A 253,785-nucleotide genomic window follows, 5' to 3' on the forward strand; every position below is an offset into this window, starting at 1 on the left:
AATAAAAATACATTAAGAAAAAGGTTTGGGCATCGTTCAGTAATGACCTTCATCAGGTGAAATGTTTTTTTGGCTTTTAAGTGAATTAATGAGCTATAATTAGTAGTGATCTTGGAGACAATGATCAGAGAAAGCATTTTGCATAATGCAAACAGTACACACAAATGGAAGTACTGTCTGTCTGAAACAATCAGACAAGGTCCCTTTTGTCATAATTAAATGTTAACACCTTCTTTGCTTTCTAAAACATGTTTTGCACTTTACACTTTGATGTCTTCCCATGCCACCACCTGGTCACTATTTATGATACACTCACATTTGTCATAGCAATGGAGGCTTTGAAAGTGTTTTACCTGACTTTTAACAGATGGATGTTAATGGGATGTTTATTTACAGAATAAAATTAAGTCGAAGCTGAATCTTAGTGCACAATTTACACAATCAACTTTGTTCTGAGCTGGTGAGCTGGTTTTCCCAGAACTAGGAACCCTTTGGTCACAGCTGCCTCTAAGAAACAACCACAGAGAATGGAGCTTAAAAAATTTCCTATAGCTAGAAGTCTTGATAAGAATCTATTATTCCATACTAGAATCCCATAATTTCTCCAGACACTGCCCTAAGATCCAAGATGTATGTTAGAGCTTTGGCATAGCCCATGATCAAAAGAAAGATGTTCAATTTGCATTTAGAAAACATTTCCATCAACTATATTTTTCTGAAAATCTGCAAGTTTCATGATTTTACCTTTTGCACCTGAAAGAACAAAACAATTATTAACCCAGACCCATAGAAAGGCTGAAAAGTTAGAAGACAATGGGGAAAGCCTCTGGCAACGCTGCCTGCCTCCATCATTTGCAGAAGCCACCTCGAGTGGCTACAGGTGTCAATTACCACTTCCATTTAAGTGCCTCCACCCCCTTGTAGACAGGATGAATATTGCTTCAGAGGATGGTGGTAGTGTTTTGAAGCTGTTTATTAGCTTTGAAATCAGCTAATGACCTCCATGGGAAATATTTCTTCACTCATCTGAAGAGTTGCTTCTCCTCTTCTTCACACCTCACTGCATGAATGTTGTGAGTAGTCTGTACTCAAATTTGAATGTCAAAAAAAGGTGACTTGTCCTGTTTCAGCTCAAAGGTTTACTGAACAACTTCCGCCTTACCCTGCGTTTAAAAGTACGCTGATGGCTAATTCTGTGCTGAACTGGAACTGACACTGGAAAACCAAACTGGGCTGCTGAGAACCCCAACAAACAGCCTGCACCATCATTGAGAGCATGGGTTTGGCCAGTGCCACAGCTTCTGAAGAACACCCCTGACTTCATGAAATCATAGGCAAAACTATTAAAACTGTCTTGAGCAGTTAACAGGAGCAAACCGGAGCTCAAGGAAGCTCAAAGCACTTTGAAAAAATTAGTAAATTACAATTTAGGGATGGGAGGTTGGGGTGGGACTGCTAAGATAAGCACAAAAGGCCAAGGCCAGGGTTATATGAAGACACTACAAAACCAGCTGTATTAGAGTGCTTAATAAGAAAGGAGAATGGGAAAGTCAGCATTTGCACGGAACCCAGATACAGGCAATAATCCAGTTTGCAGGGAAGTAAGAGGTTGATGGTGACCTTGCCAAAAAAATAGCTTTCCAAAAATAATACTGACAAATGAGTGGTGCAAAAATAAAGACCTAATCAGAAACAATAAGGAGAGAGCCAGAAAGTTTGCCTATCTGCAAAAGATAAATTATGCACTATAAGAATGACATCCATACATTCCAATCCATAGTAACTATTAATTTCCAGAGACTTGCAAATGAACAGGCTAGGGGAAAAAAATTTCAACTTACCCCATTTTTTTCCCAAACCTGCCTAAATGTTACGATAACTGTAAATACCTACTGCTGCATTTTTCCTCCATTTGTACTTTAAATAGACTGCAAAAGCTGTGAGGCCAGGCCTCCTCACCAGTACCCACTCTGGATGGATACTGTGATGGTCCCCACTGCAGTGGTTAATGCCACTCACTGGGGGAATGGAACAAAGCAGAGAATGGGCAGTGCTTAGGACTGTCCTTTTGCAGTCCTCTGTCACCGTGCAGGCAACTCAGTCAAATCTCACTATCTGTGCCCTCAACATTGAGTAACAGATCAGCAATAGTCATGTAGACCGAAAAATCCTCGTGATCATCTGCCTTTCTACCACCACCCAGAAGTGATCTTCCACTGTTGTCACCAACCCTGTCCAGCTTGTAACCAAATAAGTGCAGACTGGAGACTTGGTACCGTCTGGGATTATGAGAGTTTATCACACAACCCTCTGCAAGACTAAGCACTGGGCAGTTATTATGGACATTGTTATCTCAGTATATGACAGACTTGAGAAACCGTAAAGGCATGAGTCAATTCAACTTCTTCATAAGACATGACAAAAAACATACACCAGGTGTAGATTTTCTATTACCAGGAAGACCAAAGATCCAAAGCAGTGATCAAAGCATGAAGGGCTCACAAAACCTAATTCCCTCGAGTCACATCGTTAGCATTCGGGAGAAGTAGCGTGTTCCACTGAGGCTCCTACATGTGCTCCTGACAGTTAAGCTCTGCCCAAAGTAACTCAATTTAATTCACAAAGTAATAATTTAATTCACAATGGAGACATTTGAGTCAGCTGCTTAATGAAGGCATCTCACAGAGAGTGAAGGCAGGGACTGGGACTGGCAGCACGTGCTCCTGAGTTTGTGCCACTACACCAGCTGCTGAAGAACCTCCTCTGCTCAGACCATCAAGCTCCTTACTTAGAGAGCAGGGTATGTCCCCTCTAACTCAGAGAGCTCCAAACTGTATGTCTAAATTGGAACTAATTGCCCCCAAAGCAACTATAGAGGCAACAGAGCGGCATCTTGAAGACCTAACAGAAGAAGAAAATAACCCTTGTATTAAGTCTCTGAAGTAAAGAGTCATCACTGGTATTTGTCCTGGTGTCATCTCAGTGAAATACAAGGTGAAAGATAATTCATCCTTTAGGTAGTTTGATGACACATCACTTAAGACACCTATAAACTAGAGTGACAACCTGTTTCTTGGGTCCTGTTTCAAGAGGTAAACCTCACCATAACCTTAGTTTTGCTTTACAATAATGCTCCTACAATTGATCTTCAGAAGTCTCTTTGTGCCTGTCTTGTTAGATTACCTAAAGATTCCTGTATTCTGCCTGAAAGATTGCAACAAATTGCACTGCATTAGAGATGCCCAAGACAGAGGAGAATGCACTTCCAGACACTCTAGCCACACAACTGAGAGCAGACCGCATTTTTAAACATGAGCATATCAAAAAAAGGTGCTGCAAGGACAAGGTGTAAAAGTCCTAAGATCAGCAGCAGCAGGTGCAAGGTGCAGAGGAGGTCAGCCCTTCCCCATCTGTCTGCACTGGGTTATGGAGCAGCACTGGTGAGGTATAGGCCTTAGCCAAGTACCCAGCATGTGACATCAAGTTCTTGAGGGACATGTGGTCCTGCTTTCAGCTCTCCAAGTCCAATGGAAGGTTTTAGAAAGACAGCTCAGACTCACAAAGCTGCTCAGGGGCTTCTGCTGTGTAGGGTCAGGGCATTGCCCTTTGCATGCCCTGTGGTACCACTAGAAATATCAGTGTTCCTCCAAGTTAGAAAGCTGTTAGCTTCATTAACTGCAAATGAATTTTTGCAGACAATGGTACATTTGATCCCTGGCCACAAAGAAGACTTGGTGTAAAAAGACCACCAAAGTCTACAGGAATTTTGTTTTAGCAGTGAGCCACAAATAAACCACTAAGCAGTCTTTCTTATACACACTGCATCCTAAAAGTGCCATTTAACAGCAAATAATCTCCTCACTTGAAATCAGGAGGATTATTCAAGTGTACCAAAACAAGCCAATTCTAGAATTAAGCCTAATTAAGGTACAAAACTATGAAGACAATTTACAAATAACCAAGGCAAAAGAGGACATGCTGTTCTGGTGGGAGACGTTTGCTTTATGGTTCTATTATACGCTGAGGCAAGATATGGATTCTTTCTTGAGGAAGAGCTTTAAACAAGAGAAAGATATAATTTAAGTGGGAATGTGGGACTGGGAAAAGGAGACAGCTAGAATGTATATGTACACATACATGTGTATATATAGCACATATAATGTGGTTTTCTGTGTCCCATTGTCTTTCATGGGCCTGTCTCACCTGAGAGACTGCATTTTCCATGGTCCACTGCTTGCCTTATATGAAATAGGGAAGGCTAGTGTGTGTCAGAAGACACAGTTCAGCCACTGAACTTGGCCAGCCATAAGAAAGAAGGAGACCATCAGCATCCAAATTCAGTTCACAGTTGGGACGCTCATTTTCAGGAAGGGCACATCCCTCTAAAAAATAAGGTGAACATAAAGTACCTTGATTAGAGTGCAAAAAGCATTAATTGCCTTTTTAAAATCTAGACCTTATTATCAGAAACATAAAAAAAATGCTGAAAATTGTTTTCCTGACACTAGGCAAATTCATGGCAGCCACCCCCACTGTAGAATCAGAAGGTGAAATAGTTTTAAGTAATGTAAGAAAGTTTCAGAATGATGCAATGTACCCCAGGTGTCTTCAGTCTTTAATGGGATTTTATTAGGCTCCCTGGAGCAAAAAGAGAAGCTTTCTGGGAAATGGAACTAGGAGATCTTAGCTTCACATCTCTCCAAACTGATACTCAGGTGCCAGGTTCAGTCCTGCTTCTTCATACATTGGGCAAGTGATGGCAATAAGGTCCTTTTCCAACATTTCCATCTGAGCCCTAATATCTGACACAGTGTTTTTCACAGCATTCAGCTGCAGCTTCAGTTTATTGTAATCTTCTTGGAAGGCTCTGTCCACATCACAGAGGATGTGACAGCCCTGTTTCTCCCTAATAATATGATGGTTCACTTTCAGGAAAATGTCGAGGAGCTTGTGTAAGTCCTGAAGGGCCCGGAGAATTTCATACTCGCTGTGCATGCTTGGGGCAGACTTGGTCTTATACTGGGTTGCAGTGGGGTTTTTCTTTTTAGCTCTGTGCTCCTGTTCAGGGGCTTGACCTTCTTCCCCAGATGTGATTGTGCCAGTGTCCTTCTGAAGATCTGAGCTGGTATCTTTGCTATCTTCATCGACTGTGATGGTGTTTGTGTCCTTCTGAGGCTCTGAGCTGCCATCTTTGCTCTCTTCATGAACTATGATGGTGCCAGTGTCCTTCTGAAGATCTGAGCTGACATCCTTGCTCTCTGTGATGGCTTTTTGGTCCTTCCAGGTGGTGTGGACTCTTTTGTCATCCTGCTGGAAATCCTCTAAGACTTTTTTCTTTTCCTGGAATGCCTGGAGTGTTTTGTTGCTTGGGCTGAGCTGAAAGCTTATATTCCTCTCTTGGAAGAATGGGAATGGCTTATTTTCCTTCTGGAGGCTTTGCTGAATGGCATCACTGCAAATAACCTGGCCAGCTTTGTTCTGTGACTGCTGACATTGTAGAGCCTTGTTTTCTTCCCAGAGCATCCTGTTTTCTATCCGGAGGACTTGGTTTTCCTCCCAGAGTGCTCTGTTCTCCTCCCAGAGGCTCCACTCATTCTGTGCCTTCTTGCTAAAGACTTTCTGGGAAGCAAAGGACGGCTGGCAGCAGATCGCATTCACCCATTTACCATCAACAAAGACAAACATATCATCCCTCACTTTCATCCATGGGGCAATACATTCCACTTCAGGCTCTGCATGCTGCATGCTTTGGTTCATCAGATCAAAAGCAGACATGGCCTATTCTTTATGAAATTGAGGAGGACTGTGTGAAAAGACTTCTTCCAGGACTTCCAGGACTCCTCTGGCAAGGAGTAGGTGACACAGCTTGGTCGGAGAAATGTGATCAGGACTGAAAGAAAAAGGAATACAAATGCACAGCGTTAGTGACAAAATTCAAGTTCAAAATTAAAGTACACCAACAAGTAAGTCAGTTCCCACAGTCGGCTCCGTCACCTCTTTGACTCTGAAAGGAATACATCAGAAACTTACTTTATAAAAGGTGAGAAAATTGGCATTGGTAGATAAAGCAGCTCTATGGCAGCACCACAAGCTTTGGGATAAAACCCGGGACTCTTATCCCTCTACCTCATTTTTACAGAAATGTGAAGGAGTAAAATGTGAGAATATTGTGCACCTCAGAATAGCCTGTTCCTAAATGATCGGTAGGCACATGAATGAAAATCTGGTATGAAGCTGAAACCAACTTTTCAAAACAAAATATTTTTAAAGGATCACAGGGTAAAACTGGCCTCGAGAACAGCTTTTTCTTATTGATGCTCAGTAGTAGCCTGTGTTAGCAGCATACCACGAAAATACAGCAGCGGTTGCACTTTTTTGATCTTAAAATCCACAGAACTGTAAACAGGAAGAGCACTGAGTGTCACAAGATGCACAAATAATTAAAACTCCAAACCACAGCCCTGGGACACTGGGCCCAGGGAGAGCTCTGTTGCTCTTTGCATGTTCTTCTGACAACAAAACCATGGTCACCATGGTCCAAAAACTGTCACAACCCACAGATAATTCCCCATTTTTCTTTCTCATCTATCATCTCATCTATCCCATCTCTCTTTATATTCTTTGATAGCTCCATTACTTTTCTTGCTTTCTAGCCTTGCAGTAATGATTGCTCATCTTTCCTACTGCTTCTTTTTCACCTCATCAGAAAAAAACATCTCTTTAAAATCCATTCTGTGGGGCCATACCTCCAATGTTTTCTATTTTAGTCACAAAAAACTCAGACTTAGCTGCACAACCCTCTTCCCTCCTTCCCTCTACATGAAATATTATGGCTTATGTCACCTTCTGAACATGAGTAAACCTGAGCAAATGAAGTATTTCAGGGGTTTTTTACATTAACAAAAAACAAGCAACCAAAAAAGAAAAACAGAAAAAAAAAATGCGCAGAAGAAAATCTTATTTTCTTCAGTATTTATCAAAACTAAATGGGTGTGGCTTTCATGGTGAAGTCATATTCTTTATAACCAAATTTTTGGAATTCTTTGGGTTTCTGTGCAGTGTTTCTATGTACAGGGTTTCTAAGTACAAATGTGCCTTTTCCTAGTTAAAAAAAAAAGTTGGCTGTCAAATTTCACCTTGGTCTACTTCTCTCTGAGGTCCCCCCAGCTGCCCTCCTCTCTCTTGGGAAACCCCATTCTCCTTTTCCATCTGCAAGGAGTTTTGCCTTCATGCATTTTGCCCCTGTATCCCTGCCCCATTCATTAGGCACAGAGTGACCACCATGCACAAGCTCCTTACACCCCCCAGCTCTGCCATTGCGTTGTGTACCCTCCCCGTCTTATTTTTGCCCTCTCCTTTCCAAAACCTGCTGCTTGTCCCTTTCCCTGCCATCTCCAACATGCAGCACTGCACCTCTGGGTTCCTCCAAGTTACTTCTGAGAGCCAGTATCCGTAGCTCCTTCATTCACCCCCTTCCCAGGCTTGTCCAAAAGCTCAGAAAATTACTGTTTACATTTAAAATCCAAAATCCCTTAATGCAGGGAAAAGCAATTGCAATACAGGTCTGCTTGCAGTAACACTTGATTTTTTTGCAATAGGATCTCTGTCTGACTTTCAGGGTTGTCTTCCACGTCACTAGCTGGTTTATCTCACATCAGACTTGGGGTTTTGTTCCTCTGCTAAAAGGGATTTCCTACAAAACTCCCAGTTCAGGAGGTTTATGTCTGCACTTACACCATGTTCAGAGCCATATATCACTCCTTTTCTTGCACCCACTCCCCTGCAGCCTTTCCAACGTATCCCGTTCCCTTGCAGAGTCAAGTCCCGTCATTTCTACCAACAGCCCCAAGATGGGGAGGTAAATCAGCTCAGGGACCACAGACCTACCTCTATGTATCCAAAGGAGGAGCAGAAAACATCCAGCATGATAAGCCCAGACCCACCTGCCACTGCGTATCATGGGCAAGAAGCTAGAGTTGCTAAAGTCCCATTTAGAGTGATTAGATGGCATGTTTTCAAGATAAACAGAGATGTATAATATATACAGCATTGAAGGACATTATTTTGGGGACAATTAAACTTGACAGAGGCTCTGTCAGCTCTTTTGCACTGCAGGGGAGTCATCAACCCAGGCTTTGGAGAGATGCTTCAAGTTCTCCCACCTCCCACATCATTTACCCCTCATCTCTGAAGGAAACAGCCCTGGGAGATGCTGGACAGCTGGGGTGGGTGGTGAGGACAGCTGGCTGGGGGGGAAACCACATGAGACCATGCCTGGCTGGGTAATTCAGCAGCACTAAAGTAAGCAGCTGGTGTGTGCTCACCTGCTCAGCTGGGGCGGTGGTCTTCCTGCTGCCAGCACCACTGCCAAGCAGTCCGGTCTGAGGTCCTGCTTCTGCTGGGGTGTCTGGGTGCAGCTGGGGTGTGCAGCTGCGGATAGAAGGGACCCACTGTGATGCAAGTGCTCTAGAACCAGCCCCCTGACACCTCTCCCCGGGGCTGGGAGCTCCTGAACACCCTCCTTGCACTTTTGTTTTCCCTCCCTGCTGGCCTCCCAGGGTTGCCTTTGATTTTTCCCAGCGTTGCCCGTTTTGTTTTTTTTTTTCATGGAAATGACTTTTCTATTAGCTCAGCTCTCATGCCCTTTCCTGATCCCAGACTTCCCCATCTGCCTTTGTTGCTCATAACTGAGAGCAGTTTGGGTGGATACTTTCTCTATCACACCCTCTTGAAACAAACTTTGTTTTCATTGCAAATCTTCAAATTATGTTTGTTGCTGGACTGATTCTGACACATTCAAAAATCACTTCCTTGTATGAGCTGTGAGACTAGAAATTATTTTCTAAGGACAGCATGAGTTTGAAGTCTTTCTTTGACTATAAGTACAACAGCAGTAGATCACTGAACCCTATTAAGAAGAAAATAGAATATACAGGACATTCATGCATTACAAGTTTAGATATTATTTGTAGCAACTATTCTCACTTCCATGTCTTTACATTACTAATGATCTCATTCTCTTTCTTATTTGCTACATCTTTCAGATGTGATTTTTTTCCCTCATCAGGGCTCTTGAATAATAAATGCAGCAGTTAATTTTGTATCCAGTGAAAATTACCAACTTGGCATCAGCCCCAAGGTGACTGCTATTGCTTTAGGAAGTTGGAAGTGCAGTTCAGCTTTGGTGTTAAAGATGATAAACTCTTGTATAAAATTCTTCTCTGTAATTTCTCCCTTGCTTATATTTAGTCTTAGACAAAAAATAAAAACATCACGGGTTACTGTGGCAACTCCTCAGGGAGCATTCTCCTTTATTCAAGCTCCAGGATCCTGCACAGGAAAACAGGAAAATGTCCTCAAAGGAGAAAGGAAAAGATTTTATCATGGGGTACTTGTGCTTGGTTTGCCATCAAAAGGGAATTTAAGGATGCAGCCAGTTTTCAGGAGAGGTGACTGGAATGGCTGATCTGAACTTCTGAGGCTATGGACCACTGCAACAGACCTTTGATGAACAGCTTCAGGTCCAAGAGCTAGCTGGAAAGTGAGTTAATAGAGGCAAGTGCAGCATAAGACTGATCAACAGACAAAGCCTGCTTAATAGGAGCTGCTGAGAAATAAGTTAACAGTGTACTTTTGCCTATTCTTATGCAGTTATTTTCCTTAAAGCTGAGCAGAGTTATTCTGGCAAGTCATTTATTTGCTGAAAATTAGGACTTCAAATACCAGTATGTTTGGATCAGGTTTAGTGAACATGATCAGATGTGTGTACGTGCACAGCAGAAGTGGAAATGCTGCAACAGCTCACTGCAGAATTTTTATAGCGGCAACACTGATTTCTGAGCTGGACTCTCAAAAGGACCAAGATGTCATTCACAGGATTACAAAGGCAGAAATAATGCTGAGTGTGTTCCCCTCCCTGCCAAGTGACAAGTAACCCCTGCTCTGTAAGAAGGATTTGAACTAACTTCCCAGCTGAGTGCTTTGTCCTCAGATTCACGCTACTGTTTCACTATACAAAGAAATAAATATTAATCGGAACCAAAGCCATATTCCCCATTCTACCTGCACACCTTACACCAGGCTGTTCAGCTGACCTTGCTGTCCTTTCTCCTAGAGATCATCTGTTTCTGGAACAGATCCAGTGGCAGAGAGTGGATGATCCAACACACATTCTAATATTCTCCAGTTTGGAAACTTCTCTCCCTGCTGAGCTGCAAGAGGTCACCATCCAGTGACAGGTTAGGAGGGCAAAGTGCAGGGGGAGAGCAAAGTCTGAACTGCTGCCATGAAGATCTTCCGAGAAGGACCCTGGAGACCCTATCCCAGCCTCCTTCCCATTGGGAATGATGGCATGTACAAACAGTAAACTTCAGCCCTTTCCTTCATTTACTTTTGGGTTTAGAAGGCCTGTTAAAGTGCCTGCAATCAAAATAATCTGGCTTTTTTATTATTATTTTTATTTATTTATTTTGTAAAAGCATGTTTCTTTGAATTTGGATCATCTTCTTTTTCTGAGTGTCTTATAGTCCCAAATCTTTATTGGATAACACCAAAGGCATTCACTGCCACTTTCTACCACCCCAAACACATGAAATGCCAGTTTCTGTTCCTGTCAGAACAGGCTGCTCTCACTGGACACTCATCCACTGCTCTCCAGGGCATTAAGCCTGGATGCAAATCCTACTGCGCCACTGAAAAGATTCTTGCGTATTTGAGTGATCTTGAATATTCTTTTGATATATCTCCTGATCTCAGTGACTGCCTGGGAAGTAAAAACAATGTTTTCTTAGGTTTTAAGGCAATGAAGTGTCTGGAAGGAGAGGTAGTGATATCTCAGCATCATATTCTGCCTAGGAACAGATGAGCGCACTTGTTCAGCAGTGTGGAAATCAGTAATGAAAACCTCCAGAGCAGGTTCTTTTCAGACAGTTAAATGGCTTGAGGGACACACTGATGTCACCATCTATGTGGACTAATTGTGCTTCCAGGGACACCATCACAGCGCTGCTGCCAGTGTGCCTCAGTGTAACCCTCACACATGCAATGCTGTGCAAAACACCAAACTGCATACTCATGCCTACACCAGTCAGGATGCTTTGGTCAGCTGAGAGCTGAAATGGAAGATGGACATACTTACTTTCATACCTTGCCTCTGGTCCTAATTTCACTTTAGACGTGGAGTAAATCATCTGTCCGCATTTCCTTGTGTTCCCAGTGAGGTTGGGATATTGACTTTGTGACACAAGCTGTTAAGAGAGATTTATTCTTACTTACACTTACTTAAGTGCTTTGAACATGAACAGCACTACAGTAAAGAAGTCTTATGTTTCACTCTTATTTATCCCTATGTTAGTAATGCACACATTGTTTACAAGCTGAAGCAAACCATTTGACTTTTACATGTAAGTGACATCTTTCAGAGGTGTCGGGCTTTGTGTTGTCCCACCTCAGATCTCATTCCTACCTTGCTTTCATTCTACTTCAGCTATGAATATTTTGAAAAATGTATTGAAACCATGTGCAGGCTCTTGGTCAACTCTAAGCCATTGCCTGTCAATGTCCTTTGAGTTGTGCTTCTGTGATACCACTTGTGAGCCTTGCCACAAAATACAGCCCAATTACTGTGTCAGTCTCCTACTTCTGTCTAATTGAACTTTAGAGGGCACAGTGTTACTGAAACTGCCCATTAGTTGTTTATTGTTGAGAAAATACTAGAAGTAGTGATGATAGGTGCACTTGTTTTTTTTTGTGAGGGCAGAGGCATGCTCACCAAGGGTGGTGGAGTGGCAGAGCTGACATTGCACCCAAAGGAGCTCTTTGGTCTCACCTTACACCAAGACAATTCAGAGGGGTGCCATGTGTGACCATGGGGTATCCAGTGTGGCCTCCAGGGGCCACCCCAAGAGGCAGACCTGCCATCAGGCTGTGTCAAATCCACTGGACCTGGTCTCTGATACCTACAAACCCCAAACAGCAATTGGGATTGGTGTTCAGGCAACAGACTTGAGCCCTTGGTGGCTTGTCAGTCAGGTGATGCTTTGTCCTTCATTACTGCACTGATCAGGTCTTGCTGACTGCAGGACAGCTTAAACATTGTCTTGTAGGTATCACATGTAGACATCTCAAAGCAGTTGTCTACGGTTTGGAGGTAAATCCTCTCTGGCCCGCACTACTGTTGGACATGATGTGCCACCTCCTGAAGACACAGATGTGTCTTCCCGCACTGACCACTCAGGAATCTGCAGTAGATAACCTCCTTAATTAAGTGGCTAAAAGAGAGCCTCACACCCTAGCAGAGCGCTCCAGCTCAGCTTGGTTCACATGTGCATCCTGCAAGGGAAGGTGATGCTGCCAAGCCAACAACTACTGCATGGTCTGGGACACCTAAATGGGGTCAGCTGGACAGAGCTGAAAGAGTCATGCTGAAAACAGAAGCCCTCTTCTCAGGGCTTACAAAAAAGCCATGTGCAAAATCCCTGTCTGTCACAGACATCAAGCAAGAGACTGCAAAAGGTGTGGGGAGAGGGAAACTAAGGAACATCCCATTTGATGTGCAAGGGCAGGGGCTGAGTCTCAATAGGCAGGAGCTGAGCCTCGATGAGCAGAGCAGACCACAAGAGCACAGACTGGAGCTGCAATGTCCTGTGAATAGATGCGAGGTTTGGGAGTGGAGGGTGTTTCAGGTCATTTTAAATACAGCAATCCTTCCACTTGACAAGTCTCTCTGGGCGAGAGGAAGAGTCGGCGTCTCCATTCCTGATTGACAGGGAGAAAATTGAGGGTTCAGGCTTATTAAACAACCTCTAACAGTGATTTATGGGGTCCTGTACATTTCAATCTAACAAAAAAAATTAAAATCATCTAATTAGCAAAGTGTGTAATCCTGTATATTAATTGTCTATTAGCCACTTCTTAATTATAATGGAATGCTTATCAAATAGCATGTGATGGCCACGTAGCACCAATTTAAGTCATTATCAGGCTAGCTTCTACTTTAATAAGGATCTGTTTAAATGAAATCTAACCATTTCATTTTATTTTAAAAGCTATAAAGAAGAGGAAGCTAAGATCTTAAAAAATTAGTATCCCATTAGGGTTTGCGAGATACTACCCTATGAACAGTGCTACATGAAAGCAACGTAAAAAATTCATTCAGATGTTAACCCAGATGATTGAATGGCAGAACAAGATGGAAACTTACCAGGGAAGAAAGACATGTCTCATTTAGAAATACTGGCAAGCTCAGGTAATTCCTGTCTCTTGATTGTTTGACTTTAGAGCCTTAATGTTCAATTGACATGTGTTTATGCATGCGTATTTTCAGATGTTTTTAAAGAAATTAATTGAGAAGATTTGATTATGTACAACCACATTGACCTCTACATGTCACCAGCAGGACTAGTGCCATCTCTGCAATTTGAATAAAACAGAGTGCATTTGCAATAGCAATAACAAGTCATTATTTTATACACAAAACCATGCTATAGGGAGATACGTATGATGTAAGGAAATAGATGTACTGTCAATGGTTTTCACAAGCATGTGCTGACTACCAAGGAACCTGGAGACCCCAAAACAGTAGGTTTGGATCTGGTGGATGGACAGGGTTTCCTAGTAGCTCTTCACCATAACTTCTCCACCAGGTACTCTGAGCATCTCCTCTGTCTTCCCCAGCCACTGCTGCTCCTAGTTTCTTTCTTCTATTCCTATAACTCACGAAGCAGCATTCATAGAATCATAGAATGATGGGGAGGGATAGATAGAATGGGTTGGAAGGGATCTTAATAATCATCCAGTTCCACCCCCCTGTCATGGGCAGGGACACCTTCCACTAGACCAAGTTGCTCAGAGCCCTGTCCAACCTGGCCTTGAACACTGCCAGGGATGGGGCATCCAGAATTTTTCTGGGCAACCTCTTCCAGTGAATCGCTGTGCAAACAGTGCTGCATACAACACTCTCAGTCTTTACAGTGCAAGGTGTTGTTATCGTTAGATCCATGAGGGCAACACAATTTTAACACCTGCTCATCTCAGGGTTTAAATCACTGCCAGGGTACTTTTTTAATAGTGTGCCAGAAGAAGAGGGGTTTCAGTGATAAAAGAAGAGAGTAGACAGTTAGATCCTCGGTACTGCTGTTAAGCACACCTCGGAACAGTTAACCGGGCAATTTTAGAAACGTTATGCAACCCCTAGGAATGATTTTATCCCAGAGAAGCAGCCACTTTTACCCATTTCCCTCAACCTTTAATCTGCAAAGTCTGTCCTGGTGTGAATGGCGATTACAAAAGTTACCTGGTCTTATAAAACTACTTGTGAACTTCTGTGCAAATCTGGGGTCACTGTCTGTCCAAGAGCTCTGTACTGGCACACAGCAAATAATTGGAACCAGAACATACATCCACCCAGAGAAATGTGGTGAGAAAGAAATATGTTAAACTGTCTTCATATGTGTCCGGAGGATATCATTAACATTAATGTAGTCATAAAGCAGCACCTGCTGGCTCAACACAGCAAATCTTTGCCTACTACCAATTAATTCTTAAAAAAATAGTAGAGAACAATTTTAGCCCTTCTTGCCCCAAGCACAATAATTTGTTTCCTGCTAAGCATTATTAATTATAATGTCCCTGCTCCATTGCTTCACTCAAATGAACAGCCCCATCAGTGGCATAAGCTCCATAGCAAGGTGTACTTCAGCAGAAGCAAGTATGGAGTTAGTGGGCTTTAAAAATATTACTCTACTTCTTACTGGTATTGTTGTTCTTCAGTTGGTGTAGGGCATTCACTCTTAACCATCCAGAACTAGAAAAACACAGATCTCAGTCAAAGCCAGATCTCAGCTAGGTGAAGAGATAAATTCCCTGAAGATGTTCACCTTACTGTAATGCCAACAATTCAGTGAGCAGTCTGAGAAAACGATTTAGATGGGGTGAGGCATGTGGTGAGATGGGCAGAAACACTCCTCAGACACAGCTGTAACCTTGTCCTTCACTGCTAAATGTAAACTGCAGTCAGATTGCTACCACAACTGATGGGAAAGGTATTTGAGGTGATCCTTCTTCTGGGGCCAAGTGTAAGGTTCCAACCATGCAACTGCACATTAGTCATGTGCTACTAGTTTGTACATCTCCTTGATTCTCCTCCGGTGGTCTTTCTGTATCAGCTCTTCTCCAGTGCACTCAAGCAATGGCAAACCACGCCTTGTGCAAGGTTTCTGATATGGTAGCCCTGGGCTGCAGAGCTCCATCACACATGAGTCCATCAGGCTCACTTATGTATGTATACATAAGCTTTGGATATTTGATTTAAAGCATAAAGGACACCGTCTCTCCTGCAAGGTGCCTCCAACAACATAAGTCATGTTATGTGACAGAGCTGCCAGCCATCTCAGGCACAAGCAGACATCACTCCTGGTCTGAGCAGTGCTGGCTGTGCAAGAAGCAAAGATAAGCCTCTTCTGCTTGGGGCGAAGACAGCTCATCTCCTTCTGACTGTAAGCAGGGATGAGGTGGCAGAAATACGTTATTCCCATTAAAATATTTTGTATGGTGTTTAACCTGAGCATTGTGGTAGAAACCACAAGCCACCTGGACTTTCAACACAAGATAAGCATGCAGTATGTGGCAGTCAGCCCGTTAACTGAAACACTGGTTTGCATAATACAGACACTGAGGTTACACATTGTGCTGATGTTACTCTTCCTATCTTACCAAGTCACTTTCTGCACAGAGAGAGCATTAGGAATATGATTTACTGTTTATACGTGTCAGAGCTTTGCAGGTTATCACGGACCAAGTACCATGGTGCTCTCTGCTGAATGGACAAACTCCAAGGACACTGGTTCCTGTACTTATAATAGAAAGACATAACAGTCAATAGCTCCTATCTAAAGCCAAGTAGTTATTAGTCCGTAGCTTGCAGAAAGCTGTACTACTGCTTCTTTAGGCTTGTGCCTGCCTGCATGTTTATTCAGAACTACACAGAAAAGAACAGTTTCTCTGGATGCAGAACCTCTGCAAAGCCTTTTTTTTGAGACAGCATAGTCTTTCCTGAGCTATGAAATGCTTTGTAGTATTTGCCACTGCGATTGTCATGTCTTCAATATCTAACAAGGTACCTGGAGACTGTCCTCCTATTTCTAGCAAAGATTTCTACCTGACACTAATAAGAAGACAGCATCCCGACACCACCTTTCAGAGGCAGAAAGGGGCACTCTGGTGACCTGGAAAGACTCATCTGAAATGACTGATCCAAAGCATGTTACAAACTTACAGACAAGGTGCATGCCATCAGCCCGTATCTCCCTCACCTTGCACACCAATGCTGATTAATTTCTGCAAGTCTAAGCTCAAGAACTGATGAATGACAAAAAAATACATCTCTGTGGCTTGCAGGCAATTTTTTTTGCAGTGCATCTTTATCTACTTTGCCTGATTGATCAAAGAAGCTGTTATCTGCTGTATTCCACAGAGTTATTGACTAGGTTCAGCCTCGCTAACCCAATAGTCAATAACCCAAGGCTTCAAAATCATAAAAGCTGCTAAAAACAGAAACAGTTTAAAAACTAAAAAAAAAAAAAAAAGAAAAAAAGAAGAGGGGTTCTTTGTATTTGACATCTGGATTCTGAACCTTCATAGAAGTCAAATTTCCTTCTCACCCTTGGGAGACAGAAAAATTTACTTTCTTTCCGATGGCAGCAGATACTATCTTTACAAATAATGAGATATCTGACTAACTATTTATTTTGGTTTTGTCATAATCACTTTTGCTCTGTGATTTTCTCCCCAGAATGTGTTTTCTTCTTGTATAGGGAGCAAAAGATAGCACTATGAGCATCTACTTCATGCAACTCCGTCTCAGAAGAGAAAAGCAGATAGATGACTGGAGCTAGATTACCTCCATGTCCTCTGGGCAGTGTAATTAGTAGCAGCCCTTACAGTTCTGTTACCAGCCACTATTTCCATTTCTCCCTCTTTCCACCAGCTGCACCGCACTAAACACTGAGCCTTTAGAAACCATCTCCAGCCATTCTCCATTTACACCTACACATAACCCTCACATCTCTTTTCAGGAATCCCCAGGCAGTACTGTTTAAAGGCAAAAAATTCAAACGCGATAAGCACACTTGAGCAAATGAGACCAGTAATGGCTTGCCTCGTTGTTGAATCACATCATCTTTGATGCACAACTGCCACCAAAGCACAGATATACCTGGGCGATGGCTAGGGCTGAGCTGAAGATCTCCTGCGGGGCCTGCTAAGGAAACTGCTTCTGAGAGGTAGGTGAATGTTAATATCAAGTGAAACTGTATCCTTCTGTGGGATATCTGTGATCGTAGGGAGGAAGAATACCTAACATTGGAAGGACAGATACTCACAGAAATCTGAAGCAGCATTTCCTCCAAATTATGAATATAAAACACCAGTACCTGAGAAGTACCATCAAACAACTTTCTTTTTGCCAAACAACAGAATCACTGAAGAACTTCCTAAGTAAAAAAAAGGCAGATGTGGGTAACGAGAGTTTAACTAAAATCTGGTTGGACCACAGAGTTTATTAAAAAGATATGTGTTTTAAATGCCTTGTCACTTGCATCTACATATAAAATAAATTACAGAGATAGCGGCTCTTCATTATACTGGTATCTTTTTGCAGTGTGTCTGAGAAACCACAGGTACAAGTTCACATACATATCACTGCGCAAAGTGCTTGTCGTAATCATTTTCATGGGGAAAAATAAGCATTTGCAGGATCATATATTTTATGTTGTAACTTCAGTTAATGCTCACATCAATCAGATTGTCAAAGCTGTTTACAGCCCCTGCCTGGATATTTCCAGCTTTTGACGTGTTATGTCAAGGAGAACCAGAATCCTTGAAACATAATTTTGTCACTCCCTCTCTACTTACAGCTTTCTTCGCATCTTCGATTTTCCTGGTAAACTCTATATCATTTGCAGCTGTTTCAGAATCCCAGAGCCACCAGCTCATTAGCAATGTCAAGAACACATTATTCCTCTTTTGAGAAACTGCCCTGGATTTCCCACAAAGCTTTCGAGGACTAGGATTTCCAATATTTAGGTGGGTTCAGCTGCCACATCCTTCTAACCTTTTGCTATGTCTGGCAAGTCATAATTTGCTGATTATAAGCTGTGTCTCTTCTGCAGTGCAGCTGAAGTTTAGAACTAGCTTAGGATATAATGGTCCCAAGAGAGGGTGTGAGAAGGAAAAAGGGCTGGAGGATCTGTATTTTTTCTTCTGAAAATTGGAAAGTCTGGAATTAGAAATGACCCTTTCCTGACTATTTTTGCCCAGATTATAATCATGGAGAAATCCAAAGATTTATCTCCATGAGTACCATGTGTCACATAACAGGGACTCTGGAGTCGAGTATTTCAGGCCATAAAGACACAGTGCTCATTAACTGAATGAGTACCAGCACAGAAAATTTCTAGGAACTTCCACAGAAAAGAGACAAACCCAGATGTGCTTTACACCATCACCAAATTAGGTTAACTCAGCCTGATGGACTGTCCTTAAGAGACAGGCACTGGATTTAAGCCCACAAGAAATGAATAGATGCAATTTATTCAAAGGACCAAATACATCACAGAAATGGGCAGGGGGAAGGGAGGAAAGTGCAGGAGGGGAGGAGAGCTGTCAAAAGCAGTCTAAAACTTGTGCAGGCAACTGCAGCATAAAACCCCAAACCAGTACTACCCTGAGGCTTTGGCTATAAAGTTTAATGGCTTGTTATCTCTACAAAGCCTTCAGCAATACAGAAAGAAGTGCCTGTTTCCCCTTACTTTACATCTTTACTGTTGGACAGTTTCTTTTTCCTCTCTCTACACCACCCCCCTTGCCCCCCCCATTTTAATCTAAACAATATATCTGGTTTGAGCACAGCTATAAAGCAGACTGCTAGCAGGGAGAGAGGTGTGTGCTGACAGGAAACAGCCCCCCTACTGTCCCTTCCCAAGGTCATTCCATGTTAGCTACATCGGAGGACAACGAGCGTGCGATGATGTGATCAGCCACAAGTGTGCACGAAGGGCATCAAAGGGACAACCTGTCCCAGAAACTTGCTGGGATGTGCCTGGGTGCAGCAAGATCTCCAGCCTTCGAGGTGTTGTCAAACATTGTTTTCCTTCAAGATATCTATTGCACACCGGATTATAGATTGCCCTGTTAGGTTTACATGAAGGACAGCATGAGCCTGACTGACAGACTGATGGGATAAAGACATCAGGAAAACATTCAAAGTTTAGTTTTGGCAGAAATCACGGAAAAGAACAGAAAGCCTCCCAAATCTTGCTGCAAACAGGCTTTCACGTGGATTTAATGGGGAGGGAAATGTGAAATTCCACATAGATCCCACTTTAAGTCACATTAGTGATTCGAGATGCTTCATCATTCTCTACACTATATGAACTGCAGACTTTTTATTTCCCAGACTACTAATAACAAGACCTATAATTAGGTATCTGTCCTTCCTTTGCAGTCAGCGCTACAGCGTTTTGTTCACAGGAGAAAAATTGTAGGGCGTGAGAGCCACTCAAGAGCGTAGGAAAATGCTGTCAGCGGCGTAGAGTGACTGGTTAATGGTTTCAAAGACATTATTAGGAGAGAACAGTTCCTTAATTTTGATACGTAGCATGCTAATAAAAGCATTCTTGTTCATTTGTATGTCAGATGGAGCCCAACCAAGTTTTGGGTTCAAACTCATTCTCTCAACCTGCAGTAGGTAAACAAGACATGTCTTCTGATTTCCTCCTTCTCCATACCCATAAGCCATTTGCCTGGATGACTGACCACAGACTGCCCTTGCTCATTAGTGCTGGTCAAGATTTGCTTTTGGAGTTTGATATAGCAAGGCAGTGTAGAAAGATATGATGGAGAGATGCTGCCTGGGTTTTACCCTCCTGTTTTGCCCCAGTTTAAGAGTGAAGATCAGGCTGAAACACATGTTTTCTCATTCCTGTTCTTTGATTTACAATGAAGAGCCCAGTTGTCATCAGGCAAGAACCAGCCTGCTGTCAACAGAAGTGAGTCAGGGATTTTATATGCAAAGATAGATCTTGCCAATCTTATTACATCCATTGGAAGCAGAAGAGCAAAAAATAATCCAGTTACATTACCCCCAGTAAAGCAAAAGTCTGCTGTTCACTGCACTGTACTGTTGAGCTCACAACAGCTCCATGAGCCATTCTGGTGGAGTTTCTGGACCCCTTTTAACTTCTGGAAAAGTAAACTTCCCCACCAACTTGCCTTTACTATATTTTTTAAATCAATTTCACATCAGTGCAGTATCTCATCCTTCATGCCAGAAAAACTGCCTCTGGAGGAAGGAATGACAGCTCTCAGACATAATATTCTGCCCAGCACTTACCCAACAGTCTTTTCTCCAAGGTTTCCAAAGCCAGGAGGTTATTTTCAGGGCCACACATATTAAAATTAATGCTAAATCAAAAGGACTGCCTGCTGCGGGGCTTGATTGGATTTGGACAAAGAATGTCGCTTTTTGAAGTCAACCCTCATGTAGATGTTTTTTTTCACCACCTAATCATGATTGTGAGGATGTAAATCATGCGAATTACAATGAGCGGGGTTGATGAATGTGCACCACAGGAACTCCACCTTCAATCCCCTTAGAGGTCATCACTGGAGAAAGTCCTTTTCTAGGGCCGGGTTTCCACTGCCTGACAAAGCTTCTCCATGCTCTTTTGGGGGAGGTGAGAAGCATACTACCTTTGTTTCTGTTTTGTCTACAACCTGTCTCTCCTTTCAACTGCAAAATGAAGCCTGCTCAGTGTCTTTGCAATAAAGGCTTCCTGTAAAATTTTTTCATTCACTTACAACAGGCTTTTAATAACTGGATGTAAAGCAAAAAACCTCAGGAGCATGAGAGTGAAGTCTGTAAGTGCATGGGAATTCAGTCCTCTCAATATTTATGTTTAGCATTAAATACTTCATGCAAAAATAATGACTTTGACTCCTGAGGCCTTCCTTCTCTTATCTCAAACACTGTTCATACACACACTCTGAGATCTCTATGCAAATATAAAAAGGGGATTAAGTTGTATGTGTAGTAAATCCTCTCTTTACATTAAATAGGTAAGAACTAACAGAGGGCCTTAGGATTAAAAATAGGTCCCTGTCTGCTGAGCAGACTAAAGCATTCTTTCCTCTGGCTGCCCTGCCATGCAGGAATTGACTTTTTCTTAGTGAGAAATTTGAGTCAATTATAAAATCTATAGTATATTAGAGGTTTGTACTGTACAATACATGATTTTGATTTAAATTACTGTGTATTAGAGAATGCCCCCTGCCTCCACAAAAACACTCATTGTTTTTCAACAGGAAGACAAGCCTCAGCCACCACCTGATAGCACCATTCCATGAGAAACTTCTACAGCTGAATGCCCTTAGGGAAGTTCTGGGGTCACAGGGTGAAAATCAAAACCATGGCTGTCCAGAAGAGGAGGTGAGCATTGCCTCTGGCTCCAGACATCATCTTTGACCACCGTGTGGTACTTTCTCCTTGCCCTGTACAGCAGGAGCCAGGAGGAGGAAAGCTCCACCAGCCCCACCAGCCCTCCAGCCACCAACTTATCAACTGTGATTTCTCAGACTACATGCAGAGGTCAAACTCACTGACATTTTGGTTCAGTTTTTACCGCTGGCCCTGCAAAGGAGGAAAACCAGGCTGCATCATGGAGCTGAAGGGCATGTAAAGCACTCTGCAGCAACAGCTGCTGACCTGGTCATGGGGTTTTTTGCTTCACCTGTTGTCATTTGTTCCCTTAAAACAAAAACCAACACCAAGACACCACCACTGAGCACAAGGTGAATTCCTCTTCATGTATTTTGTAAGGTCATACCCCAGCCCCACCATGAGCACAGTCACCAGTGTGCAAAATATGCTGCAGAATCTGATGGAAGGGTTCAAAAGAACTGGTTGCAAAGAGTAGAACACAGCTGGAGGCAGCAGAGATGCAGTCATGACTTCCAGATGACACCGGTACATCGCACAGCTGTACTTAAACAAGCACTCACTTTAAACCTGGTTTCCTTCCAAGAAATCTCTGAATGAAAGGAAAAGGCAGGTTTTGCCTGAGTCATTGGCATTTGCAACTTCCGTAGGATCCCAAGGCCTTTCAGCTCAGATACTCAGCTGCCAGAATAAGAAGCAACCTAATTTCGCCCCTGGATGGAGGGTAAAAAGGTATATATATAAAAGGCCTAAACCCACCAAGCTGGAGAGCCCTTTTTGAAGACAGCGGGGTCACTAATTCACTCTGGCAGCCTCGTGGAGTGAGCATGATGGTGTGCTGGGGATCGTGGGGACAGCTCATGCCAGAGAAGGTTCAGGGTGCAGCTCACAGCAAAAAAACAACAGCAAGGGAGCCCTTGAGTAGAAACTGCCCACCATGAAGATGGATGGGTCCAAGCATGAGAGAACCAGGATCTCCCTGAGGGGAAACACAGAAAGGAAATTCTCCTGTCTCCTCTCAGGGCTTGCCTGGGCAAGATGCCTCAGGTACTGCAGTACCAATCCTTCCCTGTGATGAGCTCTCAGGTCAGCATTCCACTCCCAGCAAGCCAGGCAGTCCTGACTTCTCTGGACTTTGCCTTGCACATCCTCCACCACAGCAAGTCCCTGCTCCCTCCATCCCCCAGTCCTGCACCAGGCTCCCACAGCCCTGCTGAAATTTCCAGGAAGGATGGCAAGCTGGCAGCAGCACCCATCTCCCTGCCTTCCCTATTGTTACAGCCTGGGAACCATGACATCAGCAGCTGGCCCTAAAAGGAGGACAATGTGACAATGGAACAGGAAGGGGAAACGTTCCACCAACACTCAGGGCCACTGAGGACCAAGAGGGTGTCCTAGGCACCTCCCTGGCAGCAGGTCTCTGTCTGCCCCTCGTAAAAGGGTCCTCTCCTGCTCTCCTGGATTCTCCTGCCCAGAGAGGTAAGCCTGTCCTGGAATGCCTGCGATGTCCAGGGTTTTACAGAGAGGAAGCTTTTCTGTGGCCCTGCTGTGAGTGTCAGACGATGCGTTACCATTTACCCTCATGTTTACTTGTTGCTTTTCCTTTCCTGTTTTCCCTTTCACCTGTGAGATGAAAAGCAAACTCCTGCATGAAAAACCTTGGCACATTAAGGGGGTTATGGAGGGAGAAGGAGGAAGTTTCAGGGTGCCCCAAGGGCTGTCCCCTTCCTGGCAGCAGGCAGTGGTGGAAACACAAGGGTGAGTGCTGGGAAGGGGGGAGATACAGGGCTGACCTCCCCAGACCTCCCTTAAGTCAGACTTCCTTGAAATGTGGGAGAAGCTGCTAGCCAGACCACAGTATGACATACCAGGGCATGTAGAGACAGGACAAGGGGGAATGGCGCTAAACTGAAAAATAGCTTTAAACTGAGAGAGGGGAGATTTAGATTAGACATTAAGAAGGTCTTTACTGTGAGAGTGTTGAGGCACAGGAACAGGTTCCCCAGAGAAGCTGTGGCTGCCCCATCCTAGATGGGGCAGATTGGACAGGGCTTTGGGCAACCTGGTGTACTGGAAGGTGTCCCTGCCTGTGGCAGACAGGTGGAGCTGGATGATCTTTCAGGTCCCTTCCAACCCAAACCATTCTGTGATAATTCTGTGATACCTTAACTAAAAAAAAAGGAATTAAAAATTAAAAAGAAGATAGATATTTTCTCCAAAATCTGCTGAGTCCTGGTGAGAGCTGAGTCAGTGCCTCCTCTTCCCCGTCCCGACCCTCAGTCTGACAGACCCTACAAATGGCATCTGGGGACATCGCAGCCTTGCAGGCTGCCTCTTGCCAAAGTACCAATGGATAGCATGTGGACAAATGGATTTCAGGGAATTTGGTAGGATTGTGCCTCAACAGGGTCAGTGCTGACACCACTGGCTCTTGGCTTCTTTCCCAGTCTCTGTTTTCTCTTCATAAACAATGTTCATATTCATTTATCCCTTTTCATTATTTTTATCAAATTACACCTTCGTAAATTTCTACTTCAGAATTTGTAGTTTACTAGGCAGTTTCATGAATATATGTGTCATTTCCTGAGACTTTCCACAACGTTTATGTATCTAGTTGCACACTTTAGAAAGCATAGCATAAAGAAGAGGCTCAGTTGGACAGCGTAACTGCAGTTTGTTCTGCCAAGGGAAGGAGGAGACATCAAAGAGCTTCTCAGCTCTTTCTCAGCACAACTGCCTGCGGTTTTGTGATTTATTCTGCTCCAAGCCTGCAGTAACTTTATTTACTCAGTATTGCTGCAAATTTACACCACTGGTGTTTCATTGGATGCATCCTGACTACTACCTTTAGCTCTGTGTTTAGGGGCTAAAGGATCACTTATGCATTATTTGCCACCTGTAAGAAGTGCTATTTTGATCTCTACTAAAACGTTTGACTTCTGCAGAGGGCAGGGTGAAAGGCAGCAGTGCATGGGCTTCTTTCTGTGCAATGTGAAGCAGCAGGGACTCTGCTGCTGAAAGACAGCAGAGGGGGGGTTGAGAGGATCAGGTCCTGTGTGCCGAAATGAGCACAGAATGTTTCTACCTGCAGTTTGCTGCAGTGTTAGAAATCAAAGCCACAACAGCAGTAACTTCAGTTTTGTTACCCTGAGCCAAACCCAGTAAATCTCTGTCGGCACTGTCAGATGAGTCTTTTTGCCTTCCAGAGCTTGAAAGAGCTGGAAGCACTGGCAGTGTTAATCAGGGATTTCTGTGCTTTCAGACAATCTAACTTCAGTTTAGTACTTGTCTCTCATGACACAAATCCCAGAACATACACTAATAACCATGATTTACAGCTGGAGCTGCTTCATTTTACTGTGTCGTGTAATTGCTATCCTGTTGAAGAGCCAGGCTTTCTGAAGCATATTCATGCACTGTAGCTCCTCAGCTGTGTGTACAGCATGAGTGCTGTATGCTCTGTGGCCCAGGAAACGGCACCTGCTAAAATCAGGTTTATTTTAAAATCCCAGCGGTAGAGGCTGGGAGTATGATTCTGCATGCCCCTCCTAAGCTGTTTATGCCTCTATATTACAAATGCAAAGGAATAGTAGAAGTTACTGATTTAACAGAATAAATGTTTAAAACTCTTAATTTGAGCGTTAGTGGCTGCAAGCAGAAGAATCTCACCCCTGCACCTGCAGAAGTAGCACGGTCTTTATAACCTTGAGGCTGAGTGAATTCACCAGGACCTAGATCATCGCATATATGCCGTATATTTATTTCCTATAAGTCTGTTAATGGCCACTGCGGGTTACAGAGAGGTAAGCAGCCCCTTGGTTGGAGCCGATGTCACCACTATGGTGAGATCCAGACTTTTTAATGCAGCACTTCCAACTGAAATACACTGCTGAGATGAGTATTACTGGCTCTGCCACTTCTTACAGGAATGGTAGGATGTAATAAGGCGTAAGGGCTGCACAACAGGAGACCACTCAAGAGTCTTCTGTGTGATTTACGGCAAGCAATTGCTTTCCAAATGTCTTTGAAAGTACAAAGTGCACAAATAGTTATTTTAGGAGACTGTTCTATATACAAAACTAGTGGTTATAACTTGGAATCTGGAGATCTAGTCTGGACACAACTGCAACGGCAGAAATAGGTGAAAAAATTTGCTTGCTTTTAATGGCCTCATTCTGCAATTAAAGGCTATAAATGTTTATATATATGTAATATTACATTGTATTATATTACATATTAAAAGTATATGTGCATAATAATAATAGGCGTGTGTGCACACTATTAGGAACGTAGTCAGCTGCTCTCCTTGGATCTGTAAATAGATGCATATACACACACATACAGCTGCTTCTTTAACACTGAAGGAAGTGTAGACTCCCACAACCACAGCGTGCCCTTGGTGAGTGTTATTAAGCTGTAGCTCTGCACATCAACAGCACTAATTGTGCCAGCAAGCCCCTTTGCTCCAACAAAACAGGGAGACTGCAGCAACAGAGTCCCTTCAGTGGGGCCCACAGTCCCTCCTGGGCTGTGGGTCTGGCAGCGCCTGAGATCAGCTATTACATTGTAAAGTCCTACCACAAAGTCATAAAGATAGACAAAGCAGAGGCACCGTCAGATGCCGTTTGTTGCATTGGGCTATAGAGCCAGACATTATCATTCCTGTAGGATCAAACAGGCATTGCTTAGAGGAAAAGATACCCCCTACAAGCACAAATATCTTGAAGACAGCAAAGGAAAGCAGAGGCTGACTAAACTCACATTTACATAGTTTTCCCACCAGACCCACTGTGCTGTGGAAATTCCCCTGCAATGTCTATGTATGAAAGTCTCTCTAACCTTGTGTACATAGCACTCCTCTACCTTTTGGGATATGTACAAGCAGCCTATGACTGGAATTAATTTCCCTGACATTTTGTGGTACAGCATGGAGTTTAATCCTCATTTGATGGCACTGCACTCTCTGCCTTTTGCTGCTGCCTGGGGAGCCAAAGCTGTGCAAACAATAACATTTCCCCTGGGATGATCCCATGGGAAGGTGTCACCTCTAGCCATGTGTTTGCAGCACCCATTGGAGCTGCCTGGGATACTGGGTCCCACAAGTAGCTCTCAGCTTCACAATGTTTTCCTGGGATTCCTTGCACCCAGCAGGTGTTCCAACCCAAGGGCCATGGTCATAGAAATGGTGAATTCAGATTGATTTTTAATGGGGGATGATGGGATTGCTCAGAGTAGGGAAAATGAGGTTTCGATAGTGAAGCTGGCAGCTGTGATGGAAATACCCAAATGGGGCCAGGCATCTCAGTTAGAGAGCATCATTGAGCTCAGGGCAGTGCCCCAGAATGGAGACGACAGAAGGTCCTGCTATGACCTCCCATGGACACATCCACCCTGGCCATGGCTGAGAGCAGGGGGGTTATGAGATGGGACATGACAGCAACAGCCAAAGAAATATGGAGGTAACGGCAATTCCACTGTTATTAACACAAACACAGTCATTGCTCTATCTTTGTCTCCCAATGAATCAGAGGAAATTGCCTCATGAACCCTTCGCCTTCCAACTACTTCAGCTGTGTTTTATTTCTATAAGATTAAAATATTCTGAGTAGATTTCAGCATATTATTATGAGAACAGAAGAGCTACAGAGAAAGTGAAGCTTCAGATGAAATAGCCAATAAATGTTGCTTTGAATGCACTTGCTTTTTATGGGGAGCTCTGATGTCAGGGCCAGATATGGCTTTGGAGAAGATGTGCCATTGTGCTACAGATGTGTTTGTGAATACTTAGTGGACAATCTCCTGTAACATTGTAATGGGCTGCTTACCATTATCTGTTAGATTTTTAAGCCTGTCATTTTGATGTGACTGATTTTTCTATTTAATACTACTCCCCAGCTTACAAAAGCAAGAGCACTCTTCTTTGTGTGGCAATCCTATCTGGCCAGATTAGCAAAATGTTTATTTGCATTTTGCAGAAAAAAGATTGGGCTTTGTGATGGAATATGTATCAGGCCAAGTGACAAATGTGATGCTTGGATATCAAAATCCCAGAATGGCTCATGATGGAGAGGGGGAGGCACACTTCCAAAGCAAAAATCTTTAATTCTGGCACTTTCAAAGTGGCATTTCATCCCTCTAATTTGCCACAAGTTTTTTGTTTTGAGTATTCTTTTGATGAAAGCAATCATGCAAGCAAAAAAAATCCCCATATTTAGAATTCAGTAAAACACTTCATCTGATCCTCTTCATTTTCCTGGAAAAGTTCAACATGAACATTCAAGCACTGCATTTCAGACTGTGGGGAAACTGCTCATCCAGGACTTGTGTAGTCTTGATGTATTCAGTGCCAAGAGAAGGTCCTATAAAAGCTACTGTCATTCATATTGCTCAGTAGGACTGTCCTGATGAGCATGATGGCTCAGCCTGGAAGGCAAGGTACAAGCACAGAGCCAGAAGCTGTGTGTCCTGAAGGCTTTACCCACCTGATACATGATTTCTGTAAGGTCAGCTATGTGGTTTTGTGTAGAGTGGCACAGGGAGAATCACAGAATGATGTGAGTTGGAACGGACCTTAAAGTTCATCAAGTTCCAACCCACCTGCCACAGGCAGAGACACACACCTCCCACTACACCAGGTTGCTCAAAGCCCCGTTCAACTTGGCCTGGAAAGGTCTGTTTGAAATAACTCTCCACTACAGGAAGAGAAGTGGTAAGTCAAGGATAGGAAGGGTGATCAGGCAACCTAGACAAGTTGTACATTAAGGATGAGTTCTTGCCCTAGGCACTGGTGCTGCTGTTGCACAGAACCAGGCAGGTGAGCTAAGCCTGCATGTTCACAACTCGCATGCTTCTGCTGGGTTTGAAAAGTGCTCATTTCAGTCGTGCTTTTATTAATTCAAATCCCTTATTTTTGCAAGAGAAAAGTTTTCAAAAGCCTTATTCAGAATACACCATAAAAGGTCCTTCAAACATTTATTAAAAGTTCAAGGGTAGCAGCCAGTTTTAAGCAGTGATGGTGCACGGCGACTTACCTAGGTGAAATGCAGCATGAAGGAGACATGCAGAGATGAAGAGAAGTCCCAGGCACAGACGGGGGGCCAGGACGGCCCCCGACATGCAGATGTTGTGAAAATGGCACTGACTTGACCCAGAGCAGTCTCTGAGCTTGCCTATATCCATGTGTTGTGATCCAAAGCAAATTACAGTTACAAGACTTCAAAGCGGGGAGATGAATGCAGCCCTTGATTAGAGGAAGCAGTGACCAAAACTTCTGGGTGAGACTTGACTTCCAAACCCAAGCGGGAGGGATATGATTATTACACTTTGTTTAGCACTGCTGAGGCACATCTGCAGTGACGTGTCTATTTTGGGGCACCCCATTATGAGATACATGGGTGTACTGGAGCAAAGCGTCATCAAGACATGTAGAGATTGGAGTCTATATGCATAAGAGGAGGCTGAGAAAGCCAGGACTCTTCAGCCTGGAGGAGAAAATGCTCACATACATCTCATTGCTGCCTGTAGCTGACAAATGAGAGGCTGAGACTCTTCTCGGAGCTGCACTACACGGGGATAAGGAGCAACTGACACATACTGGAGTATGGGAAGTACCAATTAAATATTAACAAAACTATTTTCAGCATGAGGGTTGTTAAATGCTGTAGGATCTCAGTCTGTGGAGAGATTTAAAATCTGACCAGACAAAGCCTCAATGCACATGATCTAGCTGACCTGATTTTGCAAAAGGACAGCAGTACAACCATGAGTAGAGTTAATGACATCAGAGATTTCATTGAAGTATGGTGGTGTCATTCAAAGTATGTCATTCAAAGTATGATGAAGAAGCAAAGGAATCTTAACATTAATTTGTTACAAGAGAAATGACAGAATTGTTCATGAAAGGCAGAAATGACAAACTTTTCCAAAGCTAGTTCTCCACAGAGATAATAATCAAGCAACACAATTAGATTACATGATAATGAGATACTTTCTGCCCCAGCAACAAAAGATGCAGTGTTAGACTGCGACTGGTAAAGCTAAGTGCTTTAAAATCAGATGCAGATAGCTAGCCCAGACCAAAGAGTAGTAAAAGAGAAACCTTTAGGATCTCTCCAGATCATTGGTATTGGTTTTCACAAGTCCTGGGTCAAAAGAAAAGTTCCAGAGAACTGAAAAAACTTACCCTGAGAAAAGCATAAGACAAGAATTAAAGATAGTCCTTAATGTGAATTAACACAGAGTTAGGGAATATGGCTTTTACCAGACCAGCTCAGTGATTTCTTTTAATGAGATGTAGAAGTTTGATTGACAGAGAGAGGTATTGATACCCTATACATGTGCTTCTCTGTAGCATTTGAGTTCATGCTGTCAGGCACTTGTATTAAGAAAATAAACTAGGTCAGACTTGTGGATTAAAACTCACTAGCCACCTTGTCTCAGACCTATGGTGCTTAGTACACAACAAGTCAAAAGAGATGACCATTGCCAGAGTACCACAGAAACAGTGCTGGCTGGGTCCTCACCTTGTCAGCATCTTCACCATGGATGGTGCTGTGCTGCTCCTGCTTGGTTTTTTGCTACTCAGAAATTGTAGCACTGGGGAAGCCCATCCAAGGGGTGAGGAGCATGTCCCATGGAGTGGTCCCCTGCTCATCTGTGGTGCTCACTTGTGTGCATGTCCATGACTCTGACAGCTGGCAGACACCACTCTGACTGTGTGGACAGAGACAACTACATAGACTGGAGGTGATCCATGGGTGCCCCAAAGCTGGCAACCAGAGCACTGAAAGGTTTTGGGCCTCCTGCATCGGTAAAACACCTGTGAAGAGCTGTCTCTGTGGTCAGAGCAGAGGAGCATCAAGCCCAATGGGAATTGGCAGGCAGAGGTGCACAGGGGAAGAGGAGGTTGTGAAGCTCTAGTTCTGTCAAACTAACCTTATTACTTTTCCCTCCTTTCTCTTTTGACATTAAACAGGCTGAGTGGATGAAGGGAAGATACAGACACAATTAACTAGATATTGCAAACAGGAGGGCGAGCTGCTTTTTATGGCTAGTTTATGTTTCAGACACACCACTATACAGAATAATGCAATAAGAAAAAACATGCGGTATTTACCCTGGGTTTATTCACTGCGAGTCCTTTGAGAGCTCCTCTTTGTTTGTCTTTATTTAATTGACATGGTCAGATGGACACCAGCAGGTCCAATTAGACAGATTCCACTGTACATTTTTATTTTTCTCCTCATCAGCATGTAGCATAAAATGTCCAAAATAATTTGTCTGAGTACTAGAAATGAATATAAAGTGCTTGTTTCAGCCTGCATACAGTAAGTTTCAGCTGTACAGCATTTTATAGCCAAAGTAAACTGGGTTAATAACGAAATCACTGATGCAATCTTCAGACAGCCTTAGTGGAGAAGAGGGACTATTGGGTGTTACAATGTAAGGTATTTGGTTGCTCAACTTTGGGCCTATCTGAACACAAACAGGCATTATGCTGTCCTTTGTCGCTATTTTAAGCTTTGGCATTTAAGTGTTAGGTGGAACCTATTTAAGAAAATCTCACCAATGGGACTTGGGTATGCCTTTGATACCAGGTATTTGTTTAAGTGCTTTGTTGAATTGAAGCCTAGTAGATCCTCTTGAAAAGAAAGTGATTTTCAATCTAATAAGGTTATGTTAGTGTGAACATTTTAACTACATCAATCAATATGCCCGTCAGGAGTAAATGACTAATGGGATTTTCCTTTCTTTCTTTGTTACCAGAACAAGGAATTGACTTTGCCTGTTGCTGAAGATTCTCATCTCCTTAATGCATTGCAGATATGTTTAATGGACGCAAGCTGTCATGGTCTGGCGGTAACCAGTACCAGCCAAAAATATTTCCCCATGGGACTGGGTCATCAGATTCCAGCTCTGTTCTCACAGTGAAAAATATGAAAAGGCTGGAAACGGAGTACACTGCTTCTAAAGAGGCCTTCACTAAGCAGAGAATACAAGATTACATTAAGCAGACTAATCTTGCATGCTTGAACAAAGAGTCAGCTAGGAAAACCAGCACAGAGGTTGTCTGGGATGCAGAGTCTGAAGGAGCCTCCTCGTCTTTCTCTGCAGAACAGAGGGAAGAAGTCTCCTGGAAGACCTATGGAGACTTTTCAAAGAAAAATAAGCTGCTAGCAGGTATTTTTCAGCAATCTATTAGAGGGAAGGGGAGACAATAAGATGCCTGTACTTGATCTCTTCTACACATTTCTGTTTGCATATGGTTACATACGAGTGCCATGCCTGGGCACCTAAAATGGTGATGGATTTTGAGGAAAAGCATGTGCCTGCCCTTCCCTGCCTGCCAGCAAGTGCTGCAGTCCTGTGGGCAGCTGGGCTGTTTTGTACCATGTTTTGGGCAAAAATAGTGAGTTTCAAGGAGCACCAGGCCTGAATCCCAACCATGGAGAGAGCTCAGCACAAATGCAAGGTGCTGGTTTAGAAAAAATGGGATTTTACCGGTAATTTAAACAGAAGCAGAGTGAAGCCTGGACAGCCCCTCCGTTTTAGGCAGCATTTCTGACTTTCTGAGGTGTTCAGAGTGCAAAGATTTAGTTTTGTCTGGATCCGAGTTGCTCTGGTCGTGTAAATGCCAGCAAATTAATATTAGATGATTATGTCTCTTATTAAATATCTCAAGATATGTTTACATTTTATATATATATATTTATATACAACCTGCTTTTAACAATATTTTATAGCTCAGTAAGTAATACAGGAGGCAGATAGGAGGGACAAAAATGTAGTTAATCCATGGAGAGGAAAACCCTCTAAATCATGTTGTGGGGGGATGACTTTTTTAAGGATGGCAAGAATTTGTTTTATTTTATTTCTGGCTTCCTGTGGTGACATAGCCCATCTCCTCTGTTTGCAAGCCAGGATGTGATTTGTGGCTGTATGGAGGACAGGGTCACAGCCATCCCCCTGAGTGGGTGAGGAAGGGACAAGTGGACCCATCAAAAGCCATTAGAAAGGGATCACACAGCAGTCATGGGGAACAGTAGCTGTTTCTCTGCATAGGGAGAGTCTGGCTTTCTGCAACAGAGATTGGATTTCAGACTGGGTCCCAAGACGGACAACTTGTCTCTCTCCTAAGTAGAAATCAGGCTTCCAGAGGAAAGATTGGACTTTTTCCCTATTTCTTCTTTGATCATGCTGTGAGCACGCATTCCACCTGACACAGCAGAGCCCCCAGCATAGCCCACCTTGGCACAGCAAGAAATGCACAGCCAGTGTGAAAGAACCAGGCTGATCCCTGAAGTAAAGAGTTACCTGTTTCCTAGAGAATTCATGCATTGGTCCTCCTTGGGACTGGCCATCAGAAATGTTTTCTGCTCACTTTTGCATTTTTCTCAATGCAAATTTGCCAGCTCCAAAGAATGAGGAAAATCGACTCTTTTGCACATGTAAGATTTATTTTTAAGAGCTTTCCACTTGGAAATCAAGTATTCTTAGCAGGCATACATGTGAGCTGCATCCTTGAGGACAAATATGCCCTGGCAAGAGGCTGAGCATCTGAAACAGCTACAAGTGACTGGAAGCAAATGCATGCAGAAACCTGTCTCAGCGTTATCCCGGACAGCTTGTTTGATTTCCACATTGCAATTTAAAATTCAGATGAAACATGAAGTTTCTTTCAGCCTGTTTTAGTAGAGGGCTAGTATTTAGACACAAGTAGATTTACCAAGGAAAATCAAATATGGGAATGCCTCTTCAGGAGCCTAGAGTAAACAGTTAATACATCTTCAAGAATTTGTACACTACAGTGATTCACGGGCCCTCTCTGGCCTTTTGCAATCTCTTTTCATAGTGTTTTGTCTTTCGTAAGATTGGTTCATGCAATCTGAGCAGTAACCTTCATTTCAATGTTTTCTCTGGCTCCCTGCTCCCTGTCACAGCCATGCCTCTTCTATTTTCCTTGCCTCCTACTCTTCTACATTTTCTTTCCCCTCATCTCCTTTGCAACCCTACTGCCTCCCCAAATGTCTCCATGTCCACCCTCTTTCCCTAGACCTCTACATGCCCACAGATGCCTTTCCTCTCTCCCACCACCTTCTACATATGCCTGCCCTAAATCTCTCCCTGTGTCCTCTCTGAACTCTTGGAAATAACACCTCTTGGGATGTAGGCACTAAGGTAGGCTACATAAGTGCATTATTTGATAGAGCATTTCAGCTGAGTTGATATGTACAATTAACCTAGGAGATGGGGGCTGTAACAGCCCCCAGGTCTGCTGTGCTCTGCATGCAGAGGGAAACATGCAGCCTGTGGCTACTGAATTAATGCAAACCTGGAGGAGAAGGGTTCTGCTCTGACAGCAAACCACTCAGGGCACTTCAACTATGATTCTATGATTCTAACTGCCTGTATGAGGTGTTCAGGCAAAAATTACCAGTGTCCTCCCTGTTCTTGTAGCATCATGACCTTCCCACAGAGGGGCAGCCTCAGTTCGCTACCCTCCATTGCCCCTGTGCAGCTGCACCAGCATGAGCAGAGAAGGTGAAACACCCATGGGAATATGGCCTCCCAAAGAGCCAGTAAAGGCAGGAGACCCAGGCTGCTTACAGATGAAACCTGAACAGAATAGCAAAGTAAATTAGCTTGTAACTCTTGTCTCTCCGCCTGCAAAGCCTGCCTCGGTCTCCTGCAACTTTTTTACGGATCCTTTTTTTTGGGAGCTTTTTCTTTGCTTGCACGCAATTTATTATACCATTAAAACCGATGGGGAAAAATGTTCCTCGTTAAAGTGGGAAGGCTTTATCTGAAATACAAAATAATGAAATGGCAAGAAATCTTAGGGCAAGGGAAAAATCCTACTGTTCTGCGCAAAAAGAGGATCTTTCTTATTATTATTTTTTAAAGAAAGCTTTGTCCTCCGCTCCAGCATCAGCTTCAGATCCCCCCTCAGCGCAGCCCACTGGCTTTAAGCCGAAGGAATCCAAGTAAGGAGAGTAATTGGTAACATTTTTCTATATAATTCAGTCATGTTAGGCTGTATTTATGCCATACGTGGGCGAGCAGCAGGAACACCTAACAACTGGAGATTTACAGTATGCCTGAGACATCCACAGCCTGTCAGCTGCCACTGTGCCCTTGCTATTAATAAACTGGAAGTAATGTCTGTCTAAGCGGTTGTCTTTGGGACCCTCAACATTTTCTACATTAAAAGAGATGCTGCTGGCCTCTGCAGAGGGCATTTTTATTATTTTCTGTTGCTGTTAGTCAGATGCAGCATCTTTAGAGGCTGCTGCGATGTATGATTTTTATTCTGCAGGCTGCTGTTCCAGCTGTAGGGGAAAGGGAGGTCTGATTCCCAGGTCACAGTAAATCAGTCTAATACCCCCTTTCACACTACCAATGCTGCTGCAGCAATGTGGATCTACATGGTCCGGGGACATAGCTCACTCCTTTCAGCTGTCCGATACAAATGTTAAACAATACCTGGTCTTCCTTACAGAAAGATGGGGAGAAAAGAGAAGAGAATTTGCTCAAGAGAAGACACACTTGCTCAAGAGATGAATAAAGGCCAAGTTCTTCTGCAGTGTACTTTGAGTGGCACTCGGTTCATTGATAGCATTCCAAATATGAATATTTGAAGGTTGTTTTGGCTTTTGCCTTAAAGATGTTATCACAGGTAACACGCTTGGCACTAAGGGAAATGGATATAAGCAGCTGCTTAAGAGAAGGCTGTTGTATTGCTACATGAACATGCAGAAAGGTTTTTCTTCATGATAGGGTTATAAATTCATAACTTGCAGCCTGAAAGAGTGCAGGCTTTATTTCTTCCCCAAAGCGTTATGGTCTGAGGTAAAACCTCTGTTGTGGTATCAAGGGGAATTGGCCTTATTGTTTCCAGGCTAACAGAAAATCACTGCATAAATTCAGGAAAAACAAGAATTTCCAACCCATCTGAGAGGTTTGTGCCTTCCCTTGAGATGCAGAGCTGCTGCAGTGGGAACTGGAGGAAACCCAACAGCCCAGCTCCTCACAGAGCTGTCCTTCAGGGACCAGCCATGATTTGAGGTGCAGCCATCTGCCCATGCATCGCTGGGGCTGCACCCAGGCCCCTCATGGTCAGGCAGGTTGCTTGGTCTGAGCACATTCTGTCCTTGAGCAAACACCAGCTTGACCTGTGGAGCAACCTAAGTCACCCACCAACCTCCTGGTCCCAGCAACAGGGGCGTCCATGACTTTGGGTTCGCTACCTGTCCCACTTAACCTGCACATGGGCTTTTACTAGGCTCTGCTCCTCACATGTAAGGTGATGATGATGGTGTTTCACTACCTCAGCAGAGCTGGGAGAGCAAACACATGATGGAAGCACCAGAGCATCACTGCTCCCCCTACTCCTCAAAAGTTTCCATCCATGAATACATTAATTTGTGTGTGCTGTGCCCAGAATCCTTTATAATTCATAGGTAACTAATAAAAAAGCAGTGATGTGTAAAGGCCTTGTTGGATTAATAATGCAAATAAATTAAAAAAAAATAAATCAAAAGCCCTTCACTCCTTCCCTTGAACCAGATCAAGCCGGGCTCCAACCACAGTTTGTTCAGCATCTTGGTTTTATCATTATTATTTCTGAATATCATAGGGCAATCAAAAATTTCTCCCTGCCTTACACAGATAGAAGCAGCTGGACACCTTGATTGCTCCATGGTGTAGGTTCAGTGTCCTGCGAAACGGGTGTGGGGGGAGGAGATTTTCACAGCCCATACTGTTTGCTCCATCAGGCCCCCAGGGAAGCTAAGATCCTTGTGCCCAACCAGTCTGTCAGGGTCCCATTATAGGGACCCTTCACTGAACACTCATGCAGGATCAGAGGACAATTTGTCTGACTTGTTCAGGGAAATGCACCAACAGTATCAGTGATAGGGACTGTCTGTAAAAAGCAAGCTTCGAGTGATACACAACCAGACTATAATAACTAAAAACGGCTAGCATGAGTTACTTATTTAGCATAAGATAAAGTTCTTTTCTTATCCAATAAGTGTCCCTATGGGGAGAAGACAAATTCAGCCCGTCGACTGATCCCAGAAATTACAGTGCAGTCTTCTCTGCTTTCCCTTTCCTAATTCCACATATTTATACAGTTTGATTCAGGTTAGTAGCTCCCTGGAACCCTCCCATCGTGTACAGAGTGTTCAGTTAGTTTGCATAAGGTCACATCATTTCCATCAAAAGGACACCCTAGTCATGTTTTGCCGATACATCAAGATGTATGCTGACAATGCCCATGTGCTGTATAGGGCTTCAGGGATAGTCTTTCCTGATTACAGATTCGTTAGCTCTGTTTCTTAATCTACCTATACAGGGACAAAGCCTCCTCTCCCGCTAAGAGTTCTTTGTTTGTCAGTGGTTGTTCACCCTGACCTCGTAGGAGGCCCTTGTATCTGTCCAGGCTTCTCCATAGTAGCACGGGTTTGAACTTTTAACCTTTATGCCTATGGAGCTTGAGTGACTCAGGTCATACACACTTTGTTACCTATGGGTGTAAAATCCTCTCGCTTTACTTTTACAAATACAGATCTAGTTTATTTGTCTGCCAGCTGCTGTGTGGTTGATCAGCACATGGTGCCTCAAGTTCTTACTCCTGCAGGGAGTGTAACCGAGCCTGGCCAAGGGGCCTTTGGCCAGCTCCATCCTCCATTCGGTTTCTCTTAGCATATGCCAGGATTGCAGGGTTGCCTGGGGAACTATCACTGGGTAGGTTCCATGCATGTCAACTGCATCCCATCCTGGAAGTAACAGCTTCATTTTATACTAAGGTTTCCTTAGTGTTATCATATACCTTTGGGGGGGCTGGGAGGAGGTGTCCTCTCCCCCCATTTCCCACAGTTCAGAATGATTTCATACCTTGACAGACAACTTCAGGTGAAATGAGAGGGTGGCAGAGGGCATGGAAATCCCCAGTTGCTGCTGGATGTGCTGTGGTAAAGAAGGGGTGCCCCCGCAGACTGTGTAGGGTGCAGCAGGATGCGGTATCACCCATCGGAGTGGGGTCACCTAAAGTCATTTGCAGAGGACAGTAAGTTCATTTAAAGCAGCCCTGTCCAACATCTCAAGTACTCAGAACTCTAAGTTTCTGTTTAAAAATAAGTGGGTTTTTGGCATCAATTTAATTTAAAAAAAAAAGAAAAGAATACAAGGTAAGCTTTTTCATTCAGTTGACTCAGTCGAAGCAGTTTTGATATGAACAAATGCCTTTTTCTACCAATATCCTGAGTTCTGTTCCTCTTCTCTTAAGTAAGGTACCCTCCTGGTAAGCCAAGGCAAAGCACCTTGGCTGGTACCCCAGCAGCTGACAAGCATCAAGAGCCCCCACAACCCCAGCCCGCTCTGTCAAAGAGCAGGGATGTGCTGATTTTGCAATGAGCTGCCCCTCGAAGTTGGACTTGCTCTCCGTCACCACCCTAAGCATCGACACCGAAGCTGAGGGTTGACACCTGCTGAAGTGGGACAATGCCCAGAAGCACTCAGCATCTCCAGCCCATACTGTGACAGTGTGGGTTGTCTTGGTCAAGAGAGATGGTTGCAACCCAGAACGGAGTAATATTCCAGTTTTCAGGCCCTTGATTTTAATAGGTCTCTTTGGAATAATGGATCCTTCTCTTCTTGCCTGAGAAGGGGAATGTACTTCACTTGAAGCTCACACATGTTTTGATGGGGCTGTCACTGCAGTCTGCCAGCAGTGTGCAAAAGCCATTCCTCCCCTCCCTGCCTCCTGCAGTCCTGAGGTTGTCCCTCCAGGATGCCACCATCAAGACCGGCCTTTGCAGCCATCCAAGGTCAAGGTCACTTTTCAAGGCCAGCATCTCCTTTTAGGGTAGCACAACTCCTCCATCGCCAGCCATATGGGTTCAAAAGGACATCTGAGGGCTTTCTGGACCATTCACATATGTGATTCAAATCAATCACATTGATTACCAAGGGCACATTAGATATCTAACTGTTTTAGGGGATCCTGGTCTAAGGGTTTCTCTGTGAGAGAAGCACAATGTTGTCACTAGGCTCTCTCAGCCAGTGAGGGTTTATGAAATGCTTAGCTAGCAAAATAAAAAGCATTAACTTCTTGGCTACAGCTTTCTGCCAAAAGATAGTCAGAGTGTGCTTCAATGCAGATGTCTCAGGGAAAAAATGTGCAGTACATTAGAGAGCTGTGACTCATAGAATAATTATCCTCGTTTCTCATAGTTTATTAATAATTTAAACCCAATCTTGGTGTTATTGATCTATCATTGAATCAGAGATTTATTTCAGATCTGCAGTCACTGAAGCAGTAAATTTAATCCCCCTTCCCCTCCCACCCTTCCATCCACTAAACTCACTTTATAACTAAAACATGATGTTTAGGCTGTTTCAGTAACAGGAAAGGAGGAGGATAAGAGCTCGGAGGCTGTGTGTGGCAGGAGCAGCCTTAACCCCACAGAAGATCAAGATAAGTGGCATTAAGGTTCTGGTTTTAATACAACTTTTTTGACCAAACCGTCCTCTGTACATGGTCTCTGGAACTGCCAAAAGGACCAAATGCCACTTGCTGGCATGTGCATCACAACCAGATCCTAAACCAGTTTTGCCTGGTTTCATCTGAGTTTGCTTGCCCATTTAAGTCAGTGCCCAGTTAGCCATCAGTTTTACACACATCCCAGTTGTGGATCCCAGTCCTACCCTTTGTCCTCTGGAAACACACATATGAGCTCACTGAGGTAAAAGTGCCTGCACCACGTAGGCTGTTGGAAGGCGCACAAGCTGTTGGGCCCAGTCCTAATCTTCTTAAACTGGTGAAAACCTGAAGCAGCTGCTGGGGTGTCTGAGGAGTACTATGTAAAATCTATTTAAGTGCATGGAGGATCAAGCTTAGAAAACTATAATGTGAAGACTTCTACAGCAGTGCTCACTTGGCTGTATCACGTGCCTGGTGCATTCACTAATATAAGCAGCAAACCCTGGTCTTTTAAAGGATGCCAGGAATAGAAAACAGCATCCTTTATGGCTGTAATGTGCCCAGAAGAGTGATTTTTGTAGGGAAATGAAACATGTTTTTATTAGACCAATCACAGTATACAGCTGGGGTAGAAAATGTGTTCTTGACCACACCAGCTCTTTTTCAGGTGTGAAAGAAAGAAATAATGCTCAAATGCTCACTTGTTCTTTTCCATCTATATTAATGGATACAATTAAGGGTATTACTGTTCCCTGCCAGACCATCCTTGATGCTGTCCTTAGATCCTGCAGCTGGAATCACAGCAAGTGGGGACTCTTGGCCACAATGTGGTCTCCTGCAGCTATGGAAATGTGCAACAGAGCCAAGCTGTCATAGCCTTGTTCTAAACAATGGAACGCAGTGTAACCACAAAGCACGACAAATTCAATGTAGTTTCTAACTGCGTTTTCCAGAGGTATAATTCTTAATGAAATAGTCATGGAGCTGAGGTTTCCTTGGTTGGAATTTGGGGGAGTTTTGATGTTTGGTTTAGATTAGCTAAACCTGGAATAAGACCAGAGAAATGATGCTATTTCATTGGACAAGGATGATGCCAGCAGTAACATATCAGGGTGCAGGTGCTGGCTGTTGTGGGGTTGTTGGGAGAGGAGTAAAGACAGGGAAATCTGTGGCTGGAAATGCTGCTGGGCAGCTGGATCCCTGTAATGCTGGGTTCCCTCCTGATGAGACCATTGTCACTGACAAGTGAGAGCTCCTGCAAAGCCCAGGCTGGTGGGTCATGGAGTGTCAGTGACCCCGGGAGGCAAGAAAAACGTGTAGTTTGGTAAAAAAACAGTTGGAAAAGGGGATGAAAGAAGGAAAATCAGGAATCTGAGAAAGAGGGCAAGAAATATTATATTAGAGAAGGAAAAAGTACCAATAGCTGTGGGGACATGAACAAAAAACTAAGGAGGACAGACCCCAGAAAGGAAAGGAAAACAAGAATAGGGAGTATGAAAGAGGCAGAGCATGAAAGGCAGTGTAAAAGCAGACAGGTAGGGCATTGAAAGGGGAGGTGGATATAATTTGGAAGCAGAACTTAAAGGAGAAGAGATTTAGCAAAATTGCAAAATGAAAGCTGCAAAGCAAAGAGCAGCTGACTCCAGAGAGCAGAGCGGAGATAGGCTCAGCAAGGCAGCACTCCTGCCTACCCCCTGAAAGTTTGATGACAAGATAGTGCAGACAAGGTAAACCCCCCTTTTCTTCTGTCTGGACATCTGCAGTCCTCAGAGGAATCAGGCTGTGGAAGAAAGACCTGGGACGCAAAGCACTTCCTTTCTTTTTGGAATAAAAAGGGGAGAGGGCAGACAGAAGAGGATTTTGGTTTTCCTGTTTTTTTTCTTTCTGTTTTTTTCCTTTTTTAATTTCTTTTTTTTTTTTTTAGTTTTTTATTTTCACAGGCTTTGACACACATTTGTAGGTAGAGAATGGTTGCCGTGCTTCATGGTGAGGTCTGCTTTTTCATTTTCCAGAATAGATACCAGGCCAAAGGAGGGGCACAACTGCAGAGCTGCTGCCTGTGCTACCTCCCTTTGCCCACTCCAAACGAGGTCTTCCATCACTGGGGCTGTACCAGCTTGACACCTGCAGGAGAATTCCTGAAAACCCAGCTCTATGCCTTCTCCTGCAGCTCATCCCTCCATCCCTACTTTTGCTAGTCAAGCGTTTGTATAAATAGGATTAACATCTGCAGTTGCACTTAGCTAGGTTGCAAATTACACAGACTATCAAGCCTTGTGCTTCAGGGCATCCACTGATTACCATCAGAGGTGCAAAAATGAGTTTTTCCAATAACAGAATATTGCATGATTGACTGGGGACATTATGGGGCAGACTGGATTAGCCTCTGCGATCAGTGTCAGTTATATGTCATTGCAGCATCAAAGCACCAGGCGTGGGTGACCTGCTTCCATCCAGGCAGCGCTGGAGGTGGCTGGGTCTGGAGGGGTATGGTCAGTTGTCAAAACCAGCACTGATTTCTGTAGCTGCTTATACAATGTGCCTCCAGCAAGCCACGCTCCCTGCTTCTGCTTGCCTGTATCCTGGGCTGCATGCCTTCAGATGGTCAGAGGAGCCTGCACTCTTCATCTGACTCTGGCAGGATCAAGAGGTACCAGAGGATCTGGAACACCCTATAACAGAAGGCTGGAAGGTACCTAACTCAAAGGTCTGATGACCCTATTTTTATTGTGCTTCCACTGGTCCATGAGAGGGGTGGAGGTCCCCATTAGCTCTCTATTATATATGAAGAGCTTTGCCAACCTCCAGCTTTCAGGCCATCTCATTTCCCTCATCTTAGCAGTGTCTCATTTGAATGGAAGAACTAGAATTGACAGAAAATCTAAAATAAGAAACATAATTAGCAGCAAAACTTTAATTCCCCTTTCTAAGCTATTTCTAAATGTGTTAGTGCTTATTTATTGAACCTGGCTTGACATTTAGACAGTTCCTTTTAACGCTAATAGGGTTGATTACCAGGTTGAATCCTACTGCATTGAGGAAGCGGCTGTTCAGTATTCAGAGCTGCCAACCTCCCCCTGCACAGAAATAACCACCTTTCTTCACAAGAAATATGTATTATTCAGCACAAATACATTACAATAAGGGCATCACAGGAGTGAGGAGCCTGCACCAGTGATGCTGCATGCATGAGGCATGTGGCCATGGGGTACCAAGGGTCTGCCTTTATGCGGCTAAAAGCTCCCTCCAGGGACAGTGGGACAGGGCCAATCTACATGCTGGGAACTGGGCTGGGGTTTGGCCTGGGTCACCCCCTTTGCTGGGGTTGCAGGATGCCCCATCCACTGACAGGTAGGGGGAGAGGAGGAGTGGGTGAGAGAGGCAGCCACAACAGGAGAGGAAGAAAGAGAGAGAAAATGAGAGTAAGAGGAAAATGAAAAAGAAGAGGGGGATGGACAGGGAGAGGAAGAAGGAAAGGAAGAGGGAGAGGGAGAGGAAGACACCTGATTTCCCCAGATTGCAGCCAAGATTCCTGCCCTTGCCTACTTGCAGTTCACACTCTGCCTTCAAGACTCTCCCTCCCTGTCCTACAGTGCCAAAGATTTTTTTTTCCTAATGGAAAACTAGGGGAAATAGAAGTGGGTGAGGATTTTTTTCCCATAACAGTCACCATGTGAGTGTTGCTTCAGTGTGTGTAATGGATCCCTTTGTGCTCTCTTTCCTGAAGATCAATTGACCAGCCTAATGTCCGATTGTCCTCCTGTTTCATTACTCCTTCAGGGCTGCTGCAAAATAGCACGGGTGTCAATAAGAGTAGAATTTGTCCTTACAGTTACTTTAAATTAGGCTTTATAGGTGAAAATGGTCAGAAAATGAGCCTCACCTCCACATTGCTGAGCATGCAACATTGACATGAGGCTGCTTTAGCAATGCAGCAGCCTCCAGAAATAGGGCAGGATCCCAAATGCAGAGACTGACAAGCTGACCCAGCTCAACAAGCTTTGCCAATGGCTAGCCAAGTCCAAGGGGATTACCCTGATCTGGGAAGCAGAGATACCTGAGCTCAGGAATTTCCTCCAGGGTGTGATTACCTTATAATAGTCACTATCCTTCATCCTCATCTCTAGCTGGAAAGGAGGTGCAAATCAAGGCTCCCAGTTTGTGTCTGTCAGCTGGTAAACAGCCAAGGCATGACTTTTAAGGCAACCTTGGAGAAGTGCACAGGGACAAAAAATGGTCTGTCATTAAGGTGGTGAGGTGCCAGCCAGGGGAGGCACTTATATATTGTGTCAGTAGAGCGCCCAAGTGTTTGTTTTTAATTTACTGGGGGAACACTTGAGTGAATGACTCAGATTTGGACCAACCATTCAAGACACTGCTGAACATTTTCCTTTTTTCATTCTCCCATTGTTCATAATTATGCATTCTCTATCAATGAACAATAAAACCCAAGATGATCCAGGCCAGGCTGAGGGAAGACTGACTGACATAAAACATCTTTGTTCTGAGACAAAGCCACCACCAGGGTGAAGGTAGCCAGCACTCAGGTGGGTTGCTTCTTTCCTTCAGTCACTAAGGTCTGCTTCAGGGGTCCCACCAACAGCCACAAGGGTCCTATCTTTGTCCCATGTCATATCCATGCTTCAAAACGGTTGGCCTACAGACACTTTTGCTTTGAGAGCTAAAGGAAAAAGGGATGCACCTGCCTGCGGGTGTTGGTGAAGAGTTTTTAAGCTAAGAATTGTGCCTGGTATGTTGAGGCTGGAAAGCCACCAAGCAGCTCTGTCTCTGTGATTCAGGGGCTGTTTTAGAAATGGTGGCAGGCAGCAGCACCAAACACCTCAGGCTACATTTAAGCTGTTTTGCCTTACTGGGAGATACAGCCTGGTGTGCAATGCAGGACATAGGGATGATGGCAAAGGGTCAGCCCACAGATTGCACCTGGCCCAGCATCCTGCCATGGACAAGAGCCAGCAGATGCTCAGGAAGCAGTACAAAAATAGAACAAAGGTGTGTTTATACTTCCTAGAATACTCCCCATTCCCCAATGGTCTGTGACTCAGGAACCTCCTGAGCTGTAGATATCATCTCTGCATTTAATAGTCCTGGATGGATATTTCTTCCACAGATTAGTTTACACCCTATTGAACCAACACAAACTTTAAACATCCGCTGTTCCCTGTGGCAAGGAGGGCCACAGCTAAAAACCTCCTCTGTTTATTCTGAACTTGTCACTTGATGGATTCCTGTGATGATCACTCTCTCCCTTTGAAGAGCACTGAATAATGTGAACAGCTGTTCCGTAGTCACGCCACTCATCCCATCACGAAACTCGGTCATATTTTTCCTTCAGTCATTTTTGCTTCCAAGATAAGAAGTCTTAATCTATTCAGTTGTTCCCTGAATGGAGGCCCTTTTATGCCTTTGATCATCTTCAATTGCCTTCTTCTGTAACTTTTCTATTTCTTCTGTATCATATTTGAGATTGGTGAATCTGGACTGCACAATAGCATTCAAGAGATGGGATTTATACAGCAACATAATGATTTCCTCTGTTTTGCTCTCTCTTCCTTTCCTAATAATGTCTAGCTTTCTGTTTGCTTTTTTGATTGCTACTCAGTGTTGAACTGACATTTGCATAAAGCTATCTATTACAGCTTGAAGATTTCACTCCCAAGTGGAAATAGCCAGCTCAGAACCCATTATTTTGTACGTAAAGCTAGGATTGTCTTTCCCCATGCGCATCACTTTACATTTATCTACATCAGATTTCATCTGTGATTCCATTACCGTTTTATTCGGTGCCACAAGGGTCTTTCTGTAACTCTTCACAGGCAGTCCTTTGCCTCAACCACCCTAAATATCATCAGTAAGCTTCTTCTCTCCTTGTTCTCTGCTATTCTGAGATCATTTATTAATATTTGGAAGCATGGGACAATGTTCAGGCTAATTTAGCATCTTTTCCCTCTCAAATTTGAAGTGCCAGGTGCCAAGCAGAAGGAAGAAATGCAGCTTCCCAAGCTCTTGGGATCTCACTGAAGATCAGTTGGCGTTTCTGTGAATGGATGGTGCTGTGCCTAACCAGCATGTCTACCTCTCCCCTTGCACAAACAGACTTCTGGGAGGTGTGTCTGCCCCCTCCACCAGACTGTACAGGACCAGTGGGAGATGGACAAGGTTATGGTGGCACTTTCTCCTGCTGAAGCTGGGCCCAGACACAAAGATGTGCACAGAAGTCCTGAGACCCTGGGAGAGGAGGCAGAAGGGAAACAATGGATGGCAAAGCCTTTCTCTGTGTAAGCCTCTGCACACAAAGTTGTGAGATGTCACTTCAAATGCATAGGAGCTAATTGGCAATTCTTCCTTGCAAAAAGCCTGTCAAGCCTGCCCAGGAGTCTAAGGCTGGAGTTGGACAAGAAGCCTCTGTCCATGGGAGGAGAGCAGGAGGATGATGGGTTGGCAACTGCCCTCTACCTGGGTGAGGTGAGACTAGCTGGTCAGTTAGGGAGAGAAACCAGAAGTTACCAACGATGAGCACAGTTTCAGTGGTGATTTCTTCCCGTGGAGCAGTACCTTGCAGCAGTGCCCATCGGGGATCAGCACAACAAGGGGCACTCCTTCCTGCTGGGGCAACCTTGTCTGCGGTAAGAGTTTGAAGAGTTGTCGCTGCTATTTGTAGCCAAAAGGAGTTGGGCTGAGCATCACTCCAGCACCAGAGGCAAGCATGAAATGAATTCACCTAGGCAAAAATCAGAAGAGAAAGGGATCGGCTTCACTGGAGGGTTCCTCACCTCTGCCCAGTGGTGCACCTTGGAGCAGTAGGGTCGCACAGAGCATGTTTCCCTCTCCTCCCCAGAACCAGTGATTTCTTGCTGCAGCTTTAGAGCCAGGCACCGCAGGATTTGCAGCTCTCTGGTGAGGCACCTTTCAGAACAGGCACGGGGCTTCCAGAAAAATGCGGTGCAGAGGCGGTTTAATATTCCTGCAGCTGTAAGGGGAGAAAAAAGACAGTGTCTCTTTGATAATGGAGCAAAAATTTCTCCGAAGGGCAGAGGCTCTCCCCTTTAAGAGACTGAAGCTTGACTGTAAAAAAACCAGGATCTGTTTGATGAGAAAAGAAGTGATCAGTGTCAGTGACTCAGGCACAAAGCCTCTTGAGCTGCAGGAAGACTTGTGTCTCCTGGAAAAAAATGCACACTCTTTAAAACAAAAACCCCACTAGTTTCGCAGATCCACAGCACAAGCCAGAAATTCAAGCGAAGTCAGATCCACTGATACTGCAGCCATCAACCCCTCCTCTCAGTGGGTAAGGTGCTCAGCCACAAAGGCAGAAGTCTCTATTTCCATCTTGTTTAAAGCCATTCTCTCCCCCCAATCCCATCATTACATGCCCTTGTAAAAAGTCCCTCTCCATATTTCTTTTAGACTCCCTTTAGTCACTGGAAGCTGCTGTAAGGTCTCCCTGGAGCCTTCTCTTCTCCAGGTTGAACAAGCCCAACTCTCTCAGCCTGTCTTCACATGAGAGGTGCTCCAGCCCCCTGAGCATCTTTGTGGCCTCCTCTGGATTCACTCCAACAGGTCCATGTTCCTCTTGCGTGGGGTCCCCAGAGCTGGAAGCAGAACTGCTGGGGGTCTCCTGAGAGCAGACTAGAGGGGGAGAATCCCTTCCCTCGACCTGCTGGTCATGCTGCTGGTGATGCAGCCCAGGATACAGCTGGTTTCTGGCTGCAAGAGCATGCTGCCAGCTCTTGTTGAGCTTCTAATCGACCAACACCCCCAAATCCTTCTCCTCAGGGCTGCTCTCAATACAATCTCTGCCCAGCCTGTATTTGTACTTGGTATTGTCCAATCAGGGAGGAGAAAAGCTAATCATGAATGTTTCCACCACAAATGCTTTGCAAACACAGGTTATTTTCTCTTTCCAAAATGCGAACATGCTCATTTCCCTTGAAGTTTCTCTATATCAGGATTGCCTTAAAAACTGAGCGTGTCTTGTTTCTCAAACGATTTCTCAAAAGTTTGGTGTTTTTTTTTAAAGGGAGCTGCTTTTTAAAAATAGTTTTAAAAAATTAAAATTTCAGGGATTTTAAAAAGGCCTAAAGCTCTTTTTTCCACTTCCTCAGTGCTTCACAGGATCTTAAAAAAAGACCAAATTAAAAAGTTGTTCCCATTTTCATATGTAAAACTATAACTTTCCATGGAGCTCTTAAGAAGGAGCCGTAAACATGACAACAGCATTTATTCGGGAGCACAGATATTTAAATACAGCCTACGCTTCCCGACATGATATATATATATATAAATACTATAAAGGAGTTCCAGTGTTACACTAAATGTAGTTGGCTTGGTTGCCTTTATGACAACAGCTTAGACTTAAGCCCAATTGACTTTTTACAAGATTAATGATGCTGATGCTGCATTTCCTTTGCCCTTGAGGAGACCACCCGGACAGAAGGCTCTGCAAAATGCACCTTTTGCAGTGCCCCTGTGTCCTGGGTTTAGCAGTAGCAGTCAATTTTTTCTCCTTCTTAAGCAGCTGGTGCAGTGCTGTGTTTTGACTTTGAGCCTGGGAACAGTGCTGATAACAGCGATGTTTTTGGTTGTTGCTAAGTGATGTTTACCCTGACCAAGGACTTTGTGAGGCTCATGCTCTGCCAGGGAGGAGGGGAAGCCGGGAGGAAGCAGAGACAGGACACCTGACCCAGGCTAGCCAGGGAGGTATTCCATACCACAGCACGTCATGCCCGGGGTGGGGGGTAACTGGGAGTTACCTGAAAGGGCACGGGCTCTGTTTTGGGGGTTGGACTCATTTCGGCAGGTGGTGTTGTATTCTCTTCCCTTGTTATTTCCCTTATCATTATTATTATTGGTGGCAGCAGCAGTGATTTGTGTTATACCTTAGTTACTGGACTGTTCTTATCTCAACCCGTGGGAGTTACATTCTTTTGATTCTCCTCCCCATCCCTCTGGGAGTAGGGGGAGGAGGAGGGGGGGAAGGAAAGAAAGAGGGAGGAAGGGGGGGAGTGAGCGAATGAGCTGTCTGGCTGGGTTTAAACCACAACACCCTGAAAAGCAAGTCACAAAAGTGGTGGGTCTGAGGGAACAGCCCCAGCAAAACGGGACCCTATCTGCAAGCCATAAGCATGCCTCTAACGTGAAACTTCTTCCTGGCAGAAAAGGAGAACAGTCATCCCATGGGAGCAGCAGAGAGGGATGTGACAGAGGGAGCTGGAGGGTGAGGAGGACCCTAGTGCACCGAGATGCCCCATACCAGCTCCACTGCTCCTGATGGGAACTGTGCCCCTCAAGTCTTTTGCTGCAGGAGATATAAGGAAGCATTTGATGCTGTCACACAAGAACTGATGGGTGAAGGTGAAGTGGAGGAAGAGCTGGATGTCACTTCCCATTCAAACTCTTCCCAAGCCAAGCTGAGGTACAGTATCAAGGAGTAACTGTTGGGATGGTAACTGGCTGAGGGAGACCAGTCCCAGGCTCTGCTGGGAAAACAGCCCCATCACTAGGCCTCTTCACTCTTGCCCCAGAGGATTTTTCTGGTGGGAGCTTACTTGTGGCACTGCACTGCTGCCCATGTGCACCAACAAGCATTGAGGCATCCTCATGTCAGTGCTATGATGGTACCACTGGCAAGGAAGATCCATCATCTGCTCCCAGCAGAACATGCTGAGCAGGCAGCAGCACTGAATGGAGCCAGAGTAAAATGTTAGAGGGATGGTTCAGTGGTGCCAAGGCAATACTTGCCTGAGAACCCCTGCAGAGCTCATTTTCACTGTAGAACCCTTAAAAGGCACTGAATAGCTTGATGAGGAGCAGCTAGAGCTGAGGGCTCAGCAGCCACCAGCTGCTTCGTCTCTGCAATTTTGGCAGTGGACCTGGTTTGAGCCTTTTGGGCAGGGTCTGTGTTCTGGCTCTGCAGGGGTCAGCAGCATACATGGCATGCAGTGATTGGTCCCACCGGCCATGCAAGCTGAGGGTTAACCTGAGAGACCAGAGTGGCAGTACCGGAACACAACACACAGGTGGGGTGAAGCAGGGCACCCAGCCACACAGCAGAGACTGTGGGGGGCTGGATGGGACCCCCTGCCAGCTCACCCCCCTGCAGCACACTCCTCTCTGCCCTCCCCTGCCTCTCCTCTCCCTTCCCAAACCAAACAGCACTGCAGTTCCTGCAGATGTGCAAGAAAACGACACAGTCAGAGGTTTTGTTGGCTTTTTATTTTCTATATAGAAGCCCATTATACTGCTCTCCCCTCCTGAAATACAGTGGCAGCAAATCTTCCTGCCTGGGACCGTCTGTCTTTTTAGCCTCATAAAAAGCCTAAAAAATGAAAGCAGGAACAAAATTGTTGGTTTGTTGCTTTTTCATTCCCCTCCGTCCCTCACAAACAGGAGGTAATTCCCAGCTATTCCGTAGAGCAGGAATGTGCATCTTCAGGGTATAAATCAGTGCTGCATCTATGGCTGGGGTCAGCCACTTCCCACGTATGAAATGCCTCCACAGGGGAGCTGCTGTGGCCAAGCCCCTCGAGTTCCCACGACAGACAAAACCTTTGTGCACATTGACAGTTTGCTGCTGCTCCTAATGATGGTGCTAAACGGGAAGAGCAAGGTCTCCCCGCTTCCCCCCTCTCCTAGATTTTCTCCACTCTTCCCAGAGAAGCAGGGAGTAATGCTCCTTATTCCTATGAGAAAGCATTAAACCCAGCTCCCTCATAATGCTGGGAGCTAAGCTGTTAGCAAAGAAATGTTTCTGTTTCACTTGTCAGTGTGTTGCAGGATAAATTACTTGTGTGTCTGATGGAAAGAGAGCCCTTGGTAAATTATGTCATCAGAGAGCAGCTAATAACGTAACATAAGAAGAGCTGAGCCTTGTACATGAACTGCAAAAACACAGAAGTGAAGGATGAGTTTTCTTCAGTTTTTTAAAAGGATTTAAGTAAGAAGTAAGAAAACAAACAAAAAAACGCCAAGGTTATTTGGAAAGTACAGATTGTGATGTTTTGGTGATGCTCTGGGGCTGGTTACTGCTGTGGCGAGAGGAAAGCCTGTGGCAGACTATCCCTGTCTCCTGTGTCCAGGCAGGTATTCCCATGGAACTACTCCCACACTCCTACCTGGCTCCCATCACCTTACTTTTGCTTCTGCAGCACTGCCATTCTCCTGATCCTATAAGATGCCATTATCCTGATGGACAGACATTTTTTCCACCTGTTCCCAGGACTCCCTAACCTCAGTCTCCAAAGCTTCCCTTCAGAAAACCAGTATCTGGAGGAATCAGTAAATCCCATATTAGTTTTACAAATCCTCCCTGTGCTGAGAGTATTCAATGGACATCTTAAATGCTTAACTGACCATTACAAATAATTTTAACTAGCTTTTGCAATAAAGCTTACATCAGACTCCTGCAATCCCACCATTCGCCTGCAGTCGTGCTGTCGTTTCCTGCATCACACAGCAACCATCCTGGCTCCGAGGTGATCCCTAGAAGAACTCAACCATCACAGGCCCCACCATAGGTCTCTCCTGACCCCACCGGACCACACACTTGCCATCTGCATTAGCCATGTACCGGCTGATGCTTTGCCACTGAGCTGGGGGAAGCTGCTATGGCCTTTCCCAGCACTTGTAAATTAAGGGCAATGCTAAGTGACCACTCTGATATGTACAAAGATAGTAGATAGCTTTGATGAGAGGAAAACAGAAATCCTGTGAGTAGGTTGTCTGTCCCACATATGGACCCGTTCAGGCTTGTCCACATCCATTGCGGTAGCACATCAGAGCTGCAATGTTAGATTTTATCCTTTTTTCCTGCTGTTTTTTCTGAGCTGCAGCATGTGATGATGCTGGGGGAGCCTGAGCAGCTCACATAGCCCAGTGAGAATCAACTTCTTCATGCTTAGGCAGGAAAAGATTGATGTAACACACTCCATGAATGATAAAAACTCCCTGTGTGCCATGGCTGGGGGATGCTCCAGCACCCAGAGCTGCCTGCCCAGGCTGTCATGAGATGGGGAGCACTGATTTGGATTTGTATGCCATAAACACAGGCTGTTTTCCACCAAACACTGCATTTCTTCCTCCTTTGCAGTTTGTCGAGGCCATTTCCTGTACCCAGCACCACACACACACACAAGGACCTGTTTTTAGCATAAAGGTTGTCAGAACAAAAGAAATTACCATGACCAGGGACTTCCAGATGTTGACTCACAATAGGAAGAGGGGGACTCACACAAACATGCCACAGAGCCCATAAGGACTTTCTCTGCCCTTTGGGGACCCACTGTATTGTGCTTTTACTGTAGGCCAATAACTCCTGGACCTGATAAATGAGGTCCTAGCAGTGTCTCCTTGATGTCAAAAATGTTTGGTCCAACTGCACACAAACCTGGCATTTGGGACCGGGAAGTTGTTGTTTCTAGATCCATCCAGCTTTGTGTTTGCCAGGCCTGCCCTGGAGCCCTGGCACTGGCATCTTCTTGGACCAGGTAGAGGCCAGCCAGAAACACTGGAAGTGGCATGACTTCAGCCACTATGCTCACAGCCCTCCTTTCCAGTCCCCCACCATGAAACCTAATGGCCACATCACCATTAAAATCATGGCTCAGGATCAAATTGACTTACTGTTCACCAGCCATAGCAATCACACCCGTTTCATCATGGGGTGCCAGCTCAAAGTGGAGAACAGCAGCAGCAGGGAAACCACCCAGTGGAGATAAGCTTGGGGCTGCTGCATGGGGCTGGTCACAAGCTTTCAGGCAGAAAAATCACCGTTTCATTCAAAAGCAAATTTCCTGCCTGTTTGAATCTTAATGAAATTCCCTTCCAGGAAAGCATTTAGATAAGATTGAAATGCCCTCGCTGAAGGGTAAGAACAGCAAGTCTCACAAATTCATTTTGAAACACTATTTCTTTTCAAAACATTTATATTAAATGTCTATACACACACAAAGCTTCTGATTTTATCTGAACAACATTTGACTTAACCTGAAACAAGCATCTGGGGAGTGCCAAAAAACTTTGGTGTTCGTTGGAACTCAGGTTTCCCACCTCTGACCCTTTCCTGGAGGTGGAAATGCTGTTCTGGCCACCCACTGCAACTGTCCCAGCCTAATGCTGTGCATCCCCATCCTTCACTGGATGCAGATATGACTGGTCAGCTCTGAAACGCAGGTCACACGTTACACCAGGAGCTCATGCTTGCTTTGAAGCTGTAGCCTCAGAGTGAAGGATTCAAGTTGTCTATCCTGATGCAGGCACAAACCAAATGTTGACAACCCTCATAGCAATAGTCTCCCCCTGGCCACAAATGCACTGCTAATGAAGACATCTGGGGCAGCTATTCAAAAAGGTGGCAACAACTCAAGGTCAGTATGCAGAAGCATGAAGCACTAGCACCTGCTCCTCCATCCCCAAAATTCAGACTTCTCAAGACCCACTGCTGCTCCTCATAGATTTCTGCTTTTCACTTTGCAGGGACTCTCTTTGTAGTTGAAAGACCCAGAGACAAGTCACCAACTTAGGTGGATGGAAAGCAAAGTGAAACTCTTCAGTATAAAACGATTCAGCTCAGGAGCCTGCTGTCAAAATACAGACAGTGTTGTAATACTTTTGGCAACCCCTCTCTTAGTGATATCACTTCCTTGTGTTTCAGTATCTTCTATCTGTGGGAAATACTGAAATTAAGTTATTAAGACCTGCAGGAAGCAGTTACATCAGCATTTCAGAACAACTTTTCCTCCACCAAGGTGATTAACAGTCACTTTGTGATGAAAATAAAGCTCCTTATTTCAAGCTCACAATGCCTATCTTCCTGTACATCAAGTCCTTGTAGCACTAAGCTCATCTCATTTGAAGGCACTTGATGGATGGCAGTGGGGTTATACACTGAACCTGCAGTACTTTGAAGGAAATGGCTTTCTTCCTACAGCTGATGAACTGGACTTACGGAACTACTTCTACCAAATGTGACCAACATGAGCCTGCTTTGGCTCTCACCTAGAGATTCCTGGGCTGGTGAAGAGGGATGATGAACAGCACCCAGCACAGCACAAGCTATGTTGGGGCACCACTGTTGAACGAAAAGAAGTGTGAATGTCTGGCCAGCTGCTTTGACATTTACTTCATTTATGAATGTTGTGGTTTAAAACCAGTCAGGCAGCTCATTCACTCACTCTCCCCCTTCTTTTCCTCCCCCTACTCCCAGAGGGATGAAGAGGAGAACTGAAAAGAATGCAACTCCCATGGGTTGACATAAGAACAGTTTAGTAACAAAGGTACAACACAAATCACTACTGCTACCACCAATGATAATAAAGGGAATAACAAGGGAAGAGAATATAACATCTCACCAGCAGCCGACCGATAACTTGCTCCCCAGCCTGACCAAGCTCTGACCGACACCTCCACCAACCCTGCAGACTCCAGCCCTTCTGGCTAACTCCCAGTTACATCCTGGGCATGACGTGCTGTTGGTATGGAATACCTCTTTGGTCAGTTTGGGTCAGGTGTCCTGTCTCTGCTTCCTCCCGGCTTCCCCTCCTCCCTGGCAGAGCATGAGGCTCACAAAGTCCTTGGCCAAACCAAAACGTCATTGTTATCAGCTCTGTTCCCAGGCTGAAAGTCAAAACACAGCGCTGCACCAGCTACCAAGAAGGAGAAAAATGACTGCTACTGCTGAACCCAGGACAATGAGATATATAATCCGAAAGGGACAAACCTTTTCAGGAGGCACCAAGCAGGCAATCAATGGTCACTCATTGCTGCCCTGTACCGGTCAGAGAGAAGCCAAATTCCACAAAAAAGGAGTTTTTCCTTTGTTCACTCAAATGACATTGTCAAAGCCAGGGGGTGAAGGGATGCTTCACACTGACACTATAAAGGACAACCACAAGCCTCTGGATGATGTGCTTCTACAAGAGCCAGAGGAACAGCATGTGGTAATGAGAAACTATAGGTGGAAGAGTCTGTGAGTAACCAGGTAACACGAGCAGAGCTATCAAATACTTGTGCCTTCTGCCACCAGCTCCCAAGTTTTCTCTAAGTAAACGCCAAGCCTTATGTTAAAATATGTTCTTGTATTAGTTTCTTCCCCCTCACAAAATTGCAAGAGACCGCTTAGTCACACAAGATCATTTATCAGTAAAGAAAATACAAATTTACTTTTATTATAACCATAAAGAGGTGTTACTTTAACAATTAGCTGTACATTCAGCACTCAGGTATACATCTGTGCCAAAAATGTCAATTCTCTTACTGCTAAAAAAAGAACACTTCTCCTCAGCGATGCACTGCCTGTGCTTACAGGATGTTTATTGTCTCTGTATTACAGTTATCTTGACAGACAAGCCTCAGGATACAGAATATAGCTTTACTCTTGGACCAAAATAGGAGGCAACATTTTTATTTTAAAAAAATTAAAAACAGCAAGTTTCTAGTCAGATAATATAAAGCATCTTAAATTAATCTTTTGAAAGTATTTACACTATTTGTAAACGTAAATATCTGAAACTGTACATGTTTAAACAAATGTTCATTTAGCAAACAGGCTGTATAAACTGATTGCTCTTCTTATCTTTCAATCAGCTGTCCTAGAGCTATCTGGGTATTCTAAAAGAGAAAAAGACCCCAAGCACAAGAGTGACTACTGCAACGAGTTACCCTTCATGCCCTACCTGTACAACGTGTGTATTAAGTCAGACATAACTCTGTACAGTGACTATGTAGTCCTTCTGTAAAACTTTATAAAAAACAAATATACATATATTACAATGCACTGGACATTATTTTACAGCCTGTATTTCTACAAGTAAAAAAGAAAGGACAAGTTATCTTCCTTGTTAGTTCCTTTAGTTAATTTTTAAGGAGTCATGTAAGGTTCTATCAGTACCATTTACGTACCTCACAGCACCACTGCTGCAACACTTCTCATGGTAGGTTTAAATCCTACATTAGTGTACAGCCATGTGATTTATAACAGGAACATCCCTAAATCAAAACACCACCAATGCACACAGAAATTTCGACATATTTAAAAGTACAGAACAGGTTTTATAAGCAAGTTAAAAGTCTGCCATTTAAATCACCACATTTTTCTTTTGCAGTGCAGCACAATGAAGACTTACACACCAAGACACCCAAAAGCTGCTTGAAGTGTTTCATTCCATTAGTGGCCAAGTGTTCAATAATGACCAACTGATACACACTGAAAAGCGTGCTTTGTTTACTGGTTACCAAGTCCTTACCCTCTGTTCACAATGCTGATATGACAGGCTTGCACATTCAATTTCTGTCATCCCCAAACCCTCTTATTAACACTTCCTCCAGCACACAAAGGCTGTGAAAGTTCGTTTCAGTTCCCACTTTAAACTATGTGACACCACTTAATCTTGGGTAAGGAAAAAGCCCACAACTCTAACCTAAGTACCTGAGAACCTCCATGTTAAGCTTTGCTGTAAAGCATCTGAAAACATGCAGCTCCCTCAGAACTAACAGAAGTTATATTGAACAGCTTTTCACTGCAAATCCCAAGGATCTAAGATTCCTTCCATGATGAAGGTCCGAGCATGAAACTTTAGGTCAGACCTCACAGCTCCCAATCAGTATAAGAAAAAGAGCACATCCAGCGTTTCAAGAAATGCTTCACATGCGGGAAATAAGTTTTCCCAACTAAGAACATGTGAATTATGTTCAAGCATGTGGTGGATTACCAGGATTTTCATGGGAGTTAAAGAAAATCAGAGCATGCTTGCTTAAGTCAAATTGTCACACCAATGTGCTTATATCCAAGCTTTGCAAATACCTATTACTGCTCCCATTTGATTCTCTGCACTTTATTTCTAGTGTCTGTGAAAGTGTAACTTTTTACTGCATACGTCAGATTATTAAAGGAAAAAAAGGAAAGGCTTTTACATTTAAAAAAAATGGGATTTCAACTTTGAAAACATCCGGATAAAGCAGTAACTAAGCTTTCATAAGAGTGATCAGAAAAGGGGGTTTGGTTTTGTTTTCTCTCCCCAACGTCTCAAGCCAATGAACAGGAAAACCTTTAACAAATCAATAAAACTGTTTTGTTTTGGTTTTTGTTTTTTTTCCCTAAAACGAGGTTAAGCAGCCTGGATAGTGTTGATGCAGACTGAACTGCACAGTGGGATCCTTCGTTTACTTCAAGCAAATGTCTTTGCATTTCCTTCACTGGCTGGCATTCAGCTGAAGATTTTTCAAGCAGCCTCACTGTTGGGCTACTTGGACATCGATAAGAGTAAGTTCACCTGAAAGACAAAAGGAAAGCCTGTATTAGACACAGCAGCTAAGTTTCAGAATTGATGCCTTATGTTTTAACCTTTAAACAGGATTCCTAGGAAGCACATAGAGACTTGGACATATCACAAGAAGACAGCTACAAAACAACTGGCCAAAACTGCCAGTCAAATGCCTGCTCAGAGGCTTTTTAAAACACAATTGTTGACCATGCTGACTAGTTATTTCAGCAGTCACAACCTAATTTGTCAAAGTTTCTAAGATGACTTTATGCCCTGTCAAGCAATTCCAAAAAATATGCACACTGGCAATGTAGTCTAATCCATAAACCAGATTTTCTGTTTAAATACTGGCATCCTGGGATAATTACAATTCTATTCACATTCCCTGGACCACTAAGGTCGAAGCAAGATTTTTTAAAACCTACCTGGCTTCTGTCAGAGCATCCTACTACAGAGATTTCTTAACCCCAATCATCTCTGAGACTAAAGAGCTTATCACGTAGGGTTACATTCCCATAAACATCTGCATATTTTCCCAATGCAATTTACTTCAAATAAACCCTTGTAATTCTTCCTCATGCTTCCCAAATATAAAAGTTGCTGCTTTTTGTATTTGTCAAAAGCCAAGCTGCCTTCACACCCACAGGCTGTTTTAAAGCCTATTCACTAGTTTCCTATCTCTCCAAAAAGACAATGCCCAGAAATGGCAAGACTCATTGTACAACTCAATCCCCAGCAACATCAATCACCACCTTCAGTTTAAAACCTCAAAGGGATATTCATTAAAATAACCCAAACAAAACTTCCTTTTAGTTGAAAGCCTAGAGTTAAGATAAAGCCCTGTGTTTAATCATCCAGGATTAAGCGGAACAGTAAATAGAGATTCTGAACACGGAAAATACTAAAAATGATAAAATGAATGTTTAAAAAAGTCAGAGCCAGTCACATGAAAGAGCAACTGATAAAACAGGGAGTTTCAATATATACCTGTTCCATTGAAGGACAAGCTATGATCTGGAGATCTTCATTACTAAATTCTTCCCTTAACAAAGCATGGAGTTTCTGGAACATTTGCTGAATGTTATTCTTTTCAAGGAAAGAAGAAAAAACTCAATATTAAAAAACACAACACTCATCTCAAACATGAACCAGAATAAGCACAGTGTACACGGAATAGCTACTGAAGTGGATCAGGTATGGTGAAGTGGTCAAGCTTTAAGAGCTTTTCTTCTAAAGCAAGCCCCAAAACAGCTACAATGAATTCATGTTGGCTGCAAGATAAAAACTTCAGCTACGACATGCTAAGCTGGAAAACCTGAGTCCTACGACTTAACCTGGCAACTTAAAATTCAAGCTTTCTTCTTTCAATGGGTTTACAGTAATGAATCTGCATCATGCTCTCTGCCTCCAGTGCTTCCATCGATGCATAACTGACCAAGCTATACTGGTTTTGGATGGGACAGAGTTCATTTTCTTTATAGTAGTTCTTGTGGTACCACATGGAAGATGCACAGAATGAAAAGAACCAGTTAGTCACCTGTAACATGAGTTATGCAGGCTGCGTACAGTGGAGAGGAGGACAAAGTCTGTTTTGTTTGGGTTTTTTTAAGGTAAACATATCATTATAAAACTTGGTTTTTATCATGTGACTTTTCAACAAGCTTCTCAGATCAGGGACTCCACAGTGATTATAATAGTTGCTCACTACTACAAGTACATGCTATTTGTTACTGGCTGGACTGGTAGCTTAGAATAATTCTACAGATACGTGTCTGTATGTGTACCTGCATATATATACTTATATGCATACATACATTTATATAGATATGGTATATATATAGACATATAACCACACATACACAGAAATACAGGCTGAATGATCCCACAAAACGTGTTTAAAGTCTTTAACTAAATGAGGGCACATCACCTACAGGAAATCATGCTGAGGTATATCTAGCAATACTCACTTTAACCGGCTTAAACAAAATTAATTCTGTATCTTTATTGGACAAGTATAATGACATGCTTCGCAATGTTGATGGCAGCTTTGTTTTTATTGTCTTGTAAGTGGAAGAGACCACATCGTTGATTTTTGCTGAAAGCAAAAGAAAATATGCTTAATAGGCTAAAATGGCATTCTGCAAGTTGAAAGCTACACTCCAGAGTATCACCTCCACTTCAATGGGGCTGATCATAACCACAGGTCTGAGTGAAAGGGAAAGACGGGGTGACTGGGCTGTGTAGCATCGAGCCATCACACAACCATAACACACCAAACAGGGCTTTTGTTTTGGGACCTACTGAACACATCAGCCTCTCTTTCCCTGAAGAAAATGCATCCAACCTATTTTTTTCAAGCTATCACGTCCTCCTGAGGTTCCTCAAGCCACAGCCTTCCGACACCAACAAAGTTCTGCATAGGCCCCTCCCTAGAAAACTTGCCTGGGAAATAAACAGTGCTAGCAAAGAGAACAGCATAACACAAATTCTCCTTACTGACTACAGCCCACATCTGCAAGAAGGAAGGCTGCACAGCCATCTGGATTTTTAATCAACCAGAGAGAAATCTTCTCTTAGACAAGACCTTCTTTCTTTACCGCTAGGTATTTTAATGATTTTACAAGATCTTTGTTTAAAGGGCAGGGGAAAAATACATTTTGTAGCTTTAAAGTATCAAAGTTAGCATATTATGGTGGGTTTTTTCCTCAGTTTCTACTGTATCTAATCTTCTGACTACTCCTGCTTCCCAGGCAAAGAAACACCAGAAGCCTCTTAGATATGCCTCTACACACATAATTATCTCCAAATAAACATTAAAAATACTCCTGCAAAAGCAGAAGATGTTAAGTAGAAGCTCAAGTTAGTCCTTGAGAGTGCCTGACCCATGAAGCAGCACTGAATTATGAATGAACATGGAAGGCTTTGCATTTTAAGAACATGAGGCAACAGAAGGTTCCAATGTATGAACTGGAATAAGCAGATTTCTCAGCATCACCCAGAAGCACAACTTTGTAATGTGAAGAGCAAAACAACCCAGTAACATCTGAACTACTCCAAGTGTTCCTACAAAGCAATCACATTTGAATTCTTAAGAAACGGAAACAAAGCTGGATTCCATCTTTTCAGTGACAGGAAAATTAAAAGGATGTAGGTACCAAATGTACAGACAATAAAAGCTTCAATGCAGACTCTTTTTTTTTTTTTTCCTGCAAAAGCAAAAGCTTTATCATAATGTAATCAAATAATTCTTTAAGCATATTGCATATGCAGTTGCGGAAATGCTGTTTCCATGCAAGAACAATCACAGCTTGAGAAATAGTCAAGTCATTCCTCTAGTGCACCAATTAAATACATATTCTGAAGTTTGTCAGGTTTTGATTTAGAGATATCTTAAGACATTTAAAGTAGCACACAGGTAAAAATGGAAGCCAGGATTTTCAAGAAAAAAGACAGACAGTTCTCAGGTACTTAGAATTTTTCCGAATCAATCACAGTCTCACAGTCCAAATTAATCTGGCCAGCTTTTCAGATTCCTGTGGTTTAGAAGTAGGGCACACAGACTCATGACATTTGAAATACTCAGGTCCCATACAAAGCAGGTTATATGGCTCTACCAGAAATGGTGAATGGAAAAGGGTCTTTTTCTCCATTTGATGAGAAACTTTCAGGAGAAGTTTCAAAGAAGTAAATGAGAACAAAGAAAATACCTGGTTGCGCCCAAGGTTGCTGTGAAAGGCTGTACTTCGGACCTCCTTGAGTAGCCATTGTTTTTAAAGCAGTTACCTAAACAAGTACAATCAACAAAATTAGTTTCTTACAGTTGAATCCACAACAAAGTGACCAAGTAACAATTGCACAAGTCTCTACTGCAGTATTCCCTGTTCTCTCTCTTCTACACAGGGGAAGCAGCTTGACAGAAATGCAACCCAAAATTACAACCACGATCACTTCCTGAAAGTGAAATTAAAAAAAGGATTAAATTTACTAAGATGCTTAGGCACCTAAGGATACAAAACCTCAAATGAGATTTATACTTAAGCAGGTCAGTCAAATGCCCCATATTCCCAATGAATCATTGAATCACTTGAACAATCTGTCAATCTCACCAGTTACCCATCTATATTTTAGACATACCATTGACCCTGCACCCCAGCATGACAAACATCAGTAACTTTAGTGCTGTAATCTTCTAAATTCTCAAAAAACAGCAGCTGGGATATTTGTAATGTCCATGCAATGCTGTAGCCCCAGTTTCTGACATGTCATGCCACTTATTTTCAGTACATATGGATCCACATCACACTTTCCATTTTCCAGAATAGATCCTGCTGCATGGTCTTCTCAAGATGCCTAGAAATCCTGGGCTCTAGAGCAGGTTCTAGAAAGAATTGTAATGAGGCATCTTTCTGTTCCTACCCTTAGGGTGCCTAGTCTTTCTGACTCCTTTTTATCAGGAACTTCTGCTGCAAACAGGACTTGGGGAGGAAAGTCCTGCTCAGCAAGCACCACACTGGTGTTAAAATATGCTGAGAATACAACATTTAAACATACTTCACAGCCATACTCCTAAGGCCTCCCTCAAAAACCCACATGACCCAAGATTTTTGTTTTTTGAAGGCTTACAAATTCAGTCAAGGTAGTTTTTCTGCAAACTGTTTCAAATCAATGAAACATTAAAGCTTCTTTACCAAAGAGCATAAGGGATGCTTTCAAAAACAAACTATGTCATGTTCCTTTAATCCATTAATCTCAAAGGTGCCCAGAAAATTACTGTTGGAATTTATAAGGAAACATGACCTTATAATAGGAAATGCCAGCATCTACAGCTAATCAAAACTAGCAGCTTCTCCTATACCCAATTTAATACTAATTCCCTCGCCCTACCAGTATTTCAGTTAGGTTAATGAACATACAACATGTTTGTACCTTCGTCATGAACTCCTCCAGCTGTTCTATAAACTGCTTGGTTTGCTGCTGAATAAACTGCTCACAAGCTGATTTCAGATGACGATCTACATCTTTCTTAGAGTCAATATAGTGTTCTCTGATTTCTGGGGTACCCTTGAACAGAAGACAATAATTCTCTCCTTTTTATTTGCCAAAGATCACCACCCGCTTAAATGACCCATTTTTTCTTAATGCAGTACGACTCCATATTACCTCCAGTAAGAACTGTATCAAGGCGTTGTTGCTGTTCAGCCTAAAAAATCTTGAAACTGCCTTAGGGTTCAGGATTTTAAACGCTGCATCTGTGAATCAGAAATTCACTCACACTGTAAGTCAATGGGACTCACTTCCAGGAATTAAAAACTTTAATCACTCATTTATACATAAAAAATGGCCTAGCATGATTAGGACTATCACACTGATGACTGCACTGTAGCTAGGTGTGGATGCACAAGTGCACACGCACAGAAGCACACAAAGCTTGATCCACTAGTTTTTCATTGCCCCTAATGGTAAACCTCAATCTAACAGCTGCACAGTCAAACCAGATAAATACATTACATGAACCTAACAAATGACTGATACCAGCTATAGTGTTATCAGCATGCAAACTGTGTGAGCCCTATTCCCTTTATATCTACAAGTGAAAGACTTTTACATAAGCTGTGTAGTTAAGCATTTATGAACAATATTGCAGAATTTGGCCCAGGTTGCCTGGGACAACAAAATACGGTTGCATGAAGTAACTTAGAACTGTCATTATTTTCCTTTGTGCCTAGTTATTTTAGTTAGGACTAAACAAGAAAAGACCAAGGTTGATATACACTCATGTTTTGTGGTCTCTACAGGAGTCCCAAAAAGGAAAAGTAACAATGTCTGCAATTAGCACAAGAATCTGACATTATTCCTATAGTGTTAAAAGGATGCTGTCAACCTGAAATTTGATCAAATTGGAAACAAGTAAAATTATCAATACAGTTTCAGTATGGCTTATTGCTTAATGACATTCATTTATCATCCTACACATTCATCTGCCTTTGTTTTTTTATTAATTTCAAAAGCAATTTGCACACTTCTTGCTATATAAAACAATGTGAGGGAAACAAGATGAGTTAAAGAAATGCTGCCAAAGGTATTAAACAAAAAAGGAATACCAGACATGTAGGCATGTAGGTTTTGCACTGAACTAAGAATCTGCACTCCTATGCAGTTAAAGGAAATTGCAGACAAAGGTTCATTTTGCTCTCAATTATTTCCCAGAAACTTCACTGATTCCACAAAGAGCTTAAGTTCTGATTAGAAGCATATGAGCTAGTCAGTGTAAAAGTCATTTCTCTCCACTGTACACTTCGCTTACATGAACCTTAGCATTACATTAGTTTTACATTAAGCAGTGTCCATTTGTCTACAAATCCCAAATTAAATCTATGTGCAGAAAGCTTGGCTAGGACACAGTAAAACTCCTATTAGTCATGTTATTAGTCACTTATACAATTCAACCCAAATATAAAAGCCCTACTAGCCTTAAGAAATCCCTTCAGAATTAAACACAATGTACATCTTTTCAACACCACTGCCATCCCCAAAATAAAGTGGTTTTCCATTACTTACCACTACCACCTGCAAAACACTGGCTGGCACAAAAATTTATTCAATTAAATGAAAATGGAGAACAAACTTGTGTGTCAGCCAGGACAAGACACCAAAAGGATGTATTTACCCTTCAACCTCCAGTCAACTAGAAACTACTCAACAGGTAGGAGGTTTCATTGATGTTCAAATGCAACATGTGAAATGGTTAGTGCAAGAATTGTTTGCTTCAGAGTTAAAACAGCAGCATATTAGATGGCAGGAAAGAAAAGTTATTTCTTCAGCTTTCTCTTCTGGAATAGAAGAAGAGAAATTTGACATGTTTTCAATTATTCTTCCCAATATCCTTACAAGCTTGACAAGTGCATGACAGTTCACTTTTGTATTTAAGAGGGTTTTTCTGCCTTTTACAAAGAAACCATATCACAATTTAAAAATCATGACCATGGGCACTACTTTACTTTCCCTTCAGACAACAGACGTGGTTGCTACATAAAACTATCCAGCAATACTGTTTACTGAACTTGCAACATAAGAAATCCTTTTCCAAAACAAAAACTCACAGTAAGGTCTAAAGAATGATAATTAAAGATATTCCTTTAAAGTGTCAGAAAAGGGGAAAGACATCTTTGTGCAACAGTACATTACTTAGGTCTTCTTAAAAAAGACTGAATAAGTTAGGTCAGCAGCAAAAAGCAGGCACATTTCATACATGAATAAAGCATTTGTTAGACATATCTTGAATAACCCTCAATAGGGGAATGGTTCTATTATTTTCAGAGAAGCTAAGAACAAAGCAAGAGATTAGAACAAGCGTACAGATCATTGCAAGTGAACATAAAATAAACCCAGAACTTTTGCTGGCACATTCAGGGAGGACAATCCCATCCCATTCTGTAGCCAGCAACTGTTTAGTACCTCTAGTTTTCTTAAGGTCCAGGGAAATTTCCTTAATGGTGAAATCAGTGTGGAAAGGAGCAATTTGTTCACGAAGAATCAAAAGATGTTTTATTAAGAAAAGCTGTCCGTCAACCTGGGTCTACAGCACAAGAGAAAGAACATGCATTACAAGAACAATTAAGTGAAGAGCATCATTTCAATGCCTTCACTTTTATCAGTTACTTCCTATAACAAAATTAATACTAATAATCTTACTAAGAAGCTTTTTCCATTAGCCTGTAGTGCCATTACTACACTCTGGGATCAACAAATCCCACTTGTGTCTGTAGCCAACACATTGCTCTACAGAAGCAGACTTTATTTACATTTCTTAGAAGAATCAGATTACAGATTACGTATTACTAAATGTCCACATTAAATACAGGTATCCATTATCTGAAAGCTACAAACTTATTCTTCATAATAGCCAGGAATTATTTCATGTAATTCATATAATTTATAGTCAAAAAACATGAGGTTCTAAATTTTTTTTACTCATTATGATGATTTAAAAAAAAAAAAGCCAAACAGTTTCTATAATAACCTTTATTAACGGTGCTCTTGTCCAAAGGTCCTACAAGGCATTTTTCTCATGCCATTAAACACAAAGCTTAGTTAATTTCTAAACAGTACAGCAAAGATAGAAAGAATAAAACAAGGCCAAGTTCACACCACTAAGACAATGAGTTTTGCACTGCTTGGTATTTCAGCTATGTGCTTTATACCGCACACTGCTTTTAACCTTTGAAGTTCATGGCTCATTGAGGTAAATGAGGAGGACTCAAGAATTCAAACTTGACTTCGCAAGCTGGAAGAGAACTTCTTTTGGTATAACGGTATATAAGACAGTGACGAAGAAATCAGATTTAAATCTGCAGTTTGAACAACTAGAACTGTTTACTAAATGTAAGTGCTGGAAGGTTTCTTAAGTTTGTGGGTTTTTTAGTTTTAAATACATAATTTCACCAGACAATGTTAAATGAACATGCAGCAGGAACCAAGTGGAACAGATCTTAGTCCTAATACAACCTATCTAGGGTTCACTGCAGGATGACTTTCATCCTACGCAATACTTTAGGTCAATGCTGAGCTGATATACAGTGCTGAAATGGATAATTACAGTAGAACTCTGAATCAATTACATATGAAATGTTTTTTTGCTCAAGCTAGAAGCAAACATGATTTGAATTTCTTTTTAAAGATAATATGTTTAACACTTTCTAAAGGACACTCAAAAGACACACTTCAAACCAGCTCTTCATTTCTAAAAGCAACTAAAACCTTTTTCATCATTAAATATTTACGCTAATACAAATCCACCAATTTTGGATTATACTATGACTTTCTTTTGTTCCCATTAAATTCACTTCCTGGCTGTTAGGAATTTAGGAATGAGCAAATTACTACAGTATTTGTATTAAAGGAAATGTGACAAAAGGAAAAAAGCTATTAAGGCAACACTTAAAGTTACAATGACTTGATGAAACTGCACTGAATTCTGAGCAACACACTGGACCAAATGTTTTAATAACAGACACTTCTGAGCAGACAACACTTAACAAATCTTCCCAGTGAGTTTAATACTTCAAAAGACACTTGAAAATTCAAACAATGGAGGCAGAGAGAAAGAGAAAAGAGTAACAGGCAATGAAAGCATACAGGGAGCAGAGACTTCTAGCAGAAATTTTTCTTTAGGTATCACTTGATTGATCACATGAGTTAGAGTAGCCTGTAAATACAATTGCTAGAATCTGTATTCCACCTTTTCAGACAGGCTAGCATGTGAATCATTATATTTGCTTTACAATACATTAACCATAACTAAAAGCTGGCAAATCCATCAGGTCTCTGGGGGCACAGCAATATGGTTTCACTGAATTCTGAACAATTGCTTCATGGCTTTATATATATATGGCCGGGGAAGAAAAAGAAATCATACCCAAAGCACAGATTCTAACCTTGTTCCTGCTGATAGAATCAGCAGCTCCCAGCAGTGAGTGAATGCAGGCAGATAAGGCCTCTTGAGATAATCCCTGAAACACTGCCCTCTGCAGGGAAAAGGAAATGAGACCAAAAAAAGATGTTAGCAAAGCTTAAAACAGAATTTAAGAGCTGTAGTTTACGAAAGATGCGCTTACCAGCACATAAAAGTCTAGATTAGTTAGCTACAAACACATCTAACTGCAATAAGAGGAGGATGGAATATTCATACATAACAGGTTGCTACAGCATTTAGTTAGCCTGGGTACAGGTATGGACAAGCATACCCTGTTCACTCTCTGTCTCTGAATTTGGACCTGAATAGTGCCATGGTCAGTGATACCTCAAGCATTCACCGCTAACAGCATGAATGATGCTCCCTGGGTAACCTGACTAGACACTTCATGTGTGAGGGTAACTATCTGTGTGTCCAATTTACACATGCAGTAGACATGAGATCATTCCACTGAGCTTAACCTCAAGCAAACTCAAATTACTTCATGCTTGCACAAGGTTAGTAAACAAACATGACAGCTGCCATGGCCCAAGTGACATGGAGTAACTCATTAAGCTGCAACTAGATCACATGGCTGAGCTAGCTGTAGGAACACAGCTCACTGCCACCAGCACTCCAGCGCAGTACCTAACAGCCCTGACTGCCCTGAGACTTGCCAGTGCCACTTCATTCATGTCTTCTCCTGTCTACAAGGTGCAGGCCAGATGTAATAGCTCTACTAGAATATCTTAGAGAAAAACTAAATAAATCCCTATGCAGATACACTACTAGAAATGAGCCTGGCAAACAATGCAAAAATGACCTCATTTCCGAAGGTCTAGTTGAAAACAAGGGCAAACACTCATTTATCTTTAATGAGATTGATATATTAAACAACAAAGTATTAATATTTCCCAGCTTTTTAAGCAAATAGCATCTTGGTAGCAGTTTTACATAACACATGTATTTTGAAATGCATTAGACATATCTAATAAAGACACAACATACACAAAAGTAAAAACACTGGCGTTACGTATCTCAGGGTCTTATTAGACTTCTGCTTTTAGGTGACAGACATAAATCAAATTCTACAGGGCAAATCTCAAAATACTTCTTTTGTTTCTATTATAGAAGATTCCTACTGGCTTAAACTTTGGAAATGTCTCCCACATTTTGGAAGGTGGAAAGATGTGCCACAAAAATTTTTGAAAATAATTCCAAAATATGTGAGTAGTAGAGCCACCATTTTTTAGACCAGAAACATCACTCTCTGATGTCCTGCAAAGCACATAGCAAGAAACACCCAGTAATTTCAGCAATAAAATCATTCTCTATAATTGACCCAGAACTTCCTATTTTCTCTTGCCCTATTCACTTCGCAACTTTGGTGTGATAAGTATCTTGAGCATCAGACAATGAAGTATTTCTGTAATAGCAAAAGCAATAGATGTAAAACCAGTGCCTTTTTTTCTAATTCTACAAATATAAAATTGTGTTGGTGACCTAAATTTGTCAGCTCACTTGTTTTACATAAAGATGGCAACAAAAAGACTCAGAGATAACAGAGGCCAGTAACTGTCCATTCCAAATTTACATTAAAATACTTAGACATGGTACTGCACACGTCACTTAATAAAAAAATAGATAAAGAAATTTTTGCATACATCTATACATCTGTACAGTTTGGAGAGACACACTAGAGTCCTTCTGACAGTAGGATACCACATTCCATGCAGATCTGCTGGTGAAATCGTGGTCTGGTGCCTGGGATTAAGGGCTTCTGATGAACCTGTTTAAAAGTAAAACACACACATGAAAAACTTGACCATCTCTCCTAACTGAAGACAACTGCAATATCATAGAATCATAGAATGCTTTGGGTTGGAAGGGACCTTAAAGATTGTAAGTTCTAACCCCACTGCCACAGGCAGGAACACCTTTCACTAGACCAGTTTGCTCAAAGCTCCACCCAACATGACCCTGAACACTGCTAGGGATGGGGCAGTGACAGCTTCTCTTGGCCAGTGTCTCACCACCCTCACAGCAAAGAATTTTTTCCTGTGTCTAATCTAAATCTCCCCTCTTTCAGTTTAAAGCCATGACCCTTTGCCCTGTCATTGCATGCCTTTGTAAAAACTCCCTCTCCAGATTTCTTGAAGGCCCCCTTTAGGCACTCGAAGCTGCTCCAAGGTCTCTCCTGAGCCTTCTCCAGGCTGAACATGTCCAACTCTCTCAGCCTGACTTCACAGGAAATGCTTCGTACCAACCACACTTTACCCTGACTCCACATTAAGACGACATACTTTATTGCATTCAAAGAGGTTAGGTTTGGCTTGGCTTTTTTTTACTTCTGAGCAGTCAGTACTAGATTTCTCATGTGTGGAAAGCACATGGCCGTGAAAGACATGAATTTGCTCTCAGGCATGGCCTGGCTCGACCTTTTTTAATGAGTTAGTTTTACAGGCTGGTCTCCAAGGGTGCACCCTCCCCAGCTTATCTCAACAGCTGAAATGATAAAAAAAATTACTGGAGGAAAATAACCATAGGAGATCAAAAACGGCTAGTGACCATGCAACTACAGGAGCTGCTCAGGAAGAAAAAAAAAAGGCAAAAAAAACCATTCAATCAATTTTTTAGTCCCAACTACCTCATGATACAAAAATATTTGTAGATAGGCTGAAGAGGGTTCAGAGAAAAGCCACAAAGGTGATCAAAGGAGTGGGGAGCCTGTTGTATGAGGAAAGGCAGAGAGAACTGGATTTGCTCAGGCTAGAGAAAAGGAGGCTCAGGAGACACCTTATTGCCGTGTTTCACTATTTACAGGGAGGCTACAAAGATGATGGAGACATGCTTTTTACAAGGAGTCATATGTAAAAGACGAGGGATAATGGGTACAACGTACTCCTGGGGAGATTTTGATTGGACACAAGAAGAAAACTTTTAACAGTGAGAACAATCAGCCATTGGAATAATCTCCCCAGGGAAGTGATGGGTTCCCCAACACTGGACACTTAAGATTTGGCTGGACAGGGTGCTGACACAACTAGTCTAAGTCATCCTTGTCTAGAAAGGCTGGACCAGATGATCCTTAAGGTCCCTTCCAACTTGGTATTCTATGATACTATGAATCTTACTTCTTGAAGCTTTCCTTTCTGCTGGAGATAATCCTGGATTAAAAATGGATTAAACAGTTTCAGAAAGTGTATGGTTTAAGCACCATGTTAGTAACAAAAAAAAATAATGGCAAGACCAATTCTGTCATGAGGGAGTTGTAAAGATAAGAAAGTGCTCCTCCTGGGTAACCTTTGTAGTAATTCCGTATACCCAAAACAGATTTGCACAACACGTGATGGACAAAAGGCTTGTCTTACTTTCATTTTGTCCCTAAATCCTGGGAAACATCTTAGCCAGTAGCATCAGAACTCTGGTTCTAATTAGCAACCACTCACACAGGTAAAATTTTAAGTTTTACCTAATGACAGAATACACACTTGTGAGGTTTTTGTGTCACCAGGGCAGGAATGGTCTAAAATAATTTAGCAGTATCTTTCTACCTTTTTGCAACAATAGATTCATTGTCATAGTAATTAGAAGTCCTGTAAGCCCTTAGCTGTCAGTTTGAGGGTCCTAGGCTATTTATTAGTCACTTCAGCTTCTGCAGCAGGCACTTAAATGGGAGAGGCACCTTGGAAGGGCAAATAATCTCAATTATCTCAGACACTTAACTTCACATTACACCATACGGGTTCCTTCCACCTCCTGAATGCAGGTGGGATTTACAGCTCTTGTGAATGCCACACACTTGTCTTGAAGCAAGATGAGCTCCACCCTCAACATGATTTATGGAGTCCAGCTAGAAACAGCCAGAAAGACCTTTGCAGGCCTGGCAAGCCAAAAGCAAGAAAATACCGAGTAATCAAAAGAAATAGGAGAAACAACTGACAAAGAGCTGAAAAAGGTGATGCTGGGAAAAATAACACTGGACTATAATGAACAATTTAAAAGTAAATGGAGAAATTATTTATGGCTCTTAGACAAAAATTTAAAGGGCTGCAACACTCAAATGACTGAAATTTAAAGAGTCACGTTTCTTGGAATTTGCTTCCAGTTCACTGTAATTTATAGGCACAAAGGTCACATATTTAAAAAGACTATATTCTGAATTAATGTAAACCACTAAAATTACTGACTAGTTTCAGTAAGTGGAAATGCATTCAAAGGAAGAAGCTGCCTTCCCAGGTAAAGGCACGCAACAAAGACACTTCTAGATGCTGAAAGCATTCATTTAGGAGACGTGTCTGGCACACCAAACCACTCTTAGCACTTCTTAGTACAGCTAGCAAACAGAGGAATCCTTAAGCATGCATCTTGATGGTAGGGCTACTCTGCAGTAGAGAATACCACAGTTCAGTTTTATATAAAGTACAATAGATGCTGTCAGCTATACTAGTAGTTGCTTCACAGAACAGACTGCACTGGAAGCACAAAGAAATGCCACACAAAGAACAAGATTAAGTTCTTCCCATTTGGGAAAAAAAAAGTTATTAAGAACCCTGAGACAAAGTTTACTTTCAAAATCTCTCACAAACCTCTCTAGGAAAATAACCCTTTAAGATACATGCAAATTTCTCACTGATGATTCAAGTTAATACCTGCTCTCCATGAGCTTTATGCATTAATTTGACAACATGAGATCTATTTCATACCAGATTTAACTAAGTTGCAGGACTCGGGATCTTCTAGCCGGACATCTGAAAATGAAGCTTCAGATGGCAGCCTCTTCTGTTCCTCTTTTAAACTCTGTGCAATTTGCTGCAGAGGAAGATATACCACAAAACTGTAATCTTTTTTCCATCCTTAATTTAAGCAGCATTACGCTGCTTTGATTGCAATAGAGAAAAGCACACTAAATTGCAACAGGAGTCAGCTACACTCAGCTCCCCAGTGTTTCAAAGACATTAAAAGAAATAGATGTTTCCAAAACAGTAGCAGAAATGTTTCAGTATCAATTTAAGATTCACAAATATTACACAGATCTGATTAAAGCACTGCTCTTTCCATTTTGCCTGGTTTTACTGATCTCTAAACAATAACCACCAAAGTCACCTAGAAAGAGAAACTTAAATAGGGGAACCCAATTCAATATTCACCTGAATTTCATACATGTAATTCTTGTGATGCCTTTATTCCTATAAATGATATATGTAGATGGCCCCAAAGTACTCTCTAGTTTATTCCTTGCAGGATTTCAACAAAAAGCTTTCCTCTAACATTACTCAACATTTCCACACTTCAACATTTTTCACTGCTTGGTCTGCTTCAAAGGAGTGAGAGACAGCAAGAATGGGCAAATATCTGCATTAATATTTGAGCAGAACAGCACAAGAAATGTTTCTGTCCTGTGCTTTTATCATTTTAATAATTCATTTATTCTCTAAATAGCAAGGTTGTAAGGTTTAAAAGCAATCAAGTAGCAAAAATGAATGTCAAACCAGGCAAAAACTGGAGTTTTTTGAGGACATATGAAGAGCAGCATAATTTCTCAATTTAGAATGAATGGAAAACTCCCTTTCTTCTTCCTCCTAACTGAACAGCCAGAGGACCCTAGTTAGAAAATAAGGTCTTGTACAGACTAAGTACCTGCACTGCTTGCCCACAGAAGTTACAACTAACATTTTTTAAAAATGTTCTCACAATCATTTTTTATCCAGTTCTATTCACACCATTTTAGAAAACAAATAAACAAACAAATCTGCACTCCTAAAGCTAATACTGGTCAAACTTCAGACTACTAGTTGTTCTCAACATATAGATCCCACTTAGCTACTTCTCAATTATTATTTTTGCTTCTCCTTCAAAAGCTTTTTAGTCTTTATACTTTCAATATAAAGGTCAAGTATCCTACAAACTCATTAGCTTCAGGATTTGTAAATGCTTTCCTAAAAAACCTATGAATGTCCCCACCAAAGCATAAACTGTAACATAATAAAAACTTTAGAGATGTATTATTACAAGATTATTGCAACATGTGCTCAGTACTAAGAAGTTTCTTTCAGTGTTTGTCTGTCTACAGGCAAGAATGGAACACAGCAAAATACACATATATGTATACATATAGCTATGAAGCTTCTGTGTTTTATACAAGTAGTGATCCTGAAGTCAAATAACAGGTTCTCTACCAACTGGTCAGCTGCCATAAGTCGTACAATTTTCTAAGCACCATCAACTATTCTGACAGACAGATGGAAAGCAGAATAGAGCAATAAATCTGGATCTTGACAATCCATGCTGGAATTGCCATTCTTGGTCATCTCAATCCTTTGACAGCTTGGGCTTCTCATTATAAAGTGAATGACAACTTTTATTTTGGGAAGGGTCTTTATTATGACTAAACCTTTCTATGCAACAATACTTTTCAACTGCATATCAAATGCAGTTTGCTCTAGTCAAAGACTTAATTTAAAGTCTCTCATTGATCACTTTTTTATTTCTGTGAGTAGTTTCATTTTGAAATCTGTCATCAATAAAGTATTAACCTTTTAAAGTAGGATTAGTAAATAGAATCAGTTTGATTCCTTTCAACAAGAATATTGACTCAAAGGGCTTGGAATGACTACAAAAATAGCTGATAAGAACTTGAAAAAGGCTACTGGAAACCACTGCTGCCATATTAAATTATTAAAAGGTACAAGCAAGTCACCCCTCATACTGTTTGAGCATAGCATACACACACGCACCAAACATTAGTTAACCAATAATTTTGAAAACAAACTTGCAGCTAACTATACCTGTCTAAGGCTTCAACTCTGTCAGTAAGCTGTCCTCAACTCCAGCTCAACTAGAAAATACACTGCTTAATACCTACTACTTCTGAAATTAAACGAAAATTTACTGTTATGAGAGGAAATGCAGAAGATTCAGAATTAGATAAAAATGTTAACTATGAGAACTATTGCCAATTTTACCGAGTTTGACAAAGTGTTTTCTGACATCTAGTTTAGGGTCATAACTCAACCAGTAGGTGCAGGCTTGATAGCATCAGTAACACATAATACATCTGAGAACTAGAAAACCACAAGTGCAAAGCACTATACTGCACAACTGTATATGCTGCATATAAAAAGTAAATGAATTAAGGACAATAAAAAAAGCTGATGCTATACCTCCATCATTTCCAACTTGTCAGGATATGCAAGATCACCCGGAGCAGGCTTGTAGCCTGTGATATCAGTCTGAATGTAAATGTGAGTCCTATAGACAAGGCGTTCTTGTACATCTTCTAACATCTGCTTGACACCAGCTGCAAATGCACCCAGTTGTTCAGCTGACAAAGGTAAAAAAAAAAAAGGCACAAATTTGTTAATTTGATTACAAAACAAGCTTATAGACACAGAAGTTTGAAGCATCACATATAGAACAGTCACAAAACTGCCTTGCTGCAGAGGAAGTCAGACTATTTTTGCAATGGCATCATGCAGACAGATTTGTGACAAAATTACTGAAATTACTGAACTCCATACTTCAGTCACTTCATCTTCCCAAATTTTCATTAGATTGTGAAAATGCAGTCTCACACTGATGACATCAGATGCCATGTCAGAAATAAGCTTTATAGTTATTTCAGACCTGGGAATGTCAAGTGGCATTTTAGCCTGGACACCAAATCAATGTGTTTTGGTTCTATCATAACCAAAGCCTGCAGTGTGACTGCTGAGAGCTGACAAGCTAACTCATCTACCTACCAGAACAGATGATCCAAAGCAGCTCACGTCCAACTTAAGAACTATCATATCAGCCTAAGTTTAAGTAGTAGAAAGTCACTTCTTAAGATCAGCTGAAAGATTATGTCACCAATTTTTATCTCATTCCAAAGAGTGTTACAATTCTGCTTCCAGGAAAATGAGCAATTTTTCATGACACTGGCACAGCCTCAGAGAGAAAGAGTTATGCTGGCTATATACCAGCAGCCAAGAATGATTTCCGTTTGTTGCTTGATGCAAGGTTAAGATTGTGAAATAATTCCAATCATACTAAGGGAATGAGATACCAGATTTTTTTCTCATGTTCAGCTCACTTCTATGAGACTGTGAACTCTGATCACTTCCAAAACTCCAAAATCTCTACCAGCTACACAACTCCTCTGTTGAAATTACAGTTGAAATTTCTAGTCTGGGAAACACTAAGTCAAGAAGAATGAAAAAATCAAGCTTGCATTCCTTTGTTTTATCGTCATGCATGAAGAAAGCCCCACATGGATGATGCATTAGCAGGGCCAAGCAAAGCAATTCATTCATATGAAAAGTTCATTTAAATCAAACCTGGTGCACGTACACACACTGGATGGTTGCTTGCTTGCATTTGTACAATCTAGAGAAAATAGGGCTCTATAACATCAGTAATACAGACCTTTCATTATAAATGAAAAAACATGATTTATTTAAAATAACCTTACCTCATCTTTGACATGTTTAAGACTTGTTAAAAAAAATCTGGGACTTTTTTTCCCCTACGGAATTTAAGAATTTTATCAGTTGAGATGAAACTTAAAAAAATCAGGTTCCATCTATCAGTTACCATTGTTCTGTACATGATCTTCAAGCATTTCATTCTTGAGAATCCCACAGAGTTCGGAAAGTGTCTCTAAGTGAATGACATGGATGATCATTGGCCTCAGGACATCATAAAGTGAAAGACACAACTTCTCCAAGAGTTCACTATGAAGAAAAAATAAAACAAAGCAAAACACTTTCAGGATCCTGCAATACCAAAATGAAATTTTATCACAAACATGAATTACTTTATAGCAAAGATTTTTAGTGGAGAGTGGGGAAAAAATGCAACACAGTATAATAGAAGACTTTAGAAAGGACTGTTCAAAACATGAATCCCTGATATCCTACAAAGACTTTTAAGAGATGTAGGATACTAACTGCTTAAACTGGTGGCATAGTTTTTAATTCATTTTAAAAGAAAACAACCAACCAACTAACCAAGACAAAACAAAAAACAACTCAACCTGTTAAAAAAGGGAATATACTGCAAACTGGTTTACCTGGCTTCTGTGTAAAGATATGTCCTGCTGAGCTTTGAACCATATCCCAGATTTCCCCTTGAGAAAAGGTTCATCTGATTACAAGTATTCAATAGTTTATTAGAACTAGAAGAGGGACACAAGGGGAGAACCCTGGTAACCTTTTCTGTAACAACTTCCAACACTGCAGCACACGCTTTCCCATCTAACTGAAGTTATGATACCAATGCAAAATGAAACACCAGGAATCCTACTTGGATTTTTTTCCTTCCTGTACAAAGTGATGCATATTTTGGTTAAGACACCAGTAACATTCATTCTAGACATTTTTGCCATTCTCAATGCTCCCTTTACTAATCACAGATTAGCTAATAATGCTGCTGCCAGTAGCTGAAAATTCAAGTAATTCACCGGTTAGACTTGGAAATGTAAACACTAAGAATATGCAAGTATTTACAGTGTGGTACAGTTGTCAAGTTTAATGCACTGTAATTTTTTTTCCTAATTCACAAAGAATGTCTGGCAACAGGACAATGACATTTCAGTTCCTTTCAGACTGTGGACTAAAAATGCTCACAAGAGAACATTCACAGAAGAAACATTCTGAGGTCTCTCTTGTATTCTACAGGTATACAAACAACTTGATGAAACAGCAACTCCCCATGCTATAAGCAGAAACAAAGAAAGCTTCAACAGCCTTATTACTAAATACAACACTCAATCTCAGATCTCTACTCTTGGCTAGATTTTTTGTAAACTCCTTTATCTCTACATAGATACCTGGCTATTATGACTTCAGATCACCACAGCATTTCAGAAAAAAAAAAAAAAGTTATTGATTATGTAGCTAAGAAAAATCTAATAAAGTAGAAACTATTTGAATCATTTTCCTCAAAATACTTTACTTAGATTTAGGGAAAAAAGAGAAGCAAGTTCTTACAAAGGAGGTAAAACTACTTTCCATCAAGATTCAAAAATTAATCAGAAGCCTCTTCTCATTCTTGGTGTGAAGCGCACTAGGGATGAAATTTCTGTCTCAACAGCATTTTACACTGTTAACAATTAGGGATGTTTATTTCAGGATTTACACTGAGATAGCTAAATTGGTTAATTTTAAGATAATACAAACTCAAAACTAGTGTTTTAGTTACATTAATAGAAATATACTTTATTTATGAACGTAAATATTTAGAAAGGGAACATGACCTGCACTAATTTCAAAATTAAATATAATTATAAAACATGCCAACCAATTGGAGAAGGGGCATAACCCACTCAATTGCTCTAGTACTACAGGTCTGTGGCAAAAAAAAATTGTAATACTTTTATAATGCCACCACCATGTGAAGACAACAACTTGTCCCTCTTATAGACCCAGGCAGACCATATACAGGTACTGTTCTTGTCAGGTGCCTGCTACCCTGCCTTCTGTTCAGCCCACATACAGACACATGCAAATACTCCTTGACAATAAGGGCAGCTCACTAACTCTAAATCCTTGGTGAAGAATAGCTGGAATTCATCAGTTTAATTTTACACAAAAGTAAATGAAAAGCATTTCTGCTACTGACTATGCAAACCACTGGCACGGAGGCAGTACAAAACCAGCTGAGAGCTGTAGCACTGTAAACTTTTACACCTATTTCCAAAGTAACTCTGTCTTTATCCCTTTCAGACCACCAGCAGAGCATTTACATAGACTATTTATGGAGCAAGTAAACTACCAGCTTTGCTTGAATTAAAAAAACAAAAACAAAAGAATACCAAATTCTGACACATAAGGGGATTTTGTTTTCTTGCTAGTTCTTAACAAACCACTTCAATACAACCCTGTTTGCCATATAACATTGTCTGCTATATCACAGCACAGTAAACACAACATGCAGTAAAACAAAACCAGCATGTACCACCTACTCCAGTTTTGGTGTTGGTTTTGTGAAGAACTCATTGTAAAGCTGGTGCTCATCCTGGCATACATGGACCATAAAGGCACAACCGCTCCGTACCTGTATTCACAGAAATAAAATTAAATTGTTTTCCTGGCACCTAGCACAGGAGTTATTACAGATATTATTGTATATTTTATCATGATATTATATATTGTATTATCATTAATACTACAGTTCTGGTTAAATGGAAGCTTTGCAAAGTTAAAAATTGAGATCAACTATAAAATTAAGGATTGAAAAAATGTCACTAACCAAATAAAAGTTCATTGTGCAATTTCTGTCCCTTTTTGGTTCTGATGAAATTTAAGTAACCACATTTTATGCTCTTCTGTGAGGCTGGTAGTAGTTTTACTAAGTATTAGTAAAATTTTAATGATCCAAAACCACAAACAAAAGTGACAATTCTGCAGGTAAGCAACTATTAAATAAGTACATTTTACTTGGGAGAGGAGGGGATTAAAACATAACAAAAACCCCACAACACACAATTACTTTACCTACCAGAGCACAATGATCTCTGTTGTTCTGACTGGTTAATTCTGTAACAGTGCTAGCGATACTTGGACTAAGCAAAAGCTCCCTCTGGTCAAGGTAGCATTGATGGATTTCATTGAGAACTTGTTGATATCTAGAAAAGAAATTAAAACAGTAACTGCATCCCAAAGCTCATTTTCTATTAAACATAAAATTAATACTAACACCCTATTTTAGGGTAATAAATTCAATTTTTAAAACTTCCTTTTGAACAAATGATGTGTTAAACAGTACTTAAAAGAATTAAAAGATTTTCAAAACTTAGAATTGAAAATGAACTGTGTAGACATACTCACTCTGGCATTTTTTCAGATCTTTGCTCTACTTGTTCAATAAGTGTCTACTCAATAAACAAAAAAAAAGTATTATCAGTAAACAATTTTTCTACTAATTGGAAAACAGTTTTCAGTATTTTTCCTATGGACACAATATGCAATCTTTGGACATTCACACTTGCACAGTATGCAATCCTTGCATTCACACTACTAACCAATTCAAACCCCATTTTCATAGTTTCCTTTTCAACAATTAGTTACCACCCTACTTACTCTGACTTTGGGAGCAGCTGCTCTGAACTTTACATAAAACAGCGTGAAGGCATTGTCAGAATTTGGCACAGCTGAAGGATCCTGAAAGAAGAGATGAGTAATGGGGTTAAAAAGAAAAACACTGTATTTGGCTTCTAATAGTTAACGTCTGAAATAGTAGGCTCTGAAACAGGGTACCGATTCTTTATGCTTCTACTGACAGTAGAACAGCACTTTGCCATTTTTTACCTAGAAAAGCTTTCTCGTTTCAGAACTCTGATAAAGCCAGATGGAAGAATAGGAAACCCAAACAAAAGTTTCAACCAACAGTCTGCAGCAAAAGTAATGTTTTCAATAATTATGCCATTCAAGGTCAGGTCGGACAGAGCCTTGGTCAACATGGTCTAGTGTGAGGTACCCCTGCACATGGCAGGGGGGTTGGAACTAGATGATCTTAAAGGTCCTTTCCAACCCTAACCATTCTATGATTCTTCATTAGAGACAACAATTTTCTTTGGATCTGATACAGATTGTGGCTCCTTAATCTGTAGTACTAAAATGGAAAAAAAATTCCCTTTTACATGCCAGCAAAAGTGAGTCCCAGTATGGAGAAGCTAAGTTTCAGCTCACATTCAAGCTTCAATTGGAACGTCAAGTTTTGAGGCAGTTACCCCTCGGACTCCCAAGCTTAACCAGGCAGACCCCTTGGACTTAAAGCACTAATGAAGCAGAGCAGAGACCCAGCTTAGCCACCAGGCTTTTTTCCTCTTATCCCCATTGATGACAGAATGAAAAGCAGATGTCCTTCCCTTGAAACAAGGTGGGGACACAAAAACTCTTCTGCCTTCCCCACCTATTTTCAGCCCTTTGAGCATCCTGATCATCTTTCTACAAATACAGATCAAATCCCCAAATACTCACATGTGAGAACCAACAAAGAACATGAAGATCTCATCAGTCCCTTTCCAGTCCTGACAAGACCTCTTGTGTTGCAATAGGAAATCTCAATGCTTGATCACAACTAAAGACCACTGGTCCACTACTGCATATCCAGATCTAATGCCTGCTTTCATGTCAGAAAGCAGACATTAGATATTTGAGAGAAATGTGCAAAACATCCACAAAATCCCCACGTAGATGGGAAAGAGGTCATCTGAATCCTAAGAGAGGTCTTCTCCCTGACTGAAAACTGCAAAGCAGCAATTCAAATCACTTCTTTCTGTAGACGTGCTTATTATGAGAGATGTTCAATTCTGCTTGAATTCAGCTTCATCATCAATATCCATTGGCATCAAACCATACTATGTTGCTTTCTTTAGTTTTGTACCAAACATGAAAAATGTTTCACGCCATTTAACAAGGATCATCACTCCAGGAGTATCCTTCACAAGTTTCCAGTAAGATTGTCTAAAGTCCCCTTCCTTTATGTCTGTCAGTTCTCAATTCTAGCATCTTTGTATTTCACTGATTATCCCTCACAACAAGCCTGCCTGTAACAGGACTGAGCATGAGGCACAGAACAATTAATTGGAGAAAAAAAAAAGGGGGTAGACACTTCCCTCTGCTTTCTCTTCTGCCAAAATACTGCAGCATGAGACTACTAACATTTTAATGAAAACAAAAAAACCTCCCTATGCACCTTTATGCCTAAATCACACTGGAGTGAGTGGGAGTAAAGCACCCAACTCTTCCCTGTGACTCTCTAACTTCTCTGTCAACACTTTAAAACTAACCAAAAGATACCGCCAAAACTGGTAGGAACCTGTCACAGCTATTCTCTGCAGCTACACAAACCTTTCAAAAATATTTAGATGACCAAGAACACCCAAAAATACTTCCTGGAATATAATACTGACTCATGCCATAAGTTAGACTTGTGCTTTAACAGTTTTCATCCTATGACACCCAGCTCTTGTATACTTTAAGTACTCCCTGCAACTTCTCTGTCTCTAACTACCCAACTCCAAAACAGATCCCACAGTACCTATCTTTCTCTTGTGCAGCCTCCCCATCTGGCAACAGAGACAGCAGCATGCACTAGAGCTGATTCAGTGCACAAACTGGTTCAGGAAAGCATGCTCTCTGGCCTGCTGGTTGATGCCCCCCCTTACAGTCATTTATCCACCTCTGGCCTTCACTGAGGTTACCGTCTACCTACCTCATCACCCACTTCTCCATCTTCAATTTCCAGGACTTTTTAATTACTACTATTTTAAAATCTTTTGGATCACTAGTTCTCTGACAGATTCCATTGGATCTTGGCCAATCTACACAAACACTGTGGAAAAGGACTGACGTGTTTTCAAACAAAACTGCTGGCACCACCCAGCCTCCAGGAAATAAAAAGAGAAGAAAGCTGTACAGTGTTACAACAGACATTTCAGGACAGCTCGAGTTACCACTTACTGATTCACCTTACCCTTTTCATTAACTGGCTTGTGAGGTTCTGCAATGTATTCACAGTGTAAGTCTTGATAAGGTGCATAGCTTTAGAAAGGCATTGTTTAAACTTTATCAAATATACAGGATAATCTTTAAAATTTGGCTGAAAGAAATAAAAAATCCACTTTAATTATGAACAATAAAAGTAAAAAATTATCAATACTTAAAATACTCTTTTTACTAGCTAGAAATGTAGCAGTTTATAAAAATCAGCAGAATGTTAAATATATTCAGTAAATATTTAAGTTTATAAACCATCATAATTGCTTTCTTACTGTATTTAGCAGACAGGACATTTTGAGGGGTAGGGGAGAGGGAACACCACAAAAATAGTATGAATACATAATTTTGAAGCTATTAAAATTTAACCAAAACCAATACAGCATTACTTACATGCGATGAAATATATGCAATACAATCATCAAGCTTAGCCAGCATGGGAATGAATCCTTCACTGTTCACGGACAGCGTAGGGGAATTCAATTTCTTTGGAAAACAAGACAAAGCATCACTGTAAGGAACCCAAGTAACTTAGTGCTGGCGATAAACTTCAAAACATGGGTACACCTTCATTTTCTAAGACTATTAACAGTGAAATAATACTTACTGTGTTGATGTTTTCCAGCTCATTAAAATAAGAAAGTTTCTGCTGGATGTTTTCAGCCAGGTCAACTAGTTCTGACTATTAAAAAACAAATAAATAAAAGAAAATCAGCAACCCAGCAAGTAGCTCAAATATATATATTTTATATGTATATAAATATATATATATTACTCAGCCTCCCTTTCAGCTCTCAGCACACACCAGTGTTAACTAGCTCTAGGTAATCTGAAACTAAATAAAAGATGCAGAATACAGCAGTGTTCTCTTGCTCTCTCTTACCAGAGAAAGAAACATTACTCTCAATAGTGTATTTAAAAGCACACATTTTTTACATGTTGGTCAGCATTCCACAGATAACACTGCATAAAAACAGCAGTGCTGTCATCAGTGTTATAGAGAACTGTAGAAATCCTGTATTTCAGGATTGGAGTCTTAAGAAGTTCGTCCTTATCCAGTCATGCTAAAAAGACATGTTTATTATACTGTTGGAGCAGTTTATGAGGAAAGTGTCTGGGAAATAAGCTTGTCATTTAGATCCTTCTTCTTGCAATAATCATCTCAAAATACTTCTGCATTTTATATGAATTATTAATCTCGAAGTCTGCACTTGTCAGGCATCAGTTACAAAAGCTCCTCTAACTGGCTATCCTTCTTGATTACAGTGTACACCAACACACAGTCAACATTTTACTGCACAGAGCCTGACAGCCCAGCTGCAGATGAAACACACCAAAAATGAGGTCCAAAGCAAACAGAGGGATTGTCATCACAGCTCACAATTTTTCCCAGCCTGAGAATAAGCAAATTTAATTTATGGTATCTTCTAAGTTCCCAGTAATCCACCCATCAAAGATTACCTGCTCTTTCAAAAGCTGCTCACAGGCCTCATGCAGTGTTCCTGTTTTCGTGGACACAAAAAGATACTGTTTTTGCAGTGACTCCAAGTGCTGAAGGGCACTATTCACATCGTTCAAGATAGCATCACACTGCTCCTGAAAGCCAGACAAGTAATCCCTCATCTGTCTGGAAAAAGAGAATTAACAGATAACAGGAGTAAAATTTCACTTTCTCTATTTGCAAATTCAGCTGCCTATAGGGAACTGCAACTACCTTTCCCTCTCTAGGAATAAAAGACAACGTGCATAAAGCAAGAGTGCACAATAAGCAGATGCTTCATGACCTGCAGAAATAACAGAGCTATAGGGTTTGGAACAGTCACCACAGTAACTTCATTTCCCTAACATTCCTTATATCAAGCCTACCCAGAAAGCAGCAGCATGCACCACAGCTAGTCTAGAGCATATGAAGCCTGTCTAAATGGACAGCACAAACACAGTGACTACTGCTTCACTACTGTCATCAGCCAAATTCTGCCTGCCTTGCTTCTAATTGTGGTGTTAATTTGGGTCACCTCTTCTATACAATTTTCAGTTTCCATTTAGAAAACACTTTTATTTTCCTAAAGTAGCTGAAATTATCCAGAGGATTCAAAATTTACTATGAGGACTGAAAGAGGTTTAAATGAAATAGATCCAGTATCTAATGTCACCCAGTTTGTCTAAGGCTCAATGCAGATATAAACTCTAAATGATCACTAAATACATGCCAACCATTCAGCCTGACCAAAACATCATTTAACTTAATTGCTCTTGGATGTCAGCTAAAACTTATGAGTTCTACTTTACCACATATAAAGCACCAGTTCTCTGTAGTCATGTGCAACCCTTTAGTGTACAACAGGAAAAGAAATTATTAATTTTCCCCCTCCTCCTCTGGCCTTCCTACAAACCATTCCAAGTCCATGGCACACTTAAGTACCTTTGTGTGCTATTACAAACATGTCAACTGACAAAATGCAACGGTGCTACTCTTTTTAGCTTGTTAATGATATGATCATTGGCTTAGTTTATGCCTAAACCTCTGCTTTTAAGAAACATCATGTCCTTAAACGTCAGAGCAAGAGAATAAGAGACAGACCAAAGAAAAGCAGATTAAAACAGAAGAGGGGAATACAGCAGCATCTCCTTGTGGCCAAGGGCAAATTTGTAAAGTCTCAAAGCACAAGCCAGTTTCCATAAAAGCCATCAGCAGCTTTGGTTAAGCCATTCACCTGTACTTCAGACTCTTGAGGAGTAACTGTGCAAGTCAGTGGGAAAGGGTTCTTCTGAGCCTGACAGAAAAGTCAGTTTGACAAAAACAGCTGGGAATGCCAAGTCTCAAAATCGGAGTTGAGCAAAGTGTCAAGGAATGAAGGGAATGCATATACAGAATCACAGCCATAGTCACTGGGGAACCAAAAGGCGAGAGCATAAATGACTACCAACCACACCTGCTTACAGAGTCTCACCCTCAGAGGATGCCATTTTAATAGCAGCAGCAGTAGTAGTTGAAAAGGCATATGAAAGCTCTTAGATTGCTTTTGTCTACAGCCCTGTCTATAAGCCAAACTAATATAAATCTGTTTTATTATACTGGGCAGTTCAGAAAGAAATCTGCATCCCTTTTGACTTCTCTGCCACAAAGGCAATAGCCTTCAGGTTGGGAGTGGGGCATGTTGCCTTGGAAAGCTTCAGCTGTTCCAAAGCATTCCCCCATTCCCTGCCAGCTGAACTCAAATGTGTGCTAACATTATATGGACGAGATTAAGCCCTTCAAGGTTTTAACTGCTTACAGTGAAAGGAACTGAGGAAGAACAAGTACCTGTACTTGGCACCTTCGTCTTGATCCATCTGTGTTTGTACCTGAGCAAACCAGGAGAAGAACTAGAAGAGATTTTATGGTGTGAAAACTACAGACATCACATGAAGTCAAGTAAAAATAAAATCAGATCTACGAAATTAAGATGAGCTTTTGTTAAAAATAAGAGCTGTTTCAGAACTTAATAATTAATCAAGGAAACAAACTGTAACTCTTTGTTTTAGGTTACTTCCAACTGAAACATATTCTATTCCCTTGCTAAATTAAAATGGAAAAGACTAATTTCATCTGTTTTTATCTGCATGAGAACAAGGCTGTCACGTTGAAATAGGAGGGAGAGGGCACAAAGATTCTTTCATATTATGAGCAACACCACCTTACTGAAGGGGTGTCTTACTCTCACAAAAGACTCCACTCAAAATGGGAAAAGTATCTATCACTTAAGAGATCAGACTTAAGGATTTTTCCTCCAAGTTTCTTCATGCACCTTGAAAACATCCCCAAATATTTAATAAACCCACCAAAAGTTAGGCAAGAGACACAGAATCTCACAAATTCTCTGAAGAAGATTACTGCACCTTGGAGGTTCTTCAGCATCACTTACCTGCTGTGCTGTTTCAATTCTTTCATCCTCCATCCCCAGTACTGCAAACCCTTTCAAAAGGACATCCTCCGTGGATTCTGGCACTGCAGATGCCAGCGTAACAGCTAGCGACTGAGACGTCAGGCTGCACAGATCTTCAATTGGAAGCTGCTCACAAAAACCCACAAACTTTGTTAGAGAACTTACTAAGAATTAGTATATTCAGCTCTACTACAATAACAGAGGCCAAAGCCTCAACCTGAGAAAGTTACAGGCATCTACTTTTGAAGAAACAAATGCAATGAACATTTTATCTACCAATATAATACACCGACAACTACCGTATCTATATATTCAGAAGCACCTAACAACTGTTGTTTTTTTTTTTAGTTAAAGTTAGAAAATATTATACAGAATTTCATATAATTACACATTTGTGTAAAAAAAGAAACTGAATGTACATGAGGGTGGTGAGACACTGGAATGGGTTGCCCAAGGAAGTTGTGAATGGTGATTTTCCAGGCTGGGCTAGACAGAGCCTTGGGTGACACAGTTTAGTGTGACGTGTCCCTGCCCATGGCAGGGGGGTGGAACTTGATGATGTTAAGGTCCTTACAACCCTAACTGTTCAATGAGTCTATGTACGCAACATACTGATGAGCTACTATGTCAGGTTCTATACTCACAGAAATGCACCAGGAAAGTATTTGAGAACAGAAGAATTCAGAAAGCATGCAGAAGCAAAAAATAAATGCCATGTATGTTCTACACTGCATGGCAACACCACTGCACAGAAATTGTCAAGATGTTTTTACCAGATATTCAGAGATAAACCAAGACTTAATACTGCCACTATTCACAGTGTTTCATGTTCTTTCAAATGCAAGGTCCCGCACTTGGGTTGGGGCAATCCCAGGCACAAATACAGGCTGAGGGAGACTGGACTGAGAGCAGCCCTGAGAAGGACTTGGGGGTGTTGACTGATGAGAAGGTCCATATGACCCAGCAACATGCACTTGCAGCCCAGAAAGCCAACTGTATGAGGGCTGCATCACCAACAGCATGACCAGCAGGTCGAGGGAGGTGATTCTCCCCCTCTGCTCTCGTGAGACCCCGCCTGCAGTTCTGCATTCAGCTCTGGCGACCCCAACACAAGAGGGACGTGGACCTGTTGGAGCAAGTCCAGAGGAGGCCATGCAGATGCTCAGAAGGTTGGAGCACCTCTCCTATGGAGACAAGCTGAGAGAGTTGGGCTTTTCAGCCTGGAGAAGGATCTGTGGTGACCTTTCAGCACCCTCCTAGTACCTAAAGGGGACTTGCAAGAAATCTGGAGAAAGACATTTTATGGAGGGATGTAGGGATAAGACAAGACAGAATGGCTTTAAACTGAAAGATGGTAGAGCTCATTAGACATTAGGAAATATCTAAGCATATCTCTCTTCCCTCTCCTGGCCCCCAAAAGAGGCAGGATCCCTAGCTGGGAGCCAGGGTTTCTCTTGTGACTACTACTGAGGAAACAGTCACCAGAAAAACCCTTTTCCCTGAGGAAAAGACAAGTTCATCAGAGCCTGCTTTTTCAGAACAGCTAAGTCACCACTGTCCCAATCCACTTCAGCAGAGGCCAAGACCAGCTGAATTACTCAATGTCTTGGCATCCCTGTTGTCCTGTACAGCAAATACAGTACCTGCCTTCTTGCAAAGTTTGTTTGGATCCTTAAAAACCTGCTCTGATTGCAGCATAAGCTTCTACAATCATTTTGGATACCTGCCAATATTTACTTGAGTACAGATACATACAACTTACACAAAAAAACAGACCAGGAAGCATGAAATGAAACAGGTGCATTTCAGGGAGGAACTGTTTTACCCCCTTCTCTTTTGTTATTTTGACCTTTCAGACACTTGACGAGAGCCAACTTTTTGATTTTATGGCACTGTATCTAGTTCACTGTACCTAGGAACACTGTTCCTGTTCAAATACAAAACCTCCCATGAAAAACATAGTTAATGAATGCAAACATTTCGCTCCACTTCCCTTTACAGACAAAGGAGTACTCATCAATAATCATCAGTCTAATGTTTTATAACTGAAGAGAAGACCATGTCTTCCATGGTAATAACAAATTATTAAGCTTTTGCCACTATTCCTGCCTTTTATGTCTTGCTCAATCATCTGTAAGTGGTACTTGGAAATAACACTAGTGCCAGCAGCTATGTATTGATCAGGACCAAATTAAGAGAACCAAAACTATTATTAGGAAGAGTTCTCCACTACGAGGGTGGTGAGGCACTGGCACAGGTTGCTCAGAGAAGCTGTGGCTGCCCCATCTCTGCCTGTGTTCAAGGCCAGGCTGGACGGGGCTTTGAGCAACCTCGTCTAGTGGAAGGTACCCCTGCCCATGGCAGGAGGTTGGAACTAAACGAGCCTTAAGGTTCCTTCCAACATAAACCGTTCCGTGATTCTATGAAAGCCACAGAAGATCACGATGGTAGCTCTATTTCAGCAGAAAAAATTCCGATGAACCGATGTAAGCTATAAGGCTAGGCAAGGAAATCCCTGTGGATTTTAGGCTGAAAGCTTTGATCGCTGCCTACCAGCCCCTGCCAGGCAGGACGGGCGCCCGCACCGCGGCAGGAGGCCCTTGTTGGAAGGACGAATCCTCCCGGGGGCCGGGGAAGCGCAGTGAGGGGAACGCCGGGTGCCCTGCGGCCTGACACCCAGCAGGAACGCAAACCTCTGCTGAGCCCCGTGGTCACCGGCGGGCAGCGGCAGCCTCGTAAGCACCCCCGGCCGCCTGGCGACGTGGCACTGAGGCGCCGCCCGCTCCCCGCCCGCCCGCTCGCTCTCCAGCCGGGCAGCGTCGCCGCCTCACCTCGGGCGGCACCGGCAAGTTCTCTGCCGCCGCCTTCAGCTCCAGCACCGAGTCGGTCTGTCGGTCGCTGAGCGGCGCGGCGGGCTGTGGGCGGCGGTCCCACAGGCTCAAGCGGTCCAGCACGTCCCTTCCCGCCGGCTCCGCGGGCGGCAGCTCCGCCATGCTGGCGGGGAAGGGGTGAGCGGCCGCCGGGCCGGGAGCGGGGCTGGGCGCGGCGGAACACCGCGGCAGCGCTTCCGGGGAGGCACAGCGCGGCCCCTCCGCGTCGCGTGACAGCAGCGTCATTGGGGGGGAAAAGTGCGTCAGCGAGCATCAGCTGGCCGGGACGGCGCCCCCTGCCGGCGGGGAGGAGCGAAGGGGCTGCCGCCTCCCCGGGCTTGGCCAGCGCACGGCTGCGGCCGCCCTCCCGCTGACCGGGACTGAGGGACACCGGCGGCGGCCTGGAGAAAGGAGGGGCGGGCGGGTGCTCGTCCTCCCCATACCCAGGGGCTTTCCTTCCCGAGGCCGCAGGACAGCCCTAGCGATGGCTCCTTGCTCCAGGCAACCCACGCTCCTCCTGGGCGTCAGCTCCCCACCCCAAACAAAATCACCTCTGAGTTGAAGAGCTTAAGGCACTGCCTGCAACAATCACCTTCAGCTGAGATCCTGAACCAGTAGTTAAGGGTAGGAGACTGGAAATGTGAGAAGGACATGGAACTGCTGGACCAAGTCCAGAGGAGGCCCACGAGGATGATCAGGGGCTGGAGCACCACCCCTATGAAGATAGGCTGAGAAAGTTGGGGCTGTCCAGCCTGGAGAAGAGAAGGCTGCATGGAAACCTCATAGCAGCTTTCCAGTATCTGAAGGGGACCTAGAAGGTATTAGAGACCCTTCATCAGGTAAAGACAGTAAGAGAGGTCATGCGTTCAGACTTGTGAGGGTGGCGAGACACTGGCACAGGTTGCCCAGAGAAGCTGTGGCTGCCCCATTCCTGGCAGTGTTCAAGGCCGGGTTGGACACAGTTGGAGGAACCTGGTCAAGTGGAAGGTGTTTGTGCCTGTGGCAAGGGGGTTGGGACCGGATGATCTTGAACTCCTTTCCAGCCCAAGCCATCCTAGGACTTTATAAACTTCATTTCACCATTCACACACCTTAAGTGCTCAGCAGTTAGGTTTAGTCCATCTTCCCTCCAGTATAATGGGTATAGCATATTCCACACTCCCACCCTGTCACTCCCAAGTGAGCTGTTCAGAGTCATCACACAATGACTTGAAAACTTGTAATAAGGTTACAAAACCCATACACTTAGCTTACATAGTGTACAAAAATTTCTACAATTAAATCACAGAAAAGCTGTACAGAAAACCACTGCACAGAGCATAACACCACACATAGAAAAACATTGTACTTCAGGAAAGAAAGTGCTTTCTGCATTTAGAAATCCATTTGTGGATCTTATGACTTCAAAATTACTATATTCTCATAACAGTTTAAGTGGAATGTACAATTAACCAAAAATGTTTAAGAGATACACACAATGCTACAAAAATACAAAGCTATACATCCCACTTTGCCATCCTCTGTAAATACAGAGGAACCATCCCATGACTGACATATTGCATGTTTCCTTGCCTGGACTTCACCAGCAGCATTTAAGAACCTTAATATATTGTTTCGTTAATGGTCCTGAAGTTTAAGATACTCATTTCAGGCAAAAGGTAATGCTTGAAGGCAGTTGTAGTTGATTTCTACATGGTGTTTACTTGCATGTATGTTGTACAGTTGTACTCAGTAGTTCTGGGTTTGGGTGTTATCTTAAAGAAGGAAAATGATCTTTATTGTGGATTTACCTTTGGAGGGGCCTGGTTCTTTTCCTGTGGCACCTATATAACACAGCCAGAACTGCTCAGTGTAAAACTTGTATCTCAGATGATACATAACACCCAGTATCCATTACAAATAGCTCTTCCCAACAACAGGAAAGGCATAGAAAGTTTCTCTGCAAGACATGCAGATAAGCATGGACTTGCTTGAACTTCATTCCTACTTGTGAATTTACATATGCATACATTGAAGAATCACGCTGAAAAAAAAATAAAAATCAAGAATATATGGGAGAACACTTGCAGCTATACAAACTGACAGTTGTGGCAACCATGCTTTCAAAGGAAACTGGATCATTTCCAGCAACTTATGCCAACATCTAAAGTCTTAGAACACAGGAAAGCTCTAAAACCAGAAGCAGATTTTTATCTTGCAGCAGGTATTTTACTGAACTGAAAGCCTGAAAAGGCATCTTCTAGTTACTTTGAAACTAGAAACTACCACAGTCAAATTGCATACCCTTATGGAAGGAGAAACTCAGCTCTGTGGTACTACCTATCTTTCTCTGCCTCTTAAAAACATTGTGCATCTAAGTCTCAACAGCATAAAGCTGTATTACAGACCTTCACATTCAAGTAAACTTACACAGCTGACAGACGGAATGCCACCATATTTGATTCTGTCTAGAAAACAGTGCACATCACCCACAGAGTCACATAAGCAAGCTGTTGTTACAGGAGCCAGTCAGCCTTGAAACCACTTCCAGGTTCTTGTCATTCACAACAGTCTTACAGTGACCTCTTCCTCTGGCCAGCATCTCCAACAACAGAGAGTAAATACTCAAGACAACTTACAAGTTGCTTTAAACTCAAACAGTACATTCACAGAATTCAGGATACAGTTCAGCATGTCAGTCTAATTTTTTCAGCTGTTCATATGTTAGAAAGAACTGGGACAGCTGATTAAGGAAAACTTTCGTATTCACATGTGGAAAATGCGTCACCTCACCACTACAGTACAGCTGCATCTGTGTGAAGCTTTGCTCCACTTTGTTGCCTCCTATGCAGTCCTGCTGGTTGGCCATTTTTGTTACACAGTACTAGACAAAGAAATGAAATTTGCTTTAAGGCTGGTGATGCCAATCACTTTCCCATACCTATTCCTCAGGATCTTAAACACAAGACTGAGGAGGCAGGAGAACACTGTGAAAGCTTTGAAAGAGTCTTTGCTCAGTTAACTTTGATGGGCTAAAGTAGGTTTGCTCATGGTAAAAACCACTACTACCAACTCACTTCCCAAGGCTCTGATCAGCTGGCTCTTGAAACTAACAAAATTGTGTGAGAAAGATAAACAAAACAGATTTCATGGCTAAGCACCATTTCCCCCAGTTCTGGAAGCAGCCCCCATTCCTAACTTATCTGGGCAATTTTATTTAAAGCTAGGCTCCAAACCACAGAAATGGACAAGTATGAAGTTGGAGGAACAGAAAAATGTTTTGCAAGATAACATTCCAATATTCATTCTACGTGTATCACAAATTCACTCTGACCAGCAGCAGCTGATGAAGAAAACTCTCAACTACCCAATTTTCCATTCATACAAAAGGAATATTTGTGCTGACATGACACTTTGCACACTGAGCAGTCTGTGAAACCATCAACACCTGCTGTTTTATTGCTAGCTTCATAGTTTTGCACACCTTTGAAAAGGATACAATGATATTCCAAGGACCAAGTCTTAACCAGTTTGGCCAAAACCCCTTATATAGAGCAAAAAAGCCTTCATTCTTCCATGTCTGGGGAAAGAAAAACAAAAACAAAAAACACCACACAGTAAGAACAATTCATTCTTATTAGTGAGAAACCTAGGCGGCATCTCTTAAACATATTGTGTGAGGAGACAAAAACATTTCACTATATAAAGCTAAAATTAGAGAAGCCCACATCACCATGGTAGGTTAAGATGCAGGTCATTAAGCACCCAACCTAGATTTGTCCAAATTACATTCCTGGACTTTTTTTACCCCTATAAAATCCCTTGCAGATGGGGTGTGTGTGTATATACATATACACACACACACACACACAATGTATATTTAGACCTGCAGCTCACATCTAGTACCCACTTGAAATTTTCCATTTTGCTTTATGAACTTCACAAAATTGCACTGAACAGTGCAACTTGTTCTGCAATAGAAACAGCACTGTCCAGCCACTCTTCTCCATGTAAAAGGCTGTCATGCTCCCACCTCATACCCAGTTTAGGTATTTAAACAACCCAAGCCAAAATAATATCAGACACTGATACTGGCTTTGGCTGTACTAGTCTCTCCAATATGCAGTAAGCAGAGAAAACAACCGACCCCCAGAAGATGTTCTTAAAGGACTGACCTATGAAGTCATTTCCTATCATTGTATTAAATGTTACATCTTGCAAAGTAAAGTAAGAGACAGTGCCCTATCCAAGCACCAAAAGGAATTGAGTGCCTGCAGTATATATTGCCATTCTGTCAAGACAGTAGATGTTTTTCACACCAGTGTGTTATTGGCAATGCAGTCCTTTTGAGGATTATGGCAAAAAGCACACCTAAGTTACTTGGAAGATTAGAACAATTTTGAGCTCTATACCAAAAATCATTGCTCAATGGCACCAGTTCCTACTAAAGTTGATAAATTAACTACTTACTTGTAATAAGCAGTCCAAAGTACCCTTGTAGTTTGAGTGTCCCCCATACTGTTGGCTCCTCTGATTCATCATGCGTGTTCTTACAACATCAATTGGGTTGGATGCAAGGGCTCCAGCTAACCCACAAGTAAAACTTGAGCTAGCAAAAGAAGGGTTTAATGAAATTTGATCTAGCACATTTAGAGATGCACAAGAAATACTGCATGTTTTCTGGGGAGGGGGAATAATGAGCACTTAATGATTTATTTAAAAATTACATTTGCTAATAAATTTGAAAAATTACTTTTCATTTACTATAAAGCATAATTTTGAAGATTTGCTACACAGCTCTTATATACAGTCTCTGGACACTTGAACAGATGTTTGTGCCTCAAAAGCAAATATTTGATTGGAACTTTCCTCTAACTTCAATTTGCACAGCTGAATGATTTGGACAACCCACAAAAAAAATATCCATATTCAAAAGGAAGTTAAATCCAAATTCTAAATAAAATTAAATACCATGCTATATGCTACTATTTTAGATGCTACTGCATTAAAAAGTATATATTTAAATATACTTCTGATGTATTTATATTTTAAACTTGTATCTTTAAATATATAGATGACAAATCAAAATACTGAACCCCCCCTAATGAGACCTAACCAACAATGAGCTATGCAAACAGTTTTGCAGACTTACAGGAAGTGAGTATATACGGTATCTCCCATAAATCCAGACATAATTATGTGCTTCTTGGTAAGGTCATACACTGGCAGTTCTACTCCTACAACAACAGCAGCTCTCTGTGCTGTCAATGATACTCCCTGGCAAAAGAAAGCATACAGGTGAAGTTTAAAATTAGCTTTGTGCGCCAGAAGCAAACACTAGCTTTTGTCATGGTTTAATCCAAGCCTGCAACTAAAGTGCTACACAGTTGCTCACTCACTTCTCTCGCCCTCTGTTGGGATGGGGAGGAGACTCAGAAAAAGGTAGAACGCATGGGTTGAGATGAGAACAGTTTAATAATTGAAGTAAAATGATTTAATAGAAATAAGAAAAAGAGGAATAAAACCCAAGACAGACAAGTGATGCACAATACAACTGCTCATCACCCACTGACCTGTGCCCAGCCCATCCCTGAGCAACAATCAGCCCCCCCTGGCCAACTCTTCCCAGTTTATATACTGAGCATGACATTCTATGCTATGTAATACCCCTTTGGATAGTTTGGGCCAGGTGATTCCATCTCTGCTCCCACCTGGCTTCTTGTACCCCTTCTTATTGGCAGAGCATAAGAGACTGAAAAGGCCTTGATCAGGGTAAGTGTTACCAGGTAACAACTCAAAAAAAAAAAAAGTGTTATCAGCATAATTCTCAGGCTAAAGCCAAAACACAGTACTGTACCAGCTGCTAGGAAGAAAACTATCCCAGCCAAAACCAGGACACTCTAGTAATACAAAGCAACACACCATGAATGTGTTAAGAACACTGTTAATACAAATAAGGCTAATTAGCACAAGTCTCAGATGTGTGTGTGCTCCAAAAGCCCACAAATTCAAATTGATAGATAGAACACTTAGAATCACAGACTGGATAGGGTTGGAAAGGACCTTAAGATCATCTAGTTCAAACCCCCCTGCCATGGGCAGGGACACCTCACAGTAGACCATGTCACCCAAGGCTCTGTCCAACCTGACCTTGAGCACTGCCAGGGAGGAAGCATTTACCATTTTGAGCAACCTGTTCCAGTGCCTCACCACCCTTACAGTAAAGAACTTCTTCCTAACATCTAACCTGAACTTCACCTGTTTAAGCTTGAACCCATTACCCATGGTCCTGTCACTACAGTCTCTGATGACGAGTCCCTGTCTAGCATCCACACTGCATGGCAATTTCAGTTCCTGTATGCTACCCCACCTCTGCTTATCATCCAAATTCTTAGATCAACATCAAGCTATGACCTCCACAACTGGATGATACTGTGTCCCTTAATGCTAACTGAAAAACTGACAGAATAAGGAATATGAACAGAAAAAATAGAGATCAAGAAACTTTGCAGAGAAAAGTACACCAAGAAAAACATTTCTATTTTCCAGCTGTTTCAGAACAATCGCACATTTTGGATCTTCAGTTGTTATACATTCACTGGCTGTAATTGGCATAAGAGACAACCTACAAGACTGAGTATAAGAATTCCTGAGCTAGACGGGATGATTATTAGTGCCTTCCCTTCTAAATATTGTTTAGTATGTTTTAGAAAAAGCAGAGCATACAGATTGAGGGGTGTCTTGCAAAGTGTTGCTATATTAGTCCTGTAGCCAGTCACCCTAATTTAAGCCTCCTTTTACCTCCCCTTTACTAAGTGGCTAATCTTTGAACACAAGATTGGCAGTAACCCTCTGTCAAAACACAGAGACACCAGCAATGCAGTTGTCCTAACAAACTACATCCATATTAGCTTCTCCATATTTTAATAGAGAATACTGTAGAAGTACATGAAATTCAGTTGAGCAAGAAACGTGCTCAAAATGTAGAATACAGTTCAACAAACTTGCCTTCCATAAGCCTTTAGTGCCTTCCTTTTGGTAGATCTGTATGAAGTTACCCATCATTCCTCCTTGAATCACACTACCTTGGGCTTGCATTCTGATCTGCAATTTATTTAAAAAAAATCAGAATATAAATATTTTTTCAAACTTGCAACAATAGCTTAATACAGTTTTATTGACATTTTAAGTTAACATTTTTAGTAAATTCAAGTTTTTTGAATAAAAATTAATAGCTGACATTACCATAACTATGATGCGATTTTTTTGACTTAACCATCCAAATGCAGCTGCTAATTTTGAACAAGTGCATGCTATAATTCTTAACTGCATTAAGTCACTTCTATTTCTGTTCTCGCACACTACTCCATTTAGATTAGACTGACAGATGGGTTCTGCAGGATGTCCTTTACAGCGTTCTCACAGGAATACGTTAAAATGGAAGGTTAAAAAGATTAAGGCTTCAGCTAGTGAAAACCACAGCATTCAACCCTGTGGATTTCTAAGAAGGTATTTGATAGTTACCATGTCAAGTTCCCAAGAACAAGTCTGGTGACAAGTAAGTTGGTACATGGACATAATTTTGGGAAATAACTAATTGTTCCCACACTTCAAATAGTTTTAATTTTTTCATTAAAGGCAGCCATGTAAGTCATATGCTACAGTTTTGTGAGTTAAATACCATCAATCCGTCTGAGCTCTACAACATCCTAGTATAACCATCTTGCCAAGAAGTATAGATGAAATATGCAGTGTGGCTTCCACACACAACATAGCATAAAAGTTAAGCCATATTATTCTCTCTCCACCCTGAGAAAATGTTATATGGATCCAACTACCCTCCCCAAGCCATCAGTTTCCTGGTGCATACTTCAAAATTATTAGTATGGACCAAAAGGAGGTTCCAAGAATTCAGGATGTTACTCATTTTTAAAAGTCAAGAGATGAGAATAAATAGGGTTACAGATCTTTTATTCATCAGGAGATTCTGCATTTCCTCAAGGAGAGGACAAAAAAGGTACAGATGAACTCTAGACACTTACCTTTAAGACATCTGTAGGGTTGGCAATAGATGATGAGATTACTCCCGAAAGAACACCACATAGAACATTTATCATCAGGGTTTCATCTATTCCATAAACAAAGAAGTTTAGCTGCAGATTTACAAAGCTTTAGCTGCATCAGGGCAGGATGATGCCACCCCTCCTTTAAGCAGAGCGAATACCAATTACAGAAGCCTTACAAACTATTCTGACAAATTTTCCTTGCTGGTTCACTTTAATTGGTATACGGAAAGTCATTCTCAGTAGACTTCTTCAAACTGTTACAGTAAAATACCAAGTGGAAACAACCAGCTTCAAGCAAATCAGTCCTCAATTAAATTGAAATAACCCACTCACCTTCTGGATGCTCAACAAATGTTCTTTTTAAGCTCTGGTAAGTGCCTATTTTTATAGTTCCATATGAAGCTTGCCTTAGCATCGCAGGTGCAATCCTGTAAAAAGAGGTAATGATAATATTTACGCTATAAATTGAAAAAGACTGATGAGCAAATACTTTCTAGAGCACAAAACTGAATAAAAGATAAATACCAGATTTAAATCTTTACCAGATTTAAATCAATGATTTAAACTCACTATAGACAAAAGATTTGGGGTTTGGGGTTCTTTTAACTAAAGCCTGCAAAAACATGAATGAACTATGGAAGGATTACTATTAGAGCATGCCTCAACTTGTAATCTATGAAATAGCTGGCAAGCCTGTCTGAAATGTGATCTGCAGATTACATCTTTCCCCACCATCTTGCATGCTTTAAAGATAAGCATGTCCATTTATACACAAATTTTAATTCAATTTTTCATGAGATGGAACAACCATAGCAGCATTGTATAGAACAATTTTATGCTTTGCTATTCCCTCGCCCCCCCCCCCAGTAGGTTTTGGGTTGTTTTTTTTTTGGGGGGGGGGGGGGTGTGTCAAGATGAAATACTATTGCAGAGTACAAACATTGAAGGAATCTAAGCTTGGACTTTCAACTTCCAGACTGAGGATAACCAAAAGCCTTGTAATTCTGAAGCCTAAGAATTTACATACTATGGGCTCATACTTATCAATAGACTGCTCATAAACCATTAGTGCAAGTCAGTTTTACCCAGAGTATAAGGCTTTCAATCCTTCTTCTCTGCTTATTCTGACTAGTGCATGCATCATTCCACGGTAGCGGATCTCTTTATATTTGGCATCATTAACTTGACCTTGAACCTGGAGACGTGTTTTTGTCAGATCAATGGGAAAAGTACCTTACAGGAAAAAAAAAAAAACAAAACAGAAAATTGAGTACTTACCTAACCAAACACAAAGAACATGATGTAAAACCTTTATTATATACCAAAATACGTAAGAACACTCCCATAGGAAAAAAGTCTCTTACCAAGACTTTCTTTTAAGCAAGTGCTTCATTTTATGTCACTTTGTTTCTTCTAGAAGCTTGTCAGAGGCCCTACCTCCTATGTTTGTTTCACATTCATTATATTTTTAGGAAATACGATGTTGTCTAGTTGTAAATAGCCACGCTGAATAGACTCTGCAATCACAATCAAGTACAGAGTTTGGATGTGTGTTCTACCAACATCTTTGAAGAACATTTAATTGAAGGCAAAGAAATAAATTCTATAGGCTAGCTATAGAGATTCCAGCCTGGAATCTAAAAAAGCAATAGCAGCAGCACCCGTTTCTGTCATTGCTTTCCTGTAGCCTGCTGCTATGTCAGGTTCACACTCTCCATGTTCCCTCATGAAAGGGGCTTAGAAGCCTATTCCTCTAAAGCTTATCTTTAGGAAAGAGACAACCTCAACATTCCATACTCACCTAAACATTAACAGGAGTCAGGATTAACTACATCTTTTCTAATGAGGTTTACCAGACAAGCAAGGCTTTTTAGGAATTGCTCGTCTTTCTCTTGGCATCATTGGCCCCATTCAAACAAGTCAAGTAAGAGACACTTCAAACTCAAGTCTGAACATTATTCATAAAAGAACACAAAAAAGGAAAATAAAATAGTATTTTTAAGTGTACTTTTATACAACACAGACTTTATTAGACAAATTTTATGTGTAAGCTCACCACATGTCAGGCTATGTTCTGCTACTATGAAAAAATAGATTTCCTTTATTTTCATGTACATGCAATTCAGATAAGACTTTAAAAGGATGTTGGTATTTTAGGTTTGTCTTTAGAGTAGACACCAAGAAAAAAAAAATGCACTGTCTCACCATATCAATTATTCTATGATGCTCACTAACTGAGTTTAGATGTTCAAATCTCATCAGCCACTCACAGCCAAGAAAAGGGAGTTTCAACTGCAACACAGCTACCCAGAAAAGCTAAGAGCTTAACTTGGCTACTCTAGCAACACAAAAGCTGGGTATACTTACGACCATCCAGGAACAGATCAAACACCAAATAATAGAACGCAAAGGCAAAGTTTGTGTATAAACAAGACACAACGGATGGGAGTTTACAGACAGAAATGTTCTGACACTAATGAAGTCCTGAGCAGCTCCTTAGTCAGTATTAAGGAAAAAGCCTCCTATGCTTTAGGCCACCATATGCTACTGATAACATGGAACCAAGCTTGTTTTTTAAAAGAGACTGAGTAGTGGAAGTTCTCTAAATAGTTAAGAGAAAAGCTTACCACATTCTGCAGTGATTGATGCTAATCCTCCATAGATAAAGGGCTTCCAGTTTAGTGCTGACATTGTTGATTATTCTTTCTGCAAAATAAGACAGTGCTTCTATAAGTACATCTGTTATATAAATATATAAGCCAACAATTAATAAAGTTTTGTGTCTTGTCCATTTAAGATGAACCTTCCAAGCACACCAAGGATAAAAGCATTTACTACCTTTTATAATCTAAGGTCAGTAACACTATACAAAGGCATCTGGGCACAAATCAATGTCTCTACTATGTATTTGGGCCACCACTATCCTCACCATGAAAGGTTAAAGTAGTTAGTCTCCCAGACATGATCTTATGGAGCACTGCAGTGAATAACCTCCAACAGCTCTTACCAAACTGAATTAGGTGGACCAAGTTCAACAATCAAATGAAATTTTACAAGTCATTACCAAACTTCTATTCCTTTCTTTCTGGTTAACATTAACATGAACTGAGCTCCTACAGTTGGTCAGAAAATAAGGGTGTACACAACACTTTGCTTCCCTTAAGGCCTATTTCAGCTACCAGTGTTCACAATGTTAATTCCTGTGAACATTACGCTATTTTCATGTAGTCAGGTGCATAAGGCCTTTTACAGTAAATAAAGGCTGCTCTAACTTGGAAGTTGATTAAGTGAATTTGACACAGTGACACAAATCGTAATTAACTCTGGCACAGCCTTTTAAAGATGCTGAAATAATCCCATTACCTTAGAAAAGAGGCAAGAACTGCAAAACCAGACTAGTGCAGCCAATACAAAATTGCCCTTCCCAAAATAAAGTAGGCCTCTCCACAGCTTACTTTTTCCCCTTCTTATAATGTAAATACTTCCCATTCCCCATTTTCTAGAATATCCTCCTCTACACATTGGATTCTACAGTTATCTGCTGCCAATTAATAAAAAACCCATCACAGCTCAAAGCACAATTTCAAATACTCGACCACCAAGCACACACAAAACCATCTTACTCCTCAGGCTGCAGCCAAGATCACCACTGATGTAAAAATAATTAAAAAAAAAAAATAAAGAGGAAAAGGCAAGTAAGGACACCCACTACATTGCCAAGAAGAGCACAGTACAAAGATCAGGAGCCACAGGCTTAGACTATGCCAGCTTTGCAACGCAAAAGCAGCGGAGCCGCACGGGTATGACACTGTGCCAGAGGGAGGCCACTTCCACCTCCAAGTTCCTTGTATTCCTGTCCTGCCATGATTAATGGCAGATCATTTAATTAACAGAGACAGAGGCAAGCTCATTTTCCCCACTATCAGCCATGCATGTGATCTTGAGAAACTTGTCAAAATTTAAAATACAATTACCTTCCTCCCTCAACACATTAACAAATTTTCATCTACCACAAACACTAACAATCCTAAAATTAAGATACATATCTGCATCTTTACTTCACTCTGCTGGGCAATGAAAGCTACTAGTAATTCTGGGGCACTGACATGATGCAGAAGCATACAAACATCACCAAATAAAGTTCCCCATTTGTATACAGAACTACTAATGCTGGCTGAACTTTCAATACATGTGTAGGACACCCTAATGCAGAATTTTTACAGCATATTGTTCCTTTAATGCATCCCAAGGTGAGGGCCTTACATAGCACTGTCAAGGTTTGTACCTCTGAAAGGCTTGAAGCAGAGTGGCAGAGTTTATTTAAATATATATACATAATCTCAGAAAATTTACACCAGCAAACAATTCTGCCCTTTCACCTCAGCTGTTTCATTTTCATAGAACAACAGACTAGTTAGGGCTGGAAAGGACCTTAAGATCATGTAGTTCCAACCCCCTGACATAGGCTCACACTAGACCATGTCACCTAAGGTCCTGTCCAACCTGGCCTTGAACACTGCCAGGGAGGAAGCATTTACCGCTTATTTGGGCAACCCATTCCAGTGCTTCACCACCCTCATAGTAAAGAATCTTTTCCTCCTTATTTTCTGAATTCCCGTTTTGCTTTTTACTCAGAACTTCTTTCCTACTCTGATAAAGGTATCTCCTTTGAAGAATTCCATATCAGATAACTGGCAAACTACTTAAAAGTTAACCCTCATTAGAATGAGGAACTGGCAAACTACTTAAAAGTTAACCCTCATTAGAATGAGGTCTTCAGGTCTTATTAAAACAAGGTCTTATTAAAAAACTGTCATCAGTAAGATGACAGAAGTGATACTCTCCCTAAGGGACACTGGGTTAAATTAATACAGAGAATCATCCACACACTGCAAAAGTTAGAAGCAAGTTTGATCACTTTTAACTGGCAATGTAACTGAAATAAAATCAAGAGCCAAAGTTCCACAGAAGAATGAATCAATTAGGACAAATACTTAGGTATCTCCCTGTTAGGAAACAGACTTTAAAAGAAATATGTCTAATTCTTTATTTGTTAAACATATTGCTAGCATACTAGCCACAGTATACTCCAGTTTACAGTAATTTTAGCTATTTAAAATTAATTTGACTGTTACAAAAGGCTTACACTAATGAACTATTAGTCCTAAAAGGTTATTACCTGCAATATAAACATGCACATATAAGACAGTTATCCAAGGAATACTTTTTAACTGCATGGATTATCCTGCAGCCACACACCTCAGTTCTTATTCAAGCAGTGAAGTATGATCAGGAAGAAAAAGGCTAGGGTTAAAGCTAGCAGCCCTCGTGGCAAGTCCTTGCAAAATAGCGGCTGTTTTACAAGTAGGGAAGCCAGTGAAATCCCTTCCCAACTAAATGGATGCACTGCAGCAGTGCCTCCCTGAGCAGCACCGCCAGCCTACGCTTAAACAGCTAGAGCAGTGACCCAAAGATACCTGTGAAGGAGCGAAGGGAGGAGGGAATAGCCACTGCACCGACCAAACAACCTTTAACGAACGACCACCTACGAAACGAAGCACAGCTTCATCAGGAGGGGAAAACAAGGGAAAAAAAGGAAGCGGCATGTAACTGCTCGGGGATGGAAGGCCCTGGAGGGTGCCGAGCAAAGCTCAGCAAACCTTCGTCCTCCTTCACAGGTAGCGCTCGGTGAAGCTCACAAATACATACCTGCACCCGGCCGGGAGATGACCCTCACCAGCACCCGCGACCTGAGGAGACAGCAGCTGCCTCCGCCGCACTCACCGCCAGAGCCTCCCCTCCCCTCCCCGTGTTTCGGTATGCCGACAGCCACCACCCCGCGCTGCCGGTTATAAGGCGCTGCTCTGCTCCCGTCAGGAGGGGTGGTGGCTGGGGAGCGCGGGGCACGGCCCGGCCCCGCCTAGCTCCCCCGTTTGGGCGGGCTTGCCTGAGGCAACAACCCGGTGAAGGCCGGAGAGCTGTGTGCGTGGAAGGGGTGGATTTAAAGGGCCCGCGGAGGGGAATTGATTTGAGGGTGCTGTCGAGCCTGTAATAAACCAGGGAGGTGAGAGGAGGTAGGAGTTGATCCCCCGTCTTTCCCGTCAGGAGCCTCCCTTCCCTGCTGGCTTTTCGAGACTTGTGGCTGTCCGGGACAGTGTGGTATTTTCCACTAGTAATGCCACCCGGGCGACTGTGCTACGAATGTTGGGCATTGCAGTGCTCCTCGGTTGGTGAACAGGATGCTCACCCCTAAGGGTTCCTCCTCATCATTGACTATAACGACATTATTTTGTCCCTAGGTGTACAGTTGCATGGCTGCCCGTGCTGCCTGGAGACACCACAGCTGTATCTGGGTTAAGCTTCCTTAAATTGGTACAGGAAACTTGGATATCTTCTCTGAGAAGGAACAGAAAGGGGCAGGGTGGGTTTAAATAACTACTTTGCTCTTTAAAATACCCGGTTAACTATTTCTGACAATATAGTTCCACAGGTGATTTTTTTATTATTATATAATATTTGGGTTTGAAGGGACCTTCAAAGGTTGTCTAGTCAAATTATGCAGCTTTGTGCAATTCTAATGCAATTTCTTTGCATTACCAATGCTGAAATTATGCACTCAGCTTTACATTGCTTTGTAAATATATATCCAATGCCCACTCAGAAAGCTCAGGGTATGCTATGGGGGACACTGATGGTGGCAGAGGGGCTACCCAAAAGGGCAGGTCTCAGCTGCGGTACAGGTGTCAGTGACCAGCCCACCAAGGCTAGATGAAGGGGCAACTAGTCAATTCCCTTGGGTCAGAGCCCAGGACTCCCTCTGAAGTAGCTGAAGTTAGCTCCTCCTCTGCCCCCAAAGGCAACCTGTTCTGGCAACTCAGCACTTTCCCTTTCTGATTGAGGAGATGCCAGACCTACTTGTAGGGTCTACCCTGCTGCCACTGTCACTCCACTGCCTTGCAACTGGATGGCATGCCTTACCCCAAAAGGTCAAAGCATCCTGCAGTACTACTCTCCTCACTGATCTCAGAGCAAGGCTAGCAACTGAGAAACTATTTAAGCTTACTGGCTGGTGGAGGAAGGGGTTAATGCCCATTCAGCTCCCACGAAGTAGCTGCCTGTGGCCTTACTTTCATGTGTCAGTAAAACATAAGGAATTAAAAATTGGGTCCCAGTGTGCTGGAAATGCTTCATATGTTTAGTGAAAATACATTTCACTACATCTCATACATGTAGTGAAAATACAACCACCAAAGTCCATCACAGACCTCCCAGAAGTTTTCATTTTGGTTGTTACAGTGTGGGCAGCCCACGGAGCTTGTGCTTCAGTTGCAGTGTGACAAAGTTCTCTTTGCAGATGGGCTTCTTGGAAGGTAGGTACAAACTCACAGCTCAGAATCTGTACTCGTGTTCAGACCCCTCCTAAACTCCTAAAAAAACTGTCTAGTAGTTTCCAAGTGTTGTATCTCCAGCAGCTAGTTTCTTATTTGGGGTAAACTTTGAGTGGCTCCTTCCTTTTGCACAGAGATCATTTGAACTGATTCTAACGCTGAAGATCATTTGAACTGATTCTAACGCTGAGTGGTTCAGCAGGACAGCCACTTCTGTTTCCTGACTTCCCCAATTTCTGTTTCCCTTTAAGGACTTCAGTTCCAGTTTGACCTTAAATTGTTCCTGCAGTTTGGCCAGCTCCTTACACAGGCAGCCCGTTTGGATTATCTCTGATGCAAACCAGTTCCTGCTCCCACGCTGCAGCTTCCACCTGGTCACATTTTATAAGTACCTGTTAGTACTCAGCCCTGTACTTCTGAATACAAAGGAATTCAGGCTAACTTTTGTTACCACTAGTGGCTTTCGGATGAGTCCTCTGAACAACCTCTTTTCTTGTCTTTTCAGTCAGATTCATACTACAATATATGTAATGCTTTTATCAGCAGCCAATAGACTATTTCTGGCAGGCTGCCTTGAGCCTGACATCAGTGCCATGTCAGCAGTTGACTTTAGTGCTCAGCATCTTTTCACATGTCTCTGAACCATGCATGAGCTAACGGTATGCTACTGGTTGCACAGTCTTACAACAGTTTTGTCCAAAGGCCAGTTCTTTCCTGCTGGGCTGTGTGGGGCCCCTGTTTAATTAATTAGTTCCCAGACCACTAACCTTACCACTCCTGAGTTTCCACACGCAGTTTTTAAGCGAAAGAGGACCACCCTCTAACAATTCTGCCAGAGAACTCTGCTTTTTGTGCACTGATTCTTGTTTGACCTTTTCCACTACTACTTACAATGTAAAATAATTTCTCAGCTGATCTCTGCAGCAGTGAAGACAGTTTGGCTCAGTGACATGCTGCTTAAATGAATGGTTAGTGAAGTGACCCAGATGGTTATGGGCATTATTCAAACTTCCTTGTTGTTCTGAAACTAGTTGTAACCACTGGAGAGTTTCCTTTGTCCCTCAGAAACTTTCATGATTGTTAGTCACATAATTAATTAGCTTTGTTCATATCTATTGGCTGCATGATGAAAGCAAGTCTGCCACATGGGAGCCAATCCCCTCCTGCCCCGCCACAGCCTTCTCATCTTTGGTGTTTGCACTTTCTGTCTGAGAAGGAGTTAATCTGACACCCAGTCATACGGCAGACGACTTTGTTGGAAGAAAATAAACACTCAACATGCTATTGGCATGTGTAAAATTACAAGACATATCACATAGTTCCTCCATCATGTTTGCCAGGGGTAAAGCCTCAGCTGCAGCCATGTCCACCTACTTGTGATGCATTTCAGGTGGGCTGTGGAGTTAGGAGAATAAGGCTTGGGATACAGAACACAATCTGCAGGGAAAGAGCGAGATAACTAGGCTTGTTTATTTTTTAAAAGATAATCATCAAGACTGAAGTTTCTGCCTTGGTAACAGACTCTGCTGTGCAGAGTTCAATGAGAAAGCAACCAATGCAGGAATAACAGTAAATGTTATTTTGTAGCCTTTTTGTTAATGTTTTCTGGTAATCTGATTTGGGCTCTGGCCTTGGCAAGAGCCAAAGGTCTTTATCATATCCTAGTTCTGTGGGTATAAAAGGACCATGTTATTTGTTTATAATGTGTAAAAGGTGAAGGAACAGAGGACAGCTCCTGGCTTTGAGGGTGAAGGAACTGAGAACAGTTCCAGGCTTTGAGTGGACAAGAGAGTTATACAGCATGAGTTCCCAGCAAGACAATTCTAATAAATGTAAACCTGTAATTCAGGCAAAATTTTCTGGAAGTGTTGCAATCCTCCCGCAGTTCCTGGGAAATTGATTTCTGTTCATTTCTGATACTCTCTACAGAGATAATAATCCCTATATATGTCACGGTGTTGATGTTATTTGAATGAACGAACGAAAAGCCGTTCTCAGATAGGAAAGTGCTACAGAAGGCCTTTCACTACTATAGAACACTTTCCAACCTCAACAGGTGATCTGAGAGGTTGGCTGTTGTCCTCTGATCACTTGCCAAATAAAAATCAGGTACAATTGCTTCACAGAAGCTTTTGTCCAACATGGCACTGCAGCTAACCAAGTAGCAGCTGCAAGAAGCGATGCCAATGTGAATGCTAGTAGGTGCAACTCAAGGAAAAGCAAACATGTTTCTATGCCCAACTATAAAACAGGCAGCACGTGGTGTAAGATATGACCTAACCTTTTTCACAAGAGGAGGTTATTCAGTGTTGAATGAAGGACAGAGAGGTCAGTGTGACGCCAAAGAACATGGTATGTATGGTATGGTTTCTACCACTTTAAGTACACCCCTTGATTGGCAGTGGGAAATACCTGCTGGGGGAAATACATATTTGCACTTGACTGTCCTACGAAAGCAGAGTTGCAGTTGAAATAGTTCTACAGCAAGAGAAATGTGACTCATACAAGACAATGGACAGTGACATGGGGTGGCAGGTGACCCAAGCCCATGTCCTTCAAGGACAGGATTCAGGTTGATCAAAACACAGACATACCTATGTAGGAAAATTCAAAATTTCAGCGCTGTTGTTTTTAAAGGAGCCTCACTGTTCTCTTTCCTGATTCCTAAATTCTGATCATTTTCCCACAGTACCTATAGAATACTTTGCATGAAATTATTACCCAAATAATCCATCTTTTCTTCTGTTTACCACAGTCTGGCTTTGGGTAACCCAGCTTCTCCTAGCAGGATTTGAATGCCATTTCCTTCCTTTTCAATTTAAAAATGTACATTACAAAATTTTGTAAAATTAAGTATCATCACAAAGTTTTTTGAAATTAAAAGGTTTTGAAAAGACAGAGTGCTTTCTGAAGAAGTATTTCCTTGCTTTGCAAACCTGCTGACTCACAGGCATGACAACACCAGGGTCCCAGAATTAACACTGTGTTTGGCCAAGATGAGCTGATTGCTGTTAACCTTGAGCAAGATGGGTTATTCTGCACAGCAGGGGGAAACAGCTGTAGGATTTTGTCCTTGACACAAAGGACATATGTACAACTGTCATGAAAAACATATCTTGGACAAGTCAGTATATTTAGTGTGCAGTGGGATTCCTTGCTGACACTGCAAAGCAGCAGCCGCAGGTGGGAGCTTGCATCTCCACTCACTTCAGTAACAAAGCCTAATAGAGTGGGAAAGCAGAGATGGTTCAGGGGCTGGACAGGCACACACTGCAGTGATAGACACCCTGAGCTTCTACAGAAACGTGACAGCTGATGTGTCCAAACACCTCCCTCCATTTCCCATAGTCATCCTTCCCCGCACAGGGTTCACTGCATGCTGGCTTTTGGACTCGTGCCTTAGGTTGCAGCAGCAGTGACCACAGCTATGTGCCTCACAGCTGCAATAAAAGTATTCTGCAACATGGCAGCACCAGTGTAGATCATTGCCAGCAAGGAGGATGCTCACTTACATTCCAACCTCCTGTTCCCATTCCCAGACATGGTTCTGGCCCTTTGCTCACACTGGTGATAACCCTCATCTGACTCGCAAGCAGGTTCAACTGACTAAGTTTACAGAAGGCGCCCATCAAAATCTAGGCTTTTGCCAACTGATGGAACTGAACTGGCTTCAGATTGGCACCAGCACCAGTGTAATGGAAGCAGTGCAGTGGGTTCCCTTTTGGAAACCTCAAACTATTAGAATGATTCAACGTTCCGCAAGACTTAGCCACAATTACCTAGAACAGCAAATGCATTTGAGGGGTTGCAGTATGTATCCTGCCTTTAATGCCACATCCTAACTGTGGGAACTGCAAGCCGTCCTGTTCCTGCTATGTGGTTAATCAAAGAAGAAGATGAAGAATTGCTGATAGTGCACCTGAGTTTTGAGTAAGCCAGGGAGTGTTTGTGTGCAAGATCAGGCTGGGAAATAGCCTGGGGAGTGATTGTTTATAGAATGGAATTTATAGTGACAGAAAACGGTCACTGGGAATGATGTAGTTGCTGTTTGGCTTCATGGCTTAACTTGTATCTGTATGCTATATATTACCATGCTTGAGCAAATAAAGTAGAACTAATTGTGAAAGCAGTGTGTGTCTGTGTGTGTGTTTAGCCTCTTTCTTTACAGATGCCACACTAACACCTCTGGCCTCCTGTCTGGCTTGCAGTGTGAGGAGGAGGTGGACTTCCCTGGACATCACGCAATGCACTAACAACATTTTCCATCCTTCTTCAAGGTCATGGCACAGAAACTGCTCAGATACTTGAAGGCTACCAGCTGGACCATGTGTAAAACCTCATCTAAGGACTTCACATGGACTCCTACAGTACAGCTAAAAATGCAGAGCCTAATTCATGTAGGAGATGGGTTGGCCTTGTTTCAGCTATAAGGCCATGGAGAATCCAGTCCTATAGAATCAAAAACACAGCCTATAATTTTAATAACTTTTCATTTCAAGTGCAAAGCCAGCAAGAAGACAGAGAATACAAGCAAAAAAGCAATTAAGAGTGACATAGATGGATGAGAGAAGATAGTGCAAATGAAGGCTGAGACAAGACATGAGCAGGACAAGCATGTCTAAATTGTGCAGAAGCTTTTACTGGTGCTAGACTGTCTGAAATGACAAGAGCTTTTTTGTATGTGAAAAGAATAAGTGATCTTTTCAAAACAGATGGTCTGCCAGTTCTGTAATAGTTGACATGAGGATTAAGGCATTTAGGTAGCTTGTTCCAGAGGAAATTGCTTCTGGTGAAAGCTACTTTTGATGCCTTCATCAGTCTGACAGCCAAAACATTCCAAAGAAAGTGGCTGGAGGTTGAGCTGAATTTCCTGGAGGAGGTATTGAGGCACCCTGGAAGACCACAACACTGCACAGTCACACATCAGAAGACCCAGCATGGCCATCCTTCAGGCTGTTTGAAGAGTAGGACTTAGCAGTAGATGATATACTTCACCCTGGACGGAGTTAAAACTTTGAAGGTTTGTAATATCTGTAAATCTTACAGGAAACTACCCCAGCTCTTGTAATTCTGAAATATCTTGGATTTTAGAAGATATATATATATATATATATATATATGGTTCCAGAAGACATATATCCACTGTTTTTATTATTTTTATATCTGAAACTATGGTCTCCACCTGAAAGGTGTCTGTAATAGGTGTATATGTTTGAAAATGTGATAACTAGAGAGGCTATACAACTTCATTTCAAATGCTTCTCAGTAATATGCAGATGACAACACTGATGTTGATTCTGATGTTGTCACTGCAAACTCCATTGTAACACTGAATTTTGGCAATTATAAACAGGATGTTCTGTATTTCTAAAATCTTGCAGTACAGAAGCAGTTCCAGAAGCAGGGAAACTCCAGAAGATGGCTTTTGATCAAGAAGTGTACAGCACCTGAAAGGAACAGGAGAGGTGGAAAGAGAAATGAAGCATATGATAGAGATGATCTTACTCTCTCCGTAATACCTGGCACATCGTAGAGGCATTTAAATTGTGTGGTTAAATACTAGGTGGGGAGAAATCACAGTGGTGTGCAGACTCCTGCAGCTCCATCTGCTTTATCTGAACAGAGCTCATCCAATTAGCTCAGCAAGTCTCTAATCAGCAAAAGAGATCTTAAGTTTAACCACTGCCTTCATCTCCACTGCAGAAGGGTATAGATCCCAGACTGAGCTGCCCTCTCATCTGGCCATGTTAACACATAGCTATGTGTCAGTCTTTCTGATCTAAATGCTAACACACCTAGATGTGTGTCAAGCGTCAGAAGAGTTGTTTCTGAAAAGCCCTCTAAGCTTTAGCCAGACACTGGCTTCTGGGTACCTGCCAGAAATACTGTTCTAAGGGTTTACTTAAGCCCGCATAGGCTCTGCAGGAGCTCTGTGCTATGCTGTGATCCCCTACCAACTGTGATACGATTCAGAGCTGCAGCAGCAGTGAGACCTTCGAGATTTCCTTTACGTGTTGCAGGAACACAGCATTAGGAGCAGAATACTTGGCACACTGTCACAAGTGCAGCACTTCTCATAGCAGTAGAAATAAAAATTGGGATTTTATGATCAAAGCTGTATTTTATTTTGCTGTTTTGCATTAGAAACAACAAGAGCATTTTTGCATTTTCATAAATAACATTCCTCAGCAAAATAAGTTTACCCAGAAAGCTCAGCTGGACAGATATGTGTTTTGTTTTGTTTTTTCTTAATTCCTCTAAGTCCACTGCAAAATATATCAGTTCTCCAGAAAACAATTGTTCAGAGAAGTCACAACATCCAGTGCTCTTTCTCCCAACAGTTTTAGCAACCCTAGAGCACATTTGTCAGGTTTGGAGGCATTTGCCATTTGTTGACTAGTGGCAACGGCATTGGGCCTAGAGCTTCTCACTGACATTCATTTCTTCCTCTATTTTCCCTGCTTCATTTACTTCAAATGCCCTGAAACAACTAGCAATGTAAATGTTAATGAGTGATAGGTTTATTAAATGGACCTAGGTTTACCTCAAAGCTTTAGCTGATCTCTCTTAGCTTTGTGAGGAGTGCACTGAGAAAATGCTTGGAAAGGCAGAGCTTTCAGATTTCAGAGAGCAGTGGTGGGAGACTGATTATTATTTTGTGAAGGTCTCAGGGCATAAGATTTGAAGGCAAAAATAGTTTTGAATGAAAATCAAGATCAAAATATGTCTGGCAGATTTTGTCAGGATGCCAAGAACTGCTCATCCTAAACCAAGGGTCTAACCTCATATCTTGAAATATTAGGCTAGACAAGGTAATGTTAAAACACTTCACATGTACTAGCACTTAAGGTGCTGCTGCAAAAGATGCAGCTGAATTTATAGAGCTGATGATCCTTTCTAGTGCACTTTAAACCTAAAGACATGCAGAGACACCAACATTAAGTATCACACTGTAAATATAGAGGTGTATGTTCAAACACTGCTCGGAGGTCATATAGGTTTTGCTCTGTTGATTTTAGCTGACTGTGCCTATTGGGGTGAGGACTCAAAGGTGGCAAAGCATAATAGTCGTCACTTTGAATTTTTGATCATAGAATCATAGAATAATTAGGGTTGGAAGAGACCTTAAAATCACCAAGTTCCAACCCCCCTGCCATGGGCAGGGACACCTCACACTAAACCATATCACCCAAGGCTTTGTCCAGCCTGACCTTGAACACTGCCAGGGATGGAGCATTCACAGCTTCCCTGGCCAACCCATTCCAGCGCCTCACCACTCTTACAGTAAAGAATTTCTTCCTTATATCCAATCTAAACTTCCCCTGTTTAAGTTTTAACCCATTACCCCTTGTCCAATCCCTACAGTCCCTGATGAAGAATCCCTCTCCAGCATCTTTATAGTCCCCCTTCAGATACTGGAAGGCTGCTATGAGGTCTCCATGCAGCCTTCTCTTCTCCAGGCTGAACAGCCCCAACTTTCTCAGCCTATCTTCATACGGGAGGTGCTCCAGTCCCCTGATCATCCTCGTGGCCCTCCTCTGGACTTGTTCCAACAGTTCCGTGTCCTTTTTATGTTAAGGACACCAGAACTGTACACAATACTGCAAGTGAGGTCTCACGAGAGCGGAGTAGAGGGGAAGAAATTTTTGATAATGGAGACTGTCTGGTTTTATTCATATTAATGCACTGGTCCATCATGGCTCCAGTATACCTCAGTTTTAAAATCTCAAATGGATATGTTTGCCATCACTGAAAGCCACAGATAAATACTTGCCACCCCATTCCCAACCTTATTTCATACCTGAATTGATGCTTGCAAACATGAAATTTAAAAGTCAAAAGGGCAGTCAGGAGCTCTGTGGAGCAGGTCAAAATATGTAATAAATCCCCTCTCCCAGAACTGCATCTCAGCTCTCACTGCCTGTGTTTTGAGCCCAGATTTGAATGTCTGAACTTTCCCCCCAGTAGCGCATGACAGAGTGAGTCTGTGCCAGGTTCCAAAACCAGCTCCAGAGACCTCTCCTGACCACAGACGGGAGCCAGTGCAAGCAGCATGACCTGACTGTGGGGTCACTCAGTGCTGGTGAATTAAAAAGTAAGTCTTCTGCTTTCTGCTTCACACTCCTGTAATTGCATTAATGGATTCATGTCTGAGTTACTGCAAGCAGTGCAAAGAGAAGAACGTACAGCACTTACAAAATAAATGTGTGACCACAAGAAAACAAGGAAGAGTAGTGCAAATTAAAGTTGTTTATACATTTGTAGAGAATCCATAAGGTCCTGTAGCAAATGCATCATGACTGTTGGCAATGTATTTTGCTGTATTTTATACTGTACTGTATTTTATAGTAACTATAGTGCTGTATTTTATACTAACTATAAATTAATCACAAGCATTTGTAAACATAAAGCTTGCCTGAGGAATGCAAACTTACCGTACCCTAATACAGTACAGATATTCAACATGTTAATTCATAATAACAGTGGCAATAATGATGATGCGTCGGCTAAAATATTACGCCAACTATGCTCATACACAATAATAATTCAGACCATTCTTCTTAGCTTAAAAATGCTCAAATGCACTTCCTTGAAGAGCAAGCATTGAAAAATAAGTGGGAAATCATAAAAGGATTACATCTAAAATTTTGTAAATCTTCACTGTTTGGCTTAATTTCTTCTCACTGTACACTAGTAACATAAAAAATTGTGTTTCAACTAAGTCAAAATAAAGCCATAGTGTCAATTGCCAGCACACAGAAAATGAAACATTGCATTGTGACTCACAGCTCTTGTCTTGGAAACTACATGATAAAAAAATGTAGCAACTACAGTCATCTTAATATTCATAAATCTGTCTCCTCGCCGCACAGGTGCTGTTGAAAATCTTGTTCAGGATTCTCTGCTGGTGTTAAGTATCCTGGTGGGATGGTAAATGCAGCTCCAAGGACTGAGAGATGTTTAGCAGGTTCTTGTAGGTTATTATAGAATGAAATACAGAACCAAAGGAAGCAGGGAGAGACAGAGAGAATTGGGTTCATTACTAGGAAAGATTTCTGATAAATGTTCATGAGGGGTGAGAGGAGATTGTGAGGGGAGAGCAGGGGTGGCCATGAGGGAAGATCATGAGGGGAGAGGTGGGGTGGTCATGAGGTGTCAGGGGAGATCCTGAGGGGACAAGAGAGGTAGCCATGAGGGCTGAGTGAAGATTGTGAGGGGAGAACAGGGGCGGTCTTGAGGTGTAAGGGGAGAGCAGGGGCCGCCATGAGTGAAGATCATGGTGGGAGAGGTGGAGCAGTCAAGAGGTGTGAGGGGAGGTTGTGAGGGGACAGAACAAGCAGCCATGAGAGATGAGGGGACATCCTGGGGAGAGAGCAGGGACGGCCCCAAGGGGTGAGGGAAGATTGTGAGGGTGACAGGAGAGGCAGCCATGAGGGATGAGGGGAGATCCTGAGGGGAGAGCAGGGGCAGCCATGAGGTGTGAGGGGAGATCATGAGGGGAGAGCAGGGGTGGGCATGAAGGGTGAAGAAAGATTGTGTGGGGAGAGCAGGGGCAGCCATGAGGGAAGATCATGAGGGAAGAGGTGCATCAATCATGAGTTGTGAGGGGAGATTATGAGGGGATAGGAGAGGCAGCCATGAGGGATGAGAGGAGACTGTGAGGGGAGAGGTGGGACAGTCGTGAGGAGAGATTGTGAGGGGACAGGAGGGGAAATTGTGAGGGGACAGGAGGGGCAGCCATGAGCGGTGAGAGCCGCGAGGTGAGACCAGGGGCAACCATGGGCTGTGAGGCGTGGCCATGAGGGGAGATCTTGGGGGAGATCTTAAGGGGAGAGGGGGGGTGGCCATGAAGGGTAGGGGCAGCAGCTATATGGCGTGGCGCTACTATAAGGGAGCAGCCATAAGGTGTGACTCTGAAGATCATGATGGGAAATCAATTTGCTCTCAGTGACATGGTTTAGAGATGGGCTTCACAGTCCTGGGGTAACAGTTGGGCTCCATGATTTTAAAGGTCTTTTCCAACCTAAATGATTCTTTGATACTATGATAATATTACTACTGTGTCAGACAGAACGTGAGCACATATAGTCACAAGCTCACCACCTCTCAAAGACTAAAGTTACAATTAAAAGGCTAAAGCTATCTGATCACTAGTACATTCTCCAAGAGTAGTTATATATGCAAGTCCATGGGTGCAGGATATGCAGTCTCACATAGTTTTCATATTAAAAATACTTCTTATTACTTAATGTTAACATTGTAGATAACATTGTCTGTTAATATAATGTTTAATTCTTTGAGATAGATACATGGATGATAACAGTATTGTTGAGATACTGGGGGGACAGCACAAACCTGTCTTTCTCCCTTTTGTGCCTCCTGGTAAATCCATAGCTATTCCAAGTTACAGTTTTTAAGGTAGTAGGTCCTTCATATTAATGGTGTAAAAGGGCAAATAAAGGGCTTCAAAATCCTGAATACAAATGAAATTGCACTGGCAATGAGAAGTGGCTGGAGCAGTGCCTCTTGCTGTTCGTGTCTCTGCAACTGTGAGCACAGGCTGCAATTCTTACATACTTTGTAATACTCAGCCTGCTTCATCAAGGATCTCATCCCAAATATTGCCCTTCTGAGCTGTTAGTCATAAGTCCGCAAGGTACTTCTGTGTGGTCAGAGTTTCTGCCCACAGGTACATGTTATGAATAAAGGGACTGAACCCCAAAGATGGAAGCCCAAATTTAGTGCTTATAAATCAGGACTGCATGCAGAATCTGAAATGGTGCATTTCGTGATCGTCATCAGCAAAACTGTTCAATGAACAAACGGAGAATTTGCTTTTTTTCTGACTGTGTTTATTATATGATGCATGTGAGTATAGGCTGTGCACAAAAGCCAAGTCTTTAAATAGCACTGGCTGCCAGCAGAAATCCAAAGGAGTGAGTAATGAGCTCAGATTAATAGAAAAAAAACTGTCCCAGTTTCCATGGCATTGCTCTTAGGTCCCTGGCCGGGGCTTGACCCCTTTGTCTTGCTGCAGAGGAGTTTGAAAGCAGAGGCCAAATTCTATCCTGACATTTAGGGGCCGACCACAGCTCCAGGCAGCACTAGCACACCATACCTTGCATGCTCTTGACACATGTCTGCAGCACTCACTGGAACCAAAACCAACTCTTTAGCTTTTCTTGTGGACGTTCAGCACAAAACCTCTCATGAATAGTGAGGAAGTACACCAAATAGACAAGCAGAATCATTTACATACATTTGTTCAGCACAGTGCATCTGTTGCATAGTTTCCATATTCATGCCATTCTCAGTGAAGAATCATTTGCTTTGTGCTGCAAGAGCAGATGCCCCCAAGCCTCCTTTTTTTCTCCAGTTACGCCTGTATATAGTAATTAATTCAGTGGGGTTTCTTCCTGGTTTCACCATAGGGTAATAACGATTTGTTCCATCAGCACTCACAGTAGGTAGATAAACATCAGTAGCCTCATTTCATGCATGGAGAATCTGTGACAGGAGGGTTACGCACTGACTGCTGCTGTAGAGAAGAGTGACCGTGAATGCCAGTTCTGGCCCACAGGAATTGATGTGTTGTGTCCCAGGTGCATATTGTGCTCCCACACAAGCTGTTGAACTCTTGAAAATCGAAGAGTGGCACAACCTTTTAGGAAAATCTATCAGGTCAAGGGAGGTAATTCTCCCCCTCTACTTTGCTCTTGTGATTGCCCCACAGCAGTACTGTGCTCAGCTCTGAAGACCCAACACAAGAGGAACCTGGACCTGTTGGAGTGAATCCAGAGGAGGCCACAAAGATGCTCAGGGGGCTGGAGCACCTCTCCTGTGGAAACAGGCTGAGAAAGTTGGGGTTGTTCAGCCTGAAAAAGAGAAGGCGCTGGAGAGACCTCAGAGCAGCTTCCAGTGCCTAAAGGGGGCTTATAAGAAAGAGGGAGAGAGACTTTTCACCAGGGCCTGTAGTGGCAAAGAGAAGGAGCAGAAGATTTAAACTGAAAAATGGTAGATTTAGATTAGATATTAGGAAGAAATTCTTCACTGCCAGGGTGGTGAGACACTGTCACAGGTTGCCCTGAGATGTTGTGGCTGCCCCTCTGTGCACATTGTGGCTACTGTGGTCTTCATTTACAACATCAAAATACGCACGCTCAACTTTGGATGTACATATATGTCTTTTCCATCTCTTGATGCACTTTGTTTGCTTGCACACATATCAATGTTTGTGGGTTGAGGTGTACACATATGTCAGGATGTCCTAGGTGGGAAATTTGTTACCATTTAATGCCCAGTGAGCCACGGGTAGAGGAACACAGGACTGAACCATACTGCAGAACATCTCAAAAATAAGACAGATGGAGGGGGCCTGAGGCTGCCCAGAAGACTGCACAGGGTGGACATGATTTCTTGGCATAGCAGAAACAAAACAGCCTGACCTTGCAGTACCTCCATAATCCTTCGCTTACCCAGGGATATGCAACACCACCTTGGCTGGGCATTTGGGCTCGGCCATTAAATAGTAAGGAAGCTGACAGCAGCTAAACCACCTGACACGAGGATTTTACTTGCTCTTTCAAATGTCAAAACCAGGTCAGAACTATGAGACAGCAGAATTAGACGAGGAAAAATCCTCAGGGCAGCAGCTGCTGCAATTAGGATAGCTGGAGCTGGAGAGGCAGAGTGGGCAGTGGTACTTCCTCACCTCAGCATGGCCCCACAGCTCGCCAAGGGTTATTTCAGGGCAGAGAAACAGCCAGAAATTATTCCCTAGCCTCCTCATGATCTTCTTTCTCCATCTTCCTTCCTAGGAACATCTCTCCATGAGGCTGCATGTGATTGATACATTAATAAAGGGGATTCAAGGATATGGGAGATCTCTTCCAAACCCTTTATCCCACAAACCTACAAATCTATGCATAGGAAGGTAACATTTCAGTGTTAAATTTCCTGGTTTTTAGCAGTCCTTGCCTGAAGCACTTCTTCATAAGCTAGAAGTGCTTAATAGCTCTTTCTGCATTTTTTTCCATGATTCTTTCTAATTGCTTTTGCAGTAGTCTAAAATGTTGGCATTCATGGCATCCTCGAACAAGTTCCACAATACAGCTATACCCAGGATGTTAAAAGGAACCTTCATTTGCCTCTTCTGAACCTGCAACCTCATCGTTTTATTGATGTTCCCATAGCTCCTGAGAGCTATAGCTGAGAGGCAGTGAATAATTGACATTTTTAACTTTCTCAGTGTCACTGTTAATTTCAAAGACTGCCATCATACCCACCAGCCCGGCTATCTCTTTTTAAAGCTGCTGTGTCTTGTTACAGTTTATTATTTTGCTCTTTGCCTCTCTTCTTGGTACTGTTACTACTTTTATAACACTGGGAGGCCAGAACTGCACAAGGCATTTGATATTCAGGCATACAGCAGTTATATACAAAATGTGTGTGTATGTGTATGTATATGTATTTACTCTCTGCTTGTGTATGCAGACATACATATGGCAGGGATGTTTCTGGTTTTACTCTCTATTTCTGGTTTTATTCTCTATTTCTTTCTTAACATTTCAGTAATAGTTTAGTCCTGTGATCAACACTGAGGACTGCTCTTCTGTTTTCACAGAAGTATCTATTACCACTTCAGGCAATTGTGCCCTAAATTGTATCCATTAGCTAAACTGCTAAGCTTCTTTCATATGTAAAGCTTCTTGGTAGAAACACATGAGATGGGCCGGCTCCTCTGTTTCTCCTCTCTACCTACAGTATCATGGCCCTGCAGATAGATTTCCATGTGCCCATTGGCCCAAGCGAAGGAATCAAACAGTGAGGAGCAACATCCTCTTCATCCTGTGTGAAAGTGCTGACAACTAATACAGAAATTTTTTTTATACATATGGGAACTGTGCAGCCCAGTGTCCATGTAGAATGAGCCAGACTGAGCTCCATAATGATCTGAGCAACAGACAGACCCCTAAATTCACTTTAATACAGGTTATGATCCATCCTTTATTTATAATACAGGGGAATGGGAGAACCCATCCCCCAGCCCCTTTTTCAGTAAATGTTTGCTTTGCAGGGGAGGATGGAAATCTCCACTATCAGGAGATCTGAAAAACAAGGTAGGCAAACATCTCTCCGGAGTGGTGCATGTCTAACTAATCCCCATGCTGAAAGAAGACTGATTGACCTCTCAAGGTCCCTTCCTACCCTAATCTTGAAGTGTCTGAGATTATCAGCCATCTACAGACAGATAAACAGATCAGCATTTTCTTCTCAGAGCATGTTTGTGGGGGACAATTATCAAACAGCTTCTTCTACCATCCTTCCATTAAAACTTTCATTTCACAGCTGCTAAACCAATATAAGCCAGAGCAATTCTAAATCACTCAGAAGCTGGGTGATACCTCCAAACGCTCTAACATATCCTTTGTCCCTTTTGATTTTCACAGACTGGGGGAATATGATAGACACAAAATTCTTATCAGAAAAGAATAAATAACCAATCTGTCTTGGGATCTTTGAAAATAATAGCAGGTTTATTTTTGCAGCTGACAAGTGTTAAGAACTCAAGTTAATGGATTGCCATTTAGGAAACTGTTTTCCAAAATTCTTCCAGTCCTGTTGCCTACTTTCCTCTACAGTATTTTAAAGTGATGCTTTGCACAACTGGGAGACCAAAAGGTTGATCTACCTATTTCCTTATAATGCCATTCCTGCCATTTTCTGGAACATCTGCAACAGGGTTTGCTTTATAGTTGTAACTGTGTTCATTATTTATTACCTGCTGCCAAATATAGTGCCAGAATTTTAGGAATAACACCATTAACATGCCCCGTGCTCTGATGACTATTTCTCTATTGACAAGACTGAGAGCTTACACCGCATAACAATGAACTAAAAAGCATGCAGTGATGCATTAAAATGGCAGAACTCAATTTCAGGCTTCAAAACATTCATGAAGCAAATGCCAGTTTGAAAAATGGCAGCTGAGTGAGTTTAGCATGGCAGGATTAGCCCTTCTAATGGTTAAAATCTCAACAGAGCCAAGATCATCGCATGGGGATGCTAATTATCTAAAGAGGATGGTATTTATGTGCAGCATCCAACTGGCCAGGAGCCCAGAGAGGTTGTATCAGTTACAGGCCAAAGATCAAGTTTTTCTTGTGCTGGTCCTAGGGCATTCCAGGTGATACAGCATGGCACCAACACCAATGGAAAAACCTCCTACCAAGACAAGTGGAGCCTGGCTTGCCATCCACCGGCTCCTGTCCCGCCATCTAGTGGGGTATCTCCGTATGTCACTGGCACCCCAATGAGTGGAGTTACATCTGGAGGGAAAACACAGAGGTCTAGTCTTCTTTGAGTCTTCTGTGTAGGTGTTGCTAAGTTAACTGAGGATACAGTTCAGCTCAGTGTCTTCAAAGAGAAAAATCAAACACAGAGGTTAGTTTGCCTCAGGAAAAAAAAAAAAAAAGCTGTTCAGCTTCAGAAGGGCATCTGTGCATAGAAGATAGAAGTTATAACCTTGGCCCAGACTGCAATACAACCAGCAGCTGTGTGGGACAGAGCTGGAAGCAGCCTCAGTGGGGCCATCTTTCCCCACGTCTCAGCAGCTGTGTTTGCCCTCAGGCCCTTTCCTCATTCCCCATCTGCTTTACGTGCTGCAGCTGTGCTATGCCTGGCCCTGTGTCTTGCATATCCCAGCCCTGGCTTGACTTTGGACTGTCCGCTCCACTGGCCTCACTGGAGCACCATGGGACTGAGACTTTGCTGGAGAGGACACTGCTGCCTTGCCACCATCTACACACCCAGCTTGCCTTCCCTTAAGTAACAGGCCTTGCTACTTTGTAAGAACTTGGGTTCAGCTCACTTAGCAAAAGGATCTAGTGGTGAGCCATCTCTGCTGCGGAGGTTAAACAGGATGAATTCCACCCTCATTCTTTGCAAAGCAACTGAAACAGCCAGGCTGGTGCTGACATACTGGGGGGAGGGAGCAGGATTATATGTTTTGGGGTTATGTTTTTTGGGGGAGCAGGGTTATGTTTGTGGGTAAGTTTCTAAATCAACTGCTGTAAGAGCAGATCTCTCTGAAGAGACATCCAGGTTTACTGCCTGAAGACCAAGAAGTGTCCCAGCAAGCACAAGTAGTCAAATCCTTCCCCTTAGGTGTGGCATGTAAGAAACCCTTTCTGCAGTATATCTCTAGTCATAGTCAAAGGACTGTACTGTGTTGTGTTTAAATAGGACTAAAGCAGGGGCTCTACCAGGATTAAAGCTTCCATGCAGGCCCATCTTGCCATGCAGGACAACAAACACATTCCTTTCTGACAATTTCCCTTTTCCAAGCCCTCTTTTTCATTCTGCATAGTGATATAAGAACATTATTTTTATCCAAACTGTATAACCAATTGCCTAAACAGGTGTAAATGACAGCACATAATTCATCTAAGAATCACTGGGTGAGACAGAAGAGGGCTGGAAAGGATCTAGAGGCAGTCTGTCTCTCTGTTGTGGGGTGGGATCAGCTGTTACCCATGTCATTCATGGTAGATCTAGCATGTTTTCTGACCTCACCTGAGCAGGTTTCTGGACTGTTCTCAAAAACCTGCAGGGACAGAGAACTAGGTAGATAGCATACTCCTTGTTTCTCTATTGACAGTACTGGGAAGCATTTCCAATGCCTTACCAAAACTCTCTTACAGCAAAATAAACCAAATCATATTCCTTCTACTTATTCCTGTTGCTTTTCTGAACCCCTGCTGATTAGTCCGTATCTTTTCCAAAGTGTGCTGCTAAAGGTGGAGTCAGCTCTCCAGGAGGTATTAGCAGCATGGACTAGAGCTCAACCCCTCACATCTTTAAGACAGCAGAAGTTTCTTGTATGTAACATCACCACATATATTCCAATATGGCATGGGCTTTTCTTAAAATAGGTAAGACAGGTGATATCAGGAAGAATTCTTTCACTGAAAGGGTTGTCAGGCATTGGAACAGGCTGCCCAGGGAAGTGGGCAGTGGGAAGTGGTGGAGTCCTCATCCCTTGGGGGTATTTAAAAGACATGCAGTTGCGGCGCTTAGGGACTTGGTTTAGTGGTGGGCTTAGCAGTGCTACGTTTACAGTTGGACTTCACAATCTTATAGGTCTTCTCCAACCTAAAAGATTCTATGATTCCATAGTTCTGTGATTCTGGTTCAGCTTTGGATCTGCCAGTACCCCAGATGTTTTCTGCAGAACTGCTGCCCAGTTCTCTGTCCTGTGTCTGTAGCTGATGACATCTCTCTGCACTCAAGAGCATAACATCAGAGCGCCCATATGGAGCATAGCATCAGCTCAGCATCCCCTGGCATGTGCAGTGCACACCCTCACACATCCACCCCCACGGGGAGAGTTTCAGGTAAGCTGGAGTGATGCGTGTAATGTCACAGACAAAAAGGCTTTTCGTAGCTGTGCAGTGACCTCTCTGTCTGTTTGAAGAAGTGCAGCCAGCCGTCTAAAACTGAGCTATGGGTGTATAGCCAAGGAAGCAGCGGAGGATTTTCAGGGACCCAGCTGAACCAGAAAGAAATGTAAATACTGTAACGTCAGTGTAACAACACCTGCATTTCTTCTGAGTTGCTGAGCTGAAGACCTTTCTCATATCCTAAAAAGTGATTCTTTGGGGATTTCTTTATCTATCTATTCCAGTCTGACATATTCTATTTGTGAATAGATCAGACCTGATAAACTACACTGATGCTCAAAGTTCAGTTCTTCCAAGTACCAATCTTGTAACCTGGGACTCTGTCTTAGTACACTGCCAGTGTAGATCCAAATAATGACTTTTGGCTGAACATCCAAAAATCTCCAAGGATTGCCAGGGACTGAAAGGCTGGCTATATTGTGTAACCTAATAATAAGAAGGTTTAGGACCTCTTTAGTGCCCTTAACCCCCGTGGGGAAAGAACTTGAACAAAAGCAGTTAGAACTACAGTTTCCATCTGGGTATGTGGAAGGCAGGGCTACGAAGTCCCAGCTCCTGTTTCAGTCATAAATTCCAGCCAGATTTGTGAAGACACAAGCTGATCACAGGCTTGTTGTGCATCTTCTCTCCCAGTGCAAGAGTCAGGAGATGCACTGGGGAAGAGGGCACTGGGCACTGCCAGGCTGCCCTGCCAGGCCTCTCTACAGTGCCAGGTCTCACTTGGTTGTTTAGACTTCTATTTTCCAGTTTCTCTCTACCAGGATCTATCTATAGAGATACATAGATTAAAATATATATAGATAGAGATAAATAGATATATATATCTATATAAATATAGATAAATATATCTATACACTTATATACACTGTGACTGTCTCAGCCTTTTACAAAGGTTAGAAGAATGTCCCTTAGGTCTTAGCCAAGCCCCACCTCTCATTTCCTTCCACTGACTGCACCTGGCTGGAGACTTGGCTGCAGGCAGGATCTCCTCCCTTTTGATACAGCTCAGTGGGAGGGGTCACAATGAGCTGAAAACGTACTGCTCACTTAGAGAAAGAACAGTGAAGTATCAGCTGTCATCTGCCATTTGAATCCAAGACACAAAGTTGTATCATGCCCAGTTGCTAATATTTGGTGAGAGTAACACTGCAATACTTCACAATGACCTGTGTCTTCCATGAGAAAGGATTCTCCTGAGACTGCGGACACCTGCCTAGAAAATCCACCTCAAGTGATATTAAAAACCCCATCTATAAAAACACAGGACTTTCATCAGTGCTTGGGGATTCACATGTCTCCAAAGATGAAGTACACTGTCAGGATAACCTGTCATTTCCCACCTAAAAATATCCTGCTGCAGAGGGACTACCTTTTTATCCTAACACTGTGGAATGTGTTAACCTTGCCTGGATATGAGAGGCGTTTGAAGGGGCTGCCTGCACAGACACAGAAAGCAGGTGTGGAACACTCAGGGTTTCTTCAAATGATGCTGATTTTGGGGAGGGGGAGGAAGGCATTTTTAATATCAGCACATGACAGAATTATCTCTTAATATGGCATCACAGGAAATTTTTAGCACTGGTACCTCAGTAAAGTGCTTCTTGCAAAACCTACACCAATTAAAGTATCACTAATTTAGTCCTGGGATTTATTCAGAGCTGTCTGAGTTTGAATCAATTTTAAAAGCCACTCAGGTTAAAAGGATGAAAACCTTGTCATGTCAACACTTCTGGTCTCATTTAAAGGTTTTTTCCACTTGATATTGATTTAGCATAACTTCACGTCAAATTGATGTTCACACAGGAGCCTTGACCTATTTAACTGACGCATTTTTAAGTAATACCTCCTACTTCACAGCTGCAACTCTGAATAGAGACCTACAGGCAAAGCAACCTGAAGGTCCATCTGTCTCATCACTTGTGCAAAGGGTTTCTACCCTGACTCCAGTAGACAGGGCCAACCGCTGAATTTGTAAGAGGTTTCGATACTATAGGAAGATCCCTTTTTCTAGAACAATCTCTTCAAATGAAAACCAAACTGAAGCACACCTACTAAATGGATGTTTTTAGCTGCATATTACACTATGAGAAGGAGCCAAATGTTCCCCTGTCACTCAACCCACTGCTAAAGATATGTGGTTTGTATAAAGAGGGGCTCTTATCAAGCTAGCTGCTGCTAGAAAAAAAAACAGATAAGCTTTTGAGCAGAAGTCCCTTCTTCAGGTCTGAGATAGCAACAGTAGGGGAAGGTTTTTTCTTGAAGGTGAAAACCAGCAGAGAATGACTGATAAATTTAATCAAGATTATGTAAGCAGCTAGATGATCTTGAGAAAAAAAAGGGGGGGCACTGATATCTGGAGCAAAGGAAGAGATAGCAGGGGAGGAGGAGATAAAAGGTGAGCACAAAGAAAGCCTTGTGTAATTTACTGCCTGAGGAGGATGAGGGACAGGGAATTGTACCCTGTGCCCTAGTGTCTCTGTCAAGTCCAGGATCATTAGAAACATTAAGCATTTTAGGTCCCATAATGTCTTTTGAAAGTATTTTGTCATGTCCCCTAAGAATAAGGGTTCAAGGGAGGTCTACATTTATTTCAATTGTGTCAGGCTGCTGCAGTGAAGTATGTGCAAGTGGAGGAAAAGAGGCCTAGGTATTACTGTGCTTCTGCCTTTCATCTTGACCCTGACTGCTGGGCTTAATCTCTCTTATTTTTAAGTCGTTGTAAATAAGTGAAATTTCTTCACTGTGAGGGTGGTGAGGCACTGGTACAGGTTGTCCAAAGAAGCTGTGGATGCCTCATCCCTGGAAGTGTTCAAGGTTAGGTTGGATGGGGCTTTGAGCAAACTGATCTAGTGGAAGGTGTCACTGCCTGTGGAAGGTGGGTTGGAAATGGATTATCTTTAAAGTCCTTTCCAACTCAAACCATTCTATGATTCTATCTTTGCAAAAGTAATGAAAAATATACCTGTCCCAACCAGTCCTTTCACAAGCATACAAGTGGTGTCTCCAAACATACCCAACTTGATTAGTCTGAGGCAGTAATAACAGGAAGAGTCTAAGAGCTTCTTAATTATTTGCCTATTAAAAATAAATCATTTATTTGGAGAAGGCACAGCATTTAGTACCTGTCACAACCCTCACAAGGTGTCGAGCTCCTCAGCAGTGAGGACAGCCCCACTGCAGTTAAGTCATTACCGATGATGGAGACCACAGGAGAAGGCAGTCAGGCCAGCCGGTACCTCATCAGGCTGTGAACAGAGGGAGCATCACAGGTTTTTCCAAACATCACCTGTTTTACCCATTTTAAGAAATGCCATATTGGAATACGTAAGTGGTGATGACACTGTGCCACCCCCAGCTCTGCAGGCGACTCACAGCAGCTCTTCTCCAGGTGTCTGAGAAAGGCTCAGAGTGGTTCTTCTTCAAAACTGAGCTTATGCCAGAGCTGAAGAGCCAGCAGGGATCACCACCTGTACCCACACTGCTGAGGCTGCACCTCAAATCCTGTGTTCCATTCTTACCACGAGAAAGACATTGAGGTGCTGGAGCAGATCCAGAGAAGGGCAACGAAGATGATGAAGGGTCTGGTGCCCAAGTATGATGAGGAACGGCTGAGGGAACTGGGGAGGTTTAGTCTGGAGAAGTCTCAGGGGGAACCTCTACAACTACCTGAAAGGATGGAGTGAGGAGATGGCTGGTCTCTTTTCCCCAAGTAACAAGTGACAGGATGTCCTGGGTTCAGCAGTAGCAGTCATTTTTCTCCTTCTTGGTAGCTGGTGCAGTGCAGTGTTTTGACTTTCGGCCTGGGAACAGAGCTGACAGCGATGTTTTGGTTTGGCCAAGGACTTTGTGAACCTCATGCTCTGCCAGGGAGGAGGGAAGCCAGGAGGAAGCAGAGACAGGACACGTGACCCAAGCTAGCCAAAGAGGTATTCCATACCACAGCACATCATGCCCAGGATGTAACTGGGAGTTAGCTGGAAGGGCTGGGAGACGGCAGGGTTGGAGGAGGTATCGGTCGGTGCTTGGTCAGGCTGGACTTGATGATCTTAAAGGTCTTTTCCAACCTAGCTGACTCTGTGATTCATTGCCAGGTCAGTGGAGCACTCAGAAATCTGAGGAAGCAGGGTACAGCGACCTAGCAGACTGCCACTCAAGGAACACAGGCCGCTACATCGACAGCCGGGCCTCACCTGAGGGCAAAGAGGCGCTGGCCTTCCACTGCAGCTCCCCTTGCCCCGTCAGCAGGGGCACTCAGGCCTCCCGCCTGTGGGTCGGGGGGGGCGGTTTGTGGTACCGACCCCCACACACACACACACACACACACACACACACACACACACACACACACACACACACACACACACACACACACACACACACACACACCACACACACCACACACACCACACACACCACACACACACACCGCAGGCCGCCCCATCACGGCCACCAACCGCCCCCCCCTCAAACAGCCGCGCGGGGGCGCCGCGCGGGGCGGAGCTGGCGGAGCGCGCGTGCGCGGTGACGCGCCGTGCCGTGCCCGCTATATGAGCTGCGGCAGGCGCTGACTCGGCCCTTTCCGCCGAGCTCCCGCCGGATCTCGGGTCGCTGCGCAGAGACCGCGCCGCCGCGCCTGCCGCCGCCATGATCATCTACCGGGACTGCATTAGCCGTAAGGGCGGCGGCCCCGCGCCGGGGAGGGGGCCGGGCGGGCCGGCCGGGCGGGAGGTTGCTCTGGCGGGAGGGGAGAAGCGGCTGGCCGCGGCCTGCGCCCAGCTGCTGGGCCTGCCGGTGCCGCGCATGTGCACTGCGGGGAGCCGCGCCGGCGATCGCGGCGGCGGGGGGGGGTAATGTACAGTCCGGGCCGAGGCCGTGCGGCACGGGCTGGAGCGCTGGGTCCGGATGGGGGTGACGGGCAGCCGGAGCGGGGCCCGAAAGGGCGGTGAGGGGAGGCGGCTGCGGGGACGCGAAGGGCGGAGGCTGACGCGGCGGCGCCCGCCTGTGTGTGTCCGTCCCCCCGCAGAGGACGAGATGTTCTCGGACATCTACAAGATCCGGGAGGTGGCGAACGGCCTGTGCCTGGAAGTGGAGGGGAAGGTGAGTAGCTTGTCCACCTCAGGAAGGGACTATGGCGGGGAGGGAAGGCAGGCCTCGCCGCGGTGACTCAGAGCCAGCCTGGGGCTGGGGAGAGGGTTTGGCTTCCCAGCGAGGGGCCCTAGCGGGGGGAGCACGGCCCGGCCTGGTGCCTGTGGCTGGGACAGAGACGGCTGCTACCACGGTTGCTGTGTGAAAGTTCAGTGCTGGTGGTGTAGTGAATGTTAGGTGCTGGGAGAGGAGCCTGGCTTAAAAAGCCTGTGCTTGGGCTGCAGTCAGGTTCCTTGCATTTAACTGTGGCTCTGAAGTCATGCCCTGCTGTCAGGTCATAGATGTGTAAGAGCGGTAGCGTTAAGATTTTTGCAGAGCCGTTAAGTTTTTTGATGTCTCTAAATCTAGATGGTCACCAGGACAGAGGGTCAAATTGATGACTCTCTAATTGGTGGCAATGCCTCTGCTGAAGGTCCTGAGGGAGATGGAACAGAAGCCACGGTCATAACTGGTGTTGATATAGTGATAAACCACCACCTGCAAGAAACCAGCTTTACAAAAGAATCCTACAAGAAGTACATCAAGGATTACATGAAAGCGTAAGTGTCAGCAGGCTTTTTCTTTAAACGGGATTGCAGAAGTTTTAGGTTGCTGAGATTTTGAAAACAGTGTTGAACTTTGTTCTTGTAGTAGGTGTTAGTTCTGATACAGGTACCAAACTTGCTGTGAACTTGAGTAATGTCTTAATACTTGGCAAAACTGGAGCTTTAAAGAATTGATAGTGGAATATCTGAGATTATCTTGGCTGATGTACAGGACCTGTTATGTGCTTTGAATGTTATTTGTAATCTTACTGTTTTCTTTTGGATTTATCAATACCAGGTGTTCATGTGGAAGGGGGTGAGGTGGTGAAGAAGAGCTTACTGAAGTATTTGTAACTTGGCAGTTTAAATGCCCATAAATAACATGTGAATGGAACTTTTGCTAATTCAAGGTGTGACTTCTGTTGCTCATGGTTCAGTGGGTTAGTACTAAAGGAGAAAAGGCTGTGATGCTGAGAGAGAGTACTGCTTGTGCTGTGAAAATGGTTTGCAATTTTTTTTGTCTACTGTTAGCTTGGAAGTAAAATGAACTTGACACAAGTGTCAGGTACGGTTCTGCTAATTGACTAGCAAAGTTAAAATTTTGGGGCTTTAAGAGTGAGTGGGGCAAAAGCAGCAAAATCAGACAGTTTGACTGCTAACAAATCTTTCTGCTATGATGTGATGCTGCTCAGTGGAGTTATTAAGCTGGAACATGTTTTCAGATTTCTTTTTTTTTTTCCAGAATCAAAGCCAGACTTGAGGAACACAAGCCAGAGAGAGTAAAGCCTTTCATGACAGGGGCTGCAGAACAAATCAAACACATCCTTGCGAATTTCAAAAACTACCAGGTAATGAAACTTATGTCTCCCTACAGTAGTGTGGCAGTGATACAAGCTGTGGTTGGTTCATTGGCTGAACTAGCTTGTTGAGAATTTTGAGGACTCTGGGAGTCAGGACATGTAACTTGCCCTTCTTTGGGGGTATTAGAGACTCTTGAGAGTCAGAGAAAAGAAATAGCATAGAATTTCTTGGGGTGTTTGCGTATCTCATTTCAGTTTGCAACGCTTGTAGAGAACTGCATTTGTAGCTAGCACCATCTAGGAGCCGAGGAGTTTTAAGACTTAAAAGATGTATAATTTTGGCACCTGCTGTGTCTTACTCTGCTCTTCATAACAGTGTGGTAAAACTATAGAATGATAGAATGTTTGGGTTAAAAGGGTACTTAAAGATCATCTAGTTCCAGCCTGCCTGCCATGGGGAGGGGCATCTTCCCCTAGAGCAGGTTGCTCTGAGCCCTGTCCAACCTGGCCTTGAACACTACCAGGAATGGGGGACCACCACAGCTTCTCTTGGCAGCGTGTTCTACTGCCTTGATCACCCTCACAGTGAAGAATGTCTTCCTAATATCTAATTAGTTCCACCCTCTTTCAGTTTAAAGCCATTCCCCCTTGTCCTATCACAAAATTGCCTTGTAAAAAGTCCTTCTCAGGCTTTCTTGTACTCCCTCTATGTACTTGAAAGCTGCTCTAATATCTCCCTGGAGACCTTCTCCAGGCTGAACAAGCCCAACTCAGCCTGTCTTCACAGGAGAGGTGTTAACAGCCCTCTGATCATTTGTGTGGCCCTCCTCTGGACTTGCTTGAGCAGGTCTGTCTCCCTCTTGTGCTGGGAGCCTCAGATCTGAATGCAGCACTGCAGGAGAGGTTTTACAAGAGCAGAGTGGAAGGGTAGAGTCACCTCCTTTGACCTGCTGGTCATGTGCCTTTTGATGCAGCCCGCATACAGAAGCTTTTTGGGCCTCAAATGCATGTTGAGTCATGCTGAGTTTATCAACACCCTCAATCAAGTCCTTCTTAGGCTGCTCTCAATCCAGCCTCCCCCATCCTGTATTTGTGCCTGGGGTTGCCCTGACCCAGGTGCAGGATCTTGCACTTGGCCTTGTTGAACTTAATGAAGTTCACACTGGCCCACCTCAAGCCTGTCAAGGTACCTCTGAATGGCATCCCTTCCCCCTGGTGTGCTGAATGCTGAGGTACTTAGGTGGCACTAAAATGGATAAGCTGCAGAAAGCAAAATCCCTGCAGCTGGTGAGGGGGAGTTTTAAATTGAACTTGGAGATGTTATAGCTTTCTTGTGTAAAAAGGCACTTTCTCCTGGTAATAGCTCATTAAATGTCTCAGTAATGTGTTTCTTTGAAGTTCTTTGTAGGAGAGAACATGAATCCAGATGGTATGGTGGCTCTCCTGGATTTCCGTGAGGATGGTGTGACCCCATATATGATTTTCTTTAAGGATGGCTTAGAAATTGAGAAATGTGTAAGTACTGGGTGAATGTGCCCAACTACATGATTAGTTCTTTCAGTGCACCACTTGTTCTCTTGTGTCCTTGTTAAAGTTGAACAGGAGCTGCCAGCTTAAACTTTAAAGGTTGAAGTCAGTACAGCCTAATTGGTGCTTTGTGTTACGCACAGTGCCTGAGACTTCCCTCATGTGCTATTCAGTTACACCAAATGGGAAGTAGTTTCACTGCAGTGTTCATGGTGACTTCATGGCTAAGAAATGCAGAAAGAATTGCCTTTCTGAGATGTAACTGTGTGATTTAAAGACAATGTTCTCTGAAATGCACCACAACAGGGTGTTAATTGTGAAATATCTTATTTGATCATGTTCCTTCTTTTGCTTATTCTGGTGCCATTTTTTGTTATGCAAGAACTGTGTTTAAAAATTGCCCTAAATTCGGGAACATGGTAATAATCAAGTACTTCACCTTATACTGTCTGAAATCTCCAGCTGTTTGAGCTCAGGCATCTCCTGTTGTCTGCTTTATCTTTAATGACTCTTTGTTGGAATGTGGTTGCAGCAAAACAGTCCTTGGATCACAACACTTGCATTTTTAGGCTTATTTGGAGTGCCATGGAATTTGCTGTAGACTGGTAGTGTGGGGTTGCCACTTGCTTTGCCCAGTCATTGTGGCCTCATGAAGTCTGTTTATAGCCAGCTAAATTTATCTGTAAAGCCTCCTAGAGGCTTGCTGGTATGCAGGTCTTGTAAAGATGAACCAACTTGTAGTGTGGAACACAAGCCCAACTAAAGGAATGCTTTTATTGGCCAGAACAGACACGGCACCTCCTGCAGCCTGCCTGAGGGGAGATAATACCTCTTCTGCACTCTGGAACAGGCAGGCCTAGGTCACCTGGAAGGTGCCTCCTCAATGCAGAAGCTTGTGTTCATCTCCCCTACTTGGGCAGACCTTTTGGATGTGTAAATTGGGTATCTCCATCTCCTTCAAGATGGAGTAAAAGAAATAGTAGCAGGGTGTTCTAGTGGGAGGCAAAAAAAACCCTATGACAGCTTCTTGGTACAGCTCTTGTAAGAGGCAGTATGTACATTGTAAGCTTCAGTACTTGTTTAGGATATGCTCTTAATTGAAAGGAAACCTGAAACTTGGTGTGTCAAGCAAAAAGGGTATGAATGAGTATCCTGTCTGGCTTGCTCAGCAGCTGCCAGTTGCTCTGTGTGATCGTAAGAATGATCAGCATCCTCTGATAGACCACGAGCACTTTTCCTGTTGCTCTCTGGTTTGCACTATGATGCGAAAATAACTTCCTTGTGCTTTCTGCCTGCCAGCCTATGGCAGCTCAGATTGAATTAGGGAATACACAAGTAAGTTATAGAAACTTACTGTCGTGACCTTGAACTAACATCTGCTACTCTTGTTTCAGTAACAAATCAAACAGTATGGTTTTGGATCACCCGTCTTCATAGCTGGCTGCTGTTTCTTCTTCATCGGCACAACACCAGGAATTGGCAATGTCTAACTGGACTGATGTCATCTTGAGCTTTATTCACTTATTTTGACCCTGATTTGGAGTGGAGGCATTGTTTTAAAGAAAAAAAAAACAACAAACATCTGTCATGTAGATTGTCTAAAATAAAACTCATTTAAATCCATTCTAGGTGATGGCTTTTGGTCTAATGTGTTTCTTAGGGTGACTTGCAGGAGAGGTTGCAGCAAGTTGTTCCAGGATTTGGTACTGTCAGTAGCGTAGCCTGGTCCTAGCACACTATGGCTTGACGACAGACTTCATGCAGTTTCTGCCTGTGATACTGGACTGCAAGAGCAGGCTAAGGTCAATCAGGCAAAGCCCAGGAAATGTCATCATGATGGAGTGGATCACCTTCATCTTTCATGATTGCAGAGACTTACCTCTGGAAGAGATACCAAATTAATAACAAAACCCAAGAATGGAATGCGTGCTGCTGAGCTGCTTTGTCAGACAAGGATGTTTGAGTCTGTTCTCAGCTGTAGTACGACTTCAGGATCAAAGTAGGAGGACGGATGGAGCACGAGTTTAACACTAGCACTCCCTCTGAGCCCAGGTACTGGGAACACTGTGAGGAGAGGGTTTTCCAATGCAGGCTGGCTGTGGTATTGGCTCCTGTGTATCTGACAGCTGTTCAGGAGCAGATTAATGAGAACTCCCAAACTGCAGGATTTTTGGGGTGTTCTGTACTTACTGGTGAGAGAAATGTTAGAATGGCCTGGCCCTGTCCTAGGCTTATACACAGCAGGTGTGTCTGGGCTTGAGACTTAGCTGAGTGTTGATAACTTGGTGTTCCTGCTGTGTTCCCCGTTAGGAAGTGCATCTGTTTGACAGACCTGGAGCAAACAGCGGTTGCTCCTCTGGTTCTTGCTGAGATGCGACAGTAACAGGTTCCTTGCGCTTTCTGCCTGTCTGAACTTGTGGCAGCCTGGATTGAATAAAGGAACACAAATGCCTTTGCAGAGCCCCAGATGGGGCTGGGGGGGTTATGTTGCTGCTGACAGCACAGGGATATTGCCTTGGGCTGCAAATCACCCATGATTTTCTGCTGTGGTGGAGGAAGAGGTACAGGTTAAGGTGCCAAAAGGGGAGGGCATGACCTGGTTGCCACCTGTTCATCTGTGAGTTCTTAGGCTTCCACTGCAGAGTTTTGGCATCTTTGCTGCCTTCTGTCAGGTTTGGCCAGAGCTAGGTTTCTGCAGGGGGTGAGACAGATGAAGCAGCAGGCTGGGAGGAGTGAGATACTGGCTGTGGAGGAGGGAGGGGAGAGTGGCCTACTTATCTCAGAGGTTCCTGTCTAGTTTACATACTCCCTATTTTAGTTGTGTGGGAACTTCATTTACATATCTTTCACCTTCCCAAGAAGGGGGCTTGGACCAGCTGCACTTCTGGCTGAGATACAGTAATGGTGTCATCCGAGCAATGTAAAATGATGCTCCTCTGCCTTCACCTTATGGGGTCAAAAGGCAGGTTCATAGCCTGAATAAAATCACTGAGTGTACTCTCTTTCCTTGCAGAGGGTTTTCTAGTGGGGCCAGGTGAGGATGTTCTCTTATGTTTTGTTAAAAGCTGTGAGCCTTGAAGGGGAGAGCAAGTACTTGCTTAGTCTGAGACTTCTGCTTCTCAGTGGAGTAAAGTTGGTGTCAGCAGGGCAGTGCTTGCGTGGCCATGCAGCCTCTGGTCTTGCTATGCAACCCCTAATATCCCTGGCTCCCATTTCCAGTGAGTTAAAACATTCAAAACTGAGTGGAGGGAGCTGGCATGTGGGAATGGAAAGGGCTTTTGCCCTGGTTTGACTGGTGAGGATGGGATCCCCAGGGAACAAGCCTGAAGCAAATTGTTGTGTGACAGTTGAGTACGAATGAGGAGGTGCTTTGAAAAACAGGTGGTTTAAAAACATGCTGAGCACAGCCTTGCTGTTGGGTTGAATGGCCTAGGGCACATTGTGAGCCATCATCGCTACTCCTGGCTAATTGGGATGTTGAACTGGTGTGTACAAACGTGTAGCCAGTAGGTCATAGTCTCATGCTTTTCTACAGGGTGGAGCATATGACGGCAAGTCTCTCTTCTCTCCTGTTGTAGGAAAGTCACTTCAGAGGCTCTTGAGATACAGAAGGTGTTTTTGTTCATCCCTCCAGTGAGCTGCAAGAGAAGTGGTTTTGCTGCTGGCTACGCTTCCCAACAGTGCACTGCTGCCTTCAGTTTCCCAGGGAAATGGACAAGTCTCACTGCTCGGGTGCCAAGCCTGCCAGGCAGCAGGGAGGAGAGGTTTAACTACCCTTGATGGCAGAGACAAACCATGGGGGTGACAAGCAGTGGTCTGGGTTGTGCTGCTGTGGCAGCTGCCCACAGTCAAGGCAGGGTGAGGGAACGCTGAGATCCGATGCCTTGTGGGAGTTGCTATGTGCTGTGAAGTGAGAGGTCTGTGGCTGGTAAATGCACTTGTCAACAGTCTGTGCTACAGCTCTGAGGTGGAAATAAAGCTGGTGTGTTTCCTTGCAACCCAGTTCCCCTTCTTCTGGTGCCTCTTCATGCAGCTGTTTTCTGGGTACTGAAAAGCTAAAGTTACTGGAGAAGGCAAAGCTTCATACTGCTGTAATGCTACAGCTTTGGAGTTACTGAATTGATGAAAATGCTGCATCATAAGAAATTACCCTGGTGCTTCAGTTCAGCCTGAACTGAAGGACTTCATCCCTGGTAGTGTTCAAGGCCAGGCTGGACAGCGCCTTGAGCCATCTGGTCTAGTGGAAGGTGTCCCTGCCCATGGCAGGGAGTTGGAACTGGGTGAGCTTTAAGGTCCCTTCCAACCCAAACCATTCTATGATTCTGTGACAGCTTTAAAACCAGGTGGGTGGCAGTTCTGGAGCCTTTTGCAGCCCTCAGCTTTGGCACAAGGAAAGAGAACCCGTAGAGGGAAGGTCCTACATGAATAGATGTAGGGAACAGACTTGCTGCTGCTGGTTTGGAGCAGGTGAGGTGCCTCCACTCCACCTTAGGCTGTGCTTTCCCAGATGCAGCTGCTGTTGTGAACTGAGATGTTTCACCCTGCACCAGCCAGCAAGTACATCTCTATCGCTGCTGGCCCGCAATAGGAGAACAGCATTTAAACACGGTGTTCATTTAGCTCAGAGATAAATGTCTTGATAGGGGTTAAAAAAAAGCCTTGCCAAGGCTGGAAGTCTGCCATAAACCACCCAAAATCCATTGCTAGGAGCACAATTGTGCTGGTTTGTGGCCCCTGCACCTTGGCTGCCTTTTGGTTGTAGTTGCAGTTGGGAGCTGTTAAGGAAAGATCACAGCCAAGTGGCTGTGGCCAGGGCTGCAGGCCAGCAGATGCTGGTGACCTGGAAGTGTCTTATGCAGGAGTAGGAGGATGTTGTTGAGGATGTGCATAGCTGATGTGTGTTTCAGGCCATTAGAGCTGCATTCATCACCTGCTTACAGCAGAAAGGAAAAGCAACCCAAGAGCATGAAAATAGTCTAAAAAGGGCTATATCAGCCTCACTGATGAGGTAGTGGCTGAATATGGTGAGAAAAATGCTGAGCAATAGTTTCTCTGCAGCCTCCTGCTGTCCAGGGGGCCAACAGCTGGGATTTGCTTCCTGGTCTGCTACTACCACCAGCAGCAGCAGCACGAAGAAGCAGAGCTGGCATTTCAGAGCGTAGCCCCTTTCCTCGGCAAGGTGTGTGCAGGCTGGCAGCACTGCCAAAGCAATACAGCTGCCGGATTTTTATAGGGAATGTCCAAAAAATCATATGTCCAGAAAGGATTTAAGGATTAACTTCCCAAATTCTTTGTAATAAGAGTAGTTGAGAAAAGGCCATGTGAAGCTGGATGTTCCCTCCCTGCTCACTGGATGTACAGCAGGCAAAACACTGCTGCTGCTACTGGAATAGGCTAGTTCAGGGGCTGAGGTTCATTTCCTTTTCTTACAGCAGTGCCTGTACCTGAGCTGGGCACCTTTGGCCCCTCCAGTTGAGTCAGGGTTTGATGATTCTTAGCTTCCTGCAGCCATATGGTCAAGCTGCCCACAAAAAGGCATTTAAGGGGTCAGTGCAGCCCTTTACCCATTGGTTTGGGCTGCCCTGGCCCAGCAGCCATCTGGCAGCACATCCAGTTCATCTGTTGTGGTGGGGCTTAAAGTCTTCAGACCCCCATAAACCCACCTGAGTATTAAGCTGAACAGGCAAGTTGCAGCTGCACATGAGTAGAAGGGGTTTGTGTTCATGGCCACCTCGGTTACTGCAGTCTTTGGGAAGGACACACAGGAGGGAGATGTGGCTGGGGGTGCTTGTGCTGGTGGACCCTGCATGGATAGAGCCCTTGCTGCTTGCAGCCTCTCCCATTGCTGGACTATATATAGTCTCTTCCTATAAATAGCTTCCTCCAGGCTTGGCTGGGTGGCAAAGGGAGGCTTTTCAGGAATCCATGCTGGCTTTTATGTGAGCCTCTCTGGAGAAACAGATGTGTGAAGCCCAGGCTGGGTCAGTCTCATTTCTCACCCCCAGTGCACTGGTGGAAGCAGTTGGATGGATGCAGACATAGGCCCAGGAGGCTGAGGAAGGACCCTCCATCACTTCCTTCATTGTTTTTAATCAAGCCTTTGCCCTTGCCTGTTGCTCTTGTGCTTGGTACTTGGTTACCTGTCTTGGAGCTGCTGGAAGCTTCCCCTGCCTCCTGGAGGTGCTCATGTCCCTGTAGAAATCCCACTCATGAATGAGCTCCAGAGGTAAAACTAATTAATGGGATAGAGGGGGAAAAGGAACAGTCATTCTTTTCAAGATTGAAAACAAACTACAGCAGCTTCTCCCTTCTATTTATTTGCCTGTAGTTGCAAACTCATTATCTGCAGAAGCCCAGACCCCTGTGTAACACTGTCAGGAGCAGAAAGCCCCTCTCAGGTGGCTGCACTTCAGTTCTTTGTTCCAATGCAGTGAGCTCAGAAAGGTTTTGAGATTGTTGAGATTTGAAGGTGGAAGAGTTTGACCTTGAGCCAGACAAGAGGTGTGAACCTTAAGACACTTGCTGCAGCACTAGGTGCTGAGCTCTTCAGGAAAGAGCCTTTTTTGATCTTTCCTATTTCAGTTTGTCATCCCTGTGGGAATAATTAAACACTCCCTAAGAAGGCTGGCCCTGCAGCCTGGTACCCACACTCAGTTTGAGTTAGGAGAACCAAGAAAGTCCTCCAGTCCTCTTGCTGATGTGAGGAATGGGGCAGGTTGTACCCAACCACAGCTCTTGGAAGCAGAGCCACCATCCAGGTGAGCCCAGAGCAACAGCTCAGCTCTGTGTTAGTGAGAAGAATGATTTGTCAGGAGTCAGTAAACATAGCCAGTAATGAAAATGCCATCCTGGAACAGAGACATGAGGATGTGGGTGGGCTCAGCTGATGCACGCAGGAGGTACCTTCAGCTGGAGCCAACTCCAAGCAGCTGGTGAAGACAACATGCAGCTGACTCAAAGCATGGATGGCTTTTAGGGAGCATTCATTGGGACCATGGCAGCTAGCAATGTCTCAACTGGGGCAGCTGTGTCATGGTTGCCTCATAGCTCATGTCCATGCCAGCACCACCTAGGCTTACCTCGTATGAAGTTTCTCATTACACAAATGGGCATTTGGGAGAATCACAGAATCGCCTGGGTTGGAAAAGACCTTTAAGATCAAGTCCAACTGTTACCTCAGGACTGCCAAGTCCATCACCAAACCATGTCACTAAAGGCCTCATCTACACAGTTTCTGAACACTTTGAAGGACTGTGACTCCACCACTGCCCTTGGCAGCCTGTTCCAATGCCTGAGCAACCTTTCAGTGAAGAAATTGTTCCTAATACCCAATCTAAACCTTCCCTGGCACAGCCTGAGGCCATTACCCCTTGTTCTATCATTTGTCACATGGGAGAAGAGACTGACCTCACCTCACTACAACCTTTCAGGCAGCTGTAGAATGATAAGGTCTCCCTGAGCCTTCTCCAGACCAAATACCCCAGGTCCCTCAGTTGTTCCTCATCACACTTGTGTTCCAGGCCCTGCACCACCTTCATTGCCCTTCTCTGGGCCAGCTCCAGCACCTCAATGTCTCGTGAGGGGCCCAGAACTGAACACAGTACTCGAGGTGCGGCCTCACCAGTGCCAAGTACTGGTGCTAGAGAGTAGGCTTTTAGTCTCATTTAATGGCATGTAGCACACTGATAATTCTGCTCGTGCCTATGGGACTCACACGTGGACTGATGTTTTGACCACTGATATCCAAGAACAAGCGGACAGACAGCAGCACATGGGAAGACCAGCAGGGAATCAGTGTTCATCACTGCTGTGAGTTCAGGGTTTAAATTAATCCAAATGTGGGGGCCGGGGAATCAGACTTGAATGCCTATGAGCCTCCTCCTCCTCCCTTTTGGCAGATGGCAATCCTGCTATCCTGCCAACAGCACTTGCTAAGGACCCCTTGCACAAGCAGCGGAGCAGAGCTGGAGAGGTTTTGTTGGTTGGTAAGTGTTGGATCCAAATGAGGCTGCCCCAGATGCTCAATCGTGATTGTAACCTTGCATGAAATTTGACCAGTCCGACAGTGCCGTGAGTTACCACAGAAGGGAGAATATGGGGCCCACAGCAGCGGGTTTACCCTGCTGCTTCTGTCTAGGGTGGTTTGTGCTGCAAGACCTCGGCGTGGCTGCAGGCTGGATGATGACCTACCAACAGCAGCTAATAACTCCACCTCCACATTTACTATGTGCTCCCAAAAGGCAGGAACCAGCAGTGTGCTAGAACACACAGCACAGGTCCTGATGTTGGCACAGGAGAGCATCTTCAGTTCCTAGGTCAGCATCTATGGGGGCTCAGTTGTACCCTTCCCTCATGCCACATGGATTTAGTGGCTGCTTTTGGAGCTAAAATTCCAGTCACACCCCAACAAGCTAGAAAGCCTTTAAATTAAGGAGGCAGGTAAAAGAGTGCTTCAGGAGCTGCCTGGTTGCTGGACTGTCCACTGGATAGCTTTTATTAGTTTATCCTTGTATAGCATTCCCTAGTTCCATTTGTGAAATACAGTTTCCTCGCTGTTCCCCATTTTATCTTGAAACCTGGTGCTAGTCCAGAGAAGGCTCCAAACACACCAGAGCACCTTGGCTTTCCCCAACCCTTCTGTTGCTTGTTGGTTGAAAACTCATTTACTTCTAGCACTCTCCATATTTGTAATGATGCCCATAAAAAAATCAGTCATTTGTAAAACCCATAAACCCCAGCATGCTCTGCACGCTTTCCAGTGCTCCTAAGTAGAGCCTGTTTACCCTGTCCAAAGGCACTCTGCAGATCAATAAAATACCTACTCATATCTTCTGCCATTTCACACTGACTGATTAGGTCCCTCTCAACTGAACACAAATTGTGAAGCAGTAAACTCAAATAAAACCAAAACTACATTCCTGCTAAGCTAATCCTGCTGGGATCCCTCTAAAGGCAGCCTTTTCCCTCTGAAACAGCACGGTTATTTTTGCCTGCAGCACTGAATTACAACATTACTATATCAGGATTGCGTGCCCTGCATGGTTTTAGAAGACCACATGAGGAGCAACGTAAGGGAGAAGCTGACCTAGATTTTTTAGGTACCTTAGCTGCTCAAACAGGATATGAATCCAACAGAGGAGCCCAGCACATGGAAAGCAGAAGTCCTCATCCAACATGATTGTGAATGCAAGTCTCCAGAGGACCTGAACAGCATGAGGAGGACAGCAGTGTGTGCAGGCTTTGGCTGTTGCTGGGGGGTACATCACATACCGTACATAGCAAGACATGAAGGCTGACTTCCTGGGTTCCTCTTGGCATCCTCAGGTATCTCCTGCAGCCATTATCAAGCTGGGTCCTGCTTGGAGAACCTGAGGAGATCTGAGTCAATGAGTTATGAAAGCACGCACACATCCATGGAACGTGGCCTGCTCTTCCAAAACTCTCAGCAGTCCACCTCCTACAGTCCACCTTCTAGGAACTGGTTGCTCCATGCCACAGGAAGCTGAGCACCAGCAGGAAGTGTTCCTGTGGAGAGATATATACACACACAAGCAATACTAGAGAAAAGTGAATTGAGCAATAATGTGTGACTTGTGCGTAAGGATCAAGGTTGTTTCACAGACCTCTAAAGGCATCTAACCGTGCTCCAAACCTTTAATTGCTTCCAAGTGGACCAGTAATGGACTGTTAGCTTTTCATGCAGACTGACTGTTTTATTAGTGTGTGCTGAAGGGATGCACACACCTGAAGGACCTGAGAGAATGTGAAAGTTGTGCTGTAAAACCTCACCTTCTGCTTCATTTACAGGTGTATCAACAAGGTTTCCACTGTTTTCTTTGCCTTTTTTTTTTTTTTAAACTTAAAAGCTTTGAGGATCAAATGAACTAGTCCCATCCCATCTGCCTCCCTGCTCCTTCCCAAAAAGGATGCTGAACAGACAACCCCTGCAACATGCATTCCGAAAATGGGGAATAGAGACACAAATACCTCAAGCCATCTTGCCCAAAACACACAGTAACCCAGTGCCAAAGCCAGCAATAAAAACTGTCATACCTATACTACCAGAGCTTGTGTTCAGTTAATAATGTAGAACATTGTGTGGTACAAGTTAAAATAATGCTTTTATTGATATGCTTCAACATAAAATGTGTAACATCATCAAAACCAAACAGAAATCTATTCCTTGATGAACTTACTTATTAGACAGACGTTTCACTTTTTTTTCTCAGTAATCACCTGGAGGAGTCACTGACCTGGCTATCAAACAGCCTTCTCATTAGGGCTTTTAGCTGTGTTCATTTGTTCCCATGAAGTCTAAGACTGTGATGAGCACCGCAGCTGTGGCTGTTCTTCCTAAAGCCTGATCCCAACAGGAGCACCATGTCCAACCCACCCAAACAGCGCACAAAGGGTTGTGTACCTTTGCAGCTTTGCAGACAAAGCCCTGACAGATCCCAGCAGAAGGGGAGGTAGTTCTGCTGGAATGCAAACACACAAACTTACAGGTTATTCTACTACAGTTTCCTTCAAAGTCACTGAGGCTCGGAAAATCCACAAAGCTACCAGGAAAAAGTAAGATCAGAACTCAAAGGATTTCTAATAAAGATAAATCTAAACCAAGTTTATTCTAGAAATATTTTTTTCCTGTCAAAACAAAAAACACTTGTAGAAACATACAAGAAATATCCCTTGGGAGAAAAAAAAACAAAACCAACAAAGCTATGGAAAATAACAAAGTATCATCTGCCTTGATTTAACCTGCAGAACTGTGGTGCTCAGTCCTGTCTGTAAACCCACCACAGTTACCTCAGTGCAACCATTCTAATTCACTCTTGCTTCGTAAATGCCATTGTTAATCACTCTTGTCTTCTCCTTGGTAGTGCCTGTATTCTGGCTTCAGCTCCCAGGTGTTTTTGTGGGTCCCCTTCACATTGTAGATGCCTATTTCTCTTAAAATTTCTTTCAAGTAGATCTGAAAGGAAAAAAAAATCCACATTATACAGGCAGGCAATCACCACGGCTCCTACAGAGCATCTCATGATCTGCTCCATCACACCGACTTGGTTCATAATCATCAAATGTCACTGGGCAGCAAGGTGGGCTGATGGGCACAAACTTGTGTGATAATGACTGAGGCTTCAACCCCCTGGCAGCAACAGACCTGCTGGGGCACAGAGAGGCAGGTACTCCCTAGGTGGATGCTCCACAGGCTGCTGAAATGAAGCTCTCCGTGCCTCTGGGAAGGCAATACTGAGGTTATAGAATCATAGAATGGTTTGAATTGGAAGGCACCTTAAGAGTCATCCAGTTCCAACCCCTTGCCATGGTCAGGGACACCTTCCCCTCGACCAGGTTGCTCCAAGCACTGTCCAGCCTGGCCTTGAACACTGCCAGGGATGGGGCAGCCACAGCTTCTCTGGGCAACCTGTGCCAGTGCCGCACCACCTTCATGGGGAAGAATTTCTTCCTTATATCTAATCTAACTCTACTGTCTATCAGCTTAAAGCCATTCCCCCTTGTCCTGTCACTGCTTGCCCTTGTAAAATGTCCCTCTCCAGATTTCCTGTAGCCACTTTCAGTACTGGAAGCTGCTCAAAGTTATCTCACACATCTTCCTCCTGCTTGGATCCCTCCAAGCTCTTGGCTTTCTGTCTTGCTTTGGTTGGAATTATCTTGAAACTCCCTGCCTTACTGAGACCCCACCAAAGCCAGGAGCTGTTGGTTTTCATTCCTTTGTGCAAAGCCTGAAGCATTTTACTAGGTAAGATTTAGAGGAGAGCTGAGTAGGTGCCAAAGAACTTTCTAACATATTCAAATATTAAGGCTAGGGAGGGTAATTAAAGCCCCCCAAGTTACACCAGCAGTATAACCTTCAGCAGCAGACAGCTCGCTAATAGCACCCTCCTTGACCCTTTATAATAAACACCCGTAATTTGTTTCATATTTTAAAGAGCAGTTTGCCTGCTTGTTTGTTTAAATATTAATGGCGACTGATGCAAGTAGATTGCCATGGCAACTGCAGACACAGCTTAAGAATCCCCACATTACATTCAGAACTGCTTTACTCTGAGCAATTTAATCCTCTTTTGAGTGCATACATTGACCTGGGGTTACTGGAACCCTTGTATCTTTTGTATCTACAGTCCCACTAAGCTCAAATAGCAACGTCTTCAACTCATCAAAAAAAGCAAATATTTGTTGATGATACAAGAAAAAAGGGAAGGCTGATTGCCCAGTCTCTTCCTCACACTCTGCCTATTTTTTGCTAAGTGGGAAAATTGGGCTTTTAATTTATTTCCCATTCTCAGTCAGTCAGAAAAAGTCTCTTTTAGAGAAACTGATCATTACTCGCTCTCCAAGTACACGTCAAAAACTGACAAAGCAACAAAACCCCAGATCCCACGCCAATGACAAGACTCCAGGTGGACTCATGGAGCAGAATTCTCCCTGAAAACCTATCAAAGCAACGAGGGGTCTTTGTCAAGAAGAAAGCTGACCCCATCAGACTGCACATACAAAGTAGTTTCTCAGGCTCTTTTCTTCGAGCAGAGCGGCTGCGCGCAGGAGTAGGTCATTTTGCACTGCGGGGATGGCTCGTCAGTCTCCGAGGGTGCCCAAGGCAGACCCCAGCAGGTGGCAGCAGGAGAACAATGTACAGCTCAACAGAGCTTCCCACGTCTCGACTAGCGCAGAGATGCTGTCATTACTCATGAATGTGCCCGCTACGACAGCAATTGGTGCGCAAACATTTCTGTCTGATGACACTGCTGTTGTGCAACGCATCTTTTAAAGGTGATGAAAGCAGGTGAAAAACAGTGTGGCCAGCAGGGTGAGGGAGGGCATCCTCCCCCTCTGCTCAACCCTGGTGAGGCCACATCTGGAGTACTGTGTCCAGTGCTGGGCTCCTCAGTACAAGAAAGACAAGGAGTTACTGGAAAGGGCCACAGGGATGATGAGGGGTCTGGAGCATCTCTCTTATGAGGAAAGATTGAGGGAGACTGGCTTGTTTAGAGAAGAGCAAACTGAGAGGGGATCTCATTAATGCATATAAATATCTCAAAGGCAGGCGCCAGGAGGATGGTGCTGTACTCTTTTCAGTGGTGCCCAAGGAGCATGGACAAGGAGCAATGGCCATGAACTAAAACACAAGAAGCTTCACCTCAACGTGAGGAAGAACTTCTTTCCGTTGCAGGTGGTAGAGCGCTGGAACAGGCTGACCATGGAGGTTGTGGAGCTTTCAGTAGTGTCACTGACAGACACTTCTAAAGATGGTGAGGGGGTGGAAGGAACACCCAGATTCAAGGTTAAATTCTGCTCCAGACCACACAGACAGATTAACGAGAGTTGGGAAAAGTGTAATTGCGCTTAGTTCCTTAGTACATTGATATGCAGTTGCTGGTGTAAAGACCTAGTCTGCATCTGGGAAGCTGGGTCACAAGGCATGACGATGCTGCAGGGCTCAGGCAGAATGAAACTGCTACGGCTGCACGGTTCATGGCTCCTGCTGTTCAGTGGCAACATCTTTGGGTGATAGCAGTGTTCACCTCTCACTAGTTGCTCACACCTCCAAATCGCACACCCAGTTATACAAAGATCACTTTTAATTTCAACTGGGTTTCAGGCCCAATTCCCCAGGCACTTCTGCTTCTCTCTGAACAAAACTTCCAAGAGTTCTGAATCCGCAGCCTAACAAAACGGAACAAAACCAACCTAAAGTGAATAGTGAGGTTAAAATCTGTGCCACAAGTGAGAGCACTCCAAGCCCAGTCTGTGAACTGCACCAGCTGAGGATCTCCTGCTGGCCATCTCTGCTGTGGGGGAAACAAGCAGCAGTGGTTTTAGGAGGGCAGCAGAGAGTGTTAACCCGAAAAATCACTCTGTGTGCACACATAACACGGAACTGTTGGAGCTTTTAGACAATTAAAAATCAGGGATAAACCTGCTGTACTGTACCGAACTTGAGAGCAAGTGGCTTGATGAGATGAGTTTGGAGGATGTTACGATTTTCCTGTGGGATCTCTTCTCTTTCCATAAACCAGGACCCTCCACCTGGGTCTGTGCTGTGCCAGGTTGGCCTATGCATTTTGGAGAAACTAAGACTACTCAGTCTGATGCTGTATCATCAAGAAATATCCTCCACTTCCTCCAGTAAAGCCAAATATTGAATTTTAGAGCCTGGTGAGTGCTAACCAGGGGCCCACAGTTTCTCTCTGAAAGGGATCCAATATGTTGATATAATTCTAACACAGAAGCTAATCTCTATCCAAGCTGTTTGTACATTTAAGGCATCTTCTGCTTTGTTACACCTTCCCTCATGATTTCTTTACATAGAAAGGGAAATGTTATTATAGAATTAGGGGACAAAAATTTCTGAGAGAGGAGTTAACCTCCGAGCTCTGAAAACCCTTCTGAAACTCTGAGGGAAAAACCCCCACTGTATTTGGGACAGCCATTACTTAAAGCTGAAACACAAGAAAAAGGCTGCAAACAATCTGCCCCATTTTGAAAAATACAGTTCACATCAGACCACTGGTTCCATTCTTCACAAATACTTGATTGCTGACACAAAAAGCATGTTATGTTCTCAGCCATCAAGTCCAAATCTAGAATTACTGCACTATTTCCAGGGATCACTCAGTATTTACATCTGGGTAGGTGGCAACAGATTTGACTACTACTGCAAGTTCTTATTTTTCATTAGAAAGTAAAACAAATAAACCCAGGTTTCCCAAATATAATAATAGTTTGTGTTCAGATTAAGCTCGCTTTGTGATTTCACGATCGCAAAATAAAGATGGCACCAATTTCCCATGTCATATGCAACATACTCTGCAGCAAGGGTTTCATTTACTATTTACATTTACCATTATGTAAGAAAAATAACGTTATTTATTTGTTCCTTCACTAATAAGGATGTTAATTCCCTTAGACAAATGTGTTTTAAATATTATCGAGCAGTGAGGTAAGCACCTACAACTTCATTTTAATGGGAGCCAAGGAGACAGCAGCAGCACTTTTTCCCTCATGTCTGAAAATAACTTCAACATTTAGAAACTTGGAGGAGAAATTACATACCCAGACAATCTTAGAGAGTATGACAGAAAATAAAGCAGTGAGCATTCAGCAGAGATTAATTAACAGCCAGCCTCTGTACAGTGTGGGGAACGCATGCCTGTTCACCTGCTGGCATTTGGCTTTTTTTTTGTCAGCTATAGCTCTCTGCAAACAATAAAGTCACAGTGGGCATTAGGAATGGATACTTCATTTTCAGATAAAATCCCCATAGCTGCACACCAGAGGTTGCAGTCGGCAGCACCAGCGGTGCACACACACAGAGCAAACAGCAGCTGAGTGGCAGGAACAGAGGGACAGTATTTTTAAATGGAAATGGATGCTATTAGCAATTCCCTACACAAGTTTTTAATGGGAACGCAGACGGGAAATTAGGATAGCTGTAGATGTGGGATAGATGATGCACTGAAAGATAGTTCTGAATTTATCACCATACTGGCTGAAGAAAGGCATCAGGAAGAAAATTTGGGTCCTTTATTTTCTCAGAGGGTCTGTGGAAGCTGGACAGGCACCAACACCTATGTCAAAAACCTGGCTGGTAATGAACACAAACCCCTTAACTCCCACACACAGCTCAAAACTGAGATGGCACTCAGTGGAGGGGGGGCTTAATGGTCTGATTAATCTCCGGAGCCCTACAGGACTTCTAGCCATCAACAGAGAGACTCAAGAAACACAGATGCAAAAATATAGCCCAAATCACATGTGATGTTGGGTCAAATTAGTCTCCAATTTCCTTTTAATATGTCTTTATTACTAAATATGTCTTTATTACTAATACGTCTTTATTACTAAAATGATTAAAAAAAAGAAAAAACAAAAAGGCTAGATTTGCTGAGATGAAAGTACCAGCACAGATCCACTATACTACAGGCAGAATATATTCAGGAAATATGATGACAGCGGAGATACATAGATAAGCATAGAAATTCATTGCAAGTGTAATAGAAGTATTCATGTGAGGTATTTTCCTCTATGTATCTAATTTAATAGCTACCCTATAAATCTAATCTTTGGGGCAGCGACTGAGACAAAAATTGGGATTAATGTTGCCCAACTTTTGGTGCTTAATGAAGAAATCTGTGTTAGAAGCACAGGCTCCTCTGAGCTGATGCAGAGACAGGTACATTTAAGAGGTAAATCACATCACAGGAAGAAGAAAACATTTGTTCTCCCGTGGCTTAAATGGTAGTTGTGGGTGACTATTTCAAGCTGAAGTCATGCTAGGTGGGATAACAGGATAAATCTGCACCTACTTACCGTAGTGATGGGACAAGGGGTAACGGGTTAAAACTTAAACAGGGGAAGTTTAGATTGGATATAAGGAGGAAATTCTTTCCTGTTAGGGTGGTGAGGCATTGGAATGGGTTGCCCAGGGAGGTTGTGAATGCTCCATCCCTGGCAGTGTTCAAGGCCAGGTTGGACAGAGCCTTGGGTGACATGGTTTAGTGTGAGGTGTCCCTGCCCACGGCAGGGGGGTTGGAACTAGATGATCTTAAGGTCCTTTCCAACCCTAACAATTCTATGATTTCATTCTATGAGTCTTACACTCAAAGTGATCAACATAGTGACTGTCACACCTATCTCTTAGAAAAATAAAAAAGCTACACATTTTCTTGCCCCTCTCTCCACATCTTCCTCCTATTCCTTCTTCCTTCTCAGCTCCCATGATCCAAACACCTTCTGGCCACACAGATAAGAGTTGACTCATTAGATAAATGAATGATATAGAAGACACGAATACATTATCCAGGTAGTTTCTCCCAAGGTACTGGAACACCATGAACCTGCTGTGTTTGAATTGGGTTAACATCTTCGTGCAGCTTCTTAACCAAACAGATTGTGCACCTTATACAAATCCTCTGATACACTCTGATACAGATCCACTTAATACTAAATGTGAAGTGACAAAACTAGTAAACATCTCCATTTTCCCCCTCTTTTACAGAGGAATATTTTTTCCCATAATCCAGTTGTCACTGTTCCTTCTTCTGCCTTAGCCCTAAGAACTTTTGAAATTGTTGCATTTAGACTCAAGCATAGTTAAGTCCCTTTAAGTTTTCTGGAAACTGCAGCTGAATTTAGGACAGGCATCAAAGTTAGCAGTGAAAAACATCAAAAGCACCAAACATCCTTCACATGTCACTGTCTCCCCCATCTCCTGCCTGGTCTGCTCAAGAAGGGGGAAGGGGAGAAAGAACTGGGAAGTTAGTGTTCATAGATGAAGAGGCTGTCAGATATTGCAGGATAACAAAACCAGCATGTAAACACGTCTTCAAGCTTTTCCTGTTTGTGGAAACAAACATCAGAAATGTTTTTAAAAAATCAAAATAAATCCCATGTATCAACCCCATAACTCTTAGTCTAAAAATTACTCTGTTTGTGAAAGAAATCAAGTGATTTTGGGAGTGCCGGCTGACATGATGCCTGAGCTCCTAACAGGGACAATGAGTGCATTTAATACTAGTCACATGGAACACAGTTTTCTAGAACCACAGAGAAAGAGTAACCCCTGTTGCTATGCCAAGATAAAGTTCAGAAACTGAAGGAAGGGCTGACCACTCACACCCTTTACTGCCAACCGTAACAGAATGAGGCTGTTACTTCAGTGAGGACAGGAGTAGCATGGGAGACATTCAGAGCAGTGCAGAAATTGGTTTCTAGTATTAAAGCAACCATTTAGGTTGTCTAAACCACCTCCGTCAAGAAAATGCATACTCACTGCAACTCCTACAGAGTCTTATGATGGTGAACTTAAAACTCGATGATTTATGTTTTAGAGACCTGTTTCAAAGGCATACATAGTAAACTATTTTCTGGATATGGAAAATATACACAATAGGAACTAGTGAAAACGGTTATATTACAAGACAGCTAGTACATACCACTGGCTGTTTGGTTATGTCCACCAGGTCTTTAATGTTGTAATACTGATGTTTCTCAAAAGCTGAAAAAAGCATGTCCAACACTTGTTGTTTATCAGCTCGAGCCCGTTTTCCATCTTCTTTCTTCTTCTTCTCATACTCAATCTATCAAATGCAAAACACATCTTTAAAGACATTCATATGTAACACTGTCTAATTCTCAGTGCTGAACATTAAGGCATAAAAAACCTATTTCATAAAACACTGTTCAATGACTCAGTGCTTTTCGTCTGGAAAATTTTCTCCTGAGCATTCAAATGTTCTTTTCTGAACATAAAACTAAGCATTTTGTCCTCAGCACAATTAAGCTTTTCAGATAGGTATCTCTGCCTTAACCAGCTTCAGTAACACAGCCTGCACCATGTGCCCAAACCTGGAGAGAGAATTAGTATTAGTACAGGAATACATCCTGAGATGGTATTTTCACTCCACTTCTGTTGGTATCAGCTTCTGCGGTTTAATGACAAATTTCAAACCTACAAAATGCCATTCTCTAGAAAGCCCACAGACCAGCATGGCTATCACAACAACCACCTGCACAAAGGATGCTCAAACAGCCCTTGGACACTGTGCCATCTGCTCCAGGAACAGCATTCAAGGCAATCGCTCCACCAATATAAAACCAAACTTCATCAACTGAAGACACACTTTGAGCATGCAGATGGTATCCCTTCAAGAGAAACCTGAGCAGCACATGCAAAGTTAAACAGTGCTCCGAAAAAACCTATTCCAAGCAGAGGCCTCTTGTTGCCACAAATCATCCTATTTCAGAATGAGTATTAAAAAGTACTGAACTATTACAGTTTGCACAAGACTGCCTCCAAAAATACTTCCAACATTTCCTCAGATTAATCATCAGAAGCAAGGTTTGCACAGGCCAGCACATCCCAAACAAATCCCAATCACCAACATCTCCCATCACATCACCCCATCCACCCCCAATACCACCCTCAATACCAGAAAACCATCAAGCTCCTTGGAACCAACAAAGGTGACCCAGAAGGCAATATAATTCATGTAACCATCAAGTGCTTTCAGACACACTGTGTGGGTGAATCCGAAGAGGCACAATGTACAGCAGAAAAGATCCTCGTGACCAGTAAGGGACACAAGCCTGGCTGTGAGATAATTTTGTATGGGAGTTGTTCTGCCTCTCATGTCTCAAACCTGATCCTCTGAAGGAAGACCTTCAGAGAAGAAGCCTAGAAATGAAAATCACAGTTCTACTGGATACTAAAAATCTTATTTTTAATAAGAGAGATTAGCTTTTTGGCACAATTTTTTTTTTCCTATGTCTCCTTCCCAGCTAACTCCCTCCTACCCTCTCGGTGAAAATAGCCTGTATCTTGGTATCTGTCCCAGAGTGGCTAAAGACCATTACCACCTTTGCCATTCCTCACAGCTCTCTGGCCAGTCAACCTTCTCTTTCAAATCCTGAAACAGATGTACCTCATTAAACTGAATGCAGAGCAACTGTTCCCAACTTGTAGCCTGAAGTTCTCTGTTTCTGCTTAAAACCTCAGATGGGCTTGGGCAACGAAATACTTGTGTGCTTTTCCCGCTGTATGTATGTCATAAAAAATACAACCTCTCCACACAAACCCAGACTCTCAAGACAATCTCTGTGAACAACAACAAAAAATCCACAGTACAGTTTGTACCTCTTCAAATGACATACAGTGAAAACGTGCTTAGCTAGCAACTAGCTACTAGTACAACTCCCTTCATGAGGAGAAAAATATTGCTTTAAAATGGATGCTTCCCACACAAAGGAACAAAGTAACATGAAGGAAATTCTCAACATTCTCTCCCTGAGGTTAGGTCTCTGACAGGCCTATTTCATGACCAGGTATAAAATCCTAATTACACAAATAACAGTCTCCCAGAAAATAACATCAAGTGGCCTATTTAACCAAAACCCAATCTTTTTTTTTTTTCCCTAGTAAATTGCAAGGCCCAGCATTCTTTCTCTCCTATTTTAGTGCCTCAGCACACTCTTGCCAGCAGGAGCTTCTATTTTACATTCTCTGGACAAGCTACAGTAAATCAAAGAAGAGTGTCTGTATTCCCTGTACAAATGTAATGTGGATATTTTAATATTATTAATTAATTAAGAATTAATGAATGACAACAAAGCTGGAGAGGCACTTTTTATAAAGGTATGTAGTGGTAGAACAGGGGGGGGAAATGTTTCAAACTGAAAGAGGGTAGCTCTAGATTAGATATTAGGAAAAAAACCTTTGCTGTGAGGGTGTTGAGGCACTGGCACAGGTTGCCCAGAGAAGCTGTGGCTGCTCCATCCCTGGCAGTGCTCAAGGTCAGGCTGGACAGGGCTTGGAGCAACCTGGTCTAGTGGAAGGTGTCCCTGCCTGTGGCAGGGAGGTTGGAACCGGATGAGCTTTAAGGTCGCTTCCAATCCAAAGCATTCTGTGATTCTGTGATTAATGTATAAAATCAGCCCACAAAAAACCACTTGAATATCAAACCCTCCCTTTGCTGAAAAGTTATTTGCAGCTGGTGTCCCTGTTGCCCATATCTTAATTAGAAAACACTCCAGCATTTTCCTTGAACTCCAGCAACAGCTCCCACTGCTGCATAAAAAACATGGAGCACATTGTGAAGTGAAAAAAAGCATGGTATATGTTGCTGTTTTCTTCTTTTTGTCTTATGCCTATGCTGCAAAGAAAACAGGAATGAAAAAAAATGAAAGGCTGCATTGGAACTTGTTATGAGCAATCAGGATGTTTTATGCAGTAGGCTTAAAGCACTTTTTGAGACTTGTATTACCGAACACATGTACATAGTAAGATTTCTTTAAATTTGAGGGGTTTTTAAATATAAAAAGCATCTAAATACGATTTGATTTCAAGGAAGGACCATTTTAGAACTGGCTGTTGAGTGCAGCATTTGTGAGTTTATCCCTGCAAGACTTCATACAGGAATCAATTTCTCTTTGTTTACCTTCCCAGGATGTTGCTAAGCTTGCTGAAATGCTGCCAAAATTGCCTTCCTTAAGGTATCATTAATGCTGAAGCTGATGTACTACACTGCTTTGGTAGACAGCTAGTACAAAGGCGATATAAAAGTGAGACTAAGTCTGAAGTTTCACCCGAAATAAGTCTGAAAGGTTTTCCCATCTCCTGCTGCACAGATACTAACCTCTACAGTATGGGAGAGTGGGAAGAGGGGAAAAGCACAAAGAAGCCTCTGAAGGGGTAACCAGCACCACTAAAGTACTTTTCTGCTGTATTACAAACAAGAATTCAGTTGCAGAAGGATTCCAGCTGCAAGAATATCAACACCGCAACCTTATAAACTTATATATGTGTAATAGTTACACACACAAAGAAAATGAAGTTCCATATCACTTTCCCAGAGAAGAAAAGCTAGTCTACAATCCTGGCATATATTGTACTGGCATTGCAATTTCTTCCAATAAAATGGTAGGCTTATTACAATTTATTGGGGAAAAAAAGAAATCATTTTCCCCGTCCTTGTATTCAGGCAAGCTATTACTATTTCCCATCTACATGTATTTTATTTCCCTCTTCCTTCCTGTTGTATGTTCATTTATGGGTACATAAGCTTAAGCCCCATTTAGTATTCTATCATCTTTGTTCAGGAAATGTTACTCTTTTCTTTCTTACTTAGTAGACACTAATTTTTTCCTCAGAAGCTCCCCAGAAGACGACTGAATGTATCAGTATGTGTGGTAGTTTGTACATTTTTTCTTCTTCCTTGTGAGAAGTCTTGTCCCCACCATGTCATACGATTACCAGCAGTGCAGCAAGTGTTAAGAAAGCAACTGCTTCTTGAAAACAGCAGGAAAAAAAAAATTAACCAAGAGGTTTAAAAAGTTCATGGACTTGTTCTCCCAGTTGGACACCCCTTCAGCCATCTAACCTGAACCTTAATAAAAGACTCAATGAAAAAGAAGGTGGTGTAGAGAGTAGTCGTGCCTGGCCCTTTAGAGTCAAGGCAAGGCCAAGAGTGATTCAAGTACAAGTAATTCCTACTAGATTTTTCCCACTAGAACTCCTTTAAGTTAGATATGAAAAGTAAACACACTGCCAACAGATATCCATTAGCATGGACAGCTATGTAGCCAATAAAAACATAATTAGGACAGAAGAGCACCCTAACTTTTAAGAAGCATGGTTACATCCTGCTTATACCCCCTAAAGCTCACACAAGACTTAGATTTCTGTAATGATACAATGACAGCAGTTTGTAACTGGAATGAAAATTGAAATATTATCTCCAGGTTGAAGTCATGCTGTTGTAATTATGCTAGTGTCAGGGAAATGACACAATATCCCACTAAAAAAAGAAGCTGTACATCACTGTGGCTTCTTCCAGAATGAAAGGAGGAGAGTAACAGTCTCGTATAAAATTGCATTTGCATAGCAGGATATACCAGTGTGACTATTTTGGTTAAATGTCATTCCCTTAGCTGAAATAGTTATATTGGTATGATCATCTATGTATAGATCAGGCTCTGAACAGTAACTACTACAAAACAGTCCCATGAGGAAGAAACAATTATTTTGGGTTCTGTGGAAACAGACTGCCTTTCAGAATAATGCTTAAATATCATCCTGCATATTGTCATTTGTTTTATGTAAATAAAATCTTAATAAAAAGCATAAAAGTTTAAATGACTAAGAGAGTGACTCGTTTTCAGAATGACTTAACATTTCCCCCATTCAACAGTAACAGGGATTATATATGCATACTTACAAATTACTCAAAGAGGATCTTTAAGAAAAAGGACATTATAGTTTGTATGTACATCAACTGATCTGAAACAGCAGTGTGGGTGTAATATTGACAGAGCCAATGATGCTAATAACACGTACTGTGAAGGTATGAAACTGTGAAAAATTATCAGCTGTTACTCTTTCTTACTTGTCAGCTCCTCCAAAGGACTGGGAACTAATGATTCTTTTCAAGCCTTTTACCCACCTCCGTATGGTATTTTATTTGGCTCAAAGGAGTGCTTCCACATCTCATAGCACAGAGCCAGAACTGCCTTTTATCCCCAAACTTTAAAATTACATTTTAAAAAAACAAACACTAGAGGAAGAATGTAATAAAGTCACTAGAAAAGGCTTAGGTAAAGGTGGTCTGCCCTCCATCTGGTAACATGGGACTGTCAGAATTGACAGACCTTAGCCCCAGTGGTGATACTGGTCTTGAGACAGAAAGAAGATCCCCAGAAGACCAAATCAGGGAGAAACCAGATAACATGGGAGTGTTTCCAAAGACAGTGGCCAACAGTGAGTCCTGAGCCAGACTCCTCCCGAAGAGAAGAAGGGAAAATGCTGGAAGCTATTTACATTATATTGATGATTAGCCACCGGTTTATAGTTTGTGGTTACAGCTTTGTCCAGTTGCTGTGACAGCCTTACAGGTTTAGAAGATTCTTCTATCTGTAACCTGCAAAAGAGAAGAAAAACAGAATTAATAAGAAGTTTAGACAGGAACACACTCAAGAATAATTCTAAAAATCTGCAAGTATGAACCAGCCCTTATCAAAGGTCAGATGCAAACAAATCATAAGGCAAAACAGATGCACTCTCGTGAATTAAGTTTTTCCTACTGTTTTGCTCGAGTACACTGTGAATTATTAGGACACTATGTATTATAGAGGATACCGAAATGCTGAAAACCAAGCAGCTGTGACCATGTCTGAACACAAATTTCAGTCCAAGAGTCTAACGCTCAGGTGGAAGAGAAGCCCTTACTCTTAAAAAAGATCTAATCCAACTCAAATGAACTCAGAATCGCTCAGCTGAGGGCTGAACCAGCTTTTGACCCATCCCTGCTGACTCATGGAGCACAATAAAGACCAGACTCCATGACCTTCTCTTTGATATTTTAATATAAAATATCTTGGCCTTTCTTCTGGCATTACAGTACAAATATAGTACAAAGCACAAATTACTGTTTTACGAGCATTTTTAAAACCATGAAGATAGGGAAATCCACCCAGGTTCAAACCAACGTACAATCAAGTTTCAGTCATACAGTTAACAATAGGTGACCTTCAGTCCTCTTTGGGAAAGACTCTGAGAAGGTCACAGGTTGAACGCATTTTGTCAAGCTCACCTGTATGTAATTTAAAGTTTACCTATGATCATGTAGAAGGAGTGCTCTGTTTACTTCAGGTTTAGCAATCCAAGAACTAATACTTGAAATGAAGATGCAAGAAATCAAGGTTTAGAAAGGTACAGGACAAAGTCCCTTCAGAGAATATAGTTTTATGGTACATGCAATTAATATGCTACCATCAGTGTAGTTACTGTGTTTCCAGAAGTGTCTCTTCCAGGCAGAAAAATCAATTTTCGCTAAACCAGGCAGTACTTAAAAAACAGTGTTTGAGACAAAAAAGCTTGGTTTTTGTCTTTCTGTAAAAATATAATGCACCCCAAAAGCTACATTTAAATTCAGCATGCTCTGGTTTAACACCTGAACAAACTAAATAAATTGCATTTGAAGCAAGCAGTAAATGAAGAAATAAATTCTTTAGTTGCAGCAACTGGAAATAAAGCCAATTAATTATACTTCATTGCCAGTACTGCTGGACAGCTGCTGGCAGTCTCATCTCACACACGAACTTGCTTCCTCTTGAATCTGTGTAGACTTATAATTTGTTCTATGGTTTTAATTGCCCTTAAGTGACCATTGCCTTGCATTCTACATTTCTAAATCAGCAGAAGGTACATCAATGTTTTCCTCTGTCCAAATGTAGCATGTTTTTTCTTTGCTTGAAGGAAAATCAATGAGAAGGTAAAAGAGCAGCGAACAAGTCTTACTCCTGTTCTGGCAAATAAAAGTGGAAGTTTTTATCATGAGTGTTTATCTTTTGGCCTTCAATATAATTAAATGATTTTAAAGATTTCATTGATCTGGTTTACAAAGGTCTTCTAAACTCATGTTTCACAAAGAGGCTCAGGCTAAAGTTAAATCAGTCCCTTTTCTCCAAGTCAGTCTTTTTCTTTACTTCATTGATTTTTTTTTTTTTTTTGTCTCAATGGCTTTTAAAATATTTAAATTTAAAAAAAAAATATTATATTTTCTCGCAGTTCTTCACCAGTTTTCCTACTGTTTTGACCGGGGGAGTTTTCCACTCCCTCCTCACCCCCACTGTTGCTATTTTTCATCTCACTTCTCTCACATTTTTCCTTTCTGTAAAGGAGATTTCCTGCCCAACCTGCTTACTGATATTGCTCCTGTTCATGAGACAGTGGCTCCAGAAGGGGCTCCTTTCCCCTCCAACGCCACTGCGCCACCTTCACCTGGACCAGATTTACCTATTTGGTTTGTGAAGCTTTTGCTTCTTATTACACCTGTAGCACATGTAGGAATAGACAAGGTTCCTAACAATATTCAGATACATCAGGTGGTCTCAAGATTTTGGGGAGCACTAGGATTTCAGTGGTGGTATTTCTGCAGGATTAGATCCTCCTTGCACCAGGCTTTATATTCATTACTCTTTTACAATACAGATTCACAATATCCTCCATTTCTTCAGGAAAACAGCCAAAGAACATTGGCCCTTCAACACTGAAACGCCAGAACACTGAAACACCTGAACTGAACACCTCAGACTGTCCTCAGAGGGAAAAGCCTTAGAATTGTGATGTCAAATGCCCTCCAGCTCCTTAATAAATCAGATTTTTAAGTATGCGAACAATTGATGGCTCTTTAGCTTACCATGAACTTCAAACACCACTCAGTGGTGAAGGTCTCTTCCTGTTCCGGCATTTTAAAATTACAATACAGGAAATTTCAACCCCCGTTTTAGTGCCTCTTCCAGAAATTAATCCTTCTTTGCATAAAAGAACACCAGCAATTTATTTCTTAACATTTTTCACTTGCCATGCAGGATGTGCGTTCCAGCTTTTTTATTTTAACCTGCTAATTTCCAGACTGGTAGAAAACTGAATGTGTAGGACAACTAATGCACTTCTCAGAGGCCTCCAAAGGTTGATGGCAAAGAAATCATGTTTAACATGTGAAGCTCCCCAGCACACCATCTTGAAAGCTAAGAACAACCGGCCTGCTTAGGAAGCAGGATGGAAGCCTGCCAAGTGAAAATGGAAATGGACAATCTAAGTTTGTTTCTGAAATGGCAGAGGACTTCAGAAAGATCTACATGTACAAACTAACAAAGGTACTGGCTACAAATGCACGTACCTCTGAAAGAAATTTCAGAGATGCCAGTGTTGTACCTCAAGATTTCTTGCCAGAGGTTTCCAAATCACAACTCACAAATCTCACGTGGTCTCTAGAAAACACAGTCTGCTAAAAATGTATCACATTCCCAGTATTACTTTTAATGCAAGCAATTAATGCAGCTGCCACATGCCACTATGGAAATCTAAATGGGAAGCACGGTGACTCAGGAGGCAAACCTTTTTATTAATATGCATTTATTGTACACATGCATCTTGCTCTTCTCCCTAATGGCTGCCCTTCACGTTTCTTTTTCTGCAGCTTTCAAGATCTCCTGGAGAATGACAAAGACCCAGGCTGCCTTCTTTCCACTGGGCTTCCATGCAGAATATGGTCACACAATCCTATGGGGAATGACAGCTGTTGTCCATCTGGAGACAGCCTCCCCAAAACACACACATAGAGGTAAACAGCCTGACAAATGTGCTATAAATGCGGTACAGACCCCAAATTAGCAACTGGTTCATGTACAGCTGAAGCACTGAAATTTGCTTACTGCATTACAAAGAGTAAAGACAAATAGCCTGTAATCATTTTGTCCACATGATTTGTTGGTACAGACACTATTTGCAAGGAAAAATATCGTGTGGTTTTGTTTTGGTTTTTTTTCCCTTTCTTTTTTCCCCAAACCATGCTGTAATTCTCCTGCATTCAGAAAGTATTATGTCTGAGTGAATATAATTGACTTTTAAAATTTGTATAGCTGTTGTTTGAAAAAAAGTTGATGAAATATATATTTATACAGCCTAGTAATTATACACTCAAACATTTATAACAAAAGCTATGAATCGGGCATTATACTAGCCTTTTAGATCAATGATTTAATGTGTTTAATAGTTACCTCTAAATGTTCATTTCTTACACAGAATTCAAAAGGCAGTATTAAACCAAAATATTATGAAGTGTTTTATACAGGGTTTTCTCAGAGTGAATCTTAATTGAAACTGTTGGTAGGAATAAAGAGAAAAAAATCAATAGATATTCTGAGTCACTGGTGACACTGATTTAAAGGAGCAGTGGCTTTTTACCTATTACCATTTATTACGATTTGCAGGAGTGTGACAGTTAAAAGCCTTAGTTATGGCTCAGAACTACACACAACTCTCCAAAGAGTTAGATTTTCCACTGAACTCTTGTTGAAATAGCTAGTGCCATAATTCATGTTAATATCTGGCTAAAGATAAAAAGAAAATGCAGATTTGTTTTTTTTTCCCTCAAACTGCCAATAAATTAGTGACAGCAGCCACCAGCCTGTACACTGGTTTTCTCTTCCACCCCCAAGATCAAATATAGCTCTTCCGCCTTGAAATACAGTGAGTTACCAGCAAGGCATTGAATTCACCACAGTCATGCCCAGCAAAATACATTCTATACTGCAACTCTGATTTGTCATTGGGCCTCCAGCTGAATAAGGGCAAAAAACATTCAAACAGGCTGGAAATAATTTTATAGAACTTGTCAACATGCAGCAGGCTCATAAAGGGAGACAGATGAAGGCAATATGTACATTCCTAGGAGAAGAAACTGAGAAAAAGCCTCAGGAGAGGCTTTTAAATATATGTATCTTCCAGAAACAAAAAATAAACCAAAGACCTTTAGAATAGATGATTTCCTGTGATTAATCCTCTGCCACAAAACAAATGTTGCAAAGACCAGAAGCAGCTATTAATCAGAAATGCTGCTAGGACTTGACATTTCTAAAGAAATTGTTCTATGCACAGGACTGAAAAGTTTTCAGTGTGCTTGGCCTTCTGTGCTTGGCTGTGTTTACACGCGGTACTAACAAGTAAGGAGCCAACCTTACTGTTGCAATGAAGGAAAAGTTGGTTTGCTTCTCCCTCTGCAGTATCATGCAACAGAGATGCACTAGAAAAGAGCAAGCCCATTGCCCAAAGCTCTCCAGCTCTGCGCAGTTCTGCAGTTGTTCTGACTCCTTGCAGTTTCCCAGCCCAGGAGAGTGAAAACAAAGGACTAATGCTCTCTTAGTCCTTCACTCACTAATTCTGCACTTGAACTAGACACTGGAGCTGCATTACATGAAGTTTCATGATACCAAATATGCACAACCAAGTTTTTTGTTTGCTTTTTTATATTGCCAAACATCCCAAACATGATGAGATGTACCTACACCCTGCAAAATCTCATCCAAAATAAGCTAATAAAATAAATGTAATAATATTGCTCCACACCTACTTCTCTCATGTTCGTTTGGACTACTGTGACTTGCGGAGGTTCACGTAGCATCTTTTCTGACTCTTCTTCCAGGCAAGAGTATTAGTAATAGAAAAAGTGAACAGATGATGGGCAAGAGATGAAAACACCCACGAGACTGCTGAAACTTAATGTTTTTGTAATTCTGTGAGAACAATGGGAGCTTTAGCACATCCTGCTAAAACAACCCCATGGCAGTGCCCAACCACAGACAACACAGGACATTACCAGAATGTCCACGAGTAAAAATACATTATCTAATAATAATGGTGACAATCTGTTGTTATACAATCTGTCATATATTCTAAAAGATGAGAATTAGCAACATGCCAGTTCAGCGTGTTGTGTTTCACTGTAAGAAGTCCTACTGTCTCGTGTTAAATGGAGGCAGATGACTGCAGCCTGTTGCGCAGATGAACTTACTGTTCTCCTTCAGACACTGTTACTCCAGCACACACACACAGTCAAAGCAAAGTGAGCCTGTCCCCACTTATAAAGACTAGACAGGCAGACAGAGAAGAGGATAAGCTGAATGAAAGTGGCATTAAGAAGTGCATTTGTCAGTGTTAAATAACAAAATGTTTCAGATTATTAATATAGAATATGATTTATAACTAATTTTAAGTCCTGAAATCCTGGCATTACAAGAAAAGTGCTGCAATTATTATATGTTGAGGAAATCTATTAGGTTTTTCTGAAGTTGACATCTTCAACTACGTATGTTGAAGGCTGAGCAATGAATCATATGAATATAAGATAATTTTGTGTCTAATATTGAGATAGGCACCATTGTCATAACTGAAGACTCCAATTCTACATACCCTTCTCCAGCACAGAAGACGAGATGACATGAATAGGAAATCAAAAATAAGTAACAATTTCTTATGCATTTTATTTTCTGGTTTGCTAAAATGGAAATAATTGAATAAAACCACTAAGCCCCCCATTTTTCCTCTCTGAATTTAGCACTGCAAATGATTAAAAACCTTCTGGGCTGAGGTTCTGAGGATAAATAATGTAAAGATAAAGCAAGACTGACTTTTGCATTCTAGGAGTGATATAACTGAGTAAGTTTATTATGTGATCTCAACTTTAAACATTTTAAGTGATGCTCTAGTGCAATTACCATGAAGAAATTTATGAGATCTGCTTGACATTGCATATATTTTTAAACAAGCTCACATGTGTCTATAGATACTTCCTCTAGAAGTGTCCTGATACTGATGAAAAAGAGTCCCTGACCATATATCCTTAAGGGTGCAGATACCGATTTACCCTTGAGAAGCAAAGCAGCCTCTGCACTCTCCTTGTTCTTCCAGAAGGACTTGGGTCAACCCAGCATCACCCTGTAGCTGGGTGAAAAGGCCCTTCTACTGCTATCATGCTGTGAGTCAACGGAAAGGCCTTGCACAGTTAGTCACAGAACCACCAAATCATAAAATAGTTTAGGTTGAAAATTACCTTTAAGATTATTGACTTCAACTGTTAATGAAGCACTGCCAAATCCACCACTAAACCATGTGCCTAAGCACCACACCTACATGTCTTTTAAGTACTTCAACAACTTCCCTGGGCAGCCTGTTCCAATGTTACACAACTCTTTTGGTGAAGAACTTTTTCCTAGTACCCTCTCTTGCTTCAGCTTGAGGCTGTTTCCTCTTGCCCTGTAACTTCTTGTTCATTAAAGAAATGAACATTTCTTACTACAATTCATGTCCTCTGGAAGAGCAGAGAGATCTGCAGCTCTGTAGTTGTTGCTAATGTCAGGATTTTGCAGTCCTTTCTATCCTGTGGCTATCACATTCAATCAATTAGTGACCAAGGGGGAAACAAACCCTCCATTATTGATTCCTACCATACTTTCAACATTTTCTTATTAACAGTCACACCATGAATGGCTCTGTTCTGCTCATTTTTCAGCCCAACACAAGCAAAAAGATCAAGTTCAAGAACAAACAAAAGCAGAACTAGAAGGGACACTCTTCTCTTAGAACTAAGCCAGGGTTACAAGTGCATCCATGCCTGCTCTATTACTCTATATGGGGCACTGCATCCTAATTTCTAAGTGGATAAAATGGCAGGACACAGTACCTTTTTATACCAGGGTGTTTATACTTGTGGTTCATTCCAGTGACAGAAAGGTTTAAAACTAAGGTGAAGTAAAACTTGGATTTGCATTTGTGTTGTCCTGAGCATGTGTGCTACCTCGAGCACAGGTATGAGATGAGGCATAAGACTGGCAGAGTGACAATGCTGGCCAAGCAGAAGAAATAAGCAGCATGCCAGAAGAAATGGGAACACAGGTGAAATTTCAGAAAGAGCTCTGAAGAGAGCATGACATCTACATGACACACATCAGTCTCACGTGGAAGAAGATACGGAAGAGACACAGAGGCTGGAAGAGAAGCATGACATAATGGGCTGGATAGGGAGGACTGCGGTGAACATACTCCAGAAAAACAGCAAGAAAGGGAAAAAACTGGGTTAAAAAGTCTTAGCTTTCCTTTGGGTTTGTTCAGCCTAACATGCACGCCAAAATCTACAGACCTCTCTACCTCTGAGCTAACCATTCAACATCATCTGTACAACAGGCTGCACAACATACACAGATGTCTGTGTCTTAAATATCACTAGGAATGAATAACCAAGGAAAGCGATTCCTTGCTTCGAGGGAAGAACGAGAAATCTCACAAGCCCATTACTAATACTAGAGAGGGTGAAGACTGGAGCTCTAGGAAAAGTGACTCATTAGTGATCTAAGGAGGACAGAAAAAGCCCATCCCTTTAATTTTAACATGAAGATTATCATCCTAAATTAAACCCAGAGGTACTCTCTTCAAAAGGATCACATACAATTTTAACTATGCATGTACACATATTTTTGTTATTCCTAGCAAACAAGATTCTTCAGGAAACAACTTGACAACATCAATTCTCCCTTTCTTATCCTAGTAGATGGTTTAGACGGTAAGCTGGAAAAGAAAATAAAGACTGCGTGGTTTCGGGGGGAGGGGGTGAGACTTTTTGAAAATATACAAGTGAGCTTAAATATGGGCAAAAACATTATTAAGACGTGAACTCATTATTATTAAGGCAAAAGTGTAAGGAATGATAGAATAGTTTTATCTGGCTCAAGACTTTTTCTTCCTTTGCAGCCAGGTGTTTGGAAATTTCTTGCCTCTTATTAGAAGGGAAGTTTATTCTAAATTGTCAACAATCAAAATCAACCAACCAATAGAGAAGTAAAGTATGTATAAGTATGAAACATCATTAACAAAATACAGTCTGCTAAAATTGACAGCATGGGGGAAAGGGTTAAACCCTGCAAGTGCCAAGCACTTTGAGTTTTGATCTAGGTGACAAAATGACACCTGTGGCCCTGAGATTTTTGAACAGGAACCTGGGATAAAATGTGTTTAAGGTCAAGTCCTGTACCCTGTTACACCACCAAGTACACCTTCCTGAAAATTACGCAGTCTGGAGTCCCATTCTTATCCAAACTTTGAGGACCACCACATTCTACATTTTGGGTCTGTCCTGACTACCCTGGGCTGCCCACTCTCCAACCAATACCAATACAAATGTGTTTGAAAGCGTATGTACCTGTACTTGGGAACTTGCTGCTATAAACTGTTTCCTGTTTAAGAAAAACTTGAATATTTTCATTGGTATTGTAAACCAGTTAGTAACAATATTATATTTGGATGCCTGAGGAGATAAGATGGATGAAAATATCTGACACCCTACTGTAAAAACCAAGATAAATATCCTTAAAAATGAAGTTACTTTCAGGTATTTATCTGTTTCAAAGACAGAATTTACCATCATTATCATGAAATGATAGTCAAAATTTTTCTCCTGTGAGTTACCGCCTGAAGAGTACCCAGTGATATAATTTCAATTTGGCTACATTACATCATCTACGGGGAGGTGTCCCTGCCCATGGCAGGGGGGTTGGAACTAGATGATCTTAAGATCCTTTCCAACCCAAACCATTCTGTGATTCTGTCATTTATAGAAAAACATCCTGTCATGATCCAAAAGAACAAAAATAATGAAGAATCACTGTATGTTTATGCCTTTATATCACGTTTTTAAAGATAAAGCCTCCTTTCACATTTCCATTTTCAAAGATGCAGTTTCCTTTCCTGCTCCCCTTTTTCTCAATCCCCCAAATTCTCCATAACAGCTTTATGTAAGACACTACTTCAATTTAGATTTTAGAAGAGGAATTTAAAATTTGCAACTATTACTTATTTCTAAAAGTAAAACAGACAGACTTGTCTCCAAATCGCATAATCTTCATTTTCCTGCCAAAACTAATCTGCAGTGCTTGTTTCTGCTTTGAAACCAATGATATAAATAACGGGGACTTGCGAGTCCAGGCAACACAAAGCCAATCACTTCTTGACAGTGTCAGCAGATCTAGAAAGGGTTTAACAATTTGCTAATTGGAACAAGAAAGGAGAATTTTAGGAAGAAGTCTGCTAGACAAAAAAGCTACATCTTTACCATGCCCTGAAAGGCCTATGTCTTCAATTACTGGTAAAAAGGTGGATGATTTACAAGCTCAGTCAATTCACTTTGCAATGAAACTGCTCACAGCTAAAGAGACACTGGAAAGAAAGAGGCAGACTGTTGGCTACAAGTGCTTAAATGAAAAAAAACCTAAACCCAAAGGCTACAGCACCTCAGCTAAGTCTCCTCGATCTGAACCTCTTCTCCCCTTCTCCTGAAAAATGTCTTCAGGGAGTCACAGCTGACAGCACTCTGCATCTGACTACGTGCCCCCCTTCCTACAACTCCACTTCCCAGATACCTCGCCACTCCCCTGACAGCTCTGCAAACAGCCATAGCATCTGGCTTCATTGGGCATCTTCCAGTTTAAGTTTACTGTACACAATTTAACAGTTTGTGGCAATCTGGGAAACATTTGGATTGCTTCCCTAGAAAACCTAGCTGGCTCAATTCCTCAAGTTCAATGAGTTTTTCTCAGCCTATTCTTTCCTTAGACTGCAGAACTAAAATGCCAGATAGCACAACGCCTTTTTGAGGACATTCACCTCCTTTTGTTAAAATAAACTTGTAATCAACCAGTGAGGAACTGCTGCAAAGGGTACTGAAATGAAACCGTCATAGGCATGCTATGTGCATGCCTATGGGTCAATGTATTAATAACTGTATACTGTATCAACAGCTTACAAGGTAATCTTGCACATTTCAGCTACTGTTAAATAGGTTAACCATACGCTTGCATTAAACAGCTGAATTAGCTCATATTCAACTGCTGATTTAATCCACCCAACACTCTTCCCTGCAAGCAAAGGGAACCAAGATGGTTTTAACTGAACTCTGAAAATGTGCTTAATCCAAACAAAATCAGCATTAGAGAAAGAAACCTGTTTTTCTCCCTAGTCCATGAGAAAAAGCAGTCTTGTTTATCCTCCCACTGGAAAACTTAACAGTTTCTCCTGCAAGCTGCAGGAAAAAAAAAATGCAATGCAACCAAAGAGCAGACTGAAAGATGTATCAGTTAAAGCAGAAAACAGATTGCTTTTTTATGAAGTCTGATCATCATTCGTTCGGCCAACTGTGTCTTCTTTGCTAGCTGTACAGCACTGATGCTCTGCTGCATTTGTTCAAAATAATTACACTTTACCTCCTCTTATTTTGCAAAACAAGTGCTTCCCCAGCTCCCTCTCCAGACGCATCACGTACCTACCCACCTCCGCCTGAGAACTGCTGTTATGACATCCCTCAGGCACTGGAGCAGGGACCATGCCCTAATAAGCAGAGCACAGAGAGGCCAGAGGCAGAAAGCAGCCATGTGGAGGGAGCCCAGGAAGCAGCAATAGGGGTGGGAGCTGCCAGGCTGCTCTGAGGCCGGGAGGTGATGGCAACAGGGAAGGAAGAGCCACCGTGGGGCCACCCGCTGCAGACCTCTGCTCCCGCTCACCAGGCTGTGTGAAGGATGGTTTTACACCAGCCCTGCATCGCTCAGCCTCACTCCAGTCACCTTCCCCGAGGTCTGGTCTTTGAAACCCTGCTGCAGAGGGCAAACATGAATGTCATTTTCTTAAAAAGCCTTACATGGCTTCTGTGCATCATCTTCAGTGTGAACGGTTCTCATCACAGCCACAGGTTAGCCCCTGATAAGACCTATCACTCAGTACTTTGAAAATACCTTCAGGATCTGGAGGCTGTGGCTTAAGAGTCAGCTTTGAGCTCTGCTACCGCCTTAAACCAAAAATTATAAAAGTTATAACAAAGTATCTTTCTTTTAAAAATGCACTGATGACCACGAGGCACAAGAAGGTTTTGAGGCAACTGAGCCCAGAAAATGTAAGATTTCATTCTGCATTTTAAAAATAGAATTTAAAAGCTAACTCCATCTTTGTTTTGGAGAACACAACAACATGAGCTTGGTAGCTCAGAATACTATCTTCTGAACACTCCCTAGGGAGCTTATTTGTTAAGAAATCAACTTAGCTCCATACACTTCTGAGCTCTGCTACATTACTATTCTCCTCTTAATTAGAGATTTTCAGAGGAGTGCCTGTTATTTGTGAACACAAAGAAACTGACCCGGACTTTGTGCAGCCATACCTATTCTGTTATTAAATAACACCCCCTCAAAGATTTGATTATAGATTTGCCTGGCATGAAAAGTTCTCGAACCAGTTAATGGCTGAAGCACAAATGTTGTCTAGCTTCCCTAACAGGAAGCTGGATAATTGGGTTTGTCCATAAGATCTGTGTGAAAGCAGACTCCATGCAGGTGTAATTTGGTTGAATACATCCTCCGCAGAAAAAAGACCCATGAAGTCTTGAAAGAAGCTTCAGGACTATTATATTTTAAAGCCTGCTCTGTGCAGTTTTTCTGCACCTAAGGCTGCAATTAAAAAAATATATATACAATAAGAAATGTTCCACACCAGTTTTATTGGTTGGTCATAAACCCCCATGGAACTGGATTTGTTAGTCAGTAATTCAAACATGAAGTACGATATACTGTGAAATTACCATTACTGAGAAAAGAGAACTGTTTTCAAAAACTTGCATAATTTTTAATTCAGTGTGCACATACATATCAAATAGCAGTGTGAAAACCAAAAACTTAAGTATACGAAGTCTGGCTGGGATGCTCCCCACAGCAGCCCACATAGAAAAGAAGGCTGGGGCCACGCAGAGGAGGCCACGCAGAGGAGACCATGCAGATGCTCAGAGGGTTGGAGCACCTCTCCTATGGAGACAGGTTGAGAGAATTGAACTTGTTCAGCCTGGAGAAGGCTCTGGGGAGACCTTTCAGCACCCTTCCAGTACCTAAAGGGGGCCTGCAAGAAATCTGGAGCGGGACTTTTTACAAGGACATGTAGGGATAGGACAAGAGGGAATAGCTTTAAGATAGATAGGTAGATTTAGATTAGACATTAGCAAGAAATTCTTTCCTGTGAGGGTGGTGAGGCACTGGCACAGGCTGCCCAGAGAAGGTGTGGATGCCCCATCCCTGGTAGTGCTCAAGGCCAGGTTGGATGGGGGTTGGAGCAACATGGTCTAGTGGAAAGTGTCCCTGCCCATGGCAGGGGGTTGGAATTATATTGTCTTTAAGCTCCCTTCCAATTCAAAACATTCTGTGATTCTTTGATTTCTATGATAGCGGCTAGGAGTGTGTTGGTAATGCACTTGTGTTGGCTGCTGATGAGCAAGAACCAGCAGACAACCAAGGCTGTCTCTCCAACACCCCACAAAGGCTGTTAGGCTGAGGGTGGGAAAGAGGTTGGGAGGGGATGCTGCCGGTTGACCAAGGGGATATCCCACACCATACGATGTTGTGCTCAGCAACAAAAGCTAAGAGAAAGGCAAAAAGGGGTATTCATTATTGAGGCACATGTGTTCCGAAGAAAATGCTATACATCCTGAGGCCCTGCTTCCCACAAAGTGTCTGGACATCACCTTCTGATGGGAAGTAGAGCATACATCTCCTTCATTTTGGCTTTGCTTCCACACACAACCTTTGTTTTCTTTCATTAAACTGCCTTTACCTCAACCCATGAGTTTTTCCATCTTATTTTCTCCCCCTGCCCTCAGTAGGCCAGGGAGTGAGAACAGCTGTGCGGGCATCTGATGGCCAAAACCAAGGTCAGGGCACCACACTTAGAAGCACTAATAAATGTGTAATTTTATAAAAAGTTACCTTGGGATTAGAGATTTTGAGAGCTCTAGATGTTTTAAAAACTTCTAACACTGATGTGAGAAGTACTCTGTACTACATATATATACTGCAGAGAATATGCAGCAGTAAATACAGATCAGATCAGAACAATGTGAACTGCTGGGTATTTGTCCTCTCTTCAGCGGCATACATGGTATATTTTTAGGAATGATTGTGGTATATCACATATATTTAATGCTTTACAAAAAGGCAGTTTTTATTTTCCCCACTCATGTCTTGTATTAAATTCCCTTCTTTCCCCACAATACTATCACCTTGAAGAATGTGTATTAATTTTTCTTGTGTATAATTACTGGCTTTGTACAAAAATAAAGCTATAAGCATCTCCAGGGGAACCAGGAAGCAAACCATTTACTGTTAAAATAGTGATATTTGACAGTTTTAGAGCTGGTGGACAGTGCTGAAATTGTGTGGGAGATCAAATTTTAAATTCTAGCCCTAAGTTCAGAGGAGCTGAGGGCACTCTAGAGAAAAGAACAGGGAAAAAGAAACACTTCAAAGAAAGAAGCAGCTGTAGCAAATATTTAATTCTCAAAATGCAGAGAACAGTCAGGCAATTACATAGAAAGGTAAGGAATTTTAAAGGTTTCTTCCAAATGGATGCTTTTGTATCATGTTATTTCTGCAATACTGTTCAGACTTACTTGTTTCACCACACCCTTTATTAACTCTGCAAGATTTTGGAGGACTCCCACATCCTTCAGTGCAGAAGGAAACGGAATGAAATTACCTATCACTTTCCCATCCTTATTGCTTGCAACACCTGTATCTAGAGCCACAAACATTTTGTGCTTGTGTAAGTGGGGAGAAGAAAGCTGTCTCTGCTAGTATGTTTCTTCAGCTATACCAAGCCTCAAGACTCCTACAGCAGTTAACCATTTCAGTCTAAGTAGCTCCGGCTTTACAGGTTACAGGATCTGTCTGAGCTGAAGAAGACAACATTCTACACACCGTATTCTTTCCTGCCTCTGGCTTAGCAAAAGCAGAACACAAACAGCTTTTCTGGCCTTGACAATTTCGGAAAATCCTCCATTCTGAAGAAAATAGGAAACTTATTTTTCACAATGGGAAAAATGCCAACTTATGCAAAACACTGTTATAATTAATTTCTAATTCCTCTCCACATCAAAAACTGAGAAAATAATTCACCACCATTTCTACTCCAGTGCAAATTTTATTAATGGCTGCATGAAAACTAGGTTTGCCAAAGGGACTGGCAGTACACAGCTTTGTAATGCAGACAGGGTAATAAAAAATAGTAATATATGAAAATGTCAAATAACAAAGAATGTAGTTTTATGCACTGAAACAACATGTCTTTACAGTAGGTGTTCTGGTATGTGATACCCTGTGTAACACATGAAATAAACACCTTACTGCAATTAAATACAAACAACCTGAAATGGGACTTCTCCCTTAGCACATGTTCCATGACAGACGGTACTGGAGTGATATTTGCTCCAAACCAGATTAAATCAGTTTTAGAACCTGAATTCCATCGATGAGCAGATTGCACCATCTGCTTCTACTAATATACATTAGAGAATGTGTATTTTCCATAACTGCATATTTACTCTGTAATCAGAAGACTGTAAGACAAATAGCGATAGCTTAGTCTATGGAATGACTGAGAAGCACTGTCATTTATGTCAAGGATGTCAAGGGTGTAACAGAGAAGCAGTTAGGTTATTTGAAGGCTGTGCAATGAAATAAAGCAAGCAAATTAGGCAAAAGAAAATTTAAGCAGCACACTGGGACACTAACAGTCATTGCAGTGATGAGAGAAATACAAACACAAAAAGCGTAGATGTAATAAGATTTCTTACTAATAACATGTAGGAAACAAGAGAAATAATCTTCCAGCTGGAGCCTAAGCAGAGATGGCTAGAAATCTGAATTTTTATTACATGCCTTTTGTGTTCTCAAGAAAGAAAAAACCCTTGAATCAGGAGGTAAGCCAACATTTAAAGTTTTCATGGAACAGGAATGCTTCAAAATTTTGTTTTGGAAACCCAAACATGATGTTCCCAAAACAAAATATGCCTTCCCAGTATCCTCAGCAGCTGCTGACTGAAATCAGTGCAATTCCTGTCATTTCCATGGTTTGCTGTGGTGACAGAAATGACAAAAGCTACCCCAGACTCCAGCCCAGGGGCTGCCAGAGCATCTACATGGTGCCTTGTCTCTGGCAGGGCAGCTGTGTGAATTGCCCAGGAATGTCAGAGCCCTGCATCCCCAGGCCAGCTGACTCCTCATGCCACCCACCATCAGGGCAGCCGGCCAGATGACTTCAGAAACGCTGACAGCTCATACTCAAGACATCTTCTCATAAGCAGCTAAAAAGTCAGGCTGACACACTGGTTAGACGCTCATCTGATATACCGGGATCACAAAAAAGAACCTGAGATAAACACTTGAGAAGCCAGGGTGAGATTTTAGCATTATTATTATAGTTCTCTTATTATCCTCAGTAGCAATGATGATTATTTCCAGGCCAGTAAGATATTGCAACTAATGAAACAGTATTTCATAAGGTATGACAGTCTTTTTTGAAAGGACAGTCAAAGAAACGAACTATTGGGGCATTAATATGCCCCAGTATAAATTTGTACAGGTATGGAACAAGCTATGTTGTAAGAGAAAACAGAGTGGAGGACTCTTCAGGGCTGGAAAAGCGAAAAATGACAAGATGAAGACATAACTGAGGTCTACAGTATCATTTGGTCCAGCAAGACAACAAATAAAGAACAATTGGATGGTTTGAATACCAGAACTAGCACACATTAAATCTGTAAGATAGGAAAACTCAGAACACCGCAGGAAAGCTATTCTTCACACAACTTGTAAATAAGTGACGGAACTTCTTGCTGCAGGATACTATGGATGCTAAAGGATAAATTCCTAAAAAAATAACTGTATTGATGGCTTTTAAACACCAGGACAACCCAAAAGTCCTTGAGGTATGAACTGCTGGAGACTCAAGGATTGTGCTGAGGAAGCACATTCTAACAGTCTTCTCTCTAAGCCACTTATTATTTCTATCTCACATTGGATGAGACAGTTTTTGCTCTGAACCACCAAAGACAGTCTTAAATTCAGGCATAAAACATGTAGAATGCATCAAAAGTAACATTATGTGTACCACAGCACGGGCAAAATGTGCTGAATTTAGCAGGAAAACTGAAGGAACAGTGCACTCTCCCCTCCCCTCAAGCAATGCAAGGTATGAGGTGTGCCCTCTGTTGCACACCAAAAGTGAGCAGCCATGTAGTCTCTCCTTTGTAGCTACAGCATAGCTACAAGCAGGTCTGTAAGACATAGCTGGAAGATTTGCATGTGCTAAACGCTTGCTGCAACTCAATAAAATTGACAACTGAGAAAGAGAACACATATCAGACATTGTTGTGATTTCTGCTCACTTGCTTGAAATGACAGTCCTGAGAAATGTTAATTACGGGGCCAGTAATCAAATGTCATAAACAGCTACAGTAGATGGGGGGGGGGGGGGAGAAAAAAAAGGATTTTAATGTCATTCAAAATGGGTGGTAGATTTAATTAGCTTCTGCTCAAAGGTACCTCTTAACAGAAGGATGGGATCCAATACAAGGACACAAAGGCATATATTGTTTCAATCCTATTGTGGGAAGTAAGTCTAAGAGAGAGAAAGAAAATTGAAAGGAAGACTTTCTGTGCCAAGTATTATTTCAAAAGCAAGGCTTTTGACTTCAGACTCCTGGAGGGAAGAAAGATCTTGTAAGAAAAATAAGATGAACCTGGTTTTTGCCTGAAGCTGGGAAGTGACCATGCTACAGAATGAATTTCTGTCAGGGCATCAGAACACCACCATCAGTTCACTTGCCAAATCTGGACTAGTCAGCTTCTTCATGTGTCTATTTCCCTGCTTGAAAATTCAGCTGAAAATTGATGATCTAAATGCAAAGCCTGTCATGACTCCTGGATATGGGCATGTTACACAGAGTATTAACAAACTCCACTGGGCCATGCCCACAGCATGCAAATAAACACAGAGGTACCACTTCGGAATAACATGCAAGCTAAGTAGTTGAGCCAAAAAGAGGCAGAAGAGCTACAAAGTGAAACATTTATTCCTGCTGCCCAATGAAACCGCAGATAAATTAAATTACTTGTTCATGATGGACATCCATGAGAAAGCTGGGCATTTACACCCATGACAAAAAGAACTAGAAGAAATAAAATAAAGCAAAAAACAAGTTTGAGAATTACTACATTTTAGTAGGATAAAGTAACATAGTCATCACCTGATGAGGACAGTCTCAAGTAGGGAACCCTAAGCATCTGTACAGACATTCAGACAGGCCCATCTCCTACAGCTAGAGAAAATGAAGCACAAAAATGTAGGCAGAAAAATATCATAAAAAATCGGAAGATTTTTTGGAAGAGTTGTTTGTTTTTTTTTAATACAATGAGGAAGCTAAAATTACATAAATAAAAGATTTCTTCAAAAAGGTGTAAAGGTGCAATATGGGGGAGAACATAAAATCAGCAAGCAGAAAGGAGAGACAAACAGACAGCCATAAGACACGAATTTTCTGTACTCCACACAGAAGATTAGGTACATCGGATAGAGTTCTGTTCATAAACTGGGGGTTCTTAGGAGAAACATGTCCATTTCAGGTGGAGATAGGGAATATGCTATTGTACTTCAATCTCCATCCAAAAGTCAAACCAGGGCATCCTCGAGGCTATTTCAATGAGCAGCAGAAACTATTGATGGAGTCAAGTATTTCTCTCTTGTAATCTTGTTTATTTAAAAAAAAAAAGTCTACAGCTTTGTCTTCCTTGGAGATGGGCTCCGAGATGCTTGTTTTGAGTCATTTACTTTGACAGAGTTGTTTCCAAAAAGCTCCTATCTACTGCAGCCAGAAGCTATGTATGAACAAGATGATTCTCTTGCCAGCTGGCCTTGCTATAGCTAAATCCTTTAAACCTGACTTTTCTCTCCCTTCTTTATTAATACTGCAATGAACTGGAAGTACTTCTCTATCCTGTCAAACCTTCAACATTTTTTTTTCTTTACTTTAACATTCTGAACAACACCAAAGCAAAACATTATTTTTTTAAAGTAACAAAGATGCCTATACTTTGAATGAAAACTACTGATTTGCCTTAACAGAACTAAAAAAGGAAGTGTGTGCTAACTGCCTGGTCCCTGAGAGCTCAGTGCAGATAACACCTTTTAGCCTCAATTCGTTTCACAAGGGACCTTCAATTCACACTCAGAACTGAAGACAAAGCCAGGTTTAATTCATTTCATTCAGACAGTAACTGAGTCCAGGCCACTTGCTTGTGTTCACAGTGATTAATAAAGAGAAGAGATGCAACTGTCAAGCCAGTATGAGAAGCCAGGTTATCCAAAGAGCTGTTGGGTGACAAAGCAACACTTAATCTTTCTGAAGGCAGTGATACAGGGTGGGTGGCCTCAACCTTGCCTTTTGTTTCAAGAAAAATAAAACCCCACCATTACAGCAGTATTTTGCTTAGACAGTAGAGGCAGACCAGTGAGAAAAACAAAAACATGTAGCATATGACAACAAAATATAGCTGAGACATAGGATTCTGCACCAGCACTAAAGGGCTGGATTTAATACCTGCTGCACTTGATTCTTGCATTCCTTGCATTTGGTAGGATTTAGGGATCAGGCCCTAACAGCTCTAATAACCATTTGGTTGATGTAGTGCATCATAAATTTAAAACATTAATTTTTGCCTTTTCGGTTTTAAATGGCCAAACAAATGTCTTGTACATCAGTCACTTTTTATATATATCTAAAGGCCCACTTAAACATCAAAGCTGACAGTGTAACTAGATGTTTCCCTTCCTTCCAACCAGGTCATAGGTCCTTCTGAACTGTGCAAGAACTTGTGCACTTCTTTCTAGCAAGTTCTGGACATCTCTACTTTGCATTCACCCGGCTTCCTAAATCCCAGACCTGAACTCTTATGTTTGTTCTTTTATTAATATAACAGCATATGCAACATTTGAGTAAATATGCTTATAAATCCGCTTCTTCTCTGGATGATATATAGGACACTTGTGCTTCACTCATTAGCTTCCGAAATTGATCTGCCCATCATCTATGTAACTCCAAATTACTTCATGCATAATTAGGCACTTCCTGATTTTCATTACTCATGTTTATCTCTGTAACAGCACCAATTGTACAGCTGCCCATGTACAGACTGCAACACATCACTAAACAATACGTTTAATTTGGTTGTACTCCTCTACAAGAGAGGATATTGTTTTCAAGGGCCTAGTTCCAGCCTCATCACCCAGATGTTCAGGGTCCAAGAAGTCTCTGAGGTGTGTAAGTTCATTTGAATTTACCGACCCTTTCAGAGAAATAAAACCACAAGTAAAACATGCATGCCATTTTATTTCCTAACTTGTGCACCTACAGCTAAAACATACCAGCTTGGATTCACTAAAGCTAGTAACACTCTACCTGTGACTCCTTACATACAGTTTTAGATTTGGGTGTTTTTTATTGTATTAAAAGAAATGCTTATTTTACCTGTTTGAGGTTTATGATTTGTTTGCTTTTCTCTCATCAGATGAATGACTGTGCCCTGTTTAGGCCACACAGCTGCTTTTCAAGAAGCCTTCACAAATCTTGCTCTCCTTCATACAGATGAAATCCCAGTACATACACTGGGATAAAAATACAATCCTATTTATTTCCCCAAAACTTTATCCTATCCTCCACTTTGCCACTTTCTGGGCTTACACCATGACAAAAGGATACTACATTGAATATTTGTCTTCTAATATAAAAATAAGCTAAAAAGAGTTAAAAAAAAAAGAAACAGCAATAAAATTTAAGGTTTAATAATCTACTCATATGTGGTGATTCAGGTGTCAATTTATAAAACCTACACCATTACTCCTACTCCATTACGCAGCACCATAACTATGCTGTAGGTGTTTCTCTCCAAATTACCCCGAGTATCTCTCCTGGTCGATAGTGCAGTAATAAAGTGTATTTCATATTACTTTACATTTGTGGTAAAAATACAGGGAAAAAGGGTTTGGGTGCACAGATATTAAAGCAGACACTTTAATCCTGCTGCAATTTAACAGGAAATATTTAGAATCACAGAATCACAGAATGGTTTGAGTTGGAAAGGACCTTAAGATCAAATAGTTCCAATCCCCCTGCCATGGGCAGTGACTCCTCACACTAGACCATGTAGCCCAAGGCTCTGTCCAGCCTGGCCTTGAACACTGCAAGGGATGGAACATTTACCACTTTGTTGGGCAACCTGTTCCAGTGCCTCACCACCCTCACAATAAAGAACTTTCTTCCTTATATCTAACCTGAACTTCCCATGTTTAAGTTTTAACCCATTACCCCTTGTCCTATCACTACAGTCCCTAATGAAGAGTCACTCTCCAGCATCCCTATAGGCCCCCTTCAGATACTGGAAGGCTGCTATAAGGTCACCACGCAGCCTTCTCTTCTCCAAGCTGAACAGACCCAACTTTCTATGATTCAGTTTCACAGCATGTATGACTATAAATCCTCCAGGGATTTAATTAGCTGTATTTTATCATAACTTGCATTCCCATAGACAGATGCTGCTCCTGCATCATGCTGATAATAACAAAGATCAACTGACACTTAAGAGCATATTTGAAATGTGTTTTTCTGAAGACATTAGGCACAGTAAAAGAACCACTAAACAGTGCTAAATGAAAGTGTCAATGTTTTTCCTAGTTGGTTTACCATACTGACTCAAAGGGCAGTTTATTTTACACAGTATAAACAAATTAACCTCATGAAGTTGTATGCTTTGTCAGTCTACAAAATGTATCTTTTGCTTCTGATACCAAAAGAACTGTGCATGAAAATCCTCAATATGCTATACCCATAGGAGTGCTTTATGAAAACATCCACTTGTTTTTAAAATAATGATTTTGATCAATTAACCTCTTGTCAACTGAAAGGCCATTTCTGCAATACAGCTATTTCTTAGTGCTCTAACCATTTTAATCAGTTTGAGACTTTTAGGATGCAGTCCTTGTTCCCTGCATTTTCCTACAGAGTATGAATACCTGCTTTTCAGGGACTTTGTTGAAAAGTTCCTTTCCAACATGTGCCACCAATTGCAAAGTACTTAAATGATCTTGATTTTTTTAAGCAGCTCCCAAAGGTGAGAACAGGAGCCAATGTCTGAGTTGAAATTAGAATTCAAAATAAAGGGATGATTTGAAATATAATTTGAAAATCATATTTTATGTCTTTATTTTGAAATTTATTATAGAAATACAAACCTAAAGCGTATTTCACTTTCAAATATTACCATGTACATCTCCAGGTATGCATCCACATACCATACAGTCAGCTATTTTTATCACACGTTTTTATACTCCCTGCCTACAATCAGATACACTGAAATTTCTCTTTCAAGATGACTTCTCAATTCAAAATATATTCCAGAAAGCTGGGATTTTCTTCCCCTTTTATACATAAAGAAATCTGGCCCTGGATATATTTGTGCTCCTGTTTCTCCTGTCTGTTTTCCAGTTAGAAAAATGAAATGAACTACGATACAGGTAATGTTCAGCCCTGTAACAGGTTTTGAACATAGGACTTTCTTTAACCTCAGAAACAGCTATAGTTAATGCTGTTGGAAAGCTAGGAACCTTTCTTTTCTTTCTTTCAGATATGACACAGGAACTTTTAAAAATGAGCTTAACAGCCAGAAAGTGTGTCTCATTGCATCTATTCCCAACTAAACCTTTTTTTGTGTTCCCCTCAAAAACCAACTTTGCAACTTATTTTTTCACCTCCCACTGCTTTTAAACCTGTTGCATCGTCATGGTCATGATGGTCTACAGATTAACAGGAACCTGGGTTCACAAAAAGTTAAGCACTCATGATAGCCAATATTTTGACATTTAGAGTCTTCATAGAATCACAGAATGGTTTGGCTTGGAAGGGACCTTAAAGATCATTTAGTTCTAACCTTTCACTGGACAAGGTTGCTCAGAGTCCCATCCAACCTGGCTGTTGTCACATTCCTAACTTATTCTAACCTGAGCTAACATGGTTAATAAACAATTCTGCAGAAGGATAGAAGCCAATGTGTCTCCACTGGAGAGCATACTGGAATCATGAAGCCAGAGCCTCATGCAATTCACAGAAATGGACTCTGCAAAATCCCAGACTTCACTATGCCTGTTCATGGGAGTGCTATGCAAAGCCCAAGGATTGAATACAGTCCAAGAGCAGAAGGAGCATAGGAAAGCTCTTTGGAGAGCTGTTTCTTTTCCTAATTCATTACTATTTCTTCCTTATCTTCCTCCTTGGCAAGGTCTCAGTCAGCACTCAGGCACATACACACATCTGACAGGACAGCAGGACAGTAATTTATAGAATCATAGAATGTTTTTTGTTGGAAAGGACCTTAACATCATCCAGTTCCAACTCCCCTGCCATGGGCAGGGATTTCTACACACTAGACCACATTGCCCAAGGCTCTGATCAACCTGGCCTTGAAAACTGTCAGGGATGAAGCATTTACCACTTCTTTGGGCAACCTTTTCCAGTGCCTCACCACCCTCACAGTAAAGAACTTTGTCCTTATATCTAACCTGAACTTCCCCTCTTAAGCTTAAACTCAAGCATGTCAAGGTCAAATTCAAATTTGTATTAAAATTCACAGTATACAGTTCCTCCTGGTTCTGCCACTAGCACTAAAAAATGGGTTAGCCAGATATTCCTGCAAAAATACTGAAGCAAACACTTTGTTGGCATTAACTGTGGTTAGAAGCCAGTCTATCCACACTTCTCTCAGTTTCAGCATGTTCAGGACCTGTGAGATAGTGCTGTACCTGTTAACTTCTGGCAGGTGTTTTTGGATTTGCAGTAGAATTAATTCTGTGAAACATTTGCCAGGACAGATTAATACATTAATGAAGGTGGAAGTTTGCCATCCCTGGCATTAGTTATTTGTAAAATCAAATGTAAACTGTCAATAGAATTCACTGTATATTTGAACACAGAATTAAACTGCTTTATATTTTAAAACTGCTGAGGAAGATGACCCCTGGATAAACTCACTCACAGTTTCATCTGAGTCAGAAAGGGCAACCCTAAATTCCTGTAAGCAAATCTTCAACAGTGCTTGGCAACAGTAGGAGCATCTGGCACACTTAAAAGTTTCAGTGAGGTAAAAACGCTGGATGAGAGAAGGAAAAGTGTGGGGCAGAAAAGACACAGAGTGAGCAACTGAAAAAGATCAGTCTGTCCTCCAAAACTTCCCAACTTCAGTCAGTCTGCAGGTGCAGGTTTCACTATTGCCTTCTTCCACCTTGTAAATGAAAGTTCTGGCCTGTGCACACAGTGGTTTCTAAACTGTTCAGAGATGGCCCAACTAGAAATGTCTGTAGACAGCTACATTACGCCACCTTAGAAAAGACAATGGATTCCAAAGAGAAAAAAATTAAAACTTTGATAGGGCAGGTGACATACATCAATATATACTGATATGATGTATATGGATATCATCAGGATAATAATTCAGTTCTGCAGAATCACTTTTAGTGCAGAACTTTTCGGTGTTTCAGTGGGTCAGAAACTTGGGTGAAGATAAGCACACCTTTCCATTTTCTGTCTATTTAGTGGCCTTCCTGTGTTACATACACTCAACTGGAAACTTTCATTTCACAATGAACACAACATATAATCTCTCTCAGTTTCATTTTACGCAATACCTTCCTTCCAAACTCATGGTTTGCAAGCTCCTGAAACAGGAGGAGCTGATAACTCTCAGATGCCACACTATCCATTTTAAATTTGTATTTGGACATTTCAGGCTTTTTGGGGGGATTTGGGAAAGCACAGAACAGCCACCTGGAACAGTTGCCTCCAAGGCAAAACAGATATCCACAACTCCTGTGCAACATGGCATTTCTGCTTTCACTTGCCTTAGGCATGAAACTGATTGTCCAGTCTTATATCCATGTATTACTTCCACAGAATCCCAGGATGGTTTTGGTTGGAAGGGACCTTAAAGCTCATCCAGTTCCAACCCCCTTCCATGGTCAGGGACACCTTCCACTAGACCAGATTACTCAAAGCCCCGTCCAACCTGGCCTTGAACACTGCCAGGGATGGGGCATCCACAGCTTCTCTGGGAAACCTGTGCCAGGGTCTCACCACCCTCATTGTAAAACATTTCCACCTGAAGTCCACTCTAGACCTAACCTTTTTCAGTTTAAAACCATTTATCCTCTTCCTGTCACTACAGGCCTTGGGTAAGGATATGACTGGCTTTCTGGGCTGCAAGCACACATTGCCAGGTCATGTCCACTTTTTTGGCTACCAATTTCCCCAAGTCCTTCTCAACAGGGCTGCTCTTGACCAATTCATCACCTAGTCTGATACTGCGAATTGCCCTGACCCAGGTGCAGGACCTTGCATATTATCCTATACATGTGCATGCTACAGAAGTCAACCACATTACACAAGAACAAACTCAAACAAAATTGTAAACTGAAGTAACACAGACCCTAAACCTTAATGATTATGGGTAGTTGTCAGAAATCTGCTCAGTTTCAACTTTCTACATGGGCAGCAGGGAAGGAAGGAACTGAGTGGACATTGACATTTAAGTCACATTTTGCTGATAGAATACCATTTCAAAGGGACACCATCTCATTCTCTCAAAGCCATGTTGGCCTTGTGATAGTAACCGAATTAAAATAGCAGCATATATTTTGTTAAAGCCATAAGCAGATGTGTCTGTATTTAAAAGCAGGCATGGAAAATACAAGGAAGTTGAAAACCATAATTTTTTCAGTATTGTTAAATTAGTGCATGCACATGAATGTACATAAGAAATATTTTAGGCAGTGTTTCTCTGTACCCATTTCTGCTTCTTTCAAGCTGTGGAAAGTAACATTCTGCAGAAAAGCTTTTGTGAAAAATACTACTGAAAATGATTTGCACTTGATTTGAAATGTAAATAAACCCCCTAGGATCTTACACTTCCTTCACTGTATTTGCAACTTCGTATAATCTGTTAGTCTCTGATACTTGCAGTCTCATTTTCTTTCCGCGTAATTCAAGGTGAAAGAAAGTGAGTTTAAGGATTCTAGATGACTTTAACACAAGGATCCTACATTATACCTTTCTCTTCAAAAAATGTAACTTACTGTTCTTTTTCATTTTATGGTGCTCTTCAGAATTCAGCTCCCAAGCCATTTAAAAATGTCCCAGACTCAAGCACTGGCAGGTAGCTGCACAATATCCTCTCTTTGGAAAACATTCAGTATCACATCTGAATACTAACTGATGGTTGCAGTGCTTCAGTATGTGCTATGAACATCTGATATATTTAGAGAATGTCACCACCAGACCTTGCCATCTGACTATTCTAATCTTTGTTTTTACACAAGGATAACTTTTTGTAGTCAATGATATCATACAATTTTTGGAGCTCCTTGGCAGCAGGGTAACTGCTGGACAATACTAATCTACTGATCTCTCACAAACTGCAAATACCATCAGTAGTATGTGAACAAAGTTGCTTAAAAATAGAAGATGTGCTGTGGTGCTGACATTCTACATATTGTGTAAATTTGAGCTCGTCAGCCTGGTAGTTGCCAAAGCAGTTTTGCAGAACTCAGAACACCGGCAGTACTACAGCATCTAGCATGGTGGCTAGGAATAGATCCATAAGCTTCGGTGAGCTCTGCTCTGCAACACAGAAAATGGAAGATTTACATCCAAACTCTGACACCAATGTAGAAACGGCCTTTTTTATACCAGCTAGTTATCCTGCCTTCATTGACAGAGTCAGATATAGTGGTAAATGAAAAGAACAGAAGGTTAGTATGTCTAGTAACACAAGGTAAGTCATGATAGTTTAAACTGCACTCTCTTTCAGAGATTTTCACCCATTATAGTGTGACTTTCATACTACAGATGGGAAAAGAAGATGGAAAGTAAGTAATTGGTGCTGCCCTGGCAACAGGAAGGATATCCCTAAGTACTAAACAAGCCCCTCATTGACATTTGGAAAGCACCGTAGCAGCAGAGCCATTTTTATAATTATTGTAGTCCTAGTAACAGTAAGGTAAAAAGACCTCCAGCATTGTATGACACCAAAGACTTTGGTTTCAAGAGAAGGGAACTGTGTCACTGACATTTCAATTTACTGCAAATACAAGTACCCAGAACTTCAGGTGCTGAGTACCGGTTCCAAATGAGGCTTTTTCCAGCCTAAAAAAACTGACTATGACTGAAACCTAAATGTATTCCAGGGCGACTATTTTTAGCCTTGCCCCTTTCAGCACGTAAGAAGTAAATGGATGCTTTTTGGCTCATTACCACAAAGGCAAACTGGATACATTATTCAATACAACACCTCTGATGGCAGGGGAAAAGGAGCAGCGTAAACAGCAGAAGAGGAATAATGTTTCATGAACTCTGTGTTAATGAAACAGGACCACGAGAACTCCCACCTATGACTACTGATTTCCTTCCCCAGCGTACATAGAAAAATCTGTGCAGTATCTGCCATAAACTCTTCTTAAATATGTATCCTTAAGAATCTTTCTTCTTTCTGAAGACGACCTTCATGCTAGGCTCCTCTCAACAATGTACTTTTCTTAGAGGCACAGAACACATTCAGTGTGGCCACTATCAAGAACCATGATAGCATCCCATCAGCACCCTATCACATGATTTCAATTCGAGAGAAATGCAGGGGTCTCTGGACACAGTCTTGGGCAACCAGTTTTAGGTGTCCATTCGCGAGCAAGGGGTTGGACCAGATGACCTCCAGAGGCCCCTTCCCACCTCAAGCACTCTGCGATTCTGTGCCTGTCACCTGGAAATTATGATATTTAAAAGACAGAAGGATATTTAGAAGACAGAAAGGAGTCAAATTTCACGCCATGCTGTAACAAAGACATTTTAAGGTAAATAAAAGGAGAATAATAAATCAGCCAGCAAGGAAGCCCACTTTTTTACGTCCTCTGTCTCCAGGCATTTGCAAAAGGAAGAAATCTAAGAACAAATGATCAGATCAATGATCTCTCCCACAATTTAAGAGAGCAGCAGTTTCCATAACTATTGTGATTCATATGATAGTACATTGCAAAAATATATTGCAAAAAAGAAGAATGTATCACGCCTCTTTCCCCTCCCCAAAGTGGCCCATATACACCTGGCTACTAGATGCTGAAAATAACAGGAGGGTAAAAAGGACATGTCGACCTTCTGCATGGAGCTGCAGGTTTAAGAGAAACATGATAAAATATCCACTGCATTACGACCAGTAGGTTATTCCTTATTTATTAGCATTATTATAATTGCTGGAAGCAGGGACCAAAATCAGGACATTTTCATATCACTGAACAAGAAAGTATGGTATTACAAAAGACCTATTAAAATCCAGTCTCAAAATAGCACTTGTAAGAACAGTAAAAGATGACAGACAAAATGGAAAGGACAAGAGACAGAGAAAAGAGCCTAAGGTCACAAAGTTGGTTTGGTCGCAAATCAACAGAAGCAACTCTCCCGACCTCTGAAATGGGAAATAGCCACCCTTCTGTGCTGCTGAACTCATCTCACTTTAACCTTATTTTTCTTTCTTGCTCTTCTCCATTACTCTCTTCAAATAATGTGAAAAATGGACCAAAAATGGACCAAGAAACTTAAACACTAGTGTGCCTGCTATTTGGCAGTCCTGTTCTTCACAAGTAGAATGTGATTTGCTTGATTCATAAAAACGGTGGGTGTCCAGGAATATAAGGCAAATATAAAATACAACTCCTACCAATACAGCTTAACCCTTACGAAGATGATCATTAGACAATTTTCTACAAATTGCACATTATTCTCCAGGAAAAGTTGGGATTGGAAATCTACGAGTACATGGAAAAGAGTATCTTTTTTGTACTTAAGGATGAGTTACCCACAAAACATCCTAGGGAACGTCTTTTTGTATTATGCTGAATCTTACTTCAAGAGAAAGAAATTGGTCTTCGATACTTGAAAAATCAAGGTTTCACTGACTGACAGGCAGGTGCAATCTCAGCTTTGTGTAAAAAATGGCCTCCCACTTCAAATAAACTGAATAGCACTTCTTAAGCAGTGTGCCAGCTTCTTCAGCAAAGGCACTAATATAGGCATATATACTCATTCTAAAAGGGAATTCACAGGCAACCAAGCATATCTACAAGAATATATGTGAAGTGGCATGCTGGTCAAATTATTCATTTTCTTTTGCTAGTAGGGCGTATTTGGTAAAAATCATAGAATCATAGAATAGTTAGTGTTGGAAAGGAACTTAAGATCATCTAGTTCCAACCCCCTGCTGTGGGCAGGGACACGTCACACTAAACCATGCCACCCAAGGCCTCGTCCAACCTGGCCTTGAACATTGCCAAGGATGGAGCATTAACAGCCTCCCTGGGCAACCCATTCCAGTGCCTCACCACCTTAACAGGAAAGCGTTTCCTTCTTATATCAAACCTAAACTTCCCCTGTTTAAGTTTTAACCCGTTACCCCTTGTCCTGTCACTACAGTCCCTAATGAAGAGTCCCTCTCCAGCATCCCTATAGGCCCCCTTCAGATACTCAAAGGCTGCTATGAGGTCTCCACGCAGCCTTCTCTTCTCCAGCCTGAACAGCTCCAACTTCCTCAGCCTGTCTTCATAGGGGAGGTGCTCCAGTCCCCTGATCATCCTCGTGGCCCTCCTCTGGACTTCTTCCAACAGTTCCATGTCCTTTTTATGTTGAGGACACCAGAACTGCACACAATACTCCAGGTGAGGTCTCACAAGAGCAGAGTAGAGGGGCAGGATCACCTCCTTCGACCTGCTGGTCATGCTCCTTTTAATGCAGCCCAGGATATGGTTGGCTTTCTGGGCTGCAAGTGCACACTGCCAGCTCATGTTCATTTTCTCATCAACCAACACCCCCAAGTCCTTCTCCGCAGGGCTGCTCTGAATCTCTTCTCTGCCCAACCTGTAGCTGTGCCTGGGATTGCTCCAACAATCCTGGCATAATGCTCATTTCTAGCAATATACTGAGCTGTCAGTCAATACTCTTACAGTATTTTAGAGAAGATGAGCAACTCATCTGCCCTAATTAAATTTCACTTGCTTGGCCCAGACTACCAAGTGTCAGGACTTCTAGTGGCCTCCATATAATATGCCTGTAAAGAAATGTGAGTTCTCAAAGTTCATTTATTACTCTAGAACATGGGAAAGGGGGACTGAGAAAGAACTGGGGAAGAAGAGGGTTTGCTATCGTTAGAGAGATGAAGAGAACAGATATGAGGACCAGTACAAGGATGGAAACAGGTAATTTGGCAGAGAGAATGTGAGATGGGGTGCATACCAGAACCCCATTTTCCTTCTTCTGTGCATAGCAAAAGGCCCTTGGAAGTATCAAAATCTCATTCTCATCTCCTCTGAAGTCATCTGGAGCCAGAGACAATGCTGAATGCTTGGGGAACTTCTCTCTCCCTTCCCAGTGCAGACAAGCGTCTCGGTGGACCTCTCTCTTCAGGGAGTCATTAACTCCAAGTTGGTTAAACACCGGCATCATAGAATGAACATAATGGAAACAAAAGTCTCCTGAGCCTCAGAAAAACAAAATTAATTGACATATAATGACTCCTCATGGTGGAAAGCTGACTAAAGTAAGATGAGGAAAATAGTCTAGTTCGGGTAGGACTGGCTGTGGTGTCCATGAAGCCTACCTAGGGCAGCCTGGCAGAAGGGAAAGGATGCATACTTAAGGTGACACAGATGGTGAGGGCACAAGACTGGTGCAAATACAGTATGCGCTGTACAATGAGCCATGCATGTGACATGCATGTGTGTCACATCTGTGACACACACCCTCTGCTACAACAGTTCACACGTCACCATCTTCCTTCATCTGCCAGGCTTTATGGGGCTAGGGGGGAAGTATCAACCAGAAAGAGCAGTGTAGGAGCAGTATTTTCTGTGACCACCATATAGTAAAACAGTCTGCAGCTGGGAACAGTCTGCCTATTTTTTTCACCACACAATCCCAGTATTTTTAAGGGGGACCATGAGATCCACTCCTACAAGACACAAATTAGGACAGGTGCTTGGAAACCACCCATTATTTTCCAGCTAGCCACAATTGCATCACCAGCAGCAACAGCAAATGTATAACTATTCATTAAGGTGCTACAAGGAACAAATTCATTGTTAATAAAAAATTCCAGGAAATTCAATAGGATGGAGCTTTCCTAGTGAAGGATAGCAGGTGTTTAGTGGTATTTATTCCCCTTACATAACTTGAAGTTCAGGAAAATGGAAAAAGATAAATAAACCTGCCAACAACAAAACTTTCAAAATGGAAAATACCAAGGGAAGGTCACATCACTTTTGTTTTACCTTTCTGATTAGTTATCTGTAGGCACACATTTATGCCTTGTATTCAAAGTGTTCTACATCAGCCATCTACAACCTCCTGTAACCAAATAAAAAGCTGCTCCCTGGGAGAAACCCCTCCCATCTGCTATATTCTATAACACTTTCACGCATACGCGTCACCAAACCCTGTACTTTCATTACCCACCCTGAAACCCCCACGTCACACATATCTCCCACCTAACGGCTGGCAGCCCCATCACAAGACCATCACTTTGTCCTCTCACTGAAACTCTGCAGAGCAGCATGGAAATCAAATGCCACGCCACGCACCCATCAGCTGGTATCCTTGGCCCAGACGCAGACAGTAAAACAGACAGGATCCATATCTGCATTTAATACCAGGAAGGTATATAATCCCTTTTGGTCACTGCTAGCTCTCAGAAGACAAATGATGACAGTTATTGGAGTGTGCAGCTTAACTTCATTTTCTGGATCTTCAAAGTCTGAAGCAATTGCATTTATCTTTTAATTTTATTTCCTACCCAACTCAACTTACTACTGTAGCACTTAAAGCCTACACAACAGACTAGCTGTTTAATCAATATTACCAATTCCACCCTTTGAAGAGTCTCTCTCATGTAAAGCACAACAGTAAATAGAAAAGTGAATAAAAATGGTTTAATATAACACAGTTCTATAACTTAAATGGTTTATCTCCAGTGTTGTCACTTTTTTTTTCTAAGCACAAATACAGACTGTGGCATGTTGAGGGTGGGAGAGAGTAAAGGGAGTGAAAAGAAGAGTTAGATCCTACTACTCAAATACCAGAGATGTTATTTGGACATAAACCAATTTCTCCTGAGCCTGTGACTGCTGGATCTGCTAAATCCCATGCTGGTTCCCACCAGAGAAGATTAAAAAAAAAACCAACTTTTTGGTAAAAGGCAAAAAATTTTTAACAACATGGAATGTTAGAAACTAGTCATACACAGCCTGACAATTTTTCTACAGTAACGAAAAAACAACGGTAGCATCAGGTTTCAGCTGTCGCTGCTTCCAAACACAAGACCTGCTTTCATGTCTGTATCTTTGTTGCTCCTGTAGGAGTTGAACATCACAAAATCAAAGACGAGGAGGGGCTGCATGCATGTGTGTGTGACAGAAAGAATGCTGAAAAAAGATCAAAGTTTGGGTAGTGCGTCATTAAAGCTACCAGTTTTGTTTTGGTCTCCTGCTGTGGCCTTACCAGAAGTTTGTCTGATCAACTAATAGAAAACTACAAAATGCAAACAAGCACTTGGGTCAAGCAACCTGTGATTAAAATAATTATGAAGCAAATACATTCCACAGACTATATTTGTATAAATTTAAAATTGTCAGATTGAAATGAGGCTTTTCCTAGTAACATCACATTTGCTTCATACTCCATTTCACACTGATGACAAAAATCATTATAGCAATCACAGAGCTCAGTCTGAAATGAAGCAGTTCACTGTACATGAGCGAACTTATGGTACTGATTTGCCAATAGCTAGAACATAAAGTCTTGGAATTGAATAGATGAAATAAGGAAATACTGGAGCAGTTTAGATGACAGAGGAGGTTAATAAAACCTAAGATACTGTAAATGTAGCATATGATATACAGAAAACAGATCAGAAACTGGGGGAAAACACCACTTTGCCTTTTCTGCATTTCTTTTGATGATTCTAGTCATAAACTAGTCACAGACAATCCTCTTCCTGAAATATCCTGCTTTGTATTTCTCTAATGACAACAAATTCACAATATAAAAGGGTGATTTAATGAAAACCCACATGCTTAAAATATTTATATATGCATTTAATACCATGCACAATTAAATTCTAATTCTGATATATTACTAGAGAACATCATCAAGTTCATTATCCATATGATATATGAATCACATAGTAAATTCTGGATGTATCAGATTAAATTTTCAAAAGTTACTAAATGATTCTGTTAAATGTATATCTTGTGATTTCCATCCCATTTCTGACATTTTCAGCCATTACTTTTTCTAGCAAGTATGCCAGTTTAGGTCTAGCACTTCTCCCTGAATTCTTTCCTATTTGGGGCATTTTAAATATACTTCCAGAGGTGTGTTTTTCCTAGTATAGCACTGTATTACGTAGAATTAGATTTGGATAATCCACACAGAAACTCATACTCAAGAAGCATGTCCTGACCAGACCAATGCAAACCTTTAAGTCCTCAGGAAATTCAGCTTCAATCTCATTTGAAGACAGCTATACATTCACAGGTTCACGTACTAAGAAGCACAGTGTGTGCTCTACTAAGAGATTTGCACATGATGGAATGCAGAACACTACACCATCCCATCAGACAATACCAGAGGGAGGTATTGACCCCACGTCAGCCTTCATACCCTCCCTACCGCAAACCCACCCCAAAAGCAAGAACAGTTCTGACCCTGTATAAATTCTATGCAAGGCCATGATAATACTAAAGTAATCCATCGCTATTAAGGTAAGAATAAAAGCATCCAAGTCAGATATCACATATCCATTTGTCATAGAGCACTCCTACCTTTTCAGTTTCATATAATTTTCACTAGCTGCAGGTCTGCATTCAGCACGTTGCACCACTATTCCTTCCAAGGCAAGTTTATCTAGAATGAAAAAAGCAAAGTAAACCTGGACATTAAAATAAGATTCACCAACATGTCAACATTTGGATTATTTTTCACTAATTAAGAATTTAGTAAATATAATGTAATCATAAGTTCTCAAACCTCAAATTAAGTTCTAAAATCTCTGCTATTTACACACTGAAGCAATATGTTTGCACAGCTGGTATCCTGTAGACTTCCTTATTTTGCCATCAGATGTTTTACATATTAAGAATGAATCACAAAGACCAAGTCTGAAATGAGCGATGTGTGGTCCTCCTTTCTTCAGACTGATGCACTCAGATTATCTAGGAACTGTTTTTGGGAAATGTGCATTGAATACAGTCAGTGACCATGAAAAACATGACCTATAACGAGAACCCAATCATCAACGTACCCAAAATCAGTGGAAGATATCATAAGGACTAATTTTGTTCTTATCCTCAAAAAAAAGAGTAACTTATTTTCACCTTATTGCAATAAAAAACACCCCAAACTGTTCACTAAAGGAACACAATGCAATAGAATAATTATACTGCATATGCTAACACTTGGAGAAAAGAAATAAAAACTTGCAGAGAGCACATACTAAGTTTTAGTTAATACTGCTCTCTGTACATTCACTGTAACACAGTCACTCTGTAATCCAATGTGAACACCTAAAGCAAAGATGACTAATAGAGTGGTACAATAGTACCAGCCTACCCTGTAAAGGTGGAAAAACCTAAAAATTAGAAGCAACTTCATGTAGAAAGGAAGAGAGAAGCGATGGTGGTCAAACACCTGCTTTTCTACTATGATGTTCTAGTGCAGAGTATGTGTGTGTGGCAATTTATCCATTGCTTTTGGCCATAGCCAGTGCAATATCTGTTAAACCAACACCTCTGGAACAGCCCTGAAAACACGAAAGGATGAGTTTTAATGGCTTGATTATCTCTCACTATTTAAAATATCTTTTCAACAGAGTCTCATCGTGCTATCAGTGTAGGGTACTACACTGTCACTTGTCACCTTCAGCTGGCAATGTCACAGAAGCTAACAAATGCTTAGAAGTGTTGAATCAAAGTAACACAAGGCATGCTGGGACACCACTAATTTTAACATTAATTTATAGACTGAAATATTACTACATCTGGAAATCAAAGTCTGCTCTCCTTGAATAACGCAGAGAGTGATTACTTCAAAAGCATGTATTTTAAAATTATTTAACCTAAAATTTCTTAGTTTGATTTAAATTAAAGCCTTGAAAAGAGTAAGAATGCCACACTTTTCCAGGTAGTTCTGGATTAAACCTTTTGCTGATTCCTAAAGTTTATGGTCAGGAAAGGCAAACTTGGCAAATTTGCCTGACTTCCTGTGTATCACAGATAGATAAATGTTATCCTCTTTCTTATGTACAGAACCTTATTTGTGGCTGAAAGTGGTACAAATATTGCTGCTTAATTTCTAATATGAATTTGACTTCAGCTTCTAGCAGTTGATTCTTCTTACGGCTTTCTATACTGCGCTAAACAGCCTTTTAGTACCTGGTGTTATCTCCCTTTGAAAGTACTTACAAACTGTGATCAAGTCACTTCTCAATCTTCTCTTCAATAAATGGAGTAATTCAAGCTCCTGCATTATCTCACCACAAAGCATTTTCACCACATTTAAATCAGTTTTGGATCTTTTGTCTTTTCTGTACCTTGTTCGACCTTGCAATGATGGTTTCAGAATAAAGACACCAGAAGATACAACACTATTGTACTGATCTTACCATAACCATATACAGAGGTAAAATAACAGATAAAGGAGCTGGCATTTTTCTTATTTCACATCAGCCATCTCAAGATTATTCAGCAAAATATCTGAATTCAGCTGAGAGAGGGAGGAATGGAGACTGTCAGAGGAAAAATTGGTCTCATCTCTTAAGATTCAATGATCTGCCCCGCACTGGTAGGGTTTTTGTAGTTTTGGGGATTCTTTTTGTGGTGGGTCTGTCTATGTCCCATAACTGTGCTTCATGTTTACACGGCTAAAACTGGGTAAAGATCAGTTAGTCCCTAAAAATCAAGCTCTGGGTACTGACAGAGATGACTGGCTATTTTACTGCTAACACAAGTATTTCAGGTTTTCTCTAAGCCTCACATTTTACCCATGGGCACTGCATTCCCTGTTCCTAGGTATATAATTGCCTTTGGCTTGGTTAAAATGCATTGTCTTTAAACAGATTCTGTGAATTAAGGATCCCAGTCACACCATGCAAGTCCTGTCACAGTTTTTCTCTGCCTGTCCGGAATTTGAGTCAACTATGACACTAAAGGACACTGTCCTTTTGCTAATCTTGGAGGAAGCCCTTCAAACTGCAGCCCAAGTAGCCTCCTACTCATAATTAGTTTCTGATAACTGTCAGACAGTTTTTAATCTTGTTCTGTGCTTGCTATTTTTCTTTTAGACATAAATCAGAATGTCACAAGATTCTAAATTATGTGCAATACTACAAAATGCTAAACAAGCTGCAAACATGATGCTACTTTAAACTCAGGATCTCCAAAATAAACAAAATTCAGTCTGTTTGACAAAAAAAAACTTTATATAAAGCCATGTTTGACAGCATTCATTATATTTCTGATCTGTTCTACCTCTTGAACTCCATGACAATTTTCCCACTAGTTTCTGTGGTACAGGTTCAAGGCTAACTAGCCTCTAACCACCTCAGCCACCCAGGCCAGCTGGTGAACACCAACTTGCTGCTGTGAGTCTCTGCACCTTGCTTAATTTTCAAGTTATTTTTAAGAGTCAGGATCAGTGAACCAGATAGCTCCCACACACCAACTATTTAGGAAATGAACGTGCCAATTAAACATGCTTACTCTTAGTAATATCTCATCTTTGATGTCTTTGACTAATACCCTCTTTTAATTACTACTGATCCAGATTTGGCTTTTAATGTTCCAGTCACTTGACAGTACAAGGCTGTCCACAGTCTCCCGAGAACATCTTGCAGCTAAGCTAGTCTGCTGTCAAAGCTCATCCATGCTCCAAAAGCCGAGGTTTATGTCCCACTTTCCTTGGACTCTCTTGGGCATTTTAACACATCCAGAGAGCCTATCAGAATAAACCTGCAATGATGCATGCAAACCTCTGGATGAGTGACTGTAGATGGACATTACTCCTTTTCCAGTCTAATTAGTTCTCACACACCAAACTCAAGTTCAGAAACTTAGGTCTGTCTTCACTTGTTGCATGACCACAGCTGCAACAGGGATAGGGAGATGTGTCAGGAAAATGCTAATTCCAGCTTCAAATCCTGGTGACAATCATCACCAAATGAACAGAACTTAGTTAAAAGGCTTAAGGTAACCTTAATAAAGAGGCAATGGAGAAATTTACTGAAATTGTGCAGAAAAAGTTTAACAGGCATTGTGATGGGTTTTTTTTGTGTTTGGTTACAGCTTGAGGAGTTTAGAGAGAGACGGACTGGCTTGGAGATTTTAATGAGTTTTCTAGTCTGCTGCACCCAGCTCCAACTTCGAGCCACTAGGCCTTGTTGGACCATCGACTGCAAAGTTGAAGAGCTGGCTATGAATGCATTTCTTCCCATCCAAGCACTTGTGGAATCTCCACCTGTATCAAGCCTAATTAAAATAGCGTTTTTTTAAATCTTCCATGAGGTCTATTTTTCAGCTTCTTAATCATTCTTATTGGCCTGAGAAAGTTCAGTTCACTAATGTCTCTCCTGAGACATCGTCTCTCACAGCCAGAATAAACAGCCCGTGAGACAGTATCTGGAGTTTACCAGCTCCTGCTCTTTGTGAGCAGTGCCAGCTGCTCACAAAGGAGGAGATGAAGACCTGCCTCAGGACACACAATTCCCAGGCAGCAGGAAAAACTGGAAGAAAGTACAGGATATAGGCATGTGTGACTCCAGCTCCTCGGTAGGTGAAAGTTGGGCTGTGCTTCCCAGCATCCAAGTCAGAAGCCCCAGTAGTTCCTGCTGCCCACTTACACTGCTCTGCACCTTCCCTGGCTATTGCATGTAATGGCTGGACAAGAAGCAGACCTTTCCTACACTAGACTTCAGCTCTGATCTTCCAGACCAGAGGCATTTTAGGGTGCCTTTCAGCCATTCAAAGGGCAGCCTCGAAGCTGATGCCCTTCTCAGACATTCTTTCCCTGGTACCTAAGCAGCTGGAGAACAGGATCACCTGGTCTTCACTTGTCACTCCCTTATTCAGGCATCCAAAGATACACAGTACACTTGTTCTACTGACCACTGCTCACAACAATGACCTCACGTTCAGTTGTAGGACAGAGCCTCTGCCCTAACCATCCTGCAAACACATGTACTGCAAGCATGTCTACAGTGTACTCCTGTAGACCTGACCTTATATTTGGTCATATTAAAACATGATCCTAACCCAACTATCCAAGCGTTGGGTGACATGGTTTAGTGTGAGGCATCCCTGCCCATGGCAGAGGGATTGGAACTAGATGATCTTGAGGTCCTTTTCAACCCAAACCATTCTATGATTCTATGAAATGGTTGTATGTCAGCAACGTATCTCCTTCTGATTACATCCTCAGCCTGTATCATCTCCAAACTTATCAGGAACTATCTCCTTGATCACTGACTAAAAATAAATAGGACCAAGGACCAAATCACAGCAACATTTTAATGGTAATTCTTTGCCTAACATTTGCCAGTTTAAAGCCTGCAGATATTTTCTGTACAGTTAGATGAAAGGCAAACTAATACAGTATGTATTCTAATTTGAAATGACAAATGAGACATAGTGAGAGATTTAACAGAGAAAAGCATCACCTGCTTTGCCGAACAAACTGCAATCAAGAAAAGGGGAAAAAATTTTGGCACAATCATTCTACCTCCACCCACAGTATCACTGGTGGTGTTCAAGGCCAGGTTGGACAGAGCGTTGGGTGGCATGGTTTAGTGTGAGGTGTCCCTGCCCGTGGCAGGGGGTTGGAACTGGATGATCTTAAGGTCCTTTCCAACCCTAACTATTCTATGATTCTATGATTATATTACTCTCTTTTAATTTTTTAACTGATTGACTTCCAAGTCTGATGTTTTATTGGTTTTTGTACAGTCCCTCCTAGTTTTTAAATACCTGGCCCACCCAACTCACCTCTCAAATACTGGCACATCTTTTGCTTTTTCAGTCTTGTAGGACTGCAGTGCTCAAAAATGGTTAAAAACCTCAGTGGCAACTGTTGCTAAGAGTTTCTTAGACGGCTCTTTTAAATCTCTTGAACGCAAATTCTTCAGACTTGCTGATTTGAAAATCTTCAATTTTAATTAGTGCGTACAGTTTGTCTTCACTAGCTGTTAATCAACATCCTGAAGTTATTATTAGAAGGAAAATGCCTATGCTACCAACACTGTGTGACAGTAACTATTGAGTGGCTTAATTGTCCAATAATCTGGCAAATTTTCTGTGTTATGACTAGCAAATTACCTCAATAACCCCAACAGATTGCATTAGCACAGCTTCCTAATACACTTCAAAAATTCTCTACCTCTTATAGCTGAGATTTCTCCTCATACCCTTTAATACTGTAATAAATAAAAGTAGCTGTTTTCTGTAACCGAGGTCATTTCCACTGACAGGACTCTCAGTGAAGCTGATGCTATTTGGACATGTGAGTAAGCTGAAACACTGGTAAAGCACCAACTTTCCTGTGCTGTGCTCCAGTCCTGAATCCTCAGCTCCATGGCGTACTTAAGCTTCCAGAGCAGGAGGTTCAGGAAGAGGATGAAAGTTGAGGAGGAGTGAGGTTACTTTCCGAAAGGAAACATGTAAGACAGAATGAGGGGCAGATGCTTAGCCCACTCCTTCTTGGACCTGTTCTCCTGTGTAGCTGATAGACACCAGCACTGCATTTTCACTGTCTCCAGCACAGCTTGCCTGACCAAGAAGAATCCTAGAATCACAGGATGGTTTGGGTTGGAAAGGACCTTAAAGCTCATCCAGTTCCAACTGCTTTGCCATGGGTAGGGTCACCTTCCACTGGACCAGGCTACTCAAAGCCCCATCCAACCTGGCCTTGAACGCTGCCAGGGATGGAGCAACCACAGCTTCTCTGGATGACTGTCCTCTCTGGCACAGCCTAAAGGCTGTAACTTGGAAATGGAAGAGTACTACTGCAGCCAGCCTCGTAAGTGTGTGCAAGAGTGCTAAGTATATTTTATGACTCATTCTGGAATCAAAATGATATCCTTTCAGTTGCTGGATTCCAGCGCTATTCCTTGCTTGAGTAGCCATTGCAGCATACAGGTGACACCAACAATTTGGGAAGCAGCAGTTACTTCAGGATTGCTAGCTACCAACAGTGGCAAGCAGGATATTTCAGCTGGATAGGGCAGAAATAGACAGTTCGCTCAAAGTATGAGACAGCACACAGCAGCAAGTTGCTCTGTCTCTAAGTGGGAATCAAGAAGAGCGGGGATGTACAGGTCACATCTCAGCTATCACATGCCTGGTACACAACACAGAGACCCTCAGAGCACAAGAATGATCAAAGTCTTTAATAAAAATACTCGCATACCTTTACCAAAATGAACTTTTGAATGATCTTCCAGTGCATGGACAATAGGCCAGAAAAAAGGGACATCCAGTTCCTCTAGACACAGCTACACCTTCAGAGAACAGTGAGCTATACAAACCACCCCACTAAAACTATACACGGCACAATACTATATGTATCACTAAGTACACAGGAAGAATGAGGGCTCTTTGGAAAAGTCTTGTAGTATAGCACAAAAAGTGGAAAATTTTCTCAAAGATATGCCAGGCTTTAATTCTGTGCTACTGATGACTGTCAGCTGCAGTGAAGGAAGTTACATGGGTTGGTGCTGATGAAAATTTTACAGCAGCTCTAACATTTTTCAAGTTTCAAAGGTTTAAATGTAAATATTCATGATCTCCACAGAGTGTTTTCCACATCAAATTGATTTTGAATATTTTATCATACAAACCACTAAAATTTTACATGAACTTTCAAAGAACGCTTACTCGTTCACAAAAGTGGAAAATTTCAACTGCAAGTGTTAGAACGCTGAGAAGATGATGAGCATGAAAACTAAGGATTTTGTAACTGCTGTCTCTTAAAATGTAGACAGCTTAGCTGGCCACGAAAAATGTCATGTCTCTCCTTGGAAATCCCTATATACTTGTGCCAGGACATTCCTAGCTCAGCTTCAAAGTATTTCAAGATCACAGTGTGAGATGAAAGCACCACAGAAATCATTCTTTTAGGGTTTAACAGCCACTAAGATATGTAACTATGCACAGTCTAAGCACATCAACTGAATTTTCCATTACTTGACAGTAAATTAAATTTGAACGGATGCCTCCTATAATGGTGAAAAAAAAAAAACAAACCAAAGAATCACACTTGAAACTAACTGGCTTTTTCATTTTCTCATTTATACACTCAATAATTGTGAAAGGAGATAATTTTGAGGAAAAAATCCTCAGAAACATCAGAAGCTGCCTGAAATGTCTTTGACTGAAGTTACACTAAACATACCAATAACAGCAAAGAGTTAAAATTAAAACCATGACTAATTCCTGATAAATCACACCTAATGAATAATATCTGCTTAATATACCACATACAGCAGCAGAAAAATTTTGCATACCAGTACTAGGGATACCCTGGGCAGGGAGAACAGCAAATTAAAAAAGTGCATTTATTTTTACTATCTTCAGTTATCAATTAATAAAATATTACAGTGATGACTCTACAGTATTGATAAACAGGCTTACAGACAGTGGGAGCAGGAGGAGTATTTCGTAATAGAGCAGATGAATTTACAGAAGAATAATCTCACTTTTCACTGCTAATTGCACAAAACAGGAAACATCTACCTGTGACAAATACATCTTGAAAACGGTGGGACCTCTCCAGGTCCACCCCAAGGTAAATGTTCGCTCCACCCGTGCTGAGGAACGCATGCTGCAGCTCCTGCCCCCTCCACAAGGAAGCACACACAGAGATGTGCAAGGAGCTTTCCCTTTCCTGCTCCAAGCTGCAAATGTTTAAAGGAAACCTTGTTCCAAGAGGCAAATGAGAGTAAGCTCAGAGCACAGATCATGGAGAGAAAACAGCAATTTGATTCAAGCGATGCCGATGTTTCCCCCCTCCCTGTACCAAGTGTTGCTAAGCTCTAATGTTATCTGATGTTCAAAGCTATCTTCAGGCACACTAACCCTTTGTTCCACAGGGCAGCTGAGTTATTTCTATTGAGAAAGAACAAACTGATGCTGGATAGCCTTGGTGACTTAAAAAACATCACCAATATAAAGAGTAAATCCCTCTCTAAACCAATTTTTATCTATGGCACAGACAAGGAAAAAGCACAACCTCATCAGGCTGCAGTTCTTGTGCTGGTGCAGATACTCCCATCGACTGCAAATGGAAGATTTCACCACAAACTTAAACCAGTCAGACCAACAAGTCCTCAGCATAACTTCCAGAGTATTTTCTGTGAAAAAATCTTACCACTGAGCACATGTCTGATAAAGGAGGAATATGTATGTCCATGCACTTCATAGATGACCCCCCCCAGCCCTTCTACAGACAGGGACACCTCTCCTTTACATACTGTCCTGCTGTATGCATTGGGTACTGTAATCAGGACCAAAACAAATGCGAAAAGAGGCTTTGTGAAAATTAAAACCTTTGAAACATAAATGAAGCTATCTGTTTAACACCATAAGTACTAAAGATGATTTGGCCAGCTAATACTACAAATGCATCTTAAATATTAAAAATAAGGTGTCATTTAGAATAGTAGTGTGCATTTCTGTGAATAACCCCTGAGACTATGTGAACTTCTTAAAGAAAGAGAGAGACAAACAGTTGTGATATCATTCGTCCCTTATATAGTTAAATGCAAATTCTCCTTTACAGTCATATTCCTGATATCTCCCTGCATACACAGCTGATACGCCACCTACTGCAAAGCTGAGCTGACAGTCGGAGCAATGCTAGCAGCATTTCCATTCCAACATCGTGCCGGAGCTTAATAAAGGTGCTTTTTTAAACTAAAAAGAAAAAACAAATTCTTTTTTCAAGCTGACAAGAACAAAGCAAGATAGCTGGCTTTTTGTCCTTGCTTTGATAATGGAGAGAAAAATAAGCAGAAGAGAAAATGAATGCGAAGAAAAACACAGCAACTCCGAAGGCTCTGAGCAAGACAAGGACTATAAAACGTCTCTGATTACTCTGAATGTTGGTGGCTATCTATACATCACACAAAAACAGACACTAACCAAGTATCCAGATTCTTTTCTGGAAGGGATCATAAATGGTAAAATAATGTGCCCGTTTGATGCAGATGGTCATTACTTCATAGACAGAGATGGACTCCTTTTCAGACACATTCTCAACTTCCTACGAAATGGAGAACTTCTTCTACCAGAAGGATTTCGAGAAAATCAACTTTTGGCACAAGAAGCGGATTTTTTCCAGCTTAAGGTACTCTCGGATGCAGTGAAATCAAAGTGGGAGAAGGAACAGCTAGCATCTCGGGAGACTACTTTCCTGGAAATAACTGACAGCCACGACCGTTCACAAGGACTTAGAATCTTTTGTAATGCTCCTGATTTCATTGCAAAAATAAAATCCAGAATTGTACTGGTGTCCAAAAGCAGGCTGGATGGATTTCCAGAGGAGTTTTCTGTATCTTCAAATATTATTCAATTCAAGTACTTCATAAAGTCTGAGAACGGTACACGGCTGGTACTGAAGGAGGACAACACCTTTGTCTGCACCCTGGAAACTCTTAAGTTTGAGGCTATAATGACAGCTTTAAAATGTGGATTCAGATTGCTGACCAGTCTGGATTGTTCGAAAGGGTCAATTGTTCACAGTGATGCACTTCATTTTATCAAGTAATCACAAAACCAAAGGAAACGAGCATGCAGCCAGTAAGCCTCCGTGACCTGCAGCCTCCTGGCATCACGATAATATATCTAACTAGCCTTGTACCACAGAGCTGGCTGCTGATCAATTGCTGTGAGCTAATGGTATGTAAATCTCACAATGACATCCATCTCTGGCTTACTTAAGCTGAAAGAAAATTTTATGTCTGACTTTAATAAAAATTATCTGCTAAACATTGTAAACACAGACTGAATGCTTTATGCTGTTTGTAATACATGTTTTCTGGATGCTGTCTTTCAACCAGTCTCTAGCTGAATCTTTGTGTACTTGGGTGATTAACATGCATACACCTAACTGCTCTGCTGAACAGCAAGTAGTGAAAGCATTTTCATATAATAAGCAGGCTTAAAATATGTTTTGCTTACAACAAATTCAGAGTGGATTTTAACTGGAATAAATTATTTTAAATGTTCATTAGTCTTTATGCTAATCTATTGTACTGAATTTGCAAAAAAAAGGTTTAAGATTAACCAACTTGATTTTAAAGTTAAATGATTTCTCAATTCACTTAAAACTAAACTTACGGCTGTGTTATTACATTAATAAAAATTGCCAAAGCATGTAAACCAACAAAATAATGTAAGGAGGGGGGAATTCATTCTATTACGGGAAATGAGTTGAATCTGCACAGAATGTTAAATTTTCTAATTATATATACATCTCAAATGTCTAATAAAAATATTTGACATAAAGTTTCATGTAACAGGTTTCCAGTAATGACATCCTACACTGCTGAAGTCACTATTTCCTACCAATCACTTGTGCTTGTAAGGACAGTCGAGTAACAGACCCCTTGCTTTCCACAGTGGCTTACTAAAAGCAAATAGTACTACTAGCTTTCAATAGACCACCTGCTGGCATTACACTCTAAGAAACAGAATAAATACCTTCTTTCTCCCCATCTCCACTATTTATCAAATCTTTTCATTTATATTTCAAACAAAGCTTTAGTATCTTCTATGAAACAACTATATCTAATTTAACTGCAAGTGTTACAAACCAGCCACTCTGCAAAAGCAGACTGAAAAAATCATCACAAGAGGCAGAAAGAAGCTGCACTAACTCTAAATTTAAGCTTTGTCCATCACTGAATCCAACTGTTATTCCAGCTCATATGAACCCAAAATTCAAGTGAAATTTTATAAAAGAAAGAAAAAACAACCAGTTTCCCAACTTTCCCAAAACATCAACTTTTATAGAAATAAATGACATAGTAAGAATGTCAACAAAATGCAATACACTCCATGCAAGAAGTGACAACCGAGGAAAATAGCTAACACAAAATAGGCTGAGAACAGTTTCATTTCAGCTTTTAGGGGGAACAAATCCATCCTTAGTAGTAGTGACTGGGAATGTAAATGCAAAGTCTGCTTATCCTTCAACATGAAATACTATTTCACTTGTAACCTATAATGCATGTCATTAACTAGGTCCGTTACAGAGACGAACTGAGAGAGGGACAGTGTATCTCCAGACCAGGCAGCAGTGACCGAAACATTACAATATGATTTTATCAAATGGAGAAATCCTTTCCAGAATACTCCATCAGAATGAACCCACTGTTTAGAAACAACAAACTTTTCTGTGCAGTCCCCATGTTACAGACCATAAAAGATGTGGTTCCAAGTAGAACTTTTTCAAACTGAACTGTTTAAAAATCTCCACATTTCAGGCATATGAGCTCTAGAGCTGTTCATGTATCCCAAAACTTCTCTGAGTTTGTTCTATTTCATTACCTACAAACAAAAGACATAGTAAAATACAGTTCTTCACATACACCACCACCATGTGTCAGCCCCCCTCCTTTCCTTCCTGCAAGTTATTTTCAAATTGGTATCTTCAAAAAATTCCTTATTAACCACTAACCTTGTACATACAAGAATCTGTGGGAATTCTGTGAAAAGTAAATGTGAAAATTCCCTTAAAGAAATCCAAAATCCTGCTGATTTTCTACATCAAGAGATAGAAACACTATAACATGGAACAATTAAATGAAAAGCCCTTTGTGGACACAACTGTGTACATAAGCAAGAAAAAAAGTGACAAGACAATCTAAAAAAGGTCCGTAAGTTATTTGTAAGTTTTAAAGAAGCATGTTCCCAGCGCTGTCAAGTACACAGCCTGCAGAAGCACAACGTCTGGAGGAGGCTGTGGCTCCTAGGATGTCAAATCATCCATTTTCACTTAAGCACTTTTGGTTATCACTTTCACTTGTAACGGATCTTTGATTGAGATTTAAAAGATCATTACAGTTGAAAAGTACAAAAAAAAAAATTGCAAAGAATCCGGGTTTTTTTCAAATAAATAATACATGTTAAATAAAATATATTGTGGTTGCCTGCCTTTCAGTTGGGCTCTTAGGATGGCAAACATCAAGGAACTGTTAGCACTTTAGTATCAGAAAGCATTACCGGTATTTCCTCTCTTAACTCATGAAAAAGCAGTAGAGAATTTGCTTGTACTGCATTTATTGTAGAAAATGCTTTTGGAATATAAGCTATTCACAAGCTCATAATTGCAGGTAAAAGTCAAACAATCTGAAACATCTTTTAAGAATATTCTATAGCTATTCTCCAACGATTTACGGGAAAATCTTTATTTGCCAGGCTTTGGCTCAGAGAACCGGCTTCCTTCTTAAGCCTATGAAAGAGAATTTGATACCATTTTTTTTTCCCCAAGTGAAAAATGCACTTGTAATTGTTCCATGTTACAGTGTTTTCTAAGCATTAGTAAAAATAAATTCCTGTGTTGTTTTATTTTTGTTACTTAAAACTGAATGATTCATTACCTTAAAATACTTTTCACTGATTTATTTTTTTTTATTTCTGTGTGAATAACCCTGACATCTATGGCACACAGGTAAAGTCATCTGCTATAACACTAACTTCAATCTTGTCTTCCCATTTTCATGAGCACTCATACATTTCTACAAGTGTCAGGTCTACATGCCATCCCTGATCAAAGGCACCTCACTCTGCTGTTTGATTCACACAGCAGAAACAGAAGGAAAATAGGGGTAAAAAAAAATCATTCTCTTCCCTGTTCACATTGAACAAAGCCACAACCATGATGAATCACACCATACCACTTCAAGCTAGCTAAAAACTTCAGTAGTTTTTCAAACCAGGGCACAGAGGTGTCTTGCTTTCATGTATGACCAAAATGACCACATAAAACCTCCATACTGTGAATAACATTTGCTTTTTACTCTGTAAATATACTAAATATAACGTAAATACACTTTGCATATGTTCAGTCACTCAGGTGGCTATTTGTGTTCCACCATTGTAGGGTGTATCAGAAAAAGGCACTAATACTATGACAATAAGAACAGTTCACAGCCAAGTGCTTAAGTCAGAAATACTAACAGTTATCGGAACAACTTTACTTAAAATATGATGTGCATACAAAGTACTTCTATTCTTCCTTCTCTCATTAAGACTTGGATCACAATGAACCTAGCAGAAGAGTCCTACAAGTATCAGCAAGGAATGACAATTTCCATGATTTCTCTGATGATCTTCAATAAAAAATTCCTTCCCCTTCCCCAAGGAGGCACTTTAACCTGCTCCCAGGCTTGGGCAGCTCCACTTGCTTCCCTGACCATTTTCTTGGTTGAGAAAAGGAGCCACCAAGCTGAAAGAACAGAGGGAGCTGAAGGCAGGACTGACCCCCATGCACTACAAAAAGAATATCCTTGCCCCTATGAATTCCTTGAAAAAATACAGGTAAATGACAAACTGACCAAAACACCCACACTTGGAAACCCACCTTTTCCATCAGTGGAGGAGAAGTCAGCGGCTCTTCTATCACACTTGGCAGTACGCTGGCATAGGTACCAACTATTTGGTTTATTTCTACATAAGGACAAAACCTAAGAGTTGCTGCACTACATCAGACTAAGGTCTGTCTAGCCCAGCGGCCCCTGGTGACTGTGAACTGTTTCCATGCCCTGATCCCCCACATCTCTGAGTAGAACCACCATTTCTGATCCTTTGACCCTCACATCCTTCCCCTTATCTTGTTTCCCTCTACTCCACCATACAACTACTTTTCACTTTTCTTTCACCATACCTCTCCCTTTCACTAGACACGTTACTGTGCTTTGTTAGGGATGCCTAGGTAAGAAGATAAACCCAGGAAAAAAAAATATATAAGATATTCCCTTGAAGTACTTCCTCAGTCTCCAGCCATTTACTGCCCAGTGACTTCTAGAGCCAGATGTGGTTTCTGGAGGTAGCACTGATGCTGTGAAATGTGCAGGCTGCACAAGGTCAAATTATAGCTCCAGCTACACCTTCAGTACCTGCTCACCCACTGACCAGTGTTTCACAGCGTCATAATTGCGTTATTGACATTTTCACTCATGTCTTATTTTTAATTGCCTTTTTACATTTGTACTTAATACGACTGTGTAAGTGACAATTGGTCACTTCTTTTCTACAGTAGGCAATATTTTTCTAGATCTTAAAGGGGAAAAAATTACATCATCATTTGCAGCAATCAGTGGTACTGTTATTTTCACCTCTTACAAGCATTACAAGGTTTCTATTCAGTAAGATGAGAACAGCTGAAGAAAATGATCTTCCTCCTCCTCCCCCCATTAGTATACAAGCAGAATAAGGGCAGGCAACAAATACTACAATTTAATAATGGCAGTGCCTCATCCATGAATTTACTTGGGTAGAAGTGTCATGTTGCCCTGATTCAGTTGACTTATGAATCAGGCTTGGGGACGAAGGGGACAAGTTAACTTGGGTCTATGACAAAATAAGTATTATTTTCTTCAGCTAGAACTGTTTCATCTTTGATAAATAATTATTGCCTAACCCTTATTTTGTCTCCTGTCCTGCAACAAAGGACAGAAATTACTATTGACAGGGAAGGGACTACTAGTTATAAACCTGAAGGTGTTTTCATATGAAGAGATAGGCTTGCGTAATTCACAAGGTTGAGACAAAAGCCATCGATATGGCACAAGAAACTTAAGATCAGAAAATGAACATTATGGGTTTTAATTACTTTCGAAATAGATGTTCTCCAAGTCCTCTGTGCTGGTATATCACAAAGAACACCGTTGCAGAACACTGCTGCTATAAACCATCATCATTCGCAATAAAATGCCAGAAAACAAGCAGCACAGCAAGGACTGGGGAAAGTAGGAGGGAGATGTATGATGACACCTGAAGAATGCAGATGAGCAAGCACTCGGAAAAAGAAAGCACAGCTCTCTTTCTTTCTGAGGGAAATTGCATAATATCCTGTGGAACTAGACAGTGGATGTCTTTTCCTAAAAATGTGTTTAGTAGGAGTACCACACACAGCTAAAGCAACAGTCTCCCAAAAAGCTGTTTCCATCTCTGCTGGTAACAGTTCAACATCATTGCCATTATCATTTAACGCCACACTTGTTCATTTTAAGCTTCAGAAGAGAATACTGCTCTTCGACTTCAGACACAAAATCATTCACAAAGCAGGTACAATAATTACAGCTGTACATAGCAGCTACTCATTTAAAACACTATTAGCACACAATGACATGCAAGCTCAACATGTTAAGGTTTCAAAACCAAGTAGTTAGATGATGACTGTTATAAATTTAGCCATCCTGAAGGTATGTAAACTTCTGATAACATTAAAAATGACTATGGTATTGCCTTGTTCACTGGTGAAACATAAATGACTTTGGGGGACAGGACCTTGGTTTACAGAGAGTTCGTGAACCCACCATCTTTGTGGACAGTAAAGGGTGATTCCACTAGTTCGACCTAAAGCATTATACATATTATATAAAATATTATATAAATATAAATTACATACAATAGATATTTTATATTGCTACATACATATTTATTAATATATGTAAATATGCTATTATATATACATATTTTTATTATATAGGGACCTACAAGAAATCTGGAGAGGGACTTTTTACAAGGGCATGCAGTGACAGGACAAGGGTTAGGCTTTAACTGAGAATGCTTTAAACTGAAAAAGAATAGATTTAGATTAGATATAAGGAAGAAATTCTTCACTGTGAGGTGGTGATAGACTGAGACACAGCTTGCTCAGAGGAATTGTGGCTGCTCCATTCCTGGCAATGCTCAAGGCCAGGTTGGACAGGGCTTTGAGCAACCTGGGCTAGTGGAAGGTGTCCCTGTCCGTGGGAGGGGGGCTGGAAATCAATAATCCTTAAGGTCCCTTCCAACCCAAACCATTCTATGGTTTTACTTCAGTTACCTGAAAAATTAGATCTCTACTCTTTCCTAGGATGCATCATTTTTTGCCTTATGACACCACCCCAACCCAAGCCTTCAACAGCAGCTTTGTTCCAGATGTGGAAAACTGGGCCAAAAAGAGGTGGCAGGCTTTCTTGCTTACATCACCTGAAGGGAGATTCAATGTCTTCTGTAAAGGGGTGGCACTTCACCAGCCACAGAAGCACACCAGAGAGTTGAGAATTGAGATTTAAAAGCCCAAGCGTTCTTGCTAGAGAAATGCCCCAGGAAGATGAGGATCCAAGGGTCTTCCTAAAGCTGTGGGCCTTATACTCAGGGAAGCTTGCAGGGCTGCATTCCCCAAGCAGCAAGGATGGGGAGAAAGCACTGTGGGGAGAGAGCTTACAATATCTGAGCACTGTGAGATGATGACGAGGAAGGCGGAGGGACTCCATGTCAATAACTGCCACCTGAGGGCCTTGGGTTTATGGAGTGTCCTGGGTTCAGCAGTAGCAGTCGTGTTTCTCCTTCGTGGTAGCTGGTGCAGTGCTGTGTTTTGACTTCTAGCCTGGGAACAGTGCTGGTGATACTGATGTTTTCGGTTGTTGCTAAGTGATGTTTACCCTGACCAAGGACTTTGTGAGGCTCATGCTCTGCCAGGGAGGAGGGGAAGCCAGGAGGAAGCAGAGACAGGACACCTGACCCGGGCTAGCCAAAGAGCTGGGATCACTTGCTAGAGAAGGGGGAATTGCAAGAGAGAAAAAGTCTCTCAGTTTTGGAGGCAGCTCTTGGCAGCTGTGAAAGAAAAGTTTCCATAAAAGGACGATGTTATGAATCATTCGGCCAAGTGGACTACTATAGACAAAGACATCCAGTCTCTGAGGGAATCGGCCATCGTAGAGATGCTCTATCACATCAAGCCAAATAACGAGGATATACCCATAGATCCAGATGAAGTTGAATGTACACGACCCATGTGGCGAAAACTTACACGGAATGCACCATCATCATATGCCCATTCACTGGCAACAGTAACCTGGAATGACATAGTACCACTAACAGTGGATGAAATGGTTCATAAACTCCGAGAGTTCGAAGACAATCTCACCCCTTCCATCACCTCAGTTGTGGAAAAACTGTCCCAGGACCTCAGACAATTGAGGGACGATCTATCTGATTTATCCAGCTCCTCACGTGTACCAACACACGTCTCAGCTATTAACAAAAGGCATCCTATTGTTCGAGAGAGGTGATACAGGAGGTATACGCCACGGGCTACCCTATGGTTTTACCTGCAGGATCACGGAGAAGACATGACAAAGTGGGATGGAAAACCTACGTCAGCTTTGGAGGAATGGGTGAGTGAATTGAAGAGGGGAGCAAGGGCCAAGACTGATCATCCCATGAGAGCTACAGCTTCAGTCTCTGGTGAGCAGTTTCCCAGATGGAGTGGAAGAGCTGATTTTACTCCAGCTCCTGTGATAATGAAGAATAATCCCTTTCAACACGACTTAAGTGTCCAACGCTGTGATGACCATTAGAGGGGCCCTGCCTCCAGCCAGGTGGAGGTAGGGGACAATCGGATTTACTGGACTGTGTGGATCAGATGGCCTGGCTCATCAGTCCCACAGAAGTATAAGGCTCTAGTAAATACCGGTGCACAGTGTACCCTGATGCCATCAAGCTGTCAAGGGGTGGAACCCATCTATATTTCTGGAGTGACAGGAGGATCCCAAGAGTTGACTGTGCTGGAGGCTGAAATCAGCCTGACTGGGAGGGAATGGCAAAAGCACCCTATTGTGACTGGTCCTGAGGCTCCATGCGTCCTCGGCATAGACTACCTCAAGAGAGGGTACTTCAGAGACCCAAAAGGGTACCAATGGGCTTTTGGTATTGCTGCTTTGGAGACTGGGGAAATTGAGCAGCTGTCCACCTTGCCTGGTCTCTCAGAGGATCCTTTCGTTGTGGGGTTGCTGAAAGTTGAAGAACAACAAGTGCCAATTGTGACCACAACAGTGCACCGGCGGCAATATCGCACCAACCGAGACTCCCTGATTCCCATCCATCAGCTGATCCGTAGACTGGAGAGTCAGGGGGTGATCAGCAGGACCCGCTCACCCTTCAATAGCCCCATATGGCCTGTGCGAAAGTCTAATGGAGAATGGAGACTAACAGTAGACTATCGTGGCCTGAATGAAGTCACACCACCATTGAGTGCTGCCGTACCGGACATGCTAGAACTTCAGTATGAACTAGAGTCAAAGGCAGCCAAGTGGTATGCCACGATTGATATTGCCAATGCATTTTTCTCAATTCCTTTGGCAGCAGAGTGCAGGCCACAGTTTGCTTTTACTTGGAGGGGTGTCCAGTTCACTTGGAACCGACTGCCCCAGGGGTGGAAACACAGCCCTACCATTTGCCATGGACTGATCCAGACTGCACTGGAACAGGGGCAAGCTCCAGAACACCTGCAATACATTGATGACATTATTGTGTGGGGCAATACAGCGGAAGAAATCTTTGAGAAAGGGAGGAAAATAATCCAAATCCTGCTGAAAGCCGGTTTTGCCATAAACCAGAATAAGGTCAAGGGACCTGCACAGGAGATTCAATTTTGGGGAATAAAATGGCAAGATGGACGTAGACAGATCCCCACAGATGTGATCAACAAGATAACAGCAATGTCTCCACCAACTAATAAGAAAGAAACACAAGCTTTCTTGGGTGCAGTGGGGTTCTGGAGAATGCACATCCCAAATTACAGTTCGATTGTAAGCCCTCTCTACCATGTGACCTGGAAGAAGAATAATTTTTAAATGGGATCCTGAGCAGCAACAAGCCTTTGAGCAAATTAAATGCGAGACAGTTCATGCAGTAGCCCTTGGACCAGTCCGGACCGGGCCAGATGTAAAAAATGTACTGTACACTGCAGCTGGGGAGAACGGTCCTACCTGGAGCCTCTGGCAGAAAGCTCCAGGGGAGACTCGAGGCCGACCCCTTGGCTTTTGGAGTCGGGGATACAAAGGATCTGAGGCCAGCTACACCCCCACTGGGAAAGAGATACTGGCAGCCTATGAAGAGGTTCGAGCTGCTTCGGAAGTGATTGGCACTGAAGCACAGCTCCTCCTGGCACCCCGGTTGCCTGTGCTGGGCTGGATGTTCAAAGGCAGGGTCTCCTCTACACATCATGCAACTGATGCTACATGGAGTAAATGGGCTGCACTAATTACACAACGAACTCGAATAGGAAATCTTCAGTTGTCCAGGCATTCTAGAAGCCATCATGGACTGGCCAGAGGGCAAAGATTTCGGAATGCCACCAGAGGAGGAGGTGATGCGTGCTGAAGAGGCCCTACCATAAAATAAACTGTCAGAAAGTGAAAAGCAGTATGCCTTGTTTACTGATGGGTAGGCAGCTGTAGGAAGCAGCTGGAAGGCAGCTGTATGGAGTCCTGGACAACAAGTTGCAGAAACTGCTGACGGAGAGGGTGAATCGAGTCAGTTTGCCGAGGTGAAAGCCATCCAGCTGGCCCTGGACATCGCTGAACGAGAAAAGTGGCCAGTACTTTACCTCTATACTGACTCATGGATGGTGGCAAATGCCCTGTGGGGGTGGTTGAAGCAATGGAAGCAGAGCAACTGGCAACGCAGAGGTAAACCCATCTGGGCTGCTGCACTGTGGAAAGATATTGCTGCCCGGGTGCAGAACCTGGTGGTGAAGGTACGTCATGTAGATGCCCATGTACCCAAGAGTCGGGCCACTGAGGAACACCAGAACAACCAACAAGTGGATAAAGCGGCTAAGATTGAAGTGGCTCAGATGGACTTAGACTGGCAACATAAAGGTGAATTATTTTTGGCCCGGTGGGCCCATGACACTTCAGGCCATCAGGGCAGAGATGCAACATATAGATGGGCCCGTGATCGAGGGGTGGACTTAACAATGGACACTATTGCCCAGGTTATTCATGAGTGTGAAACATGTGCTGCAATTAAACAAGCCAAGCGGTTAAAGCCTCTTTGGTATGGAGGACGATGGTTGAAGTATAAATATGGGGAGGCCTGGCAGATTGACTATATCACACTGCCACCAACCCGCCAAGGCAAGCGCCATGTGCTTACCATGGTGGAAGCAACCACCGGGTGGCTGGAAACATACGCTGTGCCCCATGCCACTGCCTGGAACACTATCCTGGGCCTTGAGAAACAGATTTTGTGGTGACACGGCACCCCAGAGAGAACTGAGTCAGACAATGGGACTCATTTCCGGAATAACCTTATAGATATTTGGGCCAAAGAGCATGGCATTGAGTGGGTATATCACATCCCCTACCATGCACCAGCCTCTGGGAAAATCGAACAGTACAATGGGCTGTTAAAAACTACACTGAGAGCAATGGGTGGGGGAACTTTCAAGCATTGGGATACACACTTACCAAAGGCCACCTGGTTGGTCAACACCAGAGGATCTGCCAACAGGGCCGGCCCAGCCCAGTCAGAACTTTTACATATTGTAGAGGGGGACAACGTTCCCGTGGTGCATATGAAGAATTTGCTGGGGAAGACAGTCTGGGTTATTCCTGCTTCAGGTAAAGGCAAACCCACTCGTGGGATTGCTTTTGCTCAGGGACCTGAATATACTTGGTGGGTAATGCGGGAAGATGGGGAAGTCCGATGTATACCTCAAGGGGATTTGATTTTAGGGGAAAACAGCCAATGAACTTAATTGTATGCTGTTGCCTGCTGTGTAATACTTTTATAGCCCATCAACTAGATGTCTCCAGGTCACCAGCGACTAGCCCTGACTTTCCTCTAACCATCATCCCAACAGAGAATGGACTTTGATAGAACCGGATGAGTTCCACAGTAAAGAAACCACCAGCATCAGCAGGCAACGATCCAATACTGCACACAGCCTTTCCTGCCCTGAAAGATTGTTACAAGAGATGGAACCTGACATCGTGGACCGAATGGACTTGGCAGTATTATAGGGATTGGTCCATGTACTAAGAAAATGATTTTTTTTCTCTTGGTCTGTGTGTATATGGATGTATATATGTGGGAGAGCAATGGTGTATTGAAAATGTGGGATCTGAGCATGACGTGAATGGTATGGAATAAGGGGTGGATAATGTCCTGGGTTCAGCAGTAGCAGTCATGTTTCTCCTTTGTGGTAGCTGGTGCAGTGCTGTGTTTTGACTTCCAGCCTGGGAACAGTGCTGGTGATACCGATGTTTTCGGTTGTTGCTACGTGATGTTTACCCTGACCAAGGACTTTGTGAGGCTCATGCTCGGCCAGGGAGGAGGGGAAGCCAGGAGGAAGCAGAGACAGGACACCTGACCCGGGCTAGCCAAAGAGGTATTCCATACCACAGCATGTCATGCCCGGGGTGGGGGGTAACTGGGAGTTACCCGGAAGGACACGGGCTTCCGGGTGGGACTCATTTCTTGGCCGGTGGTATCGTATTCTCTTCCCTTGTTATTTTCTCTTATCATTGTTGTAGTAGGTGGTAGCGGTGGTGATTTGTGTTGTTCATTGGTTGCTGGACTGTTTTTGTCTCAACCCGTAGGAGTTGCACTCTTTCGATCCTCCTCCCCGTTCCTCCGGAGCGGGGAAGGGGTGAGCCCCGGGGTGGGGGGGGGGCCTCGATTGCTTCCAGCCCTTCACCACTCACTGGGAGTGAGTGAACAAGCTGTCTGGCTAGGGTTTAAACCACGACATGGAGAAGGCAGATGCCAACACAGTGCAACACTGCGGGTGTATAACACAAGTAACATCTAATTATCCTGAAAGCACTACATTAAAACAAATTAAGAAAATAAATAATATAAAATTCTCTTTTGGCTTTTTGTATGTCAGGTTTCAGAAAGACAATTTTCTTTTTTGCAGCAGGAGTCAGAGAAATTCCCATTTTTTAAAAATTTTTAATAGAAGACATTGAGCTACAGATCTACTGTCACAGCTCCACAGAAAGCTGCTTGCTGTCTCAAAGGAGGCTCTTGATGTTGTACCATAGCGAACAGATAAAGGAAAAAAAGCACAGGTCAGAGGTGGGTACAGACTCTTTTAATTAGGAAGAAAAATTAAGCAAACAAACTAGCAATGAACAGGCTAAGCATCAAAAAAATGTAAACAGAAGCAACTCTAACACCAAACCCAATCATTTATTACCTCTCTACTACTTAAAGAAAGCCTTTGGCAAGTATTAGAGACAAAGTAGTACATTTTATCAGTGCTGAAACTGGTAATTTCAGAGGAGCCTGGAAGCCAAGCTGGTAAGAATCAGCTAAAGAGAGAAAAAGGTACTCGTGGGTTAAGAGTGTTATCAATACTAACTTTATCTAAGGCCTGCAGTATTGCCAGGTCTTGTGGTACTTCCAAAACATTTTCTAAAATGAACAGCAAATAATGTTCTTTCCCAAGAGGGCAGAAATCTAACATGCAGTCTCTTTTATGCGTTCTCACATGATGATAAAAGTCCATCTCTGTAAGACTTTTCTGCCAAGCACAGATGATGACTTTAGAGTTTACTCACAGCATACAGAAATCCCTAAGACAATCTCCATGAGTAAGACAATATGCTGTGGCACAGCTACACACCGTTCCAGCTCCTGTTATCACCATGGCTGTTGGCATGATGCTGGGGCTGGAAAAGCCTTATAACTGAGGAAGAACACAAAATGAGCTCTGGTAGATTGTTTCCATACTCAAGCACACACAAAGCTCAAGTCAACTGTGCTAAAGCCTCCAGTGCTCTCACAGCTGCAGCTAGCAAAGGCAGAAGAAAATGAATACACATAACATTAGAAGAGTTGCTCTTTGCCTTCATTGCCTTCCCTCTCAAAAAGTTACTTCCATGGTTAAAAAGAAGATACTTCAACTATCCCTGATGCAAGCTGTGTAACAGAGGGAAGCAGAGCCTGAGAGTAACAGTACTGGATCAGACTAAAGGTCTGCTTTGCTCAGCATCATGACTCCAGCAAAGTGGCCAAAAGCAAATTATCTATGAAGAAGCCTAAGGACAGCACAGCCATGTATGATTCTTCCACTGGGTACGCATCCCAGTGTTCACCAGGCTTTTGTGGATTGGGATCTCTTAAATCAGATGTCCTCTCAAGCTTAGTACCCTTTCACGGATTTTCTCTGATTTCCCTAAGGTCACGTAAGCCTTTAGCAAATACCACCTACACATCCACATCTTCTGGCAAAGAATTCAATAGCTCAATTATATCCTGAATGCAGAACCACCTTTTTATTTACTTTGAAACTGCCTCCTGCTAGTTTTACATCAGCTACATGCCAGCTTTTCACGGGCCAATGCAGCAAGCATTTGATCTCCCTCTGCCCCTTTGATCCATCACTCAAGGTTCTAATTTGCAATACTACAAAGGTCTGAACCCATCGGATGTGATCATACTAGCAGGTGGGTGAGCTCCGATAATCAGCTCACAGAAGACAAACACAAACCCATTTGTGGAGTCATGATCTGTGATGCCAGGCACAGCTGAAATTCATGGGATCTCTCAAGAGCCAGAAAGGAAGACCAAGAACTCTGATACGAGCCAACAGCATGCTTCTGCTTAGTATAGTACTTCGACAAGCTGGACATAGACATCACTAACAGACAGCACAGGTTTCTGGGATTGACTCCCACTGATTTATATTGGGGACTGTTCTCAGGATAGAGGCTGCGTGACAATGCATACATCAGTGCCGCTCAGGCAAATATAAATGTTAGAATATTCCTACAGTATACTAAAATAAATAGCCAGTCCTTAAGAACACGAAGGCCACACAAAGGCAAGTTCTTAAAAAATTTAACTCCAGTTAGTGTTGACCTACATTAAATCCATATCCTTTTTGCTGTTCTACCAGTGCACCTTCCCTGTTTCTCCACCACATTTATTATAACCAGTATATCTAATATATATAATTATATATGTATTATATATATTTGTCATATACGGCATGGGGGGTGGAACTAGACGATCTTTAAGGTCTCTTCCAACCCAAACCATTCTATGACTCCATGATTCTTTATATATATATATATATATAATATATATTATAACCAGCATGATAGACAATGACTACATACACCTTAAAGCAGGAACTGTTGCTTCTTTGTGTGTTTTACCAGCTACAAATGGAGTCTCATTACTCATTATGGCTCCTGGAAAACTACTAGGAAGCTTGTACTTTAAGCGTTGTTGCATTTACTTGCCAACAAAACAAATTATAATTTCAAGACAAAAGTCTTTCTGTGGCTTGAAAATGGCAGATTGCATAAATAAGTTATCTTCAACACTGAGTTGCAAGCTAGTATTTAAATTAAGAATTACTGGTTTATCCCTCCTGATAATTTTTCAGTTAGAATTTCACTTCTGAAGTAAAATTAGTATGTTAACTGCTTTAAAGAAAATCAAATGTGCATTTAGCAGCTTTACACAGTCCTATGTTCTAATGTAAGAACTCTGTCCCTTTAACAAAAAATCACTGATTTTGCCTCTTGCAGTTCAGTGTTTATCAACGTGCTTACATTGAATTTCAAATATTCTGATACATGTACAAACAACAACCTGATTGCAACATCAAAAAATGAAGCAAGTGTCATCTAAGGACAATTCAAGTGTATATTTGTCTCTGCAAGTGCACATTAACAACTGGCAACATTTTAATACTAGATTCACACTGTACTGTCTGCAGCAGCTCAGATAATTTATTTCTTTTAATAAAAGTAAATTCAGAAATTATTCCAGTGGTGCCTCTCCCTTCACTAGAAGGCACTTGTACTACTCACTGGCAGCTTTAGGGAAAAGAAAAGACTAACACCTTGTCCTAATGCACATTAAGAAGTGAAGGCCAGTATTTGCTATAAACTTACATTAGAGACTTCAAGAGATGAAATCTGGATTCACCAGGAGTTCAATTCGCTTGAAGGTGGTTCAGGAATTTCAACTAGGAGGTTGCACATAACACTGCCTGACACACACATTCTTAAAGAAGAAGGTGCATCTGTACATTGCGTACAGACCTGGATAATACCTCCTCACACATCTCCCTCCCGCCCAAAAACAATGCTGTGCTTTCAAAACTACATTCTCAAAGGTTAGGTAACATAATCAATTGCTGCCTGTGCAACTTTCACTTACGCACTTGCACAAGGACAGTACCTAGTTACATTTGCTCTTACGTGAGAAGGCATTTCTTTACATCATTCTTAACACACTACACAGACTCACGACAGCAGCTTCTGGGTATTTTTATCTGGGGAGAGATGAGGAGCACGTCACACTTTAACTGTCACAAATGACTGGTATTCACAACTTCTGTCACCTCCAGTAGCACCTAGAGGCAGGTGCAAGCAAAGCCATATGCAAACAGGAACTACTTATACATATTTTAGTTTAAATCACTTGCTCATCATCATATAGGAACAAACAAAGCCAATTCTCATTTCTCTTTTCCATTAGCTGAGTGTGCAGTTTGCTACACTCCTTTCCTATCTGACAGAAACCAGCCTTCAGGCACTAAAGAATACTGGCTGAATCACCAAGCACTGCTCATCATAAGCACTAATCAAATAGGATATCTGTATGGAAAAAGTGACCTAAAATGATGCGAAAGGAGCTCAAACTTAGTTTCAGTAAATTTGTTCCACGTTTATCTTAATTCCTGAATATTTTGACCACAACCATAGCATCATTCAAGATATTATGGATACTTCAGGTTTACATGGGCTCAACAAACAGGGATATTTCACAGAAGGAAAATCCATGAGGACCTGTTAAATAAAACACTATCACCCCTGGCTCTGGATCTCTCTGAACTGTGAATCATTAAAGGCTAGAAGAAGTATTTTGGGGAAGTATCACTATGTTTTCACATCATTCTTATACTCTTCCCAAGGCATCTGCTATTGACCACCACCAAGGACAAGATACCAGCTAGCCAACCTTTGGACTGACCCAGGATCACGTCATTTCTCTCCAAATGGTATCAAGTAGAATAGCAGTGCTGGTACTATCTCACATTTCAGTAAGTGGTTTACAACCATCGTGACAATAAATCTGATTTGTCACATTTAATACTAACAATTCACAACATTAAAAATTCTGAAGATTTATAGTACCAATGCAAAAGTGTCGGGGAACTTCTTAAGCATGTAAATCAAAGGATTTCTGAATGTTATTTACCTCATTTACCTCCTTTATCTACTATCAAACTACACATAAACCTTACATACTTTTATTATAGTAATACCCAAAAGCAGTCACCTGGGTGTTCTTATACTTAAATGCTACATAAATGCATAAAAGATACCATCTTTGCCTCAAAGTACTTATGCAGTCCAAAATAAAGTAGATTAACAGCAAAATGGAGCACTCCATAACCTGAATTACTTGAAAGGCAGTTTGGAAAATGTCATCTGAGTTTCATGATGATTTTCAGAAAAAAAAAAGAATAGGCAAAGAAGTGCAATTGATGGCCAAGACTCCTCCTTTAAATGCTGCAGTGTAATCACCTACCATTTACTCAGAAACTGAATCCACAACCAGCCTGATTCCATCAAATGGGTTTAGCACTAATCTTGTCAGCATATTTAAATAGACTCCAGCATACAGTAACTCATTCTTCTGACCGAAGCAAAAATACAAACAACTAAACACGTGACCATCTTACACAGTATTTGCAGAACAAGGAGACACCAAGAGTGAAGAGCAGACGACCATTCAAACGCAAACCCAAACAGAATAAAAACTCCACAAGCAAAGCAAAACCAGGGTGTGCCCCTACAACTAAGGGACATCAGAGAAATGCAATGTAAGTGTCAAAATTCTGATTCATTTTAGCAGTTAATCTCTCAAGATCTGTTTTATCTGAGACATCCCACAGCAGTGAGTCTCAGCTTTCAAGTGGGATAAAAGCTAACCTCTAGAAGTAGCCCTATATAACCCTAAAACTGCACCATGATTAACATATAACCAGTGACCAGATTTTAATAAGTAATTGGGAAAATGGCAAGCTATAAAACACACTGTGGATTCAGTACAAGTTTACAGGCTATAACAGTTCTAACACCAGTGTTTTGCTATGCTTAAGCCAGTGTAATAAAATGAATCTCAATATTATACAGAATTCCATCCTAAATAAAACAAAACCCAAACCCTACTCTTCGCAGACACAAAGTATACACTTTTGACAATATCTGATGCTGAAATGAAATTCAAATAAAAAATATTAAAAAAACAGGTATCTCCATGTTAAAGTGTCCAAAAAACTACTTTCAAGAAGACATTTTGAAAACCCACCAGCATTACTCTTCTGCTTAGGAACTGCTTTTTAAGAAAGGCATGAGACTCTTCCCAGTCCATCTGCTGCCTCTGCCATTACCACTTACGAGTGCCAGCCCACTTCCAATACTACTTAATATGCGTGCATCAGAGGTAATCCTTCTACTAACAAAACTGAGATTTGTCTATATATTTTGTGTTAGCTGTGCCTAGTTTCCCAGGTTCACAGGCTCTTCCTAACACTGGCATTTACTTGCGCTAGTACGTTAATGTTATTTTTGAAACACCTTTTTAATAAAAGCAGAAAAGGAGATTTTTGTTAAATACTACTTGACACTGTAAGATTCTCATGCTGTTGTGTACCTACCTGGGAATTTCAGTAATGCAAACCCAAAGGATTTAGCAGAAGAGAAGGGAGCAGCAAGCTAGGAACACAGAGCCTCAAAGAGAGCTTTGCTCCAGCTGCTGAGGAATTGCACTCGGATATACCTATGTTAGAGTAAGACTTTCTGGAACGATGTCCTTCAGTGGCTATAAAGGAAGCCTGCCACAGACCTGAAATAAAATATTTAGATTCCTAAGGCTGCTATCCTACATGAAATAAGCATGTTGCCCATCTTACACAAAAATACCAATCAAAGGGCAATACTTTTATTTACTACTCTGAACTGTGTAAAAATCCCAACACTTTTACTCTAGCAACGGCAGTTTGGGAAACACCCTTAGAATTTTTAACTCTACCCAAGATATCATTGGACTGACTAATATGTAACTGGAAGGCAATATCAGGGAACTAACCATTTTTGATTCTTTCCGAAGAACTGATAAGTCTTTCACAAGAATTTCATTTTTATTAGAAAAACTGAATAAAGTACAATACTAGAACACTACCTTTTTTTTTTTTCTGACTGCTCAGCCTGTGCAATTAAGATCAAATAATAAAAGATCTGGAAATTTGCCAGACTTTCCAATTGAGAGGAAAGAATTCAAACTTAAAAACAGAGTCAATGAACCTAGAAAAAATAAAAAAGTTGAGGAATAAAGAAAATAATATAAAATAACATTCCAAAGAACATTACATTTCTAAATCTCTCCCTCATCATTATATTCCCCTTCGTTTAAATAAAATAAGTAATTTAAGCATTTAGTCACAGCAGATGATCAGTTTATGAAGTCATGTTTCAATTTTATGGTATTCTACCCTACAAATATAACAAAAAAAAGACTCCTTTTTCTTGAAAAGTAGAACTGAAAAGCTGCAGTCATAATTAATTTCTCAAGTGTTGCAAAGAAAGTGTCCATACTCACCAGTGCTGCTGCTTTCAGATTTTTCTTCTGGTTGGCTTTCTGGAGAAAGAACAAACGAACAAAAAAGGAAATGTTTCTATGTTGATTATGTGAAATGACAAAGTGGGTTGCAAAGCAAAGAAAGGTAAATGATGATAAAATCACAATCACTAGGTTTGACTGATGTTTATAAATTTGTTTTCTGAAGGATAATTTGCCAACGGGAACAAAAAAATAAACATCTTTAGCACGCAAATTCACAACTTCAATGAGAGAACTCTATTACACCTCTGACCGGCATTTATTCAAGAATGAAGTTACACATTTATACAAAATCAGTAGTAGGGTTATGCTTAAGCAATGGATAGTATCCATTTATCACACTCTGGACAGATCAACATTATTTTGGGGTATTTAAAAAATAAGAAAAAATCAAAGTTCTGCAAAAGAATGCTCTTAATTGGCACTGGTGAATTTTTTAACTTGACCAACCTCTTCTCTACCCTTTCTGCAGATAAGTATTCTTCAATCTTTCCCTTTACAAGGGCATGTAGTGACAGGACAAAGGGTTCCTTTTAAACTAAAAGAGGGTAAATTTAGATTAGACATCAGGAAGAAATCCTTTACTGTGAGGGTGTTGAGGAACTGGCACAGGTTGCCCAGAGAATCTGTGGCTGCCCCATCCCTGGTAGTGCTCAAGGCCAGGTTGGACGGGGCTTTGAGCAAGCTGGTCTAGTGGAAGGTGTCCCTGCCCATGTCAGGGGGGTTCGAAGTGGAAGATCATACGGTCCCTTCTAAGCCAAACCATTCTGTGACCCTATGATTCTCTTTCTTATCATTTGACCTCAAATGGTACTATAGCCCAGCAGGTTAGGAAATAAACCCACATAATCAAAGACATCTCCTGTTTCACAGGGCAGAGAATATAAATACGCATTGAAGAAAAAAAAGAGACACAAGTGTCGAAAAATGACTTGTCAAAAGATGATCATTCGGGTGAATGGCAGAGTCAGAATCAGAAACAGTTTTCTGCATGAAATTCCAATCTCACATTTCAAGAAATGGCAGCCGGTGGATATATTTTGGTAAACTGAGTTCTAACACTTACCAAGCCCTATGAAATTAAACCCCTACATAAATCTGTCAATCTGAAATTTGACTACTCTTCCTGTATTTCTCCTTTTTACACATCTTCTAAGGTAGAAAATAAAGAAGAACACTTTCACTTATCTGAAATACAGTTTAAAAATGGTGAAATATACTTATCCTTAGCTTTCAACTCAGACATGTCACAGCTATCATTACAGACTATTTACTTCCAGGCAAGAGTGAATTACTGCTCTAACTCAGAGAGTAATTTTTGAGTTCAGTTCATTTGATCATTTCTGCCACATACAAGCTGGGTATCAACAGAACTGAAAACACGAAATAGTTTACAAAACCTTTTTCATGCCACTGATTCTCTGGCTTTCACGGCTGGTAGCCCTGTTTTCTCATTGAGATGGCTGACAGCCTGAGGACTAACGCAAACAGAAAAAGCAGTATCTCACAGATCCTTCTTTCTTTACCAGTAGCTGTCTTAGTAGCTGAAGGCAACATGCTTTCTCAACAAGAAAACATCATTATATGGCCTCTTCCCACCCATGAGGATTCACAAAGCAAGTTAAGATGCCTGCCAACATTCAGACACACATGCAGGATAGCCTGTTTAGAGAAAAACATGTATCTTTTCACTGACATCATTTTTTGTGTGCATTTAGCACACTTAAGGCATAATGTTATTACCTAACCAATATCCTAACTGAGTTGCAACTTAATCAAGGAAACATTTAGTACACACACAAGAAGCAAAGAGGACATAATGAAGAATATGCAAACACACTAAGATACTGACTGAACTGAAATGGAAGAAGCAGCTGGATTCAAAACTGTTTCTTTTTAATTCTGCTTCAGTGAAAGACTAGCTGCCTAACCAAAGCTACGGCATAAGACATCATACTTCAAAATTGCTAACAGCATCTCTGATTCAAATAAAAATAAATGTATATCATGTCTACAGGGGGAGTGCATGTGCTTGCTCACTGGTATCAACAGAATCTGCCCTCAAGAGCAGAGACAAAAAAAAACAGACAAAAATTAAGCCTTGCAAAAAAGTGGTGGTTTTTTCCTCATCATTGGACAATTTGGTCTTGTTATGACTAGGTCACAATCATAACAAAAAAGTCTCTGCTTTAAAAATCTTCTCTGTACTAATACAATGAAGAAAGTGAAGGAAGTTGTACTATTGCCTATTAAATATATTTTCCCAATGCAGATTACAGCTGCTCAGCCTCCTCCACAACATGCAAGATTCACAGATAAATGTCAGCAAGTTGGTTGGGATATTTTTTGTTGTTGCTTGTAGGGTTGGGTTGTTTTTTCTTGGGGGGGGGGGAGGGAATTTATCACAGTCAGACTTAAAGAAATAAAGAAATTTTAAGGAGGTGAATTAGGCAGAAAGCCAATTCTATTCCTACCACACTGAGCCCATTCTAACATACCATATATTTTGTGCATCCAATCTCAATTGTTTAAATTTGTACAAGAATTAACAGCCTATATCTTTAATAACAAAAATGAAAAGAAAATTAGCTTACCCCTGCCAGCCAGCTGAACGCACTTTGCAGTAATTTGTTAAACCTCACAACACCCATATGAAGTAAATAAATATAATTTCAATCTTTTAGAGATGGAGGAGAAAGATGATCCAAGCAGTCTCAGTTGTTTTCTAAATGGACCATATGTCACAATAATATATATGGAATTTTGCCCCATCAAAACGCTGTCTGTAATTAGATTAGCTTGAGTCATACTCTGCTTTTCTGATCATGGGTTGCATCTTCTTTATGATCTTCAGAAATATTTGGAAATCTGCATAAATGGCAGAGATCTGAAAGGCTGCTGTTGCTTCTCTTTCTTTTGATCATGAGGCTGCTGTTAAGTTTTCCTCTGCTAACAGTCCATAAGAGACTGAAGTACATAAAGGAACAAACAAGCATTAAGTAAGACCCCAGAGCATTTTGGAGAGTGGAATGTGTGCTTAAGGGACAGCCTGAACAAACAGAGACACCTGGAAAGTTCTGCTGATATAGAGAGGTATATGCCAAAACCCCTCAGCAGGCAGAGCTAAGATGACAGAACAATGAAGGAGGGATGTTTATTTCCTAAATAGCAGTTTGATGAGGAATTTCAGAAGTCAAACATTCATCTAATACGATTGGAAGTAATATTACACAGCATCAAGATTCTGAGCACTACAGATTTTACTGGAAATAATTAAATGTAATTAAAGGAGTAACTGCTTTAATGAAGGAAACATCCTTCTGGGGTTTTATTTAGTGTTTCTTCATTTCACATTTCTTTAAATGGCTGATATTTCAAAATACAAATATGATATCTGATATTTCAAAATACAAATATACAAAATACAGAATAAAACCCTCCAAATATTCATTTTCCCTGAAATACAATTGCACATTGCACATTACACAGTAGGTGTGATTGATAAACAAACTCAGAAAAGGATCTTTCATATGAGAAGCTGTATAAAGGAAAAAAAACAAAATATCAATCCAAAACAAGGCAAGAAGATTCAAAGAGTATGGGAATAAAGGAGCTGTTCTAAGATATACAGGCAGAGTTACGTGTATTACTGAACAAGAATACAAAAAAAATTTGAATTTCATGAGTTAAGATTCTGAAAGAAGAGAAGGCTCAGAAAACCGGAGAAGGATGCAATGTTAAGAGATAGCCATCCTCTGCGAAGCATGAAACAGTGAAACAATCCATGCATGAATGCTGCTCAGAAACAAAGGCCTGCTAGTCATTCTGTCAATGGAATTCTCTGAACATTTTGTGCTTTCCACACGATGAAATGAGCATGAAGGAATTTAAAGTCACTGAAAGAGGCATTAAGGCAATCCCACTTATGAAGTGGGAGTTGTGAAGATATATTCAAAACTTCAATAAAATGAGTCATCTCACCCAACTTTACAGAAATAGCTTATACTTTATTTGTGCCTACAGTGTAAAACCTTCCTCTCCACCCATCAGTCCTTTACAGCTAGAGATGCAATTGCCTGCCAAGGTCTGTGTTTTCCCAAGTCACATTAGTAGCACATTTTGTCTAAGAACTAGCTCAGTAAGAAACTTGTACCATTATCTGTAACATAGCTGCATTTTTTATTTATATTTAGACCCAGTAATCCAAAACTACCTGCTGGCAGAAAAATTAAGCGACAGGCAATTAAAACAGTAAGGGAATTAATTTATAACCACAATCAGAAAAGTTTCCTGTTAAATGTTTAACAAAAGCATGTTCCCATTCCTTCAACCAAGAATGAAACTGTCAAATTATAGCACTTCCTTATGCCAGGGTGTCTGCCAGTAGGAAGCTCAGAAAAAAACCACAATTTTAACCAAACATATCCTGTATCGGGCCCCTAGGTAGTTCTTAGCTACATACACATAAGAAAAATTCATTTTCTTCAATACAACATATTGAAATATATGCAAAATGCTCTGCTTTCCTCCCACCCAAAAAATTACAGCTATGATAGCGGATGACAAAGATAAGACAAAATGACTAGAAGCACAAATAGCATTGTTGCATAGCAACTGTTGATGTACATATGGTGATGTTTATGGAACAGAATGTAGTTCATATTTAATGCTGAAATAATACTGAAACCAGCCTAGACAGCAAGACCTAGACAGCAAGAGACAACTGTGCTTTGGATCCCTCTGCAGAAGCCACACTTCCCACCAGCTTTGCTAAACTGATGCTCGGGAACACCATGGCAGGTCTTAGTCATTTGCCCAGCAATGAAGACAACAAAAATGTCTCACATGTGCAAACAGCCTTGCAAAGGAAGTAGACAGTTATTTTGCAATTACTACTTTTGGAGTGTATTGTACTCTGTATTATTCATTAGAGCTATTTCAAAAGAGAAACAGAAACAGGAGAAACTCCACAGCTAGTCTAAACAGAAAGTGCACCACATACAAAAGCCAGCATAGACCAGATTTTTAATAGTATCTGGGATGGAATCCACTTTACCCAGCTTTATATTAGCCTAGATCTACTACACACTGCAGAACACCAAGAAACTGCAATTCATTACACTTCGGACACAACAAATGGCACCTCAAAAGAGACTGCTGCTGTCCATTAACTAACACAGGACCACCAGAGGTTAAGAGGTTTACGATGTAACAGCGAAAGGACTTCTTTCAACTACAACAGGTATTAGAAGCAAGTTCAGCTAAGACAAAACAAAACCCACAGAAAATACATTCAGAAGTCTAGAAATTACATCATGCAGGAAAAATTAAACTGCTTGTCAAATCTGATCTCTTTTGTCTGCTCTAAGTGACCTGACGAGTCAATGTGAAGTGCTCAATTATCCAGAATATGTAAACTCCCTGCAGCATCTTCCAAGATTACAAAATATTTCAGAGGCAGCTTTGTTAGCCCTCACTCATTTTCTGAAACAGCATCAAAAAAAGATGGCCACTATAACACAAGGATCCCAGGATTAGAGAAGAGCACACTGAATAGATCTTAGGGCTTTTAATGTGCTCAAAAAAAAAACGGAAGAAAAAAAAACAAACCAAAACCAATCCAACAAACCCACCACCAAAGAGACCCTTTACGGGAGAAACCCAACTGATTTACGCCATTTGCTCCATTTTAGGTTCAGTCCTCCAGAAGGGTATTGACTGAGGTCAGCAGTGCATGAAGCACTTTTTTTATTCATATTTCATTTGCATAATCCCTCAAACACATCCTTCCAGATGCAGCACTAGCCATGCCATCTGCAGTTCCAAAACAGCTTAATCTTTGGCCCACAGTTCAAATTGGCATCTTGATATTGTAACATGGTGCACTTTGCAAAAGAAAATGGAACCAGATTACAAATGCCTTTCACAAAAATACACTAATTTTAATTTGAAAAAAAATACTTGTCTGTGAACGTAAGAATTAATGAATTTCAATTTCCTGTGACTCCTTCTTACTGTGGATTGACTGATGCACAAAGATGTGCAAGTTTTTATTGAGTCTTTTTTTGCATGCTTGATATAATTATAGTGTTTTTTTCCATGTGGACTTTCTGGCATCAAACAGGGCAGCAGACTTTATTTCAGTTGGGATAGCCATATAGTTTTGTTTCACTCTTCAGACACTAGATTCTTCACACTAGCCATAATTCACTACAAAACTTGTTGAAATTGGCTTTGGAGCTCAAAACATATTGCCAATACACATTTAAACACAAGAGTGTGGCTGCAGGAACATGGTGTCTGCAAGAAATTTGACGAATTTGGAGTATCTGTGTCATACTCATCTTTACAACCAAAAAGAGTCACGCAAGAAAAGCACATTAAAGTTTATTTTCGATTGCGCTGCCAATGCCAGCTTTAATACAACAGCAACACATTTTAGGCATTTTGTATTTAAGCAAGTTTCATGAAAACTCACTGACTGCATGTGATGCTTGCTAACCTCAAGCAAAAACAATTTTGACAGGGTATATGCTTGTTCCGTGCTTCATTCCAAACATTTCTAATGTCAGTAACTACCCTTTGTTCCCAATTAATATAACTCCTACTCAAAAGATCCATGGTCCTTGAATAACTTTTTCTAGTTGCTAAGAAATGCAAAATTTTTAGTTGATTACACACACACACACAGTATGCTGGAGATTGGAAGGGACCTCAAAAGATCATCTAGTCCAATCCCCCTGCCAGAGCAGGAACACCTAGATAACGTTACACAGGAATGTGTCCAGGCGGGCTTTGAATGTCTCCAGGGAAGGAGACTCCACAACCTCCCTGGGCAGCCTGTTCCAGTGTTCCGTCACCCTCACTGAGAAGAAGTTCCTTCTCAAGTTTAAGTGGAACCTCTTGTGTTCCAGTTTGCACCCATTACCCCTTGTCCTATCATTGTTTGCCACTGAGTAGAGCCTGGCTCCATCCTCGTGACACTCCCCCTTTATATATTTATAGACACTTATAAGGTCACCCCTCAGTCTCCTCTTCTCTAAACTATAAAGACCCAGCTCCCTCAGTCTTTCCTCATAAGGGAGATGCTCCACTCCCTTAATCATCTTGGTTGCCCTGCGCTGGACTCTCTCCAGCAGCTCCCTGTCCTTCTTGAACTGAGGGGCCCAGAACTGGACACACTATTCCAGATGGGGTCTCACCAGGGCAGAGTAGAGGGGAAGGAGGACCTCTCTCAACCTACTAACCACCGCCCTTCTAATACATCCCAGGATGCCATTGGCCTTCTTAGCCACAAGGGCACAGTGTTGGCTCATGGTCATCCTGTCGTCCACTAGGACCCCCAGGTCCCTCTCCCCTACACTGCTCTCTAGCAGGTCGTTCCCCAACCTATACTGGAACCTGGGGTTGTTCCTGCCCAGATGCAGGACTCTACACTTTCCCTTGTTATATTTCATCCCGTTATTCCCTGCCCAACTCTCCAGCCTGTCCAGCTCTCGCTGTATGGCAGCACAGCCTTCTGGCATGTCAGCCACTCCTCCCAGCTTAGTGTCATCAGCAAACTTGCTGATAGTACACTCAATTCCCTCATCTAAATCATTGATGAATATATTAAATAATACCGGTCCCAGTACTGACCCTTGAGGCACTCCACTAGTTACAGGCCTCCAACTAGACTCAGCCCCATAGACTACAACTCTCTGGCTTCTCTCCTTCAGCCAGTTCGCAGTCCACCTCACTACCTGGTCATCCAGTCCACTCTTCCTCAATTTAGCCGTGAGGATGCTGTGGGAGACTGTGTCAAAGGCTTTGCTGAAGTCAAGGTAGACCACATCCACCGCTCTGCCATCATCCATCCACCGCGTTATTTCCTCATAAAAGGCTAAGAGATTGGTCAAACATGATTTCCCCCTGGTGAAGCCATGTTGACTGCCCCTCATAACCCTCTTATCCTTGATATGCTTTAAGATGGCACCAAGGACAAGGTGTTCCATCACTTTCCCAGGGATGGAGGTGAGGCTGACCGGTCTATAGTTACCCGGGTCCTCCTTCTTGCCCTTTTTGAAGACCGGAGTGACATTTGCCTTCCTCCAGTCCTCAGGCACCTCTCCCGTTTCCCAGGACTTGGTAAAGATGATGGCGAGTGGTCTAGCAATGACTTCCGCCAGTTCCCTCAGCACCCGCGGGTGCATCCCATCTGGACCCATGGATTTATGGACGTCCAGATTGCTCAACTGATCTCTAACCCATTCCTCATCGACTAAGGCAAGTCGCTCCGTCGACCTGACTTCATCTAAGGTCTCAGGGGTATAGGGCTCTTCAGGACTGCCTGCAGCAGAGTAGACAGAGACAAAGAAGGCATTCAGTAACTCTGCCATCTCTGCATCTTCTGTCACCAGGGCACCCATCCCGTTCATCAGTGGGCCTACATTGCCTCTGGTGTTAGTTTTGTCTGCCATGTACTTGAAAAAGCTCTTTTTGCTGTCCTTGACCCTTCTTGCCAGGTTTAATTCTAAGGAAGCCTTAGTCCTCCTAGCTGCCTTCCTACATCCCCTAGCAGCAGCCTTATATTCCTCCCAAGTGGCCAGCCCCTCCTTCCATGACCTGTAAACTCTCCTCTTCCACTTGAGCATACCCAGCAATTCCCTATTTAGCCACACAGGTCTCTTGGCCCTCTTCCTTGACTTCCTACGTGTCGGGATGCTCCGATCTTGAGCACGGAAAAAGCAGTCCTTGAATGTCAACCAACTATCTTGGGCCCCTTTTCCTTCAAGCAGCCTTGCCCATGGGATTTCCCCTAGCAATTGCTTGAAAAGGCCAAAGTTTGCCCTGCTAAAGTCCAGGGTTGCAATTCTACTTGGTATCCTACTAGTCCTACCACACAAGATCCTGAACTTCACCATCTCGTGGTCGCTGCAACCAAGGCAGCCCTCTACCCTTACTGCTTCAACCAGACCCTCCTTGTTAGTGAGGATGAGATCCAGCAGCGCTCCTCTCCTGGTCGGCTCATCCACCATTTGCAGGAGGAAGTTATCATCCACACACTGGAGGAACCTCCTGGACTGCGGCTGGGTTGCCGAGTGGTCCTTCCAGCAAACATCAGGGAAGTTAAAATCCCCCATGACGACCACGGCCTGTGACTGTGAGGCCTCTCTCAGCTGCCTGTAGAAGGCCTCGTCAACTTCCTCACCCTGATCTGGTGGTCTGTAACAGACACCTACAACAGTATCCCCCCTGCCAGCCTGCCCCTTAATTCTCACCCACAGACTCTCAACTCGCTCATCATCTGTCCCCAGACAGAACTCGGTGCATTGTAGTTCCTCCCGCACATAAAGAGCAACCCCACCACCCCTCCTGGCTGGCCTGTCTTTCCTAAAAAGGACATAGCCCTCCATGACTATATTCCAGTCATGTGAGCTGTCCCACCACGTCTCTGTAATTGCCACCAGATCATAGTCTCCTGACTTAACACAGGTTTCCAACTCCTCCTGTTTATTTCCCATGCTGCGCGCATTGGTGTACAGACATTCCAGGGAGCGAGCTGAGCACACCGATTTCACCCTAGGATTATAGGAGGCCTCCCAGTCTTCATTAATTCTGGAGCGCTGCCCCACTGGGGCAAGCCCAGCAACAACCCCATCCCCCTTCGAATCTAGTTTAAAGCTCTCCAAATGAGCCCTGCTAATTCGTGCCCCAGTATCCTTTTGCCTCTGTGAGACAAACCTTTCTCACTTGACATTGTCCAGACTGGTGCCCTATAAAACCAGCCATTATCAAAGAATCCAAAGCCCTGCCTGTAGCACCAGTCTCGTAGCCAATTGTTCATGAACTGAATCTTCCCATTCCTTCCCACATCATCAGTGGAAGATGGAAGGAGTGCGGAGAAGATCACTTGAGCCCCAGACTCTTTCACCATCCTCCCCAAGGCCCTGTAGTCTTTCTTCATCAAAGATTACATAAAGATTGGACAGGTTCTAAGTACCTAAAGTTTTTGAGACACTGGTATTACAGATGGTAAACCAGAAATAAATGGGCAACTTCTTGTCATAACATTCTAATGACTTTCATTCTAACTGATGACAAATATTCCACATTCTAGTTAAGCATATGCACCCACTGCAGATTAAGTTATCATCAGAGGTTTCTGAAGCAGTATTTTGTATCAAAAGGTGTCCTGGAAATCAAAATCCCACGAGATTTGCATCAAACATGCAAAAGTCACCAAATAATGTTAAATACATCTTTACACCTAAAATCTCTTTCCCTTGTCAAGCATTCTGAGGTTAAGGCACAGAGAACTGGAAAAAGATGAGGCACTGTTTGCTACATTCTTGAAAACTTGCTCCCTGTATCTTTTCACATTTGTAATCTATGAATTATAAACTCCAGTATTCTTAGAGTGCTGCAAGTCGCGCACTCTAAAATACAATTTTTTTTTAAGTGAGAAACCAGTAACACAATTACATTAGTTTCAGGGAAAGGGATGATAACAAATGAAAAGTGCCTGAGTTGTAGCATAAAAGCTTGCATTTCTAAATATGCAAGAGCTCGGCTTTCTAAACACAACTGAGACAGCCAAACTATTTGTAGTTTAATATCTCAGTGCTCAGCCATTAAATCTTTAAATGGATTTTTAAAAGGAGGTGGTCAATCTTACTAAGTATTCTAGCTCTGTCCTGTGAGTTACAATTCTCCTTCCCCCATTTATCTGATAAAATGTCACACTGCCGTTACAGCAATTATTTGCCAGCCTACGGACATCAAAAAATCAGAAGGTTGTCATGTTGTAGCTTTCTGCCCCACAGAAGACAGAAGTAGCAGAAAGTATTACTATTATTTGTCTTCTAGGGACACCAAAACTTAAGTGCTTGAAACTGAGATACTTTTTGCAGACAATGAGATATGCTCTGCAGACACCTTCTTTCTGTCTCAGAACATCCAGAACACAACCATGTAATTTCAGTAGAAAATCTTACAGCACACAAGAACTACACACAAGGCAGTCTGCTGAACCTACTGTACAGCGTAACATGACCCTGTCACAGAATCACAGAACATACTGGAACTGTAACAAATAAGCTGAATTCTAACTTACCTACTGAAGTTTCTGTGAACACTGTTAAGGTCTGTCCTCCCACACTTTGCAAAAGAAATGGATGCTCCCTTGGTGCACTGACTGAAGCAGGTTTTCCTCCAATATCATTGATACTTGCAAGCTCTTCATTCAAAGTAAATGACACCTAACAGTCACAATTACCACAGTGTTACTAAACAGACTCAATTACTCAGCTTTACAAGTTACGGGAAACAAAAAGAAAGAAAACCCGAGTAGTATAGCACATTTTAATGGCAAAAACATAACAAGTGGGATAAGAGTCTTACTATATTGATCTCTTATTGAAACACAGAATTCAAAGCTTTCATATACTTACTAAAACCTACTCATCTTTTAAAAAAATTGTAAATTACTTCCTCCTGAAATCAGAGAACAATTTGATTTTACTTATTAAAATGTAAAGCATGATAGGTTTCCAGACACTGTTCAGTATAAGTGCTTTAAAATGTTTCACAGAGACAGCTGAGTTCCAAAAAAATTGCTAATGTACCGCAAGTGTCATTAGTCTGAGGAGTCCTGAATCACATGCAGAGGCTTAAATACAGTTCTTTTACTATTGTTTACATTGTATGCCCAGTACAGGAGCTGAGGAGTACTGGGGGGACTGGGTAGCCAGAATCTTTAGCTGCAGGACACAGCAAGAAACCTGAAGGTGGAATAGCTTTAAATTTAAAGAGGGTAGACTTAGACTGGATATTAGGAAAAAATTCTTCCCTGTGAGGGTGGTGAGGTGCCAGCACAGGTTGCCCAGAGAAGCTGTGGCTGCCCCATCCCTGGCAGTGTTCAAGGCCAGGTTGGATGGAGCTTTGTGCAGCCTGGTCTAGTGGAAGGTGTCCCTGCCCATGGCAGGGGGGTTGGAACTGGATGAGCTTTAAGGTCCCTTCCAACCCAAACCATTCTATGATTCTCACATGGGAGAAACTGCCATAAGAGAAAAAGGGGGCTATTTTCTGGCTGGCTATGTACTTTTCCTGTAAGTTCTGCTATAGCCCCATTCTGCCATGCAGCAACAGAGTCCCTAGGAAGCCACCTCTTCTCATGGGGTTCTTCACCCCATGGCTCTACACGGACTGCAAAATGAGCTCTGTGGCTCTCACCAAGATTTTGGTGTGGAGCTCACTGAATCAGGAAGGTTGGCTCATATTCTAGCTTAGAAGAGACCAACCAAACATCCAAACCTCCAGTAGAATTCTCTCCACTCATTCTGAAAAGAATTTGGCCAGGTAATCAAACAGCAAATGCAGCTTGCTTCCCTGCCATTTTTTTTGTCCACAGCTTCTTCCAATGCAGTTAGAGGCCCATGTGGCATTTGAAGTAATTCTAACTAATGAAACTTCCCATACCTCCTATAAAGGATACAGGAAGTTACTCTCATTCACTGAGGCTGCTAATAAAAGCAGTTACCTTTGCATGCAGAACAATCTTCAATTTGCTTTATATTTAGTAGGACCAAATTCCAAATATATAATAGAATACCTTCTGAAATTGCAAACCTTCCATCTCAACTTCTTTTGCTTTACTGTCATCCTTCTTAGTTCTGACAGCCTTCTGCACTAACACATCTCAAAATGTTTAGAGAAGGGTGATATAAGACTGCTGCTACAGATGGGTAAACAAACTTAGCGAAGAGAGACCAAAAAAAATCCAGGGACAGAGCTCATATGTGTAGAATTTGCGCCTCCTGATTCTCTGGCACAATGCGTCATTACAGGTGTAGCAAAAAATATGTGACCAGCATGTTCTAATCATAAAATAGAAAATCAGCATGAATAAACTGAATAGAAACTAGCACGTTCTAAACAAATTTTCAGAATTCAAAATGTAACACATTCACAGCCTCTGTATTCAATAATTACTTACTTCTGTTCTTCCTTGATTTCTGCAAAAGAAAATATTTAATGTTTTAGTTTCCATAATCTAATTCCACAAGTTTAGCTTCCCTGATAAAAAAGCAAATTCAAATTCTAGTTCTGTTACTCATCTTTGCTCCTGAGCTGCTTAGTATTCTTTTATTTTTGTCATGCTGATGCCCAAGAATAAATGGGAAAAGTCAGCAGGTGAGAACAGAAGCAGCAAAATAGCACATGTAAGTTAAAGAACATTCTCCAGCTAGTTGTGCATATTTCTTGAGTTTAAGAAATCAAACATCACATAACCACTCCCCACTATAATTTCATACAATTTATTTTCATAATCACTACACAAGCAGGTACCATTCAGGTATCAGAGAAATATACACAGTATTTGCAAGAAACAGAGTTATGTATTATAAAAGATGCAACATAATCTACTTTGCCACAGGTAACTTCTATAAAATGCAAGCAGTAAAGGTACTGTAAAGGCTTACTTGGCAATCCTTAGTTTTCCCACTTCACCTCTTCCTGAAGCCTTATTCCACTGCTGTGACAAGTATTTGGGGACCTAAGAAAAGAAGACAGATCTCAAAAAAAAGCAGATTTTAAAATTCTGTATGAAGTGTGTATGTGTATATATTTAAATGCTTTTACCTTGACCACTTCAGATTACAATATGAACCAAATATAGTAGACAATACAGAATCACAGGATAGGTTAAGTTGAAAGGCACCTTAAAGCTCATCTAGTCCAATTCCCCTGCAAGGAGCAGGGACATCTTCAACTAGACGAGGTTGCTCAAAGCCCCATCCAACCTGGCTTTGGACACTGTCAGGGATGGGGCAGCCACAGCTTCTCTTGCCAACCTGTTCCAGTGCCTCAACACCCTCACAGTGAAGAATTTCTTCGTTATATCTAATCTAAATCTACCCTCTTTCATGCTAAAGCCATTCCACCTTGTCCTGTCACTACAGGCTCTTGTTAAAAGTCCCTCTCCAGGTTTCCTGAGGCCCCCTTTAGGTACTGGAGCTGCTCTAAGGTCTCCCCAGAGCCTTCTCTTCTCCAGGCTGAACAAGCCCAAATTTCTCAGCCTGTCTCCAGAAGAGAGGTGCTCCAGCCCCTGATCATCAATGTGGCCCTCATCTGGACTTGCTTCAACAGCTCCATGTGCTTCTTATGTTGAGGACACCAGAACTGCAAACAGTACTCCAGGTGGAGTCTCATGAGAGCAGAGGGGCAGGATCACCTCCTTCAACCCGCTGGTCATGCTCCTTTTGATGCAGGCCAGGATATGGCTGCACAAAGCAGAGGTCAGTGCAGGGACAGGAACAAGCAGCCCTGCTTAACCTCATACATTCAAGAAATAAAAGCTGTCCAAGCTGCAAGGACATAACACCACACAAATTCCTTCAGTTACAAAGGTTTTGGTGTCTGTAGCATTGGGTGACCTGGGCTCATAATGGACAGTACAGGCACCTCCTTTACCAACCAATAAGCTGGAAGCTGTCTTTTCAAGTGGACCCATTTCTCTTCTTTTCCCATCAATGTACTGTTAGGTGAAATCACAGCCTACCTCTTCAATCTCTGGCCAAAAATGTACCAGCTAACTATTGCCACGTAAAGTGCACCCCAAGAGCCAGTGCACTTCCACAGCCAGCCTCAGCGCCTTGCTGCTGCCACCATGCCGTATGCCCATGTATGCTCATGCTCTACAGACTCCCACATGTGTCCCAGATGTGATGATGCATGCACGGCTCTGTGCAGCAGCAACAGCATTTCTTTTTTCTGGACAGAGTAATGCCTGGAGAATGTGTCCCATGCTCAACAGAGTTACCCTGGTTCTCCTTACAGACAAGTTTAAAAATGACATTTATCTGTGAAATCAAATGATAAGTGTTTGTTCTGATATAAGGTGTTATTGCTAATGAGCACCTATAAATCTCAATACTTGTATGAGTGCACAGTTCAAAAGGTGGCCTGCCCAGAGGAGTTCCCAACTCAGCTCATATGTCCACGCATCCAGCCCTAGCGAGACACCTCAAGCCTCAAGCAGTTTATCCTCAGAGCAATGAGGAACTTGTCTATCTACTGCCCTTCACTGCATGCCATCAAGTTGTAGCCCTGTCTACCTTTCCTTGCAAGAAGACAGCTCAGTCAGTTATAAGCACAGAGTGCAGTGTTTTGCAGATCACATGGATTTGCAGATCACAGTTTCCCCATCTCCACCGTTCAGCAATTCTGGCTGTCTTTTCTATGATGGCTGTTTATAAAGACTGGACACGACATACTAGCACAATGAGAGACTGGAGCAGTTTTTCCCATACACACAAGCTATTAGACGTAGAAGTACTCCGGCCCATTAAGGGATGGAATACAGACCTGAGGCAATACGGGACAATCTCACATCTAGTTTAAATGCAACACGTTCAAGTGATATGAAACCTAGATTGTTTTCTAAAGGAAAGAGCTGAACGCAGCCTAAGAGAAACTACTATTCTTTCTTTCTAACCTCTTTCTTTCTAATAAAGATGCAGCAGTTGTTGTGAGATCATCTTAAAGACCTACAGTAGTCTCAGTGCCTAGCAAAACAGTGACTTGTTAAAAGAAAAAACATTTACTGTTCCAACGCCACATACTACAGTATTCCAGACAGGAACTTTCTAACTTTTTTCTTCATATGCTCATGACACATCAGGACAAATTTACAATCTGTAATTTTGCAGCAATGTTCTTTACTGGTACAGAAAAGTTTATTCTGGCTCACACAGTCCACAGCTACTGAAAACATCTGTGCCCACACAGAAAAATGGTGTGAGACACAGACAGTGAGAAAGTACTAAGCTATGCCTGTGGCATTTGCTGTTTCAAATAGCAAAGAGGCACATCATAGTCTTGTATTGAGAAAACAAAAAGCCAAGCTCCACTGCACAGCTCAGAAGGCAAAGAGCCTGTTCCAAGAACTCGCTGACAAACAGCAACTTACATTTACCTGTTCTTCAAAAAAAAAAAAACAAAAAAACTCAGAAAGCATCACAGTACCAGTGCTTAGCACTTTTTTTGGTCTCACAGTACCCTATGAAGTGCTGTGGAATAGCTAGAAAAATCCGGAGGTCCTCCATCTGCTCAGCCAAACTTAATGTCAGTCCAGGTATCCATAAAGTCCTAACACTGGGTCAAATACACCACAAATGCACAACAGAAATCCATGAATTGGCACAATCAATCAACAAAGATTTTTTTTCCCCACAGGTTTCAAAGTGATAATTTTCTACAGTGGATTTTCTATTGGATTCATGCCAGATCAGATATCATTTTCTTTCTAAAGCCAAGATAAATGCTATGACGTGTGCTCCAACTGACTCAACAGAAATAGTACTATGTGCTCACACCTAATCTCTATCTAATTTATATTGCCAGGTAGACACACACCAAATATGAGTGGACAAGGACTGAAGGACTCGCATGCTATTAAAATCACTGACTTAGAATCATAGAATAGTTAGGGTTGGAAAAGACCTTAAGATCATCTAGTTCCAACCCCCTGCCACGGGCAGGGACACCTCACACTAAACCATGCCACCCAAGGCTTCATCCAACCTGGCCTTGAACACTGCCAGGGATGAAGCATTCACAACCTCCCTGGGAAACCCATTCCAGTGCCTCACCACCCTTACAGTAAAGAACTTCTTCCTTATATCCAATCTAAACTTCCCCTGTTTAAGTTTTAACCTGTTAGCCCTTGTCCTGTCACTACAGTCCCTAATGAATAGTCCATCCCCAGCATCTCTATAGCCCCCGTCAGATACTGGAAGGCTGCTATGAGGTCTCCACGCAGCCTTCTCTTCTCCAGGCTGAGAAAGTTGGGGCTGTTCAGCCTGGAGAAGAGAAGCCCAAACTTTCGCAGTCTATCTTCATAGGGGAGGTGCTCCAGTCCCCTGATCATCCTCGTGGCCCTCCTCTGGACTTGTTTCAACAGTTCCATGTCCTTTTTATCTTGAGGACACCAGAACTGCACACAATACTCCAAAGTGAGGTCTCACAAGGGCAGGATCACCTCCTTCGACCTGCTGGTCACGCTCCTTTTGATGCAGCCCAGGATACGGTTGGCTTTCTGGGCTGCAAGTGCACACTGAAGTCAGCTCATGTCCAGTTTCTCATCGACCAGGACCCCCAAGTCCTTCTCCGCAGGGCTGCTCTGAATCTCTTCTCTGCCCAACCTGTAGCTGTGCCTGGGATTGCTCCCACCCAGGTGCAGGACCTTGCACTTGGCATGGTTAAACTTCATGAGGTTGGCATCAGCCCACCTCACAAGTGTGTCAAGGTCCCTCTGGATGGCATTCCTTCCCTCCAGGGTATCAACCGAACCACACAGCTTGGTGTCATCGGCAAACTTGCTGATGGTCCATCCATCAAATTGATGTCACTCCAATTTAGAGACAAGGATGTTGTGTGGGACAGTGTCAAATGCTTTGCACAAGTCCAGGTAGATGACATCAACTGCTCTACCCCTGTCCATCAGTTCCACAGTGCCATCATAGAAGCCCACCAAATTGGTCAGTCAGGATTTCCCCTTGGTGAAGCCATGCTGGCTGTCACCAAGCACCTTGTTGTTTTTCATGTGCCTTAGCATGCCTTCCAGGAGAATCTGCTCCAGGATTTTGCCAGGCACAGAGGTGAGACTGACTGGTCTGTAATTCCCCGGGTCATCCATTTTCCCCTTGTTGAAAATGGGGGTTATATTTCCCTTTTTCCAGTCATCGGGAACTTCACCTGACTGCCATGATTTCTCAAATATGATGGCCAGTGGCTTAGCAACTTCATTCACCATCTCCTTCAGGACCCACGAATGGATTTCATCAAGTCCCATGGACTTGTGTACATTCAGGTTTTTAAGATGGTTGTGAACCAGATCCTCTCCTACAGTGGGCGCAAGGTCTTCATTCTCACAGTCCCTGTGTCTGCCTTCCAAGACTTGGGTAGTGTGGTCAGAGCCTTTGCCAGTGAAGACCAAGGCAAAGAAGTCATTAAGAACCCCAGCCTTCTCCAAATCCAGGGTAGCCAGTTCTCCTGATAGCTTCCGGAGGGGGCCTACATTGTCCCTAGTCTGTCTTTTATTCGCTATATACCTATAGAATCCCTTCCTGTTATCCTTAACATCCCTAGCCAAGTTTAATTCTAACTGGGCCTTAGCTTTCCTAACCTGGTCCCCAGCTTCCCAGACAACATCCTTGTATTCCTTCCAGGCCACCTGTCCTTGCTTCCACGTTTTATAAGCCTCTTTTTTCCTTCAAATTTTCCTCAGCAGTTCCTTATCCATCCAAGGAGGTCTCCGGGCCCTCCTGATGCACTTCCTTCTGGTTGGGATGCAACACTCCTGAGCTTGTAGCAGGTGATCCTTGAATATCAACCAACAGTCTTGGGCCCCCCTGCCCTCTACGGCTGTATCCCATGGAACCTTCTGAAGTAGGTTCCTGAAGAGGCCAAAGTCTGCTCTTTTGAAGTCCAGGGCAGTGAGCTTGCTGCACGCTCTTCTCACTGTCCTGAGGATCTCAAATTCGAGCATCTCATGATCGCTGCATCCAAGGCTGCCCTGGAGCATCACATTTCCAACGAGCCCTTCCCTGTTGGTGAGCACGAGGTCAAGCACGGCACCTCTCCTTGTCGGCTCCTCTATTACTTGCAGAAGGAAGTTGTCTTCCACTCAATCAAGGAACCTCCTGGATTGCTTGTGCCAGGCCGTACCATCCCTCCAAGAGATGTCAGGGTGGTTGAAGTCACCCATGAGAACAAGGGCCTGTGAGTGTGAGGCTTTTCCTATCTGTCTATGGAGTGCTTCATCCGCAGGTTCTCCTTGATCAGATGGTCTGTAACAGATCCCCACAGTAATGTCTCCTATGGCTGTTCTCCCTTTAACCCTGACCCACAAACTCTCTGTTAACTGCTCACCTGTCCCCAGACAGAGTTCCATACTCTCCAGCCTACCTCTCACATAAAGGGCAACTCCCCCTCCTGCTTGCCAGGCCTGTCTTTTCTAAAGAGCCTGTAATCTTTCACTCCAGCACTCCAATCATAGGAGCCATCCCACCATGTTTCTATGATGCCTGTTATATCATACCCCTGTAGATGTGCCCACATCTCTAATTCTTCTTGGTTGTTCCCCATGCTATGGGTGTTTGCATAGAGGCATCTGAGCCAAGCTCCAAATGAAGTCGGCTCATTGGCTGGAGCGGCTGGAATATCTCTACATTGCTCCAAGCATTTATTATAGGTGCTGGCAACTGACTGGGTGTGTTGGGATGGAATGAAGCCCCCCCCACCCAGCACATCTAGTTTAAAGTATCCTTGACCAGTCTGGCAAGCCTTCTACCAAAACCACTCTTTCCCTTCATCAGAGCAGCTCCACCAGCCCGCAGTAGACCTGGTCTACAAACTTGGGTCTCGTGTTCAAGACACCCAAACCCCTGACTATGACTAATAATGTAGTCAGACGGGGATTTTTTTCAGATTAAGAGGTTGCAGATCAGTCCTATTTCTTTCAGCTGCATGGGAAATGGTATCAAAGAATGCAATTAATAATGTCTCTCCTGGCCTACCTGCAGTCAAGGGCTATGCAGGGGAAGAAAAAGGGATATGAAGGACTGTGATCAAAGGATTACATCTATACAGAGATACTTCTGCTAAAACCAGATGGCTCTCTCAAAACCACATGTTAAATTCTGTAGCTCCACACTAGAGGCGCAAACAATCACAGGAATGACTAGTCTTACACACTGCAGATATCTTAATTTGCCACTTTCTTTTAGCTTTAGCATAATAGAAGTTTAACATCTGGAGAACAGTTGGGTTTCAAGCTCTTAATACTCCTTGAAAGAACATACAGAAAACAAGGGTGACCAGCTTTCACAGAAAGAGCAGAAAGAATATTCAAAGATCCCACAGCAGGATTTTGAAGAATATATACCCACAGAAAGACTTCCTTGTGGACAGAGCACCTCACATACTAAAAGACTATTAAACATTTTCAAGGCTTTTATTATGAGATTTGTAGGTAAGAACACTCTTCTCTCAGAAACCCATACAATTTAATCACGAGAAGAAATATGACGTACCAAATAGCATCACTCCACGACCTCTTCACACTTCTGCTTTCTACTTGCTATTCATATCACACAAACACCTGGGCTCCAGTACACCAGGCACCCTGCAGGTAGGGTATGACACGAGGGCCCCTGCTCCATGCATCTTTCAGCTTATTCATAGCTTTCTATCTGCCTTTGGAACAAAAAACGCAAAGCAGGCCCTCTCTGTAAAAAAAACACTTCCAATTTTCTGTGCGAAATTTAATCAGTTCTTTCTCTACATAGCAATCCATACGTAGTCTGTACATCAGAAACTGAGTAAGGCTGATGTCAGTTATCTATGTATCCATTTTCCTTTGAACATCCAAAAAAAAAATTATATAAAAATATCATCTTTCTAAATATAGATCAATGCAGCAGATTAAATAAATAAAGAAAGAACCCAAACCACCACACAGGGAATAAAAAAAAAAAAACAACCAATTCTAATGGCTAACACTAAATGGGCTTCGCTTTATCACAAGTACATAACCAACAGATCTTATAATATTTCCTTATCTTAGCTTCCACTGAAAACACAGAAAAAATATTTGTGCTGCTTTCTGGGTTTGTACTAAAGCAACACAATTGCTGGTACCTCTTTTTACTGCTCATGCTTCTAAAAGACTCATCACTACATTTTTTATTGCCTGTTAAGTAGCCTCTCTGGAATATTTCCTGTGCTGGCACAATATATGCTAAAAGGAAATTAAATAAGATAGATTTTTTATTCCAGCAGAACTGATGCTCTCTCCCTCTGACAAAGGATAATTTCAGCCTTATTACCTTATAAAGAAGAAGAAAAAAAAGTACAGGTGCTACACACTGTCATGCCTCTGCATGTGTTGAAAGTCCTAGTAACAAGGATGGTTGTTTCCAAGTTCAGGTCTGAAGGAATTCAAAAGATAAAATCCTACACATCCCTTGCTATGGCTATTAACATTAGCAACTTTGTAATATTTTTTTATCATCATTATTATACAAGGCGGCAGACAAATTATAAATTCAGATCATGCGCATGAAGGATTAGATTAACACTTACTTGGAAGAGCAATATTTAAGTGTCCCTTTTAGACCAGCTTTCCCAGGCTCTGTGCTGAGTGGCATCAACCATAAACACAGACGTGCCTAAAAATTCCTGTCTTGCTTCAAGAAACACCAACTGTATCAGCCTAAAAGACAAGCAAGTTCAGGGCTCTGCCTCCAAATGCAGTCAACAGTGGGTGCTTCACAGAAGACGAGAACATAAGAAGAAAAGGTATTTCTCCAACATGCTCTTCTAATTTATAGGATCTTTTACTCAGAAACGGACACATATTTACTTTTAATCTCTCAATATGATTTTCCTGTCTGAATTTGTCTAATGGCTTTCTGAGCTTCTGCAGTTTTGACATTCACAGCTTCCAAAATTTAACTTCATATTGTGCAAAATAGTACTGCTTTGATTGCTCTGAGTCCCATCAGATGAACTGACACACCCCTAAGTCTTGTGTTCGAGCTGACTCTTCCCTTCTCACTTCTTCCTCAATCACCTGTGACACTACTCATGCCTTCAGACCTCTCTAAGCTTTCCACATGAATCATCTTGCCAGCCTGATAGGTAACAACATATATAGGAGTTTCCTCCATAGCCACCGTTCCTTGTTCTTCAGCTCATCCCAGGTGCACTTCTCTGTACTGCTTCTATACAGGTTATAGACATCCACTTTATAACTTCCACAACGGGGAAGATAAGATCAGAACTACACACAATATTCAAGATACAGGAAACATGGTAGCGCAGTATTTTCTCTTTTGTTCTCTGTATCTTTTGCAATCATGCCTAATGTTGAATCTGCTCATCTGACACAACATTCTTAGGGGTTATCCACATCTACTAAAATCCTAAACCTCCTGAATGACAGCAACCAGCTGAGAACTAATTGCTGTGTATGTATAATTAGGATAGTTTTTCTCTGTGCACACCAGATTACACTTTTCTACTCTGAATTTCATCTGCCATTTATCATCCTGTCACTTGGTATGTCTCGATATACTTCTGCAGCTTTCTGCTGTCAGCTTTCATTTTTACTGTCCTAGATAAGCTGTTACAATTAGAGCACTATGGAGTGCTCATTATGGTTTTACAAAACCAGACATTCAGGTGTCAGTACAAAAGAGGAAGCCAGATGTAACGACCCACCCACAACCAGAACTTTTAGAGAGCAAAGCAAGTCAGAAACTGCCCACCATTTCCACAGGCCACAATGAGATATTCTGGCAGCTGATATATGATTGTGTCACAGCCCTTCACTACCCTGGACCAGTAGCTGGGTACTGCCATGTCCCCACAGTCTTTCAAGTTGATGGTCTGAGCTTGTTCCTTATATCCCCAAAACAGGAAGAGGAGGAGACTACTGCTTCTCCTCAGACACAGCAAACACACGACTAGAAAAATAGGGGCAAATCCACAGAGGACAAGAAGGGAGATAGGGTACATATTTCCCCACCCTCAGCTGTTAGTCTCCTCTTTTCTGAACCAGTGCTTGCTGTGTCCAGCAGAAGGGGCCACGACATCCTGACAGAAGGCCCCTCCACGGAGGAGAGCTGACAAGCTGGCAGTAGCTGCAATCATGGCCTTGCACCAGATAGGTGCTTTGACTTTTGTACCTTTTCATAGCACCTTTGCTATAGCTGTACTTCTTTAGCACGAGGTGAGCTGTAGTAATGAGACAAAGGCGTTTATTTTCTTTGGGGTATTTTTGTTTGTTTGTTTAACCGAAATGTGAATTTGGGAGCACTCAAACTTTCACCAACTCCGAGAGTTTTAGAAAAACAAGTTATAGTACCATTTTTATTACCCCTACTAAAGGCCAAGCCAAGGACAGCCCGAAGGCAGCCCACTCTTCCCTGGGGAAATCCATGTTATTGGGATGTATCCTTTCCCAAGGCAGGGGGGTTGGAACTAGTTGATCTTCAAGGCCCCTTCCAACCCAAACCATCCTGTGAATCTGCGTACCCCGGCAGCTGCCCAGGAAGACGCCGCGTCCCGCTACTCGCCCAGTCCCTCGCCCACCAGGCGGGAAACGGGGCAACTCAGCCCCAGGGAAGCCTCACACGGGCAAGCCCAGCTCCTGTCGCGCCCCAGGCATGGCACGGCCCAACTCCGCGCTGCTACCCGGCCTCTTCCGTGGGACCCGCCAGCCGCAGCCTGAGCACGGTGTGTGTGGGGTGAGACAGGCTCAGTCGCCACAGGCCGCGCCAGGCCGGGCCTAGGGTTGCGCCGGCGGCTTCTCACCTTCACCAGCCACATGCCGGTGTTCTGCTTGGCCCCGGTGAGGTCCAGCTCGCCCTTCTCGCTCATGGCAGGGCCGGGATAAGGCGCAGGACGGGGCTTGCGGGCGATACACGCGACCAACTCTTCCGGGTCCTGCGGCCGCGGTACCCACCCGGCAGCTCACCCCCGGCAGACGGTGGCCTGCGGCGAACAAACCTCCTCCGCTCGCGGAGCACGGCGGCAGAGAGGTGGGGCTCGTGTTTGAGTCCCCGCCCCGGCGCGGTCGCCGGCAAGGAGGGCCTCGACATGTCGGCGACAAAATCTACTCCCCCCAGCCCTCTTACAGCCCCCCCCTTTACAGGAAGGGTTATCTGAACATGCTGGAGAATGGCAGCAACACGTTCTACAGAAACGGGAGGAGCAGCCTGGAGAGGAAGACACCACCGTAACAGTGCTCTTCCCTGTGGGCAGGAAATGGCGCTATGGGAGTGGCTCCGGGAAAAGGGGTCAGAGCGTCACAGTGTCCCCAGGTGTCACAAAAGTAAGGAAAAATAAAGCAGGTGAATCCTTTACCATAGGTAAAAAGTGAAGAATTAGACTTAGCTTTCCGCAAAGGAGACTTACAGTGAAACAGTGGAACAGGCTGAAGGTGGGATGGTGTCTTGGACACTGAAATTAAGTAAGGAGAGAGCGCCTGCCCGTCCTGCTTTGAGGTGGGGGTGTTGGGCTTTGGTAACCTCTCAAAGTCCCTGTTTTATGTCTCTGTTCCTAACACCGGGGACACCACTGTGGACATGGAAAGCATTTTATTACCTTCCTCTCTGCAGTGTTCCTTTATACCTTCACTGAGATGTATTCCTTTGTCTTGTCTCCACTCATACTAAACAGTTCAATTATGGCTCATAGGTCATATTTCCTAGACCTCTGGTCATGCCCATTGTTCTTTGAATTCTCTCGAGTACAGGTTTACATCCTCCTTGTAGTCTGCTTGCAAAACAGTGAAGGTCATACTCTGGGACTGCACCAACAGCAAGCAGGGAGTATGTCTGGTACAGTAAGATGTTGTTCATCTGGCTTGCAGAAAGCAATCTCTTTATTACATTTCAGATACGGTAGCCTGTCTTTCTAATTACAGGCAAGCATCCAGGTAACCAAGGACAACAATGCTTTCATGTGTACCTGAAGCAACAACAACAAACACTGAACTATTCTGATTAGGTTCAGTTGCATTTTAAAATTACTTTTGTTTTTACACTGGACATGTTTCTGTCTGCAGAATGCAGCTGGGAGTGTGGATGAAGCTTGTACCGTTAGTCAGCGTCCACTAAAAGTTCAGATTTCAGTAAGACAACCTTTCACAGACACACCAGAGGCATCTCTTCAAATGCTAATGAAAATGTAAGAAACGCATCTCCATAGTGGTAAAAACAGCCACCCTTCCTGGCACTGGGCAACCCTGAAATATTACACAGTATCACAGTATGCTAGAGATTGGAAGGGACCTCAAAATATCATGTAGTCCAGTCCCCCTGCCGGAGCAGGAACACCTAGATAATGTTACACACGAATGTGTCCAGGCGGGTTTTGAATGTCTCCAGGGAAGGAGACTCCACAACTTCCCTGGGGAGCCTGTTCCAGTGTTCCGTCACCCTCACTGAGAAGAAGTTTCTTCTCAAGTTTAAGTGGAACCTCTTCTGTTCCAGTTTGTACCCATTACCCCTTGTCCTATTGTTGTTTGCCACTGAGTAGAGCCTGGCTCCATCCTCGTGACACTCCCCCTTTATATATTTATATACACTAATAAGGTCACCCCTCAGTCTCCTCTTCTCTAAACTATAGAGACCCAGCTCCCTCAGTCTTTCCTCATAAGGGAGATGCTCCACTCCCTTAATCATCTTTGTTGCCCTTCGCTGGACTCTCTCCAGCAGGTCCCTGTCCTTCTTGAACTGAGGGCCCCAGAACTGGACACACTATTCCAGATGGGGTCTCACCAGGGCAGAGTAGAGGGGAAGGAGGACCTCTCTCGACCTACTAACCACCCCCCTTCTAATACACCCCAGGATGCCATTGGCCTTCTTAGCCACAAGGGCACAGTGTTGGCTCATGGTCATCCTGTCATCCACTAGGACCCCCAGATCCCTCTCCCCTACACTGCTCTCTAACAGGTCATTCCCCAACCTAGACTGAAACCTGGGGTTGTTCCTGCCCAGATGCAGGACTCTACACTTTCCCTTGTTATATTTCATCAAGTTATTCCCTGCCCAACTCTCCAGCCTGTCCAGGTCTCACTGGATGGCAGCACAGCCTTCTGGTGTCAGCCACTCCTCCCAGCTTAGTGTCATCAGCAAACTTGCTGATAGTACACTCAATTCCCTCATCTAAATCACTGATGAATATATTAAATAATACTGGTCCCAGTACTGACCCTTGAGGCAATCTGCTAGTTACAGGCCTCCAACTAGTCTCAGCCCCATAGACTACAACTCTCTGGCTTCTCTCCTTCAGCCAGTTCGCAGTCCACCTCACTACCTGATCATCCAGACCACACTTCCTCAATTTAGCTGTGAGGATGCTGTGGGAGACTGTGTCAAATGCTTTGCTGAAGTCAAGGTAGACCACATCCACCGCTCTGCCATCATCCATCCACCCTGTTATTTCCTCATAAAAGGCTAAGAGATTGGTCAAGCATGATTTCCCCTTGGTGAAGCCATGTTGACTGCCCCTCATAACCCTCTTATCCTTGATATGCCTTAAGATGGCACCAAGGATAAGGTGTTCCATTACTTTCCCAGGGATGGAGGTGAGGCTGACCGGTCCATAGTTACCCGGGTCCTCCTTCTTGCCCTTTTTGAAGACTGGAGTGACATTTGCTTTCCTCCAGTCCTCAGGCACCTCTCCCGTTTCCCAAGACTTCATAAAGATGATGGCGAGTGGTCTAGCAATGACTTCCACCAGTTCCCTCAGCACCCGCGGGTGCATCCCATCTAGACCCATGGATTTATGGATGTCCAGATTGCTCAACTGGTCTCTAACCCATTCCTCATTGACTAAGGCAAACCGCTCCATTGACCTGACTTCATCTAAGGTCTCCGGGGTACAGGGCTCTTCAGGACTGCCTGCAGCAGAGTAGACAGAGACAAAGAAGGCATTCAGTAACTCTGCCATCTCTGTATCTTCTGCCACCAGGGCACCCATCCCATTCATCAGTGGGCCTACAGGTCTATAGGTCTAAGATCTGTAGGTTTTGTTTACCTGGAAAAAGGGTGAATCTACACAGACAAACACCATCACTTTACAGTGGGTCTTATTCCACTAATTGCTTTTGGGTCCAGTTCCACTGATTCTCTGTGCTGTACAGTATATTCTTTCAGAACAAGGCAGTGAATTCCCTCCAAGTGAAACCCAAGGGCAGAGCTGGATATCCAAGATGGTTATATAGATGCAGCCATATGCTGCCTTGCACTCTGTACCCAGCACAGTCTTCCAGCATAACTCCAAGAAACACTGCACCCTTGGCTGCAGCCAAAAGCTCTCAGGCCATTTTTTAGGATACATGCTGTTCCCCATGCTGCTATAAAACAACTTGGTGATGGTCTGGCAGAAATGAGGGGCTTAGTGATACAATTTTCCTAGAATCCCAAAGTGTTTTGGATTGAAAGGGACCTTAAAGCCCATCCAGTTCCACCCCCCTGCCATGAGCAGGGACACCTTCCACTAGACCAGGTTGCTCCAAGCCCTGTCCAACTCGGCCTTGAACACTGTCAGGGATGGGGCAGCCACAGCTTCTCTGAGCACCCTGTTCCAGTGTCTCACCACCCTCGCAGGGAAGAATTTCTTCCTTATATCTAATACAAATCTACCTTTTTTTTTTCAGTTTAAAGCCATTCTCCCTTGTTCTGTCAGTACAGGGCATGATGAAAAGTTAGTAGTACCTTTAGGTACTGAAGGCCACAATAAGGTCTCCCCTGAGCCTCCTCTTCTCCAGGCTGAACAAGCCTAACTCTCCCAGCCTATCTCCACAGGAGAGGTGCTCTAGCCCTCTGAGCATTTTTGTGTTCCTCCTCTGGACTCAGTCCAACAGGTCCATGTCTGTCTTGTGCTGGGGACCCCAGAGCTGGATGCAGTACTTTGGGTGGGGTCTCAAATTTTTCCCTAGGACAAACACTGAATTAATGACAATGTCCCTCTGCAATGCTCCCAGCTCAGTCTGTGTGCTCACATCACACCCACCACCACTTTTAACAAAGAAAAGCAGTGGAATTGATGATGTTGACAGGAATAACATTTTCAGCAAGGTGGAGTTGCGGCAGGTTCGGTCCACCAGGCATCTGATGGAAGGAGAGGAGTGCTGCTTGCAAGAAACCTGTGACAGCAGCATGACTGACCACCTCCACTCTTAGAGAAGGACCCATGAGGAACCATTGCTCCTGTTCCAGGCATAAACAACAATAGCAAAAACCTCTGCAGGAGCCTGGCAATTGGGGTGGTTCAGCTGGCAACCCAGAGGGGAGGGTGGACAGGCAGATATCTCTCCTGGCTCCCTCCAGGCAGCCTCTCCAGATCCGTTTCCATGGAAACTGAATTTCAAGGGACAACAAGCAGGAAAAGAGTGCATTTTCATTAATTCCTCATTTAAAGTCTCAACCTCCTGTTTGCCAGGGACACATTTAATGCCATGGAGGAGGATCAGGGGGCCAGCTGCTGAGCAGCAGAACTGCATGTTAGTCACCTATTTTATTTGTGCTTGCAGGGAAACATGTTGTGTCTGAGGAAGTAGGTGCTCAAATACAGACTTACACAACCTTTTTATCTTTTTTTTCCCTCCATCCTACTAGGTGAGGTGAAGAGTCTGCAGTGTCAGCAGAAGCCGCACACGGTTTCTCTCCATTGGTTTTAGGAAGAAGCTAATTGCTGGTTGAAAACCAGCACAGCAGAGGATGCAAAAAGCCTCATGCTGGCCTGTTTAAGTTGAGTTTTGCCATCAGGAACTCACGAACATCTCTCAAAGCCCAGCAAGGATAAGGGGAGATGAGCAGGATCCCAACTTGGGTTTTAGTTTATAAACAAGGCAGAGTGCATGTGTGGAATTTTAACAAGAGGAACAAAAATTCCCTGCTCCAGGTGCAGGGCAACAGACAAGATCATTGGTTTGAGTGACAAAAACAGAGTCACAGTCGACTGGCTCCCTTTTCACTGCTCTGCCAGCAATGAGTTTGTGGACCCCCTGTCTTTATAACTTTCCATGTAGAGGAAAGGTGTGTATCTGGCACAAGGCGAGGAAGAGAGAGACTGCAGTTCCTGGCTATGGTCCTGTGAAATTGCATTAAGCACGTGAAAGCCCCTTCCTACCTCAACTGCTGCAGTGACATTGCTGCTCTGGGACTCATGCTCCAGATGTGCCACAGGCATCCAGCCAATGGGCTCTCCCAGCAAGGTAAACCAAACCACTGGGCCACAGGCTCCCCTTCCTGTGAAAGGCATTGGAGCACAGCCAGCAACCCCCATACCATCACGATGCTCTTGTGGCTGGGGAAACATAGGGGTGGAAAAAGCTTGGGAGAGGACACAGGGCTGGCCACCCAGCTGGGCAGCTCTAAAATCCAGAGGCCACAATCCCCTTCCTGTGGTCAGATGTGGCTTGGTCATCTCGCAGCCCAGAAACTTGGTTATTTAAGACCAAGGCATTCACTTAGATTCATGCACCTAGGAGACCTCATTTGGGTGATTTCACACTCCCATCTCATGGCAAGTCTCCTCAGGGACAGCTGGAGCACCCTTGTTTTCTGGCTGCTGGTGTTGATCATATTGCAGGACCACCACCTCTTTGAGTCTCAAAACTACCTTGACCTGTCTAGGCAAGCAGATGGCAAACCTTTACCATTTTTAACTGTGATGCATCATTCTCTTGCCTGCGCTGCAAGAGAATTGCTTTTCTATGTAACCTGGAAAAAAAAGAGAGGAAATCATCTCCAGAGAGGTAAAAAACACCTGGGCAGAGATTAATAATTTATTTAGGAATAAAAGAAAGGTAACTCTATGTAGCTTATTCCTGAAACAGAGCATGGGCCATCACGCTGCGTATCTATTTCCTCCAGCAGCAAAGGATTCTCAGTGTGTCTCTTTAAGGCCAAAAATATATTACATTCGTTGTGTTTTCAGTCTGCCTTTGAGCAATACATTAATAACAGACTTGTTCACCCCAAGCTGTTCTGTGTCAGAGTGCAAAACATCGAGCTCACAGCAGAGCTCCCATTTCACTACAATGCTAGGCAGTATGAAAACCTGATCACACTTCTGCCTGAAAACACAACTTAGAGCTTCAGTTCTGATCAGAAGGCAATTTTCAGTCATTAATTAACCCTTTTAAATTCTTACTATGTGTTTACAGCCACACATTTTTATGTATGCTATGCACTGAGGAATACCTGGTTTTCATGTTAGTGAAATTGCTGCTGTGCTTACAGTTTCACGCAGACCATGTCTTCTATCACATTAACAACGTTCACTGAGCTTGATTATAGGCAGCTTGGTCTCTTGCTTGCTTTCTTTCTTTCTTTTTTTTTTTTTTGATTTTCACCATATCCAGGAAGAAAAAAAGAGAATTAAAAGATGCAGATGCAAAATTTTTGTAAAAAAAAAAGCAAAGGACAATTGTCAGAGAATTTCAGAGATATTTGATCTGAACCTAATTTAAAATAATTTCTTTATAAGTGACCATAAAATTGACATTATCTCTTTAAATCAAGGTCCTTTTTGCCTCTCTCTGACATAAAAAAGCATTAGCTAGCATTTTTCACCAGCATTTCTCAAGAAGGCATTTAAGCATGCAACATTTTTAATATCTTTAATAGCACAAAGGTAATGTGAGCACTGAGCAGCTTGTTTCTTTCTAAAGTGCCTTTTCACTATAGCTGAATAGATGTTACATAGAACTGAGTGTTACCCATTCTCCAGTCCTCTACTCCTTTATGTTTTTTCTGATCCTTGAGTTTTGTCTGATGATGTACCACCTCAGCACAAAAGGTCAGCAGTACCTACAGGCACTCATCTTCTGAACTTTCTGCTAATAACTTGGTGAAGAGTGAGGCATTTTCCATTTAGCTACCAAAAAAATCCCTAAGGTTTTCAATGGATTTATTTCCCTTATAATACAATTAAACAAACATGATTATACACCAGCGATATTGCCATAATTTTGTAGGTATAGACAACACAGAGTTGCCAGGGTTTGTTATTGATACATTTATTATCTCCTAGTGGACTATTGTTTTGATTTCCAATGACCCTAGAAGAAGACTGTGTGACTAAGCTGAGCTAAAACATTAGTGACCAGAAGAACAAATCTAGTAGGCTACTAAATTAAAACAGGATGTTCTTGTTGGGAAGCCAGGCAGACAGCCTGTTGCATAGGAGTCACACTGTTTGAACATGTAAGAGACTGGCTGGTGACCTCCTGCAGCTGCCCACGATTGAAAGCACAGGCAGGTATGTACAATTTTGGGATCGTGTATATGTTCCTCTGAGGTGTTATTTTGCATCCTATTTCTTATTGGAACTAGACAAGCTTTAAGGTCCCTTACAGCCCAAACCATTCTATGATTCTGTATATAAATGTGATAAAGGCATCTAGTTTGTGGGCACCATTGCTTCAGAAGTGATTGTTCTGGTACTCTACAATGCCACAAATATAAGTGGTATCATTAAAGCAAATGAACCACATGTATTTGAATCCAACCTTATGTCCCACCCTAGCACTTGATTGCAGCTCAGCCACAGCGGTGCCTCCCAGCAAGCTCTCAATGAGATAATCAACTGGAGGCATCAGACGTGTCTGCTTCATTACTGCTGCAAACTGCCTGCAGGTTCCCTCCAACGCCTTTCCACCTAATGGCCTTTACCACCAGCTCTCTTCTTCCCTAAGTGCCAGTTACTGGCACTTCTCTAAAACAGTGCTAATAATCCAATAAATATGATTTTACAGAAGTGGTTTGTCTCCTGATTGCATAAGCTAATAATGCTAGTACAGACCGGAGCAAAATACATTCTCTTTGCCACAGAGAAGGGCTATCCCACTGAATTGAAATGAATAAACTGGAATGAGTAGAAAGTGCTACAGACCTACAACTGGATTGCATTCTACTGGATTCCTGTTGATGAATGAGGTTAAATAAGTCTGAAATTTTGGTGTCTAGTTAATTATTATGAGTTAAACATGAAAGAAGAATAAAACCGGCATTTCAGTCAGTGAGAGGAAAATAAGCAGATGAGCAAATAAAATCAGTGAGAACAAGAAGACCTGATGAGAACATGGGTGCCAAAACGTGGTGAGAGGGCAGGGACCCCAGCTAATCCTGACAGCCTCGCGTTCCTTCAGTTTATCTTCTGGAAAATGGCACATGAGGCTGGGGAACAGAAATACAATTATTCTGGGATTATTTATCATCAGAGGCTATTTCCTCATAGTCTGCTTCTTGCTGAAAACTGCAAGCTTATCACTGAGAATGATTTCTCCTGGAGACCGAGCATTTGGCAGCAGCAGCCCTCAAGTCGGCACTGGCATCTTGCAGGATATGTCCACCTCCCTACTCTCACACCCTCTTTCACATACCCTTCTCATTTCTGGAGACCCGTCGTGATCAGAAGTTCAACACTTCATACACTCTTAAGGATGAATCACTAAAGCTTTTTCTAACAAAGCTGAACATTAACTTCTTTCTTAAAGTTACCAGAAGAAAAAGCCATAAATAACAAAAGGCCATTTCTGACTGCAATGAGATTTCCCTTCAGGGCCTGCAATATTTTCACTGCCTTTACAAGCCCCATCCCATTCCTTCTCCCTGCGCAAAGATTCCCAGGACCGTTCCTCCTTTTACCCTCTGGTTTATGGTGGCTCTCAGTGTCCTATGAATTCGAGCTCTTGGCCCTCACTTTATCACATTACTTAATTGCGCTCCTTTTTAACATGCAGAGGTGTCCTCACTTAAACAGCCTTCCTGGTTGCTACAGTTTTTCAAGGCTTTACTGTTGTTCTTATGCACCTTCTTAAAACCTTGTTTTCTGTGCAGGACCAGTGCTACATCAATTACAGCTAACATTATCCTTCCAGTATTCTTATTAGCAGACCATTTGTCTAATCTGTCCTTCCTCAGTCTGGGGCTCAGAGCTGCTCAGCAAATTAGCAGCATCTTGCTTTTCTACACTGTTCTTTAAGAGCGAGTATTCCCCCTCTGCCTGCCTTGCTTTGCCCTGTGGATGTGATTCATGCCTGCATGGCACGTTATCTAGTTATTTCTTAGAGAATAAATGGAACATAATCCTTTTAGGAACACCCCGACACCAGCCACAGCGTCTCCTACCTTAAACTTCTCTGCCCCTAATTTAGTGATTTGCTGTTAAAGATTTGCTGTCATTGCTGGGTCTGACTCAGCCATCTCACAAACAAACACCAAAGAACAATGCTGGCCCCAGCTAAGCTTCTCGCTCATCTTGCCATCCCTGTGTGCACCACCAGCACCTCTGATGGTGCCAGGCTACCACTGAAGATCCTAACACTTTTAATCAGAAGCTGAGACAGCCATGACCTCAAGCCAGCTGTAGGCTTTATCCTCATTTGCTGGCATGTTCCACTAGGCAATAACATCTCCCTAACAGCATGGTAGTTAAACTACCTGGACCGTCTTTGTTTGCATGGAGATATTCTGGTGTGAGAGAGAAGGCATTTTTCTGGTAGTCCTAGGAATAATGAAGTCTGATTTTTCATCCACTGTCGTTCTCATCCAGTGTCTTGCTTGTCTGACTTTGAATCCTTCCTTTGGTTCAGGCAGGCTTTTTCACCACCATTAAATCTTAAATATTAGTACTACATTAACAGCTACATGTTACTTTTCAACATGTAAAGGGTTAAAACTGAAAAAGGGAAAGATTGAAGGATTTTCTTACCATGTGGAGAAGTGAGTGGCAGATCTGAGATTAAATTTCTGGGACTTGCCTTCCTAGCCCTTTTGTTGTGCTCTCAGTGCCATACAATTGTGTTTCTGCTGAAGAAAAGTCAGACATGGGAGGTCCCTTGTGCCTGCCAGCCACTGCCATTGTGGGCTTTCTAGGCATTAGAACAGAGTTCTGTTACAGAGAGGAGCCCACTGCTGTATTAGAAATGTGAACAACATAAAATCATTGAGGTGACTACTCAATAAAACTCAGCTTTTGAAAATCAAGGCAGGTCATGCTGAATGTCCTCACATCTCTCTGTGTTGTGGGTTTGGCTTGACCTCCATTTTGAGCTCTTATGGGTCAAAGCATTTTTCCTCTTGTAAAACGTTATTGATTGAACCACAATTATGGTTTTGATGAGGGACTTTTAACTGGCTATTGGAGAAAAGAATGGGTAGCAATTTCATTTGGGCCAGATATGTACTTATCTGAGATGTCTGTGCCTAACAAAATGCCTGGATATTAAACCATCCATTGCCTCTGCTGAGTGACAGTGCGAATTATTTCTGACAGCCGTTAGGAGGTGCTTCAGTTAAGTATCCAAAACAGTGCAGCTCTTCACTAGAAAATTTGCTGGTATTTTGAAAACACTGTAAAACTTCCCTAGTCTCAGAAATCATTGACAACCTGTCAAAGGTAAGAGTCAGCCTCTCAGTCTCCACACTGATAATTACTCCTCTAACATGCTAGAGAAAGTGCCAGATATTCGTCTTCCTCTTAGGAAATGTGAAATCTCTGACAGCTTATAACATCTTTTTAACATGTGTACAGCAATTGTCTATTCTGACCCTCTCCAGAAATGTAGCTTCTGTCAGCTGCTTTTGAGAGTGCCATGAGAGCACTGGCTGGTAGCAGATTCCTGTTCTTTAGCTGTTGTTTGTACTTGTAAACAGTGACCTAGAATAGAAACAAGAGTGTTGTTTGAACAGCTAATATTTGCTATGAATAAAGCGGCTCCACAACTAGGGGCAGATCCCACAGCCTCTCATCAAGTGAGTCATCGCTCTGCACGCAGGTGGTGCGGTCAAGTTCAGTAAGTCTGTCAAGTGCAAGGCTCGAGGATCAGACTCACTGGCCTTGCATCATCTGTAGCATTGCGACAAAGACATGAAGGGCTTTTGCATTGCTGATGCTCTGTGTATGTGTGCACATATTTGTGAATCTACTCTTAGTGGGGGAGAGTGTGGGAAGAATGCAAAAGGGTGAAAATCAACACAAAATTGAAAGGTGTCTTCTTCCACCTAAACACAGCCCATCAAAGTTAATATGCCATTACTGCATTGCATATAAAAACACTTCCTTCTAAGAGTCATTAAAATTGCAATGTCAAGTAACCTAAGGTAAAAGAGGACAAAATGTTAGGCTGCCCATGCAGCACTATGTGCATCTATGTTACTGCATTATAATAGAGCCTTGAATGTCATGTCTACATAGCATTCTTTTTCCTATGGGAAGGAGGCCCCTGCAGTCATGCTGTTTGTGTAGGTGTATGTCGGCTTTACAGTTGTCCCCTCCCTTACTTTTGAAACCGTCCACCAGTTTCAAACAAATCTTAAAGATACTATACTGCCATAAATATATGGAAATTGGAGGTCTAATGGAGGAAAGAGGTCCTGCTAGAGATCCAGTGAGAGAGGGAGCAGTGTAAACCTAGCACTCACTAGGCACATAGAAAAGCAACCTGAGGAAAAAGATGCTAAAAATACTCCAGGTATGAGAAAAAACTCAGCTGGTCTCCCTGCTTTATTAAACACTTGGCCACAGTCAAGGTTTACCTCCTCTATTGTTTCTCTGAATGGGATAAATACATACTGTGGTGATGTTCCTTCAGCAGGTCACCCTGCAGGCTGGGTGCCTGGTGGTCTCAAAGCTCCTTGCTCTCCTGCACAGCCCAGCACCATGTGGCCAGGGCTTACCATGGGGGCATTGCTACAGCTTTGGCTTCGCCCACACTGCGGGGAGTCGCACATTCTCTGTCCTGCATGCTGCCTTCCATGAGCAATGCTCCTTCTTCATGAGATCTTCCATGGCAGCTGCTACTGTAGCGTGTGAGGGCTTCACAAACATTGGATAAGCCATCTTCAGAAGCTCCGCATGTGGATAGCTAGGTTCAAAAAGGGATTCAGGTTCTCTCCCGTTGTGTAACTAGGGGTATCATGCAGGTGCCCTGGGAGTTATTGGTAGGACACACTGTCCTACTCATGAAGTAAGTTGGTAGCCAGTTGGCTTGTTGGTACAAACCCCTGGAGGACAGCAGTGCAGATGGCTTCCTGCAGAGACAGGGCATAGTCAGGGGTAAACACAAGCAGTGGTGGGTAAACACAAGCAGTGGTGTATAACCAGTGGGGCTGATGGCAGGCTGGAGTGGCTAAACATGAGTCTGTCCTCCCAGGACTGAGGGAGACCATTACCTCCTTATTCTACAGACTGGAAACTGAGGCTCAGTTAAAGGGCAGCTCAGTGGCTGCTTCCCTTCTGGAGAAAGAAGTGAAGAGGTGCTTCTTCCAAGTAGGGGCTGAAGGAGAGAAGGGGAGTGTGAGCTGCACTGGGGCTTTTAGCCACGGATCAATGTTGCTAGTCAAACATGAACACTGATTTTAAACTAGTGCTCAAACCTGACTGAGTCCTGCAAAACAGAATTTAAGATCTTTTGTGAAGCATGTCATAGTGTTACACCTCTGCATATTATAAAACAGAACCAGCTGCTTGCTGCTCCTCCTCTTTCCACTATATGCAGCCTTTTGGCATGGCAGTATTGTTAGAGCCAAAGGTTTAAAGATAAAGATTTTTAGGTAGGTGTAGTAGCTTTTATGGAGACAGCTAATATAGCTGGAGAAAGCAGATAAGGTTTGGGGCACGCAAACTCCTTGGGAAAGACACAGTGAATTTCAAACCTAACTGCACATGGGGAACAATTATTCTGGGTTTAATTAGACCTATGTCTGAGCTAGATATCTGACAGCACCTGTGGAATTGAAAGAGGATATTGGTGGTTGTCTCCTGAGGGAAAAAGAAAGGCAGGTAATTTGTAGAAAAGTAGCAGCACAATGTAGAGCGCCGAGAGATTAGTGGGAATGGTGAAAAGAACAGGATGGTAACATGCTCTAATACGTTAGTACTCAGAAAAGTCATGAGATGGAGTTCTCAGCTTTACCAAGGGAGAGTTCTGTAACTTTGAGAATCGGGGCTGGGAGATCAGAGGTGGAGTGACTACACTGTAAGACACGTTGCCTGTTGGAAGTGCTTCGTCCCAGCTGAATTGTATGAATTGAAGATTGTATCTTTTGACAGGCTGAGAAAAAACCGTTCTTTTGTCTTTGCGAAGTTGTGCCTATTGAATTTAAACTCCCAAGCATTTGGCAGATCTTCACTGTCAGCTACGCCAAGAATTCCTCCCTGTGAAGAGTTTTTAATGTGACTGCAACTAAAACTGCTCAGCTGCTAATTGAGGGGTGTGCGGCAGTCAAAATAGGATGACGCCTCAGCTGCCTGCATCATGCCTCATTTCACTCACTGTTGGGATTTGGATGCTGGTGGGGGTCCGTGCCTTTTCTGTGTGCCTAAAGCCAGCCAAAGGGTTCCAAGTCCACCTCTGGGCAATGCTTCCTCCTTAGGACAGCAGGGATACAGGAAGTGTCAAAAGGAGCAAGCCTGAGGTCCATGTTCCAGGAAGTATTAGCCTGTTGGGCTGTGCCCGTCTCCCAGTGCTAGTGGAGGTCACCACCAACTTGTGGCCAGGCAGCTCCTTCCACCCACAGTTTTCCAGGACCTTAATGAGCAGGATTCAACACATGGGAATGGGACAGAAACTTCACTGGTTGCCTCAGCTGATGGTGAGACATCATTTCATCCCAGGAGTGCGAAAGGCAAAGTGCATCTCTCTGTGTCCTTCAACAGAGCAGGCCATGATGTTCCTGCAGGCCAGTGCAGCCTCATAGAGGGAGAAGGCTGGTCCTGTGGGGTGGACAGGCTCCATGCTCACATTTCTGCTCAGCCTGGCATTGCTGCAGCACTTACCTGTCTGCGGCATGAGATCTTCACTCCCGCCTTGCCTGGGGGTACAGCATCTCCAGAGCAGGTCTGAGGGGGCTGCTCCTTAAGCTCCAACCAGTGTCTTCTCACCATCTGTGCAGCAGGTGTCATTGCCAAGCCCTCTTCTGGTTCCTGCAGAGCATCAGCACTGTGCAGAAACCTCTCTAAGAGCATCACCCATAACCCACAGCATGGCAGCAGTGGTCTTGTGCTAGCTTCTGCCCTCACAGGCTCAACCTGTTACCTGTGTCCCTCTCCCAGTTGAGGCCTTGGTTGCATAAGGGTGATGGAAAGAACATTCTGGACCAGGGGCACCTGCAAGTGTCAGGACCTGGTCACGTGTCTGTCAGCTCTGCAGGAAGATGTCATTTTTGGGGTGGGCTCCCTACCTGTGCACAGCATGATAGCGACAAGAGGAACTGCATGAAGCCTTTGTCAATGGCCTTGGTTTCTCTGCTCTTGGAAACTTTATTTTTGCAGACGATAATTCATACATTACAGAATTCAGGTGTTGCATTCAGTACATGACTGTGAGTGCATCTTCTCGCTGTGCTTGTTTTCCTCTCTTGCACTGGGTTTGAAGAGGCAATTAAAACGTGGTGGTTTTGTAGCAGGCAGTCCAGAGGTGAACAGTACCTGATCTGTGTGACCCCATTTCTCCTGTGGCAGCAGCCCAGGTCTCCCATAGTAGCCACAAAGATGAAGTTTGGGAAGCACTGACTCTGTTATTTCCTCAGAAAATCCCATGATGTCCTCGAGGCAGCAGCAGAGCCCAGCTGATGGGCTGAGGATGCTCTCAGGTGTGCCCACCGGGAAGTTGAAGCCATGTGATATGGGTGCTGAGGAGCTGTGCATTAACAGGGTCCCTGGGACCTCAAGCCATGGCTCCAGCTGGAAAGCCACCTATGGTAATTTTGAATTACCTGGCTTCCCTCTGACAGCAAGTTGTGAAGATTCAGCCACAGTGGCCAAACTCCCAGTTTCTCAGCTCTGGGCCCCTCACTACAAGAGAGACACTGAGATGCTGGAGTGGGTCCAGAGAAGGGCAATGGAGCTGGTGAAGGGTCTGGAGCACAGGTTTGATGGGGGGTGGCAGAGGGGACTGGTTGGTTGGTCTGGAGAAGAGGATACTCAGGGGAGACCTTATCACTCTCTACAACTGCCTGAAAGAAGGATTGAGTGAGGTGGGGTCAGTCTTTTCTCGCAAGTAACAAGTGATAGAACAGCCTCAAGCTGCACCAGGGGAGGTTTAGATTGGATATTAGCAAAAATTTCATCACCCAGTGGGTGCTCAGGCATTGGAACAGGCCGCCGAGGGCAGTGGTGGAATCACTGTCCCCGGAAGTGTTCAAAAACCGTGTAGATGAGGTCCTCAGTAACACGGTTTGGTGTTGGACTTGCCAGTCCTGGGGTAACAGCTGGACTTGATCTTAAAGGTCTTTTCCAACCTAGGTGGTTCTGTGATTCCTCATTCCTGGCCCTTTGCCTCTGTGAGCAGATGTGGAAGGGCGCAAGGCAAGCAGGCAGTAGGAGAGCAGCTGGGGTAACACAAAGCGTTTCATGGGTGCTGTTTTTCACCTCAGACCCACTATTTGTATTCTGCCCTTGTGTTTATAAAGGCTGAGCCTCACCTGGGTCACAGAAGATGGAAGTTACCTTGGAAACACAGGCAGCTCTTGATGGTTTCTAGACAGATTCCTCCAGGCTGTGGGCTTTGTGCACACCAGCTGCCGGCCGGCCTCCTATTCCTGAAGTTCCATTGTGCTTCTGAAACCATCAGCTTTGACTTACCACCTCCAGGTGCTCTGGGGCAAACCCCAGGCAGCAGAAAGGATCATTAGTCTTCCATGGCCTCAGTGTATAAATGCTCTCCAGGCCTTCTGTATTTTAGCATGGTCAGATCAGCCTGTGGATGGTGGAGTGGACCCAGTCCAGTGCAGTCCCTGTCCCTGAGTGCAGGTGAGATGGGGACAGCCTGCCTTCTGTTGCTGCAGGCTGTGAGAAGGGACCGCCTTGTTCTCCCATAGCTTAGCATGTGGTCACACTAAATGTGACTCATCTGAGCCACGATGGGGAGAGCTGCGGCGGCTCTTCCAGGGCTCACACAACTTCAGATATAGCAAAAAGTATTTGTTGACATACAGCAAGTGTTGTGTAGCAGCTCAGGCACTGGCAATCATGAGGAGCGAGGCTCCTTGAAAGAAACAGGAATGGACAGAGAGAAGATGTAATTTGCCCTGAGGCTGGGCAGTTGTCTAACTCATGGTCAGGTGTTAGCACAAGTGGCTACAACCCTATGAAGTGAAGGAAGTGACGGCAATGTTAAATACCTGAGAACCTGGGCTAGATACCTTTTTCTTTTTTTCTCCCTCTGAAGTCTGCCCATGAGACTTGCTTTTGAATATTTATGTTTAAATGGCTTATTTGGAAGAAGTCACAGCTGCAGCTGTTCCTGCTGAAGTGACAGCCTGTGCTGCTGTCTCCTAGAGACCTGCAGTTCCCACTCCCTGAGAGTGGCTTTCAAAATAAGGCTTGATTTGCCACGCAGATGCAAAACGCGTATAATTTCAATGAGATTTGTCACTGGTTTAAAGACCAGCATAAGAAAACAGATGATTGGAACAAGGAACAAAGGTGGGATGTTAGAAAATGGGCTTTGCTTATTGCCATGATGGCCACTGTGAAGTGGCTGCTGTGAAAAGACTAGCTCTGTGTTCATGTTGTGACTGAAAACAACAGAAATGCCACATGTAGGGGAGTTACAGTTGAGGGTCACCGCTATCTCATTCAGGTGCCAGAGAGGGAAGCATGAGGAAGATGCGCTTCACAGGCGCACAACGGCACCCCCCACTAGCGCTCCTCACTGACTTCAGCTAACAAGACACCACCTTCATTAGTGAGTGAGCACGAGAGAAAAATCCAGAGCTGGTGGCTGGCAGACACCACATAACATTAGGATTCTTTTTCCCCAGCCTATAAACTGCTGCACACTGTTCGTA

General features: G+C 42.5%; 7 protein-coding genes, 1 long non-coding RNA gene and 2 other non-coding genes across 12 annotated transcripts; 5 read left to right on the top strand and 5 right to left on the bottom strand.

Moving 5' to 3' along the window:
* Nucleotides 1-4,607: 4,607 nt before the first annotated feature.
* Nucleotides 4,608-8,869, bottom strand: CBY2 (chibby family member 2). The gene is made up of 2 exons (XM_062607306.1): nt 8,325-8,869; nt 4,608-5,890 (listed from the first exon to the last, which is right to left on the bottom strand). Exon 2 carries the CDS (start codon nt 5,773-5,775, stop codon nt 4,690-4,692), a length of 1,086 nt encoding a protein of 361 aa, XP_062463290.1. The 5' UTR covers nt 5,776-5,890; nt 8,325-8,869; the 3' UTR covers nt 4,608-4,689.
* Nucleotides 8,870-22,841: 13,972 nt separating this feature from the next.
* On the top strand, nt 22,842-52,812 carry ERICH6B (glutamate rich 6B). Its single transcript, XM_062607406.1, is given in 8 exon segments — nt 22,842-22,972; nt 31,259-31,672; nt 34,419-34,476; nt 45,353-45,456; nt 51,441-51,670; nt 52,485-52,542; nt 52,545-52,574; nt 52,577-52,812. Coding segments are annotated over 7 exon segments (882 nt in total). The 5' UTR covers nt 22,842-22,972; nt 31,259-31,317; the 3' UTR covers nt 52,624-52,812.
* A 1,312-nt stretch (nt 52,813-54,124) lies between these two features.
* COG3 (component of oligomeric golgi complex 3) lies at nt 54,125-87,149 on the bottom strand. The gene is made up of 23 exons (XM_062607379.1): nt 86,946-87,149; nt 84,094-84,240; nt 83,493-83,554; nt 81,650-81,815; nt 80,796-80,870; nt 80,582-80,674; nt 80,166-80,291; nt 77,768-77,848; nt 77,516-77,559; nt 77,187-77,313; nt 76,651-76,742; nt 74,280-74,419; nt 72,869-73,029; nt 70,412-70,517; nt 67,370-67,494; nt 65,689-65,778; nt 63,710-63,830; nt 61,415-61,503; nt 61,181-61,315; nt 59,962-60,037; nt 58,222-58,349; nt 57,242-57,340; nt 54,125-56,263 (listed from the first exon to the last, which is right to left on the bottom strand). Exons 1-23 carry the CDS (start codon nt 87,105-87,107, stop codon nt 56,234-56,236), a joined length of 2,475 nt encoding a protein of 824 aa, XP_062463363.1. The 5' UTR covers nt 87,108-87,149; the 3' UTR covers nt 54,125-56,233.
* Nucleotides 87,150-88,183: 1,034 nt separating this feature from the next.
* Nucleotides 88,184-100,780, bottom strand: SLC25A30 (solute carrier family 25 member 30). Of its 2 annotated transcripts, none has more exons than XM_062607380.1 (10): nt 100,739-100,780; nt 97,657-97,735; nt 96,115-96,262; nt 95,363-95,457; nt 95,006-95,091; nt 93,972-94,067; nt 92,116-92,240; nt 91,434-91,572; nt 90,463-90,543; nt 88,184-89,697 (listed from the first exon to the last, which is right to left on the bottom strand). In XM_062607380.1, the coding sequence occupies exons 2-10, from the start codon at nt 97,718-97,720 to the stop codon at nt 89,659-89,661; spliced, it is 873 nt and encodes a 290-aa protein (XP_062463364.1). In that variant the 5' UTR covers nt 97,721-97,735; nt 100,739-100,780; the 3' UTR covers nt 88,184-89,658. The 2 variants fall into 2 exon arrangements, with proteins under 2 accessions (XP_062463364.1, XP_062463365.1); XM_062607381.1 differs by having other exon boundaries at nt 92,116-92,236; nt 93,968-94,067.
* Nucleotides 100,781-116,927: 16,147 nt separating this feature from the next.
* On the bottom strand, nt 116,928-123,377 carry LOC134157929 (uncharacterized). Its single transcript, XR_009962535.1, has 2 exons — nt 123,175-123,377; nt 116,928-117,871 (listed from the first exon to the last, which is right to left on the bottom strand). It is a non-coding gene; the product is annotated as an uncharacterized LOC134157929 (long non-coding RNA).
* Nucleotides 123,378-124,383: 1,006 nt separating this feature from the next.
* On the top strand, nt 124,384-129,498 carry TPT1 (tumor protein, translationally-controlled 1). The gene is made up of 6 exons (XM_062607403.1): nt 124,384-124,551; nt 124,903-124,976; nt 125,373-125,563; nt 126,291-126,396; nt 127,747-127,863; nt 129,270-129,498. The coding sequence occupies exons 1-6, from the start codon at nt 124,524-124,526 to the stop codon at nt 129,270-129,272; spliced, it is 519 nt and encodes a 172-aa protein (XP_062463387.1). The 5' UTR covers nt 124,384-124,523; the 3' UTR covers nt 129,273-129,498.
* Nucleotides 129,081-129,210, top strand: LOC134157934 (small nucleolar RNA SNORA31). The gene has a single exon (XR_009962539.1). It is a non-coding gene; the product is annotated as a small nucleolar RNA SNORA31 (small nucleolar RNA).
* Nucleotides 129,499-130,188: 690 nt separating the features above from the next.
* On the top strand, nt 130,189-130,324 carry LOC134157935 (small nucleolar RNA SNORA31). Its single transcript, XR_009962540.1, has one exon. It is a non-coding gene; the product is annotated as a small nucleolar RNA SNORA31 (small nucleolar RNA).
* A 7,653-nt stretch (nt 130,325-137,977) lies between these two features.
* Nucleotides 137,978-236,989, bottom strand: GTF2F2 (general transcription factor IIF subunit 2). Of its 2 annotated transcripts, XM_062607398.1 has the most exons (9): nt 236,786-236,989; nt 226,885-226,958; nt 226,398-226,416; nt 224,517-224,661; nt 213,401-213,439; nt 184,544-184,625; nt 151,211-151,310; nt 145,833-145,976; nt 137,978-138,847 (listed from the first exon to the last, which is right to left on the bottom strand). In XM_062607398.1, the coding sequence occupies exons 1-9, from the start codon at nt 236,849-236,851 to the stop codon at nt 138,728-138,730; spliced, it is 789 nt and encodes a 262-aa protein (XP_062463382.1). In that variant the 5' UTR covers nt 236,852-236,989; the 3' UTR covers nt 137,978-138,727. The 2 variants fall into 2 exon arrangements, with proteins under 2 accessions (XP_062463382.1, XP_062463383.1); XM_062607399.1 differs by lacking the exon at nt 213,401-213,439.
* KCTD4 (potassium channel tetramerization domain containing 4) lies at nt 193,570-195,271 on the top strand. The gene has a single exon (XM_062607401.1). It carries the CDS (start codon nt 193,758-193,760, stop codon nt 194,529-194,531), a length of 774 nt encoding a protein of 257 aa, XP_062463385.1. The 5' UTR covers nt 193,570-193,757; the 3' UTR covers nt 194,532-195,271.
* Nucleotides 236,990-253,785: the final 16,796 nt, after the last annotated feature.

Source organism: Pezoporus occidentalis, unplaced genomic scaffold (genome assembly GCF_034315485.1).
Source record: "Pezoporus occidentalis ecotype Australia unplaced genomic scaffold, CSIRO_AGI_Poc_V1 ctg122, whole genome shotgun sequence".
Classification (NCBI taxonomy): Eukaryota; Metazoa; Chordata; class Aves; order Psittaciformes; family Psittacidae; genus Pezoporus; species Pezoporus occidentalis.

Excerpts from the sequence above, each read along its gene's own strand:
- COG3 (XM_062607379.1), bottom strand. The coding sequence starts at position 87,107 with ATGGCGGAGCTGCCGCCCGCGGAGCCGGCGGGAAGGGACGTGCTGGAC. Across the intron at positions 65,779-67,369 it reads AACTGTACAGATGTATAGAT|AGGGCAGTGTTTCAGGGATT; the intron begins GTATGCAAAAAT and ends TTTTCCCTGCAG. Across the intron at positions 61,504-63,709 it reads GGACCTTAAGAAAACTAGAG|ATGCAGCGTTTAAAATCCTG; the intron begins GTACTAAACAGT and ends TCTGATTCACAG.
- SLC25A30 (XM_062607380.1), bottom strand. The coding sequence starts at position 97,720 with ATGTCAGCACTAAACTGGAAGCCCTTTATCTATGGAGGATTAGCATCA. Across the intron at positions 92,241-93,971 it reads GCACTAAAGGCTTATGGAAG|GGAGTATCATTGACAGCACA; the intron begins GCAAGTTTGTTG and ends TTCTTTTGCCAG. Across the intron at positions 91,573-92,115 it reads ACCGTATATACTCACTTCCT|CTCAAGTTTTACTTGTGGGT; the intron begins GTAAGTCTGCAA and ends TTCTTTTGCTAG.
- KCTD4 (XM_062607401.1), top strand. The coding sequence starts at position 193,758 with ATGGAGAGAAAAATAAGCAGAAGAGAAAATGAATGCGAAGAAAAACAC.
- TPT1 (XM_062607403.1), top strand. The coding sequence starts at position 124,524 with ATGATCATCTACCGGGACTGCATTAGCC. Across the intron at positions 125,564-126,290 it reads ATCAAGGATTACATGAAAGC|AATCAAAGCCAGACTTGAGG; the intron begins GTAAGTGTCAGC and ends TTTTTTTTCCAG. Across the intron at positions 126,397-127,746 it reads CGAATTTCAAAAACTACCAG|TTCTTTGTAGGAGAGAACAT; the intron begins GTAATGAAACTT and ends GTTTCTTTGAAG.
- GTF2F2 (XM_062607398.1), bottom strand. The coding sequence starts at position 236,851 with ATGAGCGAGAAGGGCGAGCTGGACCTCACCGGGGCCAAGCAGAACACC. Across the intron at positions 226,959-236,785 it reads CCGGCATGTGGCTGGTGAAG|GTCCCCAAATACTTGTCACA; the intron begins GTGAGAAGCCGC and ends TTCTTTTCTTAG. Across the intron at positions 151,311-184,543 it reads AATTATATGAAACTGAAAAG|GTTACAGATAGAAGAATCTT; the intron begins GTAGGAGTGCTC and ends TCTCTTTTGCAG.
- CBY2 (XM_062607306.1), bottom strand. The coding sequence starts at position 5,775 with ATGTCTGCTTTTGATCTGATGAACCAAAGCATGCAGCATGCAGAGCCT.